The sequence below is a fragment of the Podarcis melisellensis genome, assembly GCF_964234715.1.
Source record: "Podarcis melisellensis genome assembly, chromosome: 9".
In the NCBI taxonomy this organism is placed as follows: Eukaryota; Metazoa; Chordata; class Lepidosauria; order Squamata; family Lacertidae; genus Podarcis; species Podarcis melisellensis.
The window spans coordinates 3,555,833-3,808,156 of record NC_138541.1 but is presented as its reverse complement, the minus strand read 5'-3'; the positions used below and the strand labels follow the sequence as shown (position 1 = coordinate 3,808,156).

Below are 252,324 nucleotides of genomic sequence, written 5' to 3'. Positions count from 1 at the left end.
AGATATCATGCAAATGCAGCCCACTACCAAAATCATCACAATCACTTTTGTGACTTCTGTGATTTGTCCCCACAAAACACTTCATCACAGCTTCTTCCTACCTATTCAAAGGGCCTCTGCTGCACGATACCAAATGTAAGAATTCACTGATCAATGTTCCTATGTACAGGCTCACTGGGAAAACTTCAAATTCATATAGACATGTGAGCTCAGCTCCTCAGCAGCCCCTCTGCCTGAAGGCTAATTCCTGGCATCCTGATACCTGAGTGCCAGACAGGTAGCCATTCCAGAAATAACAAACCCAGATGAAGACAAAAGGGTGTGATTCACTTGGCTGGGAAACAGGGAAATGTAAAGATCTCTTTTGTTACACTTGATGGGTGTTTGGTGGAGGGCAAGGGGAACCATGGGGCAGTGTCCAGGATGCTCAGATTACTGCCACCAGACCTCCCCTTTCATGATGTAGTTTGGGGGGTGTAACATGGGGATTAGCAGCTAATAAAAGTTTGGGGGCTCTTTTGTTTGGGGCTTCCATCTTGTTCCACCTGGTGGCAGGTGGGAGTCCTGTGGCGACAGTCTTCAATCAAGACCAAGCCTACTGGCTGCTGTTTTGCTCTGCTATTCCTGGCTGGTGTCCTCGTTTTTTGTCCAAGGGAGCCCTCAGATTTCTCCATTAACACCGCCAACTCCTAGTGGCCGGGGTCCCTTCAGCCACCCCCCAATAAAATATTTGTCCCCCCCTTTCTAAGTTGATGGGCATTGTCATTCAAATAGTTTGCATGTGCCCTGTCTTGTATGATGATGGGTATTGCTTTCCTGGCCCCCTCAATATTTTATTCCAGTTGACACCCCCGTTGCCGAGACAGATGCCAACCAGAGTTGGAAGCAGGTGTGCCACCTGCGGGACCAGCCCCCCAGTTTTATTTTATTATTTTCGGAACACTCAATGGCAAGGGGGGGAGAAACCTCCTTTGTCTCTTAACACTGTACCCATTTCCGAAGCAAATTATGCACTGGGGTGATGGCGTGGGAATGGCGCCTCCTTGTGGCTGGGGAAGAGGAGAGGTGCATCCAGTATCCTTGTGGGGAGAGGCGGGTGGGGCTGGTGGACTGCAAGCTTAACATAAGAAGAGCCTGCAGGATCAGGCCAATGGCATCCTGTTCTCACAGTGGCCAGCTAGATGTTTGTGGGAAGCTTGCAAGCAGGATTTGACCACAAGCCATGTCTCTCCCCTCCTGCGGTTTCCATTGCCGCCTCTGACCCTGGAGGCAGAGCCGAGCCATTGTGGAGGATAATCAATAATAATAATAATAAAACAGTCCACGGAATTATCCCAGTTTACCTAAAATACCATAAACGCAGGGAGGGCAGGATCAGAGGCCCGATCGAGAATGGAAGAAGCAAATGACATCACGATGTGAGCAGCTGTTGTTTATTCATACGATCCTTTTGTTCCCTCAAGATTCTTCCCACTTTACAAATTCACAAGGGGATTAAATAAAACGAAGACGGCATTATGGTTATGCAGGCAGTAACAGCGACGAACTCGTGGACTGCAACGTCCACAGAGAGAGAGAGAGGCAGTTCAGGATCCGGGCGAGCAAACTTCCTCTCCGAAAACGGATTCATTCCCCCTCTTAAACAAACAGCCCAAGAGAGGAGCCCAAGAGCCGGCTGTTTTGCAGAGCGCAATTGAAAAAGCATTCGATAAGGAAGGTTAGGAAGAGAGAGTTTGGGATTCCTTGTTTGCACGTGCGACTCCTTCTCTCTACCAAACCAACTGGAATCCAGGAGCATCAAATCCAGAGGAAGGAAGGAAGGAAGGAAGGAAGGAAGGAAGGAAGGAAGGAAGGAAGGAAGGAAGGAGGAAATTGCCTTGTGCGTCTGAAAACTCACCCACGGCCAACACAAGGAGCCTCGCTCTTTTCTCCTTGCAAAAGGCTAACACTGGATGGTGCTTCTGCACCAAAGCTGGGCTGATGCCCCCTGTACAGGGGATGTCCAAAACTGACCCCCTGCACCCCACTCCTTCAGCCAAGAGGGAGCTGCAAGGTGAGGGGGGGAAGGTGGGGAGCCCCCTATTTCTTTCCAAGCTGAGCTTTGGCGAGGTTGATCTTGGCAACGACAGAAGCGTCTGCGGCCGCCGTGCACTTCGAGAGGATGAGGTTCATCTCTGCCTCATTCTTCCGTTCGATGGCGGCGTCGGAAGCCTGGCTCAAGTCCCTGCCATGAAAAATGGGTGAATAAGTAAACAAACAAACAAACAAACAAGGAGAGTCCAGGGCGGAAATGCCTGCTAAAATGAACGAATTCGCACGTTTTAAAATTCATTTGCTTATTTATTTCAGCAGGGTTCATGGCCTGTGCTCTTTTCCAAGAAAAACGTTCCATCAAGCTGCTGAGTGCCACATGAAAAACGCAGGCACTAAAATCCTAATTTAAACCAGAGGTTCCCAAATTGGGTGATTCTGTACCCCGGGAAGGGATGGCCTGGGCTGCTCGCTCAGAAGCAAGGGTGCGGTGGCAAAGGGGCACTGCGGGTGTAAATGACTATCAGACTTTGAAAAGCTGATATCGCTGGCTGAAGTTCATCCATTTTGTTGACTTGACTAAACTTAACAGTTTTAACTGGATCTGGATGAATATGCAGTTGTAACACTGGTCCTAAAGGATCTATACTGGCTCCCAGTATGTTTCCAAGCACAATTCTGAGTGTTGGTGCTGACCTTTAAAACCCTAAACGTCTCTTGCCCAGTATACCTGAAGGAGCGTCTCCATCCCCATCGTTCTGCCCGGACACTGAGGTCCAGCTCCGAGGGCCTTCTGGCGGTTCCCTTCCTGCGAGAAGCCAAGTTACAGGGAACCAGGCAGAGGGCCTTCTCGGCAGTGGCACCCACCCTGTGGAATGCCCTCCCATCAGATGTCAAGGAAATTAACTACCAGACTTTTAGAAGACATCTGAAGGCAGCCCTGTTTAGGGAAGCTTTTAATGTTTAATAGTGCATTGTATTTTAATATTTTGTTGGAATCCGCCCAGAGTGGCTGGGGAAACCCAACCAGATGGGCGGGGTATAAATAATAAATCATCATCATCATCATCTTGGTTGCCCTCATCTCTGCCTCCAGCCCAAAAGCTGCCCGGAACAAGTGAGCCAAGCCCACTGCTATGGGGCAAAGACATTCCCACCAGACCAGATACGTACCCTACCAGAAGGAAGGCTTTCACCCTCTGCTCTGGGGCAACGCGGGGGGCGTACTTCTTTGCTTCGTGGCGGTTGTGGTGCTTCATGCTGATCTCGACAAAAGGCTGTCAAAAAAAATCCCACAGTGTCAACACAATGCAAGTGTCCCAAAGCGAGCACCATAAATGCGGGGGACCCGAGGACCACGCTCCTTTTCTATGCAGCCTTTGGAGGGTTGCGCGTCCTCTGTATCCATACCTAAGGTACAGATGTAAGAGGCTTGTTCGTAATTATATTTTGGGAGTGCTTCCTGTTCTCGTGTAGGTGCATCATTTTATCCTTTCTTTAGGCATTCCAGGTTCACAGAATCATACAGCTGGCAGGGACCCTGTGGGTTTGTTGTAGTGATCAGATGGGATTACTCTGAGGAATTATAAAATACTGTATTTTTCGCTCCATAAGACGCACCTGACCATAAGACACACCTAGTTTTTAGAGGAGGAATGCAAGGTGGAAAAAATTCTTTAAAGGGAGCACTGAGCAGAGCCTGTATGCATCCCAGGCTCTGCTCAACGCTCCCTTTCACGAGCCACGTGTGTGCGGCTCTTGCAGGCTTTTCCCTGGGTTGCCCTTCTCCCTCCTCAGGGAAAAGCCCCCAAGAGCCGCACACATGCTCCGCATGGCTCTTTAAAGGGAGCACGGCTCTTGGGGGCTTTTGCTGGAGGTGGGGGAAGGGACAGAGCGCGGCTAAGCCAAAAGCTAGAGCAGTGAGAGGGAGCACAGTGATCCCTCTCGCTGTTCTGGCTTCTGGGATAGCTGCACAGCCTGCATTTGCTCCATAAGAAGCACACACATTCCCCCTTACTTTTTAGGAGGGAAAAAGTGCGTCTTATAGAGCGAAAAATACAGTATGCATCAAGCAATTGTGTCTGCTATGAAAGCATGGCGTTGACTGGGTTTGATTCATTGTCAATAATTTCTGATCAAATCCCACAAGCCTCTGCATCTCTGATTTCTCTACACCTGACAGGCACATATAAGCATTCGAAATACACAGGCCAGTTGCTTCATCAGGCATCCTCAGTACATATAGTAGGTTACTTTGATGTACCCTTCCTTGGTTTTGTTAATCTTAGGTATCTTTATCATCTTCATGTGAAACTATTTCCAGGCCCTATCTCCTTGCCATCCTTCCTCTCATGTTTATTGCTTGTTTATGATCTCCGGGGATGCTGAATGCATTCTTCCTTTTTAGTCCAGTTTTGTTTACTCTCAGATATGTATGCATGCTCAGAGTGGTCTTTGTAGTTAAAAGAATTTCTTCTCATCTGATTTTGTCCAACGTGGGGGTTTTGAAATGCTCAGAGGAACTCTGATTGGTTCTTACAAACACTGTGTAAAAAGTTCTTATGTGAATAAAACGACCTGGGCTGATTATTATACGCACCCCTCCTAGAATCTTGCTGGTCAAGCGTCGCGTGTATTCTATTAATCAGAGTCCAATCCTTCCTTTGCTTTGGGAACGCCACATTTGTCTAGCACAACCCCCAGCGATGCAGAAATCTCAACTAAAGCGCCCCCAAGGCTGATGCCCAGGAAATCACTGAGCAAGCCCGGGCTCTCGTGCCTGGACAGTTTCCTGCCCGCCCCTCCAAGGTCCTTCCTTACCAGGTATCCAATGGGGGACTTCTTGGACTTGGAGAACTTCTCCAGCTCTTCCCAGTCTCCTTGCTCAGCCAAGGCGCTGATCTTCAGCCACCAGAACCTAACAGTGCAAGAAGGGGACAGCGTCACAACTGCCATGCTGCCCAGACCAAGAAAAGTGTGTGTGTATTGGGGGAGGGCGGTCCTCAAAGATCTGAGAAAAGTTGGACCTCCAGTCTGTGGGATGTGATACATAAGTAGCAGTCAAGTACAACATTCCTTGTTTTCCTAGAGTGGACATGCAAGGGGATGTTTGGTCCAGCTAGTTGGAACTTCCTGTTTCCTCCTGGGCTGGAGCATCCTTCCTTTTGCATGTGACTAGACATGGCTATCCAGGAACAAAGGGCATATTTTAACCTGTATTTTAAATTGGTTGTTTCCCCCTCCTATTATGTTTTGACTGTAATTTTACTGGTGTTAGCTGCCCTGAGCCTGGCTCTGGCCGGGGAGGGCGGGGTATAAATAACATTTATTATTATTTATTATAATGCGCTATCCTCCCCCCAGGCAAGGAGAAGGCGGGACCAGCATTCAAGGGCCCATCCCAGCCAGGCTAAAACACTCCAGGGGGGGCCCAGCAAGGGGCGTGGCCTGGAGAGAGTGCCCTGGGGGAAGGCCGGTTCCCCAAATCCCTGCCCCAGATTATGGGGCTTGGCTGCATGATGGAGGAGTGGGGAACCGGGCCGAGTGTATTTGGGGCACTTTCCCAACTCAACTATCCCGTGTGACTCTTGATCATAATAATATAATAATAATAATTTATTATTTATACCCCAACCATCTGGCTGAGTTTCCCCAGCCAGTCTGGGTGTTAAAAACAATACAGCATTAAATATTAAAAACTTCCCTAAACAGGGCTGCCTTCAGATGTCTTTTAAATATAGGATACCTGCTTATTTCCTTCACATCTGAAGGGAGGGTGTTCCACAGGGCAGGCGCCACCACCGAGAAGGCCCTCTGTCTGGTTCCCTGTAACCTCATTCTCACATTGAGGGAACCGCCAAAAGGCCCTCAGTGCTGGATCTCAGTGTCCGGGCTGAACAATGAGAGTGGAGATGCTCCTTCAGGTCTACTGGGCCGAGGCCGTTTAGGGCTTTCAAGGTCAACACCAACACTTTGACTTGTGCTCGGAAACATACTGGGAGCCAATGCAGATCTCTCAAGACTGGTGTTATGTGGTCCCGGCGGCCACTCCCAGTCACCAGTCTAGCTGCCACATTCTGGATTAATTGCAGTTTCTGGGTCACCTTCAAAGGTAGCCCCACGTAGAGCGCATTGCAGTAGTCCAAGCGGGAGATAACTAGAGCATGCACCACTCTGGCGAGACAGTCCGCAGGCAGGTTGTGTCTCTACCTGCGTACCAAATGGAGCTGGTAGACAGCTGCCCTGGACACAGAATTGACCTGCGACTCCATGGACAGCTGTGAGTCCAGAATGACTCCCAGGCTGTGCACCTGGTCCTTCAGGGGCACAGTTACCCCATTCAGGACCAGGGAGTTCTCCACACCCACCCGCCCCCTGTCCCCCCAAAACAGTACTTCTGTCTTGTCAGGATTCAACCTCAATCGGTTAGCCGCCATCCATCCTCCAACCACCTCCAGACACTCACACAGGACCTTCACTGCCTTCACTGGCTCTGATTTGAAAGAGAGGTAGAGCTGGGTATCATCCACATATTGATGAACACCCAGCCCAAACCCCCTGATGATGTCTCCCAGCGGCTGCATGTAGATATTAAAAAGCATGGGGGAGAGGACGGAACCCTGAGGCACCCCACAAGTGAGAGCCCAGGGGTATGAACATTGGGGCAGGGGATTCCCGCTCCCTCCCTGCCACTCCCCACACAGCCCCAACCGTTTGTCGGGGATCTTGAAGTCGCGGTAGAACTGCTCCGCTCGCTTGTGGTTCCCCTCTAGGATGAGGTTGTAGACGGTGTCGTGGAGGGACTCATCCAGGTAGGGCTTGTCAAAGTCGGCCTGGAGGCGCCGCTGGCTGCGGAGGAGCTTGATCTGGTCTTCGGTGGCCTGGAAAGGGAAGGCGAGAAGAGAGTGGAAGACTTAGAGGACGCTGCAGGTGGACAGACAAAGGGACATCCAGGCCTTTTTCAGTTTGAGGGCTGCATTCCCTTCAGGGGCAACAGGAGAGAGCCAGCAGTCAAACATAGGAAGCAAGTGGAATTACCGTATTTTTCGCTCTATAGGACGCACTTTTCCCCTCCAACAATTAATGGGAAATGTGTGTGTGTCCTATGGAGCGAATGCAGGCTCCTTGGCTTCAGCGATAGCAACGCGAAGCCTCCGAAGTGCTCCGGAGGCTTTGTGTTGCTTTCGCTGAAGCCTGGAGAGCGAGAGGGGTTGGTGCGCACCGACCCCTCTCGCTCTCCAGGCTTCAGCGAAAGCAACATGAAGCCTGCGGAGAGCAGCGCGAGTTCCCGCTGCGCTCTGCAAGCTTCGGGTTCCTTTTGCTGAAGCCAGGAGAGCAAGACTCTCCCGGATTCAGCAGAGAGGGAGAGCTGCGCAGCACCCCTTCAGCCAAGCGGGAGGAGAAATGGAAGGGGCTCCGTTTCTCCTGCTGCTTTGCTGAAGGGGCGCTGAGCAGAGAGGGGGAGATTTTTTTTTCTTGTTCTCCCCCTCTAAAACAAGGTGTGTCCTATGGTCCGGTGCGTCCTATAGAGCGAAAAATACTCTATTAGGATCTTGAGTGCCAAGCCTAAGGAGCACGGGAACTCATCTCTGGTGGGTCTTGTCCCCACGAAGCAGTTGCTGAGACTGAAGGTCCCTGGTGCCCCACAGCTGGCTAAGTCCCCTCCTCTCCAGGGTGTTCTCCAAACAATATGAGACTGTGCCTCCATGCAGTCAACCTCTCCTCCGCCCTTTTCATTCATTTTACAGCAGGGTTTCCCACACTTGGGTCTCCAGCTGTTTCTGGACTACAACTCCCATGACCAGCAGTCAGGGATGCTGGGAACTGTAGTCCAAAAAGAGTTGGGAGACCCAAGTGTGGGAAACCCTGGTTTAGAGAAAAGGAGAGTAAGGGGACATTTGTGAATTGTGCATGGCATGGAGGGAGTGCAAAGAGAAAAGCTTTTCTCCCTCTGCCTTGACACCAGAACTCACGAAGCTGAGTGCTGGAAGATTCAGGATGGATAAAAGAAAGTATTTATTTGTGCAGTGCAGAGTTGGACTACGGGAGTCATGTATAAAATCAACAGGAATAGCCTCTATGGATCTAAGACTAAGACTAATTCAACAGAAAATAATATTCCGAGTCCAGCAAAACTATACCAGAAGAAAATAACAAGTGCAGACAACTGGTGGAGATGTGGGAGTAAAAATGTGGACTTAGTACATGTATGATGATTAACTGCCCAGTGATAAGATCATTTTGGTGCGAGGTGAGGATATTTATAGCATGAGCAATAAAAAGATATTGTTATTTAGAGGAACTGAATTTAATTCTAAATTACATTCCGGAAACGTGAGAGATTAAAAGGGGTCAAAAAAATGGATGTAGCATGCCATATTAGAAGCAAAAAAACTTGTTTTGATGAATTGGAAGAGCCGCAAAAAGATTCCATTGACCACATGGATTGATAATATGGACAGATTAGCTACAGACGAGCGAATTGCATGCTGACGCAAATTAAAAATGGATATATATGAAGAAATCTGGAAGGAATATTTAAGCGATAAGGCAGACAGTGGTGGGAAGTAGGGGGAGGAGAGATGGGGAAATACTGTTAAAAGGGTGTAGTCATAGGTATAAAGGTAAAGATAAAGGGACCCCTGACCATTAGGTACAGTTGCGGACGACTCTGGGGTTGCAGCACTCCTCTCGCTTTATTGGCCGAGGGAGCCGGCGTACAGCTTCCAGGTCATGTGGCCAGCATGACTAAGCCACTTCTGGCGAACCAGAGCAGAAAACCAAACGCCGTTTACCTTCCCGCCGGAGCGGTACCTATTTAATCTACTTTTGACATGCTTTCAAATTGCTAGGTTGGCAGGAGCAGGGACCGAGCAACAGGAGCTCACCCCGTCGCGGGGATTCGAACCGCCGACCTTCTGATCAGCAAGTCCTAGGCTCTGTGGTTTAACCCACAGCGCCACCCGCGTCCCAGTAGTCATAGGTATATCAGTATTCAAATCTGAATTGTCAAATTGTGTTATTAGCGTTATTATCGTTTTTGTTGTATGTGTCGTTTGCGGTTGTTTGTATTGAAAAAATGATTTAATTTTTTTTTTAAAAAACCAACTATGGAACTCCCTGCCACAGGAGGCAGGGTGGCCACTGAGTCAGGTAGTTTTAAAAGAGGACTGGACAAATTCAGGGAAAAGAAGAGGACTATCGATGGCTACTAGCCAGGATGGTTGTGCTTGAGCTTTTGTGCTCAGATCCTGCAATCTGGTCAGCCCCTATGAAAACAGGATGCTGGGCAGGACATGGGCCACTGGCTTGACCCAGCAGCTTCTTCTGATGGTCATGACACACTAGAGATGCTTCTTCATAAACTCACCTTGGCTGCAAACTCGTTCTTGGCTTTGTAGTACTCATCCACTGCGTTCTGCAAACTGGCCACCCTCCCATCGATCTGCTGTGGAGGAAAAAAGAACCCCTTGCGCGTTTTAATACAGGCAAAGAAAAATGGCCCATGTCTGCTCCAGAATATACAGCAGTTGGGCTAGGAACAATAATGGAACCTGTTGCTTCCTTGATGAGGACTGGACCTGTATGAATAATCTGCCTTTTCCCTGCAATCTCAGAGCTCTGGAGACTGAAAGATTTATCTAGGACAGTTCTGTGCAGAGAAACAAGTCCTGCGACCCGTGTTAACTGTGTGCAAACTTCCTTAATCAGCATACATTTCCGTTTTATTCTTTTTCACACGGGCGACCACTGGCTTAAATTCAACACCAACTTCCCTCCCCGAATCCCACTCCACCCATTGCTCACAGCAGCCTTATTATGGGCCAGAAAGTTGGAATGCATGGGGCAGCATTTTTGGCTTCCAAAATGAAAGCCAAAAGGTTCTTGGGTTGCACAGTTTACTGCACAGTCCACCAGGCTCGCGCCACACAAACGTGGAGCAGACGCTGCCCAAACTATATATCCTGCCGCAACCTCCTAAATCTACATTTGCCATCCTCCCTGGACACCCTTTTCTCCCTGCCAGTCTCCCGGGAGCTCCTTACCTTATCGCTGGCATAGCTGGCTCGCACGTGGAAGTTGCCCAACTCCTGGTGGTCGTCGTCTTGGTTGTAGAGGTCTTTGAGTGTATCTAGCTCTTGGTATTTGCAGAACTGGGGACAAGCAAGCCAAGGGTTAAATTTCTTTCTTTCTTTCTTTCTTTCTTTCTTTCTTTCTTTCTTTCTTTCTTTCTTTCTTTCTTTCTTTCTTTCTTTCTTTCTATATCTATCTATCTATCTATCTATCTATCTATCTATCTATCTATCTATCTATCTATCTATGTCCTATACCGGCCTTCATCCGAGAGTCACAGGGTGGTTTACAATACAGTGGTACCTCGGGTTACAGACGCTTCAGGTTACAGACTCCCCTAACCCAGAAATATTACCTCAGGTTAAAAACTTTGCTTCAGGATGAGAACAGAAATTGTGCTTTGGTGGCGCGGCGGCAGCAGGAGGCCCCATTAGCTAAAGTGGTGCTTCAGGTTAAGAACAGTTTCAGGTTAAGAACGGACCTCCGGAATGAATTAAGTACTTAACCTGAGGTACCACTGTATACAACAAAGAACTCACACCTTATAAATCATCTGTTCCAATACAACAGGTCATAATAAAACACAACTGAAACAGACATACGGTAAAATGGAACGGGTGTGAGTGCCTGCAGAATTTTGAGGGAGCGGCTTATATTTGGATATTGTCTTTTTTTCTCTCATGAATTTTAAAGGTGTAGCATATATTTGGGTGTGGCTTATATTCAGGCCACTGCGGTACCACAACACATACAAAACCATGTAAAGGGATCAAATTGAGAAACCAAGACACACAATTTATAAAATTATTATTTTTTAAAACCCCTGAACTTCTCTTCTTCCTTCCCAGCTGTTCCAACACTGTATCTCTTATCGTTGTCACGACTTACTGTTACAATTTTCACTCATCAGTTATCATCATCAACAATTTACACCCCAATTTTCATTATGAAAATGAAAAATGGGTCAAAATTTGTAAACTGCCTTGCCGCTGAAGCCTCAAGTTGTCCGGCAAGGATGAGAAAAAACACTACAATATTAAAACGACAAACTCTCTGAATTTCAAAGTAGCTCTGCATGTTTTTTCCTGCTATCATCATCCTCAACATTAAGACGACCCATAATATTTTTATTATGTTTTTAGGTATGCTTTAAGCAGCCTAGGGTGGCTTGGGAACCGCAGCCAGATAGGTGGAGTATAAATAATAAATTATTATTATTACTATTAACCTCTTCCTAGATCTGCAACCCGACAGAGGTGGCCAGCATATCCGGCCCCTCACAGGCTTCTTCCGGCCCTCACGTATAAATGCAGAGCCTGGGGGTTGAATCCTGCACCTGTCAATTCCTGCAAATTCCATGCTCTGCCCCTGACCTGCGGCCGCAATCCTTCTCGGCCTCCAGACCTCTCCCTTTCCTTAGTCTCGCAGCTGGGCCTGGGATGTGTTTCGCAGGTGAATTCAGCTCTCCAGGCACACCTAAAAAATGCATCTGCATGCCACCGCCCCCTGCAACAGGTGTGCCTCCAAACCTCACCTGGCGATAGAGGCTCAAAGCCACTGGCTGGTTCTGCAGAGTCATGAAGAAGGCGCCGCGGTTCAGCTCATTCTTCAGGTGCAAGACGACCGTGTAAACTGGGGACGAAGAAGAGAGAGGCCGGTTAGATGGAGAGCAATGAGCCCTGAAGCAAAGACCCCCTTGAGCGATATTATACCCAATTCACAGAACCTAACCAAGGGACTCTCTGCACACGCCAACAGCTTCTAGGAGTCACAGGTGCAGGATGAGGACCAAAGATGGACAAACCTTTGAAGGTGACCCGGAAACTACAACTAATCCAGAATGCGGCAGCTAGACTGGTGATTGGGAGCGGCCGCCAAGACCATATAACACTGATCCTGAAAGACCTACATTGGCTCCCAGTATGTTTCTGAGCACAATTCAAAGTGTTGGTGCTGACCTTTAAAGCCCTTTAAAGCCCAGTATACCTGAAGGAGCGTCTCCACCCCCATCATTCAGCCCAGACGCTGAGGTCCTCCTCCGAGGGCCTTCTGGCGGTTCCCTCACTGCGAGAAGCCAAGCTACAGGGAACCAGGCAGAGGGACTTCTCAGTGGTGGCGCCCGCCCTGTGGAACGCCCTCCCAGCAGATGTCAAGGAAATAAACAACTATCTGACTTTTAGAAGACATCTGAAGGCAGCCCTGTTTAGGGAAGTTTTAAATGTTTGATGTTTTATTGTGTTTTTAATATTCTATTGGGAGCCGCTCAGAGCGGCTGGGGAAGTCCAGCCAGATGGGCAGGGTATAATATGTTGTTGTTGTTGTTGTTGTTAATTAGCCTGGAAGGAGCACAAAGTGTCCCCTGCCACAGGTACAGTGGTACCTCGGGTTACAGACACTTCAGGTTACAGACTCCGCTAACCCAGAAATAGTACCTCGGGTTAAGAACTTTGCTACAGGATGAGAACAGAAATCGTGTGGCGGCGGCAGCGGAAGGCCCCATTAGCTAAAGTGGCACCTCAGCTTAAGAACAGTTTCAGGCTAAGAACAGACCTCCGGAACGAATTAAGTTCTTAACCTGAGGTACCACTGTACACAACAAAGAACTCACACCTTATAATAATCTGATCCAATACAACAGGTCTTAATAAAACACAAGTGTAAAATGGAATGACTTATGTCAAATATAGTAAAATTCAGTAATCTATTAGAATAGAATAGTACACAATAAAATTAACTTTTATAAAAACATGAATTAATTTTTTAACCTGACGTAGTAATAATAGCAATAACAATAACAATAACAATAATAATAATAATAATAATAATAATTTTTATTTATACCCCACCCTCCCCAGCCATGACCAGGTTTAGGGCGGCTAACAACCAATATAAAAACAAATTGATTGAAATACAATTTAAAAAGAAAATTAAAATACAACATTAAAACACTAAAATGTAGCCTCATTTCAATGGAAACTCAAATAAAAAACTTTTTGGGGGAATGAAAACATCAGGTACAGAGGTACCACTGTACTGCCCTTCGCGGGGAGGCAGGGAGGCAGGCAAGACAGGGAATGTGTGTCTCCGCTTTACCCAAGTCGGTGTCTCCGCTCTCGATGGCCTTGCTAAGCGCCAGTTGGCTCCTCTTCATCTTCAGCAGCAGAGGAACCTGCTTCCCAGACCGGGGCTCGTACTCCAGCAGCTGCAAGCAAACACAAAGGTTACCGAGTGCTGCACTGTACTGCATTATTATTTCATAGACTTCATAGAATCACAGAATCGTAGGAAGGGACCCCGCATGGTCATCTAGTCCAGCCCCGGGAAATGCAGGAATCTCAGCTAAATGCAACTAACATTTTGGGGGACCAGAATTGGTACTAGCAGTTGCAAAAGGCAGGAATGTGGTGGAGGCAGCCAGCCCCACCTGCCAGTGTGCCGTGGAGGTTAAAGATAGAGGGACGCCTGACCATTAGGTCCAGTTGTGGCCGACTTTGGGGTTGCGGCGCTCATCTCGCTTTACTGGCCAAGGGAGCCGGCGTACAGCTTCCGGGTCATGCTGCCAGCATGACTAAGCCGCTTCTGGCGAACCAGAGCAGCGCACAGAAACGCCATTTACCTTCCCGCCGGAGTGGTACCTATTTATCTACTTGCACTTTTTTGACGTGCTAGGTTGGCAGGAGCAGGGACTGAGCAATGGGCGCTCACCCTGTCGCGGGGATTCAAACCGCTGACCTTCTGATCAGCAAGTCCTGGGCTCTGTGGTTTAACCCACAGCACCACCCGTGTCCCTGCCGTGGAGGTTAGAGTATCGGACCAGGACCCGGGAAAGAGCCATGTTCACATCCTCGCTCAGCCATGAAGTTCACTGGGTGGCCTTGAGACTCTCAGCCTAACCGACCCCACAGGGGACTGGATTTGATTTTCTATGCATGTGTAAAGCTAAGGCAAAGGAATGAATCTATATAATAAGCCTGTAAGTATATGAAGAGAGCCTGCAGGATCAGGCCAATGGCCCACCTAGTCCAGCATCCTATTCTCACAGGGGCTGAACGGTTCTCTGTGGGAAACCAGCAAGCGGGATCCAAGCCATTGCTGTCAACTTTTCCCTTTTGTTGCGAGGAATCCTATTTGGAATAAGGGAATTTCCCTTAAAAAAAGGGAAACGTTGGCAGCTATGATCCGAGCACAAAAGCAACTCTCACAAAAGCAATGCAGCAGCTAGACTGGTGACTGGAAGCGCCCACCAAGACAATAGTACCCTGGTCCTGAAAGACCTACATTGGCTCCCAGTACGTTTCCGAGCACAAGTCAAAGTGTTGGTGCTGACCTTTAAAGTCCTAAATGGCCTCGGTCCAGTATACCTGAAGGAGCGTCTCCACCCCCACCGTTCAGCCCGGACACTGAAGTCCAGCGCCGAGGGCCTTCAGGCAGTTCCCTCATTGCGAGAAGTGAAGTTACAGGGAACCAGACAGAGGGCCTTCTCGGTGGTGGCGCCCACCCTGTGGAATGCCCTCCCACCAGATGTCAAGGAAATAAACAACTATCTGACTTTTAGAAGACATCTGAAGGCAGCCCTGTTTAGGGAAGCTTTTAATGTCTGATCTTTTGTCATGTTTTTAATATTCGGTTGGGAGCTGCCCAGAGTGACTGGGGAAACCCAGCCAGATGGGTGGAGTATAAATAATAAATTATTATTTTTATTGTATATCCCTTCCTGCCGTTTCCAGAAACTGGTATTAGGCAGACAACAGCCAAGGTGCCGAACAGCTGCCTAATCGATAGGCCTGCGGACTCTACTTTCGTGGCTTCCTCGGGGGTGTCTGTCATTCTGACCAGGGAAAACTGTCTTGAACATGTTACAGGGAGGTAGCGTGTTGGTCTGCCGTAGTCAAAATTTTCTGAGAATCCTATGGAAAAATAATATATCAAAGCACCTGCTGATGGCATTTAACCATTGTAGTGTGGAGAGTGTATTAATTTATGGTCTCTGTGTGTGGTTTGGGAGCTGCACCGTCAGGGAAAAAACAATGCTGTCCAAGGTTGTAAAGACTGCGGAGAGAATAATTGGGTGCACTCTTCCCACCTTGGATCAAATCTATGCTTCCAGGTGCCATAAGAAAGCTGCAGAGATAGCGCAGGATAGTGCGCACCCCGGAAATGATCTCTTTCAGCTTCTGCCTTCTGGAAGAAGGTACAGGGTTATAAAGACTAGCACTAGCCGCCTGAGAAACAGTTTCTATCCAAATGCGATTTTGGTTTTAAACGCAGTGTAAGGTAGTCTCTATGGGAGTATATTGTATTCAATTATAGGGGATCAGAGTTTTTACGGAGCTAACCAGGCTGGGATAGCTGGGATAGCAGGCTTGTGGGTTTTTGAATGTCAGATGTAGATTTTTTCAATTTCGTTGTTCTGTATGGGACAATGACAATAAAGATTATCGTATGGTAAAATAAAAAAAATCCTTCCAGTAGCACCTTAAGAAACCAACTAAGTTTGTTATTGGTATGAGCTTTCGTGTGCATGCATGCTTCTTCAGATACCACTGTGATGTCTGGAACATCACAGTGGTGTGGCTGTTGGGAGAGATCCAAGATGCTGAGATTCCTGTCTTGTGGCTGGTGGGACTAAATTACTCGCCAGGGGTCCCTTCCAACCGTACGGTTCTGTGAATGCCAAGAGACGAGTCAGCACCCAGAGCAGATCTTACAAATCCAACACTGGCCTCTCACTCGGTTCCTATCCCACAATGCACCACGGTTTACCAAGGTGTAGCTGAGCCTCAGTGTTGCAGGGATTTTAATAGGTACCAGTGACCAATTCAAAGTAGTCCAAGAATTGACAGACACAGCAATTGGAGAAAAAGAAGGTGAGGTTTACTGCTGAGCAATAATTGACCCAGTGGAATCTTTTCCAAAGACCGGGCGTTGATGCCCAGAGGCTTTTATACTTGAGTAAATACATCACAGATCATGACATAATTGAATATAATTGCGAACGAAAGCAATATAAGCTAATGAGCGCATTCAAGCCTCGCTCCTGACCATACTAAGAGTTCTTCTCCCAACTTCTGCTTTTCTCAGCCTGTACATCTCCCAACCTTTCCCCTAGATTTATTGCAAGAAGAACAGAAACTTAAGGCAAAAGGAACTTTAACTGTGACTCCCAAGCGACCATCTGTTCATTTAAGGACATTTGCAGTTAGCACTTTCCTGTTTCACTGTCCGGACAAGAGGGAGGGGGGGGGGAGAATGTGCCAGCACACCAGATTTATCGCTTCCCCCTTGTAGAGAGAACAAGAAGGTACTAGGACAAAGTTCATTTAAGACTTTGCAGATTTTGAGCATTTTGCTGTTAGGCTAAGCAGAGGCTTTCATGCTTCAAACATGGATTATAAAATCATTGTAAAAATCTCTGGTTATATGTGAATATACTGACAACTGATTATAGGAATAACTGATTATATGAAAAGCATAAGGGTAAAATTCCTCCAGGTCCCGCTTCATCAGGACTCACCCAACCTCAGCCAGTTCACCTCCTCTCGTACCTTAATGGCCAGCTCTGTCCGGCCGCATTCGTACGCCCGGGCAGCGATCTCAGAGTACGAGATGCCCGGGGTATCGCCCAGTTTCTGGTTGATGGCCTGAGCTACTTCTTCATCAGATTTCTCTTTCTGCTGTACCTGGGAATTTGGAAAACACACAGCGTATTATTATCATTATTATTATTATTGTGAAGGATGGGCTACAATAACGCTAGAAACAGTTTTAAAGCAACACGAAGTCTCAGAAAGAAGGGGGAAATATACATCCCAAGTGTAAGACACAAGATCTACCCACCTTGGAAGAATGGCAGATGAAAGTGATAGACTATATGGAACTGGCGGAAATGACTGGCAGAATCCGAGACCAGGGAGAAGAGTTGGTGGAAGAAGATTGGAAGAAATTTAAAGACTATTTGCAGAAACATTGTAAAATTAAGGAATGTTAAAATGATGTAGGATTGATTGAATTGAGACGGTTTTTGCAACAAAGTTAAAAGAATATGTAAAAATGGATTGATAACTAGATGACAATATGAAGTTAAACATGTTAAGATATAAAACTAAGATAAAAACAAAGAGGGTAAGGATTTGCTGAATTAACCATGTGAACAGGAATACAAAAAAGGGGGGCGTGAGGAGGTCAGGAAATTAAGTAAATGAAATATAAGTCATGAAAAGACTGGTTTGTTTTTAATGTTTTTTTATTTATCATTCATTCTCTTTTATGTATTTTGCATTTGTTAACTTGTATTTTGTACCTTTGTTTTGTTTATTTTTATCTTTTTTCCTTTTTATTCTGTAATCTTTTTTTTGCTTATAAAATCTTAATAAATATCTTTTTAAAAAGATATATATATATATATACATCCCAAGTGTCAGAAGTCTGGAAAAAGAGCTGCATCGTCAGTATTCTCCAAATGTTGCAGAGTGGAAGTTGTTGGGGAAACGCCACATGCCATCCCCCAGAACTCTGAGCATCCTCCAGTATGTGCAACTCAGGAGAAGGCATGCTCCCCTCTTCTCCAGTGCACTCAGCGACATAAACCAGCTGGTATTATGCACACTAATCTTCTAGCAAAACACAGCAAGAAGAGCGAGACATCGTAGATAATAACAATAATAATAATTTATTATTTATACCCCGCCCATCTGGCTGGGCTTCCCCAGCCACTCTGGGCGGCTTCCAACAGAATATTAAAATACAATAACCTATTAAACATTAAAAGCATCCCTAAACAGGGCTGCCTTCAGATGTCTTCTAAAAGTCTGGTAGTTGTTTTTCTCTTTGACATCTGGTGGGAGGGCGTTCCACAGGGTGTTCCGGTTTTCGAATGTTTTTCAGAAGCCGAACGTCCGATGCGGCTGTCGGCTATTGTTTCTGGGGTGCCTGCACCAATCAGAAGCTTTGCCTTGGTTTTCAAACATTTCAGAAGTCAAACGGACATCCGGAACGGATTAAGTTTGGCGCTTTTGTTTTTGCTATTTCTTTTGCGTTTTTGTTTTTGAGTCTTTTTCGGTTAATTTGTTTTTGTGACTGTGTGGAACCCAGTTCAGCTACTGATTCATTGAATGTGTGACTGCGGAAATGGATAAAATCCAAACAATGACTATCATCAGTGCAGGTAAGGGGGGGGATTATTTTAATTTTTATCATCTACAATACTGTCTTCTTTATTTTATAGTACAGTACATTGATTATTGCTTAAATTTTATGGATCAATGGTCTTGTTAGATAGTGAAATTCATGTTAAATTGCTGTTTTAGGGGTTGTTTTTAAAAGTCTGGAACGGATTAATCCATTTTGCATTACTTTTTATGGGAAAGCACGCCTTGGTTTTGGAACGTTTTGGTTTTGGAATGGGTCTTCCAAAACGGATTAGTTTTGAGAACCAAGGTACATTCGGAAACCAAGGCACGGCTTCCGATTGGCTGCAGGAGCTACCAGCACTCAATCGGAAGCTGCGTTGGATATCTGGCTTCCCAAAAAAATTGCAAACTGGAAAACACTCAATTCCGGGTTTGCAGCATTCGGGAGCCAAAACATTCGAGTTGCAAGGCATTCGAGAACCAAGGTACGACTGTATGTGGAAATTGTTCAGTTTGTATTTTTGTGTTTACTATTGGTGGCTACTTTTGTAATGATGTATTTTTTCATGATGTGTTCCGCCTTGAGCATGGCTTGAATTGTGAAAAGGCAGCATACAGATAAAATTATGCAGGTTTGTATGTATGTGAGACGCTGCTGGAAGATTTCAGGCTTTGGCAGATGGTGGCGGCGGAGGGAACCCGGTGATCCGGATTCACGGGTGAAACGTTCTTACCTTGTAGCAGGCCCAGTGCGCCAAGATGCGACTGATCCCCTGGAACTCGGAGAGACGCAGGTACTCGCAGATTTTGATAGCGATGGGGTAAAGTCTCCGCAGAACCAGCCTTAAGAAGCAAAAGACAGGAGAACTAGTCATGCCTCTGTATTCCTTATTCCTTATGGAGGAGAGTTCTGTCCATGAGCCAGAATAAAGCCTCCATCGTCAGGAGTAGTACACCTTTGGCCCCAAGATATTCTCCATCTTTGACCGCTAAGGGAAGCAGCTCCTGCCCATCACGCCCTGATTTTGGGCAGGGAACACCTTTATCCATTATTCCCAAGCCGCCCTGGTTGAAGGAACTGAGCAAAAAAACAAACAAACCCACCCCACTTTTGAATAAGCAACAACCAGCTTGGCAAAGAGCAGGACTTGAACCCAGATCCATGGCTAGATTTTCCATGCACTGGATCGCAGACACCTCCCTTGCTCTTCGGCTCCATCTCAGACCCACACACCCAGAATCGTGTCCACAACTCCATGTTTGGTCTGTTGGCCTAACTTGTGTTGTTTTATTTGGGTCAAAGAGAAGCATCCTAGAATCTTCCTCTTCTCCCAGCTAGTTCCCCTCCCAAATAGCCCAAGAGATGCAGCTCAGCCGAGCAAGGAAGCGGTCTTTACCTGTCCAGCAAAACTTCCGTGGTGACCTGTGTGTATCTGCAGCAGCCGTCAAGGAAAAGGCCCTTGTGCATGCGCCAACCGCAACAAAATTTGCAGTTTAGAATTACAGAATTGTAGGATTGTAAAGGACCATCAGGGACGTGGATGGCCCTGTGGGTTAAACCACAGAGCCTAGGACTTGCCGATCAGAAGGTCGGAGGTTCGAATCCCTGCGGCGGGGTGAGCTCCCGTTGCTCGGTCCCTGCTCCTGCCAACCTAGCAATTCGAAAGCACGTCCAAGTGCAAGTAGATAAATAGATACCACTCCGGCGGGAAGGTAAACGGCGTTTCTGTGCGCGGCTCTGGTTTGCCAGAAGCGACTTAGCCATGCTGGCCACATGACCCGGAAGCTGTACGCCGGCTCCCTCCACCAGTAAAGTGAGATGAGCGCTGCAACCCCAGATTCGGCCACAACTGGACCTAATGGTCAGGGGTCCCTTTACCTTTACCTTTAAGGAAACATCAAGCGCCATTTAGTCCAACCCTCTGCGATGCAGGAACCTCTTGCCTAACGCAGGACTCGAACCCAGAACCCTGAGATTAAGAGTCTCATGTTCTCCCCGCTGAGCTGACGTGGTAGATTTGCCTTCTTCCGATATATGCAATGTGCTCCCCAACCCCATTTTACAGCTGTGTGATTTGTGTTCACCTTGCATTGTGACAGCCATTGGCTACAAACAAGAAAACTGATTGACTGATACCGACTGAGCTACTACTGTTCTCTAGGATACTGGTCGAAGCTGAGGGGGATCCCGATCTGGTAATCCCGGATGGCGTTGAGCACCCGCAGATCCCTGCAGGTCTCCACGAAACGCTCGGGCGGGAACTTGTCAATGAAGCATTTCCCAAAGGAGGCCGCCTGGAGGCATGGGGCAGGAGAGAGAGAGAGAGAAAGGGTTAAATATATAATTTATAATTTAATGCTGTATTGTTTTTAACACTCGATTGGGAGCGGCCCAGAGTGCCTGGGGAAACACAGCCAGATGGGCGGGGTAAGAATAATAAATTATTGTTGTTATTATCATCAGGGGACAGTCTACAGTAGTGTTTTTCAACCACTGTTCCGCGGCACACTAGCGAGATGTTGCCTGGTGTGCTGTGGGGAAAATTGAAAAATTCGAAAGATTTAAAAATAAAGTATTTTATAATTTTTCATATTTCTGTTTACTTACTATTTCATAATAAAGTAATTATAAAATACTTTCTTTGTGTTTATTTGATTCCTATTCAAGAGAATTACTTTATATATAGTCAATATAGGCACAGAGTAAATTTTTTTAACATTTTCTAATGGTGGTGTGCCTCGTGATTTTTTTCATGAAACAAGTGTGCCTTTGCCCAAAAAAGGTTGAAAAACACTGGTCTACAGGATATCTAACAATCCGGGATAGCAGCGGGAAATGTCGATGGAATAAGGGAATTTCCCGCAAAAAAAGGAAAGGTTGACAGCTATGGTCTTGGCTGGGGAGGGCAGGGTATAAAGAAAATTTATTATTATTATTATTATTCACTCACTCACTCACTCACTCACTCACTCACTCACTCACTCACAGAGAGTCTTCTGTGGACAGAAAGGCAAGGGGTGTTTTTTTTAGTAGCTCAGGTGTGTTTAACCCCTTACAGCGCACAGCTCAGGAATCGGCCACTCCCAATCTGCCACACCTGAGCTCTCTTTGCAAGGGGGCCGTGCCCACCCCCAAAACAAGCAGCGGGTTCTGCCCCTTCAATACTCACCCGAAGGAGAGATTTCTGGATCTCGGGCTCGTGCTCATAGCTGGCCGCCCTGATGCATTGTTCCACGGCCTCCGGGAGCAGATTCTGGTCCTTGATCTCCCGCAGGTACTCGTCGGCCTTCTGGCTCTCTTTCTGAGGAAGGCGAAGGAGGAGGAAGGGGGGGGGGAACGAGAAGCCTTAAAGCCCTTGCAAGCTGTGGGTACCAGATCTCTTCAAGAGTGCCTCCTTCGCCCATGACCATTGTTTATTAAACTTATATGCCACCCATCCTTCCGATGGTGACCAGAAGGCCCTCGTATTTACGGGACCGCCTCTCCTGATATGCCCTGCAGAGGACCTTAAGGTCCATGAATAATCATAGTTTATTCATGCCAGTGTGGTGTAGTGGTTAAGAGCGGTGGATTCGTAATATGGGGAACCGGGTTCGCGTCTCCGCTCCTCCACCTGCAGCTGCTGGGTGACTTTGGGCCAGTCACACTTCTCTGAAGTCTCTAAGCCCCACTCACTTCACAGAGTGTTTGTTGTGGGGGAGGAAGGGAAAGGAGAATGTTAACCGCGTTGAGACTCCTGAAGGGGAGTGAAAGGCGGGATATCAAATCCAAACTCCTCTTCTTCTTCTTCTAGTTTAGAGGCCCTAAGGAAGTCAGACTATCCTCCACCAGGGCCAGGGCCTTCTCAGTGATGGCTCCGACCTGGTGGAATGCTCTGTCCCAGGAGACCAGGGCCCTGCAGGATTTAACCTCCTTCTGCAGGGCCTGTAAGACAGAGCTATTCCACCTGGCTTTCAATACGGAGTTAGCCCGATCCTTTATTCCCCTTCCTTCCTTCCTTCCTTCCTTCCTTCCTTCCCTCCCTCCCTCCCTCCCTCCCTCCCTCCCTCTCCTCTTTTTATGAAGATTACCTGCTCTGAGATCCCACAGCTAATTCTCCCCTGGTCTCCTTGCTGGCCCAAATAGGACTATTTTAGCCAGCTAGCCCTGGGGATCATCTAATGTTTATTGGATGGGTTTCCCCCCTAAATTGATTTTTGAATTCTGAATTTATTGTTATTCACGTTTTATACTGTATTTTATGCTGTTTTTTGTTGCATCAATTGTTTTAAATTTGTTGTTAGCTGCCCTGAGCCTGGTTTTCTGAACCAGGAAAGGCGGGGTATAAATAAATAAAAATTATTATTATTATTATTAAGCAACAGGATTGAAACTATTACCATTTTGGGGAATGATATATAACCAATTGAAATAAATGATTAAAATAACTTTTTCTAAAAAAAACAACCAGAAGACTTTCTTTTAGGAATTTTAGGTGCCGAAATCCCAATGGGCAGTGCTTTTTTTTCTATGGGGATGCAGGGCTACGCACACCACTAAACATTTTGTGAAACTTTGTAGTTTTGTCCATTTACTGTATTTATTTTTTCCAATTTGAACTATAAAATGGTGATTTTCTTGAGTCAAAGTTAGAAACCCACAACCCTGAGATTAAGCGTCTCATGCTTGGAAGATACAAGTGATATATAAATGTAACTAATAATAATAATAATAATAATAATAAATTATATTTATATCCCAACCTCCCCAGCTAAAGCCGGGCTCAGGGCGGCTAAGAACAATAAAACAGTACAACACAACACAACACTCTAAAATCATTCATTATAAAATTAATTCAACTCAAACCAATGGCAACCATTGGGCCAGAGCTCCGCGAAGATTGCCGAAGGAGGGGGTCAGACTGTGCCCTGGCCAAAGGCCAGGTGGAACAGCTCTGTCTTGCAGTCCCTGCGGAAAGATGTCAAGTCCCGCAGGGCCCTAGTCTCTTGTGAATTAAAATGAATAAAATGAAATAAAATGTGCAAATAAAATGAAATTCCCCAGGTTATGCACAGAGTTACACCTCAGGCTGCCAGCTGGTCCTGGCTGTTCTTCCAGCCAGTTGGTCCTACACCAAAGTAGGGGATCAGGGCCGCCCCTTCCTCCTCCCCACCCGCCTAGCGTCCCTCACCTCATACTCCTTCTGAGCTTCCAGCAGCAATGCTCCTGGCGCCATGGACGCAATCTTGAAGACTTCCTGGCTGGCCTCTGAAACGGAAGCAAGAAGTGAGAAGTGAGGGGTCCTGAAAAAAACAACCCAGGCTCCCCTTTTCAAACAGGAGGCGGCAGGTTTCTAGTCCTCTCTGCTTGCCCAGTACTGCAGGGGAAACTCACCTGGGATCTCGTGGAGGAATTCGTGGGTGGAACGGGAGAAGATCCTCACGCCATCGAGCTCCGGCACGAGGTACGAATCCTCATCCAGAGGGTACCTGCGGTCAGCATTAAGGAATCGAAGGAGGACGCAGGGGGGCGTTGGATGGGGAACTCCGTGGAGCACCCCAGATGCTTCTGAACTCTAACCCCCAACAGCCAAGATGGCCAGGGATGCTCGGAGTTGAGCCACAGCACGTCCCCCTCATCCCTCGTCTAAACAACCAGCAGAACCAAACGGTGTAAAAAAGACCTGTGTTGGATCAAGTCACAGGCTCACCTCGCCCAGTACCTGTGTTAGAAATTAGCCAGGTGCCAGGCGCGTTTTGAACCCTGATCCCCCAGGCCCTAGCCCGGCGCTCTAAACGCTAAACAGCAATGGCTCCCTACAGCCCTTCTGCCACAGGGCAGCCCTATAAATTAAGCAGGCAAATAAATATGGAGGAAGCCAATGTTACCTTAGAGAAGGTTCTGAAATATTTCCCCTGAATAATAAGCCCACCAGTCCCACCCCGCCTCTCCCCCCGCAAGGATGCTGAATGCACTGCTCTGCGTCCCCAGCCACGAGGAGGCGCCGTTCCCACGCCATCACCACGGCACGCTGCTTGCTTCGAGAGCGGGTGCACCTACCACATAAAAGAAAAAGGAGGGGGGGTTTCCTTACCATCAAGCGGTACATAAATGGTAATAATAATAATAATAATAATAATAATAATAATAATAATAATAATAATAATTGTTATTTATTATTTATACCCCGCCCATCTGGCTGGGCCTCCCCAGCCACTCTGGGCGGCTTCCATAGAAACCAAAAATACAGTAAAATATCAAACGTTAAAAACTTCCCTGAACAGGGCTGCCTTAAGATGTCTTCTGAATGTCAGGTAGTTGTTTATCGCTTTGACATCTGCTGGAAGGGCGTTCCACAGGGCAGGCGCCACTACCGAGAAGGCCCTCTGTCTGGTTCCCTGTAGCTTTGCTTCTCGCAATGGGGGAACCGCCAGAAGGCCCTCGGCGCTGGACCTCAGCGTCCGGGCAGAACGATGGGGGAGGAGACGCTCCTTCAGATATACTGGACCGAGGCCGTTTAGGGCTTTAAAGGTCAGCATATTGGTATGACAATAATATAAGATATAAGTCTCCCAGCCTCGCACAAAAGGGGAGGAGACCTGCTGAACTCACCAGACCATCTGCTTGGGCGGAGCTCGAAATTCGCAGATGGACTCGCCCAGTTTTTCCTGCAGAGGGAAGAGGCAGAGGGGCGATGAGGGACAGGAGGAAGGAAAGGGGTCAGCTGCGGAAATGGAACCACACCATAACCACTGGAAAGATAGGCCAGCAGCATCACTGTATTTTCCCGATTTCAGGAGAGCCCCCCTTTACACATTTGTGCCCTGTGCGTTGCACGCGAGACACTTCCTCAAACACGCCAGAAAATTACAAAAGAGGATTCCGACAACTTACTAAAGCAAGTTAAAATCCACTTATATGATTTGAGCCTGTTCTACTGATGAAGCCTAGGATGGTGAAACAAGGCTAATATTCCAGAAATCCTTGTCTTAGACTCTGTGAAAGGATTCTGTGGAACTGTAACAACCCAACTGTAACAACTAACAACAATTATTGGACTCTATGAACAGACAGGTGGAATAGATACTTATACTTGTATGGACCTTATGCATTGAACTGACTAGAGAATAAACTGATCCACTGGGTCTTCTGCTTTTTTCGTTGAACTTTATGAGACTTCCGTTGAAATCTACAATTTGATACAATGAATAGTATGCTTTATTTATTCAAAAGTACAGCCGGTTACGTCTTGTGTGTTTATTGAGCATGTTTCACGTAACCATAAGTTTGTTGTTGTTGTTTTGCTAATGCTAATACCATGGCTGAGTTTTCTAAGAGGTTTGGATGCAGAATTTAGGCTGCTGTGATGCAGAATCCCCTTTTGGAAAACAAGGGGTTAGGCGCAGGCAAACGCCCTCCTTCGAATTGTGCAGACCCGCAGGGCTGTGTGCATGCCACAGAATCTCAGCTTTCAGATGCAGAATCTCAGCTCCTGTTTAAAACCGAAAGAGCGACTTTCTAGCCCTTAGGAAATCCGTTTCCTTTCTTTTTAGGTCAATTCTCTTTCAGAAAAGGGAGAAGGAATCACGGAACTGGCACAAGGTGTTATCCTGGACTGCCCTTCATCTGAATCCAGCCCTACCCCAACTTGTTGCCCCTGCAGATGTTCAAACTACAACTCCCATCAGCAGCAGGTGCTATGCTCCAAAACACACCCTGTTGCGGGGGAGACTAGCTTAATCCCTCCGGAGAAGACCAAGGTGGAATCCTGCAGTGAGGCCCACAGAGAAGTGCCTTTCAATCTGACGGATCTCTCCGCTTCCAAGGCGAATCTGGACATGGTGCTCACCTTAAGGTTGGACTTTCCCATCCAGATATATCCTGTGTCGGTGAAGAGAGCCAGGAAGCGATAGTTGAAGGATACCGCCATCCGCAGAAAGGAGCCGGCGTGAGGACTCAGCCCAGGCAGGGTCTGCGGTGAAGAAAGGGAGACACAGTCAGCAGGGCCACGAAGGGCTGATGATTTACTCCTTACATGCAATGCCCAGAGGGGAAAATGTCATTGCCTATTCATAAGTGGTTCTCAAGCCGATTCCACCCAGGAATCTGATCTCTTTCAGCTTCTGCCTTCTGGAAGAAGGTCCAGGGTTATAAAGACTAGGACTAGCCGCCTGAGAAACAGTTTCTATCCAAATGCGATTTTGGTTTTAAACGCAGTGTAAGGTACTCTCTGTGGGAGTATATTGTATTTAATTATGGGGTATCAGAGTTTTTAGGGGTTAACCAGGCTGGGATAGCTGGGATAGCAGGCTTGTTGGTTTTTGAATGTTTGATGTAGATTTTTTCAGTTTCATTGTTCTGTATGGGACAATGACAATAAAGATTATCGTATCAATAGTTGAACTCTCAGCTGATAAAGATCTACCAATTGCACACCTGATAGCCAAATTTGCTAGGGCTGAGCTAAGAAACTCTGTTCCAGCTTTCCAGTTTTGAAACTTTATGCAAACTTTATGCATAATCTCTTCTATAATATTTATTAAATTTTCTGTTTTACATTTTAGAGTATTCACTCAAACAACCTTAAAGTAGATCAGTGACTTCCTTTCTTCTCTTTCCATGGTTCATTTTGCATATCATAAATCCCTGCATATTTTACACAAACCGAACCGTTCAATATTCCATTATTACATCCATCAAAACTTATTTACACTGTTGAATTTATCTTAATGTTGCCCACGTTTTCAGATAAACACAATTTAACCCCATATATTCAATAAACATTTTCCAATCTTCTTTAAATGCATGTTTTCCTTGTTCTCTTATTCTATATGTTAGGTCTTCAAGCTGCGCATATTCCACCAGTTTAAGTTGCAGTTCTTCTTTATAATAACAATATAATAATAATAAGAATTCATTATTTATACCCCGCCCATCTGGCTGGGTTTCCCCAGCCACTCTGGGCAGCTTCCAACTGAATATTAAAAACAATACAGCATCAGACATTAAAAACTTCCCTAAACAGGGCCACCTTCAGTTGTCTTTTAAAAGTAAAATAGTTGTTTGCTGCCTTGACATCTGCTGGGAGGGCATTCCACAGGACAGGCGCCACTACCAAGAAGGCCCTCTGCCTGGTTTCCTGTAACTTGGCTTCTCACAGTGAGGGAACTGCCAGAAGGCCCTTGGCGCTGGATCTCAGTGTCTGGGCTGAACGATGGGGGTGGAGATGCTCCTTCAGGTATACAGGACCTTTGGCCATTTAGGGCTTTCAAGGTCAGCACCAACACATTGAATTGTGCTCAGAAACATACTGGGAGCCAGTGAAGATCTTTCAGGACTGGTGTTATGTGGTCTCGGCAGCCACTCCCAGTCTCCAGTCTAGCTGCCGCATTCTGCATTAATTGCAGTTTCCAAGTCACCTTCAAAGGTAGCCCCAAGAGAGCGCACTGCTCCACATAGAGCGCAGTAGTCCAAGTATTGGGCTCTCGCTTGATTTCCATTTGGGGGCTAACAAAACATGAGCCATTTTATGCTGTAAATTACTTTTTTGGTAAACTTTGATAGGTTATGTTGGGTGATTTCAGAGGAAAGCCTTGCTCTTTTCCTCTGCTGTTCATTGTAATGGTATTGAGGCACGTGAACGTAAGCAGGTACTTGCTTGGTGTTAAATAAGGATCAGGCAGACTCAGCAATGGAGAATAAGAAGGTGAAGTTTATTGCCAGGCAATAAGGACCCAGTTTGGAATCTCTTCCAAAAGGAACTGGGACCCCGATTGACAGAAATCCAGAGATCTTTATACCTGAGCAGATCACAGCAAATCATAGATCATGAGACAACCATGAGACAGTCACGATATTGTCAGCGAAAATTAGCCAATTAGCAAGCTCCTTGCCATGCTACCAGCTCCTGGTCAAGCACTGGTCAAGCACGGAGTTCTAGTTCTGCTTTCCTATGCTTTCAGTGACGCTCTGTCTAACCTCTCCCCTAGTTATGACAGGACAGGGAGTTTGGAGATTTTGCAGTTTTGCTCTTCCTGTTCTGTGGATTAATTTAGCCTGTATCTGAGGGGATTTTGTACCAGAATCTCTGATTCACGTCTTCCCAATGTCCAGGGTACACAGATGTTTGTAGGGGAAAGGTCGGCTCCTAATTTTGCTGTATCAAGCAGTATGCAGTTAGCTAAGGAACAGCTTCCCTTTGATTCAAAATGGATTATAAAATACTGTAAGCCCTGATTATATGTGAGCATATATGAATATACTGATTCCTGATAACTGATTATATGGATAGCATAGGGGTAGCCCTTCTTCCTTGCCTCAGTATTTGTAAAGGCTATGCACAATAAATTGATTGATTGATTAAGGAAGCAGAGCACAGCCATTGTGGGTAGTAGCCACAGATAGCTCTGCGGCAATGCAACAGGCTACGAATCGGTCCAGCAGGAGTGAATGTCCAGGGGGCTTCCAGAAGAGGTGTCCCACCCAGCCCTGCACCCCCCCTCACTCACCACCGGGGAGCAGGTCGTGTTGTCCAGCAGGTACAGCTCTTGGCCAACGGCAACGAGGAGGACGGTCACTCGCTCTTGGCACAGGACGGCCCAGCAGGAGGGGGGCTTCTGGACACCTGGAAGAGGGACAGGAGGGATGCAGGCAAAAAAAACTTCAGGCAGAGGACACTTTGCTCAAAGCTGAAGTTCATAGGCAGCAGCAGATCTGTCTGCTTGGGGCAAGGACTGTATTACAAACAGGAAGCAGGCTGGAGCCTCTATAAACACCAACAATTATGAAACACTGGCCTGCAAGCGCTCCAGTTGGAGAACAGCCTTTACCATAGTTGTCCATGGCTTTGAAGATGCTCAAACTCAGAATGCAAAGAAAATGAAGGCACATTCTTTTACCTTTGGTGGACGTGCCCAAGGATTAAGGCTTTCTGGGAGATGATATATAATGAACTGAAAAAGGTATTTAAATATACCCTTTTGAAGAAACCAGAGGCCTTTCTCCTGGGCATAGTTGACCAATCGGTGTTAAAGAAGGATAGAAATTTCTTTATGTATGCTACAACAGCAGCAAGAATACTTATCACAAAATATTGGAAGACACAAGATCTACCCAACTTTGGAAGAATGGCAGATGAAGGTGATGGACTATATGGAATTGGCGGAAATGACCGGCAGGATTCGAGACCAGGGAGAAGAGTCAGTGGAGGAAGATTGGAAGAAATTTAAAGACTATTTACAGAGATATTGTAAAATTAAGGAATTTTAGAATAATTTTGGATTGGAACTAAGTGGTTTCTAGCTGTGATGGGTTAAAAGAATATGAAAAAATGGGTCTATATAAGTAAAAATCTAAGATTGTAATAATTTAAGACTAAGATCTGGGTAGTAAAAAGAGGGAAAGAAATTGTTGAATTAATAATTTGATTTGGAATACAAAAAAGGGTGGTATGAGGTGGTCCGAGAAACAAGTAAATGAAAAATAAGGAGATGGAAAGATAGATTGTTTTTAACAATTTTTGTTTGATATTTTTTCTTTTTCCTGTTTTTTTTTTTCATTTTTTGTAATGTAAAATCCTTAATAAAAATTATTATTAAAAAAAAAGAAGATGCTCAAACTCAGGACGCAAGGGAGAAACGCACTAAGAGGAAGGCACGCTTGGCCAATCCACACCGTAATCAACTCCCGCCCGGAAACCTATGTCCCCACTGTGGAAGGATGTGTGGATCCAGAATTGGCCTCCACAGTCACTTACGGACTCACTTTTAAAACTGCGTTCATGGAAGACAATCTGACTCGGCTACGAGTGATCACCAAAGAAGAAGAAGAATTAATGGGAAGGAGGCTGGAGCCCCTAACTCAGGGGGAAGTTTGCTGCTTGCAGGTGCGTCCTGCATCTACCCACCAAGCAGCGCAGCCCAGGAAGCAGGAGTGGGGAGGCGAGGGATTGTTTTAGGGGAACGGCCAAAGCTTGCATGCAAACAGTCCCAGGCCCAGCCCCCAATGGCATCTGCAGGTAGAGCTGGACATGCAAAGGTTGCAGGTTTGTTCCCCGTACAGGACTGAAGGAAAGTCTTGTTCCCAAGCTTCGCTTCTGTACATGATGCTGCACAAACCGTTCTAATACTAAGACATTCACTCATCACCTTAGAATGTTCAGTTCACATTGAGTTCAGGAAAAACATTGTACTTTGACCTGTTCTTAAATGCATAGTTGATCACATCTACGGAACGTGCTTGTTATGTTCTTTTAAGTCTCCTATATCAATCATTAGTAATTGACTTAAGTCTTACTATATTAATCACAAGTTATAATTTAATTAGGAGGTTTTCATGCCTGTCTAGTTTTGTGCCCCCATTCCCAGACTTTAATCTATCGGTGATTAATGCCTATATGCAACCCTTTGCTTTGTACTTGTGTTAACCAATCAGCAACAATCACGCATGTGGCAATGCTGTAATATTCAATAAAAGGGACTCCCCGAGACATGCTCAAGAGATGCCGCCCATATGACACCTGCTACTTGTCTGTCATTATTTCAACCCAACACAGGACAGCTGCTCCCCCACCCCCAATATAATTTTCCATTAAGTTTCCAAAATTTCTCAAATGAGTTTCGGATTAGATAATTAGAACTTTGTTTCATGGATTTCCATCTCCACTGTGTTTTTATTCAACCCCTTTTCTGCTGAATTATATAACAAATACATTATCTTTTACCAACCCCCCTCCCCACCCTCTAATAGAGTTAGTTTTATAATTTTACATCCGCTGCTCGTATTTCGAATTCCGCCCGTGATTTCATCTGGCTACAATGCTTTTTCAGACAGCTCCCAAAAATGCCTCCACTCTTCTATAAAAAGTTCGTCATTTTGGTCTCTTAGTTTTGCCATTTCCGCACAGTCCGATAACTGCTTATTTATTTCTTTGCTTGCTTATTAAATCTGTATACCGCCGTTCATCTGAAAATCACAGGGCAGTTCACAACACTTTTAAAAGCAATATCTGTAACGTCTCTAAGTATGGATATATTCCTGGATTGCAGGGGGGTTGGACTAGATATCCTCAGGCTCCCCTTCCAAGCCTACGATTCTAGGATTCTAAGCTGCCTGAAGGTGCTGGAGAGCTGCTGCCAGCCAGTGGAGGCAGCACTAAGCTACATGGACAAGTGGTCTGACTCCGCTTAAGCTGTTTTTTTAAACTCCCATCCTCTACCCCTACTTAAGAAGACAAAGTAAATGAAAATAAAAGCTGTACACACAATCTGTTCTACTGGGCATTTAGTGTTTTCATTTTGCAATCCTACGTGGTGAACCGCCTTGTGGCCTTCAGGTGGAATACAAATTCAATAAATAAATAAATTCATATCCGTGGAAGGATCTGACAGATCAAAGGATCTACGCAAAGCCTCCGTCTAGACCTGATGGCAGAACCCTGAGCGAGACGGGGAGTGGACCCAAACGGCAATTGGAGGCTTAACGTGGCAGATCAAAGGATCTACGCAAAGCCTCCGTCTAGACCTGATGACAGAATCCTGAGCGAGACAGGGAGCGGACCTAAACGGCAATTGGAGGCTTAACGTGGCAGATCAAAGGATCTACAGTACACAAAGCCATGGTCTAGACTTGGTAGCAGAATCCTGAGAGAGACGGGGAGAAGACTCAAACAGCAATTGGAGGCTTAACGTGGCAGATCAAAGGATCTACACACAGCCTTGGTCTAGACCTGGTGGCAGAATCCTGAGCGAGACGGGGAGTGGACCCAAATGGCAATTGGAGGCTTAACGTGGCAGATCCAAAGGATCTACACAAAGCCTCCGTCTAGACCTGGTGGCAGAATCTTGAGAGAGATGGGGAGTGGACCTAAACAGCAATTGAAGGCTTAACGTGGCTCCAGCTCAAGAACCGTGAGAAACCTAGAAACCTGGGAGAAGATGGCGACGGCTTAGCAAGCAGGCTTTGGAGCTCCGCAGATAACAAGACTGTAATTAGCGTTGATTGCTACCCAGGGAAGTAATTTCTCCTTTTTCTTACTTCTCTACTTTTAAACTTACCAACCTACTGAGATTCTATTTTTTTAAAAAATAATATTTATTAACAATTTAAAGACTATAAAAGAAAGAAAAAGAATTCAACAAAACAATACAATTCAAAAACAAAAACACTACATTACACTAACACTAAAACATTGAATTAACAACACAAAACAGACACAATTTAAAACACATCCAATAGTTTCAGTATCTTATCTTTCATGCACTTGTTTCTACGACCTCCTCGCACCTCCCTTTTTGTATTCCACTTCAATTAACTGTTTCAGCAATTCCTTTCCATCTTCCTCTGTTTTCTGTCCTGTAATTTATCTTAACTTATTCTAACCTTATTTTTTCCCTTTAATACATTAAAAATCTATTTGTACTTAATTCCTTATAACATTTCTGCTAAAGCTATATACCTTCATTCCAACATTTTTCTAACATTCATTAATATTACAGTATTTCTGTAAATAATCTTTCATTTTTTTTCAGTCTTCTTCCACCGACTCTTCTCCCTGGTCTCGGATTCTGCCAGTCACAACCTACTGAGATTCTAACAGCACCTTCTTGTCCATGCTATGAGAAACATCCAGGGGCGCCGACTTATAAAAAATATTGGGGGGCCGGGGGCCCATACCGACTTATAAAAAATATTGGGGGGGCCCAAGACCTCCAAACCGCTGCTGCTGGGGGAACGAAAGGGGCGAGCCCCGGGCTGCCCCGACCTTAAGTGAACCTGTGAGGGCCCGCCCTTTGCGGCAGCCAATTGGCTGCCGCCGTGGGCGGTGAATATTAATGAGCTAGGGGGATTGTTGATGGGTCGAGAGCCCACAACCCCACCCCCTCTCTAGATCGGGAGTGGCTTCGTTTTAACTCATTACTGAATGTATTTTAAAAGGTAACTATCGTCAAACAAGGAAAATAAAAAATACCAACATAATTTTGTGATTTTACAAAGCATAATATAACTAATAATTTTCTTAAATTATTGGGGGGGCAGAGCCCCCCAAACGAATTTTTGAGGGGGCTCGGGCCCCCTCAGGCCCCATGGAGTCGGCGCCTATGGAAACATCTTGGGCAAATTCTGTGAAGCATCCCGGGCAGGTTGCCAGTTGCTAGCTATTAACCGCAAGCTCCCTTCTATACTTTGTTCCTGGCAGTCACCACACAAAGAAGCTCTTAAATTGAACAAACCCAGCACTTTCTATTTTTCTCTCTCTTCTTTGGTTAAGGAAACCTCTCCTTGTTTGCTTTCCACCGTTATACTATGCCTGCTAGTAAACGCTACAGGGACCCAGAGGATGCAGCTGTCTCGCTGGTTTCCAAACAATCTACAAAATTTTTAACAGATCTGCTTTTATAGTTCCAACAAAAAACCCTTGAAGATGATTGTGAGTGTGGGAAGAATATTCAAGGTGTGAGCGTAGAACTGGATCCAACAATGGGGCAAGATGATTCTGTGCCACTAAGAGAGGAAGGAATAGGGAGAGCATGTTGGGATACTGCCAGGGAGATAAAGGCCATCATGCCTCCACGTCGTCTCCGGACGTCCATCGATCTCCCGTAGACACGCAGTATCAGCAATTAGCGACACGAGCTCCAGAAATAGATTGCCACATTCCTGGGCTGATGCACGCTCTATCAGCAGAATTCACACAGCGAAGGTTGCACAGCAGGAGAGCATATTTAAGAGGTTTATTCAGTGTTGGTCAGAACAAAGAAAAAACATGACTGCCTGCTTGCGTGTTCAGGCACCGAGAGAGAGAACGAAAGCCACAGGAAACATAAACATCTTGTGAACAGGAAATACGCAGGCTGTGACTCACATAGCCTGCTCCCTCTTAAGGTGGAATGGAAATATCCTAACAGAGCACCCAATAGTCTACTATAGTCTACAGTATATTGTATTTTAAAATGGGGTTTCAGAGTTTTTAGGGTTTTTTGAATGTCTTATGTAGATTTTCCAATTCATTTTTCTGTATGGGACAATGAAATATGGTCTGAAGCTCAACACCAAAAAAATGAAGATCATGGCCACTGGGCCCATCACCTCCTGGCAAATAGAAGGGGAAGAAATGGAGGCAGTGAGAGATTTTGCTTTCTTGTGCTCCATGATCATTGCAGATGGTGACAGCAGTCACAAAAATAAAAGACGCCTGCTCCTTGGGAGAAAAGCAATGACAAACCTAGACAGCATCTTGAAAAGCAGAGACATCACCTTGCCAACAAAGGTCCGTATAGTTAAAGCTCTGGTTTTCCCAGTAGCGATGTATGGAAGCGAGAGCTGGACCATAAAGAAGGCTAATCGCCAAAGAATGGATGCTTTTGAATTATGGTGCTGGAGGAGACTCTTGAGAGTCCCATGGACTGCAAGAAGATCCAGCCGATCCATTCTGAAGGAAATCAGCCCTGAGTGCTCACTGGAAGGACAGATCCTGAAGCTGAGGCTCCAAGACTTTGGCCACCTCAGGAGAAGAGAAGACTCCCTGGAAAAGACCCTGATGTTGGGAAAGATAGAGGGCACAAGGAGAAGGGGACAACAGAGGACGAGATGGTGGGACAGTGTTCTGGAAGCTACCAGCATGAGTTTGATCAAACTGCGGGAGGCAGTGGAAGACAGGAGTGCCTGGCGTGCTCTGGTCCAGGGGGTCACGAAGCGTCGGACACGACTAAACAACAACAACATTTGTATTCGTATTAACTCTAATTGCAAGAACGGTTGGGCATATCTTCCAACAAATTAGAGGTATTGCCTCTCAGATAACCCAATGATCCAAAGAGGTCAACGATTATCAGTTAATAACAAGCAGGCATTAACAGAACACCAAAGTACCAAGTGAAATGGCGACAACAAGAGCAGACCCCTAAGCTCGACATAGAACGTGCAGAGGCTCCTAAAACAAACTCTAGAAACTTGGGGTGCGATTTTTGCTTTTCAAAACCTTGGGTTCCAGGGAGCGCACACTCAGAAACAGAAGAGCGCGTCTGGGGCAGTGCGAGTCGAGGGGCGAAGGTGGGCAGGAGGCAGATTTACCTGGCACCTGAGGCAGCCTGCGGAGTTTCAAGTCCTCGACGTTGGTGGCTATGGTGAAACGGTGGGCCCCAGTGAGGATGGCCACCCCGGTGCCGTATTCCGTGTGGAACACCTTGGCCTCCAGCACGTGGTTCTGAAGCACCTCCTGGGGAAAGCAAGGAAGCACCGGGTCAGGTGGTGTAGTGGTTAGAGCAGCGGTTCTCAAAAAACAGTCCTAGCAATCTTTGATTTTTAACACAGAACACAACCACTTTATAACATGATTGTGTGGCACCCAGAATATCATTATGAACGAGACTCTTACATATATACCTTAGGTATGTCTACAAACTCAATGAAAGGTGCAAGCTGGCTTTTGCCAGGTAATCTCATTGATATTCGGTCGAATTTGAGACAAACAAATTCTCATCTCCTCAATCAACACAAAGAAGCCTTTCTCTTTTCTGATATTTCATTGAAAACCCCAGTTCGAGACAATATGTCATGGAGAACTGGGGCAGAATAACCAACGCTCTTGCTCTCATTTTGAAAAGATAAATGTTTTAAAAATATTTTTTAAAAAACAAGTGATATTATATTATTCTAAACTACACTGAAATGTTTGAATGTTTCTTCAAGCAAGAAGTGAGCTTACAATTATGAATCACTTCCTATGGAACATTTCTAAGTGTTTTCATTTTTCAATAAATACTGGGTGGCTTATGGCACATGTAAAAAATTTGTAAACCATCAGACATTAAAAATTTCCCAATGCAGGGCTGCCTTCAGATGTCTTCTAAAAGTCAGATAGTTGTTTATTTCCTTGACACCTGATGGGAGGGCGTTCCACAGGGGGGCGCCCCCACCGAGAAGGCCCTCTGCCTGGTTCCCTGTAACCTCACTTCTCGCAGGGAGGGAAGCGCCATAAGGCCCTCGGCGCTGGACCTCAGTGTCCGGGCAGAACGATGGGGATGGAGACGCTCCTTCAGGTATACTGGGCCGAAGCTCCAGCTCCCAAAAGCCCCCGGTTCCAGTAAACTTTCTTCTCCAAGGTCACTTACATTGCCCATGCTGAAGCGCCGCTTGAACTCACAGAAGAGGCTGTAGACGAGGACCGAGCCGTCCTCCTGGATGCAAAGGAGGTCCTCACTGGTCGTCCAGCCAAGGTGCACGGCTGGACAGTTCTTCCACTGGAGGGGAGACAAAAGCCCAGGGTTAGAAATTAGCCAGGCCCCAGATGCACCTATTTAGCAACCTGACATTCTGAATCAGCAGGTACTTCTTGGTAGGTCCCAAAGGTAGCCCTGCGTATGACCTATTAAAATATCAGGGGTATTTGCCTACTGCACTCAGGAAGCCACCCTGTCCACTCTCTGGTAAGAGATACAGCCAGCGGCCCTTCTTGTCCAGTATCCTGTTCTTGTCAGGAGTTCAGCCTACACTTGAGTAGGACCCTGGCAGAGACACATGCCCGACTGGCATGTTCTCTCCCTCCTGGTCGATCATTCGGGAGCTTCAAAACTTTCTTCAGCCCGAACATCACAGCGACCGATGCCAACAGGCACAGGCACACTTAGGGATCCGCAGAGTTTGCGCAGTTGCGTAACAGACCTCAGCAACGCAGCATTTGGGTTAATGTACTTTATTTATAAACACCCACAAAGCGCTGCAACATGGCTCCCTCTCTCTCTAGCATCAGACAGCAAAGAGGAAAAGAACAAAGGACAATAGTCCCACTTCACGGAACACAGTAACGCAAACATCCTGTCTCCGTCACTTCCCACTCTGTGGAGTCAAAACATACACCGTCATGTGAAAGACAACAATCCCATGACTGCAATCATGGAGCAGGAATTCTAACAGTTCTCACAGGGGCCAAGCAGATGCCTGTGGGAAACCAACAAGCAGGATTCAAACACAAGAGCCCCCTTACTCTCCTGTGGTTTCCAGCAACTGGTATTCAGAAGCACTGCTGCCTCTAATTGTGGAGGCTAGTAGCCATCAATAGCCCCTCTCCTCCATGGAATTTCCTAAGCCTCTTTCAAAGTCATCCAGGTTGGCGGCCACGTCGCAACTCAAACCCAGCCCCTCTGTCGCTGAACCCCCAAAGCCCTCGTTCTCAGCTGAAAAAAAGCGCTCAGTGCACGCAGCACAATTTGACAGTGTTCGTTCAGAGTTTGCCCTTGCTTTCCCCCATCCTCCTCATTTCCCTCTATTGCCTTTACCACTGCGAGTGTAACCTCCTTGGGGCAGAGAACTGACCTGCCTTCTCCCTCCTTTTTTTGTTGTTGCTAATGTTACTATGAAGACAGAAGTGCCTGGTGTGCTCTGGTCCATGGAGTGACGAAGAGTCGGACACAACTAAATGACTAAACAACAACAACAATGTTACTATGCAGGGCTGGATTTAGGTTTGATGAGGCCCTAAGCTACTGAAGGTAATGGGGCCCTTTATATGTCCAGCTGTCCTTTGTCAACAACAAATTGTCACTGTTTTTTGTGTTAAATATATGCTGTACGGTAATTTATGGACCTAATAGGTATCTAACCAGTGATATTTTAGGGAACAGGCTACTTACATCATAGGAGCCTACACAACACAAAACACTGTTACTGTAAGCAGGTTTTATTTTATTTGTTTTTTATCTTTATTTTGGAAATGTACATCCAGGTTTTTTCCCCTTTCATTTTTTGGGGGGCCCCGAGAGAGTGGGGCCCTAAGCTATAGCTTGTTTAGCTTATACGTAAATCCCGCACTATTACTATGCCACGCACAGTGACCACTGATAACACAATTCGCTCACCGGAATGCTAGCCAAGAGGACTCCTGAGGCTGTGTAGATTTCCAGAGGTGGCCGGGAACTGGGAGATTTCTCTTTCTTGTTTTTCAGCAAAGCTAAAACAATAGAGGCTTTTTAAAAAATCACAATACAAAACAATGCTGAGAAGTCAATCGCCGTTCTCACCTCCCTTTTTAATTCTTTGTGAGCATTTCTTTAATTATGTCATTACTAGCAGCCTTGTAACAATGGTAGCTCAGAAATGCTAAGAAACCAAAAAACAACAACAAACCAGCGTCGTTTTGAGCCAGTAGTCAAAACCGAAAAAGTTCAGTCTGCCATCTCGATTCAAAATGATTCAAAATTCAGGAACCAGAAGACAAAAAAATTGGTTACGGTCCAAATAGACAGCCAAAATATAGAGCTATTATTATTATTGCCCATATGTGCCAACTCAACTGCTTAGGATTTACTAGTGGCTATTCTGGCAGCTAGCGACACAGGTGGCGCTGTGGGTTAAACCACAGAGCCTAGGATTTGCCAATCAGGAGGTCGGCGGTTCGAATCCCCGCGACGGGGTGAACTCCCTTTGCTTGGTCCCTGCTCCTGCCAACCTAGCAGTTCGAAAGCATGAAGTGCAAGTAGATAAATAGGTACCGCTCCAGCGGGAAGGTAAACAGCGTTTCCGTGTGCTGCTCTGGTTCGCCAGAAGCAGCTTAATCATGCTGGCCACATGACCCGGAAGCTGTACGCCGGCTCCCTCGGCCAGTAAAGCGAGATGAGCACCGCAACCCCAGAGTCGGTCACGACTGGACCTAATGGTCAGGGGTCCCTTTACCTTTATTCTGGCAGCTAGCGCCAGTGCCACCCTCTTTCCTTGCCCCGATTTATTTTTTTGGGTCCTGCCCTTCCTGCAGGAACCTCAAGGCGTTCTCACAACAGCCCTGTAGGGCAGACTAGGCAGAGCCAGAGAGAGAGATCGCGCAACTGACTGCATCATGCATGCCCTACCCCTTGGCAAATTCCCCGACTGCACCAGTGACTGAGACTGGGTTGAGAGAGGAAACCTCCCAGCTGCAAAGGAACAGCTGGCGCGAGAAAGAGGAGCTGGCTCTTGCCGTACCGATGGGTCCTCCGTAGGGCGCGGCAGCGACCAAGCAATCCCGCAGGTCTTCTCTCAGGTTCCAGCCCATGGTGTACAAATCCAGTTTCCTGCAGGAAGAAAACATTAGCGGAAAATTTTTTGGGGGGAGAAATGTCAGGTTAAATAAAAGCAGAGCCCCGAAGCACTGGCAAAACCCAGCATTCTGTTACCAATGCTGGTCAGCTCTGTGCTTTGGGAAGCCCCCAAGCAGTGCACTGAGGCAGCTGGCCTTCCTAGTCCTTTGCCCTCACCAGGCAAGAGACACTCAGAGATGGGGAGCAGGGAGAGAAGTAGGGTCCTGGAGGGATGTGGGGAAAGAGGATGAGGATGGAGGAGAAGATTATGGAGTCAGCAGAGCAGCTGGGAACCAGGGTGTCCTCTGTTTGAATTTTGCCTCTACCACAAACCCACCTGGCGACCTTAGCTCAGCCCCAGTTCCCCTCCCTGTTTGCAATGTGGGGTTAGCAACAGCAGCCTGCCTTGCAGGTCTGTTGTAAAGGTTACTGGGACAGGGGTTCGTGCAGTGGTCTGAACACAGAAAAGTACATAGTTCCTGTGCTCCAACTCCCATCAACCCTGAGTCCATTGGGAGATGGAGTCCCAGAGAATCCCTGACGTTCACCAATGACATCTGTTATATTTAGTGTCAAATGCTGTCCCTAAAATAAAATAATAGTAATAATCAGTGCTTTTTTTCTTAAAAAATGTTTAGGGGTACAGTGGTACCTCGGGTTACATACGCTTCAGGTTACAGACTCCGCTAACCCAGAAATAAAATCTCGGGTTAAGAACTTTGCTTCAGGTTGAGAACAGAAATTGTGCGGCGGCAGCAGGAGGCCCCATTAGCTAAAGTGGTGCTTCAGGTTAAGATCAGTTTCAGGTTAAGAACAGACCTCTGGAACGAATTAAGTACATAACCAGTGGTACCACTGTACTCTCATTTTGACTAAAGAAAATCACCATTTTATAGTTCAAATCAGGAGAAATAAATACAGTAAATGGACAAAAGATTCACAAAATGTTTAGGGGTATACGTACCCCTGCGTCCCCCCCCCCCCCGCCCCAGAAAAAAGCACTGATCATATTAATAAGAAACACCTTGCCGCAACAGAAGGTGCCTAAGCAAAATTTTTCACAATCTATTCCCACAAATACACTGTGCTCAAACCACACCGTGAAGCAGGGTGCATGCACACGAAAGCTCATACCAAGAACAAACTTAGTTGGTCTCTAAGGTGCTACTAAGGACGCGGGTGGCGTTGTGGTCTAAACCACTGAGCCCCTTGGACTTGCCAATCGGAAGGTCGGCGGTTTGAATCCCCGTGACAGGGTGAGCTCCTGTTCTTTGGTCCCTTCTAAAAGTCACTTGCAATAAGACGAATAAAGTGTTGGATTGTTAAGAATATAAGATTTTATGGACGTGCATGAATAAGTATAAAATAATGGAAGCAGGAGGGGGAGTGGAGGGAAGTCAATCAAGATTTATGGTTTCAATTTTTTATTGTGGTGAGTGGTTTTTTGCGGGGTGGGGGTTGTTACCACAAAATTAATAAATTGTATTTAATTTTTTTTTTTTAAAGGAAGCTCGTCTGATCAGCTGCAAGCCCCACCCCACCCCCTGGGTCCGGCTGGTGCCCTCCCAGTGCAAAATGCTTTGCAGGAGCTGCGCCCCTGCCCCTGCGGAGGGGGTGAGGACCCCCACCCCCAACAATATAAAGCATTGGGGGTGGGTGGGAGAGGGGTTATCCAGGGAGTGGCAAAATTGGGGAAGGGTCAGAGAGGGGGGAGAGTCTCCTGGGGGGCGTTGGGGAGGCGGGGGGGCGCCCACTGACCGGTAATAGGCCGCTTCCCCGAGGGGGTCCCAGTTTGCCGTGTAGCAGTCCATGCCTTGCGCCCCTGGACCCAGCAGAGATGCTCTGCTTCCCAGGACGCTTCCGCCCTCAGCGCCCACTCCAGGCAAGCGGACACAGGGAAGCCGAAGCCGCCATCTTGAGCGAGGGCACGGCGCTGCTTCCGGGGCCTGGCTCTCCGCTGCCCCCGAGAGGAGGAGGAGCCTCCGCCGCCTCCGCCCTTCTGTCAATCACTCTGCAAGACACGCCTCGATTAAAGGGCCCGTGTTGACGTCATTCATTCATTTTTATCTTATTTTTATGCTTCTATTTTTTTATTTTCTTGGGTGGCAGCGCTAAATATTTGTTATTTGTATTTTTACTTCTTTTTTGGGGGGAAATGTTTGTCACTGCTGCTATTTAATCTTAAAAACAGAGAGGGTCGGTTGCCAAAAGCAAGTGAAGATTTTAGAAAGGTGCAAAAACGGTAAAAGCAGGCACATTGAATTGCAGCTGCCAGAGGGATTGACAAATAACAAAATTCCGGGTAAAGAATATCCGCATTATCCGATTGCCCAAGTACAGTTCCTGGTTTGTCGCCTTGAAAACGATGGCTCTGTTGCATACGTAATAAACGAGTGCCAAATCATATTTGCTGTCAGAAATACCTGGAGGTTCTAGTCCTTGTCGAGATGTCAAATTGTGCGTATGAGATCACTTCTGAGCAGGCATGCAGAACAGGACTGAGCTGCAAATAAATAACTCCCCGCTGCCTCCGCCCCTCATTTGCAGTGCAACAGTCAGGACAGGTTGTGTAGTTATAATTTAGCTTATGGTATCCATCATCTCTGACCATTACCGCATTTATTTATTGCATTGCTATCCCACTTTTCCCAAGGTGGCCCACAGGACCACTTTATTGTCACAACAACCCTGCAAGGCGGGTTAGGCTAAGAGGCCCAAATGGCTGACCCAAGATTCATGGTTGACATAAGACTAGTAACTAGCCGAAATCCAGCATCGTCTGAGCTCTGTGAGTGCAGCTTTCTTCTGATTGAAGCGCAGTGTTGAAGGACCAGGACATTCACGGGGAAACCAAAATGCTTGTTTACAAAGCTATTGTACTACCAACCTTACTGTATGCTTGTCAAACATGGACCACTTATAAACCCCATCTCCAACTCCTTGAAAACAGTTTGTCCAAATTTTTTTACACATCACTTGGGAAGGCAGGCGAACTAATGCCAGTGTACCAGAAGAAGCAAAGATCACCAGTGTTGAAGCTATGATTCTTCAACATCAACTTCATTGGACTGGTCGTGTTGTGCGGATGCCTGATTATCATCTTCCAATAGATTTTCTCTTTCCGGTACTTCCATGTTCAGCACGGTGCGCAACCCAAAAACACACAACCTGAAGCATCTGTAACCCGAGGTACCACTGTATTTTGAATTCGGTATGTATGGGGGTGCCAAAATCTTTTAAGTGCTTGTTGTCGTTTAGTCGTGTCCGACTCTTTGTGACCCCCTGGACCAGAGCACGCCAGGCACTTCTGTCTTCCACTGCCTCCCGCAGTTTGGTCAGACTCATGTTTGTCGCTTCGAGAACACTGTCCAACCATCTCGTCCTCTGCCGTCCCCTTCTCCTTGTGCCCTCCATCTTTCCCAACATCAGGGTCTTTTCCAGGGAGTCTTCTCATGAGGTGGCCAAAGTCTTGAGCCTCAGCTTCAGGATCTGTCCTTCCAGTGTGCACTCAGGGCTGATTTCCTTCAGAATGAATAGGTTGGATCTTCTTGCAGTCCATTGGACTCTTAAGAGTCTTCTCCAGCACCAGAATTCAAAAGCATCAATTCTTCAGCGATCAGCCTTCTTTATTGTCCAGCTCTCACTTCCATACATCACTACTGGGAAAACCAGAGCTTTTGCTATATGGACCTTTGTTGGCAGGGTGATGTCTCTACTTTTTAAGATGCTGTCTAGGTTTGTCATTGCTTTTCTCCCAAGAAGCAGTCGTCTTTTAATTTTGTGGCTGCTGTCACCATCTGCAGTGATCATGGAGCCCAAGAAAGTAAAATCTCTCACTGCCTCCATTTCTTCCCCTTCTATTTGCCAGGAGGTGATGGGCCCAGTGGCCATGATCTTCGTTTTTTTTGATGTTGAGCTTTGACCATATTTTGCGCTCTCCTCTTTCACCCTCATTAAAAGGTTCTTTAATTCCTACTCACTTTCTGCCATCAATGTTGTGTCATCTGCATATCTGAGGTTGTTGATATTTCTTCCCGCAATCTTAATTCCAGCTAGGGATTTATCCAGCCCAGCCTTTCGCATGATGAATTCTGCATATAAGTTAAATAAGCAGGGAGACAATATACAGCCTTGCCGTACTCCTTTCCCAATTTTGAACCAATCAGTTGCTCCATATCCAGCTCTAACTGTAGCTTCTTGTCCCACATAGAGATTTCTCAGGAGACAGATGAGGTGATCAGGCACTCCCATTTCTTTAAGAACTTGCCATAGTTTGCTGTGGTTGACACAGTCAAAGGCTTTTGCATAGTCAATGAAGCAGAAGTAGATGTCTTTCTGGAACTCTCTAGCTTTCTCCATAATCCAGTGCATGTTTGCAATTTGGTCTCTGGTTCCTCTGCCCCTTCGAAATCCAGCTTGCACTTCTGGGATTTCTCGGTCCACATACTGCCTGAGCCTTCCTTGTAGAATTTTAAGCATAACCTTGCTAGCGTGTGAAATGAGTGCAATTGTGCGGTAGTTGGAGCATTCTTTGGCACTTCCCTTCTTTGGGATTGGGATGTAAACTGACCTCTTAATCCAGACCTGGTGAGAAGGCTAAAACGCTGCCCTTTCATGCTGGTTGGGTGACTCTGGGCCACTGGACAGACGGACCGTGCAGCAGGAATAGTAAGGGTATTTGACCACCACTACCACCATCCCCAGACCACTAGACCTCTGCTAAAAATACGTGGGCCCCCTCCAGTTCCAATGTACATGTCTTTTCCAACCTCTACGTCTCTTTGTTGCCGATTTTATCTTTGCTCAGCTGGGACTTTGCAGCAATCCAAAAACTTCTTAACAGATGCAGACCCAGGGCAGAGTTACGCACGACCTCAGCAGCGATCTTCCTTTCAGACCATATTTAACTCCCTGGAGAGTGTAATAATAAAATTTAAGGTCTTTTATAATAAATATACATAAATGTACCAACCAAGCACATACATAGATCAGCGCAGGAAGACCGACCTGAAACCATTTTGACTCCCAAACTGACCAAATGTTTTCTCTGCAAGGAGGTGAGGGACCCTTCCTATTGTCTCAGGAATTGGGAAATCACCATCTCAAAGGAATGGCCAGACTACCAGGAAAGGTAATCAGATAAGGCATTGTCAGATAACTTGGCAGACAGGAAAAACAACACCACTCAAATTTCTGTTGTAGACCACCTTTTCTGTGATGTAGTTATGATGTTTGTGGGGGGTGGTCTTGGGTTACACCCCTTCTGTGACGTATGTATGATGTATGGGGGTGGTCTTGAGCTCCAGGGCAGGGAATTTAAAATGTCTATATAAGGCCTTGTGCACCGTTGTTCTGGGTTCCTTCTCCTTTCCTGCATGTGAGGGGAGCACCCTGTTGCAACAGATAAATAAAGATCAGGCTTACTAGCTGCTTTGCTTCTCAGTATTCTCTGGTTGGCCTCTGTTATTCTCTCCTACCAATAGGGAACCCATGTAAGGACTCTATACAGGCTCTTGGATACCCCGTATGGGAAAAAGGGCAGATTTATTTTGTTTACAACAAGAGCAACCACCAGTTCTCTCCAGGCGAGTCTCACAAGTTGTACTAAAACAGTGTGTGATGCTCTACAGTGACTCCCTCCTCACTGCCACCTGCGTGTCACAGGTACTGAAAAGCAAGGTGGTTCTCCCGAGAGAAAAGTAAATGGAATATCCAAGGACGCTTTGCCGCAATATTCAAAGCCCATCCTTTACGGAAACCTCTGACGACGACACAAACCACAGGTGCAACAGGGGCTTCTGCAGTTTCTTTTAATTAGGAGTTGTATAAAACAAAACAAAACACAAAAATACCCCGCCCCGGTTTCAAACTGTTACAGCACACCCACAAAACAAGCTTCCCAGCATGGCGCAACACTGGCCGACTCCTGCAAGCGGGATTATTGGAGAAGGGGAGGCTTCTTGTGGCATGATTCCTTCTGTGCTTCCAGGAGGAAATTTAAATGTGGGGGGTGCGGGGAAACAGAGGAGAAGCCCCCAGATCCAGGTCCTTGGCTGGCTCTCTGAGCAATGCACTGCGGGGACAAGAACTCACCTTCCCCGGGCAAAAAAGACAAAGTCCGTAGGTGGGGTCAGTGCTATAAACGTACAAACCAGCCGAGGCGCTGGCAACAGGAGCACATCGTCACATGCCCTCTGAATCGCCACGTCTCAAAGAAGGACGTTGCGTCAACATGTAAAAAAATTAAGGCACCACAAAACACAAAAAAGGACCAACAGCTGCCTGGGTCAAACCTCTTGGTTATAGACAGACAGAATGGAAACAAAGCCCACGGACACCAAAGACCAGCTCTGTCTGAGAATCCACATGTTGCAAGTCCTTTGCCAGACCCCAGAAGAATTTCAATAGCGCTGGGAACGGACGGGACAGAACCTCCGGTAGGGGGTCTCGTCTCTCGGGTAGAAGCAAGGACGGCGCATGACGTAGCTGCCGTGGTGCCCACCGATGCGGCTCCTCCTGCGCTGGCGCCAGGAGCGCGGGGGGTTGTTCTCCTCGTCGTGGGAGGGGTAAGCAGGGAAGGGGCACGGGACGGGCGCGGAGTTGCCGCCCAGGTGGCGGAAGTCGTGAAGTGCTGCAGCTGGAGATGAAAAAGAAAGCGGGAGAAGGAAGGATTAAGGCCGTCGCAAGAGGCTGGCTGAATCAGGGCTCTCAAGCTCAGCATCCTTGGGGGGGTGGGGGAGGAACCAGATGCCTAAATGGGAAGCCGGCAAACAGGATCCCACCACAAGAGCACTTTCCCTTCCTGTTGTTTCCAGCAACTTAGAATTGGCATTTAGAAGCATGCAACATGGTCCGAAAATTACTTTATCTACTTCCCGCCCTCCCAGTTCCATGGTTTCCATATTTACCCTTGCATATTTCACATATAGGGATGTGGGTGGCGCTGTGGGTTAAACCACAGAGCCTAGGGCTTGCCGATCAAAAGGTCGGTGGTTCGAATGCCCACGACGGGGTGAGCTCCCATTGCTCGGTCCCTGCTCCTGCTGGCCACATGACCCAGAAGCTGAACGTCGGCTTCCTTGGCCAATAAAGTGAGATGAGCACCGCAACTCCCGAGTTGGCCACGACTGGACCTAATGGTCAGGGGTCCCTTTACTATTTCACATATACTGCTCAATGCATCCATTTTAACCTACTCATCTTAATAATGAACCTTGTTGCTCGTATTTCAAGTCCTGCTCGCATTTTCATCTTGCTATAGCAGTTCTTGAAATACTCCAATCCTCAAGGCTATTTTTTTGTCCTTTTGGTCTCTAACCTTTGCTGTTAATCTTGCCAATTCCCTATACTCCATCCTTTTTGATGCCCAATTGCCCCGTCTTCTTTTAAAGCCATCTAAAGTCGGTGGCTGTCGCTGTGGGAGGGAGTTCCACAGATTAACTGTGAACTCCGCAAAGAGGCCTTCCTATTTAACCTCTCCTGAAACTTCCAACACTCTCCTCCGTTGCACGTCCACCAGTTCCAATGTCAGGAAAGTGAGAGGAAAAACCTTTTCTGGGTCCGTGGGTAACTTTAAGAACCTCCATGCCTCTCACTTGCCTTTTCTCTGCACTAAAAAGTCCCGGACGCTGTAACTTTTCCTCAGTCCCTCCATCGCCCTGATCTGTTTCAGCAGCCTTTTTCTGAATCCTGCCTTCCTGTCCTATGGCCAAAATTGTACCAGCTGCTCTGCATCCCTGCCCAAATTCAGTGGTGAGGGCAGGTAGGTCTAATGTCAAGTCCACCTTGGGTGGGTACAGTGCCAGAACCCCAAAGGATTCTGGGAAGGGTGGGAGAATGAGCTGGATTGAGGACATACCATCCATGTGGGGCGTCAGGAAGTGGGGGTCCTCAAAGCTACGAAATCCAGAGACGGGTTCGGAGGGCCCCCAGTTGCTGGGAACGAGGACTGAGTCGTCGTAAAACTGGGGGACACAGGGGTAAAGCGGTGGGTGGGAGTCACGAGGGCCGGGGAGCAGTTGGGAAGCGCCAAGACGGGGCGGCAATGGCGGCACAGGTGTCCCTGGCGTATTCCACACAGGCTCTGCGGAACGAAGGGAGAGGGCCGTTCAAAGCTGTCATTGAAAGTCTACTCAGTATTGATCCAGAGTAGATTCCAACGTATAGTTATACATACACGTTGCAGGATGACCACAAAATAGACCAGAGGCAATTAATATTCCATCCAGCAGAGCTTGACTACTACTGAAGGCAAATGAGCATAATGGTCACAAATCCCATACATTCAGGATTGGCACTGTCCATAAGAAGTCCAGTTGCAGCAGACTTAACTTACAATAATGTATAATAAGACTAAAACCTTAACAGTGGTACCTTGCTTCTCAAACTTAATCCGTTCAACTCCCAGAAGCATTCGGAAACCAAGGCACGGCTTCTGATTGGCTGCAGGGTTTGCGGCGTTTGGGAGCCGATTTGTTCGGGAGCCAAGACGTTCGACAACCAAGGTACCACCGTATACAGAACACCACACCAGAAGGAAAGAGAGACAAAAAGAAAAAGTGAAACCCAGGCTCCTTCTAGCCCTATTATTATAGTCAATAAACACACAAGACTTAACCGGCTGTACGATTGAAAAAATAAGATATAATATCCATTGTATTGAATTGTAGATTTCAACAGAAGTAGTTCATAAAGTTCAATGAAAAAAGTAGAAGACCCAGTGGATCAGTTCATTCTCTAATCAGTTTATGCATAAGGTCCATAGATGTGACAGTGTCTATTCCACCTGTCTGTTCACAGAGTCCAACAATCCACACAAAAGGTTGTTGCAGTTCCACAGAATCCTTTCACGGAGTCTAAGACAAAGATTTCCAGAATATTAGCCTTGCTTCGCCGTCCTGGGCTTCATCAGTAGTACAAATGCAAATAAATACAATATCGTAATCTCACACATTTTTACAGCAAAAATAATATTAAAATATATACTTTTTTTGTTGAACTCTATAGGCTACTGCTGAAATCTACAATTCAATTCAATGAATAGTATATCTTATTTTTTCAAACATACAGCCAGTTACGTCTTTTGTGTTTACTGAATATGTTTCACGTAACCAGACGTTTGTTGTTGTTTTGCGCTTATTATTATAGTCAGCATGATCTTGACAGAAGAGATAACAGAACAGTTTAAGCCAGCTGTACTCAGCTTCTCTGAAGGAGTAACCCGAACATCACGAACCTTCTGCTTGCTTCTTTCACACAGAGAAGCTCCCAGAACCCTCTTGAATTAATTAGAATAGGTAAGATCTCTACACATCAGATCAATGCTTTCTGCACTAAGCAATGCAAACTGAAAATTGCATCCCAGACTCCTTGCCAACCTTCCTTCCCTGCAGTGGAAAGAATGAGAAGCGAGGTGGGATCCTGCCCACTCACCATCTGGGCTCCGGTGCCTGCTGGGCACCACCACGCGCCAGGCGTCCGCCACGTGCGTCAGAAGCAGGTTGGTGATCCTGCGATGCACCACATTGTTCCAGTGGACGCCATCCTTCACCCGGTTCCGCAGGTCGAAGCGGAAGTGGAAGTGGAGGTCCAGGACGTCGAAGAGGTGGAAGCCGGCCAAAGTGGCGCCGTAGAAGTTGCCCTCGATTATGTCATTGCGGAGGGTCTTGCTTAAGTGCTGCAGCTGGGAACAGAATGAAAAATGTAAAGGTAAAGGGACCCCTGACAGTTAGGTCCAGTCGCAGATGACTCTGGGGTTGCGGTGCTCATCTCGCTTTACTGGCCAAGGGAGCCGGCGTAAGGGCTTCCGGGTCATGTTGCCAGCATGACTAAGCCGCTTCTGGCGAACCAGAACAGCGCACGGAAACGCCGTTTACCTTCCCACCAGAGCGGTACTTATTTATCTACTTGCACTTTTGGGCATGCTTTTGAACTGCTAGGTTGGAAGGAGCAGGGACAGAGAAACGGGAGCTCACTCCATCGCAGGGATTCGAACCGCCAACCTTCTGATCGGCCAGCCCAAGAGGATCAGTGGTTTTAATAATAATAATAACAATAATAATAATAATAATATTTTTTTATTTATACCCCGCCCTTCCCAGTTCAGAAAACTGGGCTCAGGGTGGCTAACAACAAATTTAAAACACTTAATTGTAATACAACATAGAATAAAATACAGTATAAATTACAGTATAAAAGCATGGATAACAATAAAATTCAAAGTTCAAAATCAATTTGGGGGGAAGTCCATCCAATAAACATTAGATAATCCCCAGGGCTAGCTGGCTGAATTAGTCCTACTTGGGCCAGCAAGGAGGCCAGGGGAGAATTAGCTGTGGGGTCTCAGAGCAGGTGATCTCCATAAAAGGGGAGGGGGGGCGAGAGAAGGGAAATAAAAGATCAGGCTGAATTCAAATTAAAGGCCAGGCGGAATAGCTCTGTCTTACAGGCCCTGCGGAAGGAGGTTAAATCCTGCAGGGCCCTAGTCTCCCATATACTCCCATAGAGACTACCTTACACTGCATTTAAAACCAAAGTCGCATTTGGGTAGAAACTGTTTCTCAGACGGCTAGTCCTAGTCTTTATATATATATTTTTTATAATAATTTTTATTAGTTTTCTTAACATACAAAAGACAATACAGAACAAAACACATATATCAAAAACATACAACAGAATTTGACTTCCCCCATACCTCCCTTTCACCGCATCCTTATTTTACCATTTTCTTTTTTAACAACCCTTCAGTCAATTTTTTAATCAAGTCTCTTTTAGATTTACTTAAGATTAACATTTACAGCTATAATTCTTTGTTTCTTTCCCCTTAGCATCTTATCAGTCCATGATTTTACAATAATTTTTAAGATATATTTTAAATTTTCTCCAATCCTCCTCCACTGTCTCTTTCCTCTGGTCACGGATTCTGCCGGTCATCTCTGCCAGTCCCATATATTCAGTCACCTTCGTCTGCCATTCTTCCAGAGTAGGTAGTTCTTGCATCTTCCAATACTTTGCCAACAGGATTCTTGCTGCTGTAGTTGCATACATAAAGAATGTCCTATCTTTCTTTGGTACCAATTGGCCGACCATGCCCAAGAGAAAACCCTCCGGTTTCTTTACAAATGTCCACTTAAGGATTTTCTTAATTTCATTATAGATCATTTCCCAGTAGGCCTTAATCTTTGGGCAGGTCCACCAAAGATGGTAAAAAGTGCCTTCAGTCTCATTACACTTCCAACATTTATTATTGGGCAAATGGTAGATCTTTGCAAGCTTGACTGGGGTCATGTACCACCTATAGATCATTTTCATTATGTTCTCTTTCAAGGCACTACATGCCGTAAATTTAATACCGGTGGTCCATAACTGTTCCCAGTCCGCAAACATAATAACATGACCAATATCCTGTGCCCATTTAATCATAGCTGATTTCACCGTTTCATCCTGTGTGTTCCATTTCAGCAGCAAATTATACATTCTAGATAGATTCTTAGTATTGGGTTCTAGCAATTCTGTTTCTAACTTTGACCTCTCCTTCTGAAAACCAAGTTTCCTGTCTTGCTTAAATGTCTCATTTATCTGACGATAATGTAACCAATCTCGAACTTTATGCTTTAGCTTCTCAAAACTTTGAAGCTTCAACTTTTCACCATCTTGTTCTAAAATTTCACAATATTTAGGCCAGTTAGATTCCATGTTGAGTTTTTTCACTGCCTTAGCTTCCATTGGTGACAACCACCTGGGGGTTTTGCTTTCCAATAGATCTTTGTATCTAATCCAAACATTATACAGTGCTTTCCTGACAATATGGTTTTTAAAGCTTTTGTACACCTTTACCTTGTCATACCACAAATATGCATGCCAACCAAAACTATTGTCATATCCTTCCAGATCCAAAATGTCTGTATCCTCCAGAAGTAGCCATTGCTTCAACCAGCAAAATGCTGCTGATTCATAATAAAGTCTTAAGTCTGGCAGGGCGAAGCCCCCTCTATCTTTCGCATCGGTTAAAATCTTAAATTTTATTCTGGGCTTTTTGCCCTGCCAGACAAATTTAGATATATCTTTCTGCCACTTCTTGAAACAGTCCATTTTGTCTAGGATCTGCAACGTCTGAAACAAAAACAGCATTCTCGGCAATACATTCATCTTGATAACAGCAATTCGGCCTAACAAGGAAAGTTTCAGCCTAGACCATATATCTAGATCCTTCTTTACTTCTAACCAACATTTTTCATAGTTATCTTTAAATAAGTTCACATTTTTAGATGTTAAATTTACCCCCAGGTACTTGACCTTTTTTGCTATTTCCAACCCAGTTTCACTCTGAAACCTATCTTTTTCTTCCTTTGTTAAATTTTTTTTCCAACACCTTTGTTTTTTGTTTGTTTAATTTAAATCCTGCTACCTGACCAAATATCTCAATTAGTTCTAAAACTCTTTTGGTGCTAGCTTCTGGCTGTTGCAAGGTTAGCACTAAGTCATCTGCAAATGCCCTTAATTTATATTGTTTAGCTCCGACCTGTATTCCTTTAACCATCTGGTCCTTTCTAATCATATTTAACAAAACCTCCAGGACAGATATGAAAAGTAGAGGGGATATAGGGCATCCCTGTCATGTGCCTTTTTCTATTGGTATTTCGTCCATTACCACACTGTTCACAATTAGTTTAGCTCTTTGTTCAGAGTATACTGCACCTATACCATTTTCAAACCCTTGGCCTACCCCCATCCCCTGGAGATTCTTCTTCATAAAATTCCAAGAAATGTTGTCAAAGGCTTTCTCCACGTCCACAAAGATCAAAACTGCCTTTCTGTTAATGTCCACCTCCAGCAACTCCAAAATATCTATAATGTTCCTCACATTGTCTGACATGTGTCTCCCTGGGAGAAAGCCTGTTTGATTTTTATGAATCTCCTCTACCAATACTTTCTTAAATCTCTTTGCTAAAATGTCTGCAAATATTTTGTAATCCACATTTAATAATGATATCGGGCGGTAGTTCTTCACTTGAGTTTTCCCTTCCTCTGTTTTTGGTACAAGTGAGATGAATGCTTCTTTCCACGATTCGGGAGCCTTTTTCCCCTCTATTATTTGGTTGCATACTTCCTTCAATGGTTGTATTAACCATTCCTTGAGTGCTTTATAATATTTCGCAGTTAAGCCGTCTGGTCCTGGTGATTTCCCCAATTGCATATTCTGAATGGCACCCTCTATTTCTTGTTCTGTAATTTTCTCATTTAAAATCCTTTTGTTTTTTTCTGAAATCTTTGATAGTCCATATTTTTTAAGAAATTCCTCTGTCTCTTGTTCATTTATAGGCCCTTGTGCGTACAATTTCTTGAAGAAACTTTGAAAACAATTACTTATCTCATTTGGTTTAGTAATAAGTTTCCCATCTATTTCCAAGGATGTCACAGTATTCAACTTTTGTCTCTTTTTCAATTGCCATGACAGCAATTTCCCACATTTATCTGCCGATTCAAATGTCTTTTGCCTCATTTGCTTTATCTTCCATTCTATTTCTTGGTTCATCAGTTCCATATATTGCGTCTGGTAATATTTTATTTCTCTTAAAATCTCATGAGACTTTGGTTTAGATCTCAATTTCTTCTCTCCTTCTTTTATTTGTTTCAATATCTTTTCCTTCCTCTCATTTTGTTTTTTCCTCTTTATAGAATTCTGCTGAATTAGGAAACCGCGCATCACGGCCTTACTTGCGTCCCATACTATTCTTTTTTCCACCTCCGTTCTCATATTTATCTCAAAATAGTCCTTCACTGTTTTTTGGGCCTTTTGGTAGATTTCTTCATCTCTAAATAGGGTGTCATTCATTCTCCATCTAAAGGTTCCAGCTGTTGTTAATTTCATTTCCATCTTTACTGCATTATGGTCGGAGCAGGTTTTTGGGCAGATTTCTGTTTTTTTCACTCTTGGTGCCAGATTGCTAGAAATCCAGATTTGATTGATTCTGGTCCAGGTCATTTTTGCTTCAGAGAAGAAGGTTCCCTCTCTTTCCAGAGGGTTCCTTGTTCTCCAAATATCAATCAAGTCCATGGTATCAGTCAGTTCAAAGAAGGTCTTTGGTAGTCTCCCATCATTAGATATTACTTGTCTTTGCGCTTTGTCCATGTTTGTGGAGACAACTCCGTTCATATCGCCCATCATTATGATTTTAAAGTCCATAAAGTCCATTAAAGTCTCATGTAACTTCTTGAAGAACTCGGCCTTCCCCTCATTAGGTGCATAAACTCCTACAATCAAAATCTTTTCTCCTTGGATTTGAATTTCCACTGCCAAATATCTTCCTTGATCATCCTTAAAGATCATTTTTGGTTCCAATTTTTCCTTGACATAGATCACCACCCCTCTTTTCTTAACTTTATCTGAGGAAACAAATTCCAGTCCTAATCTCTTGTTTGTCAAAAGTTTTCTATGTATCCTGGCAATGTGAGTTTCTTGCAGATAGATTATGTCTAAATGTTCTTTCTTTAAAATATGAAACACTTGGCCCCTTTTTCGGGGATGGTTTAGACCATTGCAGTTCCAACTCAGAAGTTGCAGAGACATTTTTTGTTACTGGGTGTTTTTCCCCCCGACTGCTCCAAGTTCTTGTTCCTCGTCGGTCGGTGCTGGGTTCAATCCAAATGATAAGTTTACAATGTCCGGTATTTCCCTCTCCCTCACAGTTCCTTTCTGAAAATCCTCCAAGTTTCTCTCCAAAAAATGTTCTTTGTCTTGAATTGTTTTTATTTTAATTTTCTTCCCTTTGAAATTAAAGGACAACCCTTGTGGGAACTCCCACCTAAATGGGATGCTGTTTTGTTTCAATAAATCAACTAAGTCTTTAAATTGGGTTCTCACCTCCAAAAAATATCTAGGAATATATTTGAAGATCTGTATTTGGGCGTTTTTAATGACCAGTGCCTTCTGGAAATGTAGGTTCAATATTTTGTCTCTTTCTTCCTTAGATCTCAAAGTAATTAAACAATCCCTTGGTTTCTTGCCTTGCTTTCTGCCAATCCGGAAGGCTGTAGTTATTGTAAATTCCTCTTCTTCTCCTTCTAGCTCATCATTCCAAAATTCTTGGAACTTGTCTGTAAGAAATTCCCCAAGCTTGTCCTCTTCCTCCTCTGGTACCAATCTCAATTTCAAATTCTTGCCTTTCCTCTCCAGTTCCATAAGGGCCAAAGCTGCATCATGTTCATATACTTTCTTTGCAATAGGAACAAATTTCCCCTTAGTTTCCTCAGCAGTGCTCTTAGCGCTCTCAGCTATTTTCCTTGTCTCCGTACTTTCTTGAATGAAACGATTTATAGAGTCTGTATTAGATGATATTGCCGTTGTGTTCAAGTCCAGTCTTGCTGTCAGTTCTGTCAATTTCTTAGAATTCTCTGTAGACTGCTTAGTAAGTGCTTCTAAAGATTCATTTATTCTGAGCAGTGCCTGTGTCCTAGAATCCATTGATGCTGTTGTTGCTTTTTCCTGTGCAGCTGATGCTCCTGTTATAGAGCCTCTTTTCTTTTGAGCCTGCTTTGTTTTGGATCTTGTTGATATTTCATCCAGTGGATTGCTCATATCTCAAGGTCGTTCCCACAGGAATAGTTGCAAGTGGAAAATCCCACTATTTCTGCCTCAATGCAACTGTCTCTCTTTTAATCCTCTAGAGGGAGTAAGCTGTATCCAAACAGGAATAACAAAGAAACAAGGAAGCAAATAGCCATACAAAGTTCCAAAAGCGAAAGTCCAACTAAAATCCCTATTTTGTTGCAATTTAGGGTGTTACAATTTTTATCCACTAAAGTCCCATTATTTTGTTTCAGATAAATCTTACTTTGTATCCACAGTCTTTTTTTTGACAGTTCACTTCCAGGCGCTCACTGCTCAGGCAGCCTGGCCAGAGGCATCGGCAGTGGAGAGTTTCCCATTCAAAACTCCTTTCTTTAAACAGGTAAAATTAAGTCAATTTTCTTCCCCCCTTCTCCTGCTCATTGGGGGGGAGGTCCCCTTTCGATGTCAGGTTTAGCAAAATTTTAAAAGCATAAATACGTTCCCTTTAAGCACAGCTTACTCTTTTCGTTGCTCAGTCAATCATGCAGTTCCGGGAGGCAGACTTCCTTAATTTTTGCCTATCCCGTTTTCAGCCAAATCTTCTTAATTTTAAAGTCCCGTTCACTTTATTTGCCGTTCTTACTCACGGGTGTTGTTGCCAATCGGTAGTTTCAGGAAGGAATCGGCGCTCTCCGTCGATGGCGATGCGGCTTCGCTCCGTGAGCTGGGTTGCGATCCTCAGCACCGCGCTCACACCCGATGCCGCTCCGGAGCCTTTAAAAAGGCTCTTTCGCGATACCGGGGGGCGCAAAGGTGCCCACCGAATCTCCTTGTTCACAGGCTTCAGCGCCTGTGATTTTAGGGGTCCCCCGCTCGCCGTAGCGGGTCAGACCCGAACTCACGGAGCAGTCCTGCATCGGAGCTCGAAGCAAGGACCGCCATTAACGCTGGCGCCGACCGGAAGTCCTCTTTATAACCCTGGACCTTCTTCCAGAAGGCAGAAGCTGAAAGAGATCATTTCCGGGGTGCGCACTATCCTGCGCTATCTCTGCAGCTTTCTTATGGCACCTGGAAGCATAGATTTGACCCAAGGTGGGAAGAGTGCACCCAATTATTCTCTCTGCAGTCTTTACAACCCTGGACAGCATTGTTTTTCCCCTGACCATGGGAGCAGATTGTAGCCATCCTAGTCTGCTCTCACACTACAGTGGACCCCATCCCAGAACCCGGAAGCGCATTCCCACCTCCCCTTACCTCTGGAATAAGGAAGCCCCCTGTCACCCTGGGCCCTAGAGGCATGGTCATGTTCCAGATGACCAAGCAGGAGGCGGGGAGGACGGCGTCTAGCCGGTTGAAGACCGTCTCCAGGTTCTTGCGATATGTCTTCATGGAAGACGGCCCGTACCTGCTCAGAGAGGAGAGGAAAGCACCTGTGTCAGGCCACAGCGGAGACCCCTTGGCCAGGAGATTTCAGGGATCAGGCTGGGGAGTACCACGTTTATCTATCTATCATCTATCTATCTATCATCTATCTATCTATCTATCTATCTATCATCTATCTATCTATCATCTATCTATCTATCATCTATCTATCTATCTATCTATCTATCTATCTATCATCATCTATCTATCTATCTCTATCATCTATCTATCTATATCTTCTATCTATCTATCTATCTATCTATCTATCATCTATCATCTATCTAATCTATCTATTTATCTGTCATCTATCAGCTATCTATCTATCTATCTATCTATCTGTCATCTATCAGCTATCTATCTATCTATCATCTATCATCTATCTATCTATCTATCTATCTATCTATCTATCTATCTATCATCTATCTATCTATCTATCTATCATCTATCAACCTATCATCTATCTATCATTTTTTATTGCTTTTTCAATTTTTTTACAATTATATAACATCTTCCTTCCCTACTCCTTCTGGTTTTCTTATATCAGGGGTCAACAAACTTTTTCAGCAGGGGGTCGGTTCATTGTCCCTCAGACCTTGTTGGGGGCCAGACTATATTTTTTTTGGGGGGGGGGATGAACGAATTCCTATGCCCCACAAATAACCCAGAGATGCATTTTAAATAAAAGCACACATTCTACTCATGTAAAAACACCAGGCAAGCCCCACAAATATGTTCTATGTCATGTACTTTGATTTATTTTTTTTAGTTTCTTTTAGCTTTTTCCATTATTAGTATTATTAAGGATTTTTGTTTTGCAAGTTTGGTTGTTTATATTTATCTATATTTGTTTAAAGCAAAATAAAAGTATTTTTAAAAAAAGAATGAATTTGGAGGAATAGGAAGAGACCTCTTCGTCCCTGCTGTTACTGCTGGCAATTGCTATTCAGTGATTCCCCCCATGTTTCTAAAGAACTGCACTATTATATGGGTTTTCGCCCATCTGCCTTCTTGCAAAACGCTCTGTGGCTTATAGGGAAAGGGAGGAATATGCGTAATAGAATTGTGGAATCCCAGAGTTCATAGAATCATAGGATAGAATCATAGAATCATAGAGTTGGAAGAGACCACAAGGGCCATCGAGTCCAACCCCCTGCCAAGCAGGAAACACCATCAGAGCACTCCTGACATATGGTTGTCAAGCCTCTGCTTAAAGACCTCCAAAGAAGGAGACTCCACCACACTCCTTGGCAGCAAATTCCACTGTCGAAGAGCTCTTACTGTCAGGAAGTTCTTCCTAATGTTTAGGTGGAATCTTCTTTCTTGTAGTTTGGATCCATTGCTCCGTGTCTGCTTCTCTGGAGCAGCAGAAAACAACCTTTCTCCCTCCTCTATGTGACATCCTTTTATATATTGGAACATGGCTATCCTATCACCCCTTAACCTCCTCTTCTCCAGGCTAAACATGCCCAGCTCCCTTAGCCGTTCCTCATAAGGCATCGTTTCCAGGCCTTTGACCATTTTGGTTGCCCTCCTCTGGACACGTTCCAGTTTGTCAGTGTCCTTCTTGAACTGTGGTGCCCAGAACTGGACACAGTACTCCAGGTGAGGTCTGACCAGAGCAGAATACAGTGGCACTATTACTTCCCTTGATCTAGATGCTATACTCCTATTGATGCAGCCCAGAATTGCATTGGCTTTTTTAGCTGCCGCGTCACACTGTTGGCTCATGTCAAGTTTGTGGTCAACCAAGACTCCTAGATCCTTTTCACATGTTGAAAGGGACCTCGAGGGTCATCTATTCCAAACCCCTGCAACGCAGGAACATAGCTGTCAACTTTTCCCTTTTCTTGCGAGGAATCCTATTTGGAATAAGGGAATTTCCCTTTAAAAAAGGGAAACGTTGACAGCTATGCGCAGGAATCTTCTGTGGCTTGAACCCACAACCCAGAGATTAAGATTCTCAAGCTCTACCGACTGAGCTATCCCAGCATGCACCACCTACAATAACATCGCAATAAACGCGACTCTGCCGGCGGGTCCACAGGCCTACCTAGAAACGTCCCAGACGCAGGAGTTGAGGACCAAAATGTCCGGTTGCGGTCCGGCTTGGAAATCTTCCAGAATGCTCTCCACATACTCTGAGTAGACGCGCGTGAGGAAGTAGAAGCGGACGAGGTGGTGGCCGGTGCGATACTGGCGCACCTCGCGGTAACGGGTGCCGTTGTGGAGGGAGCCCAGCACCCCTCCTTCCACCAGGTGGTCGTCTTCAAAGCGCAGCTCCCCCTGCAGATGGGGGCGAAGGGGAGACAGAAAGCAGTCAGAAGATTGTGGGGCCGGTTGGATATAACATACAGCTTAAAGAATGGGAGAGATTCGTGCTGGGAATTGTAGCTCCATAAGGGACAAGCTAGGGACGCGGGTGGCACTGTGGGTTAAACCAGAGAGCCTAGGACTTGCCAATCAGAAGGTTGGCGGTTCGAATCCCCACGACGGGGTGAGCTCCCGTTGCTCGGTCCCAGCTCCTGCCAACCTAGCAGTTTGAAATCACACCAGTGCAAGTATATAAATAGGTACCACTCCGGCAGGAAGGTAAAAGGCGTTTCCGTGCGCTGCTCTGGTTCGCCAGAAGCGGCTTAGTCATGCTAGCCACATGACCCGAAAGCTGTACGCCGGCTCCCTCGGCCAGTAAAGCGAGATGAGCACTGCAACCCCAGACTCGTCTACAACTGGACCTAACTATCAGGGGTCCCTTTACCTTTAAGGGACAAGCTACAGTTCCCAGGATTCCTTACAAAAAGTAAAGTGCTTTAAATGTGTAGGTGTGATCTTTGTCTGGATTCCAATATTTCTTGGTGGTGTTTAACTGGAGAAGTAAGGACGGCAACTGATTGACCTCTCGAGGAGCTTACTAATGCAATGACTTGTCCCATCTGCCTGGGATATTTCAAAGATCCAGTCGGTCCTGTATACCTGAATGAGTGTCTCCACCTCCATCGTTCTGCCCAGACACTGAGGTCCAGCTCCGAGGGCCTTCTGGCGGTTCCCTCCTTGCGAGAAGCCAAGTTACAGGGAACCAGGCAGAGGGCCTTCTCGGTAGTGGCACCCGCCCTGTGGAACACTCTCCCACCAGATGTCAAAGAGAACAACAACTACCAGACTTTTAGAAGACATCTGAAGGCAGCACTGTTTAGGGAAGCTTTTAGTGTTTAATAGGTTACTGTATTTTAGTGTTTTGTTGAAACCCAGCCAGGTGGGCGGGGTATAAATAAATTATTATTATTTATCATTTATTTATTTTTTATTTTATTATTATTATTATTATTATCATCATCATCCTGTGATGTTGGACTGCAGGCATAATTTCTGCAAAGCCTGCATTGTCCAGTCCTGGCCTGAATCTGAGGGAACCTCTGCGTGCCCCGAGTGCAGTAGACTGTATCAGCCAGTGGAGAGCAGGCCAAACTAGCAACTGGCAAAAGTGGTCCAGCTTGCCAAGCTGTGGGTGGAGAGAGACCCAGAAAGGAGAAGGGAGGTGTGTAAAAGGCATCAGAAGCCCCCAAAGTTCTTTTGTAAGGATGATGAAGCCCCCCTCTGTATGGTGTGTATACGGACTGTTATGTACTGAGTTGAATAGGATCCAAAATGCAGCAGTCTGATTGGCACTAGAACAATAGGATTCAGAATGAAGCAGTCTGATTGGTCCTAGAACAATCGGATCCAGAATGCAGCAGTCTGATTGGTCCTAGAACAACATGATCCAGAATGCAGCAGTCTGATTGGTCCTAGAACAACATGATCCAGAATGCAGCAGTCTGATTGGCACTAGAACAATAGGATTCAGAATGAAGCAGTCTGATTGGTCCTAGAACAATAGGATCCAGAATGCAGCAGTCTGATTGGTCCTAGAACAACATGATCCAGAATGCAGCAGTCTGATTGGCACTAGAACAATAGGATTCAGAATGAAGCAGTCTGATTGGTCCCAGAACAATAGGATCCAGAATGCAGCAGTCTGATTGGTCCACAGGAGCCACCCAATCCAGCTCCAGGTGGAAGTGAATCCGCAACCTCATTGGCCTACAGGAGACACCCGGAATTAGTCAATCACGTGGGGCCCATTGTGTAAATAATGTATATAAAGCAGACATTCTGGGGGAACTTCCATTCCTCCTCACCACTATGAGCTGAATAAAGAGCATGAAATCCACTCTCGACTCCAAGTATATTTCATGGACCAAGGCGCACAGTGGCCATAAGGTAGCCCTGTTGAAGGAGGTTGCCTGGGAGCTCAAGGAGAAAACCAAAGCCCAGCTGAAGGCTATGGAGGAAGAAAGGAAGAACCGTGAGGGCTGCAAAATTACTCAAGAGCCGGGAAGTTCAGAACGGCTGAAAATGTGACTGAACCCAGGCATAGCACCCAATCCCCTGTCACTCTGTCTGAGGACCCTAAGGGCGTGAGACGCAAGGCGTAAAAGATTTGGAACCTGTCTGTCCATCCTCTGATGTGGTACAAAACAAAAGGTATCCAACTACCACGAGCATCAGTCTGAAGACAAGTGTGAGAGTCCTGGGAAACTTTAGCCCCATCCCATAATTCAATGTGCATGTTCAGTCACTGGGGGGGGGGGGGAGATGGCAGGCTCCACCCCCCACCTGTAAACTTGCATTTGAAGTCCCATGGAAAATTCCCACGTAGAGGGATCTGTTCAGGAATTCAAATTTACATTGTTGCTGTTTAGTCGTGTCCGACTCTTCGTGACCCCCTGGACCAGAGCACGCCAGGCACTCCTGTCTTCCACTGCCTCCCGCAGTTTGGTCAAACCCATGCTGGTTGCTTTGAGAACACTGTCCAACAATCTCATCCTCTGTCGTCCCCTTCTCCTTGTGCCCTCCATCTTTCCCAACATCAGGGTCTTTCCCAGGGAGTCTTCTCTTCTCATGAGGTGGCCAAAGTCTTGGAGCCTCAGCTTCAGAATCCGTCCTTCCAGTGAGCACTCAGGGCTGATTTCCTTCAGAATGGAGAGGTTTGATCTTCTTGCAGTCCATGGGACTCTCAAGAGTCTCCTCCAGCACCACAATTCAAAAGCATCCATTCTTTGCCAATCAGCCTTCTTTATGGTCCAGCTCTCACTTCCATACATCACTACTGGTAAAACCATAGCTTAAACTATATGGGCCTGCTTCTGTTGAGGAAGCCTTGATACTCATCTTTACCTAGTTGATTCTAGGATCTCAAATTCCTTCTAAACTAACACTTTTGCCCAGGTAGAAGACTGTTTTTTTTCTGGACTTTGAGAGGATCTATTAGAACTTTAATTTCAGCCTTGTTTTGTGAGGTTTGTTGGATCCCTAAAATAAACTGTTGGAAACAATTCTTTAACATACCTCAGGCAGTGAGTAAATATACACCTGAGGTACCAGAGTCCTTGACTTACAATGGTTCCTTGATACAGATAGGTAGTATCTGAAGAAGTGTGCATGCACACGAAAGCTCATACCAATAACTAACTTAGTTGGTCTTTAAGGTGCTACTGGAAGGAATTTTTTTGTTTTGACAATGGTTCCTTGAGTGAACTGATAAGTGTTATAATGCCATCTCACCCATCTTGCATTTTTATGTGCTCATCAGATATTCTGATCAAGTGGTATCTCTTTGCTGAGGTTTGTTCTGATATATTTTTGGAGTGGGGTGGGGGTTGGTTACATATGAGTACTGGAAAAATAAAAATAAAGCTTTTAACAAAAAAAAATGGGAGAGGTTGTGGAAAGAAAGAATAAAATTCACAGCTTGTAATGCCTTAAAAGAGAATATGATGAAAATGATGTATAGATGGTATATTACACCTGTGAAATTAGCTAAAATGTATAAGATAAATAATAAATGGTGGAAATGTAAAGAAAAAGAAAAAACATTTCATCATATGTGGCGGGAATGTACGAAAGTAAAGAACTTCTGGGAAATGATAATGAGTTGAAAAAGATGTTGAAATATACATTTTTGAAAAAACCCAAAAGCATTTTTACTTGGTACAGTATTATAGGTAAGGATATTAACAGACAAGACGTTAAATTGTTTTTATATGCAACAACAGCGGCAAGAGTATTGTTAGCCCAGAAATGGAAGCAAGAAGAAATTCTGACGAAAGAAGAATGACAGACGAAATTAATGAACTATGCAGAATTAGATAAAATGACAGGAAGGATTCGAAACCTGCGGGACCAGAGATTTACAGAAGATTGGAAGAAATATACGAACTATTTGAAGAGCATCTGTAATCAACAAATTGCGCTAGTAAAACTACAAGAAGTTTTGTAAGGAGAAATATACAAAGTGCTACAAAGCAGAGAGAGATATGAAATTTAAATGTAATAGTTAAAGTAAGAAATGTAAATAAAGTGAATAGATTGGAAAAATTTCAGATGTGACTGATGGAAGTCAAAAAATGGTATAAGATATAAAAGTATGTTTAATTATTGTTGAAAATGATACGTTAAAAAATTTATATATATATATATATATATATATATATATATATATATATATATATATATGAAGATTGTGGGGTTGGGGCGCAAGATGGCAGCGGTGGCGGTGCTACAGGTGGCGTCTCGTCAGATCTTCCGCATACCACATGTTGGACAAGTAAGGGGTTATTATGTTGACTGGAGGATGGTACACCTTGGTTTCTGAACATTTCGGAAGTCAAATGAACTTCCAGAACTGAGTAAGTTTGGTGCTTTTGTTTTTGGTCTATTTTGCACTTTTGCTTTTTGAGGCTTTCTCGGTTCATTTGTTTTTGTAATGGTGTGGAACCCAGTTCAGCTAGTAATCATCAGGCCAATCGCCCACCTGGTCCAGCATCCTATTCTTGAAGCGGCTGACCAGATGAAGACATAGGCAAACTCAGCCCTCCAGATGTTTTGGTACTACAACTCTCATCATCCCTAGCTAACAGGACCAGTGGTCGGGGATGATGGGAGTTATAGTCCCAAAACATTTGGAGGGCCAAGTTTGCCTATGCCTGCCCCAATGCAGATAATTACAATAAGAAAAGCACCATTCAGTAGAAGCAGTCAGTTCCCTGTTGGAACAAAGTCTTTGCCTGATGGCGGAAGGACGGCGAGGAGGGAGCCAGTCTGGCTTCTCTGGGAAAAGAGTTCCAAAGACTGGAAGGAGCCACTACAGAGAAGGCCCTGCCCCGTGTCCCCACCAAGCCTGCCTGTGAAGGTGCCAGGACCGAGAGAAGGGCCTCTCACAAAGATCTCCAGACCTGGGCAGATTTGTACGAGGGGATACGGCAGGCGTCACCTCCTCACCCCCATCCCCTGGTGTGGAACGGCCTCCATTGGCTACCTTTGACTTCAGCTGGGAAGCCGTAAGCAAGGAGTCGCTCTGCAGCAGCTGGACCAGATCCTTGTACACACATCGCTGGACTGCAAGAGGAGGAGGAAACACAACAAGGAGGGAGAATTAGCCCCCGCCTTTACCTTCCCTCCGGGACGCGGGTGGCGCTATGGGTTAAACCACAGAGCCTAGGACTTGCCGATCAGAAGGTCGGCGGTTCGAATCCCCGCGACGGGGTGAGCTCCCGTTGCTCAGTCCCTGCTCCTGCCAACCTAGCAGTTCGAAAGCACGTCCAAGTGCAAGTAGATAAATAGGTACCGCTCTGGTGGGAAGGTAAACGGAGTTTCCATGCGCTGCTCTGGTTCGTCAGAAGCGGCTTAGTCGTGCTGGCCACATGACCCGGACGCTGTACGCCGGTTCCCTCGGCCAATAAAGCAAGATGAGCGCCGCAACCCCAGAGTCAGCCACGACTGGACCAAATGGTCAGGGGTCCCTTTACCCTTTACCTTACCTTACCTTCTCCTCTGATCCAAGTACAGGAGAGGTGCTGCACATGCAAACATAAGATGCGCCTCCTGGATCAGGCCCATGGCCCATCTAGTCTAGTATCACACAGCAGCCGAGCAGATGCCCCAGTGGGAACCCCCTGAGCAGGATCCGAACACAAGATCCCTCTCCCCTCCTGTGGTTTCCAGCAACTGAAATTCAGAAGCATCGCTGCCTCCGACTGTGGACGGCAGAGTGTAGCCATCCTGGCTAATAGCCACGTATAGTTCTCTCCTCCTCCATGAATTTGCCCAATCCTCTTCCTCCCTCCTGTGGCAGGGAGTTCCAGAGTTTAACAACACACCGCGCAATGGACTGTCTTTTTCATCTGCCCTGAATCCGCTTCGCTGGATGTCCACCAGTGTTACGAGACAGGGAGAGAAGATTTCCTCTCTCTCCCCCTTTCTCCATTCCACCCTTCCTGGCAGAAGCTGAACGGGGTCCCCAGAGTTCATCTAGCCCAACCCTCCTGCCTGACCTCCTCCAGAAGAACTGACGCACTCACTTGAGTCACCCAGGATGACCACAAACTTATTGTGCAGGAGCTGGTGAGCCTCTTTCGAACTGAACGTCGGCATGGTTCGAGTCTTCCGGCCGAGAGTAGCCTTGAGCCTGCCGGAGAAGAGAAAGACTCGCCCGCCCAGATTGCACTGGTACAATCTACCAGCTCCACCTGGCAGCTTCTGATGTCCCAGCGATCGTAATACGTGGCTGGAGGGCTGCCTTTGACCTGGCAGGTTATGAGAAGTGCAGGCCTGTGTGAATCAAAGGGGAATGGAGGGGGGTTATTGGAGTCATAGAATAGTAGAGTTGGAAGGGACCATGGGGCCATCTAGACCAACCCCCTGGAGTGAAGAAGGTTGTTGCTTTTATTCGGCCTTTTATCAGGGGGTTTGGGCTGGGTGTTCATTAGTATGTGGATGATACCCAGCTCTACCTCTCCTTCAAATCAGAACCAGTGAAGGCGGGGAAGGTCCTGTGTGAGTGTCTGGAGGCGGTTGGAAGATGGATGGCGGCTAACAGATTGAGGCTGAATCCTGACAAGACAGAAGTACTGTTTTGGGGGATGGGGTAGGTGGGTGTGGGGGACTCCCTGGTCCTGAATGGGGTAACTGTGCCCCTGAAGGACCAGGTGTGCAGCCTGGGAGTCATTCTGGACTCACAGCTGTCCATGGAGGCACAGGTCAATTCTGTGTCCAGGGCAGCTGTCTACCAGCTCCATCTGGTACACAGGATGAGACCCTCCCTGCCTGCAGACTCTCGCCAGAGTGGTGCATGCTCTGGTTATCTCCCGCTTGCACTACTGCAATGCGCTCTACGTGGGGCTACCTTTGAAAGTGACCTGGAAACTGCAATTAATCCAGAATGTGGCAGCCAGACTGGTGACTGAGAGCGGCCGCTGAGACCATATCACACCGGTCTTGAAAGACCTACACTGGCTCGCAGTACGTTTCCGACCACAATTCAAAGTGTTGGTGCTGACCTTTAAAGCCCTAAACGGCCTCAGTCCTGTATACCTGAAGGAGCGTCTCCACCTCCATCGTTCTGCTCGGACACTGAGGTCCAGCTCCAAGGGCCTTCTGGCGGTTCCCTCACTGTGAGAAGCGATGTTACAGGGAACCAGACAGAGGGCCTTCTTGGTAGTGGCGCCCACCCTGTGGAACCCCCTCCCTTCAGATGTCAAGGAAATAAGCAGCTATCTTATCTTTAAAAGACATCTGAAGGCAGCCCTGTTTAGGGAAGTTTTTAATATTTAATGCTGTATTGTTTTAAACACTCGATTGGAAGCCGCCCAGAGTGGCTGGGGAAACTCAGCCAGATGGACGGGGTATAAATAATAAATGTTTATTATTTTATTATTACTACTATTACAATCCCCCACCCCAAAGTCCCTGGAAGGCCGCAGAAACAAAACTCTGCGGAGGGGAAAGGAAGGGGGAATCGGCACAGCCAGAGAGGGCCTGCCCAACGGAAGCTGCCCAACCGTGGATCTGAGGCCACACCAATTTGGCTCACGCGGTGTTGCACCCTGAAAAGCACGAGAAAGAACTAGGGAACTTACCTTCAGGCCTGGGTCCAACTAGGAGTACGTGGAGATTTCTGGGCCACCGTTTAAAAACCTCTGCCTTGGTCCATCGTTAATTCCCTTTCCATTGTGAACGTTCTGCTTCTTGCATACTAGGAAGAGCGAATTGTTTTAAGGGAAAGTTAGTCATGCCAGGTAGTTGAGATCATAGAATGGCAGCGTTGGGAGGGACCTCTGAAGGCCATCTGGTCCAACTGCGAGAACCCCAGAGTCGAAATGCCTTTTACGAAAACCCACGAAACATGCAGACAAAATGCAGCTACAGAAATGCAAACCAAGCCTGGGGAGCTCACCCCCTCTCTGCCAGCAACTCCTCCAAGAAAGTTCAGGGTGGGAAATGTAAGGATTTCCTAATTTTGCACGCACAACAACTCTGTGAAGTAGGTCAGGCTGCGAGACAGAGACTCATCAAGGTCTCTTCTTTTTAAGTGCAAGGTCTACACCATGGGTAAGCAAACTAAGGCCCGGGGGCCGGATACGGCCCAATCGCCTTCTAAATCCGGCCCGCGGACGGTCTGGGAATTAGTATGTTTTTACATGAGTAGAATGTGTCCTTTTATTTAAAATGCATCTCTGGGTTGTTTGTGGGGCATAGGAATTTGTCCCCCCCCCCAAAAAAAAATATAGTCCGGCCCCCCACAAGGTCTGAGGGACAGTGGACCGGCCCCCTGCTGAAAAAGTTTGCTGACCCCTGGTCTACACCCTAACAGCCAAGGAAGGCTTTTACGCTTATTTGTTGGGATTTTACACTCAAATTTCAGAGCCATGAAATGTACCCGACAATTTGAAGTGATCTCTGGCCTCTCTTTCTCGTCCGCTCTTTGTCAACTGGGGTCAGAGCCCAGCAAGCACTCAGGAGAGTGCTGCAAGTACTTACTTGAGGTGCATGAAAAGGAGGCCCCAATCCACTGGAATCCAAAGAGTCAAACAGCAGGAGCTCTTGCTTGCATTTAAAAGCAACTGTCAGGCAAGCAGAATTGGCTCCTCAGCTTTATCCCAGGTGGGATATAAATGCCCCGCCCTTAATTTGCAGTGAAAAGGGGCAGATCCGAGACACAGGCACCGAAAATGGCCGCAATACACAAGGCACTTGTTCAGGAGTAACCCAATTCATCTTGTTGGGGCTTCTCTCGGGGAGAGCAAACTGAGGACTGAGGCTACCCAAAGCCAAAAATCACAGCCCCAATCTTCCGTTTACTGGAGAGTAAGCCCTCTACCCTCTATCTAAGGGGACGACAGAGGATGAGATGGTTGGATAGTGCTCTCGAAGCTACCAGCATGAGTTTGACCAAACTGCGGAAGGCGGTGGAAGACAGGAGTGCCTGGCGTGCTCTGGTCCATGGGGTCACGAAGAGTTGGACACGACTAAATGACTGAACAACAACAACAAGCCCTCTACCAAACTCAGCAGGTCTTACTTCTGAGTAGCTCAGATCCACACTAAACATTTAAAATAATCTTAGCCAACAGACAGTAGCAATATATGAAACAACACAGTTCTTATAACTAACATCCTTTGTACTCCCAATGATGTGAACGATTGTAAAACTTGTAAAACAAGAAATTAAAAATGAATTCCAATTAGTCACTGTATAAATATAGTACTTATATTTAGTACTTATATAGTGCTGTAAGTCTAATTGCAAGGTTCAGTCTAATTCTGCCAAGAAGTTTCCTTTTATATTGTAATTTTTAAAGTATTCTGTTTGTTTGTCAATTTATAGTTTGTTTATAGTTTATTTAATTGTATGGTTGTCTGTTGGTTTGTTTGCTTTCCTGGAATAAATGTATCTATTTTAAAACAATAAAGTACAAAAAAAACTTAGCCATGACTTCCCCTATAGAATACCGGAACTACGGTTTGCTTAAGAGTCTCCTTGACCTCACAGAGCTACAATTTCATCTCTCTGTTAATTATCCTTAAGACATTTAAAACTGCTTTTAACAGTTAGTTTTAATAGTCCTTGTAATCCGCCCAGTGGTTTTATTCCAATCAAGCGGTGTATATTTTTTTGTTAAATCGATTTTTTAAAAAATGCGTGTGATGGAGAACTTTTTTTAACAATTTCCACCTGGACGCCCTGCTAGGTTCCTAGACTGGAGGGATTTCTCCCAGAAACTTTTAAAGGATGGGGCTCCAAGGTAAAAGGTAAAGGGTAAAGGTACCCCTGCCCGTACGGGCCAGTCTTGCCAGACTCTGGGGTTGTGCGCCCATCTCACTTAAGAGGCCGGGGGCCAGCGCTGTCCGGAGACACTTCCGGGTCACGTGGCCAGCGTGACAAGCTGTATCTGGTGAGCCAGCGCAGCACACGGAACGCCGTTTACCTTCCCGCTGGTAAGCGGTCCCTATTTATCTACTTGCACCCAGGGGTGCTTTCGAACCGCTAGGTTGGCAGGCGCTGGGACTGAGCAACGGGAGCGCACCCCGCTGCGGGGATTCGAACTGTCGACCATGTGATCGGCAAGTCCTAGGCGCTGAGGTTTTACCCACAGCGCCAAAGGTGGGGCTTTGCTAAAACACAAATGGGCAAACTCAAAAACAAGGAGGCTGCAAAGAACCACATCCAAAGCAACGTTTCTTGTACACTTCCAGATTACAGTGGTACCTCAGGTTAAGTACTTAATTTGTTCCGGAGGTCCGTTCGTAACCTGAAACTGTTCTTAACCTGAAGCACCACTTTAGCTAATGGGGCCTCCTGCTGCTGCCACGCTGCTGGAGAACGATTTCTGTTCTCATCCTGAAGCAAAGTTCTTAACATGAAGCACTATTTCTGGGTTAGCGGAGTCTGTAACCTGAAGCGTATGTAATAATAATAATAATAATAATAATAATAATAATTTATTTATACCCCGCCCATCTGGCTGGGCCTCCCCAGCCACTCTGGGCGGCTTCCATAAAAACCAAAAATACAGTAAAATATCACACGTTAAAAACTTCCTTAAGATGTCTTCTGAATGTCAGGTAGTTGTTTATCGCTTTGACATCTGCTGGAAGGGCGTTCCACAGGGTGGGCGCCACTACCGAGAAGACCCTCTGCCTGGTTCCCTGTAGCTTCGCTTCTCGCAATGAGGGAACCGCCAGAAGGCCCTCGGCGCTGGACCTCAGCGTCCGGGCAGAATGATGGGGGTGGAGACACTCCTTCAGGTATACTGGACTGAGGCCGTTTAGGGCTTTAAAGGTCAGCACCAACACTTTGAATTGTAACCTGAAGCGTATGTAACCCGAGGTACCACTGTATATGTGCCAGTTCATTCCACCAATCAGAGGATCACAAGTTTTTTTTTAGCTTTGCCCAAAGTTGTTTGCCCTTTTTGAGCTAGGAATCAGCAAAAACCACACAGCCAATGTCTTAAGTCCAGATTTTCCTGGAGATTTAGCCAATTTCCACCTGGACGCCCTGCTAGGATGCCATTTAAAAGACAATATGCGTAATATATTGAATATAATTGAATACTTAGAAACCAAGATAAATAAACAAGCTGCACTAATTTTTATAGACGCAGAGAAGGCGTTTGATCATGTGTCTTGGTTCTTTATGAAAAAGAATCTAGAAAATGGGTCTAGGCATAAACTTTTTAAGAAGTATAGAGGCAATTTATAAAGATCAAAATGCGAAACTTATAGTAAATAACAGATTGGCAGAGAGTTTTCAAATCACAAAGGGCACAAGGCAAGGGTGCCCACTGTCGCCTCTATCGTTCATATCAACACTTGAAGTGCTATTACAAAACATAAGAGAGACAGAAAAAATTACAGGAATAAAATGCAGGGTAAAAGAAGAATATAAAGTCAAAGTGTTCGCTGATGATATAGTCTTAACATTACAGGAACTACAATCCTCAGCGGTGGAAGTGTTAAAAGTAATTGAAGAATTCGGATCAATGGCAGGACTTAATAAAAACAAAACAAAGCAAAAATGATGGTTAAAAAATATGAATGTGGAACAATCGGATCAGTTACAAATTAAAACAGAAATAACAGTGGTAAAGAAAAGAAAATACTTGGGTGTCTGGCTGTCCCCGAAAAATACTAACCTATTGAAGGATAACTACACAATAACATGGAAAGAAGTAAAAACAAATTTCCACCTGGACGCTTCTCTGGATTCTAACAGTTTAATACTTACAGTACAGTAAGGAAAAGCAGATAGTTCTGTACTGTAAAAGGCAGTTGCGGGGCTTTTTGAGCTTGGCTAGGCCACACAGACTTGAAATAAAACGGAATCATCCCCCAAAAAAGAGTTTTATGAAATGATTGTTTCCTCCAACACATGCAAGGATTGCAACCTGTTAGGCAAGCAGCTGCACAGGCTCCCTGCAGGAGGAGCACAGCAACCCCTATTTGGGCTACTCTAGAAGTAACAGGGCAACCCAATTCATAAGGTTTTCCTTCCAGAGTTATGGCTCAGAGGTTCATTTTGCTGCAACGTTTAGCTTATTTGTCTTGGTTGCTGCTGCTTTGTTAACAGAGTTTTATGGGTTGCAATTGTTCTATTGCTGATTTGTTCATGATTTCGTATTGCGCTATTGTTATTTACTGTTTGTAAGTCGCTTTGGGATTCATTCAATCAATCAATCAATCAATCAATCAATCAATCAATCTCCCCACCGACCATACTTCCTCTCCCCCCTGCTTTGCTAAGAATCCCCTCCGGCTCTTACAGGCCACTTACCGATGTTAGCAGCCCTTGCAATTGCAGCCTGCAGCTCCTGAGCACGTGCAAAGGGCAAACCGCTCCCCCCCAAAACGCCCCCATGGGGACTTCAGCGCCCCCTGCTGGCCGCGTTTATTATGGCACTTAAGGAACGCGCTTTGGGAATCTCCATGGTCTTAAAGGAGCCGCGCTCCGGGTCAAGGTCAAGGAAATGGGTCCATTTACAAATAAAGCTGTATTCGATGAATGAAAGGACATATAGAGAGCCACAGGGAGGGGGGATTCTCCACCCACCATATTTGAGACCCCCACCAGGTTTGCCAAAGGAAGATGTTCATTAAAATCAACATTCTTTGGGACAACCGCATACCACGAAGAATGAGAGCATAACACACAGCCCCCCTCAAAATGCTGGAGTTGTGTGTGGGGAACCATTCTGGTGGGGTCTGCATCTCGCTTTTGCATGGGAGGCCCCGATCCAGTCCCGCAACCTCTCTCCATCCATGTAAGCCAGGGGTGTCCCAAACTTTTTTCAAAGAGGGCCAGATATATATATATCTGGTACACACACACACACACACACACACAATGTTTTTTAACATATCGTTTTCAACAGTAATTAAACATACTTTTACATCTTATTCAATTTTTTTGACTTCCATCAGTCCTGTCTGAAAATTTTCCAATCTAATCTCTTAGTATACATTTCTTATTTTCCCTGTTACATTTCAAACTCATAACCAACATCTCTATTCTTTCTCTACTTTGTAACACTTCGTATATTCCTCCTTACAAAACTTCTTGGAGTCCTACTAGCGTAATTTGTTGATTAGAGTTGCTCTTCAAATAATTCATATACTTCTTCCAATCTTCTGTAAATCTCTGGTCCCGCAGTTTCGAATCCTTCCTGTCATTTTGTCCAATTCTGCATAGTTCATTCATTTCGTCTGCCATTCTTATTTCGTCGAAATTTCTTCTTGTTTCCATTTGATGAAGTGAGCATGCATGACTTTGGACATGCCTGATGTAAGCAAAAGGAATGATCCTGTTCCAGCAGCGCAGGACTGGCCTGAGGGAAGCCCCAAGGGGCCTGACAGAGGTGTGTGGAGGGCCACATTTGTTAAATATAGACATTTAATTCATTGAAATTATAAATGCTTGTATGCATTACTGTGTGTAAATTTGAGCACGAGACCCCTCGTGGGTTCAAACCTCACCTTGCGTGAAAGATTTCTGCCTTGCAGGGGGTTAGACTAGATGACCCTTGTGACCCCTCCCAACTCTGCAATTCTGGGATTGGTTGGTAACTGGATTCTAGAGAGATCTCTAGTAGTTCTCATGTGATTGGCTAATCCACTGTGAAGACTGCTAGGTTGAATAGAGTGTTGGAGTGATTCTTCTTGGTTTTTTTAATAGACAAAAAACAAAAACAAAACAAGTGGTGTGCAACTTTTATGGAATAAATACAGTGGTACCTCAGGTTACATACGCTTCAGGTTACAGACTCTTTCAGGACCGGTGTTATATGGTCTTGGCAGCCGCTCCCAGTCACCAGTCTAGCTGCCATTTTCTGGATTAGATGGCTTTAAAAGAGAAGTACAGTGGTACCTCGGGTTACATATGCTTCAGGTTACAGACTCCGCTAACCCAGAAATAGTGCTTCAGGTTAAGAACTTTGCTTCAGGATGAGAACAGAAAAAGTGCTCCGGCGGGACGGCGGCAGCAGGAGGCCCCATTAGCTAAAGTGGTGCTTCAGGTTAAGAACAGTTTCAAGTTAAGAATGGACCTCTGGAACGAATTAAGTACTTAACCCGAGGTACCACTGTACATGGAATATACAAGAGGCTTTGGAATAGACGAAATCTTCATTCTATAATTGCGGATCGAAGCAGACTGCCTGCTGCAAAGGCGGCCAGATATTTATCTCGGCCTGACCCTCTTGTCTCCCCAGATGGGATGGAAGGCAGGCCAATGGTCAAGAAGGCGGCCAGGTCTTGGTCCAGCTGTTCCACGATAGGCCATTATATGGCACCAATCCAGATGCCTTTTTTTGCTCAAACCCTCAAGGTCCGTAGTGAGTATGGTGCTTTAGAACAGTGCTTCCCAACCTTGGGTCTCCAGCTGTTTTTGGACTACAGTTCCCATCATCCCTGACCACTGGTCTTGCTAGCTAGGGATGATGGGAGTTGTAGTTCCAAAACAGCTGGCGACCCAAGGTTGGGAAACACTGCTTTAGAAGACATGAGAGGAAGATGTCAATGTTACAATCAGAGGAAAGCCAGCTTAACCAAGTGAGGCACAGTATAGGGATAAGCAGAAAAGCCTCTGAGGTCTCCAGCCAGTTGGATGGGATGGCAGGGAAGGAATTTCACATAAATTTGTAAGGATAAGCTCAACACATCAACCTGACGTGCTTTGCGGGACGGATGAAACCAAACCTGCACGTCAGAAATTTTGGCTTTTAAGCACCAAGGCTGCTGTTAGCAACGGTCGCAAATCTGGATTAAAGGTAAAGGAACCCCTGACCATTAGATCCAGTCGCAGATAACTCTGGGGTTGTGGTACTCATCTCGCTTTACTGGCCAAGGGAGCCGGCGTACAGCTTCCGGGTCATGTGGCCAGCATGTCTAAGCCGCTTCTGACAAACCAGAGCAGCACACGGAAACACCGTTTACCTTCCTGCCAGAGTGGTACCTATTTATCTACTTGCACTTTGATGTGCTTTCGAACTGCTAGGTGGGCAGGAGCAGGGACCGAGCAACGGGAGCTCACCCCGTCGTGGGGATTCGAACCGCTGACCTTCTGATTGGCAAGCTCTAGGCTCTGTGGTTTAGATCACAGCGCCGCCCGCTTCCCATAAATCTGGAATACAGATGTAAATGTGGATTATAGAGATACAATTGAGAAGACTGGTGGCATGATGAGGATTATCCAAAATGGAGCTGTGTTTGAGAAGCTCGTGAAATGTTATTTGCAACACCTTGTCCTTCAGCACTTCCCAGGTGAGCAGCTGGTCTGCCTGCAGGATGGAGATCAGGTCTTTATAGATCCACGGGTAAACTGCAAAGACACATATTGGCAATGAGGACTCTGAGGCGGCCACAGAGGACATCCGCTGCCAAGGAAATGCCTGCAGGACCCCCACCACAGCTTTCCCCAATGCCAGGTCCTCAAATGAGATAAAACGGGGAAAGTGTTGGGTGTGCACAAAGTGATTTTCTGAACCCCCACGAATGTCCAACTTCCAGGTCTAAAATTCTATGATCTGGACATTGGCAAAGGCAACAGAAGGCTGGTCTTTCCTTGGGTTGGCAAAACCCCTTAGACAACAAGAAACTGAGTCTTTTAGTGCTTTTGGTCCAGTATTGTGGAAATCTCTTTCAGTAGAAATTCAGCAGGTGCCTTCTGGCGGTTCCCCCACTGCAAGAAGCCAAGTTACGGGGAACCAGGCAGAGGGCCTTCTCGGTGGTGGCACCCGCCCTGTGGAATGCCCTCCCATCAGATGTCAAAGAGGAAAACACCTACCAGACTTTTAGAAGACATCTGAAGGCAGCCCTGTTTAGGGATGCTTTTAATGTTTAATAGGTTATTGTATTTTAATATTCTGTTGGAAGCCGCCCAGAGTGGCTGGGGAAACCCAGCCAGATGGTCAGGGTATAAATAATAAATTATTATTATTATTATTATTATTATTATTATTATTATTATTATTATTATTATTTATTTCAACTCATAAATGCCTGCTGCCGAAAACTTTTATATTCCATTAAGCTTATGCAGGCAATTAAGACTACCTCTTTCCTTCCATAGCAGTTAGCTCATTTCTGACTTTAACTTTTTAATGTTTTTTATTGTGTGGTTTTATGCACAATTGTTGTAAACTGCTCTGATATTTTTAATGAATTATTATTATTTTTTATCATATATTTATTTATACCCTGCCTTTTTCTCTGAGAGGGACTCAAAGTGGCTTACAGATAAACTAGAGACCTAGGGGGGAAATATTGTGGTATGTAATTATTATTTTGGGGGGAAAAGTTTTAAGAAAGTGTGGGGTGCGGGGGGGGGGAGAGAATGTGAGTAAACATCCCTATTCTCTTCATTTATATAAACTTTCTTCCAGAAAACCTCAACTTTCTATACTTTTCAAGTGGTCTTTCATTACCTAGCCTGTTAGCATCATGGTGTCAATTCTAAAAAAACGAAACCAGCTCTGCAATGATCAATGGCCAAGTCACAATCAAATTAATCAATCTTTATTGTGGTCAAAGACCAGACAACAGAAATAACATCAGCAACATGTACTACATCAATATAAAGGGGCGGATGCGGTGGGCAAAATTAAAAATTCCCAATATACTTATTTACATTAAAAAATAACACTCCTCCAGCTAAAATCTATGATCCAGAGTTTAAAATCAATATTTATTCACCGACCATCGCTGTCACTGCAGCCTGTCTTGTCCTTGTTGCCATAAACCAGAATATTCAGACGGCCAAGTCACAAAAACTTTGCGATAATCGCATTCCAAGAATTTCAGGAAAGAAAGAAAGAAATGCCTCCCTTTTGTTGCAATGTAGGGAAAGAGGGGAGTTTGGAGCTGCAAAGATTACACGCGCACTGTTTGTTCAACCTTTCTTCCTGGAAATTCCCCGTTTCCTCTCTTTCTCCCTGTGTATGGCTTGTTAGTATCCATAAATCTGTCTCTGTCCACACACATTCCAGCACCAAGGACACACATCTCTGCTCTTAAGGATGCTCATGAACCCAACTTTTGCCTTCGGAGTTTCCTCCGTTCTGGCCAATGGTTCCAGTAGCCCTTCTGCCAGGACACCTGGGTTCAGGTAGGACCGGACTAACAAACCCGCTGAATTGCAATTCAGGGAGGCGGGGACTTAGGGGGTCGGCCCCCTTTCCATGCAGCGCCGCAAAGTTTGCAGTGTTTTCTTGCAAAGCGCGCAGAAGGAAAAAGCAGCGCGTGGGAAGCAGGCGCGCTCGCTCGCTTTCCCGTTGGAAATGCTCCTGGAGAGCCCTGGGGGCACTTTGGGAATTTCCCGTAACTGGTCTCAAGTTTTCAGCAAAGCCTTTCCAGGAAATCGTTTCATCCATAAGCGGACACTGCCGACGCGCCCCCCCAAAAAACTTGCTGTGAAACGAAACCGACTCCCGGGCTATGAAAAGGGCATCCGCCGTCGGAGTCTTTCGAGGAAACGAAAGCGAAGGGAGGCGCCGGTCGCGTTTCCGTGGTTCGGACGCGAGCTGCGCCTAATCCTGTCTTCGCCAAATCCGAATCGTTTGATGAAGCCAGAGGCGCTCGCAGGGTGCAAAGAAAGGAGCCCTTTCTGGGACGTGGCGCTCGACTTTATGCACGCATTTGTGTCATCGTGCCTCTCCGAAATGGTAGCTGCTCATGGGCCTGGGGGGGGCAGTTGTTGTCCCCCCCCCCCAAGAATTCACCCACCTCTAATATTCTTCAGAGGGTCTCTTCTCCAGTCTTCAGAGAGTAGCTGGAAATGGGGAGGCAGAAAAAGGTCCTCCTTTCCTTCCACTCTGCAGTTTTAATCTGAAATCTTAGGCGCAGTACTGCGCTCAGAGCTCAGAAGCTGCTTTCGCTAATGAAATTCCCTGTCGCAAAATGGGCCTAGAACAGGGGTCTGCAACCCGCGGCTCCGGAGCCGCATGTGGCTCTTTTACACCTTTGCCGCGGCTCCGGGGCGGATACTAGTGAGGGGAGGAGGTGCATTGTGCCCCCCTTCACTCCCCACTGTGGCGGGCGCTGTACTGGCTGTGACGTAGCATGGGGGCGGTGCGTGCGTTAGTCACGCACCGTCCCGACGTCACCTTCCCGCCCGCTGTCAGATCGCGGCTCCGGAGATATATTTGTTTTAAATGTCGCAATGGTTTTGCAGCTCCCAGTTGTTTTTTCTTCGGAAACGGTTCCAAGTGGCTCTTTTTGTCTTAAAGGTTGCAGACCCCTGGCCTAGAACAATGGGAGCTTTGAACACTGGTACCAACCAAGGAGGGTTGCCCTTGGCACTGTGGGTTAAACCATAGAGCCTAGGACTTGCCGATCAGAAGGTCGGCAGTTTGAATCCCCACACTGGTTGAGCTCCTGTTGCTCAGTCCCTGCTCCTGCCAACCTAGCAGTTCAAAAGCACGTCAAAGTACAAGTAGATAAATAGGTACCACTCCGGCGGGAAGGTAAACTGCGTTTCCGTGTGCTGCTCTGCTTCACCAGAAGCGGCTTAGTCATGCTGGCCACATGACCCGGAAGCTGTACGCCGGCTCCCTCGCCCAGTAAAGCGAGGTGAGCGCCACAACCCCAGAGCCAGCCATGACTGGACCTAATGGTCAGGGGTCCCTTACCTTTATGCATCCCCCTCAAGAAAAGCACTGCTTGCAGCTGATTTTTATTTATTGCATTCAAGAAAGTTTGATGTACGAGTGAAAACCTGACATCAATGCAATTATTTGTTGTTGTTGTTTTTAAGAAAGGATCATGCAGAGTTGCATGCTTGCATGTTTGAGCTGTGAATTTGGAGCATAGGAAACTGCCCTATGCAGAGTAGGTCCTTTGTTTCTCTAATATTAATTATAAAATATTCTGTGATCATAGAACTGTAGAGTCAGGACCCCAGGGGTCATGTAGTCTAACCCCCTGCAATGCAAGCGAAGGGGAAAACTATGTTTTATCTGAATTTGTTTTGCATCTTAGCCATATGCCCATGAGCTTCAGGTAGCCCTTTTCAGTAGACTGATGTTTATAGATAGCGACTATAGCAACCAGATTTCCCATGCTCTGGCAGAAGGCAAGGAATTCAGCAGGTTAGAACGACTATATCAATCGTCAAGTCAATATAGAAGAATGGAGTCAGCCAGGGAGAACCGCTGCAATTAATCATTAGTTAATTAATGAGGATGTTGAGGGATAGCGGCATTTAATCAAAAGTTAATGAATAAAGGAAGGATCTGAAGGCTTTGTGAAAAATCCCTCATTGGCTTTGCCTCGCCACTGTGTGTTGTAATGGTTATACAGTGGTACCTCTGGTTAAGAACGTAATTCGTTCTGGAGGTCTGTTCTTAACCTGAAACTGTTCTTAACCTGAAGCACCACTTTAGCTAATGGGGCCTCCTGCTGCCAGAGCACGATTTCTGTTCTCATCCTGAAGCAAAGTTCTTAACCGGAGGTACTATTTCTGGGTTAGCGGAGTCTGTAACCTGAAACGTCTGTAACCCGAGGTACCACTGTAAAATGTTTTGTTCTAACCATATCATGGGCTGATAGGAGACACATGTGTGCCATAGAAATGCATAAGAACAGGGGACAGCAAACTTTTTCAGCAGGGGGCCGGTCCACTGTCCCTCAGACCTTGTGGGGGGCCGGACTATATATTTTTTTTGGGGGGGGGAATGAACGAATTCCTATGCCCCACAAATAACCCAGAGATGCATTTTAAATAAAAGCACACATTCTACTCATGTAAAAACACGCTGATTCCTGGACTGTCTGTGGGCTGGATTTAGAAGGCGGTTGGGCCAGATCCGGCCCTGAGCCTCAGGTTGCCCACCCATGCATAAGAATGTTCTTCACTTATAAAGGTAATAAAGCACATCACAGTACTCCTGTGGCTCCTTCAGAGAGACTTCTCCTTGCGTGTGTTTGTGCCAATAATAGGCTTTGTTTTTGCTCAGAGTTTGTTTCTGTCTGCCACTCCTTTGGGGAATCCCCGGCCAACAGACCCCTTAAAATCATCACAGGAGTCACAGCTCAGGGAAATCTCTGTTGTACGGCCATCTGCATCTTTCTTTTTTCAAATTGTTTTTATTAGAAGATTTTCTTGGGTCCATCTGCATCTTTCTGGTGCAGCTGACCAACTTAGCAACCCTACTGGAGTTCGGACTATTACATACATACATACACACATACACACATACATACATACATAATTTTATTCGTATGCCACATTTCCACACACTCAAGGCCGCTTCCTACATGAAAAAATGAGAGTCGTAATTGCGATCCATAGTTAAAAGTAAGGGTAAAGGTAAAGAACCCCTGACAGTTAAGTCCAGTCGCAAACGACTCTGGGGTTGTGGCACTCATCTCGCTTTATTAGCCGAGGGAGCCAGCGTACAGCTTCCGGGTCATGTGGCCAGCATGACTGAGCCACTTCTGGCGAACCAGAGCAGCGCACGGAAACGCCGTTTACCTTCCCACCGGAGCGGTACCTATTTATCTACTTGCACTTTGACGTGCTTTCGAACTGCTAGGTTGGCAGGAGCAGGGACCGAGCAACGGGAGCTCACCCCGTCACAGGGATTCGAACCGCCAACCTTCAGATCGGCAAGCCCAAGAGGCTCGGTGGTTTACACCACAGCGCCACCCGTGTCCCATAGTTAAAAGTAGAAATCGACAAATGTGTCCTCATTTTAGCTCTCTTCAAAATATGGCAACCCTAATTTATTTGTATTTTTTAATTATTAGATCAAAGCAATTAATGTATGTTTTAACCAAGTCAGCCTGGTTGAGCTAACCACATTTTCTGGTTCCAAATGACAGAACAGAATAATTCAGTCTTTGGGGTTTGTAGTTAATTGTTTCCTTGGAGTTAAACGACTCCTCACAATGGAATTTAAATGCAAGCAACCGATTCTTATCTGCAAAGAGATCAATCACTTCTGGACAATGCTGGGATAGTGTCTTTCCTTAGCTCCTTGACTATGTCCAATCACCAGCATGCTCTAAAAAAACCACCACCAGCTAGCTAAAAAATAACCTTGCAACACCTTGAAGACTGAGGAATGCATAATGGCGCAAGCTTTTATGGACTGCTTTAATTGTTATGCTGGGTCACAGGAATATATTTGCATGGTTTTCCTTTTTTTTGCAAAGTGTGAGGTCGCTGGAAATGAAGTGCAGAAAAAAACACAGCTGACAGCTACAATTCGTAAAACAGTTATTGGAAGCATAGATATCCTGGCATTTGTTGTTTAGTCGTTTAGTCGTGTCCGACTCTTCGTGACCCCCTGGACCAGAGCACGCCAGGCACTCCTGTCTTCCACTGCCTCCCGCAGTTTGGTCAAACTCATGCTGGCAGCTTCGAGAACACTGTCCCACCATCTCGTCCTCTGTCGTCCCCTTCTCCTTGTGCCCTCCATCTTTCCCAACATCAGGGTCTTTTCCAGGGAGTCTTCTCTTCTCATGAGGTGGCCAAAGTCTTGGAGCCTCAGCTTCAGGATCTGTCCTTCCAGTGAGCACTCAGGGCTGATTTCCTTCAGAATGGATAGGTTTGATCTTATCCTGGCATAGGTATGCCAATTAAAACATAATGTGCTGAAAATAGTTTAATCCACAAGTGTTAACACTGAACTGCTTGATACATTTCAGTTCAGGGGTTTCTATTTACAGTCTCCTTTTGATGATGCATGGCTCTAGGAAAGCTACTATTGAGGACCAGGGACATTTCAGCTGCTCAGAACACTCTGCAAATGACCTTAAAGCCCAAGAGGAAACCCTGCACCCTCTTAATACAAGATCTTGTGCATCCTAAAGAAGCTTGCAATTTCTGTCATTTTCTCCCTCATCTGCTTGGCTTTGGTGTGCAAGGTGTAAAAACACTTCTGCTCAGACAGGCCACATCTTGAAAAAGAGGGGAAAGTGGAGACCCAGATAGCGATTGACTGGTCAGCTTGATGTTTATACCATTGTTATAAGAAAAAACTGCTCCTTTATCCCTTATGGGGTATCCAAGAGCCCGTATAGAGTCCTTATGTAGGTTTTTAATCAGTAGAAAATAACAGAGACCGACCAGAGAATATTGAGAAGCAAAGCAACTAGTAAGCCTGATCTTTATTAGACTGTTGCAACAGGGTCCCCCGCTCACCCCACGCAGGGAGGGAGGAGAGGAACCCAGAACACTGGTGTGCAAGCTCTTATATACTTTTGAAATTGCCCTGCCTGTAGATCACGACCACCCCCCAAAACATCATATATACATCACAGAAGGAGGTGGTCCCCAGCAGAAATTTGAGCGTGTTGCTTCTTTCCTGTCTGCCAGTATACCTGATAATGCCTTATCTGATTGCCTTTTCTGGGTAGCCGGGCCATTCCTTTGAGATGGTAAATACTTAGTTCCTGAATCTCTTACGCATATTGAGAGTGCACAGCTTAACAGATACTTGCCAGACTGTATTCGAAAAGGGAGGTGTAAGCCCCTACAATCCAAAAACAATTGGAAAGCTTTTCGCATTTCCTTCCTCCTTGCAGAGAAATATTTGAGGTCAATTTGGGAGAGTCAAAATGGCTTCAGGATTGTTCTCCTGTACTATTTCATTTTTTTAAAAATAAATATTTTTATTGGTTTTTTACACAAATGAAAGACAATACAAAACAAAACACACACATCAAAAACATACAACAAAAATTTGACTTCCCCATGCCTTCCTTTCACCACATCCTTATTTTATCATATTTTCAAGCAACCCTTCAGTCAATTTTAATCAGATCTCTTTTAAATTTGCTTAAGATTTAACATTTACAGCTGTAATTCTTTGTTTCTCACCCCTTGACATCTTATCAGTCCACAATTTTACAATAGTTTTTAAGATATATTTTAAATTTTCTCCAGTCCTCTTCCACTGTCTCTTTCCTCTGGTCACGGATTCCGTGTCCGTCCGTCTCCTGTACTATTTCAGACACATAGTTTATATACTTATGTATGTGTTTGCCTTGTATATTTGTGTATATATACACAAATATATACTAATCCACACCTAATGACCCACCTAAGTGGTACTCAGGATATCACTCAAGAAATCACTCAAGATATCCCTCAAGTAATTAAGGAACAAAAGAAGAAAAGGCACAAAGATACAAACAGATAGAAGGAGCACCTATGGGATCACCCCTCTCACCGGTCATCGCAAACCTGTACATGGAACACTTTGAAACCAATGCTTTAGACAAGTCAGAACACAAACCCAAACTTTGGCTCAGATATGTTGACGACACCTTTGTAATTTGGCCACACGGGAAGGAAAAACTGGATAGCTTCCTCACACATCTCAACAGCCTACACCCCAAAATACAATTCACTATGGAAATAGAAGCCAACAACCAACTTCCCTTCCTTGACGTCCTAATCTACAAAAAACCTGATGGCTCCCTAGGACACACTATCTACCGGAGAAAAAAACACACACCAACCGCTACTTACATGCACAATCACACCACCACCCTGCACAAATAAACTCCGTAGCCAAGACTCTCATCTCCAGAACCAAACGCCTGGCTGACAAAGACCACTTGACAACTGAGTTACAGAATCTCTCAAATGTGTTAATTGCCAATGGATACCAGCAAAACAGGGTTACGAAGCTAATCCAAAAAGAAACACCCCCCAAAAACCAAGACACAGAAGAAAACAATGGCATGGCCCTCCTTCCTTATATCAAGGGCACTACAGATAAAATTAGCAAAATCCTCCATAAACACAATATCAAAACAGCCTTTTGCACCAACCAAAAATTAGCCAATATCCTCAGAAACCCCAAGGATAAAATCCAGTTGGAAAACCAAGGGGTCTATGAAATACCCTGCAAAGTCTGCCCAGCCACGTACATTGGACAAACAAACAGACGAATAAATGCACGTATCGCAGAACACAAGAATGCCGTCAAAAAAGAAGAAAAAACTTCCTCTCTTTTCCAACACATGAAAGAAACAGGACACGAAATTAATTTTGCAGATTCCAAATTGCTCTTTAACATGGAACATCACCACAAGAGAATAATCATGGAAGCCATCGAGATAGAGAAACACCCTCACAACATGAACAAGCGTGACGACACATCCCGCTTGCCAGACATCTGGAAATTAGCCCTCCCCACAAAAACTGACACCAGATCCAGAGGCACACAGAACGCCATCACCAATCAACCACACCAGACCCAAACCCAGACCCTCTCCACAGATAAATTACAGACACCATCCAGTAGCCAAACCATGGTGGCACCTCCGGATGCTGCACCCCCCTGCAATCCCTACACAGATCTGGCTGACACAGGCCACAAAACCACAGCTCGCCCCTATACACGAAGCCAAGCCAGAGCACAACTAAGTGCAGTACAGCCATCTTCTCAGAAAAACTCTTCACAAAGTTCAAGAGGTCAAGACACAAAGACTTTAGCAACTAATCCACACCTAATGACCCACCCAAGTGGTACTCAGGATATCACTCAAGAAATCACTCAAGATATCCCTCAAGTAATTAAGGAACAAAAGAAGAAAAGGCACACTAGCCTGGGAACTTCCTCTCTGCCCAGAACATTGGAGGCTATACACCACACCCCCTCAACAGTATTTATAGGAACTCAAACACTGAGATCCTGCTCTGTTCCAATAACAAGAAGCCGAAAGCACCAGCCTGAAGATGACGAGTGAGACCTCGTCGAAACGTCGCCTAGACACCCCAACTTTTACACGGGAAGACACCCGAGGACACCAAAACCTGCATTCCTGTACCCGTGAAAATCTACGAAAGCAAATATATATATATATATATATATATCTCCTTAGAATTCCTGTAACCCCAGGAAATGTCCTGTTGTTGTTGTTTAGTTGTTTAGTCGTGTCCGACTCTTTGTGACCCCCTGGACCAGAGCACACCAGGCACTCCTGTCTTCCACTGCCTCCCACAGTTTGGTCAGACTCATTCTGGTAGCTTCAAGAACACTGTCCCACCATCTCATCCTCTGTCGTCCCCTTCTCCTTGTGCCCTCCATCTTTCCCAACACCAGGGTCTTTTCCAGGGAGTCTTCTCTTCTCCTGAGGTGGCCAAAGTCTTGGAGCCTCAGCTTCAGGATCTGTCCTTCCAGTGAGCACTCAGGGCTGATTTCCTTCCGAATGGAGAGGTTTGATCTTCTTGCAGTCCATGGGACTCTCAAAAGTCTCCTCCAGCACAAGAATTCAAAAGCATCAATTCTTCGGTGATCAGCCTTTTTTATGGTCCAGCTCTTACTAGACCATGCATCACTCCTGGGAAAACCAGGGCTTTAACTATAAGGACCTTTGTCGGCAAAGTGATGTCTCTGCTTTTTATGATTCTGTCTAGTTTTGTCCTAGAACAGATAATTAAAAAGTCGGTTTGTGAGCACATAAAAAAGGATGCTGTGATCACTAAGACCTAGCATGGGTTTCTCAAAAAGAAGTCATGACAGAGGAATCTCTCTTTTTTTTATGAGTTAAAATGAATGAAGGAACTGAGAGGAAGCTCATCAGAATTGCAGATGACACCCAACTGGGAGGGGTAGCTAATGCTACAGAAGACAGAATCAGGATTCAAGATGACCGGATGAACAGATTGGAGACCTGGGCCCAAACTAATACAGTGGTACCTCAGGTTACATACGCTTCAGGTTACAGACTCCGCTAACCCAGAAATAGTACCTCAGGTTAAGAACTTTGCTTCAGGATGAGAACAGAAATCGCATGATGGCAGCACAGCAGCAGCAGGAGGCCCCATTAGCTAAAGTAGTACCTCAGATTAAGAACAGTTTCAGGTTAAGAACAGCCCTCCAGAACGAATTAAGTTCTTAACCTGAGGTAGCACTGTAAAATGAATTGCAGTAGGGACAAATGTAAGGTTCTGCACTTAGGCAGAAAGAACCAGCTGCACAAATAGAGAATGGGGACACCTGGCTTCCTAGCAGCATTTGTGAAAAGGATCTAGGGGTCTTGGTGGACCACAAACTCAACACGAGTCCACAGTGTGATGCAGCAGCAAAAAAAGCTAATGCTATTCCAAGATGCATCAACAGAAGTATAGTGACTAGATCAAGGGAAGTAATAGTCCCACTCTATTCTGCCTTGGCCAGACCACACCTGGAATACTGTGTCCAATTCTGGGCACCACAATTTAAGAAGGATGTTGAGAAGCTGGAAGGTGTGCAGAGGAGGGCAACCAAGATGATAAAGGGGATTCCAAAAGCTTTCTGGTGATAAGAGTTGTTTTGACAGTGGAATGGACTCCTTGGGAGATGGCGGACTCTCTCCTTCCTTGGAGGTTTTTACGCAGAGGCTGGATGGTCATCTGTCATGGATGCCTTAGTTGAGATTCCTGCACTGTAGAGGGTTCCTTCCGACTTTACAATTCTATGGTTCTGTGTCTCTTAATTTTAACCAGTGTTCTCCTGAACTTACTACAGAACAGTCTTAAATATTCAGTTACAAAATAATAAAGTAATGCACTGCAAAAACAAAAAAAAAAACAAAAACGAGTTTCAGTTGCATAAAGTTCCTCTCTACTCCCAGAGTAAGATATTAAGCATCTTTATTAAAAGGGAGTTTCTCTGTATCTCTCCAATAACACACTGCTTCCGTGGTTTGCAAGCGTCCTCTAGGGGTAAATTCACTTATACTGTACAAGTTCTTAGGTTACATTCCGTGATGGCTCATGGGATTAGTTTTGCTCATGCACAATGGAAAAACACTAGATTTGTGTTTAAAGAAAGAACTTCCTATGCAGCACTTTTAAATACAACGCTGTTAAACACAGTCTTTTATGTACAGTACATTAAACTTAAAACTTCAACAAGCTTTGTGCGCGCGCGTTTATTCTACTACTCGGTTTCAGCCCCGTCCCCTTAGAAACTCCCTGCAAAGAATCATGCCGGACAGACAGGGCACTGCGTAAAATCCACGGGAAGATCCTAAGAGGGATCCTTCTTTCTCTCTGCCGGGGAGAGCTGCATCCAGTCGCGTCTCTGCTTTCACAGGATGACTCAGATCTGGCAGAGTCCGGATTGGGCAAAACTATGGAAACGCAGCAGGAGCCTCTCTCCGCTTTCGGTTTCCTTTCCCTTTGCGGAGGCAAAAACCTCCCGGATTTCTGACTTGCTTTTTTTTCTTTAAAGGCGGGAACAAACAGTGGCTGGGGAAGGCTTTGCTGAAAACGGGCACCAGTTGCTGGAAATTCCCAAAGTGCCCAGAGCTCTCCAGGAGCATCTCCAAACGGAAAGTAAGCGCGCGCACCTGCTACCCACGCGTTGCTTTTTCGTACTGCGCGCTTTGCAAGAAAACTCCGCGAAGTTTGCGGAGCTGCATGGAAAGGGGACCGACCTCCGAAGTCCTCGCCTCCCTGGCCCTCAGGACGTCCAATCCAGCTGGGGCTGGCCCGGAGTGGCGTCTCGGGGAGTGAATGAAGGGGCGGCTTGGCGCTTTGCTCGTCTTCCTCGGGGAAAAGCTCTCCTTCTGCGGCTCCCGGGCGCATCTCTCTCTGTCCGCCTGCGGGGCTTGGGCGCACCGGGCGGGGTGCGTGCGGACGCGCGCTCTTGTCCCTGCTGGAGCGCCTCCTGCCAGCTCGGGCAGGCAGCCTGTGAGCGGTGAGAAGGGCTTGGCGGGGAGGCGTCGTCTTGGCTGGGGGGAGCTGGGCGTTGCAGAGCTCTGGGTTCGAGTGTTGCGCTCCGGGCCGCTGACGCGCAGAGTGGCCAAAGGGAAGGGGGGTTCCGTCCCGGGGAGAGCGGCCTCGGGACTTGTAGAACGAGAGAATGGTAGTGTTGGAAGGGACCCCCATAGTCCAACCCCTGCTGCCACTTTCCGTGGGCGACTCTGGAACTCCCTGAGACTGGAGCGGCTGCCGCTCGGGATGGCTGCCTGGGTCTTTCCTGCGCATCCAAGGGGACATGGCAGGGGCTGGTCTAACCTTGCGGGGTTCGCGTTTTGGCTTTCAAGGAGGTAGTATGCGGGCAGTGTCCGAAACATGCCCAGGCGACTCCCGAAGCATTGCGGCAAGCGAGTTCTCTTATTTGGAGATGGGGGAAAGGACGTTGTGGGTTGGAAAAGCGGTGGTTTTGCGGGACGGGGTTTGCGAAATTTAAGAGCAGCGGAACGACGCGGGGCAAATGCTGCGAAGGCGAGAGGAGAGGTCCTCTTTGGGACCAGAAATTGGTGAAGTTGCAGGAAGGAAATGGTAGGAACAAACGAAAAGCTCTCCAAATGGAGAGATGTTTTAAAAGGTAAAAAAAATTAAAGGAGCACTGGACGGTTAAGTCCAGTCTAAGGCGACTATGGGGTGCGGCGCCCATCTCGCTTTCAGGTGGAGGGAGACAGCGTTTTTCCACGGTTTGGGGGGGGGGCGTTGTGCTTTTAAATTTGTTCTTAAAGGATACAGAGTTCCGAGTGAGCAGTGAGGTGGCCAAGTTTGCTGATGATGCTAAACTGTTCTGCGTCCTTACAACATACCTTACTGCGTCCCTACCTTTCCCACCCCGCACTGGCCACAGTGATCCATGCGATGGTCACCTCCAGGCTTGACTACTGTAATTCGCTCTATGCGGGGCTGCCCTTGAAACTGCCCCTCAAACTCCAGCAGGTGCAGAATGCTGCAGCGAGGCTCCTCACGGGGTCTCTGCCATGGGAGCATATTCACCCAGTGCTTTACCAGTTGCACTGGCTCCCGGTGGAGTATAGGGTCAGGTTCAAGGTGCTGATCTTGACCTTTAAAGCCCTTTGTGACTTAGGGGGCCCTCGTATTTACGGGACCGCCTCTCCCGGTATGCCCCACGGAGAGCCTCAAGGTCCATGAATAACCATAGTTTAGAGGTCCTGGGCCCTAAGGAAGTCAGACTATCCTCCACCAGGGTCAGGGCCTTTTCGGTGATGGCTCCGACCTGGTGGAATGCTCTGTCCCAGGAGACTAGGGCCCTGCAGGATTTAACCTCCTTCTGTCAGGCCTGTAAGACAGAGCTATTCCTCCTGGCCTTTAATTTGAATTCAGCCTGATCGGGGAAAGGGTTGCTTCCGGTTTTCGCCTCTCGTGCTTGCACAGATGTGCAAAATGAGATCACGCGCATGCGCAGAAGCAGTGAATTGTGACCCGCGCGTGCGCAGAGGCAGGTTGCGTTCCTTTCATGTTGTGAACGGGGCTCCAGAACGGATCCCGTTCACAACCAGAGGTACCACTGCATAGCCAAATATCTAACTGTATGGACAATCTATCTGGAAGATAAATTGTTAGTGATCTGACATGGTTACGCTCCCTGCCTCTGTTTCTTCCCGCTCCCTGTCTCTTGTTAAGTTCTTTGACGGCATGAAGAACAGCTTTTAATGTCCTAATTAGTTGGGAGGAAGTGATAGTGCTGGTTACCTTCTTTGATACAGATAGGTAGCCGTGTTGGTCTGCCATAGTCAAAACAAAAAAAATTCCTTCCAGTAGCACCTTAAAGACCAACTAAGTTAGTTCTTGGTATGAGCTTTCGTGTGCATGCACACTTCTTCAGATACACATGTTGCATAGTTTTCTTGCATATTCAGTGGGATACGTGGATTGTAGAGGGTTCTTAATTCTAAGACCCTTGGGTATAATGTCCAGGTTCTTGCATTTAGTAAGAAAGAAGATATCAGTCTGTACCTGTGCAAGTTTCTTGGTGAGGTTGATGGACTTCCATTTCATGCGGCTCAATGTGGTGCCTTCCATAGTTCCAGTTACAGATAGGTAGCCGTGTTGGTCTGCCATAGTCAAAACAAAAAAAATTCCTTTCAGTAGCACCTTAAAGACTATCTGAAGAAGTGTGCATGCACACGAAAGCTCATACCAAGAACTAACTTAGTTGGTCTTTAAGGTGCTACTGGAAGGAATTTTGTTTTGTTTTGACCTTCTTTGATGTTGGACATTGTTTTGAGAAAGTAAGGCATTGGGAGGGGGCGGCTAAGGAATAATCTGCACTTAGCTAGTAATGAATGATCATCTGCACGTAGCCAGTGGGGCTGGCCACACAGGCTAGCTATCTATAAATTGGATGGTTTGGGGCAGAATTGGGAGAAGCTCATGCAAGGACTGATCTGGCCACAGGGCCTTGCAAACTGTGGCAAACTTTGCCGCTTCTTGAGGGCTTCCAAGTGGCAAATCGAAGTGCTTGCTTGCTATGACTATTTGCTTGCTGTTTAGAATACAGTGGTACCTCTGGTTCCATACGCTTCAGGTAACAGACTCCGCTAACCCAGAAATAGTGCTTCAGGTTAAGAACTTTGCTTCAGGATGAGAACAGAAATTGCATGACGGCAGCGGGAGGCCCCATTAGCTAAAGTGGTGCTTCAGGTTAAGAACAGTTTCAGGTTAAGAACGGACCTCCGGAATGAATTAAGTACAGTGGTACCTCTGGTTGCGAACGGGCCGGTTTGCAACATGAAAAGAGCACAACCGCAGTGGCGTGTCTGCACATGTGTGGGTTGCAATTCGCCACTTCTGCGCATGCGCGGGCGGCGAAACCCAGAAGTAACCCTTTCCGGTACTTCCGGGTCACTGCGGGACGTAACCTGAAAGAACATATCATGAAGCGGACGTAACATGAGGTGTGACTGTACAGTAAAATCTTTAATCATCTTGCTCACTTGTGCTTTGTATTGCTTCCGAATCTCATTTTAAAAGAACCACCTTGTCTTTGGCAAGACCCCTTCCTTGGAGGTTTTTGAGCAGAGGTTGGGTGGCCATCTGCCCTGGATGGTCTAGAGGACCTTTGGGGTCCCCACCAGCTCTGCAATTCTATGATTCAATTATCATTATGGTAAGAGCTACTGTGTCATTTACAGCTGCGTGACAGCTTTTGCAAAAAAGGGCTTGAAAACTCTTTTCTTTCCTCACATCCCTTGCTCTGAAGGTCGTCCAAGAGTGCTTCTGATTTAGTTGTGTACTGGTCGTTTGGGTCTGTGGTTTTTGAGCCTTCAGTAGCTCCTTGTTTCCTCCTTTTGGTTGCAATTTCCTTGAGTGCCTCTACCTTTCTGCGTTTTTCTTTTAACCTTGCCATGACTGTTGAACAAAAGGCTTCCGAATTCCTTATTTCTGTAATTCTGATTGAAACCAAAAGTTAGTGGCGGACGAACCCAACTTCTCTGCTAAACATGCTAAAGAAGTACCGTATTTTTCGTGCCATAGGACGCACCTTGTTTTAGAGGGGCGAAAACAAGAAAAAAAAAATTCTCCCCCTCTCTGCCCAGCGCCCCTTCAGCGGAGCAGCAGGAGGCGCTGCACAGAGAGGGGGAGAATTTCTCCCCTCTTGTTTTCCCGCTCTAAAACAAGGTGCCGTTTAAGGTGCGTTCGGGCGGCTACTGACCCCTCTCGCTCTCCAGGCTTCAGGTTCCTTTCGACCTGCTCTTTGGGGCTGGCAGGGGGAAGCCCACCACCAGCCCCAAAGAGCAGGTCAGGGAGCAGCGGAAAGGCGCAGCGGAGAGGCTCCTGCCATAGTCGCGCGTCACCTCTCCAGCCGGGAGAGGGTCACTGGGCTATGGCGTCTTTGCTCCATAGGACGCACACAGATTTCCCCTTCGTTTTTGAAGGGGAAAAAGTGTGTCCTATAGAGCGAAAAATACGGTATTTATATTTCAGCGCTGGGGTGAGGGGTATGCAGTGCTTTGCAGAGAGAGGTGCAGAACTACTAAGTCCCTGCCCTCAAGGCGCCTGCAATCGAAAGCACATTTATATTATTTATTTCTCAGGATTTACTGTATATGCGGATCAATTGGAACAAAGCCTCAAAGCTGCTCATGAAAAGAATAAATAAATAACCTGTTTTAAAAGAAAGAGTTAGAGGATTGGAGGAGGAGAGGTAGGCAAATACAGCATCTCCACCAAAGGATTGAGGGGAATAAGCCAGAGGTCACAGATGTTTGGAAAGTTGATCTGTCCTTAGGCTAATGTTATTTTAGCTTTTTGGACGACTTAAGTTATTGTTTCTTAGGGATAATTTAAATTGTTTAATCTTTGCTTGTGAACTGCTTTGAGGTTTTTGTTTTTACAGTCAGGCATTGCATAATTTTTTATGAAATTAATAATGTAAGTTTTCTGGGAATGTGTTTCAGACGGAAGTCACAGGTGGATCTATCTATCCTCATGCATAATCTTATATGCCTCTGCCTTATACATCTTTACCTGCCTTTTCTCTGAACTAGAAAGCCCCAAAATATTGCCATTTTTCCTTACAGGAGTTTCTGTCCATTTCTAACTTTACTACACCCCTTTTGAAGGTCAGCAAGCATTGAACAGTATCCCATACGTGGTGGAGCTATATATTTGCATTGCAATATTGTTTGCAATGTTTGCTTTCGGTTCCTTTTACTAATGACCAGTAACCTTTTTCACAGCTGCTATAAACTGGGCTAACAGTGTCATTCATCTGCCCACCATACTATATCCCCAAGTTCCTTTTGCTGGTCATTCGTTGACAACTGGGAGCCATCAGCGTACATGTGAAGTCAGGATTTATTTATTCGGTCGTTCATTTATTCCAAAAATCTGCACCTCTTTAGGCTTGCTTAAACAATGAGCCATGTTTGGCAGGTTTAATGCCAATTATCTCTCCCCCTCAAAAAACCCCCAACGGTTTAGAGAGATCCTTGGGCATCTTTCCCTTTTTAATCAAATTATTCAAGATTGTTTCCTTCGTGATCTTGGCTGCTTTGCTGCTAAACCCCTATTGTCAGCAAATTTCTAGTGTTAAAAAGCACTCGGCAGTCCTGGAGCTGAATAAACACTTGGCTTTTGTTCTGGTACTTATTTTTGGTGCCGGAAGTTTTCAGTTTTGTCTGCTGTTGTGGTTGCTGCCCTCTGCAGATGAGACAAACTGCGGAGGTGCGTGGGTGTTGCTCTGTTAAACTCTGCCTTTAAAGCAGATAACGGTTTTGGATTCCGGCTTTGCAAAACAAGAGGCGATTGAGCTTGTATCCCTCGACGCTGCTGGTCTGATTTGTTAAGGATTTGACTCTTAGGTGAACTAACTGCCTCACCTGTTCGTTCAGGCCCACATTCCCCCCCCCCAACTTGCTTTTTGCAAAAAAAAAAATAAACATGCTTCCCCATTCCCTCTACCCGTGCATTACAGCAGAACATGAGTCTGCTTCTTTCCTGATGGTGACATAACAATGGAGTGAAACATCTTTAAAGTCGACTTCATCGCATTCTTTGTCTCTCCGTTGATGACTCAGTCTGGAGGGTTTGTTGCTCCAAGTGTTTGGAGAATTTTAAGGTCTCAAATATAGAATAAATGTTCATAAATGCACAGATATCTAAATACACAAACCATGTGTCTGAAATAGTACAGGAGAGCAATCCTGGAGCCATTTTGACTCTCCCAAGGACCTCAGATATTCCTCTGCAATAAGGGAGACAAATGGGGAAAGCCTTCGGATTGTCTTTTTGCTTGCAAATCCTGTCTTAAAGGCATATTTGTGTATGAATAGGGTGAGCCCATGACCTGGATTCAGGAACTAAAGTATTAACCATCACAAAAGAATGGCCAGGCTTCCCAGGTAGAGCAATCAGTGACCATTATCAGGTATCCTGGCAGGCAGGATTTCTGCTGTAGACCACCTCCTTCTGTGGTGTATGCATGATGTTTTGAGAGTGGTCTTGGGCTACAGGGTGGGCAGTTTCAAAAGTTTATATAAGGGCTTGTGCACCATTGTTCAGGGTTCTCCTTCCTCCTGCGTGTGGTGAGTGGGGACCCTGTTGCAACAGTTCCTTTAATAAAGATCAGGCTTACTAGCCACTTTGCTTCTCAATATACAGTGGTACCTCGGGTTACATACGTTTCAGGTTACAGACTCCGCTAACCCAGAAATAGTACCTCAGGTTAAGAACTTTGCTTCAGGATGAGAACAGAAATCGCTCAGCAGCGGCGCAGCGGGAGCGGGAGGCCCCATTAGCTAAAGTGGTACCTCAGGTTAAGAATAGTTTCAGGTTAAGAACTCAAGAAATTAATTTTTTAACCCGAGGTACCACTGTATTCTCGTTGGCTTCTGTTTTCTCCTACCGATAGGGAACCCATATAAGGACTCTATGTGGGCTCCGGAATACCCCATAAGGCAGGCATAGGCAAACTCTGCCCTCCAGATGTTTTGGGACTACAGTTCCCATCATCCCTGACCACTGGTCCTGTTAGCTAGGGATCATAGAAATTGTAGGCCAAAAACATCTGGAGGGCCGAGTTTGCCTATGCCTGCCATAAGGGAGAAGGAGCAGTTTTTCTTATAACACAAGTTTGCACTTAGATCGATGTCAACCCAAGGGGTGGGGAGCCTGGATGTTCACGGGCAAACTTGTCTTATAAGAAAAACTGCTCCTTTCCCATTATGGGGTATTCCGGACACCTTGTGTCATTTTGGCGATCCTTGGGGGGGGGGCACATTGCTCAATCATCTCTGCTCCTTCTAGCAGTGGCTACCTGCCAGTGTGGTGTTGTGGTTAAGAGCGGTAGTCTCGTAATCTGGTGAACCGGGTTTGCATCTCCGCTCCTCCACATGCAGCTGCTGGGTGACCTTGTGCTAGTCACACTTCTCTGAAGTCTCTCAGCCCCACTCACCCCACAGAGTGTTTGTTGTGGGAGAGGAAGGGAAAGGAGAATGTTAGCCGCTTTGAGACTCCTTCGGGTAGTGATAAAGCGGGATATCAAATCCAAACTCTTCTACCTGGGCTTTCGGGTAGCGGAGAGCTTTACACAGGGGGAGACTACGCAAGATCATAGAGCTGGACCAGGGGCTGTGAACCTCCAGCCTGCCAGCTGAATTAGACCCAGAAGGGGTCCCAATTTAGCCACAAGGAGGCTGGTTTCGCTAAACCACACCCATCTGCCCTGCACGGTCAACCATGCTTTTATCTTCTGGCTCCATTCCAATTGCCTTAGTTGCTGTTTTGACTGTTTGAACTGATGTGCTCTTGCTAATGGACTTGCCTGTTGACCATTTAGAATAGAGTCGTACCTTGCAAGTCGGACGGAATCCGTTCCGGAAGTCCGTTCGACTTCCAAAACGTTCGGAAACCAAAGTGCAGGAACCGTTAGACATCCAGGTTCCAAAATAAATGTTCAAAAACTAGAACATTCACTTCCCGGTTTTGATTGTAACGGGAGCTGAAACGTTCAGCAACTAAGCTGTTCGAGATCCAAGGTACCACTGTACAGTGGTACTTCGGGTTACATATGCTTCAGGTTACATATGCTTCAGGTTACAGACTCCGCTAACCCAGAAATATTACCTCGGGTTAAGAACTTTGCTTAAGGATAATAAGAACAGAAATCGTGCTTCGGCAGCGGGAGACCCCATTAGCTAAAGTGGTGCTTCAGGTTAAGAACGGACCCCCGGAACGAATTAAGTGGTACCCAAGGTACCAGTGTACATGTTTTTGTTTTAACGTTTCTATGTTCTGTTGTGTGTTTCAATTATGCATGGCTATTTTTTAAAAAAATAAATAATTTTTTTTAAAAAAATAGTTGGATTTATGCGCCTAGACAGTCTGGAAGCTATTTGGATAACTAAGCAGTGTACAGATAAATGTCTTGCAAAATGATGCCAGTCTAGACAATGAGTTAAAAGGTAAAGGGACCCCTGACCGTTAGGCCTAGTTGCGGACGACTCTGGGGTTGTGACGCTCATCTGGCTTTACTGGAGCAGGGACTGAGCAACGGGAGCTCACTCCATTGCGGGGATTTGAACCGTCAACCTTCTGATCGGCAAGCCCTAGGCTCTGTGCTTTAACCCACAGCGCCACCCGTGTCCCTAGACAATGAGATACGCAGCACCAATGCCGCTCCCAATCTGCATTGAAGCCCCAAACTCGGGTTCAAATTCTAGGGGTTTACATGCATGAGGTGGTTGCTAAAACCAATAGGCAAATTAATAACTAAGACAGTGTTTCTCCAGCTTGGGTCCCCAGCTGTTGTTGGACTACAACTCCCATCATCCCCAACCTGCTAGCTAGGGATGATGGGAGCTGTAGTTTAACAACAGCGTGGGACCCAAGTTGGAGAATCGCTGCATTCAGGTCTCATGGTCTGGGCTGCGTGCCAACAATACTTTTAACTCTGCAGTCCTGCCAATAATTCACAGCTGTGTTATGCCTCTGGAATGCAGCAGGTACGAGGAGCTCCTGTTAGGAATTTGAACCTAGCAAATATAAACAACTGTCAGGCCTGAGAGAGAGAGGTGGGGGTCTGCTTCTCTAACAACCCACGTTTAATAGCGGCAGGAAGAATTTACTGTGCCAGGCCAGCTTCGCCTCTTGGAATTACAATCCATTTTATGGTGTGTTTCCAATACCGTAAATACAGCGGTACTTTGGTTCTCAAACGCCTTGGTACTCAAATAACTTGGAACCCAAACATGGCAAACTCAGAAGTAAGTGTTCCGGTTTGCGAACTTTTTTTGGAAGTCGAACGTGCTCCGTTTTGAGTGCCACATTCAATTAGTGTATATTATTTCAGAGATGACAAATATACATGTGCTTTAGTTAGCCAAAGGCTAAATTGAACAGGGAGAACAAAAATGCATTTATGATTTCAATTTTATTAAATGTTTTATCAACAAAAACAAGGTGGTCAAAGAAGTGATACTTGTTGTGGAAAACATTCTGGTACTGCTGATTAGCATGCAATCACTAAGCTAAGGGTGGCTTAATATGTTTGAAACAGTACAGTGGTACCTTGGTTCTCAAACGCCTTGGTATTCAAACAACTTTCAAATGTTCTCCATTTTGAGTCTTACACTTCCAATTTGAGTGCCACACTTCTGTTTTGAGTGTTACGCTGAGGTCTGTTTTTGCAATTTATTTTGTGTTTTTGTTTTTGCGGCTCTTTTTTGTTTTGTTTTTGTGAGTGTGTGGAACCCAGTTCAGCTACTGATTGATTGACTGACTGTGTGACTGCAGTACATTGTTTATTGCTTTCATTTTATGGCTCAGTGGTCTCGTTAGACAGTAAAATTCATGTTAAATTGCTGTTTTGGGGGTTGTTATTAGAAGTCTCAAATGGATCAATCCATTTTGCATTACTTTCTATGGGAAAGCGCGCCTTGGTTTTGGAACAGGCTTCTAGAACAGCTTAAGTTTGAGAAGCAAGGTACCACTGTAGTATTTATTTCATAAAAGGCACACAGTGCTTGGTTGTAAGAAAAAAATCAACCCGCAGAGTGGTTCACAAAGAAAGACAAAACAACAAAATGACCAATAAGAGGCTTAAATAAAACTAATAAAAATCATTAGTATTTTTTAAAAAATTAAAAAGGTTAGCATTTACTGTCTGTCTGCTGATTGGCACTGACTTCATGTCTGTTCGATTGGCTGAGCGACCTTCGATCTCTTTGTTTCAACTTCAGGTTGGATCATAGAATTGCAGAGTTTGAAGTTTCTGGCATGTGGCAGCCCTTCCGATATCTGAAGATGGCTATCTTGTCTCCTCTCAGTCTCCTCTTTTCCAAGCTAAACATTCCCAGCTCCTTCAATCGTTCCTCATAATACTTAGTCCTTCATCCAAGCCCAGGACAGACCCCTGCGGCACCCGACTTGTCACTTTCCCCCAGGATGACAAGGAACCATTAATGAGCACCCCCTGAGCTTGATCACTCAACAAACTACAAATCCACCCAGCAGTTAGCTTCTTCAGCCCACATTTTACCAGCTTCCTCGCGAGAATATTGTGGGGGACTTTGTCAAAAGCCTTACTGAAATCAAGATACACTATGTCCACAGCATGCCCCTGATCCACCAGCTTGAAACTTCATCATAAGAAAAGGAATGAGATTCATGACCTGTGAGAAACCCATGCTGGGTCTTCGCAATCACAGCATCCTTTTCTAAGTGCTCACAGACTGCCTGTTGAATTATCTGTTGTAGGGCCTTTCCTGGTATTGATGTCAAGCTCACTGGTCAGTAGTTACCATGGGCACAAAACTTCCCCACCTCCAGTCTGCAGGGACCTCCCCTGTTATCCAAAAATTCTCAAAGATCATAGAAAAAGGCTCTGAGATTACATCTGCAAGCTCCTTTAGTACCCTTGAGTGCAGTTCACCAGGCCTTGGAGATTTGAATTACCGTATTTTTCGCTCTATAAGATGCACCAGACCACAAGGTGCACCTAGTTTTTGGAGGAGGAAAACAAGAAAAAAAATATTCTGAAGTCACAACAGCAAGAGGGGTCGCTGTGCAGTGAAAGCAGCAATCCCTCTTGCGGTTCTGGCTTCTGGGATAGCTGCGCAGCCTGCATTCGCTCCATAAGATGCACATACAGTGGTACCTCGCAAGACGAATGCCTCGCAAGACAAAAAACTCGCTAGACGAAAGGTTTTTCCGTTTTCGATTTGCCTCGCAAGACGAATTTCCCCTATGGGCTTGCTTCGCAAGACGAAAACGTCTCGCGACGTCTAAAAACAAAGACATGTTTTGTTTATAAAGTTAATTTATTTTCCCTTCAGTTTTTGAACTGCTCTTTACAATATGTGTGACTTTAAAGAGCAGTTAATAAACTGTTGTTGTACCAAATTTGGCTTTGTTTAGACTTTTTTTGACCATAGGAACGCATTAATTGATTTTCAATGCATTCCTATGGGATTTCGTGCTTCGCAAGACGAAAAATTCGCTAGACGACAAAAATTGCGGAACGAATTAATTTCGTCTTGCGGGGCACCACTGTACATTTCCCATTACTTTTTAGGAGGAAAAAAGTGAGTCTTATAGAGCAAAAAATATGGTAACTTAAGCAGCCTAGCTGTTCCCTTACCACTGCTCTTCCTATCTTGGTCTGCAGCTCCCTCCTTGCATCACTTATCCTTCTGGTAATGGGGCTTTCAGTCACCTGATGTCACGTGATCGGCAGGTGGGCTGGATTTGGAGGAACCCAGGATCTGGCCTGTTGGCTGGATCTAATTCACCCCCCCCCCACAACCTAGAGGTTGTACGTTCAGGTGGAACGTGAAGTGAAGGACATGAGGCAGGAGTTGGTAATGCAGGTGAGATGTGCACAAGCAAGTTGCCAGCTAGCTCTGCGGAGGCTCTTTTTATTAACACAATATGCAAAACCAATCAGATACATTTTGGACTGTTCCCTTTACATCTTCCAATCATGCGATCGTGGGGTGTTACATGTGGGAATGTTCAGGGGTGCAGTAGAGGATATATTGTCTGTTTATAGCATTTCCAGCTTGTGTTAACACGTTCACAATTTAGCAGAGTAACATTCCTCCTTTTAAACATGCAGCGGATGCGTTTGCTCAGGCTCGTTAAAGCCTCTATAATAACTGTTCTGGTATTTTCCCCTTATTCCCTCATAAAAGATAAGACACGACACAGTCTTCTATAAAAGTATAAAAGGAGTTTATTGACATTCTGTTCACAATCGGATCCCAGAAGGCAGACTTATCTTAGAAAAGTAACATACACTTGGAAACTATCTCATAAGGAGACAGTCCCTTTGTCCTCTCTTGGCCAAGAGAGCATCTTTGGCTAAGCAGATGTTGCTTCTTCGATGCATGGAGTCAAAGAGAGAGAGACCCTGCCCTGTGCTTTTGTCGTTACCTCCACGCCCACCTCTAGTCACATGCAGAGGAAGTCTGTCCCAGCCCAGAAGAAAACAGGAAGTTTACCTGCTGGCTGGACAAACATTCTTCCCCATGTGTAAACATGTTCACTCTAGGAATGTTGTACTTGACTGCTCTTGTGTTTCACATCCCACAATACAAAGTTATTTTGGCACCTGTTTCCACCATCTCATTTTCCCCTTGAGCAATGTATGACGAAGGAGACAAAGGTTACAGACAGGGCACGGCAGAACACTGAGAAAGCCAAAGGTTAGATAGAGGGCATGATGTTCAGACAGCTGTGGCTTTGTCTGTGGGTGGAAGTGTGCTCCACACCCGAAGGTCACGCGTTCAGGAACGGATTTGCTTTCTGCATGCAAAGCGTGGGCTGCTGTGATGGCTAAATGGAGCCTCCATCTGAATATCAGGTGTTGCGGACAACAGGGAGAGGGCTGCTGCGTTCCTGCCTTGCGTTGAAGGCTCCCTGGAAGCTGCCAGTCGCTGGTGGAAGCAAAATACCAAACCGGGTGGATTCCTGGTCATGAAGGGGAGGCTTGCCGCTTGATCAAGTCCAGCATCCTATTCTCACAGTAGCCAAACAGGTGCCTCAAGGAAGCCTATGTTGTAAACAAAATCTGCCCTTTCCCCCTTATAGGGTATCCAAGAGCCCATATAGAGTCCTTACATAGGTTCCCTGTTGGTAGGAGAAAATAACAGAGGCCAACCAGAGAATATTGAGAAGCAAAGCAGCTAGTAAGCCTGATCTTTATTGATCTGTTGCAACAGGGTGCTCCCCTCACACGCAGGAAAGGAGGAGGAACCCAGAACAATGGTGCACAAGGCCTTATAGAGACAATTTAAATTCCTTGCGCTGGAGTTCAAGACCACCCCTCCATACATCATACCACAGAAAAGGTGGTTTAAAGCAGAAATCTGAGTGGTTTGTTTACCTCCTATCTGCCAGGTTACCTGTTTAATGGTCACTTGATTGGATTGCCTGCTTTGTTGTTGTTTAGTCTTGTCTGAATCTTCGTGACCCCCTGGACCAGAGCACGCCAGGCACTCCTGTCTTCCACTGCCTCCTGCAGTTTAGTCAAACTCATGCTGGTAGCTTCGAAGACACTGTCCCACCATTTCGTCCTCTGCCGTCCCCTTCTCCTTGTGCCCTCCATCTTTCCCAACATCAGGGTCTTTTCCAGGGAGTCTTCTCTTCTCATGAGGTGGACAAAGTCTTGGAGCCTCAGCTTCAGCCCTTCCAGTGAGCACTCAGGGCCGATTTCCTTCAGATTGGAGAGGTTTGATCTTCTTGCAGTCCATGGGACTCTCAAGAGCACCATAATTCTCTCCAGCACCATAATTCAAAAGCATTGCTTGCTTGCTTGCTTGATTGATTGGATACCCTAGGGAGCCTGGCCAGTCTTTTGTAATGATAAATACTTAGTAATGATAAATACTTAGTTCCTGAGCCAGATCACAGGCTCACCCTATTCAAACACAGACAGGATTTGTGAAGGAAAAGACAATGAATGGGGAGGCTTTTCCATTTTCCTTTGACCTTGCAGAGAAAACATTTGCTCAGTTTGGGACAGTTTAAAAATGGTTCCAGGTCGGTCTTCCTGTGCTGATCTATGCACGTGCCTGGTTGGTACACTTATGAACATTTAACATATATCTAAGACGTCAAAAGGGACGCGGGTGGTGCTGTGGGTTAAACCACAGAGCCTAGGACTTGCTGATCAGAATTCGGCAGTTCGAATCCCCGCGATGGGGTGAGCTCCCGTTGCTCGGTCCCTGCTCCTGCCAACCTAGCAGTTTGAAAGCACGTCAAAGTGCAAGTAGATAAATAAGTACCGCTCCGGCGGGAAGGTAAACGGTGTTTCCGTGCGCTGCTCTGGTTTGCTAGAAGCGGCTTAGTCATGCTGGCCACATGACCCGGAAGCTGTACGCTGGCTCCCTCAGCCAATAAAGCGAGATGAGCATCGCAACCCCAGAGTCGGTCATGACTGGACCGAATGGTCAGGGGTCCCTTTACCTTTAAACCTCAAAATTCCTATCACACCTGCAAGCAGGACTTCTGCTGGAATAGCTTATTTGCTGTTCAGGTGTTTGATTGTATGGATAAAACACCCCAAACTTGCGTCTCCAGCTGTTTTTGGAGTATGTTGTAAATAAAAATCTGCCCTTTTCCCTTCTGGGGTATCCAAGAGCCCATATAGAGTCCTTACACAGGTTCCCTATTGGTAGGAGAAAATAACAGAGGCCAACCAGAGAATATTGAGAAGCAAAGCAGCTAGTAAGCTTGATCTTTATTGATCTGTTGCAACAGGGTGCTCCCTTCACACGCAGGAAAGGAAGAGGACCCCCAAAATTGCTGTGCAAGGGCTTATTAAGACTTTTGAAATTCCCACCCTGTAGATCAAGACCACCCCCAGAAACATTATGCATATATCACAGAAGGGGTGTAACCTAAGACCACCCCTCAGATACATCCCACCTACATCACATAAATTTAAATGTTGTTTATCATTTATCTCCTGTCTGGCAGGTTACTTGATTGGATTTCCTGGGGAGCCTGGCCATTCTTTTGTAGTGGTAAAATACTTATTTCCTGGGCCAGGTCACAGGCTCACACCTTATTCATATCTTAAATGTGTCCTTAAGACAGGATTCGTGAGGAAAGAGACAATGGGGAGACTTTTCCAGTTTGACCTTGCAGAGAAAACATTTGGTAAGTTTAGGAATCAAAATGGTTCCAGGTTGGTCTTCCTGTGTTGATCTATGTATGTGCGGTTATGAACATCGCCATATATCTAAGACCATAAAATTCCTATCACAAGTACAACTCCCACCATCCTCAGCTAGCAGGACCAAGTGTCAGGGATGATGGGAATTGTAGTCCACAACAGCTGGAGACCCAAGTTTGGGATACCCTGGTCGGAAAGTATGAATACATCATCCCCCACTGTTGTCTATTGATCTTCATTCTTAATTTATTTCTGCTTTTAACTTTTTTTGCTAACTTTTTTTGATTTTGTATTTATTTATTGTTGCAAACTGCTGCGATGTATCTTTATGATACAGCGGTACATAAATATTTGTTTTAGGAATAAGTAAGTAATAAAAGACATCCTGTGCTTCTACTGGACAGGGATAGGATAAATTCCAGTTGTGGCTGGGGGCTTAAAACAGCCCTCCCTTTAAAAAAATGCAATCGGGAAAATTTGCACGGGGAAATTCTTAGCAGGGATTTAATTTCACATTGGTGAGTAATAACCTGATTAGCCAATATTCCGGGTGCCACGTTGGGGACACTGATTCAAAATCTGGACTGGGGATTGTATTGGGAAGGGCACTGAGAGTGGAAACACTCTCTGGAAATACTTGCAGTATAAAAAAATAATAATTGTTTAAGGTGGTCTAGGGATACAGACACCCACCAGACAAGTCTGGGCTTGCCCACGGCTTAGTTTCATTGCAGACAGGCTGCTGTTGGGCTGGATAGGTGCCCAGGGTCCTGCGGGTTTTTAAAAAGTGCAAACTCTGGTATCTTGTCCAAACAGACATGAAAACACTACCAAGCCCAGCGGTTCCCTTCGGTTGCAATAAACTCATCCTCAGTACCCCCTGCCCTACCAAAAGCATTAAGTCAGGTAAGGAGACTGCAAAATTAAAAGCAGAGGCTACTCTAATCAAAAAAATTCCATCTGTTTACAGTTGGTCTCCAAGATAAATTATAAATTTCTCCTATTCCTTATTGAAGTTTTGGTCTTCTGGTCAGTTTTGCCATTTCAGCATAGTCCAATAATTCAATTTGCCATTCTTCTCTGGTAGGGACTTTATTTTCTTTCCATCTCTGGGCCAGAATATGGTTTATGTACCCGTGTGTGTGCGCCCACTCTGTGTATTTATGAACATTTTTGGGTTCTGATACCTTAGAATTATTGGGGGGGGATGCTTTGGTTGTTTCTCGGGGAAAGTGGGATATGCATGGCACCCGACTGCAAAAGTGGATGGGACCACTGGACCTTTTTAATGGTTGTATAGAAGAGGAGATTTCAGCGAGTGCATCTTGCCATGCCTGAAATTGCCCTCTGTTTGCATGGCCATCTTTTGGGGGCCTGTTTAGGGAAGCGTTTAATGTTTGATGCATTACTGTATTTTAATATTTTGTTGGAAGATGCCCAGAGTGGCTGGGGAAGCCCAGCCAGATGGGCGGGGTATAAATAATAAATTTATACTGCAATGTGCTCTACGTGGGGCTACCTTTGAAGGTGACCCGGAAGCTACAAGTAATCCAGAATGTGGCAGCTAGACTGGTGACTGGGGGCGGCCGCCGAGACCACATAACACCAGTCTTGGAAGACCTACATTGGCTCCCAGTACGTTTCCGAGCACAATTTAAAGTATTGGTGCTGACCTTGAAAGCCCTAAATGGCCTCGGTCCAGTATACCTGAAGGAGCGTCTCCACCTCCATCGTTCAGCCCGGACACTGAGGTCCAGCTCCGAGGGCCTTCTGGCGGTTCCCTCGTTGCGAGAAGCCAAGTTACAGGGAACCAGGCAGAGGGCCTTCTCGGTGGTGGCACCTGTCCTGTGGAACGCCTGCCCTTCAGATGTCAAAGAGAAAATAACTACCAAACTTTGAGAAGACATCTGAAGGCAGCCCTGTTTAGGGAAGCTTTTAATGTTTAATAGGTTATTGTATTTTAGTGTCTTGTTGGAAGCCACCCAGAGTGGCTGGGGAAACCCAGCCAGATGGGTGGGGTATAAATTATTATTATTATTATTATTATTATTATTATTATTATTATTATTATTGCTCAGGGTGGAAGATACACACTGCATGTCCAAACCCCTGGTGCAGTCCCTGGCATGCCCAGTTAAAAGAACAAAGGAACAGATAATGATATGATTTATATATCTATGCTGCTATTTTATGAATGAAAAGCAGCTCATCCTTCTTGTTGTTGGCATCTGTCTGTCTCAAACATCTCTCGAGACGGATGGAGGTTGCAAAGTGGTTTATAAACAATAAATAGCAATAAAATTCTAGAACATCACATTTATGACCTAAAGCATATGATCAGTTAAAACAACTGAAATATGTGACAAAACAACTAAAACCTTAAGTATTTTGACATCTGAATTAACGTACCATTTGTTACGGGCTGTGGCCTGGGGGAAGCAATTCAGATAATCAGATTCCTTTGTGTCTGCTGGCGACCTGAAAGTTATATGAAATTACTGGACTCAAAATAGATCAGCCAGCTTTGATTCAGTTCAGTCAAGAGTTGGAAAGATTAGCAAAACTGAAAATGCTACTGTTAGCAGCTGGTCACTGCAAAAATGTGTGTGTGTGTCTTGTCTATATTTGTATATATTCAAACTTTGCATAGAGGCGATAGAGAGTTTGTCATTTACATTCTGGGGCCTTTCAGCTGATGAACACACCCTCCTGCTCTGTACGTTCCTGTGCAACGCTATTATTCTTCCTGCATTTCCAGTGGGCTCTGATAAGGAAAAGTCCTGGGGTGTGGATTTACTCTGTCGGCGTGGTACTCCCCGCGGGTCTCTCTGGTCAGCAAAAGGAGGATTCTGCGGGCAAGTTGAAGAAGCAAACAGTGGTCAGTAGACCTGATCTTTGTTGCAACAAGGTTCAAACACATAAAGAGTAGGAACCCGAGCACTTTTAAGACCTCTCCCCATTTCCCATAGTATGTTTTTCAACAGCATCATTGATCACAAATATGTCAAAAAGTAGGTGTTAAGTTGTGAGCACTTTTAAGACCTCTCCCCATTTCCCATAGTATGTTTTTCAACAGCATCATTGATCACAAATATGTCAAAAAGTAGGTGTTAAGTTGTGGGTGAACATATCAGACAACACTGTGATTCTTCAAACAGCTCTTGTTTATTCACAGGCCAGAACAGAACTGAACTGAAGGGTTCAACCAGCTTGCTTATATAAGAGCTCCAGTACAACGCAACAGTAAACATTTTCTGTAACTATCCAATCACTGAACATCACTTTCGATCCCTTATTTGCATATGTGGACCTGAGTGAAAACTATCTACAGTATCCCCCTGCTGGCCCAGGGTGAGAACTTCAGTACATAACAGTAGGAGTGTTTGGCATGTAGAAACATGAGCCCATCACCGACCCCTGTCAATAACCCCAGTTCCTCTTCCCCAAGGGAACAATAAAGGAACAATAAAAATATTTACTCATCCCCCTAGCTGTAAGGCTTTCCTGTCCATCACCTTTCGAAGTACAGTGGTGCCCCGCAAGACGAACGCTTCGCAAGACGGAAAACCCGCTAGACGAAAGGGTTTTCCGTTTTGGAGGCACTTCGCAAAATGAATTTCCCTATGGGGTTGCTTCGCAAGACGAAATGCGAGTTCCTGTGTTTTTTTTCTCTCTCTCTCCCCTTTTTCTAAGCAGCTAAGCCGCTTATCAACTGATCCATCAAGTGTAACAAAAGGGATATTTACATTTCCCTGTTTCCCAGCCAAGTTAATCACACCCTTTTGTCTTCATCTGGGTTTGTTATTTCTGGAATGGCTACCTGTCTGGCACTCAGGTATCAGGAGGCCAGGAATTATCAACCAGGCAGAGGGGCTGCTGAGGAGCTGAGCTCATAGAATAGAATCATAGAGTTGGAAGAGACCACCAGGGCCATCGAGTCCAACCCCCTGCCAAGCAGGAAACACCATCAGAGCACTCCTGACATATGGTTGTCAAGCCTCTGCTTAAAGACCTCCAAAGAAGGAGACTCCACCACACTCCTTGGCAGCAAATTCCACTGTCAAACAGCTCTTACTGTCAGGAAGTTCTTCCTAATGTTTAGGTGGAATCTTCTTTCTTGTAGTTTGGATCCATTGCTCCGTGTCCGCTTCTCTGGAGCAGCAGAAAACAACCTTTCTCCCTCCTCTATGTGACATCCTTTATATATTTGAACATGGCTATCATATCACCCCTTAACCTCCTCTTCTCCAGGCTAAACATGCCCAGCTCCCTTAGCCGTTCCTCATAAGGCATCGTTTCCAGGCCTTTGACCATTTTGGTTGCCCTCCTCTGGACACGTTCCAGTTTGTCAGTGTCCTTCTTGAACTGTGGTGCCCCGAACTGGACACAGTACTCCAGGTGAGGTCTGACCAGAGCAGAATACAGTGGCAATATTACTTCCCTTGATCTAGATGCTATGCTCCTATTGATGCAGCCCAGAATTGCATTGGCTTTTTTAGCTGCCGCATCACTGTTGGCTCATGTCAAGTTTGTGGTCAAATGTCTATATGAATTTCTGAAGTTTTCCCTGTGAGCCAGTACATAGGAACATTTATCAGTGAATTGTTACATTTGGTATCGTGCAGCAGAGGCCCTTTGAATAGATAGGAAGAAACTGTGATGAAGTGTTTTGACAAGTCACAAAAGTCACAAAAGTGATTGTGCTGATTTTGGTAGTGGGCTGCATGTGCATGATATCTGCTGGAGGGGCAACCCCCCCCAACCTATACATAAATTCCTGCAACAAGGGGGAAGGAGTTTGTGACCTTTTGCTTAAGGGATTATGGATTCCCATCTTCCAGAGGAGTCATTAGCCCTTGGAACCAAGGAAATCAGTCAAACCGGTGAATTTTGGCAATTGTTTTATTCTGTACTGGATAGGCAGAGGAAACAGTATGAAACATGGGACCCGCTTATTGCTACAATTTTATAGACTGCTTTTCTGAGCCTCTGCTGTGGTGTATGTAAGGTGCCTGTGTCAATGGTCATTGTCCTGGTCTTCGTTAGAAGCTATGAACGGGATTTTGGGAGTCTTTCTCACAAAATCTTCCACTGCGACAACTCTAGACTCATAGAATCGGAAGGGACCCCGATAGCCATTATGTTTTTATGTGTTAGAAACCACCCAGAGTGGCTGGGGCAACCCAGCCTGATTGGCGGAGTATGAATAAATAAGATGATTGTGGTGATGACTGCCATACTGTGTGTGCCTTGCAGGGAGTCTAACCCATTGAAGGCAGGGGCACTTTGGGTGGTAATCAATAAAATTTCACTTTGAGTAGACCCAATGAAATGAATAAATGTTGCTAAGTTGATTTCAATAGGTCTACTCCATGTTGCTGATTTGCCACTCATCAAATCACCTGATATCACAGTGACAGCAGGGGATTCCTTTTTCCTGTGGTGGCCTTGCTTTGCAAAATAATAATTTTATATATTATATTATTTTATTTTATATTATATATATATATCCTGCCCATCTGGCTGGGTTTCCCCAGCCACTCTGGGCGGCTTCCAACCAAATATTAAAAACAACACAGCATCAAACATTTAAAACTTCCCTAAACAGGTGTTCAGATGTCTTTTAAAAGTAAAATAGTTGCTTATTGCCTTGACATTTGCTGGGAGGGCATTCCACAGGGCGGGCACCACTACCGAGAAGGCCCTCTGCCTGGTTCACTATAACCTCACATCTCGCAGGGAGGGAACTGCCAGAAGGTTCTTGGCGCTGGACCTCAGTGTCTGGGGAGAATGATAGTGGTTTAGCTGGTGATATGTCACAAAGTTCCAAACCAGCTCCACCAGCTCAGATGTTGTGATATATCAGTATATCTCAATGTTTAGTTGGTGGCATATCACAGTGTTGAAAGCCTGATATTGCAGAGCCCTACTCTAGAGTTACAGCTGAACCGAGATGTGAGACCTGGGTTTGGGGATAACATCTCAGCAGCCAAGACAGAGGTGCCACCAGCTGCTCTATAGAGAAAGGGAAGTGTGCTCAAAACAGCTGACTTCCTGCTGATTTGCAGCTTCGGTGCTAAATGCTTTGCTCAAACCTTCCACCACATTTGGTTGGGGGTGGGCAGTGTTAGTGAGTTGCCACTGTGCAGAAGTGGGCAGGGTCAGAAGGAACATTTTGCCAACAACAACAGAGGTTATCAGCTGGGTTATCAAGACAGAACGCCTGCTCTGTGGAAGGCTATTTAATGCTTTGTGCAGACTCACCAGACCAGTGTTTCTTAATCTCTGGTTTCCCCAGCTTTTGTTGGACTACAACTCCCATCTTCCCTGACCACCGGTGTGGCGAAGTTGGGAAATCTTGGTATGTCAAAAACGTTGGTTCACGCAGGAGTGAGGCATTGCGGGAGAGTTAAAACTGTGGACTTCTGGGAAATGGGTATCTGGTCTCTTTCACTGTAAAACTCCCAGTCTTTAGGAGTGTGAGTCAATTACATCCTAACTCTAGGCAGGATGAGATGTTATCTGATCCTGGCACAGCTGGGGGCTTGAGTGTGGATTGGGTGTGAAAAGGTTCAGGAGGCTATCAAAGTAATTTACAACTCAAGAGCCTGGTACGTGTCAGAGCAGCCTGAGAAGGGAGAGGAAGTCTTTTGATCTCAAGGTCTCTGAGCCTAAACAAAGTTCAGCTGTGCTGGTCTCCTGGCAGTCAGGAGATAGTTTCTCATCATACAGCCATTGGTGTGGTGGGAGCTGTACTCTTGACAACGGCTGGGGACCCAAGTGGGAGACACACTACAGAGTCTATCTACCTGCTCCAGTGTGTGCACCTTTTACTGGGTGGGGAGAAAAGTCAGGGATGCTGGAGAAAGCGGGCTGCCCAGTGGTGAGCCTGTCCCACTTGTTGTTGTCCTGAAGGGGAGACCCCCAAAGGGGTAATAAACCCTTTAATATGGTCCTTCCTGTGGCAGACAGGTGACGGAAAGCGGAGACATTTCACAAGCCGAGACATTTCGCTGCAGGGCTCATAGTTTTATGCCTTCCGAAAGGCAGGGGAGGTTTTTTTTTTGTTCCTTGTTTGTCTTCCCTGTCCTTATTTGTCTCCTTTTTGCAGGAGAAAACGCCGGCCTGGTTGAGGTGTTCCGTCGCGAATGCAACCATGACAAGTCACCCTTTGGTAGAAACCCACAGTTTCTCCTCGAAAGAAGCCCAGCAGCTGCTCCACAACAAGTTTGTTGTGATCATGGGCGATTCCAGTGAGTATCGTCTCGATGTGGCAATTAGGATGTGGTTTGTTCCTCAGCTGCAACAATTCCTGGCCTTCGAAACACAGGCTGGGTGCCTTTTCTCTTGCCGGCAGTATGAAAATAATTCTCTGCCCTTGTCCTTCGGCGCGTCCGTCCCTCCCTCCTCTCTCTGCCTCTCCATCTCTCGAGCGCAGCCTCACTTCCTCTTTCAAACTGCCTCTCTGTATATTTCTATCTTGATAAATTGGAAACATGATCTGCGGAAACTCTGTGGGTTGCAGATCTCGATGCTTAGCGTGTGGTTCAATGCTGATGTGCTTCTTAACTGCTTATCGTGCTCAATCCATCTGCTTGCTAAAACCTTAAAGCTTTTTTGTTGTTGAGGATATTCAACCCATCATTTGCCACTCTGCATGTTACTACCAGCAAATGCTTCCCAACAACAGAGATCTTTAATATAATAATAATAATAATAATAATAATAATAATAATAATAATAATAATAATAAATTAATTTTAAAAAATTATACCCTGCCCATCTGGCTGGGTTTCCCCAGCCACTCTGGGTGGCTTCCAACAAAAGATTAGAAGAAGAAGAAGAAGAAGAAGAAGAAGAAGAAGAAGAAGAAGAAGAATAGTAGTAGTAGTAGTAGTAGTAGTAGTTTGGATTTGATATCCTGCCTTTCACTCCCTTTAAGGAGTCTCAAAGCGGCTAACATTCTCCTTTCCCTTCCTCCCCCACAACAAACACTCTGTGAGGTGAGTGGGGCTGAGAGACTTCAGAAGTGTGACTAGCCCAAGGTCACCCAGCAGCTGCATGTGGAGGAGCGGGGAATCAAGATTACGAGATTACGAGTCCACCGCTCTTAACCACTGCACCACCAGTACAGTGGTACCTCGGGTTACATACGCTTCAGGTTACAGACTATGCTAACCCAGAAATAGTGCTTCAGGTTAAGAACTTTGCTTCAGGATGAGAACAGAAATTGTGCTCCGGCGGCGCGGCAGCAGAGGGAGGCCCCATTAGCTAAAGTGGTGCTTCAGGTTAAGAACAGTTTCAGGTTAAGTACGGACCTCCAGAACGAATTAAGTACTTCACCCGTGGTACCACTGTACATTAAAACATCAGTCATTAAAAGCTTCCCTAAACAGGGCTGCCTTCAGATGTCTTCGAAATGTCAGGTAGTTGTTTATCTCTTTGACATCTGGTGGGAGAGCATTCCACAGGGCAGGTGCCTGCCTGGTTCCCTGTAACTTGGCTTCTCGCAATGAGGGAACCGCCAGAAGGCCCTCAGAGCCGGACCTCAGTGTCCGGGCTGAACGGTGAGGGCGGAGACGCTCCTTCAAGCATACAGGACCGAGGCCATTTACGCCTTTAAATGGCAGCACCAACACTTTGAATTGTGTTCGGAAATGTACTGGGAGCCAGTGTAGGTCTTTCAAGATCGGTGTTATGTGGTCTCGGTGGCTGCTCCCAGTCAGCATTCTACCTGTCGCATTCTGGATTAGTTGTAATTTCCGGGTCACCTTCAAAGGTAGCCCCATGTAGAGCGCATTGCAGTAGTCCAAGCGGGAGATAACCAGAACGTGCACCACTCTGTTGAGACAGTCCGCATGCAGATAGGGTCTCAGCCTGCATACCAGATGGAGCTGGTGGATAGCTGCCCTGGGCACAGAATTGATCTGCGCCTCCATGGACATCTGTAAGTCCAAAATGACCCCCAGGCTGCACACCTGGTCCTTCAGGGGCTCAATTACCCCATTCAGGATTAGGGAGTCCCCCACACCTGCCCGCCCCCTGTCCCCCTGTCTCATAATCTGGTGTGGGAGCCAGTGTGGTGTAGTGGTTAAGCGCGGTGGATTCGTAATCTGGTGAACCGGGTTCGCTTCCCTGCTCCTCCACATGCAGCTGCTGGGTGACCTTGGGCTAGTCACATTCTCTGAAGTCTCTCAGCCCCACTCACCTCATAGAGTGTTTGTTGTGGGAGAGGAAGGGAAAGGAGAATGTTAGCCACTTTGAGACTCCTTTGGGTAGTGATAAAGCGGGATATCAAATCCAAACTCTTCTTCTTCCCCCAAAAACGGTACTTCCGTCTTGTCAGGATTCAACCTCAATCCATTAGCTGCCATCCATCCTCCAACCGCCTCCAGACACTCACACAGGACATTCATCCCTATCACATATTTGGGAGATGTGGGTGATTGTGCCTCCTTCAACTTAGCATCGCCCCCTTTGCACCGATGAATGATCCCAAGGGATCCTCTTGGACTGGTGCAGACGTGATTTGGAGTCAAGAGTGGGTCTGTCCTTGCAAGAAAAACCTATTGCGCTTGCCTCCGTAGTGGGCATTTATCGTGGAAGTGCAACACTCACTCACTTGCTACAGGGCATCTGTACCAAATGGTGCCAAAACAACCCCCTCTCATCTTTCCCTTGTTCGGCATCTATTTATTTAAACAATGCAGCTATGTGAGATCACAAATCATTCCCAAAATAAAATTGTAAATGTGCTTCTCTGCCTGGATAGCTCAGCTGGTTAGAGCATGGTGCCGATAACACCATGGTTGCAGGTTTGATCTCTGTATGGGACAGCTGCATATTTCTGCATTGCTGGGGCTTGGGCTGGATCAGTGCTCAGCAACCTTTTTCAGCCATGGACCCCCCACTGTCCCTTGGACCATGCGGTGGGCCAGACTATATTTTGAAAGAAAAATATACAGTGGTACCTCGGGTTAAGTACTTAATTCGTTCCGGAGGTCTGTACTTAACCTGAAACTGTTCTAAACCTGAAGCACCACTTTAGCTAATGGGACCTCCTGCTGCCACTGCGCTGCTGCTGCGCAATTTCTGTTCTCAACCTGAAGCAAAGTTCTTAACCTGAAGCACTATTTCTGGGTTAGCAGAGTCTATAACCTGAAGCATATGTAACCTGAAGCGTATGTAACCCGAGGTACCACTGTATATTAAAATGAATGAATTCTTGTGCTCCACAAATAACCCAGAGATGCATTTTAAATAAAAGGACACATTCTACTTATGTAAAAACACGCTGATTCCCGGACCATCTGCAGGCCGGATTGAGAAGGCGATTGGGCCGTATCCAGCCCATGGGCCTTAGATTGCCTACCCCTGGGCTAGATAGTCCTGGGTAAAGGTAATGGGACCCTTGACCATTAGGTCCAGTCCTGTCTGACTCTGGGGTTGCAGTGCTCATCTCGCTTTATTGGCCAAGGGAGCCGGCATACAGCTTCCGGGTCATGTGGCCAGCAGGACTAAGCCGCTTCTGGCAAACCAGAGCAGCGCACGGAAACGCTGTTTACCTTTCCGCCAGAGCGGTACCTATTTATCTACTTGCACTTTGACGTGCTTTCGAACTGCCAGGCTGGCAGGAGCAGGGACTGAGCAACGGGAGCTCACCCTGTCACGGGGATTTGAACCTCCAACCTTCTTATCAGCAAGTCCTAGGCTCTGTGGTTTAACCCACAGCTCCACCCGCGTCCCAGCCCTGGGTAATCTTGGTCTAATTTGAGACAATCATACTCCCCTCGACACAAAGAAGCCTTTCTCTTTTCTGATCTTTCATCATGGTTGAAAATAGGGTTTTGCAACAATATGTTTGCATATTGTTTGCAACAATATGTTGTGGAGAACTGTAGAAGAGTAGCCAGTGCCCTTGAAGAGACGTGGGGATATTGTTTCTGGTTGCATATCACCCCCAGAAAGTTTTTATTTTGATACCGTACTGTACTGAAATGTTTAAATGTTTATTGGTTTGCCATTGAATCTTCCCACGACACTTGCTGTGCTCTCCTGCCAGACCAGTGTGATGCATTGCACCTTTTGAGAACCACTGCCCCAAACCCTTTGCAGTGCAGAAATCTGTTTCCTCCCCACTCCAGAGCAGTTTCTGCTCCATATGTTCCTTTCAATCTGGGTTGACTCTAGATCCTGCTTTCCAGGAGAGTGGTTGTGCCTACTTGAGACACTTTAAAAGCCCATTAGGTTATCCAAACCGTTCCCCGCCTGCATGATGCCACAGGTCAACGAGAAAGAAGAAGAAGAAGAGTTTGGATTTATATCCCGCTTTATCACTACCTGAAGGAGTCTCAAAGCGGCTCACCATCTCCTTTCCCTTCCTGCCCCACAACAAACACTCTGTGAGGTGAGTGGGGCTGAGAGACTCCAGAGAAGTGTGACTGGCCCAAGGTCACCCAGCAGCTGCATGTGGAGGAGCGGGGAATTGAACCCGGTTCCCCAGATTACGAGTCTTAAAAGACTTTCTGCAAAAACGACTGACCTACTGTACACATGCAGCCGCTGGGAGAGATCATCAGGAGGTTTGGGCTGGGTGTTCATCAGTATGCAGATGATACCCAGCTCTACCTCTCTTTTAAATCAGAACCAGTGAAGGCGGTGAAGGTTCTGTGTGAGTGTCTGGAGGCGGTTGGAGGATGGATGGCGGCTAACAGATTGAGGTTGAATCCTGACAAGACAGAAGTACTGTTTTTGGGGGACAGGAGGCGGGCAGGTGTGGAGGATTCCCTGGTCCTGAATGGGGTAACTGTGCCCCTGAAGGACCAGGTGCGCAGCCTGGGAGTCATTTCGGACTCACAGCTGTCCATGGAGGCACAGGTCAAATCTGTATCCAGGGCAGCTGTTTACCAGCTCCATCTGGTACGTAGGCTGAGACCCTATCTGCCTGCGGACTGCCTCGCCAGAGTGGTGCATGCTCTGGTTATCTCTCGCTTGGACTACTGCAATGCGCTCTACGTGGGGCTACCTTTGAAGGTGACCCGGAAACTACACTAACCCAGAATGCAGCAGCTAGACTGGTGACTGGGAGCGGCCGCCGAGACCATATAACACCGGTCTTGAAAGACCTAAATTGGCTCCCAGTACGTTTCCAAGCACAATTCAAAGTGTTGGTGTTGACCTTTAAAGCCCTAAACGGCCTCAGTCCATTATATCTGAAGGAGCGTCTCCTCCCCCATCGTTCTGCCCGGACACTGAGGTCCAGCTCCGAGGGCCTTCTGGCGGCTCCCTCACTGCGAGAGGCCAAGTTACAGGGAACCAGGCAGAGGGCCTTCTCAGTAGTGGCGCCCGCCCTGTGGAACACCCTCCCATCAGATGTCAAAGCGATAAATAACTACCTGACATTCAGAAGACATCTGAAGGCAGCCCTGTTCAGGGAAGTTTTTAATATGTGACATTTTAGTGTATCTTTCATCTTTGTTGGAAGCCCCCCGAGTGGCTGGGGAGACCCAGCCAGATGGGCGGGGTACAAATAATAAATTATTATTATTATTATTATTATTATTATTATTATTATTATTATTATTATTATTATCAACACTACCAGCTTTCACTAACCAACCAACCCAAACAAAAACTAACATTTCTCACTCTATATATACAACTTGGTGCAAGCCACTGACTCATGCTGACCCAGCTTTTTTAAGCATTAAAGAAACAGCAGCCAATTTTTTAGCCTTGACAGTAATTTTGCGCTTCTGCACATGCGAGAGCAGTGAAACCCGGAAGTAACCCTTTCTGGTACTTCCGGGTCGCCGCGGGACGCAACCTGAAAAGATGTAACCTGAAGCAAACATAACAAGAGGTATGACACTATTTCAAGATTCAGAGTCACCATTTATTAAGTTATAATTCTATAATTCGAATGAGTTCCTGCTCATCTATCCTCAATGTTTATAAACACAATTGCATACAGTTGCTTCTTAAAATTCCATCATGTCCCATTTCACCCTCTTAAATAGGTTTCTTAATATATTCTATTCCCCCCCCTTAAATTTCGCATTTGGAAAATTATTTTTTTAGTAGACCAGAGAGAGTTTCCAGTGCTCCTTGAAAGATTTTAGATTTTTGTCTCTTATCAGAGCTTGCCAGTTTTAACATATTCTGCATATTCCATGGTTTTCATCATCCATTCTTCATTTGTCGGTATTCCATGCCGCTTTGGTTACATGCAGAAACACAGCTGAAGTTTCCTTTGCAATCTACATCTTTGTCAATCTGTTTTCAAATGGATTCTGCAGGGTAATTCAGAATCACACCAGAAGGGTGTTTCGTTTTTGGAACGAGCCCAGTTTCTCCAGAAATGCTTCTTGGAGGGGGAAAATATGCAATAGCTCTAGATCATGGGTAGGCAAAGTAAAGCCCGGGGTCCAGATCCAGCCCAATCGCCTTCTAAATCTGGCCCACAGACAGTCTGGGAATCAGTATGTTTTTACATGAGTAGAATGTGTGCTTTTATTTAAAATGCATCTCTGGGCTATTTGTGGGGCATAGGAATTTGTTCATCCCCCTCAAAAAAAATATATAGTCCGGCCCCTGACAAGGTCTGAGGGACAGTGGACCGACCCCCTGCTGAAAAAGTTTGCTGACCCCTGCTCTAAATTGTGTGCAGACTACATAAAAAAACACACCTCATATTTGGTCTCCATTGATTCTAGAATAAAATATTTGTCTGCAGCCTTAGTCAACAAGACATGTTTTCTTCCTTTCTAGTTTACCGATCGATATACAAAGACCTGATCTCCATCCTGCAGGCCGACCAGCTGCTCACTGTTGATCAGCTGAAGAAAAAGGTGGTTTTTTCTTTAAAGTATTTTCATAGAATCCTAGAATTTTAGAGTTGGAAGGGACCACAACGGTCAAACCTAGCTGTCTCAAGGTTACAGCTGCTGCACAAGCAATAATTGTGCAACTTGTGCTTGGCTGCCCCAATTCAGGGCAGAACTGGATCCGTATTCCCTGATCAATAACTTTTCCTTCTGGGCAACTCCTTTTATTCAGGCACAGCAGTCCCTGTCTATACTTAGAGGGGGGAGTCCGATTGGTTGGACAGTTCTGTTCGGCAGTAGGATGGAAACGGGGGGGTTAGGTGGCTGTTGACCAACTGAGACCCCCTCATTCTGTGGTTCTCTGGACTGAGACTTCTAGGAGTAGTAGTAAAGTAAATAGTAAATTTTATTTATACCCCGCCCTCCCTGCCGAGAGCTGGGCCCGGGGCGGCTAACACCAATAAAATCACAGTAAAAACATAATTGGGGGGGGATTTAAAATACAGGTTAAAATGCAATTTAAAATGCAGCCTCATTTTAAAAGTAGCTGATAGATCAAGACATAAGGGGAGGGCAACATAAGGGTCAGAGTGAGGTCCAAACCAAAGGCCAAGCGGAACAGCTCTGTCTTGCAGGCCCTGCAGAAAAATGTCAAGTCCCGCAGGGCCCTGGTCTCTTGGGACAGAGCGTTCCACCAAGTCGGGGCCAGTGCTGAAAAGGCCCTGGCCCTAGTTGAGGCCAATCTAACCACCTTGCAACCTGGGACCTCCAAAATGTTGTCATTTGTGGACCTTAAGGTCCTCCGCGGGGCATACCAGGAGAGGCGGTCCCGTAATAATGCGTTGGTTGGCCGCAAGGGGCTTGCAAAAGAGTCCTTGTGTACGATCTTGATCTCTACTTGCAGGGAGAACCGTCTTTTAACAACGATAAACTGGTGAAATATAGTGGGTTAGGCTGCGGGAACAGATACCAGGAGGTGCGCGAGTTCCGCTCGGATCACCACCTGGTGCGATGCTACTTCATTCCCCGCGTTTATTCGGACTACGTGGAGGAAATCTTGGACGACCTCCAAAGAGAGCCGAAACCGGACGTGGTCATCTTCAATTCCTGCCTCTGGGACCTCAACAGGTAAGGGGGACTTACCTGTGGCACCATGTGGCTTCCGTGTGTGGGCTTCTCTGAGATATCTGGCTGACCTACGCTTGGAAACTGGGTGCTGGGCTCTTGCTGCGATCCTGCGGCCTCTTGCCTTGTGTTATCCAGCCCTTCGTTGCTGATCCCTGACCAGAAACCTCATATGTCTCTGCATCAGCTGAGATTTGGGATGCTTTTGTTGCTCCTTTTTGCAGGGACTTAGTGGAAAAACTGTGCTTCCCTCTCCTTAAAAAATAACCGCTGGAGCAGTTAGTCATGCAGAGATGTGGTGGGCAAACTCCTCCACGGGTGGTCTCCAAAACAGCCTTATTATTTGGTTGATTACCAAACATGATCCCATGTTGGAGGATGGAGAATTGGGGAAATACCCTTTTGTTTATACTCACATCTGCCCAGGTTTGAAAATCAAGGGAACATGAGACCAGGTGTGTGTTTGTGTGTGTGTGCGTGGTTGTTGTTACCTTGTAAGATATTTTATAGTAACTTTCATAAGGATTCAGTATCTGATGTTTTAGTTAAACAAATTGTTTAAATTGTTATTAAGGAAATGATTCTTTTCCTCCTTCCAATAAAGCACAGCAGAAAAGTTGTCTAAATATAAACAGTGAAACCTCACAACAATTTCATAATTACCTGTCTGTGTATTTCTAATAATTATAACCAAATCAGTAACTTTTGATATAACTGTAAAAACTACTCTGAAAATGTTATTATTCCAAAAATGAAACCTTCCATCTGGTTGTAAATATTAAGGTTATACCAGCAAGAATGAGTCTTTCTGTAAAAAAGAATAATGATTTAAATCAAGTGTCAGGGGCTCAGGAGCAGAGGCACAGGGAAGAGAGGAGATGGGGAGCGAAGGGGAAGAATCCGAGGGGAGCGTAGGAGAAGATGACAGCGGCCCGAGGGATTCCATGAGCCTCTCCAGTGAATCGGAAGATTCACAGAAGGGGGCGCCAAGGGCCAGGGGTAGGGGGTTCCCAAGGGGAATGCCCCAGGAGCAAGGGGGCAGCAGGGACTCCCAGAGCAGTAGTTGGAAATCAGGACCAGCTTCCCCACCAGAGCAGAGTGGGGGGGAAGAGTCCCAAGTATCGGGGCCAGTGCATTCCCCACCAGGGAGAGAAGACGAGGCAGGGCTGACCACGCCTCCATCGGAGAGTCGGACAACGGAGGGGAGGTCAGATCCGGCCAGTATCCCGGAAGAGGGAAGCAGTGACAGAAGTAGTGTAACGGTTAGGAGAAAGGTCACTGGGTTGGCGCGAGAGGCAAGTTCAAATGTACAGGAGCGCGGGACAGCAGAGAATGAGGATTGGGAACCGGGTCCTAAAGCCCGCCGGAGGCAGGGGGAGGAGCTAAGCGACTCAGCGTCGGAAGAGTCCAGAAAGGGCAATGCCCCAGCGGGCAGGAGGACCCAGAGGAGGAGAGAGCAGCGGAAAAGGTGGAGCAGGGCTAGGATCTTAAACTGGTGTCAGAGGGAAGGAGACTCAGACGGGACTTCGCCGATCTAGGGTTTAAGATGTAGGGCTGCGCGCTGCGGCTTTGAAATGGAAACTGAACTTCAATAAAGACTTTTGTACATTACGACAGCCTAGCGTTGGTCCTCTGTGAGCTGGGACCTAGAGGCAGCTCTGACATCAAGTCTTACTGACTCACGATTTAAATCAATTTGATTTAAATGAAATCCACCCTGGCACCCTTCAGCTTTCTTGGCCAAGACCAGTGCTGTTATCCTTTTGTGTCTTCCCACCAAGATTCTGATGGTTTCCTTTCTTCCATTCAGGTACCAAGAGAAGGTGGCCAGGAAGCTTCGGCTGCCGAAGGCCATCAAGCAGTACAAGCTCAACCTGGAGAAGCTCTTTGAGAGGCTGGATCAGGTCCTTCCTCAGACCTGCCTTGCCATCTGGAACACGGCCCTCCCCATTCGGAAAGAGCCTTCCGGAGCCCTCTACAAAGAGATGGAGGGAGACTACTGCTCAGCTGAGGTGACTGGGGGGGGGGGGCAGCTCCCAACCGGGGCGGGGCGGGGTGTCAACCTGTCCCAGAGCCCAGAGCTCTCAACTTTTCCCTTTTCTTGCGAGGAATCCTATTCAGAATAAGGGACTTTCCCTTTAAAAAAGGAAAACGTTGACAGCTATGCCCTTGCCCTCCCTCCAACATGTGGGAATGTTAAAGATTGTAAAGGGAAAGGGACCCCTGACCGTTAGGTCCAGTCATGAACGACTCTGGGATTGCAGCGCTCATCTCGCTTTATTGGCCGAGGCAGCCGGCGTACAGCTTCTGGGTCATGTGGCCAGCATGACTAAGCCGCTTCTGGTGAACCAGAGCAGCGCATGGAAACGCCCTTTACCTTCCCGCCAGAGTGGTACCTATTTATCTACTTGCATTTTGACGTGCTTTCGGACTGCTAGGTTGGCAGGAGCAGGGACCGAGCAACCAGAGCTCATCCCGTCCCGGGGATTCGAACCACCAACCTTCTGATCGGCAAGTCCTAGGCTCTGTGGTTTAAGATTGTAGGAAAGGATATATTGAATAAGTATTATCCTTCTTTCACTCATGCAAGTAAGTGATGCAGCAGAGCAGATTCTACTCACTATAGTTGGAAGCTAGTTTGCAGATTTGTTTGAATCTCTTAGTTAAGATTATTTCCTGGTGTTCCCCTTTTGATACTTCTAATAATAATAATAATAATAATAATAATAATAATAATAATAATATTTTTTTACCCCACCCTCCCTGGCCAAGACCGGGTTCAGGGCAGCTAACACCGAATATGAATACAGTAAAAACATTAAAAACAAATCAAAACAAAACAAAAACCAAACAAACAGTTGATTAAAATATAAGTTAGAATACAGTGTAAAATGCAGCTTAAAATGCAGCCTCGTTATAGAGCCGAGGGAAAATATATATGCAAAATCCCTTATAAGGCGTTTCATAAATAAATAAATGGGGGGGGGGTGTTGAGTCCATCCCCAAAGGCCAGGCGGAACAGCTGCACCTTGTAGACCCTGTGGAAAGATGTCGAATCCCGCAGGGCCCTAGTCTGTTGTGACAAGAGCATTCCACCAAGTCGGGGCCAGTGCTGAAAAGGCCCTGGCCCTGGTTGAGGCCAATCTAACCTCCTTGGGGCTCGGGACCTCCAAAGTGTTGTTATTTATGGGATGTCCCTATTTTCATCGGAGAAATGTTGAAGGGTATACCATTAGTACTTCTTCCGCATTTGTAAGAACTCAATATTTTAATGTGGAACATCCCAGGCCGATGACATATCCATATTCTTTTCAGCCACCTGCCTGATATCATTAGGCAGGCACCTATTGCTTACCCAGATGCTTAGAAAATCAATGTGAATTTTAACCCTTTTCTTTTTTTTAGTCTTTTGCGTCTTTAACTTTTAGAAAGTCTTGCCTTATTGTGGTTAATTTTTCCTATTGATGAATTTTATTTTATCTTTTTTTGTAGACGGTTTGGGACTTGTTTTTTTTTCTTCTTACGCAATCAAGCATTGTATGCATGCTATGAAATAAAATAAATAAATAAATAAATAAATGCAGGATGTAGAAAAAGCGACTCCCGTGGACGTGATTGAAGCCAACTTCTACGGCGCCATCCTCGCCCACAGCTACGGGTTCGACGTTCTGGACCTTCATTTCTTCTTCCGCTTTGTGGACCATCTCCGCATTGAAGACGGGATACACTGGAACTTCTTGGCGCACCGGTTTATTACCAGATACCTGCTGACCTACATTGCTGATTCCTGGGGAGTCGAGCTTGAGAAGAGGAAGTCCGGCACAGGTGAGCGTGTGGCTCAAGAACAGGTGAAGAGCTGGATTGTAAGGCAGAGATTGCAGAAGGTCCGGAAGACTACAGCTGTAAAAGAGTTTTTGAGAAGGGGGATTTGGGGCTTCACTCACTGCTACTGCTTCTTTGGCAATCGCTCGTAGCCGTGTAAGACTGTAAAAAGTAAGATTTTTTAAAAGTGAGTCTGTAAGTGACTGTGGAGGCCAATTCTGGACCCACACGTCCTTCCACAGCGGGGACATTGGTTTCCAGGCAGGAGTTGATCACGGTGAGGGTTTGCCAAGCGTGCCTTCCTCTTAGCACATTTCTCCGTTGCGTCCTGAGTACGAGTGTCTTCAAAGTCCATGACACCTTTAAGGCTGTTCTCCAACTGGAGCACTCGCAGGCCAGTATTTCCCAATTGTTGGTGTTTATACTACATTTTAAAAGATTTGCCTTGGGAGAGTCTTTAAACCTCTTTTGCTGACCACCAGCATTACGCTTTCCATTTTTAAGTTCAGAATCGAGTACCGTATTTTTTGCTCTATAAGACTCACTTTTTCCCTCCTAAAAAGGCTGCGCAGCTATCCTAGAAGCCAGAACAGCAAGAGGGATTGCTGCTTTCACTGCGCAGCGATCCCTCTTGCTGTTCTGGCTTCTGAGATTCAGAATTTTTTTCTCTTGTTTACCTTCTCCAAAAACTAGGTTCGTCTTGTGGTCTGGTGCGTCTTATAGAGCGAAAAATACGGTAGTTGCTTTGGAAGACGATTATCAGGCATCCGCATAACATGACCAGTCCAACGAAATTGATGTTGAAGAATCATTGCTTCAACGCTGCTGATCTTTGCTTCCAGTACACTGGCATTAGTTTGCCTGTCTTCCGAAGTGATGTGTAAAAAATTTTGGGACCAGGGACTCATGAGAGTTGCTTTTGGGGGTTGTGTGTGAGTGGGTGACCAGGAAGTCCTTTGTGCCCCTTGGGATAATGGCTCTAGAATCCTAGAATTGTAGCATTGGAAGGGACCACTTGGGTCATTTAGACCAACCCCGTGTGCAATGCAGGAGTCCTTTGCCCAAATTGGGGCTTAGAACCCATGACCTTGAGATTAAGAGAGAGGGAGGGCAAAAAGAGAGGAGCTGCCCCCACCCCACAGAGCCTGCTGCTGGTGCTGAGCTTGCAAAGAATGACTGGTGTGATTTCCCCATCTCCCAGAATAATGGCCTCTCGCTTTGCAGGGATTGGTTGGAATGGAACTGCAACACATCAGCCAGCTTCCCCTCACCTGTCCTCCACACCCCAGTTGTGCCATGACTTCTTCTCGGCTGGTGACGTTCCTATTAGGCAGCTCTCTGTGGACAGAGAAGCCCCCTACAGCTATGGCGCACCCTATGGCAACAGACCTTTGGCTGGATTCGAATACAATCCCCAGGACCCCTCGCCCCACGATGGCCGGCTCCTTCCTGCCCACCCGCCGTTTGAGCACCACAGCAATCCGTTCAACGACGGGCCAGGGGGCAAATTGGATTGTCACGACCGTCCACCCGACGCTGGACAGCTCACTCCTGACCCCCAGTTCAGTGACCATTCGAATGGTTCCTTCAGCCGCAGGGGTGGGGTTTGGAACAGCCCCTTTTCCCCAGGTATGTCCCTGCAAACCACCGTTGTCCCTCTGAGATATGTTTAGGAGCCCACTGTTGGGGTGCTTCCAAGGGAATGGGGGCAATTTGAAGCCCCCAGCTGGCTTCAGCCCACTGCCAGTAAGCCGGGCGATCTCCAGTCCTTGGCTCAGCATGAAACAGTGACCCACAGCTTCAGTAGCCTTCAGAAGCTGGAGCACGCTCAGCTGAGTAAATAACACTGCGCAAACAGAAGTGGCAGGAGATGGCTGTGAGAGCATATTTACCCGCACAAGCACCTGCTGTTTACCTTCCTGCCGGTGTGGTACCTATTTATCTACTTGCACTTTGACGTGCTTTCAAACTGCTAGTTGCCAGGAGCTGGGACCAAACAATGGGAGCTCACCCCATCGCGGGGATTCAAACCGCCGACCTATTGATCGGCAAGCCCTAGGCTCAGTGGTTTACACCACATCGCAACCCGCGTCCCATAAAAATACAGTTAGCATTCCATAAATATAAGAGGAGGGGTTTCAGCAGATAAAGCAACTTGGACCGAGTTTTAGCACACATGAAAAGCCTAAAACAAAACCTTATTTCCTCATGTATAGCCTTTGGACTATACTGTAACTTAAATAGAAAATTATCTTTAGAAAGATTTCCCCTACAAAGCATTTTATTATTTTTTTAAAAATCCGATTTAAATCAAAAAAATCCTTTTTAATACACACACAAAACCATTGATTTTTATCCACCCTGCCTAGAACAGAGACTGGTAACCAGTTCAGCTGCTGAAAGCGGTACATACATTTCCTAAGCCTCCAGAGGGCTGCATCCTGAGCTCACATGTCTCAGTTGTGCAGCTGATTCTGGGAGATCCTGCTGCTTTTACTTTCTGTGGCCGCTCTGCTTCCCCACTCTGACCCCTTTCTCGCTTTCCTCCAGAAACCTACGGCTCCCCTATTCCCACACTGGCCAGGCGCTCCAGGCGAAGGCGGCGCCCCGAGTTCATACAGTACCACCCCTACGAGCAACGCGAAGAAGCCCACCCCTATGGCAGGCCGTGGCGGGGGCGCGGCAGAAACGCTTGGCGTCGCCCCCAAAGGTCAAGATACGTCTGGAGACACCCCTCTCGCTCTTAGCAGGGGCTCCGACAGCCTTGAATGTTCTTCTCTTGCAGGCAGCAGCCTAACATGTCAGGACTAGGGATGGGTTTTTTTTGGGGGGGGGGGTTTGCCTGTGGGTGTCAAGGGCTTCTGTACACATAGTGGAAGGACGCGTCGCTTGATCTCCAGTCTGCTATTGGACACCCTATGGTCACATGGTCCAAGTGGGGGCCGGACCGTCTTTCTGAACCCGGGGTTGGCCCCCACCCAGTCCGGACACTGCTACCTTTTCACCTCAACCGCCCGTCCTGTGGAAAAAGGGTATCTTCGCAACCGGCTCTGAAAAGCAAGCTCGGTAGTCCAATCTCAGACACAAACCAGGCATTCGAAGCGCATTCTGCCCACGTTTTAAAGCTCCCCCCTCCAAAAGACCCATGGGAACTGTAGTTCCCTTGCTCACAGACCTACAGGGTGCTTAAACTACAGTTCCCAGAATGCTTTTGGGACAGTCATGTGCTTCAAAGGTGTGTTGGGGATCTGCCCCTAGTCATGGGATGAGCTGCAGGTGATCTGTTGATATCGGCACAAACCGCCTGGGTTGTTTTGGCCAGGATTTTTAAATTCCCCATGAAATTCATTCCGTCCCGCCCAGGGCAGTAGCAAGGCTGGGTGGAAACTCTTCTTTCCCAAAGCCCCCTGCTATCTCCCTGCCGTGGAGGGTGGGACAGACTGCCTTTGAAGCAGTGGGGAGTGGGAGCCGAATGTGGCCCTCTGCACGTTCCTATCGGACCCTCTGGACTTTCCCCAGGGAGTTGAAGTCCGGCTGTGCTCCCATCTGTCTTTGAGAACGTGGCTGCATTTTCATTCAGCAAGCACAGGAAACCCATTTTCACATTGTACCAGTAGGGTGGGCAGGTGGGTGGGTAAGCAGACGCTGGGTTTTTTTTGGGGGGGGGGGAAATGTGCCACCTCTTTGCATTTTCCAACCTGCGACGCACCTGCCCAGGTGAGCCCCGCTTGTGGATCCACAAAGGATGGACTGTTACTAAAAGTATCTTCATTTTCCCTCCCAGCACACCTGACTCTACACGGGAACATGACTGTATGCAGAAAATAGTCTTTTGCACTAGGGTCTCGGGAGCATGGTCTAGTGGGCAGGTCTCCTGCATAAGCCCCACTAAGATAGACTGAAGCTATGCAAGAACTCGCTCCAGAGACCTCCCCACTGGGTCAGGCAAGCTGCCCAAAATGACTCCAAAGGAGAGAGCTTTTTCCAGTCTGAATGTATAATGTTTTTTAAAAGCCTCAAGGTGAGGCAGTGTGTGTGTGTGGGGAATCCTTCATCTCCTAACCCAGCTGGGGTCTGTTGGAATGAAATGCATTACCTGAAAGGAGAACAGATTTTTGAGGAGGAAAAAGCTGTTTCGCAAAGGCAGCATTTTCCTCTCTGAAAGGAAATAATAAAAGTGTGGTTGGTAATCGTCTTTTTGTCTTTCTGTTCAGAGGAGGGCTGTTTGCCTTTGCAGTGAAAATGTCCCCATTTTGCAGGTGGAGAACCGAGAGTGGTGTGAAACAAGTCCATGGGAGAAGAGGGACTCAAAAGCCGAGAGTTAAAGTGCCTTTGGGGTGGGGGTTATTATTACCGTATTTTTTGCTCTATAAGACTCACTTTTCCCCTCCTAAAAAGTAAGGGGGAATGTGTGTGCGTCTTATGGAGCGAATGCAGGCTGCGCAGCTATCCCAGAAGCCAGAACAGCAAGAGGGATTGTTGCTTTCATTGCGCAGCGATCCCTCTTGCTGTTCTGGCTTCTGAGATTCAGAATATTTTTTTTTTTTCCTCCTCCAAAAACTAGGTTCGTCTTGTGGGCTGGTGTGTCTTATAGAGCGAAAAATACGGTACATTTTTTTTAGCGAGATGGTTTGCACAAATTGAAACGACACAGATGAACCGCAAAAAGCCAAGAACATATAAAAAAGACAGTCACGGAATCGAGAAATTGTACAAAACAAATGAAATACCGTGAAAATCCCTGAAACGAGAAGTAATCGACTAGAAATATTATCTTATGAAAATAAACTAAATAATAAAAATCAAAAAGTTTAATGAAAAAATTATTAAAAACCTAAAATTGAACAAAGCCTTAATGGGATGCCGGCTACAAACCTTGTTTCACTGAACTATTCAGTTTCCTCAGAAGGAAATAGAAATATCATAAACCTTAAATGACCAAAATTCAAAGAAAGGGGGTAGAACTCCCAAAAATTCTGAAGTATTCTAATCCTAGCTCGACCTAGGTGAAGCAAAGCGCAGTAATAAAGGATTAAGGACTCAAAGGTACAGTTTCTAATACTGAATTTACAAAAAAGGTTTGAAAACCTAAATGGCAGGTTTTAGACAAAGCCCAGGGAGGAAGTTCTGAAGTTTGGGAGCCACCACCGAGAAGGCCCTCTCTTGCATCCCCACCATTGCATTTGCGTAGGGGAGAGTCAAAGGGTGGAGCAAGAAGTGGGTGGCGCAAAGACACGTCTGTTCACACAAGCACCCGCCCTCTTGTCCCCCCCCCTTTCATCCATCTTCCACCCAATTTCCAGGCTTGTGGGCGCTGTGAGCTACACCGGGGGAAGTGGAGGCCCTATGTGGCATTAACTTACCAGCGTGGGACCTGAAGTCTTTTCCACACAGTAGCTCGAGCCTGGGGGCCCCTGCACTGCCCCCCCCTGCCCAAGGACCACCAGACATTATGGAGAAGGGTTTCCGTTCCAGAGCATGGCCAGGGAAGGACCCTTGAGCCTTAACACTGGCTTACTCCCAGAGGGTCCCAGGTAAAATCCCTGGCAGCGTCGCCAGCTAAAAATGATCTTGTAGCAGGCTGCATGAGGAACCCCCTTTTGGAACTGTGCCAACCCCAAAATGCCAGCTTTACGATGGGCTGCTGGCTGGTCCTGCCCCATCAAATTGTTCAGAGAGCCAGACAGGTGGTCTGCATTTGGGTTTAACTGATCTGGTCCCCCCCCTCTGTTCAAAATCTCCTTCCAAGAATCCTACACTGGAGCATAGCTGTCAACTTACAGATTTGAAAATAAGGGACCAGCAGCCTCGAAAATAAGGGATCAGCAGCCAAAATAAGGGATTTTCCAAGCACAGGTATGTTCAACTTCTGAGCCCCTCCAAGCCAAACGCAGAAAGCCCAGCCAGCAGCCAAACGAAGCCTCAAGCGGTGGTTCCCACAGCGCAGCAACCCGGCAAAGGGGATGCAGCAAGGGAAACCACTGTCTCCTCTCCGCTGGGAAGCGCTGAGCAAAGGCGATTCCCCAGGCAACGCAGCCGATTTGATCGGCACAAGGCATGCAAGCTCCACCCCCCAGTCATTCTTTGAAACCCGGGAAATTTAAGGGACATCATCAATAAGGGACAACAGCGGGACACGGTGCTGGTATAAGGGACTTTCCCGCCAAATAAGGGACGGTTGACAGCTATGCACTGGAGGCCCCCAGAGACTCACAGGCAAGCAGGACGTTTTTCAGCGTTTTCAGTTTGGCCTGCTTTTTTTCAGTTTTCTAAAAATCGATTTGAACAAAGAATAGAGGAGAAAAACAGAAGGCAGGTGGGGAATTTAGAGAGGGTTGGAACTTACCAGCCAGGTTAAAAATACTATAAGCATCAACACCCCACCTTAACGGAAACCTACACATTGGTGTAAAGCAGGGGAAGGCAACCTAAGGCCCGGGGGCAGGATGCGGCCCAATTGCCTTCTCAATCCGCACAGCGTACGGTCTAGGAATCAGTGTGTTTTTACATGAGTAGAATGTGCCTTTTTATTTAAAAGAAATTCGTTCATCCCCCCCCATAAAAATATAGTCTGGCCCACCGCATGGTTTGAGGGTCAGTGGACCGGCCCCTGCTGAAAAAGGTTGCTGACTCCTGGTGTAAAGCGTCCAAGTTGGTATCCACATGAGATTGCATTTATAAGAAACATGTTCAAACGAGATACCTGCATTGTACGGGGTTGGACTAGATGACCCTTAGGGTCCCTTCCAACTCTACAAACCCTTTATGGCTTAGGGCCTTCGTATCTACGGGACCGCCTTTCCTGGTCTGCCCCACAGAGGACCTTCAGGTCCATGAATAACCATAGTTTAGAGGTCCCGGGCCCTAAGGAAGTCAGATTATCCTCCACCAGGGACAGGGCCTTCTCAGTGATGGCTCCGACCTGGTGGAATGCTCTGTCCCAGGAGACCAGGGCCCTGCAGGATTTAACCTCCTTCAGTCAGGCCTGTAAGACAGAGCTATTCCGCCTGGCCTTTAATTTGAATTAGCTGCTAGCTGAGAAGAGAATCCAGCTCTGGTTAAGCGAGGCCAATGCAGCTTCTATAATAAAATATAATAATAATAATAATAATAATAATAATAATAATAATAATAATAATAATAATAATAATTTGTTATTTATACCCCGCCCATCTGGCTGAGTTTCCCTAGCCACTTTGGAAGGCTCCCAATCGAGTGTTAAAAACAATACAGCATAAAATATTTAAAACTTCCCTAAACAGGGCTGCCTTCAGATGTCTTTTAAAAATAGGATAGCTGCTTATTTCCTTCACATCTGAAGGGAGAGCGTTCCACAGGGCAGGCGCCACCACCGAGAAGGCCCTTTGTCTGGTTCCCTGTAACCTCACTTCTCGCTATGATGGAACCGCCAGAAGGCCCTCGGCGCTGGATCTCAGTGTCTGGGCTAAACGATGCGGGTGGAGACACTCCTTCAGGTATAGAGTACCAAGCGCCGGCCTTGACTCTGAAAAGAGCAAACTGAGCAACTGGGAGTTAATACTTTATTAGCAAAAACTGGATCTGTGCAGGAGTGTCAGACCTAATGAGCACAGCAACTCATCTCCGGCAGCTCCTAACCCCATGAAGCAATTGCTGACACTGAAGGTCCTGACCTCCCCACGGCTGTCTTAAGTTTCTTCCTCTCCAGGGTATTTTCCAAGCAATCGGAGACTGCGCCTGCACATTGCCGACTTCTCAACCCTTTTCATACCTCTCCTAGGAGACCAGTGGGGAGGGGAGCTTGTCTCAAAAGGAGGGGGAAACACCTGTGGCTCTGCCCCATCTCTGCCTCTTGGCCTCCCTCCTCTCCTGCTTCATTTCTGCCACTGAGTCTGGTCTTCTCTCTGCCACAGACTCTCCCCGCTCACTAAGCCCTGTTGCCTCCTCAGCGTCCGACACCACTCTTCCCCCCATCTTCTCCCTCTGACCACTTACGGTCTTCCCATTGCCAATCCCTGGGCTCTGAGCCCTCTTCTCTTGGGGGTCCCCGGCTGGTTCCTCCCACTATTCCTGTGTGTCCAACCAGTCCATGAAATATGTCAGTTTGAGTCTAATATCTACATGGTGCCTAGGGAACAACTTGCACCTTAATATCAGCAAGACAAAGGAGATGGTGTTGGACTTTCGGAGGAAGAGAGGAGAACTAGCCCCGCTGTACATCGGGGAGGGCTGTGTGGAGAGAGTCTCTTCCTTTCAATTCCTAGGAGTTTATCTCCGTGAAGACCTTACTTGGAAAATCAATACAACCCAGGTGATTAAGAAAGCCCAACAGACACTCCATCTTCTCAGAGTATTGTGGAAGAACGATGTCAGTCAAGATTTGATGATCTCCTTCTACTGGTCCACAATAGAAAGTGTCCTTTCACACTGCATCACAGTGTGGTATGCTGGCTTTCCATCAATGGATAGGAAGTGCCTACAGAGTGTGGTGAATACAGCACAAGATATTATGGGCTGTCTCGTGAATCCGCTGGGTGAAATAGCGGAAGAATGTTGCTGCAGCAGAGTGAGGAAAAATCTCCAGGATGATTCCCACCCTGGCCGGCACTTTCTTGACCTCCTGCCCTCGGGCAGAAGATATAGAAGCAGGATTAGTCGCACCAACAGGGTAAAGAACAGCTTCTATCCATGGGCTGTTAGGCTGCTGAATGGAAAGATAACAACAGGGCAACTGACTTTTGGGTTTGGTGGATGTGCGTCAGTAAACGAGGGGAATTAAGACAAAGAGAGCTGAGTGGGGGGTGCTCGTGTAATCTCACTGTATACAAGTTGTACAAGTGACAATAAAGTATTTCATTTCATTTCCCCAGTCATCAGTACTCGGCATATCCAGTTTGCACATTCATTCATTTATTGTGAAATTCCTCTTGAAAATTCACTAACATCCTGTTGCGAATCTCTCCCTAATATACACATTTTTGGCAAAGCAAAATCGGAAGGCATTTCTGTACGGTTTTCTTCAGTGCTATTATTCTTGAAAAAGAGGTGCCGGAACTCACCATGAACTCTTGTTCTTTTGTAATGGAAATGGCATCCACCTGAAATGTGCCGGAGCTGAGTTCTTGTGAGTTCCAGCTGAGAAAAACCCCTGGTTATTTTTGCTAACAGTTGCTAGTATGTGTATCTCTGGCAAATCAGTGCACATTAGGTAGGCTCACTTTTAAGGCTCATCGGATCAACTTTCTTTCTCCCTCCTCCCTAGTTGGCACCTGTCTGCAAACAGGCCATAATCTCTTCTTCCATGAGGCGAGGCAGCTCCCCTCTGGGTTGCCGGTGTCAGCGAGATCCTCCGATCTCGTAGCGGTAGATGTAGAGGTAGAACCGCAGCAGCTTACAGAGGGTATTGGGGCATATCTCTTTGACTTTGCGGAAGCCCATGCCCTCGTACGTCCGATGGGCCGCCACCTGCGCCATGGAGGTGCCCAGAACCACCTCCTTGTACCCGTGCTCCTGGGCGAAGAGGAGAACCGTCCTGGTGAGAGTCTTGCCAAGCCCGTGGCCCCGGTGCTCCTTTGCCACAGACATGCGCTTCAGCTCCAGTGCCCTGCCGCGCAGGGATGGGTTTTCTGGGTGGGTGGCAGCGACGATGCCGGCCACTTCACCTCCGGCCTCTGCCACCCAGAAGCTGCAGTCTTTGGGCACCAGGTAGGTCTGGCGGATGTCCTTCATGTCTGTGGCGAGGGCCTCGTGAACATAGTCCGCCCAGAGGCGCTTTGTGAAAATCCAGCCCACGGCCAACGGGGCAGCCACGGCACCGAGGGAAAGGAGAAGGGAAGAGGTGCCCAGGTAGGTTGCGAGGAGCGCGCCCAGGAGCAACAGGTGGGTCTGGGGGCAAGAGAGAACATGCCGGAAACCTGCAGGAGCATGTTCGTTGATCCCCCGGGAGAATATCGTGCGGGCAGCTTCGTAGTCCCGATCTTCATACCTGCGAATGTGGTACTCGCCCATCTTGAATTTGCCTTCCTCGTCTCCCTGGAAAACAGAAAAAACGGCTTGTCGGATTTCCTGGGGTGGGACTAATTGCTCGTTTCAAGCGGCTTGGGGGAGCCTCTAAATTGGCAGTCCCTCTTGGGGGCAGTGGGACTACTGTAATTCGCTCTATGCGGGGCTGCCCTTGAAGTTGCCAATAGGACAGTCTATTTCGGGAGTGGGTAGATTTTTGGGGGCTTGGGACCACCAAGACCCATGGCAAATTCTTGAGTGGAGGGCAGGTTCATGTCAAAGTAGCCCAAGTGGTGAGCAAAACTGGGTAGGGCAATAACTCCAGTTCTTAAATTTGCTTTGCAAAAGACCTTCCAATCACCTCCAGTATTTTCAATCCCTTAAAAGAAAAGGGGGGGGGGAGGACACACACATTTTGGGTGGTGTCACAAAACTCATTTTTTACGGATACATTTTGGTGAGGGGGGGGGGACCGCTAAAAAGTTTTTGGTGGGGTAGCAGTCGGAGCCTGACCCCCCTCCCTAAAAGCAAACTATTAATTTTTAAATAGATGATGATTATTATTTGAAATGGAAACAAACTGGAGGTGCTTTGAGAGCGGTCACCTTTTGACACAGCCCAGAAGGAGACCCAGAGGAGCAGTTGGTTAAATATTAAACTTTATTTACTGGCAGGCGGGGTACCCAAAGTAATCTGCTGGCGGTATACAAGACAAGAAACTAAGATGGGTAGGGAGGACACCCTCCCCCCCTTCAAGATCAGATTACTCTTGCATTCCATTGCAGCTACAAGACTTTGCTCCCTACGCTCCTCCCTCCCCCATTTGCCAGGATTAGGCTGGGCGGCTTTGAGTCCTTTTGTGGTTCGTTTATTGCTGTGTCATTTGCAGTTCCAGAAGCTTTACCCCTTTTGTGCAGTGGAGGCCAGGCTGTGCTGCAGCCAAGTTTCTCTCACTTGGGATGCCACAGGCATAAAACAAGGGACCCTAAGCATGCAAAGCGTGTCTCTGGTCACTGTATTGCATTTATAGCTCGCTTTTTTAATAGGAGGCTCGGGATTTGAACCTGAGACCACCTCAGGGTTTCCTACTCCTCCTACGGGCATCTGGTTGGCCACCTAGGATGCTGGCCTCGGTGGGATACTGTCAACTTTCAGATTTGAAAATAAGGGACCAGCAGCCTTGAACATAGAGGGACGCGGGTGGCGCTGTGGGTTAAATCAGAGCCTAGGATTTGCCGATCAGAAGGTCAGCGGTTCGAATCCCCGGGACGGGTTGAGCTCTGGTTGCTCGGTCCCTGCTCCTGCCAACCTAGCAGTTTGAAAGCACGTTAAAGTGCAAGTAGATAAATAGGTACCGCTCTGGCAGGAAGGTAATCGGCGTTTCCGTGCGCTGCTCTGGTTCACCAGAAGTGGCTTGGTCATGCTGGCCACATGACCCGGAAGCTGTACACCGGCTCCCTCGGCCAGGAAAGCGAGATGAGCGCCGCAACCCCAGAGTCGGCCACAACTGGAACTAATGGTCAGGGGTCCCTTTACCTTTACCTTTAAACTCGAAAATAAGGGATCAGTAGCCTCACCTCTCCCTACGGGACAGTCTATGGGATATCTAACAATCCAGGATAGCAGCGGGAAGCAGCGGGAAGCGGCGCTGGAATAAGGGAATTTCCCGCAAAAAAGGGAAGGTTGACAGCTGTGCTGGTCTGGTCCGGCAGGCTTTGCTTATGTGGAACACTCTCAGCCCTGATAACTCCAGTGCACACCACTCTCTCTCTCTGTCTCTCTTACCTGCTGCCAGGTGTGTGAGCAGTCCTGATCGCAGGACCTCCAATCCGCCTTCTTCTCCCTTAACCTGCCTGCAGCTTGGTTTTGCACGCTGGGCAGCTGCCAGTGAGCGATTCTTCTCCTCTTCCTCCTCCTCCGGGAGCAGCCAACCAGAAAGCAGGCTGCACGCAAGCTCAAAGCAGAGATCCAGCCTTCTCCTCCAGTCAAGCAGGGATCCTCCCCCCCCCCCGCACATCAGCCCCTGCAGGGTGCTCTGGTGCCAGATCCCACCCACTGCACACATCACAGCCTCCCTGCCTCCCTTGCAATCAGTGAGAAGGGCAGCTGAGCAGCAAAGCTGACGGGTCTTCAAGAGGATGTGGAAGTTCCTCCCTTGAAGCTTTTAAGGAGGAAAAAGCCCATCTGGGTGTCTTCGTTTGCTCAAAGCTCACAGAGGTCTGCACTGATGGTCTGTCTGTTTGCTACCTGGCCAAGCTCAAGGTGCTACAAGTGTTGCAGGAATTTATGTACAGATTGGGGGTGTTTGCCCCTCCAGCAGATATCAGGCACATGAAGCCCACTACAAAAATCAGCACAATCACTTTTGTGATTTGTCCCCACAAAACAATACATCACAGCTTCTTCCTATCTACTCAAAGGGCCTTTGCTGCACGATACCAAATGTAAGAATTCACTGATAAATGTCTCTATGTACTGGCTCAAAGGGAAAACTTCAGAAATTCATATAGACCTGTGAGCTCAGCTACTCAGCAGCCCCTCTGCCTGAGTGATAATCCCTGGCATCCTGATACCCGAGTGCTAGACAGGTAGCCATTCCAGAAATAACAAACCCAGATGAAGACAAAAGGGTGTGATTAACTTAGCTGGGAAACAGGGAAATGTAAAGATCTCTTTTGTTACACTTGATGGGTGTTTGGTGGAGGGCAAGGAGAGCCATGGAGCAGGGTCCAGGATGCTCAGATTACTGCTACCAGACCTCCCCTTTCATGATGTAACCATGATGTAGTTTTGGGGGGGGGGTGTAACATGGGGATTAGCAGCTAATAAAAGTTTGGGGACTCTTTTGTTCGGGGCTTCCATCTTGTTCCACCTGGTGGCAGGTGGGAGTCCTGTCACTGTTAGTTCTGTTGGTGTAAAATGTAAGTGTATAGAAAGGAGAATTCCTGGATGGCAAGAACAAGGTTTGGCGGAAGTATTCGCTGGTGAGTGAAGCCCAGCAGAGATTTAGAATCACAAAACATACAGCAAAATGTGGAAATATAGGCTCTTAGATCTTTAAAATACTGGTGGCGACCATTTTACTTGCGTCCGATTGATGCACAACACATCTCTCTCTCTCTTACACACACACACACACACACACACACACACACAGCCTTCCCCTTGCCCCGAAACACAGTTATGACAGGAAGGCACTTGGCTCAGTGGTGGAACATCTGCATTTCATGCAAAAGGTCCCGGTGTCATCTCTAGGTAGGGCTAGGCAAAGCTCCTTTCTGAAATCATGAAGAACCCCTGCCAGTCAGTGCAGACTGTATTGAGATAAAGGGACCACATAGTAGAGGGATCAAGCTTGTTTTCTCCTGCTCTGGAGGGTAAGACTTGGACCAAGGGCTTCAAGAAACAAAGGGATTCCGACTAAACATCAGGAAGAACATTCTAACAGCAAGAGCTGCTTGACAGTAGAATGGACTCCCTCTCCTTCCTTGGAGGTTTTTAAGCAGAGGTTGGCTGGCCATCTGCAGTGGATGCTTTAGCTGAGATTCCTGCACTGCAGGGGGTTGGTCTAGATGACCCTTGGGGTCCCTTCCAACTCTACAGTTCTTGTTTCTTGCCCTTTTTCTAGAGCAACCACAAGGCTAACAGAAGTGTCTTGCTTTTTCGAGAATTCACTGCGCTCTATATGGGGCTACCTTTGAAGGCGACTACAACTAATCCAGAATGTGGCAGCTAGACTGGCAACTGGGAGCACCCGCAGGAACTATATAACACCAGTCCTAAAAGAACTACATTGGCCCCTAGTGTGTTTCCGAGCACAAACTGAAGTGTTGGTGCTGACCTTTAAAGCTCTAAATGGCTTTGGCCATGTATACCTAAAAGAGCATCTCCACCCCAATCGTCCAGCCTGGACACTGAGATCCAGCTCCAAGGGCCTTCTGGTGGTTCCCTCTTTGCAAGAGACGAGGTTACAGGGAACCAGGCAAAGGGCCTTTTCGTTAGTTGCACCTGCCGTGTGGAACACCCTCTCTGCAGATGTGAAACAGATAAACAGCTATGTGATTTTTAGAAGACATCTGGAGGCAGCCCTGTTCAGGGAAGTTTTTAGTGCGTAATGTTGTACAGTGCTACCTTGGTTCTCAAATGCCTTGGTACTCAAACAACTTGGAACCCAAACACTGCAAACCCAGTAGTAAGTGTTCCAGTTTGCAAGCCTTTTTCAGAAGCCAAACGTGCTCGGTTTTGAGTGTTACACTTCTGATCTGAGTGCCACACTTCCGTTTTGTGTGTTACAGTAACCCTGACCCTAACCCTAGTGTTTTTGCTATTTATTTTGCATTTTTGTTTTTGCCTGGAACCCGGTTTTTGTTCTGTGTGGAACCCAGTTCAGCTGCTGATTGTGTGACTGCAGTACATTGTTTATTGTTTTCATTTTATGAATCAGTAGTCTTGTTAGATAGGTTTTGGAATGGAATGGATTAAGTTTGAGAACCAAGGTACCACTGTATTGTGCTTTTACTGTTTTTTTGTTGGAAGCCACCCAGAGTGGCTGGGGCAACCCAATCAGATGGGCAGCATATAAATGATAAATTACTGCTATTATTATTTTGGCAGAAAAACTTGCAAGAACATTCCCTTGTACAAATGTATCGGAGAGATTTATTCTTGGCCCTTGGCTTATAGAAACAGTAGTCATAATTTTGCGACCATAATGTAGGGAACGCAAAGAAGGAAAAGCATTATCTCCTCAGGTAGGATCACATCTCAAAGGACACACCAGAGACACAGATCTCTGCCAAAGACAACTCCTGGAGTTATTAAGCTAGTTCAAATGAATGTAGTTAAGAGGTTATGTTCCATCTGAAAACAGCAGCATTTGGGTTGCATTGAAGAGCACGAAGAATGAATTTCCTGCACATTTAGCCGGACGCAGAGCTCCATGTGCTGTATGCCCTGAGGAAACAAACAGAAATCTTTGCATCAAGGTGATGTGATGGAAGGGCCTCTGAGGCCTGAGGCCATCCCAGAAGGCAAAAAAAGAAAAGAACAAAGGCCCTTGTGACAGCAGCAATAGTCTCTTCTGGCACTCTGGCTCTTGGGCCGGTCGCTTGCCACTTGGGCCAGCAACAGTCCTCTCAAGGAACAAGGCAAAGAGTGGCTTCTGTGCAAGTTCAGAAGTGCTGAGATGAGGCCACCAGAGAAGCCCACTTTCTCCAGCAATGAAAACTCAGTCCTGTAAAGCCACACACCCCTTCCAAACCAGGACTCCCATTTTCTTACAAGCACCTTGGAAGCAAAAAGGAAAGGATCCTTCTGGAAATATTACTAGTTACGGTTTCCTTCATTACTAGAATTCCTTGAAACTTGGCTGTCAAGTGCCCTCTGCAGCAAACTGGGAAAGTCCGAAAGGAGACACCCCTTTGCTCAGCACCAGAACAAACCACTTCCAATTCTCTTGCCACCACGTAATCAACAGCACCAAATGCCCAAAGGGACAAATGGGATGAAAGACCAGACCCTGGCAGACACCGTGACCACTCCCCGGTTTCCCTCCTCAGTCCACGGAGGGGATATCATAGCGATACTTGGAAACGGTGCAGTTGGCCAACCTGCCATAGATGGTGGGCAGGACATAGTGGTGGTACATGCGGAAGCCGACGCCCTCGTACATGGCGCGGGCCTCATGCTGCACCATGAGGGTGTTCAGCACCACAGACTGGTAGCCATGCTCTCGGGCAAAGGAGATCACTGTCCTGCAGAGAGCCTTGGCAATGCCAAGGCCACGATAGTCCTTCCGAACTGACATGCGCTTCAACATGAGCTCTCCCAGGTGTTCCTCAGAGGGCCTGGCACCCACAATGGCCACCACACACTCATCTGCCTCAGCCACCCAGAAACAGGAGCCCTTGTCTCCCAGGTAAGCAGCCTTGATGTCCAGCAGGTCCTCCTGCAAGCAGTGGTCGATGTACATGGACCAGATGTAGCCTAGGAGTTGCCGGCCGACGGCCAGGAGCAGGGTGACGGCCAGGATGGGCAGCAGGAGCGATTTGGAGCTGGTCAGCAGCAAGCAGAAGGTGCAGGCCAGGAGCAGGATTAGCCAGGGCTGCTTCAGCATGTGCACGCACAGGGTGGGCACATATTCGCTCATCCCTGTGGCAAACAAGTCGCGTGCCGTCTCGTAGTCCTCGGGGCGGTACTCGCGGATGTGATAACGCGCCATGGTGCACCGGCCAGAGATGGGCACCACTGGAGGAGGCAGGCTAGTGGGAGAACACTAGAATCAACAAACAGAAAGGAAACATTGTTACCACACAAACACACATATGAGAAAGAGGTATGTGAGTGTTGGACAAGGACCTGGAAGAGAACAGCACTGGAATCCCCACTTGGCCACAAAGCTCACGGGGCGACCCTGGGAGCTGGTTGTTGCCTCTCAGCCTAACCTACCAAACAGTCAACAATCAGTCAACAATTTATCTGTATGCCTCCTTTCCAAAGTTCAAACCTTGCTCAAGGCAGCTTACAATATAAAATGTTAGTAAAGGTAAAGGGACCCCTGACTATTAGGTGCAGTCATGGCCGACTCTGGGGTTGCGGCGCTCATCTCGCCTTATTGGCCGAGGGAGCCGGCGTACAGCTTCCGGGTCATGTGGCAGCATGACTAAGCTGCTTCTGGCAAACCAGAGCAGCGCACGGAAATGCCGTTTACCTTCCCGCTGGAGCGGTACCTATTTATCTACTTGCATTTTAACGTGCTTTTGAACTACTAGGCTGGCAGGAGCAGGGACCGAGCAACGGGAGCTCACTCTGTCGTGGGGATTCAAACCGCCAACCTTCCGATCAGCAAGCCCCAGGCTCTGTGGTTTAACCCACAGCGCCACCGGCATCCCTAATATAAAGCATCTAGATCAGGACTTGTCAACCTGGTCCCTACCATGCACTTAAGGATTCTAGGTGGGCTGAAGGGGTTTCTATGGCACAAGCTGAATCCTCCTTCCATCGAGTGCTGGTGGGCGATAAGGAAATTTTACCATCAAGTAAGATGCATTAGTGGCCGGTAGGTATAAAAAGGTTGACTACCCCTGATCTAGATAGATGGAATGGTCTTAATTAAGAAGTACCTCAAGCAAGTGCCAGCACTAGAGTGTGGTCCTACTGCTGGTTTTTTGTTCTGTTTTGTTGGCACAATCATCATTAGGTTATCCATGTTAATCCTGCAGTTCCCATTTGGAACAGCAACAAATCACATGAAGCTTACAGGCGAAAAATGTGCTGATGGATACCAGCTTGGGAAAGCTTTAGAAGAGGACTGGACAAACTGAGGGAGCGCATAACCCCAACACTTTTTGCATTTTTTACTTTAGTCAGCTTGCTTTTAATTAATTCGCATACCGCCCTTTACCCTTACCTCTCAGGGCAGTTTGCAACATAAAAACTGAATTTAAAAAAAAAGAAACCACACACCACAAAACACATAACAAGAGCAAGAACAAAAAACCCCCAAATAATCCCCACTTCCCCTCCCACATACACATTTAAAAGCAGAGCTGCCTTTGTTTTTATGTGTTGTCCATTTTTTAAAATAAAAAACCTGGTTTTAATATACGCATGCGTTGGCTTGCTTAAAATACTGCAAGTCATGCACAAGGTGTGGCTAATAACTATAATGCAATAACAAACAAACAAATAAAATTAAAATAGTGATAGCAATAATAATAGTATTATATAATGCGATTTTGGTTTTAAACGCAGTGTAAGGTAGTCTCTGTAGGAATATATTGTAATTAATTATGGGGTATCAGAATTTTTAGGGGGCTAACCAGGCTGGGATAGCTGGCTTGTTGGTTTTTGAATGCCTGATGTAGGTTTTGTTTCAATTTCGTTGTTCTGTATGGGACAATGACAGTAAATCGTATCGTATAATAATAATAATAATAATAATAATAATAATAATAATAATAATAATAATAATAATGGCAGCAGCCAGGAAGGCTATGCTGTGACTTTTGGAGTCGACGAAACTCCTCTGGGAATGGGAAGAGGGGGCAGCGCTGCTGTTGCTGCTGCTCTCAGGCCCTGCCTTTTTTTGGGGGGGGTCTCCCCATTATTTTGGGGGTCCACCAGGCCGGCCACTGCATGGGCAGCGCTGGCTTCGCTGCCTGAGGGGCTCCCTCCGCCCTGACCCTCCAGGCGGCCTCCCTCGCCCACCCCAGAGGGCGACGGGCCTCCCCCCACCCCACCCCCGTCGCCATAGCAACCCCCGCGGCCCCGCCGCCTCACCTTCTCCCCCGGCAGCGACGCCCCACGCCACCCGGCGCCCGGCGATGACGTCGCTTCCGGAGACGGACCTCCCCGCACCACGTGACCTTAGGAGGGCGGGGGGAAAACACCCGACCAGAGAACGGCGCAGGGAGACGGAGGCTTATAAGGAGGGGGAAGGGGAGGAGCCTCGTCTCTCCGCGCGGTGGGCGGGCTCTCCCGACTCCGCCGCCAATCAGCGCGCAATTGGGGGGGAAGGAAGGGCTCGGTCCTCTCTATGGTGGGAACCATAGAGTTTGAGACCTACTGTATTATATATCTTTATATATGAAGTGTTCATATCTCTATCTATATAGATATGAACTATAACTATATCTGGAAGTATACATACAAATATCTATGAGGATTTTTTAATGTATATATAATATATGTATATTGTGTGTTTATGAATATATATATATATATATATATATATGAAATATATTGTTGTTGTTTAGTCGTTTCGTCGTATCCGACTCTTCGTGACCCCAAGGACTAGAGCACACCAGAGCATGAAATATCTGGTTCACCCCATGGACCAGAGCATGAAATATATAATAATAATAATAATATTATAATAATTTATTATTTGTACCCCGCCCATCTGGCTGTGTTTCCCCAGCCACTCTGGGCGGCTTCCATAGAAACCAAAAAACACTAAAATATACATTAAAAACTTCCCTGAACAGGGCTGCCTTAAGATGTCTTCTGAATGTCAGGTAGTTGTTTATCGCTTTGACATCTGCTGGAAGGGCGTTCCGTAGGGAGGGCGCCACTACCGAGAAGGCCCTCTGCCTGGTTCCCTGTAGCTTTGCTTCTCGCAATGAGGGAACCGCCAGAAGGTCCTTGGAGCTGGACCTCAGTGTCCGGGTAGAACGATGGGGGTGGAGACGCTCCTTCAGGTATACTGGACCAAGGCCGTTTAGGGCTTTAAAGGTCAACACCAACACTTCATATATATATGAAATATATAAATGCAGATATAGATTTGTCTGAAATGAAATAGATATATATATATATATATATATATATATATATATATATATATATATATATATGTAATATGTATATGTGTGTGTATATGTGATATAAATAACTTTGAAATATATATAATTGATATATATAACTTTGAAATATATATAATTTATGTGTGTATATATATATATATATATATATATATAAAACACACATACATACACACAATATATGCTTGTGTGTGTGTATAATACAGGATTGAAAGCAAGCTGAACATGCAGCACATATCTGTGTGAGTGTGTGTGTGTGTATGAAGTGTGTTTGTGTGCACACAAAATCTATTTAAGTGCCTTGGCAGGAAAGCCATGACTCCAGAGTAGACCTATAGAACCTAGTGGACTTTGAGCCGCAGCTGAAGGGGAACAGTTAGGGTTCCCCCCAAAAAACCCTAAAAACTGTTTGTGAATCCCCCCCCCCCAGCCAGGCCTCGCCTTAAGCATTTTAAAACTGCATTTTCCTCTAAGACAAAAAGCATTAGCTAAGCATTCCGCCGCTTGCTGTAACTAAAAAAGATTGCAGCAAGGTAGAGAACAGATCCCATTGTCTTCTCAGGCCTTTCTCAGAGCCTTTGGCCTTGCTAAGAACCACATTGCAACTTTCTTTCTGTCCAGGAACCATGCCAAAGCACAAGAATGAAACAACTGGAACACACTGAAACCCTCTCACCCCCTTTCTGGGAAGGGTCCAAAAATGGTCCCAAGACAGGAGCTTTCTGTTCATGCTCAGAGGAACTCATGGGCAGGACTCTTGAAGAAGGGGGAGGGAACTGGAAGGGGATATAAAAACTATGTGCAATGGCTGTGAACTTTGTGCTTGTTTTGTGACTCATCACACTTGCTCCTCTGCCCACCCGGGTCAAAACTCTTTCTCTGGATTTAACCCCTTGGTGTCGTTTGGCTCCTTTTGTCTCTGCTCGGGTGCAACATTTTTCCTACCCATGGTTTAAAGGGCCTAGAAAGGCTACACAGCCATGGCGAGCTCGGTGTCCCATTCACCTTAACATTCACCTGCTCCAAGAAGGAGGAAGGTTTTACTCAGGTGTTGATTTAGCAGGGCATGTAGTGAGGCATCTGATCAAGACTTGTATTTTAAAATGAGCTTAAAAAATATATCTGCAGATGCTTGTGTGTTTTTATGCCAGGCAGAAGACCAGCTGGCTAAAAGACTTTGGCAGATGTTTATCCTCCTGGACAAGGGCCCCCCTGATTTATAGCAGGAGCCAAAATTCTCAAAGTTGTAAAAGGGAATTAAAGGCTGGGAGCAAAAGGTTATTGACCCTACATATTAACAGAATACAATCAAGCTGCAAAAGCACTAATTAAGAGTTGGTAAATAGTAGGATTTATTGTTTAACAAAATATAATACCATGTGCCTCCCATTAGAGGCTTTAGCCACATTTTCCTAAGGTTAAAGGGCAAGAGCTAATAGAAACAGCACCTGGCTTGAAAGGGGGGGGGGTGTAAGTTTAAGGGATTGCTTTTGGAAAGTGTTTTTACTAAGTTCCTTTTTACTTTGAAAAGGCCTTTGCTTCTAAAAATCTATATATGTTATGTATGAAATATATTGGCTTAAATGTAATTATGCAAAGGATTTAGAAAGTAAGAAATGTTAGATTCTTATGTTAGATTCTTATTTCATTGATGGTGAGAAGGTGAACCCAAGATCTCTGTCTAAGATAAAAATTTAAAACCATTAGCCATCTGTTTTGGAGTGAATAGGGCAAGAAGGGCAAAAGGTGATCTGGTAATTAAGGTGCCTTGTTGAGGCAAATGTAAGATATATGGCTACTTGTTTGCCATTTATAGATAGAAGGAAATATAGCTCTTTGTCTCCCATAAAAGGTAATAGGAAATGGGTGTATCTTTTATGATTGGTTCTAGCAAACAGCCAATAGGAATTTCAACCGGGCTGATTGGACAGAGGCAGCCAAAGGAGGAGCAAGGGGGTTGGGCTGAGGAAATATAAGTGCTGGCCATCAGGGCTGGAGCGGGCAGAGCTTTGGTAACCATATACCACTGTGTCTCTCATTTATTTGTCTGACAAATAAATTATTATTTTAATTTCTCTATTGCTGCGTTGAATATTTCATTCCAGCTAAGCATTAACCACAAGCAGGGTGCTACAATAGTGGGATGAAGAGCTCCCTCTTTCGCCTCTCTCAGCTCCCTCACCTGTCACCCTTAAATCCTTTCTTGTGAGGCCAAAACACCATCTTCTTCAAGCCCTACCTTAAGGGCAGCCCTGGGCACCCTTACCTGAACTTGGCCACTTTACATCTGAGTAGACCAGCGCAGGAGGAAACTGCATGGCCATGGTATAAACTATTATTTGCATCGCTGCTCTTTGAAATATCCGGTCATTTCTGTAGTCCCCCCTCTCCCCATTCAAAGTGCTCTTAGAAGTCCTTGTTGTTGTTGTTTGTTGTTTTTTAAAATGTATTTTTCTTAAAGATTTTCTTGGTTTACAAAAGTACTGTATGTGCAATGTCTCTCTCTCATTTCCCCCCCCCCCCAGTAACATTTTTTACTTGGTCAGTTTCATTTGTTGAGAAATTAGGAAGTTTTTATGTCCGTTACTTAAGTTGCTTTTATTCTGCTTTTAAAAAGGAAAAGAAAAAGGGGGGGGGGAAAGCCAAATGTTGAGAAGACCAACTGTGGAAAAGAATGAAAGCTTGGAGAAAGGATTGCAGTTTGGAGAAGACTTAAGCAGCAGGAATCCCCAGAGGCTCTTTATTCTGTCAGGCAGAACCTTTCCCCCACTTTTGCTTGTTGTAAGGACCCCTAGCCTGAGTCTCTTGCATGTGTGAATATCCCCCATCCTTGGTTAGTGTGTGCATTGGGGTTAATCCTGCCAGGTGGAATAATTCCTCCAGCTTCTATTCCACTTTTGCAGGATGGCTCTTCATTAGAGAGAGAAAATGGCCTTGATGTCGCATTTGGTTGGGAAACATTGTTTCAAGCCATTAATTTTGATCCAGTTTTTAAAATCCTGGTATCCTTATATTCGCTTAGGCAAAGAAAAGATCCTGCACTGCGTGTCTCAGGCCTGATCGATCAACTTTGGCAGACGCAGCAAGGCTGTTGTTTAAAGAGAAAGTAAGCAGAGAAGCAACTCCACACCAGGCAGGCTTGGGAAGGTTAAATAGCAAAAGGTTTATTTGGTAACGCTCTGTCGGGATGCCACTTGACTCGCAAGGGCACGTCAATGCCAGCATTTTCGTTTTAAACAGTTCTCTCAAAGTGAGGCTCCACTTTCCCAAATGCCCCTGCGAGGCAAGGACAACCACCCACCCACCCACCAGCCTGGGGAAACCAAGGCTATGGACCACATCATGTTCTGGTCAGGGCCTGCCTGTCAGAGCCAGCGTCACATGCCATTGGTTTGCCTGGGTGTCGAGGAAATACCCATCCATCTGCAGCCCTTGTATGCAAGAAAATGACTCAGAAAATTATCAGGGAGAAATATCCATTGTTCAAGGCACAGCCTGCCTGCATCCTTCACTTTCCTAATTTTGTCTATGGGGGCCGCCATTTTCAAGGGTTGCCCAACTGAGTTGCTGAGCAGAGATGAGTCGGAAGGCTTGGTGGTTTCCGTTTCGAAACATAGAATGATAGAATTGTAGAGTTGGAAGGGACCATTAGAGTCATCTAGTCCAACCCCCTGAAATGCAGGAATCTTTGGCCCAACATGAGGCTTGAACCCATGACCCTGAGATTAAGGGTCTCATGCTCTACCAACTGGGCTTTGAAGACACTTGAACTCAGGATGGGTGACACCTGGCTTGAGAGCAGTACATGTGAAAAGGATCTAGGAGTCTTGGTTGACCTCAAACTTGACATGAGCCCACAGTGTGACGTGGCAGCTAAAAAAGCCAATGCAATTCTGGGCTGCATCAATAGGAGTATAGCATCTAGATCAAGGGAAGTAATAGTGCCACTGTATTCTGCTCTGGTCAGACCTCACCTGGAGTACTGTGTCCAGTTCTGGGCACCACAGTTCAAGAAGGACACTGACAAACTGGAACGTGTCCAGAGGAGGGCAACCAAAATGGTCAAAGGCCTGGAAACGATGCCTTATGAGGAACGGCTAAGGGAGCTGGGCATGTTTAGCCTGGAGAAGAGGAGGTTAAGGGGTGATATGATAGCCATGTTCAAATATATAAAAGGATGTCACATAGAGGAGGGAGAAAGGTTGTTTTCTGCTGCTCCAGAGAAGTGGACACGGAGCAATGGATCCAAACTACAAGAAAGAAGATTCCACCTAAACATTAGGAAGAACTTCCTGACAGTAAGAGCTGTTCGACAGTGGAATTTGCTGCCAAGGAGTGTGGTGGAGTCTCCTTCTTTGGAGGTCTTTAAGCAGAGGCTTGACAACCATATGTCAGGAGTGCTCTGATGGTGTTTCCTGCTTGGCAGGGGGTTGGACTCGATGGCCCTTGTGGTCTCTTCCAACTCTATGATTCTATGATTCTATAGGATGCAAGGAAGAAACATGCTAAGAGGAAGGCACGCTTGGCAAATCCACACCGTGATCAACTCCTGCCCGGAAACCTATGTCCCCACAGTGGAAGGACGTGTGCATCCAGAATTGGCCTCCACAGTCACTTACGGACTCACTGTTAAAACCGTGTTTATGGAAGACAATCTTACTTGGCTACGAGTGATCGCCAAAGAAGAAGAAGAAGAAATTTTGGGGCTGGCGGTCCTTCAGTCTTGATTACCTATGTCAGCTTTCCCCAACTTAGTGCCCTCCAGACTCCAGCTCCCATCTTCTTCCCAAAGTTCAGGGATGGTGGTAGCTGCAACCCAAAACATCTGGAAGGCAACAAGGTTGAGGAAGGCTGTTCTTGAAGGGAAGCCAGCACTGTTTGTGTGAATCTGGTCCTTAGAATGAGGACAACGCCCTCAGCAGCAAGGCACCCACTGAACTCAGAAGCTAGGAGCCCAGATAACAACATTTATTTATTGTGGTGCTGGGCTGTCAAGAAACCATTTTGTTAGCACCAATGTGGTGAACCTTTCGCCCTCCAGACATTGATGAACCACAACTCCCATCAGCCCCAGGAAGCAGAGCCAGTGACCAGGGATGATGGGCGTTGTAGTGCAGTAACATGAGGGGGTTCCCCATTCCTGAGTTCAGGGATGTTCTTGATGGATTTCATCTTTTTATTAAGAGGTGTCCTTGTGGGGTTTTCTCTTGCTTGCTGTTTTTGGATCCCTTGACTAGCTTGTCAGTCCTTGAGAGTGTTCCTGCCCTTTTAAGAGTTTTATGGAAGGAAGTTTACTTTCCTGGGATAGGTGAGGCTTTACCCAGAAGAATGCTGCATTCATGCAAGAAGCCACAGCTAATGGCCTGGCTTCTTCCATGTCCATCATAAAGGGACAGCAGCTCTCTAAAGTCCTGGCCCTATTGATGGGATTTATCCCCACCCCTGTGTTCAGCTTTCCTTCAACTGACACCAACTCCTAACAAATCATGGAAAATCCACATGCAGGTTAGTCCTTTGGTAACTCAATTCATACACTAAATATTGGCTGATAATCAAGAGGAAGGAAAAACCGACTTGCTCGCCTCTGGGCAGATGGCATTGCTTTGAATCGTGATTTCATGTGACTTCAGGACTCAGCCAGAACCATTTTTTTCAGTGTCAGGGTTTGACCCTGGGACATGTGAAGGAACGAGGAATGAGTGTTTCTTTGTGCATGAGCAGAGTGCTGAATGGCTACAACCAGCCTCTGCACATCTGAGCTTAAAGGGAGCGGCTTCCGGGAGAGGCATGTACAGGTGCGCTTAAACCAAAAGAGGTTGCTTTAGAAATTCAGCACCATTTCTGACATGTTCATAATAAGTAGAACTTAAAAATATATGGATCTTGATGAGTGCCAAGATGGCAAACATTGTGCTGAAACAATGATGACGATGATAATATTGTCACGATTGCTTGAGGGGCTGGGAACAAATTCTGGGGCTGATTTATATCTAATCTCCCCAAAGGCCAGAAATCACAAGATAGTTTGAAGGCCAACGGCACGGAAGTCTGTGTCTAGAAACTCAAAACGTTCAGGCTGAAGAAAGTATCCACTAAGATCAGAAGAAGAAGGCAATGGGAGTCTGAGAAGCAGTTTTCCGTCCAGGAAGAGGTCAAAGGGTCCTCCTCACTGAGCCCGTTTCTGGGACCGCAGTTTGTGCAGCCGCAGCTGGCGAAGGCGCAAGGCGAGGTCCTTGGGGACCTTGCCCCCTTTGGCCAGGATCTCCCTCAGCCGTTGCTTGGGTGTCTTTGTCAGGCGGAATTCACACAGGGTGGGGTTGTCCTCGTAAGAGACGCGGCAACTCCGGGTGACGGAATGGTAGCCCTCGGCCGCAGCAGTGACTTCGTACTCACCGGGGTTTAGCAGGCGCCAGTAGTCCCCGTCGAAAGCTGATAGGGTGAGAAGGAAAGGGGAGTTAAGGGAAGCATCGAGCTTCAGGCAGATAAGACGGGGGTTCCCAATTTTTTTGGACAACCCCCACCCCATTCCATAAACTCATCCCCAGTGCCCCTGTGGGATGGAGCATCACTGAAGCAGTCAAATACAACAGTTCCTGCTTGCCCAGAGTGGACACACAGGGGAATGTTGCTCCAGCCAGGAGGACTTCCTGTCACGCCTGGTCTGGAGCATCCTCCCACTGTGTGTGACCACATAGATTGGTGTGACCCTGGCAGGCCCTATAAAAGGGCCAGTCATACAGCCATCTTCCTCTTGACTCTTTTGTTCCCATCTCTTCTCGATGCCTTTTGCTGTCTGCTGGCTCTCAGCCAGCAGCACATGGGCTCATCCCTCACAGAGGATGAACCCATGCTTTTCTCTGTAACTACAAGCTAAAGCCTGCCTTCAGGACCATACTGTGACCTGAATGTAAATAAACCTTACCATTACTCTTAAAAGAAGACTCTTGTGTCATTATTCTTTTTAAGAGGGAACTAAAGGGGACGCAGGTGGCACTGTGGGTTAAACCACAGAGCCTAGGACTTGCCGATCAGAAGGTCGGCGGTTCGAATCCCCGCGACGGGGTGAGCTCCCGTTGCTCAGTCCCTGCTCCTGCCAACCTAGCAGTTCGAAAGCATGTCAAGTGCAAGTAGATAAATAGGCACCACTCCGGCGGGAAGGTAAACAGCATTTCTGTGTGCTGCTCTGCTTCTCCAGAAGCTGTACGCCGGCTCCCTCGGCCTACAGCCCTTCACCAAGGGATCCATCAGCTTTGGTCCTCTCATTTTCTCATCCCTCCCCCTGCCCCCCATGTTAGATTTGTGTGGATTTGGCGGGATCGGCCTTCAGATGTGAACTGTACCTGTCCGAATGTCATGGTTGATGCCATCCACCGAAATGATGGCGTCCGCGATGCCCTGCTCCGTGTCTTTGTCTCGGACGATGCCTTTGATGCCCCTTCGGGTCTGTAACGAGACGCCTGGTTAGCACCACATCGACTGAAAGGACCTGGCCTTTGAGACTGAGAAACCCATGTGCCCATCAGCAAACTGCAAAGGAATAAATCAATGGGGTGCCACCTGGTCTTGCCTGCCCCCCCATGGCAGACGCCCTCTTCTTACCTGCTCCATGTAGACCAGCAAGGACTCCTTGTTGTTCTCCCATTCCCGGGGCAGCTCCGACTCGTGTGGGAACTTGTCACAGGACAATTCTATGGTGATCTCAAAGCAGTTGGTGTGAAGGTAACTGAAGTCGTTCATACCTGCAGGTGGAGAGATGCAAGGCCAGAGGACTTTTTTATTTTTATTTTATTAACATATAAAACACATACATATACATTTACACAATACACGTACACAACACACTACCTTCTTTACATAACATAAAACATACCTACATTACTCTATATAATACCTACCTATACTGTACATAATGGGACGCGGGTGGCGCTGTGGGTTAAACCACAGAGCCTAGGACTTGCCGATCAGAAGGTCGGCAGTTCGAATCCCCGCGATGGGGTGAGCTCCTGTTGCTCGGTCCCTGCTCCTGCCAACCTAGCAGTTCGAAAGCACGTCAAAGTGCAAGTAGATAAATAGGTACTGCTCTGGCGGGAAGGTAAACGGCGTTTCCGTGTGCTGCTCTGGTTCGCCAGAAGTGGCTTGGTCATGCTGGTCACATGACCCGGAAAAACTGCCTGTGAACAAACGGCGGCTCCCTTGGCCGATAAAGCGAGATGAGCGCCGCAACCCAAGAATCGGTCACGACTGAACCTAATGGTCAGGGGTCCCTTTACCTTGTTATACTGTACATATCAACATACCTACACACCTACCCCACACGGACACCCACCAAGTGACTTGACTTCCAGCCATTCTTGTTACGCTACTTTATTTTTCCAACTAGCTTAAACACATTTCATTATGTCTTTAATATCTTCTTCTATCTTAACTTTACTCTCCTTTCATGCTGATCATTTTTTGGATTCACTCAGTATCTGTCAGAAATTCTACTTTTCCCACATATATTTTGATGTATTCCTTAAAGTTACTGGAAACTTAGCAGAGGGCCTTTTCGGTAGTGGCGCCCGCCCTGTGGAATGCCCTCCCATCAGATATCAAGGAAATAAACAACTATCTGACATTCAGAAGACATCTTAAGGCAGCCCTGTTCAGGGAAGTTTTTAATGTGTGACATTTTAGTGTATTTTTGGTCTCTGTGGAAGCCGCCCAGAGTGGCTGGGGAAACCCAGCCAGATGGGCGGGGTACAAATAAATTATTATTATTATTATTATTATTATTATTATTATTATTATTATTATTAAAGATAGCCCACTCCTTAGTCACTTTTTGTAGCATATCTCCTCTTATCCTCCCTGTTAGTTTGGCAATATGAAAGTAATGCACAATTCTATGATTCTAAGGGAACATAAACTGAAATATGGTGTCCATGAATAATCCCAGCCCACTGGGGACAGCGGGGTGCTGAGATAACATGTGGGATCCCCACCCTCAATCCACTCACTTCCAGGCACCGTGTGCCAGTTCGCCCCGTTGATGATGTTGCCTTCCCTCATGAAGTCATCGTAGTGGCAGAGTCGCCGGTCGTCGTCCACCATGGCCAGGTTGGAGGTGGCGTAGACTGTTGCGAGCCACCGGAAGACGGCGTCGTCGGCTGTGGGCGTCAGCTCCTGGGCCTTCCAGTAGGTGCGCGTCATGTCGAAGGGGTAGGTGACCACCAGCTCCCCTCCGTGCAGGTTGGCGCTGAGCATGAAAGGGTAGCGCTGCATCCAGTTGATGACTGCCCGAGTCTCTGGGGCCACCTGTTGCGGCAGAAACAGTTTTAGTATGCTTGGCGCTGTGGGTTAAACCACAGAGCCTAGGACTTGCCGATCAGAAGGTCGGCAGTTCGAATCCCCACGACTGGGTGAGCTCCCGTTGCTCAGTCCCAGCTCCTGCCAACCTATCAGTCGAAAGAACGTCAAAGTGCAAGTAGATAAATAGGTACTGCTCTGGCGGGAAGGTAAATGCCGTTTCCGTACATTGCTTTGGTTTGCCAGAAGTGGCTTAGTCATGCTGGCCACATGACCCGGAAGCTGTACGCCGGCTCCCTCGGCCAATAAAGTGAGATGAGTGTCGCAACCCCAGAGGGTTGCAAATGCTGTAGGTTGCGAACATGCATCCCACACGGATCACATTCGCAACCCGAGCATCCACTGCACGTCCCTGGTTACAGGTAGCCCGGTCACGGGGATTCAGGCATGGCGTTTGCAACTGCGCCGATGCTGCTTGTGCATGATGGGCTTTCATGCTGGGGTGTGTGTGGGATGCCTGAGGAGCGGTGCAAGGACGGCCCTACTATGAGGCAGAGTGAAGCAGCTGCCTCGGGCGGCAGATGCTGAAGTGCAGGGAGGAGATGGAGACAGGAGTGCCCTATACCCCCTTTGCTTTTTTGCTGAAGAATGCAATGATATTAATGAACTCTTTCAGAAGACCATGGAGGGTTATGTTATCCACAGACTCCAAAGGATTCAGAATCCTTCTCTCTGGCAAGTCTTCCAGTGGTTCGTACAGTGGAACCTCGGTTGTCAAATGTACAGTGGTACCTCTGGAGGCGAACAGGATCCGTTCCGGAGCCCCATTCGCATCCTGAGTAGAATGTAACATGCAACTGCGCATGCGCGGGTCGCGTTTTGCCGCTACTGCGCATGCGTGTGACGTCATTTTGAGCGGATAGGAAGTGCCTACAGAGGGTGGTGAATACAGCACAAGATATTATGGGCTGTCCCGTGAATCTACTGGATGAAATAGCGGAAGAACGTTGCCTCAGGAGAGTGAGGAAAATTCTCAGGGATGATTCACACCCTGGCCGGCACTTTCTTGCTCTCCTGCCCTCAGGCAGAAGATATGGAAGCAGGATTAGTCGCACCAACAGGGTAAAGAACAGCTTCTATCTGTGGACTGTTAGGCTGCTGAAAGGAAAGCTAACAACAGAGCAACTGAATTTTGGGTTTGGTGGGTGTGCGTCAGTAAACGAGGGGGAATTAAGACAAAGAGAGCTGAGTGGGGGGTGTTCATGTAATCTCACTGTATACAAGTTGTACAAGTGACAATAAAGTATTTCAATATTTCAATTTCTGTATGTGAGAAGACGCCATCTTGCCCTTTACCTCTGGCAATGAAATCTCTTGAGCCGGCCCTGAGAGGACATCACTGCTGCCACTGAAGGCTTGGAGAAGGCATGCAGGCTGATGTGGGGCAGATGTGAGCTGTGCTGGCCTTAAATATGACGCCAACCAGGACTCATCTGCCCATACCCGAGGGTCAGAGGGATGGGGGCAGATCTGTGATGAGGCTCACCGTGGCATTGGGGAAAGTGTAATACTCTGGGATGGGAATGTAGTGGTTGGGGAACTTATGTGGCACCATCTCGTTGTCCTCTGCATCCCACAGGGCCGTGTTGAGGTCAGCAAAGTTGTGGTTGAGGTCGAAGCCTTCGTATGTCCACCGGCCCATCGCCCAACCGGAGAGCTCAGAGCCCTACATGGGAAGGAAGGGAAGAACGTCAGGGCATGGCTTTGTGTGGTAACCCCTTTCTGCCTTCTCTACTCGGCTTCTAGGGACATGGGTGGCGCTGTGCTCTAAACCACTGAGCCTCCTGGGCTTGCCGATCAGAAGGTCGGCGGTTCAAATCTCTGCGATGGGGTGAGCTCCCGTTGTTTGGTCCCTGCTCCTGCCAACCCAGCAGTTCGAAAGCACGCCAGTGCAAGTAGATAAATAGGTAGATAACCTTCCCGCCGGAGTGGTACCTACTTAACTACTTGACCTATTTATTTACTTGCACTTTGATGTGCTTTTGAACTGCTAGGTTGGCAGGAGCAGGGACCGAGCAACTGGAGCTCACCCTGTCGCCGGGATTCGAACCACCGACCTTCTGATCGGCAAGTCCTAGGCTCTGTGGTTTAACCCACAATGCCACCTGCGTCCCACCTTCCGTCTTAGCCAGGTTTTAAACTGCCCCCGCACGTGACTTCCCAGATGCCCTTGGAGCTCCAGTGGAGAACCCAGAGGTCAAGCTCACTGAGAGAGGCACATCATGCCATGCCCATAGGTTGACGATAGCATTTTCTTGCACTCTCCTGCCAACATCCCTGCGCCAGTGCCTCTGCTCCACCCACCAGTTTGTAGGCCGTCTCGTAGCCGTCCGGGTTCATGGAGGGCAGCAGGTGGATTCGGGTCTCCGTGACCAGGCGTACAATGCGAGGGTTGCCTTTCTTGTACTCGTGGCAGAGGTATTCCATCAGGTTGAGCAGCAGCTCCCGGCCCAGAGCCTCGTTGCCGTGCATGCCAGCGACGTAGCGGAACTCGGGCTCCCCTGGAGAAGAGCGCAAGAGAGCATGTCAAGAAGGCTTTCCAGAAGGGAATATTGAAATCAGAAGAGAGCGGGTTGTGATCCCTTTCCAGGAGGGTATACTAAATCGAGAAGAGCTTTTCCCCACCCCCCTAGATTTTATTAAAGTTTGAATAAGGGTATTCAAAAGGTTGGGATCGAAGGGTGCATGGCTGTTGTGTCCGCCTCATGCCACCCTGCCACAACGGGCTGGAAGTGCGCCCTGAGGAGCTACAGTGGACGCTCAGGTTGCGAACATGATCCATTTGTGATGCATGTTCTCAACCTGCAGTGTTCACAATCTGCAGCGGCGCGTATGCACACGTGTGGGTTGCGATTTGGCGCTTCTGTAAATGCGCACCGCCAAAACCTGGAAGTAACCCGTTCCGGTACTTCCGGGTTTTGGCGGGTCCGTAACCCAAAAAAACGCAACCTGAAGCATCTGTAACCCAAGGTATGACTGTATATGGGCAATCTTTCTGGAAGATATTTGTATTTTGTGGTGTTAGTGATCTGACATAGTTATCCTTCCTTTCCCCTATCTTTTATTAAGCTCTTTGACGGCATCATAACAGCCTCTAACGTCCTAATCTGTTGGAAGGGATAGTGATGAGTACCTTCTTTGATGTTGGACATTGTTTTGAGAAAGTGAGGCATTGGGAGAAGGTGGTTAATGAATAATCTGCATGGAGCTAGTGATCTGCTATCTGAGGTCCAGCTTTGAGGGCCTTCTGGCGGTTCCCTCACTGCGAGAAGCCAAGTTACAGGGAACCAGGCAGAGGGCCTTCTCGGTGGTGGCGCCCGCCCTGTGGAACGCCTTCCCACCAGATGTCAAAGAGAACAACGACTGCCAGATTTTAGACGACATCTGAAGGCAGCCCTGTTTAGGGAAGCTTTTAATGTTTAATAGACTATTGTATTTTAATATTCTGTTGGAAGCCACCCAGAGTGGCTTGGGAAACCCAGCCAGATGGGCGGGGTGTAAATAATAAATCTGAAGGGTGTATGCCTGTTAGGTCCTCCTCATGCTACCCAGCTGGTGCCCCACAATAAATGTGCCCAGGGCCATCGCTCCAGCAGTGCCCCAAGATACACCCCTGCCTTAAAGTAGCAGACAAGTCAGATAAGAATGGCAGATCAGGATGCTTGCAAAGGCTTGTCTGAACACAGAGTCATTCCAAGCTGCTATGAAATTGGCACCAATGAGGCTCAGCTCCTTCACTCACCAACTTCATGCTGTCCAGGATTGTCAGAAATCTCCATGACATACATTTTCAGTCCCAGGTAGCTCTTTCCGATGCTGTATACCCGGGTGATGTTGGGACAGGCGTCGTTCACCTTCTTCATCAGCTGCGTGGGGGGAAATTTCACATGTCATTCTCCCAGTTCTGGTCGCCGCCATCAAGGCCAGTACAAGACATTTTGCTGCCTGAGGCAAAGGGCAAAATGGCGCCCACAATGGCCCACACCCATTCCACATACTGTAATGAATTGCAACAGCACCGGATTTAGGACAGTGCAGGCAATTACCCTGCACAGGGCACCAATCTGAGGGGGTGCATAATTATAATGATAATAACACCTACCTTTATACAGGTACCTACTGAAATAAAAAAATTAAGGTCTTATATATATAATAAATGTTCATAAATGTACCAAGCAAACACGTACATAAATATATAAACCTCATGTCTGAAGCAGCACAGGAAAACATCCATGAAGCCAATTTTGGCTCCCAAACTGACCAAATGTTTTCTCTGCAAAGTCAAAGGAAAATGGAAACGCCTCCCCATTGTCTTTTCCTTCACAAATCCTGTCTTAAGGGTATGTCTATGTATGAATAGGGTGAGCCTATGACCTGCCTCAGGAACTAAGGTATTTATCATTAGAAAAGACTGGCCAGGCTCCCCAGGGTGTCCAATCAAGTAAGCATTAACAGGTAACCTGCCAGACAGGAGGTAAACAACGCACTCAGATTTCTGCTGTAGACCGCCCTATCTGTGATGTATCTGGGGGTAGTCTTGGACTCCAGGCGGGCAATTTAAAGTGTCTATATAAGGGCGGGCACACCTTGGTTCAGGTTCCTCCTCCTTTCCTGCGTGTGAGGGGAGCACCCTGTTGCAACAGTTCAATAAGGATCAGGCTTGCTAGCTGCTTTGCTTCTCAATATTCTCTGGCTGGCCTCTGTTATTTTCTCTGATTGATGGAGAACCTGCAAAAGACTCTATAAGGGCCCTTGTGTCTCCCATAAGGGAATAAGGGCAGATTTTCGTTTATTACAATACTCAAATTTAGGCCCCTAGTCAGGCAAGTGATTGGGTTGTGCTTCCAGATCAAGTACATGGGAAGCCCCACACAGAGGGCATTGCAAGCTTTTCACAGCCCTAGAGATGTTTCTTTCTCTGCATCTTGCAACCCACCTTCCTCATGTCCTTGTAGTTGTGGTGCCTGAAGTCCAATTTGTCTGTGGTCACAGGCGCCGCGTCCCACGAGTAGATGTTGTTGGGGTCTGGAAAGACAAGAGGGAGAAGGATGACAATGAGGCATCTGATCAAGGCCTGTATTTTAAAATGAGCTTAAAGATTTGCAAATGTTTCGTGCCAGGCAGAAAACCAGCTGGCTAAGGACTTTGGCAGTTGTTTATCCTCCTGGACAAGGGCCCCCCTGATTTATAGTAGTAGCAGGAGACAGGTTTCTCAAGGTTGTAAAAGGGAAATACAGGCTGGGAGCAAAGGTTACACTGACCCTACATATTACAGAATACAATCAAGCTGCAAAAACACTAATTAAGAGTTGGTAAATAGTAAGATAGGGACGCGGGTGGCACTGTGGGTAAAACCTCAGTGCCTAGGACTTGCCGATCGTATGGTCGGCAGTTCGAATCCCCGCGGTGGGGTGAGCTCCTGTCTTTCGGTCCCAGCTCCTGCCCACCTAGCAGTTCGAAAGCACCCCCAAGTGCAAGTAGATAAATAGGTACCGCTTTATAGCGGGAAGGTAAACGGCGTTTCCGTGTGCTGTGCTGGTGCTGGCTCGCCAGAGCAGCTTTGTCACGCTGGCCACGTGACCCGGAAGTGTCTCCGGACAGCGCTGGCCCCCAGCCTCTTAAGTGAGATGAGCGCACAACCCTAGAGTCGGACACGACTGGCCCGTATGGGCAGGGGTACCTTTACCTTTACCTTTAAATAGTAAGATCTCTGTTTAGATAGAACCTAATACCACGAGCCATCTGTTTTAGCCATTTGTTTTGGAATGCAGGGGCAAAAGGGGCAAAAGGTGATCTGGTAATTAAGGTGCCTTGTTGAGGCAAATGTAAGATATAGGGTACTTGTCTGCCATTTATGGATAGAAGGAAATATAGCTCTTTGTCTCCCATAAAAAGTAATAGTAAATGGGTGTATCTTTTACGATTGGTTCTAGCAAACAGCCAATAGGAATTTCAACCAGGCTGATTGGACAGAGGCAGCCAAAGGAGGAGCAAGGGGGCTGGGCTGAGGAAATATAAATGCTGGCCATCAGGGCTGGAGCATAGGCAGAGCTTTGGTAACCATATACCACTGTGCCTATCATTTATTTGTCTGACAAATAAATTATTATTTTAATTTCTCTATTGCTGCGTTGAATATTTCATTCCAGCTAAGCGTTAACCACAAGCAGGGTGCTACAACAAAGCTTTGGGTAACACATTTCACTGGCTGCCAAGCTGTTTTGGCGACAGGGCGGGGGCAACTAGAGCGGTTGGTTGGATGGCAGGAAGGAAGGAAGCACTTTTTGGTAAAGTGAGCAACTCGGCCCCAGCCAACCAATACAGTCGTATGCAGGTCCCAGGACATAGGGGGAAAATTGATTGCCTTTGCTTTTCGAGGCGATCCTCACTTGCTTTTCCTAAACAAATATGCAAAGCAATCAAAGAGCTATCTTTAACTCTGCAAACTCTGTTCATTCCTCCTCTTGCTCTGGGCACCATAAGGATGTAAGAAGAGGCTGCTGGATCAGACCAACGTCCCATCCAGTCCAGCGTCCTGTTCTCACAGTGGCCAAACAGATGCCTGTGGCAACCCATAAGCAGGATTCAAACGCTGCTGCCTCCAGCTGTGGAGGGCAGAGCGTACAGTGGTACCTCAGGTTTAGAACTTAATTTGTTCCGGAGGTCTGTTCTTAACCTGAAACTGTTCTTAACCTGAAGCACCACTTTAGCTAATGGGGCCTCCCGCTGCTGCCGCACCGCTGCTGTGTGATTTCTGTTCTCATCCTGAAGCAAAGTTCTTAACCCGAGGTACCATTTCTGGGTTAGCGGAGTCTGTAACCAGAAGCGTCTGTAACCTGAAGCGTCTGTAACCCGAAGTACCACTGTAGTCACTGTGGCTAGCAGCCTTTGATAGCCCTCTCCTCTGTGAATTTCTCTACTTTTCTTTTAAAGCCATCTAATCCAGAAAACGGCAGCTAGACTGGTGACTGGGAGTGGCCGCCAAGACCATATAACACCGGTCCTGAAAGACCTTCATTGGCTCCCAGTACGTTTCCAAGCACAATTCAAAGTGCTGACCTTTAAAGCCCTAAATTGCCTCTGGCCAGTATACCTGAAGGAGCGTCTCCACCCCCATCATTCAGCCCAGACACTGAGGTCCAGCTCCAAGCCTGGAGCCAGGAGTGCCCACAAGATTCGAACACAGGACCCTCACCTGGCACTACGCAACCCAGGACCTCCAGCCTGAGGCAGATGGTCCCATTCTCAAACCACGTTTGGGGGTTGATGCGGATATATCGGGCAACCACTGAAGTGGGGAAGAGGCCGAGGACTGGCGTCTCAGGGTCCTTGTTTCCGGCGAAGACCTGGAGCGGGTGAGAGAGAGGGAGTCATTTTGAGGCTACCCATCCAGCAAAATAGAATCATAGCATTGTAGCGTTGGAAGGGATCCTAAGGGTCATCTAGACCAACCCCCCCACAATAACACAAATGACAACACTTTGGAGATCCCAAGATAGATTGGTCTCAACTAGGGCCAGGGCCTTTTCAGCACTGGCCCCGACTTGGTGGAACGCTCTGTCACAAGAGACTAGGGCCCTGAGGGACTTGACATCTTTCTGCAGGGCCTGCAAGATGGAGCTGTTCCGCCTAGTCTTTGGTTTGGACTCGGTCTGACCCTTATGTTTCCCTCCCCTTATGGTCTTGAATTATCAGCTATTTTAAAATGAGGCTGCATTTTAACTTGTATTTTAAATTCGTCCCCCCCTCTCTCCCCCCATTATGTTTTTACTGTGATTTTATTGGTGTTAGCCGCCCTGAGCCCGGTTCTGGCCGGGGAGAGCGGGGTATAAATAAAATTTATTATTATTATTATTTTCCAGGTTAAACATACCCAGGTCCTTCAACCGTTCCTCATAAGGCTTGGTCTCCAGACCTATGTTCCAGACTTCTGTTGATGCAACCTAGAATAGCATTAGCTTTTTTTTTGTTGCTGCATGGCACTGTGGACTCGTGTTAAGCCTGTGGTCCGACTAAGACCCCTAGAAATTAAGCAATGAGTCTGGTTCTCTGGAACAGCTTTGTAGTTTGACACAGCTGGAGGGCACCAGCTCAGTGCAAGCAGCAATGTGTGATCGTATCTTGAACCCGGGGCCTTGTGCATGCAAGGGGAGGTGCTCCTGCACATTTCCAGGGCTTCAGCCAGGTGTCCCTGTAATACAGCATTCCCTACACTGACTGGCAGCAGCTCTCCAAGATTTCGGACAGGACTCTCTCTGCCGAAGGTGCCAGTGGGTAATGAACTTGAGATGTTCTGCATGCCAAGCAGATGTTCTGCCGCTGAGCTACAGCTCCCTCCCTAAAGGGAGGCAGTGAGGCCCCTGGTTTCCTTTGGCAAAGGGGCACAGAGGCCCTTGATTTCCCTTTGGTTGGCTTGGCACATCATCCTGGCACAAGACCCAGGTTTGGATCTCTGAGGCTGCCCTGGTGCCAAGACCCAGCTCAGTCAAACTATTGTTCATTTGCTTCTTAAGGACGGAGGGTAGCTCTTAATGCCGAAAAGGCCACATGGAACACTTCAGGTTATGTATACACGGCGATGTGTGCATTGCCAGCCTTGCAGAAGAAGTGCCAGAATTTGGACAGGGTAAGGGATTCTGAGAATCGCAGCAACCACTGCAGTTATAAGAAGAAGAAAAGGAGTTTCTATGTCTTATGACCTCCAAGGAAAGCTTGACAAAGTTCAGGCAGTGCCCTAAGGGCATCTTGGTTAGCAAGAAAAGACATAGAACCGGAAGCAACCACGAGGTTCATCTAGGACAACCCGCTGCAATGCGGGACTCTTGTCCAACTTGGGACTTGAACCCATGACTCTAAGAGTCTCATGCTGTACTATTAAAACAACACACAAGAACTAATATAGCAAGCAAGCAAGCAGATCCTTAACTCAGAGCCCCACCAATTTAATCAACCAAAGCTTTTGAGTTGATTAATCTACTGATTCAGACTCACAGCTTTTCTGGCTTGGGATTTAGGTTTTCTCAAGGGTGCCTGCTCCTAGGCCAGTCTGCCCATTTGTGAGGGTTGTCATCTATAAAGCCCATTCTTTGGCTGCTCACTGCTCTCTGCAGTTAAAGTGGGTGATGGTGGCTGAGAGTCAGGTCTTCTTTGTGGTGGCACCCAAACTCTTGGATACTCAACTGATACCAGAGAAACTGGCATCGTAAGTCCAGCCAATCGAAAAGCCCAGCACCTAAAGTCCAGCCAACTGGAGAGCCTGGCACCCCAAGTCCGGCCAATCAGAGACCCCGGCACCCCAAGTCCAGCCAATCAGAGAGCCCGGCACCCCAAGCCCAGCCAATCAGAGACCCCGGCACCCCAAGTCCAGCCTATTAGAGAGCCTGGCATCACCAAGTCCAGCCAATCAGAGAGAGCCAGGGATTCTAGGCCCAGGCAATTGGAGAGCCTGGCATCTCATCCAGGACCCCTGAGGATCCAAATGGACTCACCATCTCCTCACTCCCATTCATGCATGGCTGCCAGCTGTGAGTGTCGTTGCTGAACTGGATCTTATACGACGTCACCCAGTCATATCTGGTGGTAGAAAAGCAGACTGAAGATGGAAATGCACAAAGGTCAATTAATTGGGGGCGGGGAACCTAATGAAGCCCTTGGAATCCCTTTCAGCCCAAGGTCCACATTCGCTCATGGGGAAACATCCGGGGCTTACGTCCAAATGGAGTTCAGGCCTTGTGTGATGACCCCGGTGAAACGGGTCGGCTGCCGGGCATCCACCTCCAGCCATTGGTTCTTGTTCTCATGCCCAGCGCACCAGCCGCCGTCGTAGAAATCGCCATCGTTGATGCCGGACTAGAGCAGAGGAAAGCAGAGATGAGTTGGAGTTTTGGCTGAGGACAAAGGATGCAATCAAAGGAGTCTTTTGCTGAGAGCAGAGATTGGGTTCTGGCAGCTGCACCGGCAGGAAGGGTGTATGTGTGACAGGGGCCAGCCATACAATTGCAACAACACATTTAGTGGCACCACTGGAACTGAGAGGCACACTCCGGGTTCCTCTGCAATCTTGCAAGCAATGTTGCAAATGCACACAGTCTGTGTTGCGAGCCAGGATGCTCTAAACCGGTGCAATATTCCTGGGTTGCGCTAGCTTACTCTGAGTCATCCCATGGGTTCATCTGGCTTGGCATCTTCTATAAGTGACCAAACAATTAAACCCCTGTGTTGCAAGCAATTATCAGTAATATCCAAGGCAACACGATGACCAAGCACAACAACGCAATATCAATATAAACTCTTTATATAATCTATACGGAACATTGAACAATATGAAAAACCAAATAAACAGAAATCTTATAAATCTCTGAAAGTCACAAAATGTGCATTCTCGATAGATTCTCTTGAAAACATAGAACCAAATAGACATAAGTCTTATAAGTCTCTGAAAGTCTTTGTAGACTATGAAAGTGTCTGAAAGAAGCAATGGGTCAGATTCTTATCTGGTGAAAACAAGCCGTAAAGCTTTGTTTTATGACGTCCAACGCTGCCAAAGTGGTCTGCAAACAGATGTAGTGAACAGTGATTCCAGATATATCCCCTGTTTCATAGAATTCTTCTTCAGCACAGCAGAAGGATACAGAAATGCTTCATAAACCCGTCTATGGAGCAGTGGTCATAAAATTATGTAACCACTTGGGTCATCGTATTGCCTTGGATATTACTGATAATTGTTTGCAACACAGGGGTTTAATTGTTTGGCATCATTTATGGCAGTGGTCCCCAAACTTTCGCGGGCCACCACCCCCTTGGTTCCACAAACTCATCCCCAATGCCCCCGACCCTATAAAAAGCATTCTTAAAAATTGCAGTATGCACAACCCACTAAGGAAAAGAACACCAGGGGTCCGTGGGAAGCTCGGAAGCTGGACCCAAAACATTGTTTGCTGGCACCCGGGGTGGCACTCGGCAGGGAGGGGCCCTAGTCCATCCCTCTCTGCCAATGTGGCCCCACCCCCATGGGAGCAAAGCAGAGCCATGCTGGAAGAGATCATCAGGGGGTTTGGGCTGGGTGTTCATCAGTATGCGGATGATACCCAGCTCTACCTCTCTTTCAAATCAGAACCAGTGAAGGCGGTGAAGGTCCTGTGTGAGTGCCTGGAGGCAGTTGGAGGATGGATGGTGGCTAACAGACTGAGGTTGAATCCTGACAAGATAAAAGTACTGCTTTGGGGGGACAGGAGGTGGGCGGGTGTGGAAGACTCCCTGGTCCTGAATGAGGTAACTGTGCCCCTGAAGGACCAGGTGCGGAGTCTGGGAGTCATTCTGGACTCACAGCTGTCCATGGAGGCACAGGTCAATTCTGTGTCCAGGGCATCTGTTTACCAGCTCCATTTGGTATGCAGGCTGAGACCCTCCCTGCCTGCAGACTGTCTCACCAGAGTGGTGCATGCTCTGGTTATCTCTCGCTTGGACTACTGCAATGCACTCTACGTGGGGCTACCTTTGAAGGTGACCCGGAAACTGCAATTAATCCAGAATGTGGCAGCCAGACTGGTGACTGGAAGCTGCCGCTGAGACCATATAACACCAGTCTTGAAAGACCTACATTGGCTCCCAGTACGTTTCCGAGCACAATTCAAAGTGTTGGTGCTGACCTTGAAAGCCCTAAACGGCCTCATACCTGAAGGAGCGTCTCCACCCCCCTCGTTCTGCCCGGACACTGAGGTCCAACGCCGAGGGCCTTCTGGCGGTTCCCTCACTGTGAGAAGCCAAGTTACAGGGAACCAGGCAGAGGGCCTTCTCAGTGGTGGCACCCGCCCTGTGGAACACCCTCCCACCAGATGTCAAAGAGAAGAAAAACTACCAGATTTTTAGAAGACATCTGAAGGCAGCCTTCTTTAGGGAAGCTTTTAATGTTTAACAGACTACTGTATTTTCATACTTTGTTGGAAGCTGCCCAGGATGGCTGGGGAAACCCAGTCAGATGGGCGGGGTATAAATAATAAATTTTGTTCTATTCTATTCTATTTTTCCTGCCTGCCTGCACAAGAGGAAGCCCGGCTGGCCGACACGGCCCTTGGTGGGTGGGGAGGAGACCAGGTGTGCATGGGCACCTGGTTTGTGCCCGCTCAAAAATTGTGCGCCCGGGGCCATGCTACACCCCTAGCCCAAACACAAGAGCAACTCTGCCCTCCTGCGATGTGTGATGTCACAAGCCAGAGACCTGCACCCAGCCCACCTTGCTCTCCCCCAACTGCTCCTCCTGTTGGTGGATGAGGGCACTGCAAGCTGTGTGTGTTCACCTGTATGTTGAGTCTCCCACGATGGGGTCCGAGGCCCATGCGCTTGTAGCTAGAAGCCCGGAGCTGGAAGTCCTTCACCCTCAGAGACTCGAGGCCCAGCGGGGGGCATTCTGGTAAGAAATGGGAGAGGAAGAGGAGGAGGAGAGTGAGATGGAAGATGGGGGGGGGGGAATCAACAAAATTCTCGAGATATGAGGACTTCTTCCCAAATGAAATATAGGAAGTGTTACAAAGTAGGAAAAGATAGAGATATTGGTTATGAGTTTGAAATGTAATAGGGAAAACAAGAAATGCATACTAAGAGATTAGAGTGGAAAATTTTCAGACAGGACTGATGGAAGTCAAAAAAATTGAATAAGATGTAAAAGTATGTTTAATTACTGTTGAAAATGATATGTTAAAAAACTAATAAATATATACAGTATGTGTGTGTGTGTATCTATCATCTATCTATATCTATCTATCTATCTATCTATCTATCTATCTATCTATCTATCTATCATCTATCTATCATCTATCTATCTATCTATCATCTATCTATCTCTATCTATCTATCTATCTATCTATCTATCTATCTATCTATCTATCATCTATCTATCTAGCATCTCTCTCTCTCTCTCTCTCTCTCTCTCTCTATCTCTCTATCTATCTATATCTATCATCTATCTATCTATCTATCTATCTATCTATCTATCTATCTATCATCTATCTATCTATATCTATCATCTATCTATCTATCTATCATCTATCTATCTCTATCTATCTATCTATCTATCTATCTATCTATCTATCTATCTATCTATCTATCTCTATCTATCTATCTATCTATCTATCTATCTATCTATCTATCTATCTATCTATCTATCATCTATCTATATCTATCTATCTATCTATCTATCTATCTATCTATCTATCTATCTATCTATCTATCTATATATCATCTATCTATCATCTATCTATCTATCTATCTATCTATCTATCTATCTATCTATCTATCTATCTATCTATCTATCTATCTATCTCTATCATCTATCTATCTATCTATCTATCTATCTATCTATCTATCTATCTATCTATCATCTATCTATCTATCTATCTATCTATCTATCTATCTATCTATCTATATCTATCATCTATCTATCTATCTATCTATCTATCTATCTATCTATCTATCTATCTATCTATCTCTATCTATCTATCTATCTATCTATCTATCTATCTATCTATCTATCTATCATCTATCTATCATCTATCTATCTATCTATCTAATCTATCTATCATCTGTCTATCTATCTATCTATCTATCTATCTATCTATCTATCTATCATCTATCTATCATCTATCATCTATCTATATCTATCTATCTATCTATCATCTATCTATCTTGTCTTCCATAAACATGGTCTTAACAGTGAGTCCGTAAGTGACTATGGAGGCCAATTCTGGATCCACACATCCTTCCCCAGTGGGGACATTGGTTTCTGGGCAGGAGTTGATCACGGTGAGGGTTTGCCAAATGTGCCTTCCTCTTAGTGCGTTTCTCCCTTTTGTCCTGAGTTCGAGTGTCTTCAAAACCCACGACACCTTTGGTAATGGCTGTTCTCCAATTGGAGCGCTCACAGGCCAGTGTCTGCAATTGGTAAATTTGATGTCTCTCCACTGGGAAGAGAAATAAGTTGAAATCCAAGCCCATGCGAAAGAAATTGAGCGGAGGGGTTTGCTCCTGCCTGTCTCTGTGGGAGCCTGCAATTGTAAGGGGCCGCTGAAACCACACCGCTGTTTCTTCTATGAGTCTCTTGGATGAGTCAAAAGCACCAGAGCACAGCATCGGCTTAAGCCGATGAGAAGCCTGACTGCACTCTTTGAAAGTGGGTCTCCCTCCCCCCTTGCGCTTCTCCACAGCAGCCAGGAGATTATTTGTGCAGAACAAGCAGACTGAAGCAATCAAGAGGCATGTGGGCGCCAGGATTTGGGGTGTGAGTGTGCATGGATGTGTTATAGAAAAAACCCTCTCCTTTTCCCTTATGGGTTATCCAAGAACCCCTATAGAGTCCTTAAGTGGGTTCTCTATTGGTAGGAGAAAATAACAGAGGCCAACCAGAGAATATTGAGAAGCAAAGCAGCTAGTAAGCCTGATCTTTATTAAACTGTTGCAACAGGGTCCCCTGCTCACCCCACTCCGGGAGGGAGGAGAGGAACCGCAAACAATGGTGTGCAAGCCCTTATATAGACTTTTGAAACTGCCCACCCTGTAGCCCAAGACCTCCCCTCAAAACATCTTACATACATCACAGAAGGAGGCGGTCTCCAGCAGAAATCCTGCCTGCCAGGATACCTGATAATGGTCACTGATTGCATTACCTGGGCAGCCTGGCCAAGATGCTAAATACTCACACAAATACACCCTTGAGACAGGACTTGTGAGCAAAAAGACAATGGGAAGGCTTTCCCCATTTGCCTCCCCATTTGCAGTGGTGTCCAAACTTTTTTTAAAGAGGGCCAGATTTGATGAAGTGAAGGGCCGTGAGGGCAGACCAAAGGGCTGACCAAAGTTATTAACCTGTTTTTAGGATTGAAGTCGTTGATCTTTTTTATGATTTTACACCAAAGTTGTTGAGCTTTTTTAGGATTGAAGTTGTTGAGGGATTGTTGTAGTTGTTTAGTCATGACCCCATAGATCAGAGCACGCCAGGCACTCTTTTCCAGAGTCTTCTCTTCTCATGAGGTGGCCAAAGTCTTGATTTTCCATTTCCCCCCCCAAATATAACAAAATGAAGAAGAAGTAAAACCGGGGGAGGGAGATCATATCCAAATTAAACCATAATTTTTTGGTCAACTTCCCTTCACTTCCCCTCTTGGTTCCATTATAATATACTTGCTCATGCATGTCCATAAAACCTTATATACTTAATAATCCAATTTTAAAATCTTCATCTTATTACAAATGACTTTTAAAAGTTGAATGAATTTTATTATTTCGGTCACAGACCAGTTCCAGCCCACATACAATATCAAGGAAGTCATAAAACACGATAGGGATACATTTGAATTTGCTATTTGGTATAACAGGGACAATACAGATATAGCAACAGTTAAATATATATATAAATTAAAACTTAGTCACTAACATATAACCTAAAATTATCATTTAAAACCTTAATCATTAAGATAGCACAGCTTGTTCCCTATGTTTTATGGCAATTGCACAGAATTTGGCTACCCTTAACATGATCTCAGGATCCTTGTCCTCTACCAGGGATTTTAGACATTGACGTTCGGATTCATCTGGAGATTTTTGCATAGCAGGGGTGATAAATATCGAGCGTATATCCCCGTAGAAACGGCAGCATAACAAGGCATGAGAGACAGTTTCTACCTCCATCAAGCCACAGGGGCAGACTTGTTCAGCGTATGGTTTAGCCTCAAATCTGCCCTGCAATAAGGCAGGTGGCAGCACGTTGAATCTAGCGAGGGCAAATGACCGTCTGTATTTAGGTATTCGTAATTTTGACAAATAGTGGCGTAGCGTGGGGGGTGCAGGGGGGCCGGCCTCACCGGGCGCAACATCTGGGGGTTAGGGGTTAGGGGGCGCAAATCCACGGGTTAGGGGGCGCAAATCCACAGGTTAGGGGGTGCAAATTACTTGCCTTGCCCCGGGTGCTGACAACCCACGCTACGCCACTGTTGACAAATAATTTGCTGGCATAAATCTTCTTCCATTATCTTTTATTGCTGGGTGTTTATTCATCTCGCTCACGTGGCACTTTTAAAAGTTATACTAACTTTTCTCTTATTCTATTTCACCTCTCACTCTCCAAACTGAAAAGCCTCAAAATGTTGAAACTTTCCCCCTTTTCTGAAACTCTTCCAAATGCCAAAACCGGAGGGGAATTAGCTTCACGCACCCCTCTCGCCTCCCTGTTTCCCAGTCTGCCTCCGCCACCAATAAAATGAAATCCAAATTCTGCCGCACAGTCTGTGCTCAGAGCCAATTGTGCAGTCAGCTGACTTTTCCAGCTGGCAAGGAATCCTGCACCCTGACCAGCCCAGTCACGTGAGCAGATGTTCCTTGGGCAAAGCCATGCACAACTCTGGGTGTTGCACAACTCTTAAAGACGCAGGAGCCTTGTTGTCCGTCTGTCCCCGCATCTGCTATAGGAATTCTAAGGTCTCATATATATAAATCATATGTTCATAAAGTTACAAGGCAAACACATACGTAAGTATATAAACCATGTGTCTGAAATAGTATAGGAGAGCAATCCTGAAGCTACTGTATTTTTTGCTCTATAAGACTCACTTTTTCCCTCCTAAAAAGTAAGGGGAAATGTGTGTGCATCTTATGGAGCGAATGCAGGCTGCGCAGCTATCCCAGAAGCCAGAACAGCAAGAGGGATTGCTGCTTTCACTGCGCAGCGATCCTTCTTGCTGTTCTGGCTTCTGAGATTCAGAATATTTTTTTTCTTGTTTTCCTCCTCCAAAAACTAGGTGCGTCTTGTGGTCTGGTGCGTCTTATAGAGCGAAAAGTACGGCATTTTGACTCTTCCAGTGACTTCAAATATTCCTCTGCAGCAGGCATATCCAACGTCTGTTTCAGGGGCCTAATTATGGTCCAGCTCTCACTTCCATACATCACTACTGGGAAAACCATAGCTTAAACTATATGGGCCTTTGTTGGCAAAGTGATGTCTTAAAAAGCAGAGACAGCACCTTGCCAACAAAGGTCTGTATAGTTAAAGCTATGGTTTTCCCAGTAGTGATGTATGGAAGTGAGAGCTGGACCATCAAGAAGGCTGATCGCCAAAGAATGGATGCTTTTGAATTATGGCGCTGGAGGAGACTCTGGAGAGTCCCATGGACTGCAAGAAGATCGAACCTCTCCATTCCGAAGGAAATCAGCCCTGAGTGCTCACTGGAAGGACAGATCCTGAAGCTGAGACTCCAATACTTTGGCCACCTTGTGAGAAGAGAAGACTCCCTGGAAAAGACCCTGATGTTGGGAAAGATGGAGGGCACAAGGAGAAGGGGACGACAGAGGACGAGATGGTGGGAAAGTGTTCTCGAAGCTACCAGCATGAGTTTGATCAAACTGCTGGAGGCAGTGGAAGACAGGAGTGCCTGGTGAGCTCTGGTAAATGGGGTCATGAAGAGTCGGACACAACTAAACGACTAAAGAACAACAACAAATTTCTACCCTGACATGGGTGTCTTGGGGTTGTGTGAATGGTCCCTTTTCTCTTTGCTCCTAGCTCAGCAAGAACCCTTCCCCTTTCCCAGCCAACTTGGCATGTGCACATCTACAGAGGCGATGCCAGGGAGCAGGGAGGGTGCATTCCCTGCCAGTGTTTCGCCTGGCACGGCCAAAGACACACAAGCTCTCAATGCCAAACGAAGCCTCCAAACCTCCCTGGAGCAAAGAATAACAGAGCCGGCTTTCCAAGGATAACTGGAGGGAGCCTGAGCCGGCCGGCCTGTGAAACTCAGGAAATCCAAAGCCACCTTTATGTAAGAAGTTTTAAAGTCAGGGCGAATGCACTTGCCAGAGTGCCTTAAAGGGACGGCTGCTGTTTTCTATGGATGTGTGTAGCGTGTGTTCAGGTGGGAGTCTGTTTGCCTGACCTATATGTGCAGCATTTGTGTTGCGTGAGGTTCTGGGCTCCACCAACAAGCCGCAGCCGTTGGCCTTGTGGCTGCTCTGGAAAAAGGGCTAGAAACTATGTTGCAGGAATTTATGTATAGGTTGGGGGTGGGTGGGTGTTTGCCCCTCCAGCAGATATCATGCCCATGCAGCCCACCACCAAAATCAGCACAATCGCTTTTGTGACTTTTGTGATTTGTCCCCACAAAACACTTCATCACAGTTTCTTCCTATCTATTCAAAGGGCCTCTGCTGCACGATACCAAATGTAAGAATTGTAAGAATGTAATGCACGAAGTGAGAGCTGGACCATAAAGAAGGCAGATCGTGGAAGAATTGATGCTTTTGAATTATGGTGCTGGAGGAGACTCTTGAGAGTCCCATGGACTGCAAGAAGAACAAACCGATCCATTCTTAAGGAAATCAGCCCTGAGTGCTCACTCAAACTGGAAGGACAGATCGTGAAGCTGAGGCTCCAATACTTTGGCCACCTCATGAGAAGAGAAGACTCCCTGGAAAAGACCCTGATGTTGGGAAAGATGGAGGGCACAAGGAGAAAGAGACGACAGAGGACGAGATGGTTGGATAGTGTCTTCGAAGCTACAAACATGAGTCTGACCAAAACTGCGGGAGGCAGTGGAAGACAGAAGTGCCTGGTCTGCTGTGGTCCAGGGGGCCACGGAGAGTCGGACACGACTAAACGACTAAACAACAAACAACAACAACAATGCATGATACCAAATGTAAGAAATGTAAGAATGTAAGAATTCACTGATCAATCTATCTATGTTCTGGCTTACAGGGAAAACTTCAGAAATACGGTAGTTCAGATATAGACATGTGAGCTCAGCTACTCAGCAGCCCCTCTGCCTGAGTGATAATCCCTGGCATCCTGATACCTGAGTGCCAGACATAACAAACATTCCATAAATAACAAACCCAGATGAAGACAAAAGGGTGTGATTAATTTGGCTGGGAAACAGGGAAATGTAAATATCCCTTTTGTTACACTTGATGGGTGTTTGGTGGAGGGTAAGGAGAACCATGGGGCAGGGTCCAGGATGCTCAGATTACTGCCACCAGACCTCCCCTTCCATGATGTATGAGTGATGTATTAGTGATGTAGTTTGGGGTGGGGGGTGTAACATGGGGATTAAGGTAAAGGGACCCCTGACCATTAGGTTGAGTCGTGACCGACTCTGGCGTACAGCTTCCGAGTCATGTGGCCAGCATGACTAAGCTGCTTCTGGCGAACCAGAGCAGCGCATGGAAACGCCGTTTACCTTCCCACCGGAGTGGTACCTATTTATCTACTTGCACTTAGACGTGCTTTCGAACTGCTAGGTTGGCAGGAGCAGGGACCAAGCAATGGGAGCTCACCCCGTGGCGGGGATTCGAACCGCCGACCTTCTGATCGGCAAGTCCTAGGCTCTGTGGTTTAACCCACAGCGCCACCCGCATCCCAACATGGGGATTAGCAGCTAATAAAAGTTTGGGGGCTCTTTTGTTTGGGGCTTCCATCTTGTTCCACCTTGTGGCAGGTGGGAGTTCCTGCTGCGACAGTCTTCAATAAAGGCCAAGCCTACTGGCTGCTGTTTTGCTCTGGTATTCCTGGCTGGTGTCCTTGTTTTTTTGTCCAAGGGAGCCCTCAGATTTCTCCGCTAACAATCTAGTCTAACCCCCTGCAATACAGGAATCTCAACTAAAGCATCCATGGCAGATGGCTTACCTGAGGCTTCTTTGGCAGCTCTTTCCTGGGGGGAAAGTTTGACTTTCTTCTTCACCACCTTCTTCTTCACCACCTTCTTCACAACTGGAGAAAGACAAAGGCATACGTTTGTTTGTTTAGTTTTATGCTGTTTTATGCTGTTTTTAAGTCACATTTTAATCAATGTTTCATATTTGCTGTTAGCCACCCTGAGCCCCGTTTTTAAACCAGGAAGAGTGGGGTATAAATAATTTATTATTATTATTATTATTAGTAGTAGTTCAAAATATTTATGCACCGCTTCATTGTAGAAACAGAAGAAAAAATACAGAAACCATCTCTCAGAACAGTTTACAAAAAAAGGGAAAACTACATTATGAATAAGAAGAAAAATAAGAGCAGCAATTTAAGTTGAAATAACAACGGGCTAAAAGGAGTTTAAAACTCACACCAACTTTTCAAACATCTGGACTGGTTTGCCGAAGCAAGGATGCCTTTAGCAGGCACCAAAAAGGATACAGTGAAGGTACCTGCCTGATATCAAGTGGCAGGGAGTTCCCAGGTGTAGGTGCTGCCACACTTTAAAGTATCGAATTCTTGCCAATGTGGAATGGGTAGGAAGTGGCTCCTTTTAGTGACTGGAGTGGCACTGTGGGCACATGCTGGGCAAAGCGATCACACAGGTAATCTGGCCCTAGGTTGTTAATGGCTTCATATACAGTCATACCTTGGTACTCAAACACCTTGGTTCTTAAACACCAAAAACATGGAAGTAAGAGAAGAGAAGACTCCCTGGAAAAGACCCTGATGCTGGGAAAGATGGAGGGCACAAGGAGAAGAGGACAACAGAGGACGAGATGGTTGGAGAATGTTCTCGAAACTACCAGCATGAGTCTGACCAAACTGTGGGAGGCAGTGGAAGACAGGAGTGCCTGGCATGCTCTGGTCCATGGGGTCATGAAGAGAAGAACACGACTAAACAAGTAAACAACAACAACATTACTCCCCTTGATCTGGACCTTAAACTACTGTTGATGCTGTCTAGAATACCATTAGCTTTTTTTGCTGCTGCATCACACAGCTGACTCATGTTTATCTTGTGGTCTACTAAAACCCCTCGATCCTTTTCCCACGTCCTGCTGTCAAGCCAGGAGTGCCCCCCCCAAACAGACTATATATTTTTTAAGCTGATTCTTCCTGCATAAGTGTGGAACCTTGAAATCCTGCGCAGGAAGTTTCCCCCCTTGCACGCATGCGAATGAAAAGGCTTTCCTTTCTTACTCTGGCAAAACCTTCCCTCCCACACCCCCAGCAGCCCTGCAGCCCCACGCTGTGGAACAGGATGCAGGAGGCCCCCACAAACAGTGCCTGCTCTGTGCAAGCTCAGCTCTCTGGCTCAGCTCCATCAGATCCAGCCGCTTTCCTTCAACCAACCCCCTTCGGAGAGGCGAAGCGAAGCGAGGAAGCCAGCTTGCATCTGCAGCACCAGGCGTGGCGTGGGAGCCTGGAGCGGAGAGAGCCAGCCTGCCAGCCAGCTATCAGGCAGGGGAGAAAGCCTTTCGAGGAATGCAGCCTCCCTTCTGAGACACAGTTGGTCAGTTGGTTACCAAAAAAATCACGCATCCACTGTTCCGTGGGGCCGCAATGGCACAAAAATGTGGTTACAAAGCACGGATCCACATGGATTCTCAGGATTTTTGCATTGGGTCACCACAAATCCACCAACAGATCACATAGCATGTCCATGGCTATGTTGTTTGTTGTTGTTCAGTCGTTCAGTCGTGTCCGCCTCTTCGTGACCCCCTGGACCAGAGCACGCCAGGCACTCCTGTCTTCCACTGCCTCCCGCAGTTTGGTCAAACTCATGCTGGTAGCTTCGAGAACACTGTCCCACCATCTCGTCCTCCGTCATCCCCTTCTCCTTGTGCCCTCCATCTTTCCCAGCATCAGGGTCTTTCCCAGGGAGTCTTCTCTTCTCATGAGGTGGCCAAAGTATTGGAGCCTCAGCTTCAGGATCTGTCCTTCCAGTGAGCACTCAGGGCTGATTTCCTTCAGAATAGAGAGGCTGGATCTTCTTCCAGTCCATGGGACTCTCAAGAGTCTCCTCCAGCACCATAATTCAAAAGCATCAACTCTTCAGCCATCAGCCTTCTTTATGGTCCAGCTCTCACTTCCATACATCACTACTGGGAATAGCTTTTACTATATGGACCTTTGTTGACAAGGTGATGTCTCTGCTTTTTAAGATGCTGTCTAGGTTTGCCTGCACCAAAAAATCACGCATCCACTGTTTCGTGGGGCCGTAATGGCGCAAAAACATGGTTACAAAGCACAGATCCACATGGATCCTTGGGACATTTGCACTGGGCTACCCCAAACGCACCGTCAAATCACATATCGTGTCTGTGGCCACAGCACGAACCACAAAAATCATACATCCACTGTTTCGTTCAGAATATTTTTGTTCTTGTCTTCCTCCTCTAAAAACTAGGTGCGTCTTATGGTCAAGTGCGTCTTATGGAGCGAAAATTTGTTATTTGTTTATTTGATTTGGGGAAGGCAGCTGCCCCCCCACTCCCGGCTATGCCCATGTCTGCTTTGCGTATGAAAAAAAAATTAAGGTCATATATATGGGATCAAGTCAGAAACCGGGATGGCTTCTGTAATTCCAGGAAAATCAGGGCACTTGGAGGAGACGTCAGTGGTAGATCATCTGCTCTGCATGAAGAAGGTGCCGGGTTCAATGCCCGATATCTCCCTGTCTGAAAAACCACTGCCAGTCAGTGTAGACATTATTGGGCTAGATAGGCCAATGGAACAGTGTAAGGCAGCTTCCAGGCGTGGAGAGTAGCAGCTGCTACATCAGAAGCCTCCTTGTGGCAGCTTCACCTTCTGTTCTCATGCCAAGTTTGCAAATGCAGAGTCAGCAGAAGGGTGGCATCCCCTGGCACCGCGATGCCTGCAGCTCTTGGCGGCCTGCCACGACTCCCCTCCTAGCACTGCCAGGAATTGCAAAGTAGGCAGCAGGTAGGTCAGCTCGAAACACTGCAAAACCGCCTGCGGTTTGTGCAAAGGTGCCCCACATAACACGGAGACCCCTTGCGTAACACCATAAAGGCATGCCGGTCATGCCAATACATTAGCATCGTTGATGAGGCTCATTTGACAACACCGAAAAACGAGGGCTTTGGTGCAATTGACCCAGTCCTGTGGAACTCTCTGCCACTGGAGATTCAGCGGGCAACTTCTGCGCCCAATTTTAAACACCATTGAAAACGCTTCTGTTCCTCCAGGCAATTCAGAAGACATCCTTTCCCAATGGTGAATTTAATGTTTGTTTATAACTCTTCAATATACGGCATGGCTTCATGTCTCTTTTTCCATGGAAGAGCGGTCTGTAAATATTCTTGTAAATATAGATGAATGAAGTGCAAACAGTGTCACAGAGGTCCATAAAGCGCAGGACACGCGGAAACGGTTAGCGGTAGAACGCAAATATATGTGAACGACACCGCAAAACAACACAGGCCAGTGTGGTTACACTGCAAAACAAACCACACGGCGCGTGCCATGACCCAGAATTGCAAAATGCCCAACTCAGGTCTGCAAAACTCAAAATTGGTTTTGCACACCGCACTTCCCTCCCGGTAGCAAAGTACCATCCAGACAACACTTTGACCACCACAACAAGACACACGCTCCCTTCATCACAAGACACAGACCTTATCCCTCAGTGTAACAACGCAAAGCTCTCATCACGTGAGGAACTCTTTATATAAAGAAACTTCTGGTCAGTTATTGTGATGACTGAATCCATTATGTTCCATGTTTCCGGTACACAAGAATATGGTATGTAAATTTATTGTTTATTGTTTATGTTATGTTACTTAGTCTTGCATAAAATTACATTACATTTGCATAAAATTACATTATGTTTGTTTATATAATCCAGAGTATGCACAGCTGATGAAGCCCGGTTGGGCGAAACAAGGAATTATCCTGGAATTCTTGTCTTATTTTCTGCATGTGCCATACTTTCAAGCTTTTCATCTGATACCTACTTACAAGAAACACTAGAATTCTCAAAAGCATCGACAGGTGGAACACTACAAGATTGATATAAGCATTCCACATCATGGTTATTGCTAATATAAGAACTGAATAGATTGTATTTCCTGATCAGTCCGCTGGAATATGTTCCACTCATATGTGACATGATATGTTGAATCGTTTCTTGAAATAGAGGTTATACTGTTATCTAGCTCAACCCCCTGCAATGCAGGAATCTTTCGCCCAACGTGGGCGACCCTGAGATTAAGAGTCTCCTGCTCTACCGACTGAGCCATCTCAGCTGTGCACACACACACACACACAGTCATTTGCTTCACACTTTTGACAGTGGGACGGACTACCTCTGAAGGTGGCCAACTCTCCTTCGCCGGAGGTTTTTGAGCAAGAGATGAGATGGCCATCAGTGAGGGATTCTTTGATTCCTGCAATGTGGGATGATCCTGCCAAATCTACAATTCTATGGTTCTGCGCCTCTTAATTTTAACCCAGTGTTCTCCTGTGCACTGGTGTGACAAGCTGTACAGCTAGTATCTCTGCTCTGAACCTTGCGTAGAAATTAATTCTCGCAGGGGGCTGGACTAGAGAACCCTTGGGGGTCCCGTCCCTCCCAGCTCTACAGTTCTAGGATGTTGTTTCCCAACACGGAGCTCAACACAGGTAAATCCTAACCTGCGAACGACCCTACCCTTGCACTTGCAAGGAGATCATCTGACACGGCCAGGGGGACTCTTTCTGACACCCAAACAGCCATTCACACGTTCTCTGGGCTCCTCCCGGATGTTGTGGCAGAGAACATCCCAGAAATCTGGATTCTAACCAGCTTTTCATTTTCCTTGGTGGGAACGGCTCACCAACAAAGACCAGTTACATAAATCTCCCAGAGGAATCTCTGCAGCCTCAAACTGACTTGGAGAAAACACCGGTGTCTTTGCAAAATCCTTGCAGTGGAACGGTCCATCGCCTGACTTTCCTCTCTTCCAAACCTTGCACCCAACAAACTTCTCAGCACACCCACAATCTCCCTTTCAGAAAGACCCCCGCTCCTGTGCGTAAAGAGGCAATGAATACCCGTACCTTTCTTCCCAAGAACCGGCTTCTCCGTGGCCACCGTGGTCTTCTTGGCTTGGCTGGTGGTAGCAAAGGGCGCTTCTTTGCCCTGTCTGCCAGGTGCGACTGTGGTCCTGAGGTTAGCGGGCGAGGTGAGCTCCGGGCGGGCTGTCCCCCTCACCTGCTTGCTCCTGGAGGGCGCAGGTGAGGTGGAAGATGCCTTGGGGAGCGCTGCTGTCACCTGGCTTGCTGCGGTGGGGCTCTTGCTGGGCTTCCGTTGCAGGAGGGTGGGGGTGACCGTGCGGGGGGCCCCATCCACCACGCTGGGGGCCCAGGCTGCCAGGCAGATGGCGAGGAGAGGCAGAGAGAGACGCATCATTTCCCCCCCTGCAAACAACACACTTCCCAGACTTAGAATCTCCAAGCTCTGTCTCTCCTTCTCTCTCTTTTGATGCTGCTCTTTCCCTTTTGTCAGATTTCCTCCCCCTCTGCACATTCCTTTTTATTTCCATACATGTACCGCATTGTCAGGAATAGCCGGGACCCGCAAAAAACCCTCGGCGCTCCACGCCCCCTCCTCCCCCTCGGCTCCTCCAAATTTTCCAATTCACCCGGGCTTGGCATTCCTCTCTAGATTTCCTCCTTCATGCAACGGTGTAGTTAAGACTATGGAACTGGCTCCCACAAGAGGTCACCAACTAATGGCCAACAACTTGGAAAGAGGATTAGACAGATTCATGGAGGAAAAGACTGACAATTCAGGATGACTCTCCTCTGCCCTGCACAGTTATTAATAAAGATTTTCTTGATTTACAAAAGTGTGTGCAATGTCTCTCTCTCGTATTTCCCGCCCCCCCATGTAACATTTTTACAAGTCAGTTTCATTTGTTGAGACATTAGTAAGAAAAGGGGGAAAGAGGTGGTTTGTTGTTTAGTCGTTTAGTCGTGTCCGACTCTTTGTGACCCCATGGACCAGAGCACGCCAGGCATTTCTGTCTTCCACTGCCTCCCACAGTTTGGTCAAAATCATGCTAGTAGCTTCGACAACACTGTCCAACCATCTCGTCCTCTATCATCGCCTTCTCCTTGTGCCCTCCATCTTTCCCAACATCAGGGTCTTTTCCAGGGAGTTTCTCTTCTCATGAGGTGGCCAAAGTCTTGGAGCCTCAGCTTCAGGATCTGTCCTTCCAGTGAACACTCAGGGCTGATTTCCTTCAGAATGGAGAGGTTTGATCTTCTTGCAGTCCATGGGACTCTCAAGAGTCTCCTCCAGCACCAGAATTCAAAAGCATCAATTCTTTGGCAATCAGCCTTCTTTATGGTCCAGCTCTCACTTCCATACATCACTACTGGGAAAACCATAGATTTAGAAAGAGGTGGAGTGGGGGGGAAAAGATGGACCAGGTGGCGATGTTTCTATTTTACTTACTATATATAGGGTTTGGTGTCAGCGTTGCTTGGGCAGGTTCTCTGCTGTTCGCTTGTGTTCCTTTGGTGGTGAGAGAGGTTGGGGTTGGCCTAGGGTGTGGTTGTTCATTTGTGGTTGGCTGTGGTGGTCTTTGTTTTCGTGTGTGAGTGGGGTGGGTGGGTGTTTTGGATCAGGTTAGCCATATTGATTTGTACGCTGTTGGTGGATTCTTGTCATTGTCTTGTTGGGCTGTGTATGTGATAAAGGGGAGCCATACCGGGGTGAAGGCGTCTTCTTCTATTTGTCCCCATGTCAGTTTCAGTTTATTGGTTAATTTTTCTAGTAGGGCTGTTTCCCATACTATTTGGTACCATTGGTCCGTGTTTACTCCTGACAGGTCTCTCCAGTGCCTGGCTATGATGCTTCTGGCTGCTGAAAGTAGGTGGGTTATGAGTTCTTTGTGGCATAAGTGGGCATTGTTGTCTTGGAAGATGTTTAGTAAGACCAATTCTGGGGTGGTTTCTAATACTTGCTTGGTTATTTTACTTATTTCTTGTATGGCTGTTGTCCAGAATAGTTGGATTTTGGGCACTCCCACCACATGTGGCGGTATGTGCCTGTGGAGATGACCCTCTCCAGCATTTTGGTGAGGTTCCTGGGTGTATTAGCGCTAGTTTTCTTGGTGTTAGGTACCACCTGTAGGTGGGATGCGGGTGGCGCTGTGGGTTAAACCACAGAGCCTAGGACCTGCCAATTGAAAGGTCGGCGGTTCAAATCCCCGCGGTGGGGTGAGCTCCTGTCATTCAGTCCCACTTCCTGCCTACCTAGCAGTTCGAAAGCACCCCTAAGTGCAAGTAGATAAATAGGGACCGCTTTCTAGCGGGAAGGTAAACAGCGTTTCCATGTGCGGCGCTGGTGCTGGCTCACCAGATGCCGCTTCGTCACGCTGGCCACGTGACCTGGAAGTGTCTTCGGACAGCGCCGGCTCCCGGCCTCTTGAGCGAGATGAGCGCGCAACCCTAGAGTCGGTCACGACTGGCCCTGATGGGCAGGGGTACCTTTACCTTTACCACCTGTAGGTGAGTTTCAGAGCGAGTTCTTTTCTTTTCCTTGATATGGATTTAAAGAGGGGTTTAGCCCCCACTCTGGTGCATTGAGTGGGGTTAATCTCATAGACTAGGCCATCCTCCCATTGTTTTTTGATTGTGCCTAGGGAGTTCGTGGGATTTTGTAGTAGTATTTTGTTTATGGCGGATACCATCCCTCTACCGTGTTGGAGACAGCAGTGCTTCTGAATGGCAGTTGCTGGAAACTGCGGGAGGGGAGAGATGCTTTTGTGTTTGCAGGTTTCTCAGAAGAGGCATCTGGTTACAGTGGCGTAGTGTCCGGACAAGGGGGACATGGCCCCGGGCGCAGCAATGCACTTCCAAGCATGCGGGGATACCTGTCAGGGGGCAGTTGGAGCTCATCAATCTGGGAAGGGAGCTCATCTAGGAGAAGGAAAACTCTGACCCTAAACCTCTACTGCCTTGTGGCTGAACTTTCATGGGAGGAAACCCCAAAGGAATAATCTGTACCCGCTGCCTTGTGGGATCTCTTCGGCAGAAGGAAAGGCTAAACCCTACACAGATCCGGAGTCCCTAAGATGCTCGGAGGGTGCCATGTATGCCTCCTTCTTGTATCGTATCGTAAAACCTTTTATTGGCATCACATACAACATCCAAAACAAATCAATAACAGAATTACCACTTCCCCAGAGGCACAAAACATTTGCTAAAACAAAGGAGGCAGAGCAGTCTATCATCACATCTCTTGGTCTTCAGGGAGATCAGATGTCTGCAGTGTATTTCAACCACAAAAAAACCAAAAAGAGATATTTCTCCACTAACTTGGTGAGCTCCTGATCACTCCTCAGTAATAGAAAATGTATGACCTCCGACTCTGGTTTCCATTTGGGGATACCGAGTTGATCTAGAAATTGCTGGCGGAGATCAGCGTATAGTTTACAATTGAGAACCATATTTGTAAGGGTTTCCACCAGGTGGTCTTCACCTGGGCAAGTTCTTTCTCCTTCCACCCTGCCTGAGAACCTTTCCCAAAGGAGGTTTGATGGGTTTGAATTAAACCTGGCCAGCAAAAAATGCCCTCCTTTCTTGAGGGTTAAGCAGAGGTTCAAGGTAATTGTGGTTAGTTTCATGTGCCCAAGAAAGTTGGAAATAAAGAGGGAAACATATTTTCTCTGCTGCTACTGTTAGTTCTTGGCGTTCAATGTCCCACAACCTAGTTTTTATCATAGCCTTGGCAGATGGAGGGACATCGATTGCAAAAGTTCCACTGACAGCCCGAGTTGCTGTACCTTCTTGTTAAACTGTTGTAGCCCTGGGGAAAGAAAGGGGTGTAACAAAACTTCGCTGAGGAGAGGATCTTTATCTGATGTAAGGCAGATGTTTAACCAGCATAGAAGAAATCTTGCCCAGGCAACAGTCTTTACCTTGTGTTGACCTCCCTCTAGACACAAGGCCGCATGCTTCCTTCTGGCAACCCCTGCAGCCAAGCTGGTGACCAACATATTGTTTTGCTTTCCTTCGGACGGTGCCTTCTCTGCAGTGGCTCCTCACTATGGATGCTCTCTCCAGGGAGGTTCAGCTGGGGCCTTCAAAAATGCACCAGGCAAAAATGCTCCAAAGGTTTGGTTGATATCCAATGCCCTTTTAAATATGTTTGTGGGAGAGGGGAACTATCGGTTTGTTTTTGTTTATGATGCATTTTATGTTCTTATTTTGCATCCCCCCCCCCGTCGTGGGCTATCCTGTGAACTTTGGATGAAGGGCAGCACACCAATTAAAACAAACAAACAAACAAACAAACAAACAAACACATTCATACCTCACGTTGTGTCCGCTTCAGGTTGCGTTTTTTTGGGTTGCGGACTGCCGAAACCCAGAAGTACTGGAATGGGTTACTTCCGGGTTTTGGCAGTCGCGCATGCTCAGAAGCGCTATATCGCACTTTGCACATGCACAGAAGTGCCGAATCACAACCCGTGCATGCGGGAGATGCGGGTTGCGAATGCTGCGGGTTGTAAGCGTGCATCCTGCACAGATCCCGTTCGCAACCCGAGCGTCCACTGCAGACAATACTGCCTATGATTGTGTAGTTTACATCTCACTGTACTACAATTCCCAGCACCCTCAACAAACTGCAACCAACTCCCAGGATTCATTGGGGCAAGTCATGTGCTTGCAATGTAAGGCATATACAGTACACAGCTGCAGCTTCCAAGCCTGTCCATCTCACTTCCTGTTCAAACCAGCAGATGGTGACAAGGAGGCAAGCATCTTCTTCGTCCAAGGAATTCTCACTTCTTGTTCTTCCAAGGAATTCTCACTTCTTTGGGGAAGGACTTTCCTATCTGACAATGTGAACATGGAAAGTCTCTTAAAAAGCAAGCTGTAAAATAAGGACCATGCCTCTGGCGACTTATGGGGCGTTTGGAAAATGAGGTCATCTTAGGTCTGTCTCGGCTCCAGGAACAGATCTGGGTTATTGGGTTCTTTGTGCTCTTATTAAGAGTTTTCTTTTAGCTCTGCGGTTTTAGCTGTTAAAGGGATCGAGCCAGTTCTTAAGAACTGGAAGATTGTCTCAAGTTGACTTGTTAGAAAAGAAAATTGTAGGGGAATTCTGGAACTTTTTGAGATTCAGGAAGGAAGACGGTGTGGTGAGAGGGAAATGCTAAAATATTCTGCGTTGCATAAGGGGAGAGAAAAGGATATTGTTTTGCATGGCGAAGGGAGGGCAAGGAAACAGGAAAGCTCAACACCAAATGACTTCCAGATGCCTCTTCTGTTATCTGCTTGGAGGAGAGCGGAAATAACCCTCTCCTTGCTGCATATCTGCCCTGAAACCATATCCCAACTCTGTGATAGCTAGAATCTGAGTCCTCCTTGGTGCTCAGCAATGTAGATTCATTCACCACCCAGCGAATCCTTCACAAGTTAGGAACTCAGGAAGCCCCCTTATAAACAAGCAGAGAATCAGTTCATTTAGCTCCATGTTGTCTAAACTTACTGGCAGTCCTTCTCCAACGTTCCAGGCATGAGTCCCACCAAGTCCTACATGGAGATCCATTGGGCATTGAACCTGGCACTTTCTGGTAGGGAATCACAGAATCATAGAATTGTAGAGTTGAAAGGGACCCTGAGGGTCATCCATTCCAACCCCCTGCAAAACAGGAATCCCAACTAAAGCATCCCTGACAGATGACCATCCAACCTCTGCTTAAAAACCTCCAAGGAAGGAGAGCCCACAACCTTCCGAGAGAGACCATTCCCCTGCTGAACAGCTCTTACTGTAAAAAAGTTCTTCCTGATGTTTAGTTAGAATCTCCTCTCTTGTAACTTGAAGCCATGGGTTTGAGTCCTACCCTCTAGAGCAGGAGAAAACAAGCTTGCTCCATCTTCCATATGACAGCCCTTCAGATATTTGAAGACGCCTCTCATATCTCCACTCAGTCTCTTTTCCAGACTAAACATTCCCAGCTCCTTCAAGCGTTCCTCATAAGGCTTGGTTTCCCTGATCATCTTGGTTGCCCTCCTTTTCACACCTTCCAGCTTGTCAATATCCTTCTTAAATTGTGGCGCCCAGAGCTGGACACAGGACTCCAGGTATGGTTTGACCAAGGCAGAATAAAGTGGGACTTCTGTTAATGCAACCTAGAATAGCATTAGCTTTTTTTGTTGATGTATCACACTGTGGACTCATGTTAAGCCTGTGGTCCGACTAAGACCCCTAGATCCTTTTTACATGTACTACTGGCAAGCCAGGTATCCCCATGTTATTTTTGTGCATCTGATTCTTCCTGCCTAAGTGTGGAACCTGTTGAAATTCATTTAGTCACTTAGTCTCCTCTTTTCCAGTTTCCCCCAGCCCCACCAGGAGATGCTGGGGATGAACCTAGGACCTTCTGCATGCAAAGCAGATGTTCTAACCTTCCCCTTAGCTGAACTTCTCTGCTCTAATTTTTGTAGGACGCAGGACCATCCAATGAACAGGAGGAAATCCAGGACAAGTTTTTCCCCCATTGCTAAAATGTCTAGTCCCCAGAGATGAAAGCAAACTGTGTTTTTCCCCCTTTTGTTTTCCCACAAATAAATCCTATTAAGTTAGATCAAATTTCCAAGCTTCAAGATGAATGCAGGAGACTCTGTAACAGATTTTAAACAGTCAACTTCAAACAAAGGAACTGCAAAGGAAGAAGGCAAATTGTAACCGCTGAATTGCAATTCCTCAAGTGGTGCAATGCCATCAACTGTGAACTGAATCTGAACAAAAACAAAGATTTTTTGTTTTGTTTTCATCGTTCAGGATGAATTATCGCCACCTCTTTGGGGAATGCCCACTGTTAATAATTATCATTATGTACTCTCTGCATTTCATTTCCTTCACACTGTTCAGAATCACGGCCCCCGTTTATAAATATTCCCGTAACTCAAACATTTGAGAAAGCCGACTGTAATCCATGAAAACTTTTGCTGCAACAAACAAAGTTTTTCAAGCACCGCAAGACTCAAAGATGTTTTGTTTTACCTTTTCAGTTATGAAACCTACCATTTGCATGCTCTCCTTTCACAGTACTCCAAGCAACACACAAACCAGGATCGGCCAAGCTGTGATGATCTGTGGGGAGACCCACCACCAAGGAATGTTGATGCCCCAACCACAGGGATGTCAGTAACAGGAGTGGGCATCCTAGCTTCGCATTGACACACCCCTGACCTCCTAGAATCATAGAATTGTAGAGTTGGAAGGGACCACGAAGGCCGTCTAGTCCGAACCCCTGTGATGCAGGAATCTTTTGACCCAACAGCTGAATCTCTGCTGCTTACCAGGAGGGACCAGGCAGTGGGGAGGTTAGCATGGTGCAAATGCATCACTGCAGCTAATCCAGCGCTTTAGCACCGCACTGATCTCCTTGCCAGCTTGCCCCTCTCATTCCTGACTTGGCTGTCAGGAGGTCAATCGAGCATCGCTGCCACTTGTAGTTTTTGTTCCCCAGGTAGGCAGGAGAACAAGGGAAATGGGTGAACCTTGGAGGGAGGACAAGGTGTGGCTTCAGGGCTACAGATCGTTCTCCATAAGCTTAGACCCAGCATCCTGGTTGCTCCAGCAAGGTCCTCCTTCTCATCGTCTATTTTTGACATTGCCACCCTGACCTCCCCATCCTCTTTATTTGACCCATGATCAAATCTAGCTGCTCAGGTTTAGCAGAGTTTGACAAGGTGGAAGGGGTACAAAGGAAGGCGGCCAAGATTATCAAAGGTCTGGGAACCAAGCCTTCTGAGAAATGGTTCAAGGAGTTGGGTATGTTTAGCCTGGAGAAGCTATGGTTTTCCCAGTACAGTGGTACCTCGGGTTAAGAACTTAATTCTGGAGGTCCGTTCTTAACCTGAAACTGTTCTTAACCTGAAGCACCACTTTAGCTAATGGGGCCTCCCGTTGCTGCCGCGCCACCGGAGCATGATTTCTGTTCTCATCCTAAATCAAAGTTCTTAACCCGAGGTACTATTTCTGGGTTAGCAGAGTCTGTAATCTGAAGTGTCTGTAACCTGAAGTGTCTGTAACCCGAGGCGCCACTGTAGTGATGTATGGAAGTGAGAGCTGGACCATAAAGAAGGCTGATCGCCGAAAAATTGATGCTTTTGAATTATGGTGCTGGAGGAGACTCTTGAGAGTCCCATGGACTGCAAGAAGATCAAACCTCTCCATTCTGAAGGAAATCAGCCCTGAGTGCTTACTGGAAGGACAGATCCTGAAGCTGAGGCTCCAATACAAGCAAAAGGAGAAGGGGACGACAGAGAGCGAGAAGGTTGGACAGTGTTCTCGAAGATACCAACATAAGTTTGACCAAGCTGCGGGAGGCAGTGGAAGACAGGAGTGCCTGGTGTTCTCTGGTCCATGGGGTCACGAAGAGTCGGACACGACTAAACGACTAAACAACAACAACAAAAGCCTGGAGAAGAGGAGACTGAGAGGAGATCTTCAAATATCTAAAGGGCTGTCACATACAGGATGCAGCAAGCTTGTTTTCTCCTGCTCTGGAGAGTAGGACTTGAACCCTTGGCTTCAAGTTACAAGAGAGGAGATTCCAACTAAACATCAGGAAGAACTTTCTGACAGTAAGAGCTATTTGCCACTGGAGCAGACTCCCACGAGAAGTGGTGAACTATCCTTCCTTGAAGGTTTGTAAGCAGAGGTTGGATGGCCATCTGTCATGGATGCTTTAGTTGTGATGCCTTTGCAGGGGGTTTTACTAGATGACTCTGGGGGCCCCTTGAAACTCTACCATTCTATGAGGGTTTGCCTAAGTGGCAAAAGAGCAGCTGTCTGAAAGGCCATTAGTTTGCAGGAGAGCTGCAAACTGTTTCTTGGAAAGTGCTTTGTTTAGATTTGACAAGCTCAGCTCTTGGCTGAAGTGCCAAACTGAGTCATCTTGAGAATGCCAGACTGAAGCCAGAAGAAACAACCACAACAACACGCAGAACAAAATAAAGGGACGATGAGAAGGATCGATCCCAAACTCCGCAAAGTTCAGCCAGTTTGAAGCTGTCAGTTTTTATGAAGCTCTGATTTGATCTTCTGAGAATTTATGGGTCATCTCTTCCTCCTTGTGGCCGATTTCGCTGCTGAATTTTCTGAAGCATTTAGTCATTCTGCTTTAGCTTGAGAGGCACAGCGTTCCTACTCTAGATTCTATCAGCCCACCCTGTAAATCGTATGCACTTTTGCTTCCTTCCTAGTCCACAACCTAAGGAGATTAGACCTAGAACACTGTCTTTTTATTTGCACATCTCAAAATCCCGTTGTCTTAGAATAATAGAAGCATCTATGACAGATGGTCTCTGCTTTAAAACTTAGAAGGAAGGAGATTCTACAGCCTCCTGAGGGAGTCCGTTCCCCTGTCAAAAACCTATTACCATCAGAAAGTTCTTCCTCATGTTCAGCTGGAATCGCATTTCTTGTAACTTGAAGCCATGAGTTCGAGTCCTACCCTCCAGAGCAGGAGAAAACAAGCTTCTTCCTCCTTCCACGTGTCAGCCCTTGAGATATTTGAAGATGGCTATCATATCTCCTCTCCAGGCTAAACATACCCAGCTCCTCATAAGGCTTGGTTTCCAGACCCTTGATCATCTTGGTCGCCCTCCTCTGCACACCTTCCAGCTTATCAAGATCCTTCTTAAATTGGACACAGTATGTGAGAGCTGGACCATCAAGAAGGCTGATCACCGAAGAATTGATGCTTTTGAATTATGGTACTCGAGGAGACTCTTGAGAGTCCCATGGACTGCAAGAAGATCAAACCTCTCCATTCTTAACGAAATCAGCCCTGAGTGCTCACTGGAAGGACAGATCCTGAAGCTGAGGATCCAAGACTTTGGCCATCTCATGAGAAGAGAAGACTCCCTGGAGAAGACCCTGATGTTGGGAAAGATGGAGGGCACAAGGAGAAGGGGACGACAGAGGACGAGATGGTTGGACAGTGTTCTCGAAGCTACCAGCATGAGTTTGAGCAAACTGCGGGAGGCAGTGGAAGACAGGAGGGCCTGGCATGCTCTGGTCCAGGGGGTCACGAAGAGTCGGACACGACTAAACGACTAAACAACAAACAACAAAAACATTCCAGTTGTGGTTTGACCAAGACAGAATAGAGTGGGACTATTCCTTCCCTTCATCTGGACACTAGACTTCTGTTGATGCAGCTTAGAATAGCATTAGCTTCTTTTGTTACTGCATCACACTATGGACTCATGTTAAGCTTGTGGTCCACTAAGACCCCTAGATCCTTTTCACTTTTACTGCTAGGAAGCCAGGTGTCCCCCACCTTGTATTTCTGCATCTGGTTCTCCCTGCCTAAGTGCAGAACCTGACATTTGTCCCTATTGAAATTCATTTTGTTAGCTTTCCCCCCATTCTCCAATCTGTTAAGGTCATTTTGAATCCTGATTCTGTCTTCTGTGGGATAAGCTACCCCTCCCAGTTTGGTGTCATCTGCAAATTTGATGAGCATCCCCTCCATTAGTCCTTCATTGAGGTTTATTTATAAAGACGTTGAACAACCACTGTCCCTGGACAGAACCCTGCGGTACACCACTTGTCACTTCTTTGTTGTTTAGTCATTTAGTTGTGTCCGACTCTTTGTGACCCCATGGACCAGATCTTCCACTGCCTCCCGCAGTTTGGTCAAAATCATGCTAGTAGCTTTGACAACACTGTCCAACCATCTCGTCCTCTGTCATCCCCTTCTCCCTGTGCCCTCCATCTTTCCCAACATCAGGGTCTTTTCCAGGGAGTCTTCTCTTCTCATGAGGTGGCCAAAGTTTTGCAGCCTCAGCTTCAGGATCTGTCCTTCCAGTGAGCACTCAGGGCTAATTTCCTTCAGAATGGAGAGGTTTGATCTTCTTGCAGTCCAGAGTCTCCTCCAGCACCAGAATTCAAAAGCATCCATTCTTCGGCGATCAGCCTTCTTTATGGTCCAGCTCTCACTTCCATACATCACTAATGGGAAAACCAGAGCTTTAACTATACGGACCTTTGTTGGCAAGGTGATGTCTCTGCTTTTTAAGATGCTGTCTAGGTTTGCCATTGCTTTTCTCCCAAGAAGCAGGCGTCTTTTAATTTCGTGGCTGCTGTCACCATCTGCAGTGATCATGGAGCCCAAGAAAGTAAAATCTCTCACTGCCTCCATTTCTTCCCCTTCTATTTGCCAGGAGGTGATGGGCCCAGTGGCCATGATCTTCGTTTTTTTGATGTTGAGCTTCAGACCATATTTTGCGCTCTCCTCTTTCACCCTCATTATAAGGTTCTTTAATTCCTCCTCACTTTCTGCCATCAAGGTTGTGTCGTCTGCATATCTGAGGTTGTTGATATTTCTTCCAGCAATCTTAATTATGGCTTGGGATTCATCCAGCCCAGCCTTTTGCATGATGAATTCTGCATATAAGTTAAATAAGCAGGGAGACAATATACAGCCTTGTCGGCCTCCGTCCTCTGTTGCAGCTCCCTCTCTTGCCTCAAATATTAAGCCACAACATCTGGGAAGCTTGTTCTCAGCTGCAAAACATAATATTCAGTAACTTGTGCAGAATTAAGATGACTCAGGACATCCTGGGAATTTAGGTTTGCACAATTATAAAGCACCCTGTCACATGGGGCAGGCATTGTCAGCCTGGTGCCGTCCAGATGTTGTGGAACTACAACTCCCATCAGTCCTAGCCAGCTCTGCTAAATAGTCAAGGACCATGGGATCTTGAGGTCAGCCATATCTGGTGGCCAGCAGGCTCCCTAGCTTCCTTTTAGAGGTTAAACCCTTTAAAATTGGGTCTGGAGAGCAAGCCATGTTCAATGCAGCTGGTGTTCAAAAGCTGATGTGAGTTATTCACCCTCCGTAATAGGAACCAGATGCGATTTCCCACAGGGATTATTCAGCCTTGAGCACAATAGGTCAATTCCTTGCTCTTGGATCCTGTCCAGGATTCCCAGCCTTTAGCAAAGTCATCTACAGCCTCTTAATGCTTCAGATGGACTTCCCTCCTGAAACTAACTTTCTGGATCTCGGGAAATTTCCTAAGGGTTTCGTGGTTTGTCCTAGATAGCTGCAGGACAGGAGGAAATTCAAATTTGGGGATAGGCGCAAGTCAATAGGCATCAGATGTTTGAACTTCTCTTATTATAAAACTCTGAAGCATAATAGATGGGCTTCGCTGCTGCTTTAGATGGCACAGGGGTCTTACTGGGGTGCAGGGAGTCCCCCCTCTTCATCTTCAATACCCGACAACCTGTCACGATCCCTTGTCCACAGCCAACTTGCGGCACCTGACAGTTGCGTATTCTGTCCTGGCCATTTTAGACACGTGAAGACCTGGAATCTATTTCTAGGTATGAGAATGTACCTCTGAAACACACAGAATAATAATAGAACAGCAGTGCTTTTGAGCATGTGCAGAGTGCAAATCCTTGCCTGCTAAGCAACAAGCCTGTCTCTCTCAGGGTTGGGGGAAACCACTAGCCAGATAGTGGTAATAATAGACCTAGGATCTACTTTTGGGTATTAAGGACATGGAATAACAATAAAGTAGTGCTTCTGAGGAAGTGCAAAGTGCAGATTCTAAGACCCTGCAATGAGGAATGAAGGAGAAATTTGGTTTGGTTTGATTTTTACGCGAAGCTACCCAATTCAGTTTCCAAACCATGTGTGAACTGAAACACAGCTGTCCATTAAACCTCCTTGTTTCTGAATTTGTTGAAGCTGTTCTCCCACACCAAATAATGCGCACAAAAAAATCTCTCTGTATTAGGAGAAAGTGTGCATAAAAATGCACATATTAGTGATGGCAACATATAAAATGCATTATATTGGGGAAACTCTTGCAAAAATGTGTACACCTGGCAAATCGTCACGAGGATTTCTTTGTAGGTAAAAAAATTACAGAAACGGGGAGAACTGAAATCGAGCCTGGAAAAAGTGAGAAACCGAGAGGAAATGGAATCGGCCTTCCCTAGTCCCAGGGTTAGGGGAAAACAGCAGCCAGAGAGCCCAGATTCCAAGCTGACTCTTGACCCTTTGCTCCTCATTAACTTTCTGACCACTCCACTGATGCTGGATTTGGCTTCTTCTACTGCTTTGGCCTCTGGCCAATTCCAGCGATTAGAGATCTTCTGAGTGCCCCTTGGAGGACGTCCAGCCTGGCAACCATCACAGCACCACAAGTGTGTCGAGTGGCGTCCGAGGCCACGGGGCCCTCTCCAAAACAAACACGTTGGCGGGAGGCTCGGTGACCGCAGGGCATCTTGCCCAGGGAAGACGCCAGCCTGGACTCTTTCATTCAGAGGCACCCAGGGGACCACCGGCTGTTGCCATAGCAGGTTTGGAGAGGAAGAGGTAAAAGGGGGGATCTTGCAGTGGGTGTGATTTTGATGGCTGAAGGATGCGCTGGCAAGCTTTTTGACTCCACCAAGTCCTTTTGTTACCGGAAAAATCTGAGGGCTCCCTTGGACAAAAAGTAAAGACACCAACCAGAGTAAATTGAAGCAAATCAGCAGCCTGTAGGCTTGGCCTTTATTGAAGAAAGACTGTCACGACAGGGTGCTCCCCTCACTTGCAGGTGAGAGGAAAGACACAGAAAAATGGTGTGCAAGGTCTTATAAAAACTTTTGGAATTCCCATCCTGTAAGTCAAGCCCACCCCCAGAAACATCATGGATACATTACAGAAAGGAGGGGTTGAGGGAGGAGTGGTGGTGGTAACCTGAGTGTCCTGTCACCTGGCTGGTTCCCTTCTCTCCCCCTCCCCATGAGTCACTTCCAGGAGACAAAGGGGAGTTTGCAGTTTCCTGCCCCCAGAGGGAAGATCTGATCATTGTCCTTTGTTTCAGTCCATGGTGAATCCACTCCCATATGCAAGTTCTTTGTGATCTTGATTGTCTTCTGTCTAGGACCATCAGGGTTGGCATAGCAACTGGGCAGGGCTCCTGTGGATGTGCTGGGATGGTGAAGGGATTATGGCTGCCCTGTATCAAACCTTCCCCATTTTGTAGTCCTTCCTTCATGGAGTAAAATAAAAGTAGAACAGTGCAAATCCGATGCATGGTTGATTTTCTATGAATTTATAACAGAAGCGTAGCGTATGTAGTGTGTGAGTGTGTGTGAAGTTTGTACAAACTGGATGATGGGGGTTTCTGCTACACTTTTGCGCCATGCAGAAACATATTCAACAGAACTGTGTGGTTTTTGATTTTAATTTTTATTAGAAATTTTATTTACAACATAACAAAAACCCCCCACCTCCTCAGTATAGAAAAAATATTAAACATAAAGGTAAAGGTACTCCTGACCATTAGGTCCAGTCGTCACCCACTTTGGGGTTGTGCGCTCATCTCACTCTATAGGCTGAGGGAGCCGGCGTTTGTCCGCAGACAGCTTCCGGGTCATGTGGCCAGCATGACAAAGCTGCTTCTGGTGAACCAGAGCGGCGCACAGAAACGCCGTTTACCTTCCCGCCGGAGCGGTACCTATTTATCTACTTGCACTTTGACGTGCTTTCGAACTGCTAGGTTGGCAGGAGCAGGGACCGAGCAACGGGAGCTCACCCCGTCATGGGGATTCGAACTGTCGACCTTCTGATTGGCAAGCCCTAGGCTCTGTGGTTTAACCCACAGCGCCACCCGCGTCCCTACAATAAACATACCGGTAACATAAAGGACTTCCTTTATCCTATACCTGGTCTCCTTATTTACTTCTTATAAGCTGTTTCCTTTATGAATAATTATTAAGATTTTTCTAATTATAACTTAAATATCTACAAAGTCTCCTGCAGACATTAATTGAAACAAGTCCAGGTATGTATTTTAGGGCGCTGTTTTGGGAAGTATTCTCTGCATTTTCCCCATGCTTTTTCAAACTCTTGTCTAGTGTGATCTCTAATTGCCTCTGTTAATCTAGCCAGTTCAATATACTCTAAGAGTTTGTCTTGCCATTACTTTTTGGTTGGCAGTTTCTTTTTTCCAGTTTTTAGCAATTAGAATTATTGCCGCTCCTGTGGCATAGAGGAATATTTTCTGATCTTCTCTTGCTATACCTGTGTCCGTTCTCCCTAGTAGAAAAGCTCCTGTATTTTTCATAAAGCTATACTTAAACATTTTTTAAGCTTAGAACTGTGTGGTTTTTGATCAGATTTTGAGCATCGTTTTTACTCCCTCTCCCTCTCTCTGCAGTCTCCTCTGCCTCTCATGTTCCTCTCTGAATCACTCCAAACAACTGTCTTCAGACAGAAGCCCATACCCACCAACATTTCTCCAGTGAAAATGGGGACATCCTTGAGAAGGCAGGGTCCAAAGGAAAGCAGAACAATACGATGGGCACCAGCTTGGCTGCAGGAGTTGCCAGAAGGAGTCCAAAGCGCCACTCAGGATTTGTGTGGTGACTACTCCTGAGACTTTTCTTCTCCTGAAGTTATCCTGGGTGATTGCTGTGGGATGTGAAACACAAGAGCAGTCAAGTACAACATTTCTAGAGTGAACATGTTTACACATGGGGAGGAATGTTGGTCCAGCCATGGAAGGAATGTTTGTTTCCTTCTGGGCTGGGACAGACTTCCTCTGCATGTGACTAGAGGTGGGCGTGGCCTCACCTGTGCAGGTAACAACAAAAGCACAGGACAGGGCAGTCATCTCTCTCTTTTTGACTACATGCATTGAAGAAGCAACATCTGCTTAGCCAAAGATGCTCTCTTGGCCAAGAGAGGACAAAGGGACTGTCTCCTTATGAGATAGTTTCCAAGTGTATGTTACTTTTCTAAGATAAGTCTGCCTTCTGGGATCCGATTGTGAACAGAATGTTATTAAACTCCTTTTATACTTTTATAGAAGACTGTGTCATGTCTTATCTTTTATGAGGAAATAAGGGGAAAATACCAGAACAGTTATTATAGAGGCTTTAGCGAGCCTGAGCAAACGCATCTGCTGCAAGTTTAAAAAGGGGAATGTTACTCTGCTAAATTGTGACCTTGTTAACACCAGTTGGAAAGGCTATAATCAGACAATATATCCTCTACTGCACCCCTGAACATTCCCACAATTGCCCTGAGCGAAGCCTCCAGAGGAGCCCCATTGAGGCTCCCAGCCTGGTTGTGCCAAACTGGGTCTTTGACCAGAGTAAAATAAAGCTTTGTTTCCGCCCTGTGCAAAGCAAAGGAGGTTTAGGATCAGAGTTTTGCTTTTCCTAGATGGTTTACCTTCCTCTTGAATGCAAACCATCGCACACCCCCTGGCACGAACGCTTTCAGAGAAAGAAAAAAGATTTGGGGGATTGTCCTGCTGAGCCAGGGACGTTCTTCCTGAGTCCAAACCAAACCTGTCTTTTTAAGGACAGAAGTGGAGATGCGTTGCCCATGATGCAATTCCTCCAGTTTATGACATCAGAGGCAGACTCCCCACCCAATGCAGTCATGTTTCAAGGGGAAGATTCACAGAACAGGCAGCCCCTGGCAGGGAATCCTGGGTGCGGCTGATGCTCCGCTTGGCTTGTTTATGCCAATTCTGGTTTTCCTGCGGGGTCTTTTCTGCTCTATGAAGCCTGGAAGGTGGAGAGGGGTGCAAATGCTGAACTCTCCTATGCTCAAGGCAACCCAGTGCATTATCTCTGTGGGAGTCACCCAGAACTTGCTCTGGCGCCCTTAAAATAAAGAGAACAAAACCTAAGGAAAGGAGGGGGGTGATGAAGGAGAGGACATGAGGCCAACTCGGCGGTGCAGGACGTAAGGAGGGCACAGAGAAGATGCCCATTTTCTGAAGGAGGTAAGCCCTGGGTGCTAGGTAGGCCCACAGATCCTAATTGCAGATATTTTAGAGCAAGCTGCAGCTAGAAGGCAGGTGGAGAGTCAAAAGCACTCTGCACGTGCTTAGATGCCCTCTTTGTTATTGTTGTTTAGTCGTTTAGCTGTGTCCAACTCTTCATGACCCCATGGACCAGAGCACGGCAGGCACTCCTGTCTTCCACTGCCTCCTGAAGTTTGGTCAAACTCATGCTGGTAGCTTTGAGAACACTGTCCCACCATCACGTCCCCTTCTCCTTGTGCCCTCCATCTTTCCCAGCAACGGGGTCTTTTCCAGGGAGTCTTCTCTTCTCATGAGGTGGCCAAAGTATTGGAGCCTCAGCTTCAGGATCTGTCCTTCCAGTGAGGACTCAGGGCTGATTTCCTTCAGAATGGAGAGGTTTGGTCTTCTTGCAGTCCATGGGACTCTCAAGAGCCTCCTCCAGCACCATAATTCAAAAGCATCAATTTTTCGGCGGTCAGCCTTCTTTATGTTCCAGCTCTCACTTCCATACATCACTACTGGGAAAACCATAGCTTTAGATGCCCTCTTACTGATTTATTTTGCAAAATTTATATGCCGCTTAGTTGTAAATAATTTTTTTAAAAAAACCTTAAAGTGGTTTACAAAAAGAAAAAGAAGATAAAAGAATAAGACAGGTGTGGTGAGATGGGTTAGTGCTGTTAACCAGAAGGTTGGTGGTTTAAGCCTATGAGAAGTAAAACACTGGTTCCTAAGATTTAAAGTCCCAGGACCTTTTAAAATAAATTCTGGGCAAAATTGATGGAACAGATATGTTATTGAGAATATACACTTGCAAGGGGGTGACCCGAAAAAGCAGGCACACCCGATTTCATCAAAACATGAATATTTATTCCCTGTCTCCAAGCGCAATTAATAAGAGCAACATTTATTCTGAAAAGGCAATCAAAAAGCAACTTGAATTATTCCTCTCAGAGCCCAACCTGGGACAGCTGTGAGCAGGTTTCCTGCATTTCAGGGGGCTGGACTAGATTACTCTTGGGGTCCCACCCAACTCTAAAACTCTATGAATAAAACTATCAATAAGAAAAACCGACAGCAATAATCTAAGACTGTCGAAAAGTTGAAATATCAGCAGACTAAAAATAGAGCACAACTCACAGCACCACCTTTCTAAACTTCTGGGTAGGCTGGTTTAAACAAAAGGGCTTTTCGCAGGTGCTGAAATGTGTACAGCCAAGGCACCTGCCTGATTTCGATAGGCAGGGAGTTCCTGTGGGCATGTTGTGTATAGCAGGAGAGGATATATTGATTAAATATTAGCCTTACTCACTCATGCTAGTGAATCAAGTAGCAGAGCACATTCCCCTTATAAAGCAGGAAGTTAGCTTGCAGATTCATTTGAATCTCTTTAGTTAAGCAATCCAGTCTGGCTTGCCCAGATTGGATTATTCCTGGTAAATCCCCTTTTGATCCCTCTCAAAAGAATAAAGACACAGCAGTCTTTCTTTGAAAGTAACAAGAAGTTTATTTACGTTTAGTTCACAGTGTGATCCCTGAAGGCAGGCTTTGGCTTGTACAGTGGTACCTCGGGTTAATAATAATAATAATAATAATAATAATAATAATAATAATAATAATTTTTTATACCCTGCCCTTCTGGCTGGGTTTCCCTGGCCACTCTGGGCGGCTTCCAACGGAATATTAAAAACAATACAGCATCACAGATGCTTCAGGTTACAGTCGCTTCAGGTTACAGATTCTGCTAACTCAGAAATAGTACCTCGGGTTAAGAACTTTGCTTCAGGATGAGAACAGAAATCGCGCGGTGGTGGCGCGGCAGCAGGGGGAGGCCCCATTAGCTAAAGTGGAACCTCAGGTTAAGAACGGTTTCAGGTCAAGAACGGACCTCCAGAACGAATTAAGTTCTTAACCCGAGGTACCACTGTATGCAACTTGAAGTGTGGGGATTTGGGGGCAGGTGGCAGGATGCTATGTGCATGCCAGGAAGGAAATGATGAGAATTCTGCCCCGATAAGGGTTGAAATCTGCAACTTGTGCATGCATCCTGCAAGGGCCGGGTGAGGGTCCAAAGCTCTCCGAGGCAGACTGGTGGGCAGTGTGATTGTGATAGGAATTTTGAGGTCTTAGATATATGTTAAACGTTCATAAGTGTACCAACCAAGCACAGGAAGGCCGATCTGGAACCATTTTGATTCCCAAACTGAGCAAATGTTTTCTCTGCAAGGTCAAAGTGGGAAACCTCCCCATTGTCTCTTTCCTCACAAATCCTGTCTTAAGGGCACATTTAAGATATGAATCGGGTGTGAGCCTGGCTCTGTGAGGTTGGTGAGCCAAAAGGGAAGAAATAGAGAGCTTCCACGTTCAGGGGCAGTCTATCCCTGAATACCAGGAGTGTGTGTGTGTCGGGACATGCCATTTTCACATTCGCCTCAGGTGTCAAGTTTTCTTGAGCCGGCAGTGATCCAGGGGTCTTTCTTCCCAGACTCCTGGTCTTCCTGCTCCTCCTGCGGTGTTATGCCCAGAGCCTGAGGCGCCATCACAGACTTCTCACTCCAGCCTCCTCCCTGATGTCTCCACCTGCAGGGACGCCCCGACACCTTGGGAGAAGCTGCCCCCTGCCGCCTTCCCTGCCATGGACCTATTTGCCCGCTTTGAGGAGTTCTTGGACATCGTGGTGTGCTTGGGCTTCCTCTACTTCCTCTCCTACAGCTCCCTCTTCCTCTTCTACTTCCTCCTCCTCGTGCCCTTGGCCTTCATCTTTGAGGGAGAGGAGACATTGAGAGCGGCAACCTCCTTCCTGCAATCTCCAGCTCAATAAAGGGTGAATTTGAATACACGGCGCTTTGGGAAATGTGAGTTGCTGAGACTGCTGTGCTGTCTGTCTAAAGCCGTCCAGCGGAGGCTGCTCCATGAGGGTGAATGGGGAAGGGGCTGGCAGGTTAAGTTTGGTGGGCCAGGGAAATAGCTTGGTCCCATCTATCTTATTGCTTTATTATTCATTTCATTAAAAAAAATGCTTGATTGCAAATATATGTACAACTAACAGTTTTCTCCACCAGTGAGCGCCATCATTATTACAAGTATAAAAGCTAAAGTTAAAGGGATCCCTGACCATTAGGTCCAGTCGTGGCCGACTCTGGGGTTGCGGTGCTCATCTCGCTTTATTGGCCAAGGGAGCCGGCGTACAGCTTCCGGGTCATGTGGCCAGCAGGACTAAGCCGCTTCTGGCGAACCAGAGCAGAGCATGGAAATGCCGTTTACCTTCCCGCTGGAGTGGTACCTATTTATCTACTTGCACTTTGAGGTACTTTCAAACTGCTAGGTTGGCAGGAGAAGGGACCGAGCAACAGGAGCTCACCCCATCGCGGGGACTTTTTGATGGGCAAGCCCTAGGCTCAGTGGTTTAACCCACAGCACTACCCGCGTCCCTAATTACAAGTATACATTCTATAAAATCTTAAATGAACCAGGCGTTTGCTTATACCGGTGAGAATGAGCGACTGTGTGCCTCAATATTTGTATAAGAAACAAAATTGTGCCACGCAGCCAAATAGCACTCATTTGAACTCTTCACTTCAGATACTTTTAGTTTATGAGAGACCTTTTCAAGGAGCGAAATCTGGCAAACGCTGAAGTACAAGCAGTCCAGATTACTGAGATTTAAAGTTTTCCAGGATTTGGTAATGGAGCCCTCTTCAGAGGCGAGAGAGAAGTTCTTCATTTTTCAGGTCCTTAGGAACATATAAGCAGAACCTGCTGGACCAAGCCCAGGACCCTTCTAGGCCAGCATCCTGTTTTCACAGCGGCCAAATACCCCTAAGAACCTAGGAATCCAGATAGACTGATTTGGACCTGGAGGTTCCATTAAAAGAGCCTGGCTGTTGGACCAGGCCAAGGGCCCATCTAAGTCTAGCATCCTCTTCTCACAGCAGCCGCCCAGGTGCCTGTGGGAAACAGGTAAGCAGGGTCCAAAAACAAGAGGCTTCTTCTCTCCTGTGGTTTCCAGCAACTGGTATCTGGAAGCATTTGCTGCTGTGGAGGCAGAAGATAGGCCTCTTGGCTAGCAGACATTGATAGACTTCTCCTCCATGAATTTGTCCAAGCTTCTTTTAAAGCCATCTATGTTTGTAGCCATCACTGGCTCCTGTGTCTGTGTTACTGAAGGGGAAGGAAAAGAAGCTCTTCTGCCCCTTAGTGCTTTTTTAAAATTATTATTATTATTATTATTATTATTATTATTATTATTATTATTATTATTATTGTTGTATTTTTTATATTAACAATTTCAACATAACAAAATATCAAAACATAAGGCAAAGGTAAAGGGACGCCTGACCATTAGGTTCAGTCGTGACCGATTCTGGGGTTGCGGCGCTCATCTCGCTTTACTGGCCGAGGGAGCCGGCGTACAGCTTCCGGGTCATGTGGCCAGCATGACTAAGCCGCTTCTGGCGAACCAGAGCAGCGCACGGAAACGCCGTTTACCTTCTTGCCGGAGTGGTACCTATTTATCTACTTGTACTTTTTGGTGTGCTTTTGAACAGCTAGGTTGGCAGGAGCTGGGACCGAACAAGGGGAGCTCACCCCATTGCAGGGATTCGAACCGCCAACCTGATCGGCAAGCCCTAGGCTCTGTGGTTTAGACCACAGCGCCACCAAAAGGTGGGGAGTATGAACATATATATAATAATAATAGTAGGAGAAGTGTCTGTGGGTTTTGTGAGCTGCTTGTGAAGGATCCATGGGCAGGTTTTTTAAAATGAGCAATGTACCTGCTGGTCCAAAATGCAAACAGACAGAATGCGTGGTCCCTGTACAAAGGAGTGGGAGACCAGCAGACAACCCACTTTCCATATCTAAGAGGGGCATTTGCTGGTTTCCCATTCCAATGCACGAAACGGATTTGGAAAATGTGGGATTTCAGGACCTGCGTTTGCTTGAACCTTGCAAAACTGGTTTCTCCCGAGTCTGATCAAGGGGGGAAGGAAATGTGCCTGGTGCCCAAGACAGAATAAATCCACTTTCACAGAAGCTTGACAGCTCTAATTAAGGATATGTGGGTGTGTTTTTTTGGTTTTTTTTTGCTCTTTGTGCTTTCCCCCCTTATGGACACAAGATGGCAACAGAGCTGCATATGTCTCCCACATTTCGGCCCAGTTCAACATATCTTTTTAACCATCTGAAGGTGGCACTAGACACATTGCTGGTGTTTTGCAGAAGGAATTGAACTGTATATATGAACTTCAGATCTGTGCAATTAAAGTCGATTCAAGCAAATCCACTTTTTCTTTACCTGCTTCAAAAAAGCCGACTTCTGGTTTGGAAAGTGATAGATCAATGCATTAATGTCATGGACTGGCTGGACACAGAGGGGGGGGGAGACACCAGCTAGGGAACCCCCAAGGGAAGAAGGCTCAGAGCCAGGGGATTGGTGGTGGGATGACGATGAGTGGTCAGAGGGAGAAGAGGGAGAAGACCGAAGGTGAGGTGGTGGAAGCTGAAGAGGCAACAAGGTTTAGTGAGCAGGAAGATGCCGGCAGACTGTCTCGCCAGAGTGGTGCATGCTCTAGTTCTCTCCCGCTTGGACTACTGCAATGCACTCTACATGGGGCTTCCTTTGAAGGTGATTTGGAAACTGCAATTAATCCAGAACGCGGCAGCTAGACTGGTGATTGGGAGCGGCTGCCGAGACCTTATAACACTGGTCCTGAAAGATCTTCATTGGCTCCCAGTACGTTTCTGAGCACAAGTCAAAGTGTTGGTGCTGACCTTGAAAGCCTTGGCCTAGTATACCTTAAGGAGCGTCTCCACCCCCATCGTTCAGCCCAGAAACTGAGGTTTGGCTCCAAGGGCCTTCTGGCGGTTCCCTCATTGCGAGAAGTGAACCAGGCAGAGGGCTTTCTCGGTGGTGGTGCTCACCCTCTGGAATGCCCTCCCATCAGATGTCAAGGAAATAAGCAACTATTTTACTTTTAAAAGACAACTGAAGGCGGCTCTGTTTAGGGAAGTTTTTAATGTCTGATGCTGTATTGTTTTTAAAATGCAGTTGGAAGACGCCCAGAGTGTCTAGGGAAACCCAGCCAGATGGGCAGGGTATAAATAATAAATTATTATTATTATTAAAAAAGAAGCTGTGGCAGAGAGCAGTCCAGAAGCAGAGGCTAAAGAGGAGGGAGGCCAAGACGCAAAGTGGAGGCAGGCTGCTGAGGGTTGCCATATGTCCTCTTTTTCCAGGACTCTGTCCGGGCAGATTTATAAAATTTGGCAAAATGCCCAGGTTGTTTTGTTTTGTTTACAGTAACCGAAAGACAAATTGTCTAGTGCATTAGACTCAGATCTAAGGCACCCGGCTAAGCTAGTCTGCAGCAGAGAATCACAACAGAGCAACATCTTAAACCAGCTCCATCCTGTAAAAATCACTTCTCTTGTGGATAATTACATTATATTCTCTCTCTCTCTCTCTCTCTCTCTCTCTCTCTCTCTCTCTCTCTCTCTCTCTCTCTCTCTCTCTCTCTCTCTCTCTCTTTGGTAAACCACTGCAAGGTTTCATTTTTGTTTTTACAATCCAGCAACACATAGATGGTATGGAACAGACAAATAAATAAGTATGTTTGCTTGATTTTCTGCAAGCCGCACTGAAAGGCCAGAGGAGCTGCAGCCATACCAAAAAGTGACCACGCTTGCCTTTTATGCAGATGAGCCCAGCTGGTTCTGTTTGTGACCTCAGTGGGATGGATTGCTGAGGGGAGGAGCCAGGCAGCAGCCCAGCGGCCAGAAGGGGAGCGTGGTTGGGGGTTGGTGGGGTGGGGGAAAAGAGCAGGGGCACAGGACCATCTTTAGTGCCGGAAATAATGTGAGTGTCCAGCTGAATGGCCAAAATCTGCCCGGACTGGGAGGTGAGCCTCGGAGGTGATGAGGAGCCATCCTTCTGAAGTCCTTCTTTGAAACACGGAGCCTACAGGTGGGCAGGATCATAGAATCATAGTAGAGTTGGAAGGGACCTCAAGGGTCATCTAGTCCAACCCCCTGAAATGCAGGACTCTCAACTAAATCATCCATGACAGATAGCCATCCATCCTCTGCTTAAAAACCTCCAAGGAAGGAGAGTCCATAACCCCCCAAATGGAGTCCATTCCACTGTTGAACAGCTCTTACCGTCAGAAAGTTATTCCTAGTGTTTAGTTAGAATCGCATTTCTTATAACTTGAATTGGTTCAGATCCTGCCCTCTGGAGCAGAGGAAACAAGCTTGCTCCATCTTCCATGTGACGGCCCTTTAGATATTTGAAGATGGCTATCATATCTCCCAGGGATGCGGGTTTCGCTGTGGGTTAAATCAGAGCCTAGGGCTTGCCGATCAGAAGGCTGGCACGTAAGAAAGAGCCTAACACAAAAATTTAAAAAGCACGTAAGAAAGAACCTAACACAAAAATTAACACAAGAACATCCTTAGCAGGGGTAGGATCTGACTCAATATTCGGTGGCAGTCATTGTTGGCAAAAGAGAGGCTGATCCAGTAGCGCAGCGTGGGGGGTGCAGGGGGGGCCCAGCCGCACCGGGCGCAACATCTGGGGGGGGGGGCCGTGCGCGCTCGCACTCACAGCTCTCTGCCCCTACCTGGCTCACTCACGGTTAGGGGGCGCAAATTACTTGCCTTGCCCCGGGTGCTGACAACCCATGCTACGCCACTGGGCTGATCCCAAACCCTCAACAAAAACTAAGCATGCAACTTAATCCATGAGCTGGTGAAGACTAAATTAGCTTGGCAGGAAAATTGGCAGTGGTATGGTAAATTTTGACATGCACGCAGGAGCTTATCCTGACAGCCTCCACAGGCCTTGCCCCAAGTTAAAGGTAAAGGGACCCCTGACCATTAGGTCCAGTCATGGCCGACTCTGGGGTTGTGCTTTATTGGCCGAGGGAGCCGACTTACAGCTTCCGGGTCATGTGGCCAGCATGACTAAGCCGCTTCTGGCAAACCAGAGCAGCACACGGAAACGCCATTTCCCTTCCCGCCGGAGTGGTACCTATTTATCTACTTGCACTTTGATGTGCTTTCAAACTGCTAAGTTGGCAGGAGCAGGGACTGAGCAACGGGAGCTCACCCCGTCACGCGGATTCGAACCCCCGATCTTTTGATCGGCAAGTCCTAGGCTCTGTGGTTTAACCCACAGTGCCACCCGCATCCCAAAGGATAGTTTAAAAATGCAGACCCAAATCCCCCCCCGCTGCTGCAAAGAGCCCATGGCACAATAGCTGATTTATCAGGGTTAGCATCACTGCAACTTTATGCAGCGTGTCTGAGAGTAAGTTCCATTAAACACACTGGTCTCAACTTCTGCCTGCATAGGGTCCACTTGGAAAACACACTGAGCTTTCCCCAATGATCTTCAGTCATCTGAAATTCACACTCTAAGCTGCTAGCTTGAAGCAGGGACCCCATCAAAGGAAAGGAAAGACGTAGCCAGCCTCTGATTCCCTCCCTGCTAATCTTTGTATCAATGCCTGATGACCAATACCTTTGGGGGAGTTGTTGATCACACCTGAACAATACATCCCCCCCAAAGAATCCTGGGAACTGTAGTTTGTGAAGGGTGCTAGAAACCCAAACCCCCAAACTACAGTTCCCAGATCCTTTGAGTTACACCATGTGCTTTAACAGATGTGACCTCTGGTTCCCTATGGCTCAAATGCATGGCTTGCAACTACCAGGATTATTGTGGGCCCGATTCTGTGGAATGCCCTCCAGATCTTCCCCGTTGAATGTTGGGTGTTTGATGAGGACTTTTTTTTTAGTTCAGCAGGCATTTTGGGGACATTATTTTATTCTTATTTACATAACTTAAGCTTTCACCTGTGGTTTGGGTTCCTTTAAAACATCATTATTAGTTGACTGATGAATTGCTTTTATTGATTGTTCTGCAAACCGCTTTGTGACCATTTATGGTGAAAACGAAAAGCAGTCCAGCAAATAATAAATGATAATAATGCTAATCATCTGCCACAACTTAAAGCCTCAACGTCACCTCCATCACCTGTAAAGGGAGTCCAGCAATTGCCCTATAGATGACATCGTCACGCCTTCTTTCAAAAGGGCTGTGCTCCCAGGGGTGGAAGGATCAGTTCATTTTGGTTCTCTCAGTTTCTCAATTTTCGAATTTTACATGCAGCTCTCCACATTCCTGCAACAACCTGAGTTCTTTTTTTAATTCTCTTGAAAATTATTCAGCATTCTAGTGCAGTTTTCTCCAGATAAACACATTTTTGTATGCGATTTTGGCTACGATACACTCTTCCTCAAACAATTTCTCCCAACGGAATGCAATTTTGTACAGTACTTTCCTGAATATATTCATTTTCATGCACACTTTTACTTAATGCATGGATTTTTTTTGCAAACGTTGGATAACTGCCTTGCAAAATTCAGATAAATACGAACTTTAATGGATGGCTGTGTTCTGCTCCTCACCTTGTTTCAGAAAGTGCAAATTCCATTGATCAGCCTTTAAATGCAAACACAGTTGAATCTGCCCTCTGCCACATCCCTTGCACTCCACCTCCAGAGCACCACTGGCGGGATTTTTGCCTTGCAGGGAGTTGGGTCCCTTCCCACTTTACAGTTCTTTGATAAGTCCTGACCTGAAGGCCCCTCACCCCCCCCAATATACTCTTTATTAGTTTTCCAAGTTTACCTTCTGTTGCCATTCTTCCACTGTTGGCAATTGCTGTTGTTTCCTGACCTGTGCCAACAATAGCCTCGCCGCTGTTGTTGCATATAAGAACAATTTCTGATCACACATCGCTATATCTTCTCCCACCACTCCCAACAAGAATGCTTCCGGTTTTTTTCTGGAACATATATCTAAAGATCTTCTTTAATTCATTATATAGGTTTTCCCAATAAGTTTTCACCTTGTTGCATAACCACCACATGTGGAAGAAACTACCTTCTTTCACCCCACATTTCCAACAGTTTTTGCTTTCTGTTTTACACATCCTTGTTAAAACAAAATAAAAAAATTCCTTCCAGTAGCACCTTAAAGACCAACTAAGTTAGTTCTTGGTATGAGCTTTCGTGTGCATGCACACTTCTTCAGATACACATGTTGCATAGTTTTCTTGCATATTCAGTGGGATACGTGGATTGTAGAGGGTTCTTAATTCTAAGACCCTTGGGTATAATGTCCAGGTTCTTGCATTTAGTAAGAAAGAAGATATCAGTCTGTACCTGTGCAAGTTTCTTGGTGAAGTTGATGGACTTCCATTTCATGCGGCTCAATGTGGTGCCTTCCATAGTTCCGGTTACAGATAGGTAGCCGTGTTGGTCTGCCATAGTCAAAACAAAAAAAATTCCTTCCAGTAGCACCTTAAAGACCAACTAAGTCAGTTCGTGGTATGAGCTTTCGTGTGCATGCACACTTCTTCAGATACCGATGGACTTCCATTTCATGCGGCTCAATGTGGTGCCTTCCATAGTTCCAGTTACAGATAGGTAGCCGTGTTGGTCTGCCATAGTCAAAACAAAAAAAATTCCTTCCAGTAGCACCTTAAAGACTATCTGAAGAAGTGTGCATGCACACGAAAGCTCATACCAAGAACTAACTTAGTTGGTCTTTAAGGTGCTACTGGAAGGAATTTTTTTTGTTTTGTTTTGACTATGGCAGACCAACACGGCTACCTATCTGTAACATCCTTGTTAGTTTGGCTGGAGTGAGGTACACCTGAAGGCCCCTCATTGGCTCCCTTTTTCCTTCCTGCTTCTGCTTCCATGCAGGTAACACCACGATGCTTCTGCAGCCTCTCTCCAACCCTCCCCACGCCCAGGGAGCGGGCGATGCCGTCCTCCAAGCAGGCTCCTTCCCCAAACTTGAGCGGCTCCTGAACGTTCTCCTGCTCCTGGCGGCTCTCCACTTCCTCATCCAGACGGCCATTTATTTCTCCTGCCTCTTCCTCATCCTGCCCATGGGGTTTGTCGTCTCCAACGTCATCTCTGGGTAAGTTGGAAGGGGAAGAGGGAGGTGAGCGTCTTGCCAAATGAAAGGCGGTGCTTTTAAAAACTTTCTGGTGGCAAGAGTTGTTGGGCAGTGGGACAGATGAGTTGGAAGGGACGCCCAGAGTCATCTAGTCCAAGCCCAGCTATACAGGATTCTCAGCTAAAGAGCCCCAGACAGATGGTCATTCAACCTCCAAGGAAGGAGAGTCCACCACCTTCTGAGCTCGTCTGTCCCTCTGCCCAACAACTCTTGCCACCAGAAAGTTCTTCCTGATGTTCAGTCAGAATCTGCAATCTTGAATTTGAATCAAGTGTTTTGGGGCCTCCCCTTTGGAGCAGTAGAAAACTAGCTTGCTCCATCCTTCATGTGGCAGCCCTTTTGATATTTGAAGACCGCTTGCAGATCTCCTCTCACTCTCCTCTGTGGGAATGTTCAGGGAGGCAGGAGAGGATATATTGTTTAATAATATCCTTCCTAACTTGTGTTAGCAAGTCTCTTTACTTAGCAGAGTGCATCCCCCTTTTAAACACACAGTGTTTAGCTTGTTGCAAGCTTGTTTAAGCTTCTCAATATAGCACTCCTGGTAATCCCCTTTTCTCTCCCTTAAAAGAATAGACACGAGACAATATTGTGTAAAGGATTATAAAAGAAGTTTACTCACGCATTTAGTTCACAGATGGACCCCTGTAGGCAGACTTAGTTACAGATATATACATACACGTGAGCCAATCCCATATGGAGGTGATCTCTTTGTCCTCTGTTGGCTGAAAGCTGAAAGCCAACAGAGCATCTCTGGCTAAAAAGAGCTTTTGCTTCTCCTTTTTGTTACCTGGACAGGTAAGGTCACACCCACCTCTAGCCACATGCAAGAGGAAGTATGTCCCAGTCAGGAGGAAACAGGAAGTTTTCTACTGACTGGAGCAAACATCCTTCTGCAAGTCCACTCTAGGAAAACAAGGAATGTTGTACTTGACTGCTATCCATGTATCACATCCCACATCCTCTTCTCCAGGCTAAACATACTCAACTCCTGTGATCATTCCTCCAAAGGCTTGGTTTCCAGACCTTTGATCATCTTGGTTGCCCTCCTCTGCACACCTTCCAGCCTGTCAACATCCTCGTTAAATTGTGGTGCCCAGAACTTGACCCAGTAGAAAGCAGACTTAGAGCAAAGTCCATTCCCCAGAGCTTAACTGACAGCAGGAATTCACTGCTTCAAGATGTGGTGACTAAAAAGGATGAGTGGACTGCATTAGACCACCTCTAGTTTCCTTTCTGTCCCCTCTCCCCCTGGTACATCCGCATTTGGCACAATCTGGAAGCTCGCATGTCCCTGCCAGTTTATTTCATTTTTGTTGTATTTTCATTTACAAACTTGCACTCTTCGATATGCCTTAGAGACCTGCCTTGTGTAGGGATGTGAACAGATGCTGGGAGAAGATTTATTTATTAGCTATTATCCTTCCTTCTTCTCGTTTGTGAGTTCAGCAGAGTGCCATTCCTTTGCAGCTTAAAAGGAAGCTTAGATAGGCTACTCCTAGCCTTTTAGTTTAAGTAATCCAGGATGCTTTAAGGCAGATTGGATTCTCCTGGTGTTTCCCCCCTTTTCCTCCTCTTAAAACAACAACCACACAGTCTTGTAAAAGGTAAAACAATAACATTCACTCAAAGTTTCTGCTGCAGAATAATAGATACAGTAGCTTTGTTCTGGCAGGCTTAAAATGGTAATTCAGTTACAAAGACATGCTTAAAGGTAAAGATAAAGGGACCCCTGACCATTAGGTCCAGTCATGGCTGACTTTGGGGTTGCAGCGCTCATCTCGCTTTATTGGCCGAGGAGCCGGCGTACAGCTTCCGGGTCATGTGGCCAGCATGACTAAGCCACTTCTGGCGAACCAGAGCAGCGCATGGAAATGCCGTTTACCTTTCTGCCAGAGTGGTACCTATTTATCTACTTGCACTTTGATGTGCTTTCGAACTGCTAGGTGGGCAGGAGCAGGGACTGAGCAATGGGAGCTCACCCCGTCACGGGGATTCGATCCACCGACCTTCTGATCGGCAAGCCCTAAGCTCTGTGGTTTAACCCACAGTGACACCCGCGTCCCTATAAAAGATATGCTTAGGTCTAGTTTAAGATGGCGTTTCTGAGCTGTAGCTCAGACTTAGCAGTTGCGCTCACATTTCTACCTTGGTGATGACATGAAGAGTAAGAAAAGAGGATGTGCTCAGGAAGGGAAGGACAATATACCCTCCCCGTGTCAGGGCACAGTGGGAGTGTCTCTCACAAAGTTCTCTCTACCAAACTTACAGGAAAACTCTGTGAGCTTCAGCTTCTGTCATGTGCCTATCTAGCAAACGTGCATTGTTGGTTTGACTGCATTTTAAATATCCCACACCTTGAAAAGGTAAAGGTAAAGGGACCCCTGACCATTAGGTCCAGTCGCAGACGACTCTGGGGTTGTGGTGCTCATCTCGCTTTATTGGCCGAAGGAGCCGGCGTACAGCTTCCGGGTCATGGGGCCAGCATGACTAAGCCACTTCTGGCGAACCAGAGCAGTGCACAGAAATGCCATTTATCTTCCCGCTGGAGTGGTACCTATTTATCTACTTGCACTTTGACGTGCTTTTGAACTGCTATGTTGGCAGGAGCAGGGACCGAGCGACGGGAGCTCACCCCGTCGCGGGGATTCGAACCGCTGACCTTCTGATCGGCAAGCCCTAAGCTCTGTGGTTTAACCCGCAGTGCCACCCACGCCATGCCCACACCTTGAACCACTCCCTTATTTCAGAGTGGGTCTCTTTTGGTTCCAGCCACCTTGCAAATAGTCCCACTTGCTTCTCCCTTCTGTCCTCAGGGCAAACACCATAATGGGCGCTGCATCTTCTGAGAACCTGAGGACGGGGCATGCCTTGTGCCAGGGGGCCGCGGGGGAGAGAGCCCAGCAGACGTCCTTCCACCTTTACGTCCAGGGGATCGAGGATCTGGTGATGTCCTTGGCGGTCGCTTACTTCCTAGTCCGTGTTGGGCTGATCTTCTGCAACCTCATCTTCATCCTGCCCTTGATCTTCTTCCTCAGTGAGAGGAGCTGCTCTTGAGAGGAGCAACCACGAATAAAGGGAGAGCTTGGAAACATTGGTCCTGTGTAGAGCTGCTCTTTGGCAGGTGGGCCAGGCTGTTGTGCTGGGAATGGAGAGGCTCAGGTCAATGGGCCAGATGTTGTTGTTGTTTAGTCGTTTAGTCGTGTCCGACTCTTCGTGACCCCCTGGACCAGAGCACACCAGGCACTCCTGTCTTCCACTGCCTCCCACAGTTTGGTCAAACTGTTGTCTTTGTCCATGGGGTTTTCTTGGCAGGGATACTGGAGTGGCTTGCCGGTTCCTGCTCCAGGTGGATCACGTTTGGTCAAAACTCTCCGCTATGACCTGTCCATCTTGGGTGGCCCTGCATGGCATAGCTCATAGCCCCTTCGCCATGGCAAGGCAGTGATCCATGAAGGGGATGGGCCAGATGACGCCCCCCCCCAAACCTTTTCGCTTGGCCCATGGGAATCTCCAAAGGTCACACCCTCTTGCCAGTGAATTTTCCTGTCTGGAACTGTCTAAGAGCCCTCTGGCAGTATATCACACCGTTCAAAGTTGGAGTTAACTTATGGTTACCAGATTTTTTCCAATGAATTCGGGGACACCTTTTTTTAAAAAAAGCTGAGTAGCAACAGGGAGTCAGTACAGTGATACCTCAGTTAAGAACTTAATTCATTCTGAGGTCTGTTCTTAACCTGAAACTGTTCTTAACCTGAGGTACCACTTTAGCTAATGGGGCCTCATGCTGCCGCCACACAATTTCTGTTCTCATCCTGAAGCAAAGTTTTAACCGGAAGTACTATTTCTGGGTTAGTGGAGTCTGTAACCTGAAGCGTCTGTAACCTGAAGCGCCTGTAACCCGAGGTACCACTGTAGTGGGGATGGTGAGGCAAAAGACCCCGGGCCCAAGCACACATGCATATTGCATAATGGTGCAAAGACCTTCTTTCGCACCCTGTGAAACATAAATGCGCAGAGTTTTTTAAAAACTAGGCAACGGCACGCCGCCCATGACTCCCAAGCCTCCCCTGATCTCCTGCCCCCTTCCTCCTTTGTTTTGACTGATTGGGGGAGGCTCAGGAGTCACGGGCAGGTGGCTGTTGACCAGTTTTTAAAAAACTCTGCGCATTTATGTTTCACAGGGTGTGAAAGAAAGGCTTTGCACCTTGTCTGGCAGAGAAACCATGTGCCTTGCACCCTCCTGGGCAGCGTTCGCCCGCCAGTGACTCCCAAGCCTTCCCTGATCTGTCAAAACAAAGGGGGAAGAGGGCAAGAGATCTGTACCGCCGGACATCCCTGGTTCTCCTTCGACAGTGGCGATGGGAGTGAGCAGCTCCTGAAGCCAGCCAGAGCCAACTGCGCTACCAGGCTGGCTCCGGGCTGCTGAGGCTCCCGCTGCCACGTTTCCCGGGGACAGATTTGCAAATCTGGGGACATTCCGGGGACGGAATTTGTCCAGGGACAGATTTGCAAATGTGGAGACTGTCCCCTGGAATCAGGGATGTCTAGTAACCCTAAGTTAACTCTTTACAGTGGTACCTCGGGTTACAGACGCTTCAGGTTATATGCACTTCAGGTTACAGACTCTGCTAACCCAGAAATAATACCTTGGGTTAAGCACTTTGCTTCTAGATGAGAACAGAAATCATGTGGCGGTAGTGGGAGGCCCTATTAGCTAAAGTGGTGCTTCAGATTTCAGGTTTAGAACAGACCTCCAGAACGAATTAAGTTCTTAACCCAAGGTACCACTGTGTTAGCACAAAAAAGGATCTCTGCAGACTTGGTTGAGTGTCAGGCCTAATGAGTGCAGCCGTTCATCCCCAGCAGGTATTTTCCCATGACTCTGAAAGTCCTTGTCTGCCAACAGCTGCCTAGGTCTCCTCTTCTTCAGAGCTTTCCCCAAGCATTCAGAGACTGCACCTGTGTGCATCTTACTCCTGCTCTTCCTGTTTCAGCCCTCTTCTGGTCCTGGGGGACAAGCGGAGAGGGGAGCTTGTCTCAGCAGGAGGGGGAGACACCCATGACTCTGCACCATCCCTGCCTCTTGGCCTCCCTCCTCCCCTGGCCTGCTTCAGCTTCTGCCTCTGATTCTGAACTGCTCTCTGCCACAGACTCTCCCAGCTCACTAAGCCCTGTTACCTCCTCAGTTTCTGACACCTCCTCACCCCAATCTTCTCCCTCTGACTTCTCATCGTCCCACCACCAATCCCCAGGTTCTGAGCCTTCTTCCCTTGGGGCTTCCTCAGCTGGTGCCTCCCACCGCTGCTCTGCATGCAGCCAGTCCTTGACAGTTTCTATATTCCTCTGTTCATCTAGCCCAGTACCTGACCTCTAATGTGGTGCCTATGAGCAACACACTGCCCCCAGGGACCTGCAAGGTCTGCTTCTAATTTTTAAAAATTGTGTTCTTTGGTTTGTTTTATTGACTGAGGGCAGGGCTTCTTCTCATTGAATTGTCCATTGTGAGGAACTTTGTCAGCCCAAAAATGGAAAGTACCAGAGTTACCAACAATAGAGGAGTGGCAGACAAAGATGGTTGATTATGCGAAACTAGCAAAACTGCTCTGCAGAATCTGAAATCAGGAGGAAGCAAAATTCCAAAAAGACTGGAGTAAATTTATGAAGTACATAAATAATAACTGTGGAATTTTGAAGACTCTGGCAGGACTGAAATAAATCTTATGATGTAGATAGGATTGGATACAATAAGAAACGGTGGAAAAGTAACTGACATAAGAAAAACTGTTGAAGGGAGGGAAGGAAGTCAAGGATCAGCAGAGTGTGGGGAAATGATTGTTGAATTTTACTGTATTTTGTTTGTTTGTATTAAATAAAGCGCCAATAAAAAGCATGACCATTGTGAGAACAGGATGGACTAGATGGGCCATTGGCCTGATCCTGCAGGCTCTTTTCATATTCTCAAGACCGAATGTCCTCCTTCTGCTGTGTATGTGCCACTAAGTTCTGTTCCTGTTGCACCTGCTGCTAGCAGCTCAGTAGCACTTGCACTCATGTTCTGGGCTTCCCAGAGGCACTTGCAGGACCCAGCCTCTCTGCTTAGAGTGGCTCTTAGCTTCCAATTGGTTGCCTGTCTGATGACCTCACAGGTGGGTGGCGGCTTTGTCCTCTGCTTCACAATGGGAGCTCCCGGGGCAGGTGCGGTCCAGGGTCTCCCTCCAAGCCATGGTGCCTTGATCAAGATGCTGCACCCGTTGGACTCCTGGAGCTCTCTCCGGGCCACAGGTTAGCTGTGGATTGCAGGCTAAGAGGTCTGGAGCCTGGAGGTCAGAGGACAGCCTTCTGGGTGGGAATCTGGCACTGGGAAAGTCAGCAGAGCTGACAGGTAGCACAAGGATGCGATTGTTGCATGGCTACCTAATCTCTGAAAGGTGAGCGACGTCTGGGGTTCCAGCAGTTACTCAGGGTTCTGTTTCCTTGGAATGAAGGTCAGCGGAGACAGTGGTCAGTTTAGGATACATGGTTTTAAATTTACGTACAGACAACCTGGGCGTAAGATGGAGAGGCTCTAACACGGGACTGAAACTGCCTTGGTCGCACTGGTTGATGATATCTGGCGGGCTAGGGACAAAGGTGAGAGCTGTTTCCTAGTTCTGCTGGATCTCTCAGCGGCGTTTGATACCATTGACCCTAACATCCTTCTGGACCGTCTGGAGGGGCTGGGAGCTGGGGGCACTGTCATACAGTGGTTCTGCTCCTTCCTCCTGGGCTGTGTTCAGAAAGTGGTGTGGGGGGATGAGTGTTCAGACCCCATGGCTCTCACTTGTGGGGTGCCTCAGGGTTCTGTCCTCTTCCCCATGCTTTTCAACATCTATATGCAGCCGCTGGGAGAGATCATCAGGGGGTTTGGGCTGGGTGTTCATCAGTATGCAGATGATACCCAGCTCTACCTCTCTTTCAAATCAGAATCAGTAAAGGCGGTGAAGGTCCTGTGTGAGTGTCTGGAGGTGGTTGGAGGTTGGATGGCGGCTAACAGATTGAGGTTGAATCCTGACAAGACAGAAGTACTGTTTTTGGGGAACAGGAGGCGGGCAGGTGTGGGGGACTCCCTGGTCCTGAATGGGGTAACTGTGCCCCTGAAGGACCAGGTGCGCAGCCTGGAAGTCATTTTGGACTCACAGCTGTCCATGGAGGCAGAGGTCAATTCTGTGTCCAGGGCAGCTGTTTACCAGCTCCATCTGGTACGCAGGCTGAGACCCTATCTGCATGCGGACTGCCTCGCCAGAGTGGTGCATGCTCTGGTTATCTTCCGCTTGGACTACTGCAATGCGCTCTATGTGGGGCTACTTTTGAAGGTGACCCGGAAACTACAACTAATCCAGAATAGACTGGTGACTGGGAGTGGCCGCCGAGACTATGTAACACTGGTCTTGAAAGACCTACATTGGCTCCCAGTACGTTTCTGAACACATCTGGTGGGAGGGCCTTCTCGGTGGTGGCACCCGCCTCCCACCAGATGTCAAAGAGAACAACAACTACCAGACTTTTAGACGACATCTGAAGGCTGCCCTGTTTAGGGACGTTTTTAATGTCTGATGCTGTATTGTTTTTAATATTCAGTTGGAAGCTGCCCAGAGTGGCTGGGGAAACCCAGCCAGATGGGCGGGGTATAAATTATTATTATTATTATTATTAAACACAGATCTTGCTCCTCCATTAGTCACAGATTTCGATCCAGCAGAGAGCAAGGAGGTTTCTGTCTATCCAGCTTCCAACTTAGCTGTCACACAGCACACCTGGCTGTTATTCTCCTACCTGGCAGCAGCTAGGTGAGGTGGGTGAAGGAAAAGCCCACCCTTGTGGAAGAAATACTTCCACAATTTGGCTGCAAATGAGTTCTGGGAGGAACGGGAGGCGAAATGGGATTGCCACCTGCAATCATGTCGACTAGCATGTCAATGTGGGGAGGGGTGATTTTCAACAGAACTGGTGGGTGAGAGAGGAGAGAATCTTGTGCCTTTCTTTTTACTACAACTTGGATGAAAAGCACCCCATCCCAAGTCATAGTCCCATTGAAAACCATCTCTTCCCCTCCTCAAGCTATGCATGACATTCCTTCTTTTGAAAATCTTGTGCAATTGCAAGTTGGACCTCAAAGTCCAAACTAGGGCTGCAACAAAACTGGAAGGGTTTGGGGGTTCCTTCAAAAACAGAATGGCTGAACAAATTGGTAGAATTTGCTGAATTGGCTCAAATGACAAGCAGGCTGAGAGGTTAACCAAAAATTTATTCCAAAATGGGACATGTTCAAGAGCTACTTAAAAAAAATATATAACAGTCGTGTGGCTTCTTTGACAGCACTTGAAGGATTTCTGTTTACATGAATGAAAAGATTCTAAAATTAGTAAGGAACTTTAAGATAGTATAATTAGTATAATGTTAAGTTTTGTACAACAGGAAAATAGAAAAGGTAAAAGCATTGGGGGTGGGAAGTCGCATGTGTATATATGTAGGAGTGTATGGTGAATTGTATTGTATTTTGAATTGACACTGTTTTGTAATCCCCGCCCCAAAGACCGTATATAATTATAGTGGAACCTCTGGATGCGAACGGGATCCGTTCTGGAGCCCTGTTCGCATCCTGAAGTGAACATAACATGCGACTGTGCATCTGCGTGTGTGTAGGTTGCGTTTAGCCGCTTCCGTGCATGATGTCATTTTAAGCATCTGCGCATGCGCGAGCGGCGAAACCTGGAAGTAACGTGCTCGGTTACCTCCAGGTCGCCGCGGAGCGCAACCCAAAAATCTTCATCCCAAAGCTACTTCAACCCGAGATATGACTGTATGTTACCATATCAAGTAAATTCAATAAAAAATTTAAAGCAAGCAAGCAAGCAAACAAACAAACAAACAAACAAACAAACAAACAAAGTAAGTATGGGTGCAAACTTTGATTGACTAAATCAATCAGCCTGAGGCTTTCGGCCTGAGAAGAGCTATGCTGGCAGGGGGCTTATGGGAGGTGTAGTCTAAAACATGGCTGTGCTAGCCAGGACTCATGGGAGTTGTAGTCCTGCACATGGCTATGGCAGTGTGGGGCTGATGGGTGCTGTAGTCCAAAACATGGCCAGCTGGCAGGGGCTGATGGGAGTTGTAATCCTAAACAATCCAGAGCAGCAGTTCTCAACCTCTCAGCTCTGGCCTTGCTAGCTAGGTGTGATGGGAGTTGTAGGCCAACAACATCTGGAGACCAACAGGTTGAGAACCGCTGATCCAGAGGATACCAGGCTAGGGAAAGCTGCCTCCGTCCAATTCACCCATGGTTCCTCTTCCCCATTCATTTCCAGGGAATGCACGCCCCCCCCAGCCCTGTGGACCATGGTGCTACCTAGCAGAGGAAGAGCTTAGCGGAAGACCCCAGCCATGTGCATGGCCACCTTTGTGATAGTGCTCTCAACCACTTACTACTTCTTGATGACCGACCGGTTCCATTCTGAGCTAATCGCCTCCACCCAGTTCCTCGGCCCCTTGGCTGCCCCGCTCCTTGATGTGCTGCGCATCACCTCTGACCTAGGGCGCCACATCGTCTACTTATTCATCTCTGGTGCCCTTGCCTTGCTGCTCTCTACGATCTCCTCGTGGGTGCAGGAAAAGGTGCTGGAGGAGACCAAGAACGTGGGCTTTTCCTTAGGGTCGTGAAATCAGCAGGGCTTGGAAACAGCCCTGTTGCAAAACAAGACAATGTGGGAGCTTTCTATTTGCCCCTAAACACTGCAATAAACATGCTTCCCCCCTGCATGGTGTTCTTCTAGCGTTAAGTCAACTCCGTTGACAGCTAGGAAGACCCTAGCAATTCGCAATAGGCAGGGACGTCTCCACTGTGAGTGGGTGGGAGAAATTTAGCAGAGATGAAAGTTGGGGCTGCTAAAACGCCACACAGCTCAGGGTGAAAAGGGATTTTGCCAGGAAAACCTGCTCTATAATGTTGAATTTGGGTTTCCCATGGATTGCTGTTTGTTCCGATTCAGCAGTAAAGAGCAGGTCTTCATGCTCTGGGGCAAAAAAGAAAAAAGAAGTGCTTGGACAGGGAGCTTTAAAGCACAGACTTCTTCATTTCAGGGTCATGGATTGGAAACCTACGTTGGGCAAAAAATTCCTGCATTGCAGGGGGTTGGAATAGATGACCCTCATGGTCCCTCCCAAATCTACAATTCTATGATCTGTGCCTAGAAACATGGCAAAAAAAAGCATGTCTGAATGAGCCCTGAAGACAGCTTTCTCTGGTCCTATGTTGGTTTAGCATTGCACCTCTTTGCCCAACAAATCTGAGTTGGTCTTTTTTTAAAAAAAAATTCCCATTACTAAAATTAGTCATGATGATTCAGGAGCAGATTAGTATTGGGGTTTTTTGGGTGGCTCCCCACCCCCCCAAACCCCCTTCCCACTCAGAATCTTGGCTGGGTTTTCTGGCCAGAGCTGAATGAGATCCTAACCATTGCCACCACCCCATGGACCACAAGAGAGACCTACCCATGGAGACATATCCCAGCTCCCATCTGGACCGCTAGGCTAGCCACATTTGGGTCTGTATGACGGAAGACCTCTGTGGGAGATTCTATTCCTGTAGTCACCCCATGATGACTTTCTGAAGGTTACAGATAGGTAGCCGTGTTGGTCTGCCATAGTCAAAACAAAAAAAATTCCTTCCAGTAGCACCTTAAAGACCAACTAAGTTAGTTCTTGGTATGAGCTTTCGTGTGCATGCACACTTAAGAAGTGTGCATGCACACGAAAGCTCATACCAAGAACTAACTTAGTTGGTCTTTAAGGTGCTACTGGAAGGATTTTTTTTTGTTTCTGAAGGTTGACCTCTACTGCTTTTCCTGTTGTACTTTTCTGGAGGAGGGTCGTAGGACATCAGGTCCCAGGTTCAATATCTGGCATCTTCAGGTGGGGCTGGAGACGCCCCCCATCTGAAACTCTGGGAAGCTCAGAACCCGGTCAACGGAGGAAAAATCTGAGAGAGCGTGGTCCAGCTTCCCTAACAGGAAGTCTTCTCCAGGTGGCCACCAGCCTTCAGCCAAAAGTTGAGGGCTTGCAGGGCTGCCATTACCCAGCTAGTTGGGTTTGTGACATCAGCAGTCAAGAAACAGAGTGCCCTCCCCAGGGCAGCCACTCCCATTAGGCCGGGATGTGGTGTGGGAGACATCTCTGCCCAATGAATGGGTCAATAATTCAGACACGAGGACGGGCCTGGGGGTAACATCTAATGCTGAGCTCAGCCTAGAAGGGAGGTAAGTTGGGGCTTTCCTGCCATGGGAGCCCGAAGACCATACCGTGGATCCCACTGCTCATTTTCACCCCTGGTATTAAGAAGGGGCAAGGCCCATCCATCCCAGCATCCTGTTCTCACCAGATGCCCCAATGGGAAGCCTGCAAGCAACAGAACGAGTGAAAGAGCACCCTCCATTGGTGTCCAACAACTGGTATTTAGTGCTCAATCAGAGCAAACGTCAATTTGAATTTTCTCTGGATTGCCATTTGCTCTGATTGAGCTTTAGAGAGCAGACATTCATGGAGAATGCAGAACAAAAAAATAAAGGGCACTTGCACACAGGGCTTTAAAGCATAGACTATGCCTGTAAAGGGAATGTGGGTGGCGCTATGGTCTAAACCACAGAGCCTAGGGCTTGCCGATCAGAAGGTCGGCGGTTTGAATCCCCGCAATGGAGTGAGCTCCCGTTGCTCGGTCCCTGCTCCTGCCAACCTAGCAGTTTGAAAGCACATCAAGTGCAAGTAGATAAACAGGTACCGCTCCGGCAGGAAGCTAAATGGAGTTTCTGTGTGCTACTCTGGTTCGCCAGAAGCGACTTAGTCCTGCTGGCCACATGACCCGGAAACTGTACACCGGCTTCCTCGGCCATCACTTACAGCTGCTCCACTACCAGTTGGGTCAGGGGAGGCTGAGGCGGCCCCTGGGTCTAGTAACACACCAACGTCTCCCGAGCTGCAGAGACTGAGGTCTGAGAGAAGGAGAGACCTGAGTACTCGCAGGAGGAGTGCTCGCCTTTGGGTGAGACAGGGAGGTGAGTCGCCGGGGGATCAGGACCGGTTGCTACCCCCACAAAGATAAAAGGCTGTCGGACCCTGCCCCAGGTTGCAGGAGCAACATTGCTGTATGCTAGAACCTGTCTGTGACTCTGTGCCTGACCCAGCCTGGTTTTCTGCCTTGACCCTGTCGGACTGACTCTTTGCAGAACCCTTGGATTTGGGACCGGACCTGGACCGCGTTGCTCGGGTTTACCCCCGGGCCCAGCACATTATGATCCTGGCAGTTTTTGTTTTCAGTTCTTTTCCTAAGGATCCGTAGCATGGAATTTGCCTTTTTCACAGACTAAGAAGTCTGAAATGCTGCAACCTTTCTTCATATGGGTGCCACTTCCTTTATGGTCTACCTAGTTTAGCATCCTCTTCCCATGATGGTCAACCAGCTGCCTCTAGGTGGTCCACAAGTAGGGCGTGCGCCAAATCAATCAGTATGAGCTGTCCAGCAATGGAATGGGCTCCCTTGGGAGGTTGTGGACTCTCATTAGAGGGTTTTAAGAAGAGTTTGGTTGGCCATGTGCCACGCACAATTTACTTGAGATTCCTGCATTGCAGGGGGTTGGACTAGATGACCATCAGGGTCCCTTCCAACTCTTCTACAATTCTACAAAATCTTCTTTTTTATAATAATATTTATTAAAGTTTCAAAAAAGTTACAAAAATGAGAAAGAAAAAATGAGGAAAAAACAACAACAAAGAATATAAAATACAGAAAAATAAAAGCAATTAAAAACATTTCCCTCTTTCCATGTCTTATCTTTCATTTACTTATTTCCCTGACCTCCTCACACCTCCCTTTTTTGTATTCTAGTTCAATTAAATATTCCAGCAAATCCTTTCCAGCTCGGTTTTTATCCTAATAGTTTATCCTAATATAGTATAATTTTACATTCTCGTCTTTCAACAGTTAAAAAAATCAATTTTTACCTAATCTTTTGTATCATTTCTGCTAATACCACATTACTTCATTCCAACATCCTTCTAACATTCCTGAATTTTACAATGTTTCTGTAGATAAACTTTAAATTTTCTCCAATCTTCTTCCAACAACTCTTCACCTTGGTCTCGGATTCTGCCAGTCATCTCCACCAGCAATTCTACAAAATCTTCTCCCACCTGCGGTCTCCAGCAGCTGGTGTTTAGAGACCGATTTCCTTCAACCCTAGAGATAGTATCTAGCCATCATGACTAGGAGACCTTGGCAGCTATAGAAAATACGACTGCTTTTGGGCGGGTTGGGTAAGGTTAGATTCCAGAACCGTGGCTGGATCTAGAGACATTAAAAAAAACCGTGTCAGGAAAACGCATTGTAAACTTCATTATGGGAAATCAAGTTGGTGGAAGACGGGACTCCATGGCGCCATCCGGTGTCACAGTGTTATAACGCATTTAAAACGTTTTCTTTACTTATGTAGCTGAGTGCCATAAGATGAAAAAGATCTGGTGCTTTAACCCACTTTGATTGGGCAAACCTAAATTTCCCCTGCATCCTTGAACCCCTCCTACAGAACAGCACCAGTCCAGAGACACCCTTATTCCAAGGTAATATAATATAATATCCCGGCAGTAGTTTAAAAGAGTGCCAGAGCTGCATATATTAAATCCAGCAGTTATCAAAGCATGACTTTAAAATAGCAGCAGTTTTAAGCGCAGAGCATTAAAACATTAATTAAAAGCAGCTTGGAGCAGAGAAGTCTTCAGGGCACATTAAAAAATACTGACGAGAGAAAGAACCAGATTCACTGGCTTAGGAGTGCTAGAAGATGTCAACTAAATGAGACGGTTTCCTACCACCCCAAAATCCAAGTGGTGAGAGACTCCATGGGTTCCAGGCATTTATTCAGGGTTCTGTTTCCTTGGAATGACAAAGACTGTGGTGTCTTTAGAATATATGGTTTTATTCACACATATCCACAAAGACGTGATCTGTGGGAGCTTTCTTCAGGCACCAGGCTTGATGGCAGACCAATTCTGCATTACAACGGTGTCTGCGAAGGTGGCATGAAGGCTGGCAATGTTAACCTCGCCATGAGGGAATCCCTTGCAGGCAACCGCAGTCCCTGCAGTGACCAGTCAGGTGACCAGAGGAGGAATGACCTCTGGGAGGCGTGCAGAGAGAAGAAACAACATAGTACATCTGCAGCAGCACAACTGGACGCCTTCATCTGCCCCAGCTGAAACAAAACATGTCTCTCCCAGAATCTTTTTATATGCAACAGACTCCGCAAGGTTATCGATTGCAAAAAAATGGAAATCAGAAGTACCAACATTGAAAGATTGGCAACAGAATTTTTTTGAGATGACTGAATTAGCAAAAATGATGGCAACAGTTAGAATGCAATCTAATCAAAATCTCAAACGGGAATGGAAATGCGTAGAAGAATACATGACCAAAAGATGCTCCAACAAGAATTTACTGATATGTATAGACTGATTTCACAAAGTTAAGTTAAGCAAAGGAGATATATAAGAATGAATGTTTCATTATTAAGATACAAAAATACAATCTCAATAATAAAGTTACAAAATAATAACAAGGAAGTCACATATAGGTAGAGGAAAGACACAGGGCAAAAAATAAGAAATGGATAAATGTTGGTACATAATGAAATGTGAAAATGTGAATTTACGAATATAATGTATATGTATCATTATGTAAAGATTTCATATATGTATTGCAACATTAATAATAAATAAACAAACAACACCAACAAAATGTCTCTCCCATATCAGTTTCTACAGCCACAGCAGGGGCTGTAACTCTCCAATGGTTTGACTTTACCCCCAGAGGTACACTCCATTGTCTCCCGAGACAGACAGGTGCCAAGAACAATGCATAGAATTGTTCTCATACCACACTGGTCAAAGTTCTCCTACCTAGCAGGTAGGAGAGTCAGAAGGACGGCAATTCGAATCCATGCAATGGGGTGAGCTCCCATTGCTTTGTTCCAGCTTCTGCCAACCTAGCAGTTTGAAAGCACACCAGTGAAAGTAGATAAAAAGGTACTGCTGCTGCGGAAAGGTAAATGGCGTTTCTGTGTGCTCTGGTTTCCGTCACGGTGTTCCATTGCACCAGAAGCGGTTTAGTCCTGCTGGCCACATGACCCGGAAAGCTGTCTGTGGACAAACACCGGCTCCCTTGACCTGAAAAATGAGATGAGCAGCGCACCCCACAGTCACCTTTGACTGGACCTAACCATCCAGGGGTCATTTACCTTATACCGGGGTCAGCAAGCTTTTTCAGCAGGGGGGAGGTCCACTGTCCCTCAGACCTTGTGGGGGGCCAGACTATATTTTGAAAAAAATAATAATGAATGAATTCCTATGCCCCACAAATAATCCAGAGATGCATTTTAAATAAAAGCACGCATTCTACTCATGTAAAAACACGAGACAGGCACCACAAATAACCCAGAGATGTATTTTAAATAAAAGGACACATTCTACTCATGTAGGGCCAGACTGAGAAGGTGATGGGCCGGATCTGGCCTCCGGGTCTTAGTATGCCTACCCATGCCTTATACCATTTACTTTACCCAGTGGTTTCCCCCCCCAAAAAATGAAACCGTTTAGGGGTACTCTCATTTTGACTCAAGGAAACCACCATTTTATAGTTCAAATCGGGGGAAATAAATGCAGTAAATGGACAAAAGTACAAAGATTCACAAAATGTTTAGGGGTATGCGTCCCCCTGCGTCCCCCCACCCAAAAGAAAGCACTGACCTTACCTTGCAGCTAGGTGATGGAGTGGAAGAAAGACCCACCAATCAGCCTTGGAGGGGGGCATCATCACTTAGCTGCATCCCTTGGAAGCTGACTCATTATTTTGGGGTGCTGATAAGGACACTTAAGTGGCCAGCTAATTTCACTGACGAGGGCAGTAACCTCCATCAGATTCCAACCCTCTCAGGGCACAAGACCCCAAGAACTGGGAGGGACTCGGGACGTCATCCAGACTGACCCCCCCCAAAACCCGCAACTATGCAGATTTTTAAATTTATTCTAAGTAAAGCAAGGAAACTATGGCCCTTCCTGTTTTGTTGGACCATATTTCCCATCATCCTTGACCACTGGCCATGTGACCTGAGGCTCATGGGAGCTGGAGTCTTTCCGACAAGATCTGGAGAGCCACGGATGCGTTGCACAAAGGGGACGGGGACAGGGGCGAAAAGGTCGCCAAAGCAATGGAATAATCTTCCGTAAGAAACAGAAATGCAATAAAACCGATTAAACTTGTTAAAAGAAGGTGCTAAAACAAGCAATTAGGACCATTCAGGAACAGAACTGAAAACTGCCAATATCATAATACCGTTATACAAATCTCTGGTGTGGTTGCATTTGGGATTCTGGTTACATCGCCTCAAAACTGATATCGTAGAGTTGGGGAAAGGTTCAGAAAAGGACAACCAAACTGATTGAGGGGGTGGAGCAACTCTGCTCTATGAGGAAAGGTTGTGGCTTTGGGATCTTTTTCGTTTATAGAAAAGGTGAGTCAGAAGAGACATGATACAAATTTATGAAATTATACATGGATGGCGAAAAGGGTTTCTCCCTATTTCGTAACATCAGAATTTGTGGACACCCCCAAAGAAGGTGAAGAACTACCGACGAAAGAAGAATGGAGAATGAAGTTGATGGACTATGCAGAATTAGATAAATTAACAGGAAAGATTCGAAACCTGCGGGATCAGAGATTCTTAGAGGACTGGAGTAAACATATGAACTATTTGAAAAGTAATTGTGATGAACAGATTACGCTAGTAGGACTGCAAGAAGTTTTGTAAGGTGGATAATCTGAAATATTGCAAGAAGGACTATGAAAAGAATTATTAGTTAAGGACAATTAAATGCAATATAGAAATTAAGAACGGAAACTCATCAGAGGTGTTGACGGAAGTCTAAAACATTGCATAAGATGAGAAGATGTGTTGCATGACTGTTGGAACTGATATGTTAAAAAAAAATGTGTGTGTGTATATATATATATATATATATATATATATATGTTGAATGCTGGAAGATTCGGGACAGATAAAAGAAAGGGCTTATTCATGCAGCACAAAGTTAAACTATGGAACTCCCTGCCACTGGAGGAGGCAGTGATGGCCACCAAGTTGGGTGGTTTCAAAAGAGGATTGGACAAATTGGTGGCTATCAATGGCTACTAGCCAGGGTGGCTATGCTCTGTCTCCACAATCAGAGGCAGAAATGCTTCCGGACATCAGTTTCTGGAAACCACAGGAGAGGAGAGGGCTCTCGTGCTTGGATCTGGTCGGCCACTGTGAGAACAGGATGCTGGACTAGATAGGCCTGCTCCAACATGCTCTTATGTTCTCATCTTCTTACGATCCCTGTGGAAGGTCTCCTGAATTGGATACAAACCTTTGGTTTCCATAGATGGGGTGCCACCACCAGAAAGGCACTCTTTCCATCTCTACCTGTCCCAGCTCAGAAGGCAGATGCTGTCCCTTCAGGGAGACCTGGGGAGAGGAGATTCCCAGTTGCCTGCCTGCCTCTCTTGGTATCTTTAAAACAGCTCAGTGAACACGTAAAAAACAGGGTTTTGTGTTGGCTGTTTTTCTGAGTCACGCAGAGTGATGCAGCGGCTTCACCTTCGAAGCCTTAGTGATGAAGTAGATTCCACACACAAGACTCTTTGCTTGCAGGGTGCCAACTATTAACGAGCACTTTTATTTTTTGCATGTCAAGTCCAATGCAATGCATTTCTCTCCCTTGAGCCCAAGAGAGGGTTTTCTTGCTTCCAAAACTCCTTTGCAGCAATGCATAAGTTACAGGATTTTGCAGCTGTGGCAGAGGTTTTCCTCTCCTCCACCCCACCGTACAATTTATTATTTGCAGAATGCATCTTCCAAACAATACAGTGCAAATACTGACATTTTTTGCCTCCCCAGGGGGATCGCCATGGCTCGCCAGAAGCCCTCGCAACCTCGGCCGTCGGAGCTGCCGCCGGTGCAGCCGACTCCCGGCTGCAAAGCGGTGGCACCACTCACTGCGTGCAGCGGGTTCCTGGGGTCCTTCCTCAACGGCGTCAAGATGGTCCTGAGCATCATCTTCTTCCTGGGCCTCTGCGCCTTCACGGCCTACGTTGCCTTGCTCTGCACCGCCCTGCTGTTTGCGGCCGTCCAGGTCCTCTTCAGCACCCTCATCCCGTCGGCTCTCCTCATCCTGCAGTTCCTGCTCTCCGCCATGCTGCTCCTCTTCTGCCTGCAGTGGATGAGCGAGATCTTGTCACAGCAGTTCCACGTCCACGACCCGGTTTTGTGAGATCTTCCGGGAATACAAGCACCAAGGAGGACTGGGCTTGGCTTGGCTGTTTTTCTTCTTCCTGAGGCAGAGTGGGGTGAGGGGTGCAAGTCTGGAGTGTGTGTGTGCCACCCTCCAGTCCAGAGGTGGCCAACATTTTCTCTGTTAAGGGCCTTATTCCCTCAGTGGCAGGGTGGGTAAGAGCAACAAATCAACAAGAACACTTCCTTCCTTCCTTCCTTCCTTCCTTCCTTCCTTCCTTCCTTCCTTCCTTCCTTCCTCCCTCCCTCCCTCCCTCCCTCCCTCCCTCCCTCCTTCTTTCCTCCCTCCCTCCCTCCCTCCCTCCCTCCCTCCCTCCCTCCCTCCCTCTCCTTCCTTCCTTCCTTCCTTCCTTCCTTCCTTCCTTCCTTCCTTCCTTCCTTCCCCCCCCATCTCTCTCCCCCACTGCTTCTATCTCTTTCTGCCACCCAGGGGTGCCAACTTGAATAAAACATTGGGGTGGGGGCAGGTGAGCCCTGCCCCGCACAATCGATCACACAATGTAGCACATGCGCACCATTTCAATGGCAATGGCCATCAATTGGGGGAGCTGTCCCCCTCAAATATTTTATGGGGGGCAAAATGGTGTCTCCCTCCCTGTAGTGAATTTGGGACCTCAGAGCTCCCCCAAAGAGGGGGAAGCTGGAAAGTGAAATTAACAAGGTTGTCCACTTCAAAACTGCAGAGATGAGCTCTCTGGTTTCACAGGGGTGACCCTCTTAAGCATCACCAAACGTGCAGGAGAGATGTAGAGGACCCACAGAAATCCCTAAAATGCACACACACTAATAGATACCTATAGTTCCAAATGTCAACATAATCACCGTATTTTTCGCTCTATAGGACGTACCAGATGATAAGACGCACCTAGTTTTTTTTTTGGGGGGGGGGGAGGAAAACAAGAAAATATATTTTGAATCCCAGAAGCCAGAAAAGCAAGAGGGATCTGGCTTCTGGGATACCGTGTGGCTGTTCTGGCTTCTGGGATAACCGCACAAAGGCTCTTCAGGGCAGCAGGATGAAGGCTCCCCCTGCCCAAAGAGGCTGCACACGGCTAAAGCAGAAGCCAGGACAGGCGCTGCGCAGTTCTCCATCTCTGTGAAGGAGAGGCGCTGCACAGATAGGGAGAGCTGTGGAGTGGGAGGAGGAACAGAAGGGGCTCCGTTCCTCCCCCCGCTTCGCTGAAGGGGGGCTGCGCAGCTCTACCTCTCTGCGTAGTGCCATTCCCTCCATAAGATGCACTCACATTTCCCCTTACTTTATAGGAGGAAAAAAGTGCGTCCTATGGAGCGAAAAATACGGTAAATAGAAATCCCACAAGGCCATGCCATGGTGGGAAACAGGACTCAGTGCGTAGGAGACCCAGGTTTCCTCTCTAGGTGCTAACCATGGAAAAGGGATTTCAAGTGCGCCCCCCCATTGGCTCTGCCTTCTGGGTCTTCATTGTTTTCTCTCCCCCCCTTTTTAAATCATTTTTATTAGTTTTCCAATAAAAACATCCAATTAACAAATCCATCAAATCATAATCCAATTAAAAATAAAATAAAAAACAGCCAAATTACAATCCAAATTATTTATTCTTAATCATGATAATAGATAAAGATGATAATAAATAGGTTTCTTAATGAGGCTTGGCATAGAAAACAATTGTAGGTATAGAAAAGTAGAAAAAGGAATGTACCAATCACCTCCATAAAGCCAAACACCATAATGAGAATCTCTTTGAAGTCCGAGCTTAAACACCAGGGACTATGCAATTCTGCAGATTTTTTCTCAGTCTTCTTTGGTCTAGACTATGTCTGTTTATTGTCCAAATCTAATTATTTTATCAAACAGATATTTCTGGCTTGTGAGAGTGACTTTGGAGAGTTCCAGCAGTGCTGGGCTCTGGGACCCAGCGTCCTGCTGTTTGCACCTTGGTGCCAGCTGACAATCTCGGACTGTCTACGAGACAGACCTCCCCCACCCTGGGGAGTCTGCCAGGGCTAATTACTCCATGTTGTTTACTCATTTAGTCGTGTCCGCCTCTTTGTGACCCCCTGGACCAGAGCATGCCAGGCACTTCTGTCTTCCACTGCCTCCCGCAGTTTGGTCAAACTCATGCTGGTAGCTTTGAGAACACTGTCCAACCATCTTGTCCTCTGTCGTCCCCTTCTCCTTGTGCCCTCCATCTTTCCCAACATCAGGGTCTTTTCCAGGGAGTCTTCTCTTCTCATAAGGTGGCCAAAGTCTTGAAGCCTCAGCTTCAGGATCTGTCCTTCCAGTGAGCACCCAGGGCTGATTTCCTTCAGAATGGAGAGGTTTGATCTTCTTGCAGTCCATGGGACTCTCAAGGGTCTCCTCCAGCACCAGAATTCAAAAGCATCCATTCTTCAGCAATCAGCCTTATTTATGGTCCAGCTCTCACTTCCATACATCACTACTGGGAAAACCATAGTTTTAACCATACAGACCTTTGTTAGCAAGGTGATGTCTCTGCTTTTTAAGATGCTGTCTAGGTTTCTCATTGCTTTTCTCTCAAGAAGCAGGCGTCTTTTAATTTTGTGACTGCTATCACCATCTGCAGTGATCATGGAGCCTAAGAAAGTAAAATCTCTCACTGCCTCCATTTCTTCCCCTTCTATTTGCCAGGAGGTTATGGGACCAGTGGCCATGGTCTTGGTTTTTTTGATGTTGAGCTTCAGACCATATTTTGCGCTGTCCTCTTTCACCCTCATTAAAAGGTTCTTTAATTCCTCCTCACTTTCTGCCATCAAGGTTGTGTCGTCTGCATATCTGAGGTTGTTGATATTTCTTCCAGCAATCTTAATTATGGCTGAATTACTGCCATGGCTGAGGTCCGGTCGTGTGGGAGTCAGCCATTTCTCACTGCCGGAAACAGGAAGCCAGTGGGTCTTCATTGTTTTCAAACCTGTCTCAGGGTGGACAACCGTTCCACTGGAGCTCCTGTGGATAACTTTGGTTTTCTGGATGTCACTGAACTACAACTCCCATGATCCCCGGTTCTTGGCTTCCCCTGCGGGGCTGATGGGAATTATCATTTAGGGATATCTAGAGGGCCAGAGGCACCCCACACCTGAATGAAAAGATTCCTTTAGAACAGGGGACTGCTGTCCGTAATGAACCATTCCTGCGCACCACCTCACTCAAAGCAGGTGTGGAATGTCTTACCTGAGCAACATCCTTTCTCCTGGCTGATTGAAAGCATCTTCTTTTTCAAAAACTGAGTCAGAGGAGCACTTCCAAAAGTAGATCATGCCTCACAATGGTACGGGTTGCACAATCCCTGTCCCAAGTCCACAACATTTTAAATATATTGCTTGCTGCTATTTTTTTAAAAAAATATATTCTTTTTTTTAAAAAAAGAATCACTGCTGAGCCGGTTAAGTATGGAAATGCTGGTTTCTTCCATTCTGCGATGGGCAACATCACACGAATGACCCAAAGGCAGTAATGATATGCATTTTGAAAGCAAGCCTAGTACACATGCAGCCCAGGAAAGATCTCAGCTTTAATGATGGCTCTTTGGAGAGGAAGGTCTTCAGCTGGTGCTGAAACGGCAACAGTGATGCCGCCTTCCTGATATTCAAGTGGAAAGGAGTTCCTGCCAAGACTCCAAAGGCCCAATCTCTACATTGAAGGGGACTGGTCTCCTGATAAGGTGGCATCAGCAGAAGGCTCTCACCTTCAATTTAGGCATGTTAGGGGTGAGATGATATTTTACGTATTCAGCTTGCATGTTTCATATGGCTTACACACATAACATTGGGAGGAGCTGGGGTGGAGCCAAGGTTTCAGAGACGTGGCTGAGTCAGATGCCGGGGAAAAGTCTGACATGGGAGATGAGAAAATGCAATCACAGTTAGAGCAAGAATGGGTTAGTTTAGCCCCGCTTTCTCCAGAGTTCCCAGCTGCAGACAGACAAGCAGCCTCAGAAGGGGAGGAAACAGACAGCCTTGAGGGGCTTGCTATGCAACCAGAAGGGAGGCAGCATGTGGAGGACTCCTCATTTGAGAGTGGTGGAGAAGTCCACCGCCCCTCTCCTCGCTCTAGGAGGGCTGAAAGGGTTAAATTACAACGGAAGTGCAAAAGAGAGGAAGACAGGGTTTTGACACTCTCCATGTTGCAGCAGGGGTGGAGATTCAGAGTGAGCAACCCGTGACCAAACGGCGGATGGCCTTGTGCTGCTCTTTGTGTGTAAATTGTAAATAAATGTACCATAAAACTGCCAGAGGCTCATTAGTTCTTATCGAAGCTTGCTTGTGTCGGCCTGAGATCCTGACACAAACATGGCGGCTGCATGGCTTCAATGGCTGGTGACTTCTCCACTACCTCTTGGCACTGCCTCCTTCCCCTCCACGGCAGAGAAGAAGGAGCCAGCCACTAGAGCTGTGCTCCAGTTGGCTCCATGCTTCACCTTCATGCTTTTTGGATATCATCATCATTTATTATTTACACCCAGCCCATCTGGCTGGGTTTCCCCAGCCACTCTGGGGGGCACCCAACAGAATTAATAATAATAATAATAATAATAATAATAATAATAATAATAATAATGGGATAAAACATCAGACATTAAAAGCTTCCCTAAACAGGGCTGCCTTCAGATGTCTTATAAAAGTCAGATAGTTGTTTATTTCCGTGACATCTGATGGGAGGGCGTTCCACAAGGAGGGCGCCACTACCAAGAAGGCCCTTTGCCTGATTCCCTGTAACCTCACTTCTTGCAGGGAGGGAACCGCCAGAAGGCCCTCAGAGCTGTACCTCAGTGTCTAGGCAGAACGATGGGGGTGGAGACACTCCTTCAGGTATACTGGGCCGAAGCTGTTTTGGGGTGGGGAGCATCCCCTAGCCCAAAATGAAGGGGATATCAGAATGGGCTCGACCCCCAGGAATTGGTGCCCCTACTGGTAGCTAACAGGGAACCAGTGCAATTCTTTCACCAGCAAGGGAATGTGGAAGAACATATGGAAAATAGGGACACTTAGAGGGTCTGTGTATGGGTCTCACTCTGTATATGGCAGCTTCCTGTGATCCTGTGCCTTTGATCTAACTAGGTGAAGGAGCTGAGATGCTTCCACCCCCTGGCCCCTCTTAGCCAGCCTCTGGGCTACCCAACCTAATTTATGACATCAGCGCCAGGTGATGTGGTCATCAGCTTGCTTGTCCCACCGGGATAATGGACTTTGCAGAGGCCACAAGAGCTGTTTGGCTGGCAAGAGCTGGAGCCCAGCCGAGAGGGGAAAGATCTGGATGAAGGAATGAAGACAGGCTGCGCGCGGGAGGACAACACCCAGGGATAGAAATGGCTCGTTCAGAAGGCAGCCGGTGAGTAGGAGATTGTCGCAGTGCTTCTGTATGTGGGGCTCTTAGGGTGATTCTCAGTGGGCAAATCCCACTCATAGACTCCAACAGATGACTGGACACAGATGAATGCCAACAAAGTAGAGTAGCCTAGTTTATGTACAATCCCTGTATCACCTAAACAGGTGAACACGAGGCACGCTCAGAGTTCAGGGACACAGCACAGCCAGGCCAAAATACCTCTCTTGGGCTTGCCAATCAGAAAGTTCAGTGGTTTGAATCCCCACAACAGGGTGAGCTCTTATTGCTTGGTCCCTGCTCCTGCCAACCTAGCAGTTTGAAAGCACGCCAAAAAGTGCAAGTAGATAAATAGGTACCGCTCCAGCAGGAAGGTAAACGGCGTTTCCGTGCGCTGCTCTGGTTCGCCAGAAGCAGCTTAGTCCTGCTGGCCACATGACCCTGAAAAACTGTCTGCGGACAATCATCAGCTCCCTTGGCCTGTAAAGTGAGATGAGTGCCGCAACCCCAGAGTTGTTCGCAACTGGACTTAACTGTCAGGGGTCCTTTACCTTTTAAAGGTAACCTAAGGTATCCCAGACTGCCTCTTTATTTTTACAAGGGCTGCAATTTAAGGCTGGATCACACACTTGCAGACAAATGCCTCCAGGTTCAATCTCTGATAAACAAACCTGTCTGAGACCCTGGGTGATCTAACTGCTCTTGAGCCTAGTTAAGTCCCTGTTTCCCCCTTATTGCTGCTTAATATTATACATTTATCTCTAATTCACAATCTATTCCTTATGTTCAACTCCCGTTATCTATCAGCTGTCGGTATATCAATTCCCACTTGTACATTTACCAAACAATATTGTAAAGAACAAAAGAGGTTACACATCCCCTTGCCTATCTATTTTTAAACATTACTTATTATTTCCATATTAATTCTGCGTATGCAGCTTTCCCAAAAAATGGACTCCCTGCTCTTTGTCCTAGATTTATTCCCGTCCTCCCCCCTTTGTTGCTTGATATAACATCTCTAAAGTGGTACCTTGGTTCTCAAACGCCTTGGTACTCAAACAACTTGGAACCCAAACACTGCAAACATGGAAGTAAGTGTTCCAGTTTGTGAACTTTTTTAAGAAGCTGAATGTGCTCCATTTTTAAGTGTTTTGCTTCCAATTTGAGTGCCACACGTCCTTTTTGAGTGCTACACTGAGGTCTATCTGTTTGTGCTATTTAGTTTTCATTTTTGTTTTTACGGCTCTCTTTTGTTGGTTTTTGTGACTGTGTGGAACCCAGTTGAGCTACTGATTGATTGATTGATTGATTATGTGACTACTGTTCATTGCTTATTGCTTTCATTTTATGGATCAATGGTCTCGTAAGATAGTAAAATCCATGTTAAACTGCTGTTTTAGGGGTTGTTTTTAGAAGTCTGCGATGGATTAGTCCATTTTGTATTACTTTCTATGGGAAAGCGTGTTTTGAAACGGACTTCCGGGACGGACTAAGTTTGTGGACCAAGGTGCCACTGTAATTCACAATCCATTCCTTCTGTTTCGTTCCCTGTTAGCTGTTGCTTTATCAATAGATCGCATACCCTTAAAGAGCAAACGAGGTCACGCGTTCCCTTGCCTCCGTTTCTGCCCCCTCTAGGCTGAATGTGTCACCCGAGGAGAAGGCCCCTCTGTCTCCGAGGTCGAAGACCTTCCTCGGCCTGCGTTCCATCGCAAGCAGGATCCTGGGGGCCCTGGAGCAGACGCTGCTCATCCTGGCCGTGCTGGTCTACAGCATCTTCCTGGCGGAGATCATGTTCCACGTTGTCGTCTCCCTCTCCATCCCACTCGCCGTCTTGCACGACCGCATGGTCCCTGCTTCCCTGGTCTTCATGGAGGCCTTGGCTCCTGCCACAGAAGTCTTCTACAACGAAGTGCTCGGGGCCCTTCTTATTTTCCTGGGTGCCTTACTGCTGCCGCTGACCGCCGGCTGCTGCCTGCACCTCTTCCTGCTCCCCAGCTATTTCAGGCTGCTGAGGCTGGCCTGGTGAGGTCAGCGGTCCTGAGAATCCAGCTCAATACAAGCAACATGAACCAGCCGCGTGGTCTGAGCTCCTGCTTGCGTGGCGAGTTCCCACCTCCCTCCCAGTGGAAATAATGACACAATTATTAAGGTTAATGGGCTAAATAAGGCCACAACTTTACTGGTTACAGGTGATGAGCGCTATTGGCTTAGGCATTGGTCCTAACTGACTATATCCGACTTCAGCCCGTCCGCTTGAAGTCCGGGGAGGGTTAACCACCAGTAGGGGGAGTCCTGCTGATACACATCAACTAGGAATTCCCCTGGGGTCACCGATAGGGGGCGTGCCTTAGGCCCTCACCTCCCCAGGCTTCGGACAGGGCCACGCCCCCCGGAATCCATTAACGGACTTCCCTTCAATATGCGGGGCTTGTGATGGTGCTACCTCCCCTTTTCCATCTACAGAACAATACCAATGCCTAATCGCCAATACCAAGAAAGTTGTGACGATTTGCTATGAGGTAGGTGAAAACCAGGGACGCAGGTGGCGCTGTGGGTTAAACCACAGAGCCTAGGACTTGCTGATCAGAAGTTTGCAGGCTGCTAAAGCTTTTGTCCTGTTTAACCCAGTAGCAAAGCGCCCTCCTCTCTACTCCTCTTGCAGCGAACAGACTACACACTGCTAAATAAGTTTAAACGCTTTACTTACAAATTCAAAGGTCAGATTCATGCATTTATTCAAGCAGCAGCAAGGAGAACACAGGCAGAATACTCTTGGATAGGAAATACAGCAATATAGCTTCAAACACATGCTCTGAGCTTGCAGCTTGCTTAGACACGTCTTCCATGGTCAGTTACATGTTGTGGAGATAGAGGGAAGAGAAGGTTTCACTTCCACCTGCATTGGAGAAGAGGGGGTTGACCTAGCTGTGTCTAGGAATTTCACTCCATGGTCTTAACCCCTTCATGCACTAACTAGTACTCATACATATTTATGTTTGACTGCAATTTCCCCCAAACAGTAGGATGGACATCCAACAATGCCTGTTGCTCAACAGTGCAACAGGCTGCCTCAGAAGATAGTGGACTCTCTGTTTCATTAGGGGTCTTTACAAGCAGAGGCTGGATGCATCAGAAATTAGGGATTAGCAGATTTCCTACAACCATCACCAGGAAACCATGCTCAGGTTGGGACAACTTGGAACCGTATTGGCCTTTTGCGCCTCAGAATCACATGGTTGGCTCAAGAATACAGCAATACTGACTTTGAATCTTCTCAGGTTGGGTGGCATCTCTCTGAAGGGCTGGCGACCCAAATGAGGTTTACCACCAAAGCCTAAACCATTGAACACCCACGTCCAGTGGCTTTCAGCACCATCTCAAACGGCAGTGATACCACGCTGCTGGACTTGCCTCCCAGTGCCCTTTCCTCACTTCCTGCCAGCCTGGAGTCAGCTGGGACTTCCAAGAAGACCACACCCATTTGTGACATCACCGGAAAGAAGCATCACAGGGTGACAGAGGTGCCATGCTCACACAGCCCTGGCAGCAGCCCAAGGCTGTTGAGGAACCATGGCAGGAGAGAGGGCTCCACTCATTTGGAAGACGGACAGAGGTCGGGCGTGAGGTCAGGCAGGCAGGCCAATGGGACAGCAGGCAAGGTGCAGATGGTGCGAGGAACAAGGTGGGTCCACTTCACTACATCGGGCAAGTCGGGTTTGTCCCTGCTTAGAAGCAGGAAGGATCCCTCTCACCTGTTTACCTTTTGCTCGCCAGCATTGTTGCCACTCCCCGGTCCCTGAGTCCTGGAACTTCACAGAGTCATCATCATCATCATAATTAATAATAATAATAATAATAATAATAATAATAATAATAATAATTGTAGGGATGATCGCTGGGTACGGAGCACACTCCCTGGCCACAGGCAGCCTCAGCTGTCTGCATGTGTGACTTGGGGTGCGGGGCACACTCCCCCTCACAGATATTTTTTTTATATATATAAATATTTATTAAGGTTTTTTAAAAAGAAAATACAATGATAATAAACATTATTGCTTTGTTTTAACAAAGTTTCGTAATATTCTTGAGCTTCCTCACGTCTCCCGCTCCCATTTACATCTTTAATAATTTTTGTCAAGCAAATTATCATCTTATTTCCAAATCTATAACCACATACCTAAATATCAATTCTTAATCTATTTTAATGATGGCCAATTATTTATAACCAAGCATCCTTCTTAACATTCCACTAAATCACAATATTTCTGCAGGTAGGTCTTGAATTTCTTCCAATCTTCTTCAATCCTTTCTTCTCCCAGGTCTCGGATTCTCCCCCTCACAGATAAAGCCACAGCTTTCTGAACATCTTGCCCTCTGTCTAACCTTTTGCAGTCTCAGTAGTCTGTGGTGTCCTGTCTGTAACCTTTGTCCCTGAGACCTTTGTCTTAGGTGGAAAAAGATGCCAAAATAGCTTTGTACCACCCCACGATCTCGGGACCGGAAGACTTGTAAAGGTCGCAGCCCAAAATGTATCTGCCTGGGTTTGCATATTGTGTCAATAAAAGGAGCCTCCACAGAGCTGGCCGGCAGCTTGCTTGCAGCTCACCTGCACACAGCTCACCTGCATTATCAACTCCTGCCTCATGTCCTTCAATAATAATAATAAATTTTATTTATACCCTGACCTCCCCAGCCAGAGCCAGGCTAAGGGTGGCTAACACCAATAAAATCACAGTGAAAACATAATAGGGGGAAAAGAGAGGAAAAAACAAACCCAATTTAAAATATAAGTTAAAATGCAATTTAAAATGCAGCCTCCTTTGAAAACAGCTGATAAATCAAGACCATAAGGGGAGGGAAACATAAGGGTCAGACTGAGTCCAAACCAAAGGTCAGGTGGAACAGCTCTGTCTTGCAGGCCCTGTGGAAAGATGTCAAGTCCCGCAGGGCCCTGGTCTCTTGTGACAGAGCGTTCCACCACATCGGGGCCAGTACTGAAAAGGCCCTGGCCCTAGTTGAGACCAATCTAACCTCCTTGAGGCTCAGGACCTTCAAGGTGTTGTCATTTGTGGACCTTAAGGTCCTCCATGGGGCATACCAGGAGAGGTCCCATAAATATGTGTGTCCTAGACCACATAGGGCTTTAAAGGTCAAACCCTTTAGTCATAGCATTGTAGGGACTCCCAGGGGCCATCTAGTCTAAACCAATGCAGGAATCCCAGCTGAAGAGCTCCTGACAAATGGCCACTTTCCCCTGCGGTTTAGCGCTGAATTGGAACAAATGGCAATTGGGTGGACGAGCCCTTTCAGAAAGTTGGCTTGACTCAAAGAAAACAGGCAGGAGATGCCTTGCCCAGTGCTTGTTATTATTACCTGGTTTGGGGAATCTTCTCTATCTGGATAAATTACTGCCTGGGAGACAGATGTGGAGAACCTTTGGCACCTCCAGAGGTAGCTGACCCACACCTCCAGATGCTGCTAAGCTCATCTCTAAACTACAACTCTAAACACATCGGGGATGATGGGAGTTGTAGTTCAGAACATCTGTTTGGCCAGAGTCTCCCCACATCTGCCTCAAAGGCTATTGAGCAGAGCTACAAAATCTCTCCTTCCTCATAGGTTTTACGCAGAGGTTGGGTGGCCATCTATCATGGATGCTGCAGTTGAGTTTCTTGCATTGCAGAGGGTTGGACTAGATGACCCCCCGGGGTCCCTTCCAGCTCTGCAATTCTATGATTCCATGAATAATGATCAGAAAGAAAAGAGAAGGTGATGAAGGACTGGAGATTTATGGCTTTTCAGTGGTGGTGATGAACCAAGGACTTACTGGAAGAGGTGTCATGATCACGGGGCGAATGAAGGTGTCGTGACATCTGGGGCAGGGCATCACTACATAGGGCGCATGTGCGGTGCCACTATGTACAACGCATGCGCTGTATGTAGCGATGCCGCACATGTGCTGTACATAGCGGTTTGCCGGCGCCACCGCTCCAGTGTCATAAGGACAGTGCCGGGATTCTCTGTTCGCAGCTGTAGCGGCGATGGAGAGATACCACCGCGTCCGTACGGCGCTGGAGCGTCGCCACTGCTATGTACAGCACATGTGCATTGTAATTATGTATAGCGCATGCATGCGACACCGCACATGCACTGTACATAGTGGTTTGCTGCCAGCGTTGGGATCCTGTGCTTGCGGCTGCAGCCGTGAACGGAGGATCTTCCATTTGTGGCTGCGGCGGCCTGATGGCTGCTCATGCTGCCGCAAGCCCCCGCGGGGTGTCTTGTCCCCCCCCCAGACATGGCACCTGGGGCGCACCACGCCCCCCATTGCGATGCCGCTGGTTGTGATCTGGGGTCGTAGGGGGTTGAAGACCCGCTCCTGTTTCTACAGCAGGGTTCCCAATTCCAGGGTTCTAGAGCCACCCATTCAGCAAGAAAGGGGATTTTCTTTAGCCACTGAGAGGAAGCCTTCTCACTCCTTGTGCTGATGGGAGCCAATCAGAGTGAAAGGAGGTGAGTCGGCCACTGAGGATTGGCTCCTAGGGTCACTCTGGAGAAAGTGTTTGGGAAGAACATTGCTGAGTTGTTTTTCTGTATGCTGCAAAGCCAAGGATTGAGGAACACTGAAAACACAAGGCGCTTCCATTACAAGAAAAACGGTGCTCAAGTTCTGCTGCGTATAGTGGAATTTCAAGGAAAATACAAGTCAATTCGGAAAAAAGAGATTGGAGCACTCCAAATCGTATGTCCATGTACATGCATGGAAAATAGTGGCTCTAGCTGAAAGGCAACATGTGGAAAGGCAACATCTGCAGAGATGGTTGCAGTGCATCCCTAATTATCATTATTGTATAATTATGAGATATGGGTACGATCTTAGAAGCTCATATAATTTTAGAAGGGGATGTGGCTGTGGCTATAAAGTAAAGGAACCTTTCATTCCTGAACTTGCCACTGCTCTACCGCTTATTGGTTGCAAATGTTTGGATTCTGTAAAGTCATTGCACAAGTATAGAGACTGATACAGGCCACGGGATTCAGTAGCCAGAGAATTCCAGAATCAAGGCATGATTAAATCCTAGGTGGAATCTACACGCGTATAAAAACCGTTCTGAAAATGCTTTTAAAAATAACAATAATATTGAATTTTCCATAAGGCTCACTGTCGCCATCTAGTGCCACATTGCATATTGCACTTAAAACACACCTGAAACGTTTTATACGCAGCTGTGTAGCTGAGTCCCTACCCTTCATTTTGTTTAGAATTTCAGTCCAATCAGTTATATCACCGCAAAACGTAGACACGGCGGGAAGCGGGTGGGCAACTGTCTTTCCTCCACCCCATGTTTCATGCTCCCATGATCCTCCAGTCCTCTCTCTCTTCCCTTGCAGGGACGGTGCCACAGCTGAGGAGCCCCTACAGCCATCTGCCCACGCTGAGTGAGCTCCCAGGCAGACCCTTTGGCAGAGCATGGCCCTCCGCATCACTGTGAGAGGCATCTTCCGCTGCTTCCGGAAGCTTCTCTCCATCATCTTCACGCTCCTCTTCTGCGACCTCCTCCTCCGCATAAGCTTCGTCCTCCTCTTCTTCCTCCTCCTTCCCTTCTTCATCATCTACGACCATGTGATCCCCTCCATCGTCTTGTTCGCCAGGTCGACTCGGCCCATCTTGGACACCTTCTTTGGGCGGCTGCTTCCCTCGCTCTTCGCCTTCGTCCTCTCCCTGGTCCCTCCCATCCTCATCTTCTTCTTCACAAAGAGGATCCTAATACCGGTCTCCATCAAAATCTTCCAACTCACATGGTAAACGGCCCTCCTGGCCGAACTTCTCCGAATAAAACAGTCCTAAGTTATAACCTCACGATGGATCTCCTTTCCCGTTCAGCTTGCAGGGAGCTGAGGAGGCAAAGGGAGATTCGTGTATCGCACTGGGAGCCAGTGTAGGTCTTTCAAGACTGGTTTTATGTGGTCTTGGTGGCTGCTCACAGTCACCATTCTGGATTAGTTGCAGCTTCCAGGTCACCTTCAAAGGTGGCCCCATGTAGAGTGCATTGCACTAGCAGTAGTCCAAGCAGAAGATAACCAGAGCATGCACCACTCCGGAGAGACAGTCTGCAGGCAGATAGGGTCTCAGCCTGCGTACCAGATGGACCTCCGAGACATCTGCCCTGGACACAGAATTGACCTTTGCCTCCATGGACAGCTCTGAGTCCAAAATGACTCCCAGGCTGCGCACCTGGTCCTTCAGAGGCACAGTTACCCCATTCAGCGCACTAGGCGGGGTGGAGGAAGGGGGCGCGGCCGGCGCTGTCTGCCCCAGGTGTCACCACTGAGGGGGGTGACAAAATGCCAGGTGGCACTCACCGCGGGGCCTGCAGTGCGCCCAAGCCACATGTCTCTCCTGGGAGTGATGCAGTGGCTTGGGCGTCCACAGGCTTCACACTGCCCCAAACGGTCTGCCCACCGCCTCCTCCTCAGCTGTAGGGTGATTGAGTGGGCGGAGGCAGGCAGACTTCTCGGAGGCCCTGTGGAGCATCTTGCCCCAGCTGGCCCCACTCCTGCAGACAGCTGGCCCTGCCCCTGGGCACAGGGCACGCACGCAGTGGCACTCGATCGGTTTGTTCCGCTGCTGGCGCTAGGCTCTTGGGGCACCTGGGCTTGTGTGCCACCTTGGGCTCCAGCACGCTGCCCTCAAAGGTAAATACTACCTGGGGCAACCTGCTCCTTCCGCACCCCCTAGCTCTGCCACTGTGAAGGACGCCTTTCTTTCATCACTCCTAAATCTTCCAACAATCCTCCGTCATGATGTAGCAACACCCTGAGCAGCATTTGGGGAGGAAATGTTGATGCTGGCTCACCCACATCTCTGGTCACCCCAGAAAAGGGAGCTGCTGCTTCACACACCCCAGAACGCTTGCTGAGAAAATGCCTCCACAAGCCTCCTGGAGTCCAGAGGTTCTTTGTCATAAGAATGTAGGGAGTGGCTTTGTTGTGAGTCAAGTTGCTCAGCATGCCAGCACTGACGGGCAGTGGCTCTCCAGAGATTCAGGCTGGAGGCGCTCCCCGTTCTACCTGCAGATGCATTGAGAATTGAACCTATAACCTTCAGCATGCAAAGAGGCTCTTCATCTCAGGGTGGTGGGTTTGAGCCCCACCTCGGGGGGAAAAAGGTTCCTGCATCACAGGGGGTTGGACTAAATAATAATAATAATAATAACAATAATAGTAATAATAGTAATAATAATAATTTATTATTTATACCCTGCCCATCAGGCTGAGTTTCCCCAGCCACTCTGGGCGGCTCCCTATTGAGTGTTAAAAACAACACAGCATTAAATATTTTAAACTTCCCTGTACAGGGCTGCCTTCAGATGTCTTTTAAAGATAAGATAACTGCTTATTTCCTTTACATCTGAAGGGAGTGCATTCCACAGGGCAGGCGCCACTACCGAGAAGGCCCTCTGCCTGGTTCCCTGTAACTTAGCTTCTTGCAGGGAGGGAACCGCCAGAAGGCCCTTGGCGCTGGACCTCAGTGACCGGGCAGAACGATGAGGGTGGAGAGGCTCCTTCAGGTATACTGGGCCAAGGCCATTTAGGGCTTTCAAGGTCAACAATAACACTTTGAATTGTGCTCAGAAACGTACTGGGAGCCAATCTAGGTCTTTCAAGACCGGTGTTATGTGGTCTCGGCGGCCGCTCCCAGTCACCAATCTAGCTGCTGCATTCTGGATTAGTTGCAGTTTCTGGGTCACCTTCAAAGGTAGCCCCACGTAGAGCACATTGCAGTAGTCCAAGCGGGAGATAACCAGAGCATGCACCACTCTGGAGAGACAGTCTGTGGGCAGGGAGGGTCTCATCCTGCATACCAGATAGAGCTGGTAGACAGCTGCCCTGCACACAGAATTAACCCTCGGGGTCCCTTCCAACCCTTCAATGCTGTGATTCTAAAGCTCAGTCGGAGCAAACGGCAATCTGCAGAAAAGCTGAATTGCCGTTTGCGGAGCTTCAGCTTTAAAGAGTGGGTTTTCTCAGGAAAAACTCCAGGGCAAAATGAATAAATGGGATTAAACCAACGTTCCGACACTGAGCTTTAAGGTGTCTTCTGTGCCTGGAAAAAAGTGGGTGAGATATTAATGTGGATAAGCCCGTTGTGTTTCTCCTTCTGGCCCAGGAGTCAAGCAAGGTGCTTTCTGTGGGTGCTATTTGGCAGAGTGGCTTCCAGGGGGCAGGATGGAGCCACTTTGCAGAGCTGAGCTAAGTAGGCTCCCCCTGGGACAAGGCAGGCGATGGAAGACACATCAACAAGAGTTTGGCAGAAGAGGAGGAGGAGGAGGAGGAGGTACGCAGCCGGCTAATGTGTCCCCTGCCAGACTCTGTGTCTGATCCGGTTACCGCTTTCTAATTGGGACCCTCCAGACTCCAGTGGTGTTTTGGATGACTTCAGAAATGGCAGGAGGGATGTCCCTGGGGAGGCCGTGCTGAACTCCCAGGTGACCAATTTAAGCCTCCCCAAGGAGGATCGGGGAACAAGAAAACAAGCCATGGAACATTTGGCAAAGGGCTGGGGCAGAGGAGGCGAGGAGCCACAGCAAAAGTATTAGAGCGAAAGATTGTGCATGGACCTGCGCGGGGTTTGAAAAGGAAGTTGTGGGGCCGCGCACTGTGGGGAGAGCCTGGGCAACACGCACACATGCACATGCAACACTCTTTGTGAGTGTCAAAGGCAGCAGAGCTTCTGAAAACCATTTGCTAGAGAAGAGAGAGCGATCTTGTGTTCGAATCCTGCTTACTACAGGCATGTACGCAAAACAAAAGAATTACCGTGAAAATCCCTGAAACGAGAAGTAATCGACTATAGAATTGAATTAAATAACAAAAATCAAAAAAATTAAGGAAAAGTTAACCTAGAATTAAAGACTTAACGAGATGCCAGCTACAAAACCCATTTCACTGAACGAATAAGTTTCCTCAGAAGGAAATAAAGAAATTATAAACTTTAAATGATTTAAAGTGAGATCAAACAAACTCAAGAGCAGGGCTGAAACGCTTCCTTGAGTTTACAAAGAAGGTATCAAAACCTCCATGACAAGTTTTACAAGTCGATTACTTCTTGTTTCAGGGATTTTCACAGTAATTCTTTTGTTTTGTGTAATTTCTTGGTTCCGTGACTGTCTATTTTTCACTGCTACAGGCATGTGGCTGGCCACTGGGAGATCTAGCCACTGGTCCAGGTGGGCCACTGGCCTCATCCACCAGGCTCCTCTAATGTTCTAACCAGGGGCATTTTTCTAGAAAAAGAGGTGATGGACCTCACCATGAAGGCCTCCCTTGTTCTCTGATAATAATGGCACTGGTGCCCATCTAGTCCAGTGCCCTCTTCTCAGATATCTGTGGGAATCCTGTGAGCAGAATTCGATCATGAGAGCATCTCTCCCCTCCTGTGGCCTCCACAGCAAAGGGTATTCAGAAGTGCTGCTGCCACAGTCAGAGGCAGAGCCAAGCCGTCCTGACTGATAGCCATTGATAGCTCTTTCTCTTCCTCCATGCATTTGCCCAATCTTCTTTTAAAGTCTTCTGGGTTGGTGGCCATTACTGCCTCCATAATTTAACTAAACGCTGCATCGTTTATCTGTCTTGAATCTTCCAACTTTCAGTTTTATTGGCTGCCCATAAGTTCTAGGTGGCGCTGTGGTCTAAACCACTGAGCCTTTCGGGCTTGCCAATCAGAAAGTTGGCGGTTCGAATCCCCGTGACGGGGTGAGCTCCTGTTGCTCTGTCCCTGCTCCTGCCAACCTAGCAGTTCAAAAGCATACCAGTGGAAGTAGATAAATAGGTACCGCTCCAGCGGGAAGGTAAACGGCATTTCCATGCGCTCTGGCTCTCATCACGGTGTCCCATTGCACCAGAAGCGGTTTAGCCATGCTGGTCACATGACCTGGAAAGCTGTCTTTGGACAAAGCCTGAAAGCGAGATGAGTGCCACACCCCATGGTCACCTTTCACTGGACTTAACCATCCAGGGTCCTTTACCTTTTTTTAACCTTTCCCCCTCTAGATGACTTTAAAAGATGGTTAGACAAATTCATGGAGGAGAGAAGAAGACAAAGAGTTTGGATTTGATATCCTGCCTTTCACTCCCCTTAAGGAGTCTCAAAGCGGCTAACCATCTCCTTTCCCTTCCTCCCCCACAACAAACACTCTGTGAGGTGAGTGGGGCTGAGGGACTTCAGAGAAGTGTGACTAGCCCAAGGTCACCCAGCAGCTGCATGTGGAGGAGCGGAGACGCGAACCCGGTTCCCCAGATTATGAGTCCACCGCTCTTAACCACTACACCACATTGGCTCTCGAGAGGGCTCTTGATGGCTACTAGCCACAATGGCTCTGCTCTGCACCCACAGGCAGCAATGCTACTGAATACCCGTTGTTGGAAACCACAGGAGAGATGCTCTTGTGTTCGAATCCTGCTCGTGGGTTTCCCACAAGGGTCTGGTTGTCTACTGTGAGAAGATAAGTCTGGACTAGATGGTTCATGGGCCTGATTTGGCTGGCTCTTCTTATCTCCTGAACCAGGGGGTCGGCAAATCTTTTTAGCCGCAGGCTGGTCCACTGTCCCTCAGACCTTGTGGCGGGCCGGAGAAGCAGCACTGGGGGCGGGGGAACTGGAAAAAGAGGTGAGGGGGGCAGGTAGTCCTCCTCCCCAACCCCCAGCTCCAGCCCCAGCCGCTGGACTTGCCTTCTAGGGACTGCCACCACCGCCGCTGCCGCCGCTGCCACCACTGCTACTTGTGAGTAGGCAGAGCGAGGTTGTCCGCTCCGCTCTCTGGACCACTGGAGCACCAGGGCGGCCAGAGGGAAGATGAGCGGCATGAAAGGGCTGGCTCCGGAGAGGGGCTGCTTAAAATGGCGCTCATCCGGCTCAGCCCAGCCCCCTTCCTCCTCTAGGCAGGGCAGGGAGAAGCCAGGAGGGAGGAGGGAGGAGGCGCCACTGCGGTGTGTGTGAGGGAGGGGGAGGGAAATGAATCCTTACACCAATCCACGGACAGTCCACTGGCTGGATCCTGAAGGCCATTGGGCCTGATTTGGCCCATGGGCCTTCGTTTGCCGACCCCTGTCCTTAACAATATCCTCTCGCTTCCTTTTACTGTTCACAAATAATAATAATAAAATAAAATTTTATTTATATCCCGCCCTCCCCAGCCGAAGCCGGGCTCAGAGTGGCTAACAACAATAAAATTAACACAACATTCTAAAATCAATTCATTCTAAAATCAATTCAGAATCAAATTAATGGTAACCGTTGGGCTAGAGTTCTGTGAGGATTACCAAAGGAGGAGGGTCAGACTGTGCCATGGCCAAAGGCCTGGTGGAACAGCTCTGTCTTGCAGGCCCTGCGGAAAGATGTCAAGTCCCGCAGGGCCCTGGTTTCTTGGGACAGAGCGTTCCACCAGATTGGGGCCACAGCCGAAAAAGCCCTGGCTCTGGTTGAGGCCAGTCTAACCTCCCTGTGGCCCGGGACCTCCAAGATGTTTTTGTTTGAAGACCGTAAGGTCCTCCATAGGACATACCAGGAGAGGCGGTCCCGTAGGTATGAGGGTCCTAGGCCGTATAGGGATTTAAAGGTCAAAACCAGCACCTTAAACCTGATCCTGTACTCCACCGGGAGCCAGTGCAGCTGGTATAGCATCTCTTTGCATGTAGGCTGTCCAGGAAAGCATATTCTGCAGGTTCCACCACACCAGCCTTTCCTCCTATGACTCTGCCCTGTCCTGTTGACAAGTCAAAAGCTTAAGGCCTTGGACCCTCGTACCTACGGGACTGCCTCTCCCGGTCTGCCCCATGGAGGACCTTAAGGTCCATAAATAGCAACACCCTAGAGGTCCCGGGCCCTAAGAAAGTCAGAATAGCCTCTACTAGGGCCAGGGCCTTTTCAACACTGGCCCCAGCCTGGTGGAATGCTCTTTCTCATGAGATCAGGGCCCTGCAGGATCTGATTTCTTTCCACCTGGCCTTTGGCTTGGAGTCAATTTGATTCCCCCTTTCTTTTTTCCTTTCTCCTCCTGTGATGTTTCAATGTTTCAGTGGTGTATTTTAATCTTGTTTTTAAGTTGTATGCATTCAACTTGTTTTTATTATTGCTTGTTAGCCGCCCTGAGCCCAGCCTTGGCTGGGGAGGGTGGGGTATAAATAAAATTTATTATTATTATTATTATTAAAAAGAAGCAAGCAAACCCCCTTGGAAATCTTATTTGCCTGGCTGGCTGGCGTGGGCTGGCAGCTGGATTTGCACCAGCTTCCTGATATTTGGGAACGAGAGCTGTGCACGAAGAAGGAGAGGCCCGCCGCCTGCTGCTTTCGCGTTCCCAGGACCAGGAGCATGTGTGGCGTGAAATGACTAATTAGAAGCATTGCGCGAAGGCACCCCAGGGTCAGGGACGTGCAGGCACAAGCAATCGGCCAGCTGGAAGGTTCTTTCGGAATGGGAGGGCTAACTGTCCACTGGGGAGCCCCTCGCGAGCACATTCCACCAGCAGGAAAGGGAAAGGGGGAGAGAGGGGTGGCTGGAGCCCTGCCAGTGGAGAGAAGAATATTCATATGTGGGGGGCATTGAATCGCAGCAGCAGAAAGGGGAGCGCATAGCATGCCACATGCCAGCCCCATGCACCCAGTGGCGCAGTCTTTGGGCTGAGCAGGTTGTCGAAAGCCTTGGCTGGCTCACAGCTCCCTGAGGGGGGATTCCTGGCAGCGGGAAGCAGGTGTGCTGTCTTGGCTGGGAAAAACAAAAACAGAAGGAAAAAGCCAGATTTTGGCCTCTGATGCCTCTCCGCAAACAGAGGGGGGCGGGAAAAACCTGGCTTAGGTTACATGTGGGAAATGTTGGCTGTTGCATCCCCCTCGCCCCCTGATTATGCAAAACGGTGCCTTCTCGACTTCTCTGAACACCTGGGGGAGAGCTCTGGGCAGCTGGGCTTGACATAGCAACAAAAATAGATTTGAACAAAGGAGAGATGTGGAAGGCGAGGGCTTGGATCAGGTTCCCCGGGAAGGCAGGTGTGGTGTTTTCAGAGCAGGTGGAGGTGGTTTCAGGAGCCAGCTCTCTCTCACCTCGTCACACAGTTGTGGAATTGGGGTTGGTCTGGATGTGCTCTGGGGTGCCCCTCCCAGCCCTGTGATTCTATAAAAGCAAGATTGGGGTCTACAGAACAGAAGGGCTGTTCCATTTGGATTGCAATATTCTGTGAACCACCCTGAGACCTCCAGGTATAGGGTGGTTAAGATAGATAGATGATAGGTAGATAGATGATAGATAGATAGATAGATAGATAGATAGATAGATAGATAGATAGATAGACAGATGATAGATAGATGATGGATAGATTAGATAGATGATAGATAGGCAGATAGGCAGATAGATAATAGATAGATGATAGATAGTAGATAGATAGATGATAGATGATAGATAGATGATAGATAGATGATAGATAGATAGATGATAGATAGATGATAGATGATAGATGATAGATAGATAGATAGATAGATAGATAGATAGATAGATAGATGATAGGTAGATAGGTAGATAGATAGGTAGCCCTGGACAAACCTGTTAGGTTTCCCTTTTGCAATGCAAACCTGGGCAGTACCTTGCCATGGGAACAAAACAGCTGGAGATATGAAATCATAGAACTGAGGAGTTGGAAGGGACCCTGAGGGTCATTTAGTCCAACCCCCTGCAATGCAGGAATCTCATACATGGCTGATGGCCATCTAACCTCTGCTCAAAATCCTCCAGTAAAGTAGAGTTCACCGCTACTGGACTTAACCCTCGGGGTCCCTTTACCTTTAACCAGAGGTGTACCTAGGGTCCCTTGCGCCCGTGGCAAGGAGCCCACCCCAGAAAAAACCCACTTTACTGCAGTACCTGCATTAGAAATTACTACAGTTTACTCGAAGCAAGTACTCAAAGCAGGAATGAGGGCAAAGTGAGAAAGAAGGGCGGAAAGAAATCGCACACCTTTGTGCGGCAGTGTGAGAAGGATGCAGAGTTTCTCCCATGTTTGATTTTGCTGTGACATCAGCAGTGCATCACACACATATTGTCATCCAATCAATAGCCTGATGGGTGATTTTCTGCACCCTCCCCGGTGGGGTCTGGTTTCTCCTACCCCTAGGTAAACCTCTGTCCTTAACGTGAACACATGCCGCCATGTCTGTTTTGGGACAGCATGCAGTAAAAACCCAGTAACAGTCCTGTGCAATTAAAAAATTGCTACCCCTGGAGCAGCACTTGGCAACAACATCTTTGTGTATATTATTGTGGGGTTGGACTGGATGTACTCTAGGGATCCCTCCCAACCTTGTGGTTTTATCATTGTGAAACTGGGGTCTAAAACAGTCAAACCACTTTCTTTTTGTTAAGCAAACAGCCCTGGCCAAGTCTGTTAAGTATCCCCTTCCATAATGTAAACTCAGGCAAAGACCTTGCCATGGCAACAACATCACTTGATTTTTTACCAGATTCCCAGAGTGGTTACTGCCTCTTTTCAAATGCTCAGTTGAAATAGTGACATGGTGAGTGAGATGTTCAAGCGCGTTATCTTCTCAGGTTGGTCATTGTTGAAGTAAATGGTAAAAACTGGACCCTCTCAAACTCTCTTTCAGTTGGCAACCTTGTCTTATTTGAAAGTGAAGAGGAGAAATATATACCAACAAGCTAAGCCATTTTGCCAGCATAATTTTGTGTGCAAATAACTTGATTTAAAATAATCAGGAAAGATAGGCGATGCTTTTGCTCTTATTTTTCTGGCACTTATTAGTATTGTACATGAAGAAAATAGTGGAAAGAGCTGGCAGGCAAATAAAATTATAGCAACCAGAAAAAGTAGGGCATGTGCCTTACTTTGTGAAAGAGGGTGGAATGTCATTGCAGGTACCCCTAGAAATCTGATGGGGGAGCGATTTCTGTCAATGCTGCAAACCTCCACCTGGTGCACAGCCTATATATGTGTGTGTGTGCATGCAAATAAGCAGTAAGCTCAGTGGTAGAACACCAGGAGGTTTTTAATGTTTGATGCTTTATTATGTTTTTATATGTGTTGGAAGCTTCCCAGAGTGGCCGGGGCGACCCAGACAGACGGTTATGGGGTATAAATAATAAAATTATTATTTTTATCGTCTGCTTTGCAAGCAAAAAGTTCCTAGGTTCAATCCCGGCCATTTCCAGGTAAGGTTGAGAGAGAACCCCGGCTGAAATCCTGGAAAGTCGCTGCCAGCCAGTGTAAGCAGTATTGAGCTGTATGGACAGCTTCCTATGTTCCTAACCATCTGACACAAGATCCCCCAGGGTCATTCCACAGAAGCCAATCCAGGGTCTGCCCTGGAAACCCCACCCCCAAACCTCTCAGTGCACGGAGACTTGAGTGTGCATGAAAATATATTTTGCTACTATGCAACAAAATAAAATAGCGACTTGCGCATTGCAGACAATATTCATTTGACTATCCGTTCCTGGGGATTGCAAGAGGGCAGAGTGTGGGGGTGCTCATGTCCAGCTTGCAGACTTCCCACAAACATCTGGTTGGCGCCTGTGAGAACAGGATGCTGGACTGAATGTTCCACTGGCCTGATCCAGCGAGCTCTTCGGATGTTCTTAGGTAATTATGGGCAACATATAGTTGTTGGAGGAAGGAGATCTGTCAATGATACCGGGAGCAGCTGTGCAAAGTGAAGCATCTCAAAACAGCACCAACATATATCTCCAAACAAGTTCAATACATAGCTACGCAAATACAGTTGTCAAAATACACAAAGTGCAACAGGCTGAATGATAATAACTGTGAAACATTTTTTACTGGTTATTTCCTATCGTAAAGGTCTAGTCCAGGGGTCAGCAAACTTTTTCAGCAGGGGGCCGGTCCACTGTCCCACACACCTTGTGATGGGCAGGACTATATTTTTTTTGGGGGGGGGAAATGAACAAATTCCTATGCCCCACAAATATCCCAGTGTTTGGGTTTTTTTTTCTAATTCATTCCAATTTATTTCCTAATACCATTTTACCCTTTTACAAGTCCCTATCATATATAACTTCTCAATCTTCCTTTCTCTTGGTGACCCCAGTTGTTTTGGTCTGCAACTCATTCTGATGGGTGATTTAGTCCAAAATGTCTAGGGGGCACCAGACTGGAGAAAGCTGTCCTGTGCCATCCCAGGTTTCTCCTCAAGACTACATCCATTCATTTGTTAATTTCTTTCTTTCATTTATATCCCACTTTCTCCTCCAAGCAGCTAGAGGTGATGTACAACGAGTCTCTCCCTCATCATTTAATACCCTGCAAGGGATGCGGGTGGCGCTGTGGGTTAAACCACAGAGCCTATGGCTTGCCGATCAGAAGGTCGGCGGTTTGAATCCCCGCGACGGGGTGAGCTCTTGTTGCTCAGTCCCTGCTCCTGCCAACCTAGCAGTTCGAAAGCACATCAAAGTGCAAGTAGATAAATAAGTACCACTCTGGTGAGAAGGTAAATGGCATTTCCGTGTGCTGCTCTGGTTCGCCAGAAGCGGCTTAGTCCTGCTGGCCACATGACCCGGAAACTGTATGCCGGCTCCCTCGGCTAGTAAAGTGAGATAAGCACCGCAACCCCAGAGTCGGTCACAACTGGACCTAGTGGTCAGGGGTCCCTTTACCTTTAAGGTAGCTTAGGCCAAGAGGCAGTGAGCTTTATGGCTGAGTGAGAATTCGAACACTGGTCGCCTGGGTCCTAGTCCAGCACTTCCCTGAGCCTGCCAGATTCCTCCCTTTTTCTTTTTCCTTTTTTCCGGATTGTGTGAAGCAGGTTTGCCAGGGAGACAATGATGCAGCTTGACAGTCTCTGCTAATTGGAGTAAATTAATTTATCTCAGGCGCAGGCTCCGTCTGCGCACGCCGGCTCGTTCCCCTGAATAAGTGATGAGCACGCAAACCCCGAATTAGCTCTGACTTTTTAATCATTTAAAAGTTGCAATCTCTTAATTAGCAAGGGGGGCATGGGGCAGGAGGGGCACTGGGGAGGGGGTCTTGATGGAGGAGGAGAACTGGGGTGGGGGTGGGGGTGGAGAGAAATGCCAGCTTGCATCTCTGCACCGGGGACAAGGTGGGACCGGGAGGAGGAATAAAAAGACTGGGGCTGGGAGGGGGGTGAGTTGCAATCTCCAAGTTGTCAACTGTCTCCAGCTTTGATTTATTAATCTTTTACAGCAGATGTTGGAAAGATAATGTTATAGGGTTTGATGGCTTGTGCTGGCGGGGCGGGAAGTGGGAGCCAAGCCAGGAGGGCTGGAGAGAGAGAAAGGAGAGTTCACACAACCGCCTTCCTGAAATGAATTGTAGTCTGTTCACACCCCCATGGGCAACCTGTATCTGATCTGCACCACTTCAAAGAATAGAGTGCTTTAATGCCACAGCAAAAACAGCTAATGCTATTCTAGGCTGCATCAACAGAAATCTCGTGTCCCAATAAAGGGGATTAATAGTGCTATTTTTCTAGAAAAAGAGGTGCCGGAACTCACCTTTGAGCACCTCCCTTGTTCTCTTATGTTGTTGTTGTTTAGTCGTTTAGTCGTGTCCGACGCTTCGTGACCCCATGGACCAGAGCACGCCAGGCACTCCTGTCTTCCACTGCCTCCCGCAGTTTGGTCAAACTCATGCTGGTAGCTTCGAGAACACTGTCCAAGCATCTCATCCTCTGTTGTCCCCTTCTCCTTGTGCCATTAGGGTCTTTTCCAGGGAGTCTTCTCTTCTTTTTTTTTTTTTTAATAATTTTTATTATGTTTTTTCAGACGTATACAGAAAAAAGAAGAAAAAAAGAAGCAAAGAAAAAACAAGCAATAGACAAAAAGAAAATAAAAAATTCATAACCCTTCAACAACTTATTTCAACTTTCTATCGAACTTCCCCACATCTCCCGCACAATGCATTCTTAACAATAAATTTATCAGCAAATTATAACCTTGTTTCATATGTTTCTTTTGTACTTTCAATTGCAGTTTAAGTTTAAATCCCTTATTGCTCGTTTACTCTAAAAACAGAACATATTATCATTTTTAACATTTAAACTTGGGTTCTTTCAATAATGTTATCCAATTTCATAAATGTTACACACTCATTGCTGGGGCTAGCATTTCAAATTATGTGTCATTTTATAGTTCATATAGCTTATAAAATTTTTGCAGATAATTCTTAAATTTTTTCCAGTCCTCCTCCATTGCTTCTTCTCCCAGGTCTCGGATTCTGGCAGTCATTTCGGCCAACTCCATATAGTCAATCAGTTGCGTTTGCCACTCTTCCAGTGTGGGCAAATCTTGAGTCTTCCAATGTTTGGCGATCAGAATTCTTGCTGCCGTGGTGGCATACATAAAAAACGTTCTATCCTTCTTTAACACCCCTTGGCCCACAATACCCAAGAGGAAGGCCTCCGGTTTTTTAGAGAAGGTGTACTTAAACACCTTTTTTAACTCGTTATAGATCATTTCCCAGAAGGCCTTCACTCTTGGGCAGGTCCACCAAAGGTGGAAGAATGTTCCTTCAGCTTCCTTACACTTCCAACACTTGTTATCAGACAAATGGTATATCTTAGCAAGTTTAACTGGGGTCATGTACCACCTGTATATCATTTTCATGATGTTTTCTTTCAAGGCATTACATGCCGTAAATTTCATACCGGTGGTCCATAACCTTTCCCAGTCTTCAAACATGATATTATAACCAATGTCTTGAGCCCACTTTATCATAGCTGATTTAACTGTCTCATCCTGTGTGTTCCATTTAAGCAGCAAGTTATACATTCTCGATAATACCTTGGTCTTTGATTCTAACAGCTCTGTCTCAAGTTTCGATTTTTCCACCTGGAATCCTGTTTTTTTATCTAACTTAACAACCTCGTTAATTTGGGCATAATGAAACCAATCTTGCACCTTATCTTTTAAATTTTCAAAGCTCCGCAACCTCCAATTGTCATCAATTTTTTCTATTAGTTCCCAATATTTCGGCCAGCCGACCTCCATATTGGGTTTTTTCCGCGCCTTGGCCTCCACTGGTGATAACCACCTCAGAGTCTTACTTTCCAATAAGTCTTTATATTTCATCCAGACCATAAAGATTACTTTCCTGACAATATGGTTTTTGAACATTCCATGTGTTTTTGCCTTGCCGTACCACAAATACGCATGCCATCCTAACGAATTGTTAAAGCCTTCCAGATCTAGGACATCTGTATTCTCTAATAAAATCCAATCTTTCAACCAGCAGAGGGCTGCTGCCTCATAATATAACCTTAAGTCCGGCAGGGCAAACCCCCCTCTTTCTTTTGCATCAGTTAGTATTTTAAACTTAATTCGGGGCTTTTTGCCCTGCCAGACAAACTTTGATATATCCCTCTGCCACTTTCCAAAACATTCCACTCTGTCCACAATCTGCAAGGTTTGAAATAAAAACAACATTTTTGGCAGAACATTCATCTTGACAGCAGCAATTCGGCCCAGCAAGGAAAGCTTCAGTCTCGACCAAATTTCCAAATCCTTTTTAACCTCTGACCAGCATTTCTCATAATTGTCCTTAAACAAGTTCAAGTTTTTAGGCGTCAAGTTTACCCCCAGGTATTTCACTTTCTTGACCACAGTTAACTCTGTTTCCTTCTGAAACCCCTCTATTTCTAAAGGCGTCAAGTTTTTCCCCAAAACTTTAGTTTTCTGTTTGTTCAACTTAAATCCTGCCACCCGACCAAATTCTTGTATCAATTCCAGAACTCTTTTTGTACTAAATTCTGGCTCCTGTAATGTTATTACTAAGTCATCTGCAAATGCTTTCAATTTGTATTGTTTCACTCCGACCGTAATCCCCTGTATTTGCCGGTCCCTCCTAATCATGTTCAGCAAAACCTCCAGGACTGATATAAATAATAATGGGGATAGGGGGCACCCCTGGCGTGTTCCTTTTTCAATATGGAACTCCTCTGTCACCACGTTGTTCACTATCAACTTAGCTTTTTGTTCTGAATAAATTGCTTCTAAGCCATTTTCAAACCCCCGTCCCACTCCCATCCCTTCCAAGTTCTTCTTCATAAATTTCCAAGAAATATTATCAAAGGCCTTCTCAGCATCAATAAAAATTAACACTGCTTTAGTGTTAATATTTGTTTGTAAAAGTTCCAGGATATCAATAATGTTCCTAGTATTGTCAGACAAATGCCTACCAGGAAGAAAGCCTGCTTGGTCCTTATGAATCACTTCATTTAAAACCTTTTTCAATCTACTTGCCAAAATGTCTGCAAATATTTTGTAATCCACATTTAGGAGTGAGATGGGACGGTAGTTTCTAAGTTGATTCTTTTCAGTTTCCACTTTGGGTATCAATGTGATGAAAGCTTCTTTCCACGTTTCCGGTGCCCTTCCTCCCCCCATAATCTGATTGCAAACCTCCATTAATGGAAGAGTCAAGTAGTCTTTTAATATCTTGTAATACTTGGAGGTGAGCCCATCTGGGCCTGGAGATTTGCCCAACTGCATATTCTGAATGGCACCCTCAATTTCCTGTTGTGTTATTTTACAGTTCAAGATTGATCTCTTCTCCTGGGATAGTTCTGGTAGACCATTGAGTTTCAAAAATCGTTCCATCTCAGACACTTCCTCAGGCCCTTGTGTATACAACTTTTTGAAGTATTTCTGGAAGCACTTTCTAATTTCACCTGGTTTCTGGATATTTTTCCCTTCCACCTCTAGATTGGTAACGTAATTAAGTTTCTGTCTTTTTTTCAACTGCCATGCCAGCAGTTTTCCACATTTGTTTGCTGACTCAAAGGATCTTTGTCTCATTTGTTTAATTTTCCATTCCACTTCTTGGTTTATCAATTTCAAATATTGTGCCTGATAGAATTTGATTTCTCGCAAGATCTCTTTGGATTTTGGTTTAGATCTCAATCTTTTCTCTCCATCTCTTATCTTCTCTAATATTTTATCCTTTTTCCCATTCCAGAGTTTTTTCTTAATTGTGTTTTGTTGTATCAGAAGCCCCCTCATTACAGCTTTGCTAGCGTCCCAGACTGTTCTTTTTTCCACTGAAGTGTTCAAGTTGATTTCAAAATAGTCCCTTAATGTTTTTTGGGCCTTCTTTACAAACTCTTGATCTCTAAAGAGGGTGTCATTCATTTTCCATCTGAAGGATCCGGCTGGAGTAAGTCTCAATTCCATTTTCAGGGCGTTATGGTCGGAGCAAGTCTTTGGGCAGATTTCCACTCTTATAGTCTTCGGTGCCAGCCCTCTAGTTGTCCAGATTTGGTCGATTCTCGTCCATGACAAGTGGGCCTCAGAAAAGAAAGTTCCCTCTCTACCTAGGGGATTCCTTGTCCGCCAAATGTCGATCAAATCCATATTGTCTGTCAGTTCAAAAAAGGTTTTCGGTAGTCTGCCATCCTTAGTTAAATTTTGGCTCTGTGACTTATCCATCAAAGTGGAGACTACCCCATTCATATCTCCCATCATAATGATGTTCGAATAGTCCAGATAGTCCAGTAATGTCTCGTGCAGCTTCTTATAAAATTCTGCTTTCCCCTCATTTGGTGCATAAATTCCTAATATCAAAACTTTTTCTCCTTGGGATTGTATTTCAATTGCCAAGATTCTCCCTTGCTCATCTTTGAACAAAAATTTCGGTGCTAGGTTCTCCTTTACGTAGATCACCAGGCCTCTCTTTTTTACTTTGTCTGAGGAAACAAATTCTTGGCCTAGTCTTTTGTTAATTAATACTTTCCTGTGGAGCCTAGTCACGTGCGTTTCTTGCAAGCAAATTACATCCAAATTTTCCTTTTTCAAAATATGAAAAATCCTTTTTCGTTTTTCCGGGGAATTTGCGCCGTTAATATTCCAACTGTACAGCTGCAGAGACATCCTGTATCAATCTGTTGTTGCTCTCTATGGGGTGTCCTCCTTTTTATCCGGGTCCGAGGGAGATGGTATTGGTTCCAATCCAGGCTGTGGAGGAGGCCAAGGAACTGCTATTCCCTTCTGAAGATCCTCTCCGTGATCGTGCAGGAACTTCTGGTTGTCCTCTTTTGTCTTGATTCTAACCTTCTTTCCTTTGTATTTAAAAGATAGGCCTTGTGGGAACTCCCACCTATAGGGTATTCCGTTGCCCCTCAAAAGTCTTGCTAGGTCAGTATAGATGGCCCTGAGATCCAGTAATTGTTTTGGTATATCCTTATAGATCTCTGCTCTTCTATCCTGGATCTCAAGTGATTTATTAAAGTGAAGGTCAAGTATTTTGTCTCTCTCCTGTTTGGTCCTTAAGATAATCAAGCAGTCTCTTGGTCTGTCCTTCCTGGTGACACTTCCCAATCTAAATGCCGTTGTTATTTTGAAGTCTTCGTCCTCCTTTATTCCCCAGAATTTAGAAAATTCTGCTGTCAAGAAACCAGTCAAATCTTCCTTTTCAAGCTCTGGGATAGAGCGTAATCTTAAATTATTTTCCCGGTTTCTCAGTTCCACCATAGATAGGTAGGCCTGCTGGTCACTGATGTGCTTATGTAGTGGCCTTACCTCTCCTTTCAATTCATCCACTTTTTGAATTGCTTGATCAGCTTTTTCGTTTGCAGCTTCGGCCAATTTCCGATTCTCAGAAGTAGCGTCTTTTAAATTCCCAATTGCTTGTGAGTGCTGTGCCACTTGTTCAGATAGCTTTGTAATGGAGGATGTGGCTAAATCAATTTTTGCTGTTTGGTCATCAACCTTCTTATTTAAAATTGCAAATTGTTGTAGCATTTCCTTCAGAAGTACATCAGATCCACCTGCAGCCATATCCTCTATTGCTGGTTGTTCAGCTTCCTTTAGTTCAGCTGTTATTGAAGGTTCAGTTCCCTTCAATTCAGCTACTGTTGGAAGTTCAGTTCCCTTCAGTACAGCAGGAACTGATGATCTACGTGACTGGGAAGTAAAAGTTGTTTGCACAAGCTGGCCTTTTGCTGCTTTCGCTTTTGCAGATCTTGTTTTCGGTTGGCCACTCATTCCCCACCTGTCTATGAGTCAAGGTCAAGCTGTCCAATGTTCCATGGGAAGGGCAGACCTCAATGTAGATAACCACCGCGGAGAGACAAAACAAAGTTAGTTCCCAAGAAGTTGTAAATCCCAGTCTCCACCAGAGGGAGAACAGTTAGAGGGAGTACAATTGGAGTTCAGGAGAGAAGGAAAAAAGTTATGGTCGCCATTAAAGATCCTGCAGCTAAATAGTTGACCAATAGTCCTTAAAACATTTTTTCCATCAGCAGAGCCCTTCCAAAGTTGCCAGAAATGTCACCTCCCAAGGCGCAGGATACAGTTACTTAGTTATATAGTCCAGAGTTGCCTCTATGTATCTATCTCAATTTTATAAATTGTATCCGCAAAAGACATTCTCTTCTCTTCTCATGAGGTGGCCAAAGTCTTGGAGCCTCAGCTTCAGGATCTGTCCTTGCAGTGAGCACTCAGGGCTGATTTCCTTCAGAATGGAGAGGTTGGATCTTCTTGCAGTACATGGGACTCTCAAGAGTCTCCTCCAGCACCAGCATCCATTCTTCGGCGATCAGCCTTCTTTATGGTCCACCTTCTTTATGTAGCTGTCCCATACGGGGATCGAACCTGCTCTGCTGGTGGGATAATAATACCCTTCCACTTGGAATGGCAGAATGGGACTATGGTACCCACCTTTGCCACCAGGGGGCAGGCAGTGCACAGCTGGTGGCCATGGCTGCCACTTTGGGAGCCGACCCTACAGCTTACTTCACGCTGGGTGGAGAAGTCCTTTCTTTAACCTGCCCCGAATCCAGGGTTCAGTGGGTCGTCCAAATTTCAGGGTCCCAAGCAGACGTCTTTCACATCACACGCTGCCAACCGGAGGATCAAACAAGCACATGCTCTATAGAATCAGAGTTGTAGAGATGGAAGGGATCTCTCTAGTCCATCCCCCGTGATGCAGGAATCCCAGCTAAAGAACCTCGGCATCTAACCTCTGCTTAAAGACCTCCAATGAGGGAAAGCCCATCACCTTCTTTTTTAAAAAATGCATTTTTATTGGGTTTTCTTTAACATAAATCAAATAAAACAAATACAGTAAAGTTCCATAATTTTATAACCACTTGTTTTTTCATCGCTCTGCCGAGCGCAGACTTCCCTCCCTCCCTTTCCACTTTTCTTTCCGCAGTTTCTTAATAACATCCTATCCACATCATAAGATTTATTTTAATCCTGCTACAGCCTTTAGACTTCTACAATTATTACTTATATACTCCACAAATTTACTCCACTCTCGTCTGAACTTTGTTTCCTCTTGGTTACAAATCCTGTAAGTCAGTTTTGCTAATTCCACATATTCTACCATTTTTGTCTGCCACTCCTCCAATGTTGGTAATTCCTGTGACTTCCATTTTTGGGCTTCCAAGATTCTAGCGACAGTCGTGGCATACATGAATAATCTCTGGTCTACTTTTCCTATTTCTTCACCTATCCAGCCTAGCAAAAAGGCTTCCGAGTTTTTTGGGGGAAGGTATATTTAAATAAATAGGTATATTTAAATAAATATTTAAATTGGGGACACAGGTGGCGCTGTGGGTTAAAGCCTCAGCGCCTAGGACTTGCCGATCGAAAGGTCGGCGGTTCGAATCCCTGCTGCGGGGTGCGCTCCCGCTGCTCGGTCCCAGCGCCTGCCAACCTAGCAGTTCGAAAGCACCTCCGGGTGCAAGTAGATAAATAGGGACCGCTTACTAGCGGGAAGGTAAACGGCATTTCCGTGTGCAGCTCTGGCTCGCCAGAGCAGCGATGTCACACTGGCCATGTGACCCGGAAGTGTCTCCGGACAGCGCTGGCCCCTGGCCTCTTAAGTGAGATGGGCGCACAACCCCAGAGTCTGTCAAGACTGGCCCGTACGGGCAGGGGTACCTTTACCTTTTATATTTAAATAACCTTTTCAGCTCATTATAAATCATATCCCAAAATTGGTTCATTTTCTCACATGTCCACCACTTTCTGAGTTCTTCCATTCCGCTATCGAACGGCTCTTAACTGTGGGAAAGTTCTTCCTAATGTTTAGTCTGAATCTTGCTGTTTGAATCTGTTGGTTGGGGTCCCACCCCCGGAGCAGCAAGAAGCAAGCTTTCTCCATCTTCCATGGGACAGCTCTGTAGACCCCTCTCTCCCCTTCCTTCCAAATCAGGGTGGTCTCCCTGGGTCGCCCACCACATTTGACACGATGGACATGGGAGACAATCTACCAAACGTCTACTGCTCTTTTTCGGCACAGGTGGCAGTTCAAACTCCACAAGGTGCTGGACCAACCCGAATTTGGGGAGACTGTTCCATTCCCAAACGGTAGGGCCGGCAGATTTCCTCCTGTCGACTTTACGGCCCCGCGGGCTGCATTCAAGCCACGGCAGGGGCTTGATTGGAAAAGTTTAACATTACAGATGAGTTAATAAAAGTCTTTAGCTCCTCTCCTTCACACCCTCCCTGCCTGGTGTCTCTCCCTCGCCTACCCCATTGCACCAAATGGTGATAAATGTCCTCCATATGTTCTCCATAAAGGCGCAGAGTGCCACATGGCCCGGGCCGTAAGCAAATAAATTAAAGCAATTACTGCCACGGCTCGTCTGGCTTTTAACGAGCGACG

The 252,324-nt window shown here is 46.7% G+C and overlaps 8 protein-coding genes and 6 long non-coding RNA genes across 27 annotated transcripts; 7 read left to right on the top strand and 7 right to left on the bottom strand.

Annotated features, from left to right (window-relative positions):
- Positions 1–1,417: 1,417 nt before the first annotated feature.
- Positions 1,418–41,189, bottom strand: VPS16 (VPS16 core subunit of CORVET and HOPS complexes). The gene is made up of 24 exons (XM_081924928.1): positions 41,019–41,189; positions 39,166–39,254; positions 38,067–38,158; positions 36,324–36,452; positions 35,284–35,428; positions 28,722–28,837; positions 26,063–26,185; positions 24,826–24,881; positions 24,180–24,269; positions 23,608–23,702; positions 23,405–23,481; positions 21,404–21,535; positions 20,401–20,528; positions 19,631–19,666; positions 18,968–19,076; positions 16,650–16,784; positions 13,198–13,306; positions 11,639–11,736; positions 10,077–10,184; positions 9,401–9,478; positions 6,742–6,911; positions 4,852–4,948; positions 3,205–3,308; positions 1,418–2,224 (listed from the first exon to the last, which is right to left on the bottom strand). Exons 1-24 carry the CDS (start codon positions 41,069–41,071, stop codon positions 2,080–2,082), a joined length of 2,514 nt encoding a protein of 837 aa, XP_081781054.1. The 5' UTR covers positions 41,072–41,189; the 3' UTR covers positions 1,418–2,079.
- Positions 41,190–45,056: 3,867 nt separating this feature from the next.
- On the bottom strand, positions 45,057–70,959 carry LOC309377625 (PC-esterase domain-containing protein 1A-like). 3 transcript variants are annotated; one of them, XM_081925178.1, is made up of 9 exons: positions 70,883–70,959; positions 66,186–66,301; positions 64,629–64,878; positions 63,587–63,666; positions 58,283–58,515; positions 56,065–56,215; positions 48,693–48,942; positions 47,119–47,343; positions 45,057–45,897 (listed from the first exon to the last, which is right to left on the bottom strand). In XM_081925178.1, exons 3-9 carry the CDS (start codon positions 64,699–64,701, stop codon positions 45,662–45,664), a joined length of 1,248 nt encoding a protein of 415 aa, XP_081781304.1. In that variant the 5' UTR covers positions 64,702–64,878; positions 66,186–66,301; positions 70,883–70,959; the 3' UTR covers positions 45,057–45,661. The 3 variants fall into 3 exon arrangements, with proteins under 3 accessions (XP_081781304.1, XP_081781305.1, XP_081781306.1); XM_081925179.1 differs by lacking the exon at positions 66,186–66,301 and having other exon boundaries at positions 64,629–64,842; positions 70,883–70,944; XM_081925180.1 differs by lacking the exons at positions 66,186–66,301; positions 70,883–70,959 and adding an exon at positions 67,087–67,394 and having other exon boundaries at positions 64,629–64,842.
- A 4,731-nt stretch (positions 70,960–75,690) lies between these two features.
- On the top strand, positions 75,691–121,399 carry LOC309377610 (PC-esterase domain-containing protein 1A-like). 11 transcript variants are annotated; one of them, XM_081925148.1, is made up of 8 exons: positions 76,142–76,265; positions 85,779–85,882; positions 108,052–108,193; positions 114,711–114,790; positions 115,671–115,894; positions 117,702–117,903; positions 119,476–119,716; positions 120,938–121,399. In XM_081925148.1, the coding sequence occupies exons 3-8, from the start codon at positions 108,097–108,099 to the stop codon at positions 121,384–121,386; spliced, it is 1,293 nt and encodes a 430-aa protein (XP_081781274.1). In that variant the 5' UTR covers positions 76,142–76,265; positions 85,779–85,882; positions 108,052–108,096; the 3' UTR covers positions 121,387–121,399. The 11 variants fall into 11 exon arrangements, with proteins under 11 accessions (XP_081781270.1, XP_081781274.1, XP_081781273.1 ...); XM_081925147.1 differs by lacking the exon at positions 76,142–76,265 and adding an exon at positions 85,221–85,267; XM_081925145.1 differs by lacking the exon at positions 76,142–76,265 and adding an exon at positions 85,399–85,428.
- A 5,841-nt stretch (positions 121,400–127,240) lies between these two features.
- Positions 127,241–206,762, bottom strand: LOC309377844. The gene is made up of 2 exons (XR_014171721.1): positions 206,028–206,762; positions 127,241–127,549 (listed from the first exon to the last, which is right to left on the bottom strand). It is a non-coding gene; the product is annotated as an uncharacterized lncRNA (long non-coding RNA).
- Positions 128,488–131,635, bottom strand: LOC309377735 (N-acetyltransferase family 8 member 3-like). The gene is made up of 2 exons (XM_081925450.1): positions 131,480–131,635; positions 128,488–129,724 (listed from the first exon to the last, which is right to left on the bottom strand). The coding sequence occupies exon 2, from the start codon at positions 129,698–129,700 to the stop codon at positions 129,029–129,031; it is 672 nt and encodes a 223-aa protein (XP_081781576.1). The 5' UTR covers positions 129,701–129,724; positions 131,480–131,635; the 3' UTR covers positions 128,488–129,028.
- On the bottom strand, positions 134,331–138,074 carry LOC309377736 (putative N-acetyltransferase camello). Its single transcript, XM_081925451.1, has 2 exons — positions 137,975–138,074; positions 134,331–135,968 (listed from the first exon to the last, which is right to left on the bottom strand). The coding sequence occupies exon 2, from the start codon at positions 135,912–135,914 to the stop codon at positions 135,249–135,251; it is 666 nt and encodes a 221-aa protein (XP_081781577.1). The 5' UTR covers positions 135,915–135,968; positions 137,975–138,074; the 3' UTR covers positions 134,331–135,248.
- On the bottom strand, positions 144,819–173,603 carry CPXM1 (carboxypeptidase X, M14 family member 1). Its single transcript, XM_081924935.1, has 14 exons — positions 173,153–173,603; positions 168,029–168,112; positions 160,662–160,771; positions 158,075–158,214; positions 157,854–157,938; positions 155,561–155,711; positions 153,302–153,390; positions 152,108–152,231; positions 150,670–150,866; positions 149,852–150,031; positions 148,017–148,314; positions 146,617–146,756; positions 146,358–146,460; positions 144,819–145,446 (listed from the first exon to the last, which is right to left on the bottom strand). The coding sequence occupies exons 1-14, from the start codon at positions 173,502–173,504 to the stop codon at positions 145,184–145,186; spliced, it is 2,316 nt and encodes a 771-aa protein (XP_081781061.1). The 5' UTR covers positions 173,505–173,603; the 3' UTR covers positions 144,819–145,183.
- On the top strand, positions 189,517–192,740 carry LOC309377802. Its single transcript, XR_014171654.1, has 2 exons — positions 189,517–189,880; positions 192,488–192,740. It is a non-coding gene; the product is annotated as an uncharacterized lncRNA (long non-coding RNA).
- On the top strand, positions 196,680–204,032 carry LOC309377755 (uncharacterized protein). The gene is made up of 3 exons (XM_081925486.1): positions 196,680–196,800; positions 200,678–200,897; positions 203,753–204,032. The coding sequence occupies exons 2-3, from the start codon at positions 200,689–200,691 to the stop codon at positions 203,991–203,993; spliced, it is 450 nt and encodes a 149-aa protein (XP_081781612.1). The 5' UTR covers positions 196,680–196,800; positions 200,678–200,688; the 3' UTR covers positions 203,994–204,032.
- A 364-nt stretch (positions 206,763–207,126) lies between the features above and the next one.
- On the top strand, positions 207,127–210,729 carry LOC309377807. 2 transcript variants are annotated; one of them, XR_014171659.1, is made up of 3 exons: positions 207,127–207,221; positions 207,478–207,569; positions 210,284–210,729. It is a non-coding gene; the product is annotated as an uncharacterized lncRNA (long non-coding RNA). The 2 variants fall into 2 exon arrangements; XR_014171660.1 differs by lacking the exon at positions 207,127–207,221 and adding an exon at positions 207,337–207,367.
- An 843-nt stretch (positions 210,730–211,572) lies between these two features.
- LOC309377800 lies at positions 211,573–219,357 on the top strand. The gene is made up of 3 exons (XR_014171652.1): positions 211,573–211,587; positions 211,800–212,230; positions 218,954–219,357. It is a non-coding gene; the product is annotated as an uncharacterized lncRNA (long non-coding RNA).
- Positions 219,358–224,519: 5,162 nt separating this feature from the next.
- LOC309378455 (uncharacterized protein) lies at positions 224,520–226,741 on the top strand. Its single transcript, XM_081926565.1, has 2 exons — positions 224,520–224,672; positions 226,305–226,741. The coding sequence occupies exons 1-2, from the start codon at positions 224,650–224,652 to the stop codon at positions 226,693–226,695; spliced, it is 414 nt and encodes a 137-aa protein (XP_081782691.1). The 5' UTR covers positions 224,520–224,649; the 3' UTR covers positions 226,696–226,741.
- Positions 226,742–227,379: 638 nt separating this feature from the next.
- Positions 227,380–228,109, bottom strand: LOC309377818. The gene is made up of 2 exons (XR_014171685.1): positions 227,882–228,109; positions 227,380–227,565 (listed from the first exon to the last, which is right to left on the bottom strand). It is a non-coding gene; the product is annotated as an uncharacterized lncRNA (long non-coding RNA).
- Positions 228,110–228,186: 77 nt separating this feature from the next.
- Positions 228,187–232,530, top strand: LOC309377797. Its single transcript, XR_014171648.1, has 2 exons — positions 228,187–228,351; positions 232,062–232,530. It is a non-coding gene; the product is annotated as an uncharacterized lncRNA (long non-coding RNA).
- Positions 232,531–252,324: the final 19,794 nt, after the last annotated feature.

What these genes read in the sequence shown, in the direction of transcription:
- LOC309377610 (XM_081925143.1), top strand. An exon ending in TGCCTCTGGGACCTCAACAG is followed by an intron (nt 115,895 to 117,701) that starts GTAAGGGGGACT and finishes TCTTCCATTCAG; the next exon opens with GTACCAAGAGAAGGTGGCCA. An exon ending in GAAGAGGAAGTCCGGCACAG is followed by an intron (nt 119,717 to 120,937) that starts GTGAGCGTGTGG and finishes CTCGCTTTGCAG; the next exon opens with GGATTGGTTGGAATGGAACT.
- LOC309377625 (XM_081925178.1), bottom strand. Translation starts at nt 64,701, where the DNA reads ATGCCGACGTTCAGTTCGAAAGAGGCTCACCAGCTCCTGCACAATAAG. An exon ending in CTTCCCAGCTGAAGTCAAAG is followed by an intron (nt 58,516 to 63,586) that starts GTAGCCAATGGA and finishes CCCCATCTGCAG; the next exon opens with GGGGAGCTGCGCTTTGAAGA. An exon ending in CCTGACGCCCCACATGGATG is followed by an intron (nt 45,898 to 47,118) that starts GTATGTCCTCAA and finishes TTTCATCTCCAG; the next exon opens with CTGCAGCACTTCACGACTTC.
- LOC309377736 (XM_081925451.1), bottom strand. Translation starts at nt 135,914, where the DNA reads ATGGCGCGTTATCACATCCGCGAGTACCGCCCCGAGGACTACGAGACG.
- VPS16 (XM_081924928.1), bottom strand. Translation starts at nt 41,071, where the DNA reads ATGGACTGCTACACGGCAAACTGGGACCCCCTCGGGGAAGCGGCCTAT. An exon ending in TCCTCTTGGCTAGCATTCCG is followed by an intron (nt 36,453 to 38,066) that starts GTGAGCGAATTG and finishes TCTCCCCTCCAG; the next exon opens with TGGAAGAACTGTCCAGCCGT. An exon ending in CGCACTGGGCCTGCTACAAG is followed by an intron (nt 16,785 to 18,967) that starts GTAAGAACGTTT and finishes CCAAATTCCCAG; the next exon opens with GTACAGCAGAAAGAGAAATC.
- CPXM1 (XM_081924935.1), bottom strand. Translation starts at nt 173,504, where the DNA reads ATGATGCGTCTCTCTCTGCCTCTCCTCGCCATCTGCCTGGCAGCCTGG. An exon ending in GCCGGTTCTTGGGAAGAAAG is followed by an intron (nt 168,113 to 173,152) that starts GTACGGGTATTC and finishes GTCTTTCTCCAG; the next exon opens with TTGTGAAGAAGGTGGTGAAG. An exon ending in TGCTGGTCTACATGGAGCAG is followed by an intron (nt 146,461 to 146,616) that starts GTAAGAAGAGGG and finishes GTCTCGTTACAG; the next exon opens with ACCCGAAGGGGCATCAAAGG.
- LOC309377755 (XM_081925486.1), top strand. Translation starts at nt 200,689, where the DNA reads ATGCTTCTGCAGCCTCTCTCCAACCCTCCCCACGCCCAGGGAGCGGGC. An exon ending in GTCTCCAACGTCATCTCTGG is followed by an intron (nt 200,898 to 203,752) that starts GTAAGTTGGAAG and finishes TTCTGTCCTCAG; the next exon opens with GGCAAACACCATAATGGGCG.
- LOC309377735 (XM_081925450.1), bottom strand. Translation starts at nt 129,700, where the DNA reads ATGGGCGAGTACCACATTCGCAGGTATGAAGATCGGGACTACGAAGCT.
- LOC309378455 (XM_081926565.1), top strand. Translation starts at nt 224,650, where the DNA reads ATGGCTCGTTCAGAAGGCAGCCG. An exon ending in GCTCGTTCAGAAGGCAGCCG is followed by an intron (nt 224,673 to 226,304) that starts GTGAGTAGGAGA and finishes TGCCCCCTCTAG; the next exon opens with GCTGAATGTGTCACCCGAGG.